General features: G+C 42.8%; 1 protein-coding gene across 4 annotated transcripts; it reads right to left on the reverse strand.

Annotated features, from left to right (window-relative positions):
• Nucleotides 1-78,966: 78,966 nt before the first annotated feature.
• Nucleotides 78,967-214,802, reverse strand: SIGLEC1 (sialic acid binding Ig like lectin 1). 4 transcript variants are annotated; one of them, XM_030190976.1, is made up of 25 exons: nucleotides 214,748-214,791; nucleotides 208,284-208,344; nucleotides 208,102-208,168; nucleotides 194,864-194,923; nucleotides 192,981-193,340; nucleotides 189,715-190,011; nucleotides 188,144-188,407; nucleotides 186,049-186,303; nucleotides 182,949-183,248; nucleotides 177,511-177,765; nucleotides 175,759-176,058; nucleotides 165,291-165,545; nucleotides 158,567-158,869; nucleotides 153,108-153,362; nucleotides 148,075-148,374; nucleotides 135,255-135,515; nucleotides 124,453-124,752; nucleotides 119,266-119,520; nucleotides 113,308-113,607; nucleotides 109,783-110,037; nucleotides 103,614-103,913; nucleotides 95,268-95,373; nucleotides 90,380-90,449; nucleotides 89,815-89,924; nucleotides 78,967-79,054 (listed from the first exon to the last, which is right to left on the reverse strand). In XM_030190976.1, exons 3-24 carry the CDS (start codon nucleotides 208,163-208,165, stop codon nucleotides 89,850-89,852), a joined length of 5,190 nt encoding a protein of 1,729 aa, XP_030046836.1. In that variant the 5' UTR covers nucleotides 208,166-208,168; nucleotides 208,284-208,344; nucleotides 214,748-214,791; the 3' UTR covers nucleotides 78,967-79,054; nucleotides 89,815-89,849. The 4 variants fall into 4 exon arrangements, with proteins under 4 accessions (XP_030046836.1, XP_030046837.1, XP_030046839.1 ...); XM_030190977.1 differs by lacking the exon at nucleotides 214,748-214,791 and having other exon boundaries at nucleotides 208,284-208,348; XM_030190979.1 differs by lacking the exons at nucleotides 208,102-208,168; nucleotides 208,284-208,344 and having other exon boundaries at nucleotides 214,748-214,802.
• Nucleotides 214,803-238,821: the final 24,019 nt, after the last annotated feature.

The following is a 238,821-nucleotide window of genomic DNA, read 5'->3' on the forward strand; positions in this document are numbered from 1 at the left end:
GGGAGGGGAGGAGGCAGAGAAAGGCAGAGGCAGACTTGAGGTGCACCGCGCAGGGCCCCCTTAAGCGTGAGGCCCTATGCGGCCACCTCGGTCATCTCTTCCTAAGACCGGCCCTGCTCCCTTTGCCCCAGAACAGGTTACTTCCTGTTCCGGGGCAGAGAGAGCAGGGAACCAGCGGAGCTGACGCACCTCCCAGCGACGTGCACTCGGGGCGGATCGGCGTTCCCGCCCACCTCCCGCTTTCATATGGCAGTAAGAATGCGCTCCGGGAGGGGGGTGCGCACCGAGGGGGGGGGGTGCATCGTGCTGCACCCAGGGGGGGGGGTGTGCAGCGGCGACCCGCCCTGGGTGTCAGCCGCCCTCGGTATGGCACTGCTTCAGATGCTTTGTCATTTAAAGTGTTAATCTTTAAAGCATCCACCCCTGGTTTGTCAGTTCTGTTAAAACATGCAAAATTGTTTCATTTGATGATTTCACTTGCTCTTCACTTGATTATTTTACATTGGAAAAATAATCTGCATGTCTCATTTCATGAATGGTGGAATTTGCTTTGTTCATATAGGCGTTATGAGGAAATAGCTGCCATAAAATTTGGTCATAAGTACATAAGTACATAAGTAGTGCCATACTGGGAAAGACCAAAGGTCCATCTAGCCCAGCATCCTGTCACCGACAGTGGCCAATCCAGGTCAAGGGCACCTGGCACGCTCCCCAAACGTAAAAACATTCCAGACAAGTTATACCTAAAAATGCGGAATTTTTCCAAGTCCATTTAATAGCGGTCTATGGACTTGTCCTTTAGGAATCTATCTAACCCCTTTTTAAACTCCGTCAAGCTAACCGCCCGTACCACGTTCTCCGGCAACGAATTCCAGAGTCTAATTACACGTTGGGTGAAGAAAAATTTTCTCCGATTCGTTTTAAATTTACCACACTGTAGCTTCAACTCATGCCCTCTAGTCCTAGTATTTTTGGATAGCGTGAACAGTCGCTTCACATCCACCCGATCCATTCCACTCATTATTTTATACACTTCTATCATATCTCCCCTCAGCCGTCTCTTCTCCAAGCTGAAAAGCCCTAGCCTTCTCAGCCTCTCTTCATAGGAAAGTCGTCCCATCCCCACTATCATTTTCGTCGCCCTTCGCTGTACCTTTTCCAATTCTACTATATCTTTTTTGAGATACGGAGACCAGTACTGAACACAATACTCCAGGTGCGGTCGCACCATGGAGCGATACAACGGCATTATAACATCCGCACACCTGGACTCCATACCCTTCCTAATAACACCCAACATTCTATTCGCTTTCCTAGCCGCAGCAGCACACTGAGCAGAAGGTTTCAGCGTATCATCGACGACGACACCCAGATCCCTTTCTTGATCCGTAACTCCTAACGCGGAACCTTGCAAGACGTAGCTATAATTCGGGTTCCTCTTACCCACATGCATCACTTTGCACTTGTCAACATTGAACTTCATCTGCCACTTGCATATTTTGTCTTTTCGTAAAACATGGTCATTGCTAGACAACTATGTTAATTGATACATGTAACTTTATACGGTAAATTCAACAAAATAAAACATGGAAAAGAAAATAAGATGATACCTTTTTTATTGGACATAACTTAATACATTTCTTGATTAGCTTTCGAAGGTTGCCCTTCTTCGTCAGAGGACATCCTCGCAGGACGAAGGGGTAGGGAGACCCATATTATCGAAACAAGATGGGCGTCCATCTTTCGTTTTGATAATACGGTCGGGACGCCCAAATCGTGAAATTTAGGTCGGCCTTAGAGATGGTCGTCCCCGATTTTCGGCGATAATGGAAACCGAGGATGCCAATCTCAGAAACGACCAAATCCAAGCCATTTGGTCGTGGGAGGAGCCAGCATTCAAAGTGCACTGGTCCCCCTGACATGCCAGGACACCAGCCGGGCACCCTAGGGGGCACTGCAGTGGATTTCATAAATTGCTTCCAGATGCATAGCTCCCTTACCTTGGGTCCTGAGCCCCCCAACCCCCACCCCCCCAAAACCCACTACCCACAACTGTACAACACTACCATAGCCCTAAGGGGTGAAGGGGGGCACCTACATGTGGGTACAGTGAGTTTTGAAGGGCTCACATTTACCACCACAAGTGTAACAGGTAGGGGGGATGGGCCTGAGTCTGCCTGCCTGAAGTACAGTGCACACACTAAAACTGCTCCAGGGACCTGCATACTGCTGTCAGGGAGCTGGGTATGACATTTGAGGCTGGCATGGAGGCCGGCAAAAAGTATTTAAAAAGTTTTTTAGGGTGGGAGGGGGCTAGTGACCACTGGGGGAGTAAGGGGAGGTCATCCCCGATTCCCTACGGTGGTCATCTAGTCAGTTCAGGCACCTTTTTGAGGCTTGGTCATAAGAAAAAATGGACCAAGTAAAGTCGCCCAAGTGCTCGTCAGGGACGCACTTCTTTTTTCCATTATCGGTCGAGGACGTGCATGTGTTAGGCACACCCCAGTCCCGCCTTAGCTATGCTTCCGACACACCCCCGTGAACTTTGGTCATCCCCGCGATAGAAAGCAGTTGAGGACTCCCAAAATTGTCTTTCGATTATGCCGATTTGGGCGACCCTGGGAGAAGGACGCCCATCTCCCGATTTGTGTCAAAAGATGGGCACCCTTCTCTTTCGAAAATAAGCCTGATAGTAAAAATTTTTTTAGGTATATTAAAAGCAAGAAGCGGCAAAAGAATCGGTTGGACTGCTAGATGACCGAGGGGGAAAAGGGGCGATTAGAGAAGACAAAGCCACAGCAGAGAGGTTTATTTATTTATTGCATTTGTATCCCACATTATCCCACCTCTTTGCAGGCTCAATGTGGCTTACAATACATCATGGGTACTGGAAATAGAAGTGAATATACATTAGGTTTACAGAGGGTTTGTGTTACATGCTGGTGAATTACGTGATGGTGTTAAAGCAAAAGAAATTATAAGACAGTACTAGAAGTTCAAAAGATTATACAGTTACACATGTTGATCTTTGTGATATATCTTGTCGAAGAGATAGGTTTTTAATAGTTTGCGGAAATTGGTCAGTTCATAGACCGTTTTCAAGTTACGTGGCAGCGCATTCCAGAGCTGCGTGCTCGTATAGGAAAAGGTAGATGCATGCATTGATTTGTATTTCAAACCCTTACACTTGGGAAGATGAAGAATGAGGAGTGTGATGGAAGATTTTTTTGCGTTCCTGGGTGGTAGTTCTATTAGATCTGACATGTAGGCTGGGGCGTTACCATGGATGATTTTATGGACTAAAGTGCAAAGTTTGAACGTGATGCGTTCTTTTAGTGGGAGCCAGTGTAGTTTTTCTCGTAGGGGTTTCGTGCTTTCGTATTTTGGTGTGCCAGATATTAGTCTGGCTGCCGTATTCTGAGCTGTCTGGAGTTTTTTGAGTATTTGCTCTTTACAGCCAGCGTAGAGTGAGTTACAATAGTCCAGATGACTGAGTACCAGTGATTGTACCAGATTGCGGAAGACAATCCTTGGAAAAAAATGGTCTAACTCTTTTTGGTTTCCACATTGAATGAAACATCTTTTTGGTTATGTTATTTGCATGGTTCTCAAGTGTTAGATGTCGATCAATGGTGACTCCAAGGATTTTCAGGGTGTCCGAAACTGGTAGATTTAGTTTAGGTGTGTTGATGGTTAAACAAATTCTTTGCCTTGGTCTTCACCGAGGAAGATTTGGGAGGGATACTGGTGCCAGAAATGGTATTCAAAGCTGACGAGTCGGAGAAACTGAATGAAATCTCTATAATACTGGAGGATGTAATCTGGCAATTTGACAAATTGAAGAGTAGCAAATCTTGTGGACCAGATAGTATTCATCCTAGAGTACTGATAGAATTGAAAAATGAACTGGCGGAACTATTGTTGGTAATATGTAATTTATCTTTAAATTCAAGTGTGGTACCGGAAGATTGAAGGGTAGCCCATGTAACGCCAATATTTTAAAAAGGTTCCAGAGGGGATCCAGGAAATTATAGACTGGTGAGCCTGACGAATTACAGAGCATATTCAAAAGCATGGATTGATGAGACAAAGCCAACATGGATTTAGTGAAGGGAAATCTTGCCTAACAAATCTATTACATTTCTTTGAAGGGGTGAACAAACATGTGGACAAAGGCGAACCAGTTAATGTGGAGGAGCATAATCGAACGGCGCCAGCCATCTATATTGACGGCCATCTCTAAGGCCGGCGCCATAAAGAGGTGTCCTGAACCATATTACAAAACAAGATGGCCGGCCATCTTTTGTTTCGATAATACGGTTGGGGCCGGCCAAATGTCAGAGACGGCCGGGTTTGAGATGGCCGGCATCGGTTTTCGCCGATAATGGAAACCGATGCCGGCCATCTCAAACCCGGCCAAATCCAAGGCATTTGGTCGTGGGAGGGGCCAGCATTCGTAGTGCACTGGTCCCCCTGATATGCCAGGACACCAACCAGGCACCCTAGGGGGCACTGCTGTAGACTTCATTAATAGCTCTCAGGTACATAGCTCTCTTCCCTTGGGTGCTGAGCCCCCAAACCCACTCCCCACAACTGTACACCACTACCATAGCTCTTATGGGTGAAGGGGGGCACCTATATGTGGGTACAGTGGATTTCGGGTGGGTTTTGGAGGGCTCTCATTTACCACCACAAGTGTAACAGGTAGGGGGGATGGGCCTGGGTCTGCCTGCCTGAAGTGCACTGCAGTACCCCCTAAAACTGCTCCAGGGACCTGCATACTGCTGTCATGGAGCTGGGTATGACATTTGAGGCTGGCATAGAGGCTGGCAAAAAATGTTTTTTTTTTTGGGTGGGAGGGGGTTGGTGACCACTGGGGGATTATGGGGAGGTTATCCCCGATTCCCTCCGGTGGTCATCTGCTCAGTTGGGGCACTTTTTTGAGGCTTGGTCCTAAAAATAAATGGACCAAGTGAAGCCGGCAAAGTGCTCGTAGGAGCCGGCCTTTTTTCCATTATCGGCTGAAGCTGGCCATCTCGTAGCCACGCCCCCATCCCTCCTTCCATACCCTGCTGAAACACCCCCTTGAAGTTTAGCTGGCCCTGCGATGCAAAGCAGTTGAAGCCCGTGAAAATCGGCTTTCGATTATATCAATTTCGCTTTTTACAACGAGGATATTTTAAAAAATGGTTAGAAAGGCATATTTACGTGCTCGTTATGCTAATAGATCACTATTACTGCAATATAAACGTCCAGTTAAAACTGACAAATTAGTGTGTGTTCTACCTTATTCTCAAGCTTCAAGTGCTGTGACACGTGCCATACATAAACATTGGCACGTCCTTCAATTGGATGAATGCTTTTCTGACCACCCTATAACAGCTTTTCAACGTGGTAAAAATATAGGTGAAATGCTTAAATATAAATCTGAAAGAAAAGAAATAATAACAGATGCAAAGCATGGCCGCTGTGGAGGTTGTCAATGGTGTAGCCTATGGATTGAAGGGAACAGCTGGACTGCCCCACATAACAACCATATAATTTATGTGCGAAAAAATACAGATTGCAATACTAGAAATGTCGTCTATATTATACAATGTCCTTGTGACAAAATATATTTAGGCAGAAGCAGCAGACCAGTAAAAGTTCAGCTCACTGAGCATAAACCTAAAATAACCACACAGGCAGAAGAAGCACCATTAGTTCACCACTGGCTAAAACTGCACCACACTACGGCTGACCTACGCTGGAGAATCATTGACACTGTAAGAAAGAGCAGACATGGAGGTAATACTGATCAGATTCTGAACTACAAAGAGCAAAACTGGATTTTTAAATTGAATGCGGTAGAGCCGTATGGGCTCAATCGAGAAATTGAATGCAATTTCTATTCTAACTGGCTCTGTTATTGGCTGGTTGTGTCATGCGACTATATCTTTAAAAAGCTATTGAAAAAACGCCGCAGCCATGTTGGAAGCTGGAGTTTTGAGTACTGGATACTCGTCTCGAGACTTAAAGGTAATAGACCTATAAGATTATATTTAGAAAATCTTTTCTATAATAAAGTCTAATGGTTTCTTGGGTTTTTTCTTCATTGTTTTAGGGATATACCTTGAAAAAGCCCTGACGGCAAAACACTTGTTGGTGTATTGCCCTATTTTTTCAGCTTCATAGAAAGTGATACAAGCTGATATACTATCGTACCTTTCAGCTGATATGAACTATTAAAAAATCGAATAAAAACCTATTAAAAAAAAACTAAGAAAAATGGATATATATTAAGAAACCACACATAAAACAGTGTGATGGTGATTAATGAATCTTTGGGTCCACTTCTGAAAATCTGAAGAGATAATATTCAGTAATAATTATTGAGCAGTATATACCTTATTACTTATGCCATGCATCCTACAAAAGCCCTGCTGGCATTACCATTCATGATTCATGAGCACCCTTTAGAATCCCAAATTATCAGTGGTAGCCTGTTAGTGTTTATTCTGACTTAGCATATGTTATTGACGCTTTGGCTACATACATGACTTATCTGCTGTAAACTCCCCTTGAATATTAGGTTAAAAGATATGTATAATAACTCAGGCATTATGTAAGAGAATGATGTGTGCCCCTTTTTAAATCTTAGGACGAGAAATACAGGAAACAGTTTGTTTTGTGAAGTTTAAATGTATAGGTTACACCTTTCAACTGAAGCAGTAAAAGGATTCCTCTTTGTTGTGTTTACCTTTGTGCAGCCCATATGTAATTTAAGAAATTTTGTTGTTCAACAGAGAGCAGAGCAGAACTTGAGGGCTGATTGTGTATGATGACCTTAAGGTGACCAAGCAGGTAGAAAAGGCAACAGTCAAAGCCAGAAGGATGCTTGGGTGCATAAGGAGAGGGATGACCAGCAGGAAAAAAGAGGTGACAATGCCCTTGTATAAGTCTCTGGGTGAGGCCCCATTTAGAGTACTGCATGCAATTCTGGAGACTGCACTTACAGAAAGATATAAACAGGATGGAGTCAGTCCAGAGGGTGGCTACCAAATTGGTAAGTGGTCTTGGTCATAAAACATGCAATGATACGCTCATGAACATAGGCGGTCGGTGGCCCAACTGTTTGGGGAGGCTAAAGGGGGCGGGGTTAGGGGTGGGGCCAGGGGTGGAGCTTAAATCCATAATTGTCTGATCACACACAGAAAAAAAAAATAAAAATAAATGTCACAATTAATACCTTTTATTAAATTTAGATATTAGCTATGTATCATATGTCAAAGAATAAAGTGGTTGCTCAAAGCATATACTAACCACAATCGCTCAACTGCAAAACACTATGCACAACTTTGTGCAAAAACACACTCTGAACCTTACTGTACCATAAATATTACACTGGGCAGAACCTAATACACCAATGTACCACCCATACGGAAAATGCAGACCGTCAACAATTTTGAAACAAGGGATCATAATATCACAATTCTCATGTAGAGCCACAAAACATCCTAATTCATGTTTAATGTGGGATAAAATGTCATAAATAAGTAAATAAACTTTTAATGTTGAACACCTAATTCTCAAAGTGGACATATTCCAAACACTATAATGAAAATAAAATGATCTTTTCTACCTTTGTTGTCGGGTGACTTTGTTTTTCTGATTGTGCTGGTCCAGTATCCGATTCTGCTGCTATCTGTCCTCTTAACTCCATTTCCAGGGCTTCCTTTCCATTTATTTGTTTACTTTCCGCCTTTCTTCTTCATTTCTTGTCCTACATCCGTAAGTAAAAGCTGGGTCCTCAGCAAACTTGACTGTCCAGTGGATCCAGCTTTTGCCTATTTTCTTCATCCATGTGCAGTTTTTCTACTCTCTTCCTTTTCCGTCATCTCATCTCCTTCCTCACTCCTCCCTCCCCCTCCATGTCCAGCAACCCTCCTCTCCCCCCTACCCTCCCCTCCATCCACCCATGTCCAGCAACTCTCCTCTCCCCTGCCCTCTCCTCTCCCCTTCATCCACCATGTGCAGCAACCTCCTCTCCCCTCCCCTCCCCTCCATCCATCCATGTCCAGCAATCCTCCTCTCCCCTGCCCTCTCCTCTCCCCTTCAACCACCATGTGCAGCAACCCTCCTCTCCCCTTCCCTCCATCCACCCATGTCCAGCAACCCTCCTCTGCCCTTCCCTCCATCCACCCATGTCCAGCAACCCTCCTCTTCCCTTCTTCCACCATGTCCAGCAACCTTCCTCTCCCCTTCCCTCCATCCACCCTTGTCCAGCAACCCTCCTCTCCCCTGCCCTCTCCTCTGCCCTTCTTCCACCATGTCCAGCAACCCTCCTCTCCCCCTACCCTCCCCTCCATCCACCCATGTCCAGCAACTCTCCTCTCCCCTGCCCTCTCCTCTCCCCTTCATCCACCATGTGCAGCAACCCTCCTCTCCCCTCCCCTCCCCTCCATCCATCCATGTCCAGCAATCCTCCTCTCCCCTGCCCTCTCCTCTCCCCTTCAACCACCATGTGCAGCAACCTTCCTCTCCTCTCCCCTTCAACCACCATGTGCAGCAACCCTCCTCTCCCCTTCCCTCCATCCACCCATGTCCAGCAACCCTCCTCTGCCCTTCCCTCCATCCACCCATGTCCAGCAACCCTCCTCTTCCCTTCTTCCACCATGTCCAGCAACCCTCCTCTCCCCTGCCCTCTCCTCTGCCCTTCTTCCACCATGTCCAGCAACCCTCCTCTCCCCTTCCCTCCATCCAGCAACCCTCCTCTCCCCTGCCCTCTCCTCTCCCCTTCTTCCGCCATGTCCGGCAACCCTCCTCTCCCCTTCTTCCACCATGTCCAGCAACCCTCCTCTCCCCTTCCCTCCATCCAGCAACCCTCCTCTCCCCTGCTCTCTCCTCTCCCCTTCTTCCACCATGTGCAGCAACCCTCCTCTCCTTTCCCATCTGCCCTGTTTCCTTCCTGCCCCCCCGCCGTACCTTTAAATATTATAGTTTTGCTGGAGTCGCGGGCAGCCGGCATTGAAGACATCAGCAGGCTCATCGCATTCCAGCAGCTTTCCCTCGTCGCAAGTCGGATGATGGCTCCGTCCTCTTCTGACGTATTTCCTGTTTCTACGAGGGCGGAGCCATCATCCGACTTGCGACGAGGGAAGACTGCTGGAACGCGATGAGCCTGCTGATGTCTTCAATGCCGGCTGCTCGCGACTCCAGCAAAACTATAATATTTAAAGGTATGGCGGGCGGCTGCAGCGGCGGGGCGGGGCAGTGGCGGGCTGGGGAGGCTTAGCCTCCCCAAGCCTCTTATACGGGGCGCCTATGCTCATGAACCTTAACATGTATACGCTGGAAGAGAGGTGAGAGAGAGGGGATATGATAGAGACGTTTAAATACCTCAGTGGCACCAATATACAGGAGGCAAGCGTTTTTCAAATGAAGGAAAACTCTGGAATGAGGGGCCATATGATAAAGTTAAGAGGAATCTAAGAAGATACTCTTTCATGGAAAGGGTGGTGTATGCGTGGAATGGCCTCCCAGTGGAGGTCATAGAGACGAGGACTGTGTCAGAATTTAAGAAAGCGTGGGACAGGCATGTGGGATCCCTTAGGAAAGGAAGAATTAGTGGTTACTGAGGATGGGCAGACTGAATGGGTCATTTGGCCCTTATCCGCTGTTATGTTTCTATGTTTCTATCATCACTATCCATTCCTTCATCAAAAGAAATTGTACTATGTGATACCCACCAGTGAGCCTTAGCCCCCACGCTCTGGAATTTACTCCCAGAGGGACTACATATAACTCAAGACTACCTCTACTTCAGGAAGCAGATGAAAGCCTGGCTTTTCTCTCAAGCCTTTAATACATAGGGTGACTGACTATACACTTATTGTGCACCTGGACTAGCTTGGTACACACACTGTAACTTAGATCAGTTCCTTATCTCTTGTTTAACTGTACAACAAACTTGGCTTGAATTTATCTAACCAATTATCCCAACTGACTCTATACCATGCCTCTTGTTCCCATCATATATCAGCTCTTGATCCCTCGGCTATATGGTAAACCGTATTGTAGAAAATCTTTAACATCATATCTATGTTAGTTTAATGTTCTAATGCATGCTTATTAGGTGTATCATTAGTATTATGCTAATATTGTATTATATCTCTGGTATTTGAATTCCAGTGCTGTTATATGTGTATATTTTTGATACTGTTTCATGGTAGTTTTCAATGCAGGGGGCCCGGCCCAGTGGTGGACGGAGGGGGGCGACGGCCTCGGGGGGGGGGGGGGGGAGTGGTGGCAGTGGCGACCTCGGGGGCGGCAGCCTCGGGGGGGGGGAGTGGCGGCGGTGGCGACCTCAGGAGCGGCCCAGTCTCTCGGCGGCCCTGGCTCAAGTAATCTTAGGCCTCCTGGTGACCTTCCCCATCAGTGTCCTTACTTTATGACTATTGACTTTTGGAGGTTTGGTCTGACTGAACCAATATCTTGATGGTGCCAAACTGTTTCCATTTTACAATGATAGACCCGCTAGTGTCCATAGGAATATTCAAACAGATTGACATTTCCCTATAGCTTCTCCCAGTCTGTAACTATAAATAACCTTGTGCCAGAACTCTTTAAACAAATTAGTTTTGTTTCATATTCACTTCATACAACATTTTTCATCCAGCAGTATTCATGTCAGCTTAACTTCTGTGATAGAGCGACCTGTGTCCAGACTCCCTATAGACCTTGTTTCAAACCAGAGCTAATTAAGGTTTGTTTTGACAAAGGGTATAAAGACTTAATAAATGCAAGACTCTTTTGGTTTCTTAATCTTAATGACTTTTTGAATACTTCTATAATTGTTTCAAGTAGATCATGTAGAATATATTGTGTAGATCAGTGAAATAAAGTCCTGCTTTACTGCATTTCAAATTACATATTTGAAATTCAGAATGTGAAAGATGTACAATGATGTGAATATTTTCAGAAGACACTGTAAATATATTTCACAATGTAGTGGGTCCTTATTTTCTGCGGGTATAGATTCTACATTTTTAGGAGAGACACCAGGTGGCACCACAGGATAACAATACCATCTCATCTGGTTTCGAGGAGAGCTCTATGGAGCATTTCTGACTGGAGACAGCTGTAAAGACATGTACTGAATGAAATTAACTTTTAAGAGATGCATTGGGCATGTCACTAATTAGAAGGAAGTCTGCTTCTCTCCTCTCCCCTACCACAGCAACATATGATCCTGACATTTATTTATTCATAAATTTTTGTGTACTATATTAGTGGAACAAGTCCATTCAAAATGATTTACACATTAATAAAATACAATAAAAGACTGAACAGAGAGCATAATATGACAAATAAAGAGCAGAATCCCTTATAGAATTATAATTCAGAATGAACAGTAATCATTATCACCTTTCCTAATTATTCTCTAGTGATTACTATATAAATAGTGAGATCAAGACTCAAGCACAGTAGTCTGCATATTTTTTATTTTAAATACCAGCAACTGCAACATCATGAAACATTTAATCAGAGATCCAAGATAATGATTTCGGTAACACACTGGAAGTTTGATGTATTTGCCTTTAGTTTTATTTTCATTACCTATAAGGTTAGTATTTCACCAAACAGCAAAAGAGAGGGGTCAAAAGCATACAAACAAGAAGAAACAAAAGAAAAAGTACAAATGAGCCCTCAAGACTGGAGCAATGAAGAATCCTTTATTCTTTATTCAATGCTGCTTCTTGTGACTCTGGGCAAGTCACTTAACCTTCCATTGCCCCTGGTACAAAATAAGTACCTGAATAAATGTAAACCTCTTTGAATGTAGTTGCAAAAACCTCAGAAAGGTGGTATATCAAGTCCCATTTCCTTTCCCCTTTCCCCTTAATGTGATAGACCCAACATGTAATTAAACTCTGGACTTCATTGTCAGAGAATGTGGTAAAAAGCAGTTAGCTTAGCAGGGTTTAAAAGAGGTGTGGATCATTTCCTAAATGAAAAGTCCATAAGCCATTATTAAGACAGACTTCAGAAAATCTACTGCTTATTTCTAGGATAAGTATCATAAAATCTGTTTTACTTTTTTGGGGATCTTGTCAGGTTCTTGTGACCTGGATTGGCCACAGTTGGAAACAGGATACTGTGCTTGATGGACCTTCAATCTGTCCCAGTATGACAAAGCTTATGTTCTTATGGTAGTCGAGAGCAACTTTTTTGTTTATTTCTTCATTTATCAAATTATTCAACTAAATTATCACAGACAGTAAATGATAGAAATCACAAGATTAGCACAGAAATTACATTGCAGACTAAGTAACATTTTATTTAATCCACAAATAAAGGAAATGTAGATTCAAGATTCATATCAAGTATAACAGCAGTAATAATTAACTAAAAAAAGGAAAAAAGGGCAGATCTATCATTGCAGACTATACAGCCGGTCCAAACAGCACTATAGAACTTGATTTGAACTCTCAACTCTTGTTTCTAAGAAATCAACCAATTGTTTAGGAATGGGATCAAATAACTGATATAATTTACCTTCAAACATAATTATATAAATACAAGGAAACCTTAGAACAAAACTAGTGCTCGAGACTGTTACCCTGCCAGGAATTCTTTGTGCGGTTACTCTCTCATTTCTCCTGTATTACAGCAGTTCCACTGGCTTCCTGTTGAGCAAAGAAATACATTTAAGATCTTACTCCTACTTTTTAAGGTTTTGAATAAATCTGTCTCTCTGATTATAGCAACTGCTTTACAAATCTACCAGCCTTCTAGGACATTAAGATCAGCAACCGAAGCTCATTTGGAGATTCCTTCTACTCAATGTTTTTTATGTTTCAACTGTTTTATTGACACCACAAACTTTCGTACATCTCAATAAATGCAACGTTACATAACTTAGAGCACGAGCAATGTCTGAACATCAGAGCAATGAAGCGGTGCCAAGCTTTTATTGATAATCCCCTCACTCAACCCCTCCAGCCCCCCCTCCCAGCACCTCCCTCCCCCATACTTCTATTCATTTACTGGAGCGTGTTGGTGGTTCTACTCAATGTTTTAATCTAGAACAGTACAGGAAATCAATATTCAAAGTAATTGCTCTGACATTATGGACTGCTCTACCAACAAGTTTAAGGCTAACACAAAATTTGAACATTTTCAAAAAAGAGTTATTTAAACAGGCTTATGGACTGAAGTAAAAGGCTGTTGCCCTATGAATTTTAATACACAAGATGTGTTTTGATGAAGGGACTGCATTTTAGTATTTGTCAATGTTGACGTTTTAATATTTGTTGATCTTTTAAAAATATTTATCAGTGTCGATAGTAGTATATTTCACCCCCTTTTGTCAATGCTAATTTGCATATTTTGGCAGGTGGTCATGCTCACTTCTGGTCATGACAGCCAATCAGAAGCAAGGACATGCCCAAACCCTGCCCACTTCCCACCCAAGCCCCATCCCCTTTGATGATATCACCAGATGTGACATCATATCCCCACATCTTTTGTATAGCCCTACTTATAACCCCATCTTATTTGCATAGCCACACCCCAAACCCCATCCCTTTGCATAACCCCACTCCAAACCTGCCCCTTTTAGTGATGTCTGAAGTGATGTTATAGCCACGCCCGTTTTCCAAGATGGCAGCCATCACAGGACACACTGTGTCATTTCCTGTTTTCACTAATGGCCACCATCTTGGATGAGGTCACATGACAGGAAGTGATGTCAAAACCCCCTGCAGTCAGACAGAAAACGCTTTATACAGGGGTTGTTTTGTGTTACACAAAGTGGTGTGCTGGAGCAGGCTCTCACAGGCTCGCAAGAGCCGGTTGTTAAGTTTTTAAGAATTTTGGGAGCCGGTTGTTAAAGTAGGGCCCTCCATGGCTACTTTAACAACTGGCTCCCAAAATGTGGGCTTGGGCCCCCTACTGAATTCTCTTTTACTTTCGCTGGTGGGGATGCTGAGCCCTGCCAGCCAAGTAAATAGACTACTGCTGCTCCCCGCTCCTTGTTTCCAGCTCTGGGCAGCAGGCTGGGACTTCTTGAGCATGTGAGAGAAGTTCCAGCATGCTGCTCAGAGCAAGACGTTGGGAGGGTTGGCAGTCCATTTATTGGCTGCCAGCAAAGGTATGCCTAGCTTGCCCGCACGAAGGGAGGGAGGAGAGAGAGGCAAGTGTTGCTCCCCGCCCCCCCCCCCCCCCCCCCGGCCGCCCCTGGCCCTTCCAACTGCAGAGCTGGCTATGTCCAGAGAAAGAGCCTGTTGTTAAAAATTTACCAGCACACCCCTGGTTACACATAAACAACTCCTTGCTTTTTTTATGAAACTGTAACATCAGTGTGAGCTGTTTTTTGCTTTTTAAGATCACGATGTACTTCTTGGATTGATTGCCTCTGTCCTGTGCAACAATGAACAAGGGAAAGGGAAAGGGGGTGGGATTTGAATTACTGCCTTTCTGTGGTTACAAAGTGGTTTACATATTATATACAGGTAATTTTGTCCTCCCAGGAGCATTAGGCCACTGTACACGGAGAGATGCAATGTGTGGCTAATTATATACCCCCTTATACGGCTCCCCCCCCCCCCCCCCCAGCCTATATCGGTAGTGTTGAAATGTGCACCGCCCTATGTTGTTTGTACAAGAAATTCCTAAGCAGAATTTACTTCGATCTGGAGGCACTCAAGAGTTTAGGAGGCATCATGCCTCTGCTCAGGGGCTCTAGAAAACATAATAAAGCTCTCAATAGAATACAGGCCGAAGAATGGCTCAGGAAGAAAGATGCTTACACCTTACACTGACCTATTCGCATTCATTTTCAAAGAAGCAAAACCAAAGTTTCAGAAGTGGGTTCTCAGTGGCAAGCAGACTTGGTGGATCTATCAGCTATGTCTTCTCTTAACTACGGCTACAAATGCATACTGACGATTATCAACATCTTATCGAAATATGCTTGGGCCATGTATCTAAAAACAAAAACTGGCCATGAAATCGTTGAAGCCTTTGAAAAGGTATTTAGTTTAGGCCGCATGCCTAAAAACATAGAAACGGACAAGGATAAAGTGTTTTTAAATAAACCTGTATAGACGTTACTGAAAACAAAAGAAATCTATCACTTTGTGACTAACAATGATGTAAACGCGGTCGGGGTAGAGAGGTTTAAACGCACACTAAAGTCTAAAATGTGGCGCTACTTCACGTCACATAACACTTTTCGCTATGTAGATGTATTATAAAGGATAGTGATAGGAGTGTACTACCATCTGCCTGGCCAGGATGCACAGACAGATGAAGAAATATTATCGGAAATTAGGGAGGCTGACAAACTGGGCAACATGGTAATAATGGGTGATTTCAATCAGGGCCGTGCCTAGGGTCTCTGGCGCCCCCCTGCAGACTATCAATTGGCGCCCCCCCCCCCCCCCCATGAAAATGATCGCTCACCACTTGCCACACTGAAAGGAATTGTCAGCAATATTCTTAGAAACAATTGGTATACATTGCAAAATAAAATAGCAGATGTAAATTCTCAAAGTGGACATATTCCAAATGCTAAAATGAAAATAAAATGATTTTTTTTCTACCTTTCTTGTCTGGTGACTTTCTTTTTCAATCATGCTGGTCCAGTATCTGATTCTGCTGCTATCTGTCCTCTTAACTCCATTTCCAGGGCTTCCTTTCCATTTATTTCTTTACTTTTCTCCTTTCTTCTTCATTTCTTGCTCTATATCCATTTCCAGCAATTTCTCCTCTCTCCCTGGGTCCTGCCCTCCCATCCATGTCCATTCTTGTCCCTCTCTGCCCTTCCCTCCTCCATCCATAGCCAGCAATCCTCCTCTCTCCCCTCCCCTCCATTTCCAGCAATTTGTCCTCTCCCTGGGCCCCCATGTCCATCCTTGTCCCTCTCTGCCCTTCCCTCCTCCATCCATAGCCAGCAATCCTCTCTCCCCTCCCCTTCCAGCAATTTGTCCTCTCCCTGGGCCCTGCCCTCCCATCGATGCCTCTCTGCCCTCCCATCCATGCCTCTCTGCCCTTCCCTCCGCGCCCTGGGGCCTTTAAATCTTTTACTTCTGGTCGCAGCAGCGTCAGTGAAAGCGGAGCGCTGCCGACATCTCCCTTCCCTTTGCGCTCTTGGTTCCCTCAGTGTCCGCCTTCTTCTGACGTCAGAAGAAGGCGGGACACTGAGGGAACCAACGAGTGCAAGGGAAGGGAGACGTCGGCAGCAGTGGCGTAGCTAGGGTAGTTGACACCCGGGGCCGGTCATTTTTTTTAACACCCCCCCCCCCCCCCCCCAAATCCAGTACTAGGCATACCGAGAATACAAAACACGACCTATAGAGCAATTTTACCATACCATAAGCAGTCGTTTCTATGAGTCACACAAGGAAAAGGAAAGCATCTTAAGCACTACAGTGAGCACTAGAACATCAATTCACCTATTGTAAAACGAAACCAGACAGAATAGTACAGATCGTCGATCCTGCACAGTCAATGCCAACTGAAAGCCATGTCTTTTTCACAAACAGATACACCCTAATCCACTATAGAATAAGTAATCATAAACTTTCTATTTAGACAAAAATTAAACTGAACCCCCAATGCCAGACTCTGCATACAATGCAACGCCACAGAAACAGAAAATGTCTCCTAGTACTGTGCAAAATATAAAGACAGCAGATGTAAATTTGAAAAAACTAACAAATACCAATCACCACTTTACAAATTAACAAATAGAAATAAAACAAATACAGAAAATAAAATAATACCATTTTATTGGACTAATACATTTAACTTCCAGAGGCCAAAATCTCCTTCCTGAGGTCAATACAGTATAGTGCTGTTACAGTATCCTATCCTGATCTGAGGAAGGGGGTTTTGTTCTCTGAAAGTTAAGTCAAAATGTATTAAAATTAGTCCAATAAAAAGATTACCTTATTTACATGTTCTATTTATAAACATTTATTAACACAGCTAAAATACTATATCCTAAAGCAAAATAATAAAAATATATATTTACAGTTTGTTGTCTTTGGTTTCTGCTTTCCTCATCTTCTTTTCACCGTCTTCCTTCCATCCAGCATCTGTCTTCGCTCTCTCTCTGCCATCCAGTGTCTGCCCTCTCTAATGTGCCTTTTATCCACCATCTGCCCCAGTCTGCCATCTCTCTCTCCCCCTTCCATCCACCATCTGCCCTCTCTCTCTCCTTTCCCTCCAGCATTTGCCCTCTATCTCTGCCCCTTCCATCCACTGTCTGCTCTTTCACTCCCTTCTATCCACTGTCTGCCCTTTCTCTCTGCTCCTTCGATTCACCATTTGCCCTCTCTCTTTCCCCCTCCCATCCATTCAGGGTCTGCCCTCCCTCTCACTCCCCATTCCATCCAGGATCTATCCCCCCTCTCTCAATGCCCCCTCTTTTCGGCTCCCAGTTCCCACCTGCGGCTGCCCCTAGTTCCAGATCCATTGATTCTCCCATCCACCTCTGCCCCAGGCATGACCCCATTCTCCCTCCTGCTCACTTTTCAGACCCCAGTTCCAGATCCATGCCCCTTCTCCCATCTGTCTCCCACCCAGTCCCTTCTGCCCATCCAAGTCCCCCTCACCCCATCTGTCTCCCACCCAGTCCCTTCTGCTATCCAAGTGCCCCCACCCTCACCCCATCTGTCTCCCACCCAGTCCCTTCTGCCCATCCGAGTCCCCCTCACCCCATCTGGCTCCCACCCAGTCCCTTCTGCTATCCAAGTGCCCCTCACTCTCACCCCATCTGTCTCCCACCCAGTCCCTTCTGCCCATCCGAGTCCCCCTCACCCCATCTTTCTCCCACCCAGTCCCTTCTGCTATCCAAGTGCCCCCACCCTCACCCCATCTGTCTCCCACCCAGTCCCTTCTGCCCATCCGAGTCCCCCTCACCCCATCTGGCTCCCACCCAGTCCCTTCTGCTATCCAAGTGCCCCCCACCCTCACCCCATCTGTCTCCCACCCAGTCCCTTCTGCTATCCGAGTCCCCCCCACCTTCACCCCATCTGTCCCCCACCCTCACCCTGCCTCGTCTTCTCCCTGCCACCCGGTCTTTAAAAATAAATTTCCGACGCGATAGGGAGCGCAGCACCTCGTGTGCAAGTAAAAGAAGCGGATCCGATCATCTCATTGGGCCTTCCTTCACTGTCCCGCCCTAGAGGAAATAGGAAGTTGCGTCAGAGGAGGGCGGGACAGTGAGGGAAGGCCCAATGAGATGATCGGAATCACTTCTTTTACTTGCACACGAGGTGCTGCGCTCGCTATTCGCGTCGGCAATTTATTTTTAAAGGGCTGGTGCGGGGGAGGGGCTGCCAGGAAGAAGAGCAGCGGGAGCGGCGGCACCCCCCTTTCTGATGACACTCGGGGCGGACCGCCCCCACCGCCCCGCCCTTGCTGGTCGGCAGCGCTTTCACTGATGCTGCTGCGACCCAGGTAAAATATTTAAAGGCCTTTGCGGCGCGGGGCGAGGGTAAGCACCGCGGCGGCGCCCTCCAGAGGTGGGCGCCCCCCTGCGGCGCTTACCTCGCTTACCGCATCGGCACGGCCCTGATTTCAATTACCCTGATATTGTCTGGGTAAATGTAACATCAGGGCATGCTTGGGAGGTAAAATTCCTTCATGAAATCAAGGACTGGTTTATGGAGCAGCTGGTACAGGAGCCAACAAGAGGAGGGAGGTAATGGTGATGGGGCCACTTGATAGTGATCATAATATGATCGGATTTGATATTAGCTTTGGAGTAAGTATAAACAAGAAATCCAATACGTTAGCGTTTAACTTTCAAAAAGGAGACTATGATAAAATGAGAGCGGAGAAAAAAAACCTTATAGGATCGGCTGTGAGGGTCAAAATTTTACATCAGGCATGGATACTGTATAAAAATACCATCCTGGAAGCCCAGGCCAAATATATTCCATGTATTAAAAAAGGAAGGAAGAAGCTGAAATGACAGCTGGCGTGGTTAAAAAGTGAGGTGAAGGAAGCTATTAGAGCTAAAAGAAAATCCTTCAGAAAATGGAAGAAGGAAGCTACCGAAAATAATAAGAAACAGCATAAGGAATGTCAAGTCAAATGCAAAGAGATGATAAGGAAGGCAAAGAGGGACTTCGAAAAAAAGATTCTGCTGGAGGCAAAAACAAATAGTAAAAGTTTTTTTAGGTATATTAAAAGCAAGAAGCCGGCAAAAGAATTGGTTGGACTGCTAGATGACCGAGGGGTAAAAGGGGCGATCAGGGAAGACAAAGCCATAGTGGAGAGATTAAATGAATTCTTTGCTTCGGTCTTCACTGAGGAAGATTTGGGAGAGATACCGGTGCCAGAAATGGTATTCAATGCTGACGAGTCAGAGAAACTGAATGAAATCTCTATAAACCCAGAGGATTGTATTGCTCTGGTATTGCAGCCTGCTCACTTGATCACCACAGACTGCTCAAAGACTAAAATACTACAGATTCTTTTAGATTTGTATTGGGTAAATGAAACTTTATTTGTACTTTAATTGGAGAGTGTATAAGTCATTATTGTTACTGTATCACAATGATTAAGAAATACACACACTAATCGAGTGCATTACTAAAGGAAGGCTATAGAAAAGTAAATGAAGAAATATGTGTGTGTATATATATATATACACACACACACACACACATCATCATCACTGGTCAGGAATTACATCATTCAGGCCCTTATCAGCTGGGGGGGCCCGTTGCAGTGAAAGCCTGAAGTCTCCATATGTCCAGGAACAAGTCTTTTCTGCACGATGCGTCCATCCACAGAATGAGCCCCAAGGCTCTGCTGCAAAAAGCCCACTTTTTATTAAGCTAAAACTTATCCAGGAATGTACATGAGGTTTTAGTCATATGCTCTCAGTTCAGGTAAACAAACCACTGGCCAGGTGGCTTATCTCCCGAACCTCAAGCATACCCCGCCTCCCTCCTACACAAGCTGGCTTCAGAGGCATTCCAACCTGTTCTTGAGAGGTGCCTTATCTCATATATTGTTCTTGAGATGTGCCTTACATTCCAGCCTGTTCTTTGAGATATACCAGGAAAGTCACTTTTGGATCAAAGACTGGGGATTTTAAAAATGTATTATCGATTAAAGCAAGACTGAAAAGCAATTTTTAATATTTTCCATCACAAGAATGTAATGGGGCAATTTGACAAATTGAAGAGTAGCAAATCTCCTGGACTGGATGGTATTCATCCCAGAGTAATGATAGAATTGAAAAATGAACTGGCAAAACTATTGTTAGTAATATGTAATTTATCTTTAAAATCGAGTGTGGTACCGGAAGATTGGCGGGTAGCCCATGTAACGCCGATATTTAAAGAAGATTCCAGAGGGGATCCAAGAAATTATACACCAGTGAGCCTGACGTCGGTGCCGGGCAAAATGGTAGAGACTATTATAAAGAACAAAATTACAGAACATATTCAAAAGCATGAATTAATGAGACGAAGTCAACATGGATTTAGTGAAGGGAAATCTTGCCTCACCAAGTTATTACATTTCTTTGAAGGGGTGAACAAACATGGATAAAGGCAAGCTGGTTGATATTCTGTGTCTGGATTTTCAAAAGGCGTTTGAGAGAAGACTCCAGAAGAAACTCCTCATGAAAGACTCCAGAAGAAATTGGAGAGTCATGAGATAGGAGGTAGTGTCCTATTGTGAATTAAGAACTGGTTAAAGGATAGAAAACAAAGAGCAGGGTTAAATGGTCAGTATTCTCAATGGAGAAGGGTGGGTTCCCCAGGGGTCTGTGCTGGGACCGCTGCTTTTTAACATATTTATAAATGATCTAGAGATGGGAGTAACTAGTGAGATAATTACATTTGCTGACGACGCAAAGTTATTCAAAGTTCTTAAATTGCAAGAGGATTGTGAAAAATTACAAGAGGACCTCATGAGACTGAGAGACTGGGCATCTAAATGGCAGATGACATTTAATGTGAGCAATTGCAAAGTGATGCATGTGGGAAAGAGGAACCTGATGGAAAAAAAACATTCTTTTCTGAAGGTAAAGAAGCCTTAATGAGACATTATTTTTTATGTGTCCACTTAGCACTGAGCCTGTCAGTGGTTGCCTCCTGGATGGGGGGGGGGGGGGGGGGGGGGGGGGGACTTGTACGATAGTGGAGGTATATCCACATTTGAAAATACATAATTATTCAGAAATTATACCTCAACCCCATGTTTCCCAGCTCACTAATAAGGCTAGAATGTTACAGAAGTGAGATTTAGAAAAATCTAAAATCATAGTGAATGATCAGAGTGTAAAGCCCCTTTGGAGGTGGTGGCATGGAATGAGGACTCTTACTCATGCAGTAAGAACTAGTTGAAATAATGGCTCCTGATCTGATCCAAGATATACAACTTATTAATAAGGAGATGACCCAAAATGTGTGAATTTACTATTCAAAATAGGCTGGCCTTAGATTATTTACTTTCTGCTCAAGGAAATGTCTATGCCTTCATAAACACTAGTTGTATTTATGTTGATGACCAATCACAGATGTTGTTGCATTCAGCAGCCTATCTTGAGAACCTAACCTACATTTCAAAAAGCTCAGACATGGGTTATAGTGCCTGGGATTGGTCCTGGTTACCAAACTTTGGTTCTTGGGGAAAGAAAATTGTACAGATTGTAGCTGTAGTGATTATAGTAATACTAATAACTTGTATTGGATTGCAGTGTTGTGTGCAATGTCTCCAATACTGTGTTAAACAGATAACCACATTGAATGCGCCTACCATCAACTCTCGTATAATACATGATACAAATCACTTAGGTGGAGAACAGACTGAGAATGTAGACAACCTTTGATGGGGGAAATTGTGAAGAGATAATATTAGAAATAGAAGCCTTAATGAATATTGATGAATGTTGTCTAAATGATCCTTAAAGGAGATCTCATGACAAGAGGAGGTAATTGTGGATCTAGAAAACTTAGGGTTAACATTTCTAGTCTGAAATAATGTTAGAAAAATTGCCTTTAGGTTTCATGAGACAAACTTGCAGCTCGCTTTTTCATTGACCTCAGGAGAAGGGCAGATCAATGTGAACTGAACTGTTTAATTGTAGTTGAGGGGCCCTATGAAAAAGAGTAAACAATTGTTTTTTTTCCAGTCTACATGCTGCATAAAGAATGATTTTGTTAGATAAGACAATATCAGTTATTGTTCTCTTTCTGTTATCAGTGGTTGGGAAAACCCATCTGTTTTTGGCTGATGGTCAAAGTCTCTTTTTCTTTCTTATTTTACTGACCTATTGAACTGAATGTTAGCTTACCCTCAAATGTAAGCTTTTCCTAAGTCTATATAACCTTGTACGCTCTATTAGACAGACAAGAAATTCATGAAAGGAAAATTGGCTTGATAGTTGGTAGTCTGTCTTCATGCTAGCAATTTATTAGTCTGAATAAAGGAAATTTAAACCACCACTCTGCTTTGAAAATGTTAATGAAGCAGCCTGAATCCACACTGCTTTATAGTCAGAGGAGGTTTCCTGCTGTCACTAGTTCCTCCCACTGATATCCTAGACACTCCTATGTTCTACCACTTTCTGTTATTATTAGTAGTAGCTTCTGTCTATTTCTGGAGAGCCAGAAGATGCACCTTTCCAGTCACAGTCTGCCTGTCTACAGATGAGGTCAGTATAGCTATTTGTTTCCTTCTAACTAATACATAAGGATGTTCTGGTTGGAGGAAAAGGTCTCATAAATCACAGGGATTTATCACTGAATAGCGATTTCGGTATAAATCAATCCCTTTCTTGTGATTCTGAATAATCATAGACCAAAACCCCCCTCCTTTCTTAATGTGTGCTATAGTGCTTAATGAACTAAAACGTGGAAAAATTATTGTTCTTTTTGTTTTTGCTTTTTTTCTTTTCTTTGTTTCTGTATTCTTATTTTATTGTAACCACATAATCCCAAATGACCAACAGTTCAGTAAGAGCATATATTGTTCCATTTACCTTTTCAGCTCAGCTGGTCCCGACAAGCGCTCGTTTCACTGTCGCTTTCTCAAGGGACTGGAGCTGGGAACATTTCAGATTGCCTCGCTGCTGTATTCTGTCAGTGTCAATCCTTGTGCCTAAATTAGGGGCAGATCTGCCATATTCTATAACATTGAGTGCAATTTCTAGGAATGCCATTGATCCACCTATGCTCCTCATTTGGCCACACCTTCCTTTTGGATATGTATGAAAAATTTACATGTGCATGCCTATAGAATCTGACTGGGAAGATGCACTCAAAAATTTTAATTGTTGCTAATTAGCTGCTTTCATTATGTATTGATTTGTTTATTTAAGCAAACTTACTATACCACCTCAACTAACTGGCAGACTAAGGTGGTTTACAAGTCTAACAATTATAACAACAAAATATAAAAGGAACTACAATAAGGATAGGAAAGAGTAGCCAATCATTCACGTAGTAGTACCATAGTAGTCAGGGGAAAACAGGGAAAAGGAAGCAGAACAAGTTAGGTACAGGTGAAAGGGAGGGGAGGGACAGGAAAGGAAGGAACCAGTGGAGTCCACAATAAAAACAGACGAATGGGGCTGCAAAGTAGAATTTGCGATATCTAGTTGACTCAAGTGAGGCTTGTCGAGGGCCAAGGAGAATAAGACGGTAGTCATTTATTGAACAGAGCAGACGGGCTGGAGAATAGGGAATAGTAAAATTAGCCAGATATTGAGGGCATCCATTCCTGAAAGCCTTGAATGTTATTGTTAACAATCTATATAAATAAAATCCCCCCTCAGACATTCTGAAGCTCACTCCATCTGTCCTGAACTCCTGTCCTCCTGGTAGGCTAGGCTATTCGGACTACTCACCCTCAGTCTCAGCCACACCCATCTGGGCCGTAGGCCACGCCCCATCTGCACATAAAAAGCACCCTCAACATTCTAAAGCACACTCTGAGGCTTCAACAGTTCGTATGTTCGAAGCTCTGTAACCATTTTAAGCACACTACATCTCTGCCCCGCCCTGACCTATCAGAGAAGGGAGGAGTGTCACAGCTGCACCGCTCTGACCTATCAAAGGGAACTGAAACAGGAAAAGGGAGGAGCGTCACACCGAATGACGGACCTATCAGAGGGAAGTCAAATAGAAGAAGGGAGGAGCGTCAGAGGCCAAGGGGATGGCCGTATCTACGTCTCATAGGTTTCCCTTCTTTTGTTTTCAGTGTATTGCAGCTGCAGCCACTTAGGTAAGTCTAGCAAGCCTGTCAGCTACTGAATACAGAAAGCAAAAGATAGCATGTGGGAACTTGCTCCATTTTGTTCTCTGGAATGCAGTGATTATTATACAAATGGTCTTGCTTTCATTATTTTGGTAGGGGCTGCCTTCATGACTGTCCACAGTCCCCCCAGTCCTGACACCTGACAGGGGGGACAGGGAAGGACACTCACTGTCTCACATACGCACTCGCACACACTCATTCTCACATACACACACGCTCTCTCACAGACACACTCACACCCACTCTCTGTCACACACACACACTTGCACATTCTCACTCTCACACAGTCACTCTCACAGACACTCTCTCAAACATACACACTCCACGCAAAACCTTGCTAGCACCCGTTTCATTTCAGCGAGAAACGGGCCTTTTTTACTAGTTTATGAATAATTCTCTGCCCAACAGGGAGCCAGTGATATTCCCAGAGTAGCATAGAGACATGATCATATTTTCTAGTGTGGCAAAGTAATCTGATTGCTGTGGTTTGAAGTTGTTTCAGGCTACTACGAGGAGATCCTAAGTAAAGGGTGCTCCTTCTGCAGCAAACTCTATGCTAGCTTGGAGCTAGCGTTAGGGTTCTGCCGAGCAGGGGAGGAATAGGGAGTTTCACCCTTATATGGTAGTTAAGGCCCTCCCAGTGCATCCCAGGATGCACCGGGCAGGGCAAGGCGCCACTTCTGCACCCAGCAGGAGGAAGGAGTCCTAGTCCCTCCTTCTTCTAAGATAGGAAGGGGGGGTCCGCCACTAGACCACCAGGGCTAGCACAGCTCTTGAGCGCATGCCCAGGCACAATCTGCTTGCAGTTGTCCCTCATGCTCAGCGCTATGACTGTGCTTAAATTTGCATGTCAGCATTGATCATGAGGGTACTGCTCAGACACGCTGATTGGGTGATATATTTCTCTGGCACTGTTCGGAACAGTACTGGAGTTTTGAGCATCTGTGTAAAAGTATATTGTACATGCCTCACTTCAGCTGTTCCTTTTCAGACCTAAACGATCTCTACTAAATTGGGCTCCATGTGTCATAAATTCCCCGTAGAGAACCACCTTCTCCTCTTGCAGTTAGTCCATTATCCCAGGTTTATCTTTCTTTGTGCAGTGATATTTACTGAGTATTGTTATGTCATCAGCAGTGTGAGAAGTAGAGATGCAGCCTATCTGTTTCAGCAGCAGGAATGTAGCCAGGAAAACTAGGTTTCAAATTCCACTGACACTCCTTAAACCCTCTGGGGACAAGCCTACTCTACCTGGTAAGTTGCCTTGAAATACTGAGACAGGTGTGAACTACATAAAATAAAAATGTTGCTTCAGTATTTCTATATTCCATCCAGTCTACCACCTTTGTAAAGTGCCTTAATCCAAATTAACAGAACTGAAAGAGATTTAAAGAAAGGGTGTCACTGAACACATAAAAGTCACCAAGAAGCATTTTTCAATCAGTTTAGTTAGTAAACAGTGAGCAAAGATTTCTCCAAAGGGGTACTAGGTACTTCAGTCTAGCAGCGCTTTGGCACACCGTGAGCTAACACTTCATGAAGTGCTGGAGCCCAGCGTTAAGTGTGAAATGCTGCATGCAAACATGCAGCAATATTCCATCTAAGATATCAAGGGGCTGCAAATAACAAGAAAAGGAAGCTTCTCTTCTTAGCCCTCCTGGGACTAACTCACAATCCTCACTGTGCTCTCAAAGAGAATCCCAATACCAGTAATGTGTGAAATTTACAGCTGGGTGGAACATTACCCTCCTTCCAGAACCCCATTCTGTACTTTATAGACAGATTACTACCCTAATGAAAACTATCAAAGTAAACATTTGTCTGATTTTCTACTGATGTTGCAAAAAAATTTGTACATCATGTGGCTATATAGTACAACCTTCATTTAACTTCCTTGCCAAGTAATTTGAAATAAACACATTATATTCAAGCTTCAAATACATGTAAGTAAATATGTCTGAAATTCAAGATGGAATGCATTTCTTTTCAGATTCAAATCCAGGAATCTTTATTGGCTTAACAATTTGAAAATGTGGGGTACAAATGCACCAAAGAAAAAGAAACATACCAACTTAACACACGGGGGAGCCTATATTTCTAAGCTGCACTAGCTGTTAATGTGCCAGTTAATGCATGCTAACAGTTATCGATGGTGATAACCTCAGAGTTAATGTGACACCTTACGGGATTTTTGTAGTAATTACTAATGCAAGATAGGGAAGAGAATGGGTGGGGACTGTGCCTTACAGTTAAAATGGAGGAGGTTACAGTACATTAACTATTAATGCAGCAGACAACATGGTACAGTTAATGCCACCTCTATAGATGTGGCTAACTACATCACATTATCTGAAATGCAGTTAGGGGGAAATTCTATAAGTGTTAGAAATTAAGTGCCAGGTTGAGCAAGCTGAGCATTATTCTATAAAAATATGTACGCACATATATGTTTTTTTTTTTCCGAGGACAAGCAGGCCATCAGTATTCTCACAACTGGGTGATGTCATCCGATGGAGCCTAGCACTGATGATGCCTAGTGTATATTGCTACTAGAAATTTTTAGCAGCATCCCACTGTGTATATGTGGGTGCCTTCCTGCTTGAAGCGCAAGCGCAGGTTCCTCAGTCTGTTTTTATCTGTGGAGCTGAGAGATTGTGTCTTTGTGGTCTCTCTCAGCATGTATTAACAGCTGCTTTTCCAGTGCCTTCCCATGCATCGCTATTCAGACTGGGAGTTTATCTGTTTCCCTACCTGGATGATTGGCTGGTCAAGAGCACATCGCAGGAGTGCAAGGAGCACAAGAGTCAGTGCGGAGAACTACTCATGTGTTGAAGCTCCTAGGGTTCGTCATAAACTACCACAAGTTCCATGTTCTTCCAACTCAGTGATTGAAATATATATAGGAGCCCAGCTAGATACAGTGCAAGCTCAGGCCTTAGTGCCCCTGGTGAGAACAGGTACCTTGATAGCACTAACCTTGCAGGTCCAGAGCATCAGACAAGTCACAGCTCAGCAGATGTTGAGATTGTTAGGCCACATGGCCTCCACAGTGTATGTCACTCCCATGGCTTGCCTCCATTTGAGAGGTGCCTAGTGGACTGACTTCCCAGTGGTTTCAGGCAACAGGGAACCTAGCAGATGTCATCCGAGTTACCCCAGAGCTTGTTCAATCCCTCCTCTGGTGGACAATTCAGCCCAATTTGACTGTGGGACTCCCATTCCAAATTCCACTTCCTCAAAAGATGTTGACAACAGATGCATACAACTTGGTATGGGTGGCTCATTTAGATGGGCTTCACATCCAAGGAGTGTGGTCTGCTCAAGACACAGATCTTCACATCAGCCTTCTGGAGCTATAGGCTATTTGGATCACTCTAAAGGCTTTCATAGATCAGCTACAAAATCAAATTATTCTCTCCAAACCAACAGGTTGCTTTGTATTATGTGAACAAGCAGGGGGGTATGGGATCCTACCCCTTGTGTCAGGAGGTGGTACAGATATAGCATTAGGCCCTCCTTCATGGGATGGTACTATGAGCAATGTATTTGGCTGGAAAGAACAACAGCCTGGCAGACAGACTGAGAAGGGTAATGCAACCTCACGAGAGGTCTCTCAATATGGGTATAGCCCATAGAATTTTCCAAGAATGGGACATCCCCTCGGTGGATCTTTCACCACTCATCTCAACAACAAGGTCTTTCAGTTCTGCTCCAGGCTTAGATTGCATGGCAGACTAGCAACAGATGCCTTTCTCTTTCTCTTCAATACCTTTCATAGAGAAGACTTTGTTGAAACTCAGGCAAGGTTGGGGAACAATGATCCTGATTGTTCCATTCTGGCCGAGGCAGATCTGGTTCCCTCTCTTTGGGAGTTCTTCTTCAAGGGTTTTCAAACCCCTCATAACACAGAATGAGGGGTCCCTTCTGTATTCCATCCTCCAGTCCCTGACCCTCATGGTATGGATGTAGAGAGCATAGAGTTTCATTCCTTGAATCTGCCTGAGAGTGTTTCCAAAATCTTGCATGCTTCCAGGAAAGATTCCACTAAGAGGTGTTATTCTTTTAAATGGAGAAGGTTTGCTGTGTGGTGTGAGCGCAAGGCCCTAGACCCTTTGTCTTGCCCTACACAAAAACTGCTTGAATACCTCCTGTACCTGTCTGAGTCTAACAGGATGGGGATGGATAGGTGAGAGACAGGAAGAGGGACAGGGTGATATGCATGGAGACAGGAGGGTGACAAAGCAGTACAATTTTCAAAGCAGTACAATGTTATGGTTTATAATGGGCTAGAAAACCCAGATCTTTGTTAAGTCCTATCTAGTGGGTGTCAAAATATTTAATCATTCTGACTTCAAAGGTCTTACTTTCCTGTATTGTTTTAAAGTTCCCTTTTAAGATTCTTACCATGAAGTCACTGGTACAGTGTTCTGTTTTTTTAAAGTGCTGCCCCACAGGCGTGACATCTTTATTGGTACTGGCATTTTTCATATGGTGTCTATGTAAATTAAATTCAGCTTTAAAACAATACACTCTCCTGTCTCCATGCATATCTCCCTGTCCCTCTTCCTGTCTCTCACCTATCCACTCCCATCCTGTTAGACTTCACTGGAATGCTTTGATGTTTCACTTATATATATTGTCATCTACCAACATTTGCTTATTTCCGATCTGACAAAGAAGGGCAATCTTCAAAAGCTAATCAAGAAATGTATTAAGTTATGTCCAATAAAAAAGGTATCATCTTATTTTCTTTTCCATGTTTTATTTCTATTGATTACCTTTAAAAGTGGACTAACACAGCTACCACACTTCTCTACGTTGAGTGAAGAAATATTTTTTCTGATTCATTTTAAATTTACTACTTTCTAGCTTCATTGCGTGCCCCCTTGTCCTAGTATTTTTGGAAAGAGTAAACAAGCGATTCACATCTTCCTGTTCCACGCCACTCATTATTTTATAGACCTCTATCATACCCCTCAGCCATCTTTTCTCCAAGCTGAAGAGCCCTAGCCGTGTTAACCTTTCCTCATAGGGAAGTCGTCCCATCCCCTTTATCATTTTCATTGCCCTTCTCTGTATCTTTTCTAGTTTCACTATATCTTTTTTGAGATGCAGTGACCAGAATTGAACACAATATTCGAGATGCGGTCGTACCATGGAGCAATACAAAGGCATTTCAATGTCCTCATTTTTGTTTTCCATTCCTTCCCTAATAATACCTAACATTCTATTTGCTTTCTTAGTGGCCGCCACACACTGAGCAGAGGGTTTCAACGTATCATCAACAATGACGCCTAGATTCCTTTCCTGGTGGGTGACTCCTAATGTGGAACCTTTCATTACACAACTACAATTCGGGCTCCTCTTTCCCACATGCATCACCCTGCACTCGCTTGTTTGGAAGCCTGAGTCAAACCTCTGTAGCCCCTGAAACTTTATTATAGTGAAGATTTTTATTTTATTTGTTCAACCAAGCACAGATCAAAGCTGACATTTTGGTGCCTGCACATCATAGCTGTCATTAGCATGTGACCAATATGCACATGCATCTGGTCTTCTCTTCCCAGTTGACGCACAAGTTATGTGCATTTCAAATTTGCATTAGATTAGCTTATTGCATCAGTGATCAAAACTTTCACATTACATTCACACTAGAAACCATATGCTCAGTCATCAGCACACGGCCCCTGAGTCTTCAGAACTTTAGTGTCTCACTACCTCATATAATTATTTCCTGCGTTTAGAATTTTCCTGTAGATGCTGCTTCTAGTTTTTCCTTAATCTTTGTAGAGACATTGAGGCACTGGTTGCTCTTCCATCAAGCAATTTGTTCTTAATATTTTTAAAATATCATATATTTATTTTAACGTAAGCTTCTGAGACACTTTTGTTGTTGTTTTTGTTTTTTTGCAGATGGTCCAGAAGCATGACCAGAGGCTGGCTGCAGTATTTTTATGCATCTCTGGTCTAACACAACCTGACATGCAAGTTGCATTTGGTCCCTCACATATAGATGATCTGAACGGCCTGCTTTTTTAGTTGACGATAATTTGCTCTGTGTTTGGCTACAGTTCATAGCTCGGTCAGCCTTGCCTGATACTATATTTCCATTTGTTTCAGTAAAGGTTTTCCTGTCAGTTTGACTTAGGCATGATGGGCCGATGAACCATGAATGTACTGCAGTTGGGGATCGGTCCACGTGAGCTTTTCCCAGCTACTTCCCAGTGGTCAGAGCTAGTGTCCAGAGTGACTGAAAATAAATAAAGAAATTAATACAAGAGGAGCAGAAAGAGGTAAATAAAATGACCCTTACCTTCAGGAGAAGAAAAAGTGAAGGAACACATTTGTTCTCACTTCTATAGGAATATTTTCCTTTGTGGAGGGAAAATGGAAAGTTGGAAAAAGGAGACAGAATCAGAATGAGAATAATTACTTTATTTTGTGTTACCACAGAATTGACCAAAGTAACAGGTACATTGTTCTTTTACAAGTTAATATACAGCTATGATATAAAAAATAAATACTAGTTACAGAAGGTTGTTTTCACTAAGGGGGTCTTTTACTAAGCTATGGTAGCGTTTTTAGCTCGCAGTAGAAATCAGCTGGCGGTAAATGCTGAGACGCCCACTATATTCCTAAGAATCTTATAATTATTTTCTTCTTTCCTACCTTGCATTGATATATATTCTAGAGCTTTCGTCACCAGTTTTATTGCTCTTAACACACCTTAATTTTAAACAGGCAGCATGGCTTCAGTTAAGAACATAAGAGTAGCCATATTGGGTCAGACCAATGGTCCATCTAGCCCAGTATCCTGTTTTCTAAACAGTGGCCAAGCCAGGTCACAAGTACCTGGCAGAAACCCAAATCGTGGCAACACTTCATACTAGAAATCCTAGGGCAAACAGTTGCTTCCCAAGTCTATCTCAATAGCAGACTATGGACTATGGACTTGTCCAAACCTTTTTTAAACCCAGATACACTAACCACTGTTACCACCTCCTCTGGCAAAGAGTTCCAGAGCTTAACTATTTGTTAAGTGAAAAATATTTCTTCCTATTTGTTTTAAAAGTATTTCCATGTAACTTCCTCGAGTGTTCCCTAGTCTTTGTACTTTTGAAATGAGTAAAAAATCGATTTACTTCTAATCATTCTACACCACTCAGGATTTTGTAGACCTCAGTCATATCTCCCCTTATCTGTCTCTTTTCCAAGCTGAAAAGCCCTAACCTCTTTAGCCTTTCCTCATACAAGAGGGGTTCCATCCCCTTTATCATTTTGGTCACTCTTCTTTGAACCTTTTCTAATTCCGCTATATCTTTTTTGAGATACGGTGACTGGAAATGAACACAATACTCAAGGTGCGGATGCACCATGGAGCGATACAAAGGCATTATTGTATTTTTGGTCTTATTCACCATCCTTTTCCTAATAATTCCTAGCATCCTGTTTGCTTTTTGGGCTGCCGCCTCACACTGAACAGATTTCAGCATATTATCTAGTGACACCCAGATCTTTTTCTTGAGGCTGACCACCAAGGTGTTGCATTTGTCCACATTAAGTTTCATCTGTTAGTTGAATCCACAGAATATGAAGGATGAAAGTAACTGGTTTCCCAGAAAGTGCTTTTTTCTTTTTGTATAACTTTATTGTTATTTAGACTTCCTGAATCCCTGAGTATTTCCAAACTTGGAGATATAGAATTAGTAAGAATTAAAGCTATAATTGAACAGAACCCCCCTGCAGCTCAGTGAAATAACATTAGAAACATACTGGTTTCAGAATAGCCAAGAAATGAAGCAAATACAACACCGACAGGCTCATTTTCGAAAGAGAAGGGCATCCAAAAAGCTACACAAAAGGCACATGGGCGTCCCTGTGAAAGAAGGTCACCCAAATCCAATAATCGAACCAGGGCCGTAAGGGCGTCCTCAGCGCGAGGACGCCCATCTATGGTCGTCCCCACAGGCGTGTTAGGGGCGTGTTATGGGCAGCGTTACAAGATGGGCGCCCCCAGCATATAACGGCTAGCAAAATGGTTTTGCATGGGTGGGAACATGGGTGTCCTTAGTTAGACCTGAAATAAAAGGGACCAGGGTAAGGGGGAAGCTGGATGAATCTGGAGTGCAGTAAGTTTAAAACAAATAAGAGAAAATTTTTCTTTACTCAGCATGTAATTCGACTCTGGAATTCGTTGCTGGAGAATGTGGTTAAGGTGGTTAGCTTAGCAGAGTTTAAGAAAGGTTTGGACGGCTTCTTGAAGGAAAAGGCCATAGAATGTTATTAAATGGATGTAGGGAAAAATCCACTATTCCTGGGACAAGCAGTACAAAATGCTTTGCTCCGTGGATCTTGTTGGGTGGTTGTGACCTGGATTGGCCACTGTCAGAGACAGGGTGCTGGGCTAGATGGACCTTTGGTCTGTCCCAGTGTGGCGATGCTTATGTCTTAGACCCATTAGCGATTTTATGCAGTTGGAGAATGGCAAGAGCGTTGTTGGGAGAGAAAGCTGAATTGTTGTTTGGAGAGAAAGCTGAGAGTCTGTTGAGTACCTGTTACCTTTGTCTGTGTGCCATAGTCAGAACGTTTTCACCCTCTTGTGCTGTTCTCCAGCCGTTGGAGCTGCTGTACCACTTCACATTGGGCCTGTACTGCTTCCCGTTGCACCTGGAGTGCTTCCCATTGCAGCTCCAATTTCTGGCGCCGGTAGTCTTCCATGTGCACATTCTGCCCCAGCAATTGTGTGGCAAGGCACAGTAGCTGCCTCCTCTGGATGGATGGCCTCTGCTGAGGAGGTGCCCCCCTTTCCGCATCTTCTTCTTCTTCTTCAGTGCCACCATCGGCAAAGGCTGCGGGTGGTGGAGGGAGAGACTCTGCTGCGGGTGGTGGAGGGAGAGCCAGCGCTGCTGCTGGGTCCTGTGGTTCCACCCCATGGTCCTGTGTGCTTTCTTGTGCAGGCCCACTGGTTTGCTGCTCTGTGTGCTGGGGCTGGTGGCCACTAGGGCCAGCTTCTTCCTCTGACTGGCTGTCATCACCTGCATAGCAAAAGGGGAGGAAGTGTGTTGGTCAAAATAACTCACTTTTGTTTTTCAGCATTCATATACATAGCCACACACGCAAAGACCCAGCAAAGAGATGGTGAGGAATGGGATTGGCAGGCAAGCCACAGATGTCATTGTACATGGTACAGAGCTGGAGACAAGGAGCGCAGTGTACTACAGAGACTGATGTGAAAGAGAGCCACACAGGCAGGTGGGTAGACATAGAACTGTGGAAGGAGTGCAGAGGACACAGTGGCTACAGCACAGAGGTGTGGGAAGGAGATATGCAGAGTTTGGTAATGGGGAAAAGAGGAGGGAGTGGGGAAAGCCCCCAAAGCTGTGAAACACTGGTAACCTACACACACATTGCTGGAAACCCTCCCCCCCGGCTACTCCCTGTGTCATGGTCTGTAATGAATAGTGATTTGTGTAAAACAGAGTGTAGTGCAGCACAACAGATACCCAAGCTTCCTAATGATCAACCTACCTGAGCCCTCAGGCTGTGCTGATGTGTCAAGGGACCCAATGCCATGGATCTCCTCCTGGGGCAAGAGCCCATGAATGATGCGCTCGAAGGGGGTCAAGTTAGTGGTGTCATCTGCTGGGGGGTTGGCACCAGCCTTTCTCCTGACATCACGCCTCAGCTGGCGCTACTTCCATTTGCAGTCTTCCACATCCCTGCCAGAGTGGAAGACCGCGTTGAGCCGGTACCTTACTGCCTCCCATTCTCTCTGCTTCGTTGCAGTAGCCAGCCTCTGGCCCATGGGAGCAAAGAGATGCGTGTGCCTCCTCTGGATTTCCTGAACCAGCAGTTCAATTTCAGTGTTGCTAAAATTACCCTTGCGGGTGGGTGGTTGCTTTGGTGCCATTGTACCAATGCGATGCAAGGAATCGAAAATACAGAGAAGGGCACTTAAATACTCTCCCAGAGATGCCCATGTAAGAGTGTGTTCCATAGTTGTGCACTTAAATAGGAAAAGCTGGATGCATAAGTTGATTTGTATTTGAGTCATTTGCAAGTTGGGTAGTGGAGATTTATCTGGATCTTAAACTTGGCAAAGTCTTGCTTGTCTCCAGTTCACTGTTGCTCTGGTGACTTCTCTTTTGCAATCTCAAAGGAGCTGAAACACAGAGCCAGCGCAACCGCAGCAGGGGGCACTGGCCTTCGAGGGCGCCAAAACAAAACAAACTGGAAACTGCCTGGAGTGATGATTCTCTGCCACTGACTGCTGTCTTTCACCACAGGTCTCTCTCCTTCTGGACTCTTCTCTGTCTTCTGGAGCGCTTCTCTGCCGCAGCCGCCCACCACCTCAAGTCCTTCTCTTGTTCTCCGACCGGAGCACTGCACTGCAGCACGTCCTTCCGGCTTTGCTTCTCCTTTCCTGCCTTATGTCCCGCCTCCTCTGAGTCCTCCTGACATTAACTTCCTGTTTCCGCTGCATGAGGGGATGCAACAGGAAGGATCTGTGGCTGTAGCAAGGAGGTTGAAGAAACAGGAGATGGGATGACATAAAAAAGTTGAAGCCACTTAGGTTAGTCTATGTTTCACCTTCCCCACAGAGCCATCATCTAGTAAACTCAAAATAAAGCAAACCTATGTGCTGCTGTGTCCACGATGTTGTACTTTATTGCTGGTAGCATTTTATTGAATCTTACTTTTATTTTCCAAACATAAGTACATACATAAGTACATAAGTAATGCCACACTGGGAAAAGACCAAGGGTCCATCGAGCCCAGCATCCTGTCCATGACAGCGGCCAATCCAGGCCAAGGGCACCTGGCAAGCTTCCCAAACATACAAACATTCTATACATGTTATTCCTGGAATTGTGGATTTTTCCCAAGTCCATTTAGTAGTGGTTTATGGACTTATCCTTTAGGAAACCATCTAACCCCTTTTTAAACTCTGCCAAGCTCACCGCCTTCACCACGCTGGCTTGTACAGGATATGGATGTACACAGAGGAAGTATAATAATGGAATAGCTTTTCATAGGTAGTATAGTAATTTGTTATAAATCATACTCAGTGTGTAATTTGGAGGGGCTTGTTATAGGGACACCCTAGCATGTGTTATGTTCATGCAGAGATTTTTTTTCTCCTGGTAAAGGGCCACTAAGACAGACATCATATTATGAGAATCAGGTGCTCAACATTCAAAGTTTATATTTATTTATTTACTTATTTATGACAATATGACATATCTCACATAAACTTGAATTAGGTTGAAGGCTGGGGACATTTAAAATCTTCTTTTTTTTCCTGTGCCTAGATCAAAAGAGAAAGATAGTTTGTGGGAACTTGCTCTTTTTGTTTTGTGGAATGCAGTGGTATATTATAAAAATGCATTTAATGTTGTTTACTACTACTGTTTAAAGAAGAGAGTCAGTCTAAATGTGCCAACATTGTCCAGTTCTGTGATGTATATTTATTTCTTCTTCAAGTCTGTTTGGTTATAAGACATATTTTTTTTGGTGTGGGTGTGTGTGTGTGTGTGTGTGTGTGGGGGGGGGGGGGGGGTTAATCTTTGTCTCCTGGCTGTGTGATTTATGCAGATGATTCCCCGGAATAATGATGGCTAAGAGAAAGCAGCAGTAGAACAATTGGAGCTGTTTTTATTATTTTGACTTATAAAACCTGAAACATTCTCAAACTACAGAATAATTCATTGGTGTATCCAAAATGTAAACTTCTACAAAACAGATGTAGATGTGATTCCATGTGCGCCAATGAAAGAGATTAATTTTATTTCCATTTAATTTCAATATATTCCATCTTTATAACACCAGGCTTCCCAAGGCAGATTAAATCAACAGTTAAGATCAGGAACAGGATATCCTCACTGAAATTTGGCCATCCATATTGTATAGAACAGTGCAGAAAAATGAGCACAAAATACAGAGTTTATAACTGCTTTTGCCACAAGCTACAATAATTTTTAAGCTGTTTTGAGTGATTCAATTTTTATTTCATGATATTTATATCTAGATATGGGAAGCATGAAAAGCTAAGTGGTTGTAACCTTTTGTAAATCCTCTATTTGTTGTGCGATGCTACTATTTAATTAAAAAACAGAATTAATAAAGGTACTTTGAGAAAAGGGGTGTGTATGACCTGAAATTAATATTAATGAGGGCACCAATTTATAGGTTGATAGGGGGGGCTGTAGAAGTCCTTGCACCGGCCCTGTGCGTAGTTATAGAATACGGCACAGTCTGCCTAAATCTACGTGCCTGGATTTATGCCAAGTTTTCATCGGTGTAAATGGGCGTGTGCAGACTTAGGCACGATGATATCGACTAAGTGTATTCTATATTCTGCACATAAATCTTATATAATACGCTGAGGCGAAACTGAGTTCAGCGCGAATTTTTTAGGCACCATATATAGAATCTAGCCATAACCCCTATTAATTTATGTTCCCCCTATGTAAATATAAGCCTCTTCACATGTATTGCAGTGAATGTATCGTGCTGAATTCCTAGCAGAAAGATTTTGGAAACAAAAAAAGAAGGTATGTCAGTAGACGTTTACAACTCTACCCAACCAAAAGTTATAGGGAGACCTTATTCTGCATAACTCCATACTTACCGTCATGTTCATACCAGAAAATTACTGGCAATAGCCTTTCAAAGTTATTTTACAGTGCCAATACTGAATATGGTTTTAGAACCAACTCTGATGACAACATGTAGGATGCTAATGGAAGACCATAATTATAGATAAGTACACACTTTTATATTTTAATGAACCAGCAATTGTGCTAAAAATATAAATACAAACAAAATATAGGTTAATGTGAGGTTATTTTCCAGAGGAACGATGGTATCTGCCTTTAGAACAATCTGCTTACGACATCATGTGGGACAGGAACAGAAGGGCAGAATTATGTCTAAGTGCATTAAATTTATATTTTTAATTAGCACAAAATGCTGGAAAATAAAGGAGTGAAATTGTGGCCACAATTACTAGCGGGACATGAGGAGCTAACATTATTTATTTTCTTTCATGTTCTCTGGGTTTTGTGTTATTCGTCCTGAAAAGGTGGTTTCACATTAGAGCCATTGTCAGAATTGGCCATTAAGCTGTCATCTGCGATTAAAGGCCCGATTGAAATGTTTGTCCTAGAGGAAGAGAACAGCTGTGGATGAAAATTACTGTCTGTCACTCAGCAACAAAGGAGTAGATGGCGCTGACAGGAAGCTAATATTGTTTAAGCAACACTATATTATCATTACATTCATTAGAGGGGCCTAATGGAAAAGCAAATTGACACTTATTGTAAAGGGAAAGAAATTAAAACCAATTAAAAATATTTGTAGCTGAGGCATTTGTGCCAAGGTGACAGTTTTTAAAGGCTCGTAGGGGTCTAATGACTCTACATAGTTATTAGCTTTTTGTTTAGATGAAAACAAAGTCCAAGATAGACGCTTATTTTAAAAGAGCCTCATAATACCCAGAGTTCCAGTTCATTTTTATAATGTGACATCCTAAATAGTACTTGTCAGTGGTATCTATAATGCACAGTGTTGGCTTTAGAGCTTTCAGGCTTTTCCTTTGTCACACGCTTGAGAATTAATACCCTATAGGAAACATAGTTGACACAGAGAGACACGTCAAGCTTTCTGTGCCTACAAGGCTGCCATATCACTCGTTAGTTTCTGTAATATCACTCCATCCAGATTACCTCCTCCTGAAAGTCTTCCTTCATAGAAAGTGCACACTGTCAGGAAGAAGTCTTTTTTTTCCTTTATGTTTTCCACTTTTATTTTTATTAAATTTTGACTTCCATTCATCAGACAAGTAAAAGAAAATATATCATTCAAAGAAAAAAAATAGACCCACATAAGTCTTTTTTTTCTATTAAAAACAAACAGAACAGAATATTGTAACATAGTAAATGATGGAAGATAAAGACCTGAATGGTCCATCCAGTCTGCCCAACTTTCACATTCATTCTCTATTGTGGATTAAATCAACAATGAACATGTTATTATATATTTGATCATGGTCTTTCTTTGGTGTTTCTAGGACATAGACCGTAGAAGTCCACCTGGCTCTGTCCTTATGTTCCAATTACTGGAGCACAGTCAAAGCCTATCCAAATCCATCTTGTCATTTGCGGGACAGAAGCTGTATCATCCTGAATTCAAAGAAACAGCAGAAATACATAGGGGCTGATTCATCAGCTGGAAAGGAGGCTAAACCAAATAGCTATTCAAGCAGGCCAGGGGTGAAAACGGGCATGTAGGGCTCCTTTTAAAAAGCTTTGCTACCGATTAACGGCGTGCTAAATACAAAGACGCCCATTATATTCCCTATGGGCTTCTCCACATTCAGCATGCTGCTAATTTATTTTATTTATTGCATTTGTATCCCACATTTTCCCACCTATTTGCAGGCTCAATGTGGCTTACAGAGTTTGTTATGACATAGTCATTACATAATATCAGATATACATAGTATTGAATAGAGATTAAGTAAGGGAAGAGAGTAGGAAGGTATTAGGCAGGATAGTATGGAAGGTGGACTTTGATAATTGGAAGGATTAGTGAGGTAGTTTTGTGAGGTTATGGGTTCTCTTTGTAGGCATTGTTGAAGAGATGTGTCTTCAAGGATATGCAGAAGTTGGTTGTTTCGTCAATGGCTTTCAGGGCTGTAGGTAATGCATTCCACAGCTGCTTGCTCATGTAAGAGAAGTTGGTGCCGTGTATCAGCTTGTATTTTAGTCCTTTACAGCTGGAGAAGTGCAGATTGAGAAATTTGCGGGATGATCTTATGGCGTTCCTGGGAGGCAAGTCCACGAGGTTTAGCATGTAGATTGGGGCGTCTGCGTGAATGATTTTGTGTACAATCATGCAGATCTTGAACGCAATGCGTTCCTTGAGTGGGAGCCAGTGAAGTTTCTCTCTTAGGGGTTTTGCACTTTCGTATTTGGTTTTTCTAAATATGAGTCTGGCGGCGGTATTCTGGGCTGTTTGGAGTTTTTTGATAGTCTGTTCTTTGCTGCCAGCGTGCAGTGCGTTGCAGTAGTCCAGATGACTTATTACCATTGACTGTACTAGGGTATGGAATATGTATCTCGGGAAGAAAGTTTTGCTCTTTTGAGTTTCCACATGGCGTGGAACATCTTTTTCATTGTGTTCTTCACGTGAGCATCGAGTGTGAGGTTTCGGTCAATGGTAACTCCAAGAATTTTCAGATTTTGTGCAACGGGGAGAGAGCAGTATGGTGTGGTTATGGTGGAGTAGTTGTTTTTGTTGTGTTGTGAGGTGAGGTGAGTACAAGACATTGTGTTTTTTCTGCGTTGAGTTTTAGTTGGAATGCATCTGCCCAGGAGTGCATGATTTGGAGGCTTTGGTTGATCTCGTTGGTTATTTCATTTAGATTGTGTTTGAACGGGATGTAAATCATGACATCGTCTGCGTATACGTAGGGATTAAGGTTTTGATTGGCTAGAAGTTTGGCTAAAGGTATCATCATTAGGTTAAAGAGAGTTGGTGATAGCGGGGATCCTTGGGGAACTCCACATTCAGGTGTCCATGGGGGTGATATGTCCGCGTTCGTTGTTACTTGGTATGATCTTGTGGTCAGGAATCCTTTGACCCATTGGAGAACTGTACCTCCTACTCCAAAGTATTCTAGTATATTTAGTAGTATTCTATGATTAACCATGTCGAAGGCGCTGGACATGTCGAATTGTAGGAGGAGTATGTTGCTACCTGTTGCAATTGCTTGTTTGAATAAGTTCATTGCGGATACTAGTACAGTTTCGGTGCTGTGGTTTGATCGAAATCCTGATTGAGATTCATGTAAAATTGAGTGTTTATTTAAGTATTCAGAGAGTTGTTTCGTCACTATGCCCTCCATGAGTTTGGTTATAAGTGGGATAGATGCTACTGGACGATAATTGGTTAGGTCCATTGTGCTTTTCTTAGCATCTTTTGGCAGCGGAGTGAGTAAGATGTTTCCTTTCTCCGTGGGAAAGAGACCATTTTGAAGCCTGGTTTACATGATTCATAAGGTCTTTTTTGAAATGTTTGGGGGCGGATCTTATTAGTTATTGGGACAGATATCTAGTTTGCATTGTGACTTGGCATATTTTCCAAGCCATTGTGAGATTTCATCTGGCGATATCGTGTCAAATTTGGTCCATGATCGATCTGCTGGGCTTTCCTCGGGTTTTGGATCTAGACATTCAAGTATGCTTGTGTACTCAGTTGTGTTGGTGGGTATCATGAGTCGGAGCTTTATGATTTTTTCATTGAAGTAGTTCGCAATATTAGTTGCGGATGGGGTGTCTATGTTGTTAGAGGTAACCGGTGTAGTATTTATGAGTTTGTTTACGAGTGAGAAGAGTTTGTGTGTATCCTTGTAGTTTGGTCCTATTTTGGTTTTGTAGTACGTTCTTTTAGTTTGTCTGATAGTGTATTTGTATTTTCTTTGTAGCTGTTTCCAGTCTTTGAATGTATGTTCGTCTTTTTTCTTATTCCATGCTCGTTCTAGTCTTCTGACCTGTGTTTTTAGTTCTTTCAATTCTTCATTAAACCATGGTATTGAGTTTTTTCTGTGTGAGGTTCTGGTTTGCAGTGGTGCTATGTTATCTAGTACAGCTTTGTAAAAGGAGCCCTTAATGGGGAATTTTTGACACCTTGCTCCAGGAGTGGAAGAGTAGCCTAGTGGTTAGTGCAGTGGACTTTGATCCTGGGGAACTGGGTTCAAGTCCCAGTGCAGCTCCTTGTGACTCTAGGCAAGTCACTTAACCCTCCATTGCCCCAGATACAGTACAATATATAAAATGCTTTGACTATAACCACAGAAAGGCAGTATAATCAAGTCCCAACCCCTATCCCTACACATAATGAATTAAAGGCACAATGGATTAAAAGGATTTTAACATTATCACAACCATAAGATAACCTATATCCCCAAATTCTATAAATAGTGCCTAAAGTTAGAGATCCACTTGTGTGCTTAATACATAATAGTTATACTAAATTGGAGAAAAGTGCCTATAATTGGCCTTAACAAGCACTGAACAGTTGTGCACATAAATGCCCCTATTCTGTAAAGGAAGCACCTAAATTCTCTCACATGCAACTGCAGTTGGGGTGTGGCCAAGAGAGTTGCATGGATGAGTAGAAGCATTCCCAGGATTTAGGCATGATGTTATAGAACAAAAATAAAGTGGCTCAAATAGTGCATCATATTCTAAACTGTGCCAAATTTGCTACAGAATGGTTTGCTGCATGACTAATAATAAATGTATTCAGCAGGGCTGCACTTATCTTTGGCTCTGTGAGTCCTGATGGACATCTGTTTCAACGTTGCTTTTTTTAAGGGAACCAAGCCTAAATACAGCAGCTTCACTCCCACCTTATGTAGTCACCAGCCAGCTGATAGTTGTGTAGACTTTCCCCCCATCCCTCCACAGTAAATAGAAAACACAGTGAACTCACAGTCTACCTTTTGTTGATATGATTTCTTGATTTGATTTGATAGCTACTGTGTTAAGAGCTTATAATTAAACAGTATTAAGTTTTGTGTTAGTTCATACAGTGACTGGCAGAGAAGGGAGTTTATGTTGCTGTCACTAATGTGACACCAGAATTTGAGTAGAATCTTTTTCTTATGATCAGGCTTATTTTCGAAAGAGAAGGGCGTCCATCTTTTGACACAAATCGGGAGATGGGCGTCCTTCTCTCAGGGTCGCCCAAAACGGCATAATTGAAAGCCGATTTTGGGCATCCCCAACTGCTTCCTGTCGTAGGGACGACCAAAGTTCCCAGGGGCCTAACAGATGGGCGTCCTCGAGCGATAATGGAAAAAAGAAGGGCGTCCTTGACGAGCACTTGACTGACTTTACTTGGTCCATTTTTTCTTACAACCAAGCCTCAAAAAGGTGCCCGAACTGACCAGATGACCACCGGAGGGAATCGAGGATGATCTCCCCTTACTCCCCCAGTGGTGACTAACTCCCTTCCACTCTGAAAAAAACAACTTTAAAAACTTTTTTTGCCAACCTGAAATGTCATACTCAGGTCCATTGCGGCAGTATGCAGGTCCCTGGGGGGGGGGGGGGGGGGGGTTATGTGTGTGTCAGCGGAGGCATAGCGAAGGCATGGACGTCCTTCTTTCAAACATTTTGGATGTCCTGAACTGCCCCCTCCCACAGGGATGGCCAAATTTCAAGGGCTTGGGGTGGAGTAGAGGAGTGGCCTAGTGGTTAGAGCACTGGTCTTGCAATCCAGAGGTGGCAAGTTCAAATCCCACTGCTGCTACTTGTGATCCAAAATCCAAATAAATAAAGGGGATGTCAGAGGCATAGTAAAGCCATGGACATCCTTCTCACAGAAACATCCACATTTTGGTCACCGGGACAGAGGCATAGCGAAGGACATCCTTCACCCATACTCTAAAAAAAAAAAAAAAGACGTCCCTGACGAGCACTTGGACGTTTTCACCTGGACTTGTGTTTTTCTAAGGTTGTAGACAGCAATTTATTTAAGGTTGTAGACGTCTATTATACACGCAGCTTGTCTGCATGTATGAAGCCGTCTTTGGCATGCGCAGAGCAGCCACACATATTGCTTGGCTGCTCTGCACTGGCATCCCCTCCTTAGGAAAGAAATCGTGTGTAAATGAGCTAACAGCGAGCAGCTCATTTGTATGCGATTTCCTTCATGCATGCCCTTTCCTTTCCAAATCGCTAAGGGATCGGTAAGGGAAGGGCTTTTTCCGTTCAGTTAGTGCATCTGGCTGAAGGTAAGGGAGCTATGCACCTGTGAGCAATTTGTGAAGTCCACTGCGGTGCCCCCTAGGGTGCCCGGTTGGTGTCCTGGCATGTCAGGGGGACCAGTGCACTACGAATGCTGGCTCCTCCCATGACCAAATGGCTTGGATTTGGTTGTTTCTGAGATGGGCGTCCTCACTTTCCATTATCGCTGAAAATTGGAAACGACCAAGTCCAGGGGATGACCATCTCTAAGGTCAACCTAAATTTGCTGATTTGGGCATCCCCGACCGTATTATTGAAACGAAAGATGGACGCCCATCTTGTTTCGATAATACGGGTTTCCCCACCCCTTGCTGGAGCCATCCTGCGAGGGCGTCCCCAGGCAAACTTGGGCGTCCCTTTTGATTATGCCCCTCCACGTCTTCCAAAATTGATCATGTTACTCCTTTTTTACAGAATGACCAATGGTTACCAGTTTCTTCTAGGATTTGCTTTAAAATAGCCTTATTGACATTTAAGGCTATTCACACAGGCCATTCTTTGTACCTATCATGTTTGCTGGTTTCATATGCTCCATTCCGTACCCTAAGATTTTTGAATACAAATTTATTGGTAGTGCCTTCATTCAGACATGTATGTTTTGATTCTATTAGGACTAGTATGTTTTCTATGATGGCTCCCTCATTTTGGAATACCTCACCTGACTATCTATGTCTGAAATTATCTTTAATTTTAGGAAAGGTCCAAAGGCATTTCTATTTTGCTCTGCTTTTGATTAGCCATTGTGGTTGGTGTTTGTGTGATGGGTTTTCTGCCTGCGTTCTAGGAAGGTGATTGACGGACACCAAATTCTTTATTTCTTTATTTTTTACTTTTTAAAAATGTTTTTTTATATTAAGACTACACATAACCTTTTCATTTTTCTTTTAAGTATGGATTGTAAACTGCTCAGATGTATGCAATGAGTAGTATATCAGATTTTAATAAACTGTAAACTGTGAAACATCCTACTTCCGCTCTGCACCTGCAGTTATGGGAGTTTTATTGGTTGGTCTGGGAACAGACCATGTAAATGAATATTGGATCACAATTGAAAGATAATTATGCATTCACTAGCAATCTCAATACATATTATTGACCCAAATGCCATTTTGAAAATCCGTAGCATGGTTACTTTGTTGCTATATTATGAAAATAAATGTATAGAAGAAAAACAATTAGTCCTCCTATTGATTACTGAAACCTGGTTACATGTGCAGGATGATTCAATATTAAATGACCTATGTCCCCCAAGTTACAAAATTCTTCACCAGGCTAGAAAAGGGAAAAAAGGAGGAGGCATTGCCATAATATATAAATCATTTTTCAAAGTAGAACTTTTAACTCATATTAACTCCCCTACTCTCAAAACAATTGCTTGCAAAATCAACAACGACACTCTATCTGATCCTATCTGCATCATCCTTTTTTACTACCCACCTGGGAGGTGGCAATCAACTGAAAATATCTTTACTGAACTTGTATCTAACACATACATTAAATTTGATAATGTCCTACTAATAGGGGACATCAATTTACACCTAGATAATCAGAATGACAGTAATACAAAAAATGACTTGACATTTTAAAGTACTGGTAACTCACACAACCATTCAGCCATACCTCTCACAATACAGGTCACTTGCTTGACCTATTAGCCTATACATTTGCAAAAAACAACAATGTTCATCTAAGTAACCATACTTGGATTCAAACTTCCTGGTCAAATCACAGTAAACTCAAGTTCTCCCTCTATTGGAGGGAAAATACAAAATCAATGAAAAATAAAAGTACTAAGACCTCACAAAACTAATGGAAAAATAAATACCACAACCATCTGGTCTAATGTCTTAACAATCCTGCTCTTCCTCCAGCAGACAGTCACAACTTCATGATTAAATGGGATGACCTATGTGAAAATGTCTTAAATAACATAGCTTACCTCAAATCTACATCCAAACCAACTCAAAAAATTTCACCTTGGTTTAATCAATCTATCCTTCTTTTGAAAAGGAAATGTAGACAACTGGAAAGAAAAGGAGCTAAAGATAAATCAAACGAAAACAAAATAACTTGGAAAATTGCCATCAAAACATATAAAAATGAGTTCAAAATTGCAAAAACTCAATACTATAACAAAATAATCAGTGGTAATTTCCTTAATACCAGTAAACTTTTCAATCTGATAAAAAGTCTATTATCCACAAAAGAAATAACCACAACCACAGAGTCCCCAACAACAGCAGATCGACTGACTACTTTTTTCAAACAAAAAATAGTTAAAATCAGAGAAGGAATACTCAAATTAAAAATCAACCATCAAGATATTTATGAAAAACAGTCAGACACACATACAGGAATACCCACAAACAGAATCTACTTCCTTCCAACTACCAACCCATGACACAGTAAAACATTACCTCCTAAAATACTCAATCTCACAATGCAGCTTATTTTCGAAAGAGAAAGACACCCATATTTCGACCCAAATCGGGAGATGGGCGTCCATTTCCCATGGGCGCCCAAATCGGTATAATCGAAACCCGATTTTTGGCGTCCTCCACTGCAGTCCGTCACGGAGATGAACAAAGATCACTGGGGTGTGGTGAAGGCGGGACTGGGGCGTGGTTATCGGCCAAGGAGAGATGGGCGTCTTTAACTGATAATCGAAACAAGAAGGGCGTTTTTGACGATAATTTGGTCCGCTTTATTTGGACCCTTTTTTTTCAGGTCCAAGTCCCAAAAAAGTGCCCCAACTGACCAGATGACCACCGGAGGGAATCGGGGATGACCTCCCCTGACTCCCCCAATGGTCACTAACCCCCTCCCACTAACAAAAACCCACTTTACAAACTTTTTTCCCAGCCTGTATGCCAGCCTCAAATGCCGTACCCACCTCCATGACAGCAGAATGTGTTCTATCCTCTGACAGCCTTTCCCTGGTTCTGATGTGGGTCTCGGGTGAGTGTGACACCTTTTATGTTAAGGGCACTGCAGAGTCACATCAGCAATGCATTGTGGTGGGTGTAGGGTATTGGGCTCCGTGATTCCACTAGCTTGCGTTAAATGCTCACGATGTTGGTAGTTGGTAGGCTCTACTCCCATGGTGCTTTTCCCTCTGCTTACTGGGTCAGAGTGTGCCCTGTTTTGTTTCCGGTAGTCCATAAGGTAGTGGTCATTTGTGTAAGACGCTTTTAGATCCCTTTCATGTGTTAGCCACTTTACAGCACTTAGTTCTTACCTTGAATGTTGCTGAAAGAGGGCATTGTACACCATTCTGCCAGCTCGGACCTACTGCTAATCTCAGTACCAGCGAGACTCGTTGCCAGTGGGGCACAACCTCTGATCTGCAGTCAACTGTGAGTAAAGGTGCTTATTCAAATAAAGGACGTTTTCAGCGAGATTAGTCTTCAGGTGTCAACTGCTGTGCCAAGGTTGACCCTGGAGCACTTTTAGTGGGTACTGCAGTGCACTTCAGGCAGGGAGACCCAAGCCCATCCCCCCATCCATAACACTTGTGGTGGTAAATGGGAGGCCTCTAAAACCCACTGTACCCACATGTAGTTGCCCCCTTCACCCCTAAGAGCTATGGTAGTGTTGTACATTTGTCCCTCCCATGACCAAATGGCTTGGATTGGGACGTTTCTGAGCTGGGCGTTTTTAGTTTCCATTATCGCAAAAAAAAAAACCCCACCCATCTCAGAAGGGACCAAATCCATGGCATTTGGTCCGTCCAAACCGTATTTTCAAAATGAAAGATGGACAACCATCTTTTTCGATAATACGGTCTGTCCCGCCTCTTCACATACCCGTTTTCAGACATAGACACCCATGGAGATGGGAGTTCGTGTTCGATTATGCCCCTCCACGTATACTAGATCCTTGTCCTAGTTACCTTATGAAGGAAGCTCCTATTATATTCATCAATCTGCTTCAGCAGCATATCTCCTTCCTACTATTCCACGGCACTTTTCCTGATAATAAAAGATCTTTTATCCTAACACCAATACCAAAAATACAATTCAATCACCATAACTGATGTGACAAACTACAGACCAATAACCTCCATTCCTTTGATGATAAAAGCGATGGACAGAATAGTAGCAGCACAAACTAAGGTCTACCTTTCACATTTCTCCCTACTACACAAATTACATCAAGTTTCAGACCATGCTATAGCACCGAGACTGTCCTTCCAGCTCATTTTCGAAAGAGAAGGGCTCCCATCTTCCGACACAAATCGGGAGATGGGCGTCTTTCTCTCAGGGCCGGCCAAATCGGCATAATCGAAAGTCGATTTTTGGCATCCCCAACTGCTTTCCATCGCGGGGATGAACAAAGTTCAAGGGGACATGTCGGCAGTGTTCCGAAGGCGGGACGGGGCGTGGTTAAGAGATGACTGCCCTCGGCCGATAATGAAAAAAAGAAGGGCGTCTCTGACGAGCATTTGGCTGACTTGGTCCCTTTTTGTTCACGACCAAGCCTCGAAAAGGTGCCCAAACTGACCAGATGACCACCGGAGGGAATCGGGGATCACCTCCCCTTACTCCCCCAGTGGTCACCAACCCCCTTCCACCCAAAAAAACAAATTAAAAAACATTTTTTCGAGCCTCTATGCCAGCCTCAAATGTCATACCCAGCTCCATCACAGCAGTATGCAGGTCCCTGGAGCAGTTTTTAGTGGGTACTGCAGTGCACTTCAGGCAGGCGGACCCAGGCCCATCCCCCCCCACCTGTTACACTTGTGGTGGTAAATGGGAGCCCTCCAAAACCCACCCGAAACCCACTGCACCCACATCTAGGTGCCCACCGTTACCCTTTAAGGGCTATGGTAGTGTTGTATAGTTGTGGGCAGTGGGTTTGGGGGGGGGGGTTTGGGGTGCTCAGCACCCAAGGTAAGGGAGCTATGCACCCGGGAGCAATTTATGAAGTCCACTGCAGTGCCCCCTAGGGTGCCCGGTTGGTGTCCTGGCATGTGAGAGGGGACCAGTGCACTACAAATGCTGGCTCCTCCCATGACCAAATGGCTTGGATTTGGCTGTTTTTGAGATGGCCATTCTCGGTTTCCATTATCGGCGAAAACCGAGGTCAGCCATCTCTAAGGCCGGTGATCTCAACATTTAGGTTGACCATCTCTTATGTCGACCTAAATGTTGAGATTTGGCCGTCCCCAACCGTATTATCGAAACGAAAGATGGACGCCCATCTTGTTTCGATAATGCGGGATGCCCCGCCCCTTCACTGGGCCATCCTTAGAGATGGGTGCCCTTAAAGATGGGCGCCCAGTTCGATTATGCTCCTCTACTTCTCTAGTATCAATTCTCAGAAAAGAAATTAGCATAGGGTCTAAGATTTTAATAATGCAGTTCGATATGTCTAGCGCATTCGATGTAGTAGATCATAATATCTTACTAAACATACTAGACAACTTTGGTATATGTGGCACAGTCCACAAATTGTTTCAAGGATTCCTGAAATCAAGATCTTACAAAGTGAAAATGAAAGGAACCTTATCCTCTCCTTGGTCACTGGACTGTGGTGTCCCTCAGGGCTCTCCACTATCGCCCATTCTGTTTAATGTAATGATTTCACCACTAGGTAACAGACTAGAAACAGCAGAATTCAAAACATTCATATATGCTGACGATGTTACCATATATATAACCTTCAAAAAGATCACTCAAAAGGCAAAAAGGAGTGACCTAGTGGTTAGAGCACTACTCTTGCAATCCAGAGGTGGCCAGTTCAAGTCCCGCTGCTGCTTCTTGTGATCTTGGGCAAGTCACTTAACCCTCTATTGCCTCAGGTACAAACTTAGATTGTGAGCCTTCCTGGAATAGAGTTATATCCCAAGTACCTGCATGTAACTCACCTTGAGCTACTACTGAAAAAGGTGTGATCAAAATCTATATAAATAAAACTTGGCTTAAATTTGATGGAAACCTGGGCCTCAGAATCCAAGCTGAATAAAGAAAAACCTAAATTCATGTCATTACGAACCTATTTGACCAAAACAAGTACAACAGTTTCACAATTGACAACACTTCATTCCCCACTGACAATATTCTGAAAATTCAGTATAATTATAGACTAACATTTGATACTCAAGTTTTCTCCGTAATCACAAAATCTTTCAGGTGTCTTTGGAAACTAAAAAGGATTAGACCCCATTTCTCAACAGAAACATTGGTACAATCATTAACATTATCCCAATTCGATTACTGTAATGCCATATATGCTGGCTGTAAGGAGTACCTGTTGAAAAAAATTCCAAACAGCTCAAAACTCTGCAACCAGGTTCATATACAAAATCTCTCATTTTGAAAGTGCCTCCCCTTTATTAATTACACTGGCTTCCCATCAAAGTGAGAATCACCTTCAAATTATGTATCTTTATCTTTCAAATCCTAAATGGCACAGCTCCAGACTATATAGTACCATTAATAAACTTACCTCAAAGAAATGCTAAATATGAGGCAAGAAATTACCTCAGACAACACCTTTCAAATTGCAAAAAAAGTGATCTACAAAACTGCCCACTCTGCAGACTTCACTTACCGAGGAACCAAATGGTGGAACTCCTTACCACCCAAAATAAGAAATATACAGGAATATACTAGATTCTGCAAAATCCTCAAATTGTTCCTATTCAAACAAACCCTCACAAAGAGCAACCATATCTCAAACAACTAATTATTACCCAAATTGGTTATTACTCTATTTACCATTAACCTTCTCTTTGCTTCATGTACAATTTCTCATTCACAATAGATTTTCTAAATGTTAAACATCCATAGTTATCCCAGTATGTTTATGACACTGTATTGTAAAATTGGATTCTTACAACAAATTACTTTCTTATGCATTATTCTTTGTTATGTATCCTATATTGTTTATTGTAAGCCACATTGAACTCAAACTTGTTTGGAATAATGTGGGATATAAATGTCACAAATAAATAAAACATACATCTTGAAGCTTATGACAGCAGTCTACAAGCATGGTAAGGAGCCAAGAAACATATGCTAGAAAAGGCAATTATAAGAGAATGTGTAATTTTTTTTTGTTACATTTGTACCCCATGCTTTCCCACTCATGGCAGGCTCAATGCAGCTTACATGGGGTAATGGAGGGTTAAGTGACTTGCCCAGAGTCACAAGGAGCTGCCTGTGCCTGAAGTGGGAATTGAACTCAGTTCCTCAGGACCAAAGTCCACCACCCTAACCACTATGCTGGAATGTTTTACAATTCAAGAAGTATTTGAGAACCCACCTTTTTCTTTTACAAGCGTTCCCCAATCGTTGATTGATTTGAATGTATGAAAAAGCGGGGTAGCATCATTGTAGCATACAGAGAAATGTTTTCTTTGTATTAGATTATGTTATGTATGTTATTGATTTTTTTTTTGTATGTTTTATTGCAATTTGCTCAGGTGCAAGCAGACTATAAATGAAAAAAATAAATAAATAAAAAGAACCAGAATAAGATCAGGTCAGGATTAAGCATTGCAGAGGAATTTTGTGAGACTAAGAAAATGGACGTGGAAATGACAGATACAATTTAATGTGGACAGGGGAAATCCCAACTGCAGCTACAAAGTGCTGGGTTTCATATTAGGAGTCACCACTCAAGAAAATGATCTTCCAGCTGATGTTCAGAGAGATTTAAGTGGGCATGAGAGGCTCCTGCCCACTTAAATTGCAGTGAGCTGCCCAGCTGCTGAAATTCAGAGGCACTAAAGGGAGCAGGTACTTTTTCCATCATTGCAATAATCAGAGCAAAAGTATACATTCACTTTCACTTTGATAATTGTGCAAACTTAATGGGATTTGTACCCTTGCAGACAGCTTGATTTTTTTTCTCCCTAAATGTTTGGTTTATGTTCTGGAGGAACTGTATTATGAAAGGCATATGTCTTCTTCCAATGAATTTTACACTCTACCTGAAATCCATTTTGTTCTTACTAGAAAATCAGTGAAATCTTGTTCTTTGCTTCCATCTAGTGGCCTTTTAAGTTCATTGCATCCTCTATTAGTACACTTGCTTGTAGACAGTTCTTTGTTGTCTATGGACAGTTCTTACATGTTGTGTTTGCGCCAGGGGCTATAAGAGTCAAGGCCCATGGTGACATGTTTTGTGGATGTGACTGTTGACTTATGCAACACGCCTATATGTTTCTTATTGTTGCCTTTTGCTATGTATGTGTTCATTATTTGAAAAATCTTAATAAACAGATTTAAACATAAAAAACAATCAAACCATTTTCTAAAAAAAGTAATAAGCTGGGCTATCAAAAGCCTTCATGTTCTGTTCCAGCTGCAGTGGAAAACAGGAAGTTGAAAAAGGTTCCCAGTTGGTGACCTGGAGTAAAATCATCACAGCTCATGTTCAAAGACAATGAACAAACTGGGCGAAGATACTGTTAAGTCTGTGCTGAGAAAGAGAGGATGAGCCCAGTTAAAAGTGCATGTAAATGTGAGCTCGAAAATGTTTCTGTATACTGATTTATCACCACTAGAACATTGTTCACATTTTTGGCAGGTATATCACAAGTCCTCAAATTACAATAAATCCATACTGTTTTTCATCTGTAATATTCTGACTTTTGAGAAGCATACTATTTTGAAGCTCTATAGACAGTTATAAGTCTGATTTACTATGCTAACCATTTTCTCCTGTTTAGTGTAATAAGAGGCAAATGATACTGAAGGGGATAGAATATGCAGTGACACCCAGCGATGTGGTCTGTATGATGGTGCATACCCCCTCTGTGGACAGACATCTATCCTGACCTTGATATAAGTATTTTAGTAATGCACCCATCCCCCTTACCTATGAGCCAATGAACACATCATGGTAAAACTTTTTTTCTTGTTTCAGAAACCAGGGTTGCAGTAAGAGAACTGCACATAAAGGGTTAACCATAGAGAAGTACACACAGTACATAAGAACAGCCATGATGCATCAGACCAAGGTCCATTGAGCTCAGCATCCTATTTCAAGTCAGTGGCAGTCTGGGTCGCAAGTACGTTCCAGATCCCAAAAACAAGTTCAAATTTATCACAACCATAGGTGTCAACATTTCAAAACGATTGAGGGTGCCAAACAAACAATATCCCCATGGGTTAGGAGAATCACAATCGGAGGTAGGGTATTATTATGGATTAAGAACTGGTTGAAAGATAGGAAGCAGAGAGTAGGATTGCGTGGCCAGTATTCTCAGTGGAGGAGGGTAGTTAGTGGGGTCCCGCAGGGGTCTGTGCTGGGTCCGTTGCTTTTTAATGTATTTATAAATGACCTAGAGATGGGAATAACTAGTGAGGTAATTAAATTCGCCGATGACACAAAATTATTCAGGGTCGTCAAGTCGCAGGAGGAATGTGAACGATTACAGGAGGACCTTGCGAGACTGGGAGAATGGGCGTGCAAGTGGCAGATGAAGTTCAATGTTGACAAGTGCAAAGTGATGCATGTGGGTAAGAGGAACCCGAATTATAGCTATGTCTTGCAAGGTTCCGCGTTAGGAGTTACGGATCAAGAAAGGGATCTGGGTGTCGTCGTCGATGATACGCTGAAACCTTCTGCTCAGTGTGCTGCTGCGGCTAGGAAAGCGAATAGAATGTTGGGTGTTATTAGGAAGGGTATGGAGTCCAGGTGTGCGGATGTTATAATGCCGTTGTATCGCTCCATGGTGCGACCGCACCTGGAGTATTGTGTTCAGTACTGGTCTCCGTATCTCAAAAAAGATATAGTAGAATTGGAAAAGGTACAGCGAAGGGCGACGAAAATGATAGTGGGGATGGGACGACTTTCCTATGAAGAGAGGCTGAGAAGGCTAGGGCTTTTCAGCTTGGAGAAGAGACGGCTGAGGGGAGATATGATAGAAGTGTATAAAATAATGAGTGGAATGGATCGGGTGGATGTGAAGCGACTGTTCACGCTATCCAAAAATACTAGGACTAGAGGGCATGAGTTGAAGCTACAGTGTGGTAAATTTAAAACGAATCGGAGAAAATTTTTCTTCACCCAACGTGTAATTAGACTCTGGAATTCGTTGCCGGAGAACGTGGTACGGGCGGTTAGCTTGACGGAGTTTAAAAAGGGGTTAGATAGATTCCTAAAGGACAAGTCCATAGACCGCTATTAAATGGACTTGGAAAAATTCCGCATTTTTAGGTATAACTTGTCTGGAATGTTTTTACGTTTGGGGAGCGTGCCAGGTGCCCTTGACCTGGATTGGCCACTGTCGGTGACAGGATGCTGGGCTAGATGGACCTTTGGTCTTTCCCAGTATGGCACTACTTATGTACTTATGTAGGACAAATACAATATAAATACAATTCTCACTATCTAGGAAGCATAAGAATTACAATGCATATCTCACCATTTAGTAGCTTCAAAGAGCTCCAGACCATCACAGACTCTAGAGTTAAATACTCTTCATCATCGGCACAAAAAAAACTCCTACTTATTATATATTTTTTTATTATTATTTAGATTTTGCTCACACCTTTTTTTGGTAGTAGCTCAAGGTGAGTTACATTCAGGTACTCTGGATATTTCTCTGTCCCAGGAGGGCTCACAATCTAAGTTTGTACCTGAGGCAATGGAGGGTTAAGTGGCTTGCCCAAGATCACAAGAAGCAGCAGTGACTACTTAGCTCAAAACTAAAATCTTGCCTTCTTTTCCCCAGTGTACACTCTGCAGGTCCATGACCAATGATGGCCAGCAATTCACTTAAGCTGCTTCAGGGCTCATGGACTTCATCATATCTATATAGTACTCCATCTTGTAGGGCTGACACAAATAAAGACTAATCTCGAGTGTGCCAAACACAATACAAATTAGCCTTCCCTGGACACAATGAAGGAGCTTGCTCAATATTGGGGGTGCTCAGTACCCACTAGCACCCACAGAGACTCCTGTGATCATAACTGATTTCCAGAGATAAGCAACGGCTTTCCTAAGCCTATCTAACTAATATTTATGGACTTTTCCTCCAGGAGCTTCTCTAAACTTTTTGCATAAGAAATATTTTAAAATTTTTAAATGGTTTAGCTCTAGAATGTATATTTTTATTAGTGTCTGTTTCAGGATGTACAAGACATTTTCATTTCAGGGCTAAACTGCTGTTTGGCTTTTCTAATGTTAATAAATTTATTGCTTAGAGAGAACAAGAAAAAGCTATTTACCTATCAAGCGGCTTTGGAATGGAATCAGCTTCCTCTGAATATTCATACAGTTACATTTTATACTTTGGTCCCTGTTTACTAAGCCATGCTAGAGGCACGCTAGCATTTTTAGCATGCACTTGCTAATTTTTAGCACACGCTAAAAACGCTAGCACACATTAGTAAACAGGCCCTTTATTTGAAAAGTTGGCCAAAAACCTTTTTTTAATTTAGATTATTTTTCTTTGACAAATTATTTTAAAGAAGATATTAATGTAATTTGCATTCTATGAATATTGTAATTCCTGTTAGGTTTTTTTTGTATTCTGTGTCATGTGTATATTTCAATGTAATTTGATTTGATTGTAATCTGCTCATAACCTTGGGGAATTTAAGTGGAATATAAATTCTGAAATTTAAAATAAATTAAATTAAAGCCGGCTATGTTAGTCACCTTGACCTCATCCTCTGGCAACAGTTTCCGCAGCTTAATTCTATGCAATATGATAAAATGATGTCTGCTATTTTTTCTGATGGTCATTAATTTCATGGTGTCCTGTTATTTCAGTGTTTGGAAGATTTAAAAAAAATCATTCCCCTTTTAACCTCTCCAACCCATTCATGATTCAATAAACTTCTAACAAATTCCCGCTCAGTTCTTTTCTCCAAGCTGGAGATCCCTAAGCTGTTTAACCTTTTTCATAAAGGAGGTATTCTATTCCCTTTGTTATTTTTGTCACCCTTCTCTGAACCTTTTCTACTTCTACTATATCCTTTTTGAGTTGAGGCAACTGGAACTGTACAAATGCTGAAGTTGCAGGTGCACGAGAGGCTTACACAGGGGCATGATGACATTCTCTGTTCTGCTCTCAATCCAAATAATTTCAAATAATCACTAGATTAATAAATAAAATAAAACAAAACAAAGAAATATAATACCCTTTTTTTATTACTAGACTAAGAATACATTTTTGACTAGCTTTCAAAGGCCAGGAGCTTCTTCCTCATATCAGGACAGTATGAGCAAAAAATGACCATATAGGAATAAATAAGTGAAACATTATTTCACTGAGAGTTACAAGGGAAAGGTAGGGTTGGTGATGGGGGAGGGAGAGGTTGGAAACAGAGGGAGAGATGGGTGGGTGATCAGAAGGGGACAGTTCTCTATCCTTTCAAAAGCAAATTTCAACTGTTAATCAGCGTAGCTTTTTTACACTACAACAAATGTGTTCTATTCCTTCAGTGTTAGAGATATCTTCTCTCAGAATTCTACTTTTGGCCATAGTCATCACAGAACTGGATTACAGTAATTTCTTATTCCATGAGCTATCACTTTTTGAAATCTGGAGACTTCAACTTGTCCAGAATTCTGTTATTAAATTACTTTTCAGTAAAAAGAAATATGATTGTATTACCCCTTTGCTTACGTCAAAGCACTGGCTCCTGGTCTCTTATAGGATCATTTTTAATACCTTACTATTGTTTATCAGATACTACAGTTTGGCTTTCATTATTTTATCAAACCTCCTTATTCCATACGATTCTTGTGATCTTGGGCAAGTCAACCCTCTATTTCCTCAGGTGCAAAATTAGATTGTGAACCTTCAGGGACAGGGAAATACATGGAGGGGGATAATCGAACGGGGACGACCATCTCTAAGGGCGCCCATCTCTAAGGACGGCGCCATTAAGGGGCGAGGCAACCCGTATTATCGAAACAAGAAGGGCGTCCATCTTTCGTTTCAATAATGCGGTCGGGGATGCCCAAATCTCAACATTTAGGTCGACCTAAGAGATGGTCCACCTAAATGTTGATATCGTCGACCTTAGAGATGGGCGACTTCGGTTTTCGCATTTGGTCGTGAGAGGAGCCAGCATTCGTAGTGCACTGGTCCCCCTGACATGCCAAGACACCAACCGGGCACCCTAGGGGGCACTGCAGTGGACTTCAGAAATTGCTCCCAGGTGCATAGCTCCCTTACCGTGGGTGCTGAGCCCCCCAACCCCTCCCCCAAAACCCACTCCCAACAACCGTACACCTGTTGAGGCAACTGGAACTGTACAAATGCTGAAGGTGCAGGTGCACCAGGGGCTTACACAGGGGCATGATGATATTCTCTGTTGTGCTCTCAATCCATTTTCAAATAAGCAGGGAGTATAGTGGAGCAGCCACTTCAGCATAGCTGTGCATAAAATCACGACAGAACCCTGTAAGCCCTAGAAATGATTGGAGGGATTTCTGATCTGTAGGAAGAGGTAATTTCTGTATGAGATCTATTCTCTGAGAATCTATGGCTTTACCATCTTGGCCAATGGTGATGCCTAGCCCTATGGAAATCATAGCCCTTAGGGATGAAGGGGACACCTAGATGTGGGTACAGTGGGTTTCTGGTGGGTTTTGGAGGGCTCACATTTACCACCACAAGTGTAACAGGTGGGGTGGGGATGGGCCTGGGTCCGCTTGCCTGAAGTGCACTGCACCCACTAAAAACTGCTCCAGAGACCTGCAGACTGCTGTCATGGAGCTGGGTATGACATTTGAGGCTGGCATAGAGGCTGGAAGAAATTATTTTTAATTTTGTTTTGGGTGGGAGGAGGTTGGTGACCACTGGGGGAGTAAGGGGAGGTCATCCTCAATTCCCTCCAGTGGTCATCTGGTCAGTTTGGGTACCTTTTTGAGGCTTGGTCATGAAAAAAAATGGACCAAGTAAAGTCGGTCAAATGCTCGTCAGGAACACCATTCTTTTTTCCATTATCGGCCGAGGACGCCCATCTCTTAAGCACGCCCCTGTCCCACCTTCGCTATGCCTCTGACACGCCCTCGGGAACTTTGGTTGTCCCTCCGACAGGAAGCAATTGAGGACACCAAAAATTGGCTTTCAATTATGCCGATTTGGGTGACGCTGAGAGAAGGACGCCCATCTTCCGATTTGTGTCGAAAGATGGGCGCCCTTCTTTTTCGATTATGCCCATACTAGTGTACCTGAATGTAACTAACCTTGAGCTACTTGTGCTGTTGTAGGCAAAGTATAGTGTAGCATAAAAAGTCAACTAAACCAACCCCAAGTAGAAGCCAGGGCAAGCAAGAAAAAAAAGGATTAGGGATGTCCTGATCTCCAGTGTCCAAATATCAAACAAACCCAAGACTTTTGTGCCCAGTCTGACTCCTTTCACTTACCTGAGCATGCACTTCCAGCACCTCAGGAGAGGGGAAAGGAGACAGACTCTGAATATAAATTAAAGTTTGTGGCACCCTTGATATTGGACACTTGTGGCTGCCCCAATGTGAAAAGCAGAATAGGGGGTCAGGATAAATTAGCGTTGATTGACAGAGGGGCTGGAATCAGTTTTACAAGTAGGGCTTCTGCTACTGCAGACCAGGAAAATGTGCAAACATATAAAATCCAAGGGGTCAATGACACAGTTACCAACTGTGTGGCTAACCCAGTTAAATGGGGTATCCCGGTGCAGATGCAGAGGGAACATGATAATGAAATTTTGGAAACCAATGCCGCCACTATAGTAAGCACAGAAAAGGAGATAATTGGAATTGATGTCCTCAACCAGTTAACTATGGTAGTGGATATGGCTAATCTTACTATGTGGCAATGTATTGGATCTCCAAAAATGTCTACACTTTTGGTGCACAAAGTAATTCCCATGCATTTGGCCACACAATGCACAAAAGCTGACCAACAGTATGATCTGAGTGTAATTCCCACAGAGGTTACAGACATCCCTGTCTGGGCACAAGACAAACTAGAATGTGGCAGAATGTCCACAGAAATCCTGTTGGAAGGTGAGGATCCTCCGCCACAAAGGCAATATCCAGTACCTCATCAGGCAATAGAACCCGTAGGTAAGATTATACAGGTACTGGAAGAGAGGGGCATAATTAGACCGATCTCTTCTACGTGCAACTCACCAGCATGGCCAATAGTTAAACCAGGAGGCTCCTTTAGACTGGCCATAGATTTCTGCACCCTGAATCAAGTATCAAAATCTGTGGTGCCGGTGGTAGCCTCATACCCGGAAATGATCTCTAAATTAAACCCCAACTGTAAATTTTTTTCTGTCCCAGACATTTTAAATGGGTTTTGGAGCCTGCCCCTGGCCCTGGAATGCCAGTACAAAACAGCATTTCAGTGGCTAAATAAACAGTACGCATGGACTATGTTACCTCAGGGTTATAAGGATTCTCCATCCATTTTCCACAAATACATGCAGGAAGCCCTAGCCAAGGTGTCTTGTAGAGACAATATAATCCAATATGTTGATGACATTCTAATTCGATCTGAAACTGAATCTGACCACTGGGCCCATGTAAGAGAGATTTTAAAAGCTCTTTTGGAAGCTGGTCTTAAAGTAAATCCAGCCAAAGCTCAGCTGTGTAAACCACAAGTTTCCTTTCTAGGCGTCACCATTGGCCAAGATAGTAAATCCATAGATTCTCAGAGAATAGATCTCATACAGAAATGACCTCTTCCTACAGATCAGAAATCCCTCCAATCATTTCTAGGGCTTACAGGGTTCTGCCGTGATTTTATTCCCTAAACATCACGCACGTAAAGTGGACTCCACCAATTTCCACTTCCCTAGAAAGAACACAAGAATTGATTGCACCCCTAGAGAAATACTTTCTAGGCCCTCCTGCCTTGATTCTGTACAATATTTCCTGTCAGGATAAAGGGACTTGGCAGATCACTTATAAGTGGATTCAAAGTAATCAACGGCACATTACTGAGACTTTTTTCTTTTTTTATGTACTTTGCTTACCTACCACTCCTCCTCCCACCTCCCCTACCACTTCAGCTCCTCCTATTCTGTACCTCTCAGATATTAATTTGTTCCAGGAGGGGAAACCATTTCAGATTACATACGATGCACCCCATGATGTTTTATATGATGTAAAATACCACTTTCTTACTTGGCATCTGCTTCCTAAAGTATTTCTAGTCACTACCAAATATCCAAACTGCTTTCAATTTGTTGCCAGCCACATACATATGCTTAATATGTGGTTAGATATGCAGTCAGTCACACCCCCAGCCAATCCCTCTAGATACAAGCAGGAATTATTGGACACCATTTTAGGGGGCACAGGTACTGCACTGGGAGCCCTTAATACAATTGATATAGAGGTGCTCCGGAATAAGATGGGATCCACAGCTCAAGATGCTTCTGAAGGGTTTACCTCACAACATATTATTAATGAGGCTTCAGCTAAACTATCTAATGTAATTGTAGATACCTTTGCTCTGATATCACCCATTATAGAACAGAAAATTGTGACTTTAGCACATGAAGAATACAGGTTGGGAAAGAATATTTCATGGGCTATGGCCTGTGATCAAATACAGATCAAGCTTATTATTATCTTAAAGGAAATTCTAATCACGTCTAAGTTAGGCCACTGGCCACCATCTCTAGTTCAGATGGCTAGCACCAAATTATCAGAATTTGCTATAGCTCACCTTGATTGGTGGACGGTTAGTGTTCCAATCTGTTCACAACAAGGATGCTCTATCTGTACTTTGATCCCATGGTCAGGACAACATATAGTTATTTACCCTGTTGTTAATGTCGGTATGCAAGTTAATAATGTGATAATGTATCCTTTGGACCATCTCGCATGAGTGCAGCCCCTAGACAATGACTGGACATCATTCAAACCAATGGACCCTAGCCTGTGCCAGCGGACGCCCTTTCATTTCCAGTGTGAACCTCATCAGTTTAAAGAGAGTGACAGCTCCTGCTGGAACATTTCATCCTCCTGTACTCTGAGTGCCAAACTTTTGTATTCACCCACTGTCTCACATAGGATGTACTACCTTGGAGCTGGACACTTTTGTTTTAATCTGTTCTTTCCTCAAAATATTTATTTTTCCATTGCTCCCCAAGTACATGACAACTTTACACAAACTATTGAACTTTACTGAACTTCATGCCTATATGGACCATTTGAAAACAACCTCCACAGAAGTGAATCATACCATCACCTATGAGAATGGACAAATTAGACAAACTGTTGAAAATTTGCTACAAGACTCCCGTGTCTCAGCATGGGAATTATTCTTTGGATATTCACCTACAGCTGATCATGTCTTTAATGTTTTAATTCACCCTATCATTATTTTAACTGGTGTACAAGTATTGCTATGCATTGTTATGATTTTCATGTGCTGTAAACTTAGACATATGTACAACTCTGTGCAAAGTTTAACCTATAAAATACCATCTCCCCTATAAGGCAGCCAAACACACAAACGCACACACTACTTTCCTTCCCATCTGAATATTTTTTAACTACTTTCTTCCCAGCATTTACATTTTTAATCTGGCATGTAATTGGGTTTTTTTAACAGTCCCATCATCTACCTTGGAACCACTCTAGTCTGGCAGGTTAATTTGGACTTTTTACACCGGGCATCCTGGTACCTGTAGGCCTTAACCTCCAAAGTGCTGCATCCCTTATGCACTGTTCATTCTCCAAGACGGGTAAGGGGTGGCATATTGGGTTATTCCCGCCCACTAATGACTTCCCCACCTAAGGCATGAGGCTTGGACTCATAAAGGGACTTAAACATCTCACTATTGTGGAGATATGAATAAGCAAGACAGGGGACCTGCTAGAACTAGCAGGAACAATATAACTGGAGGTAAGGGAATGTGAACAGTCGCCACTACAGTGACAGACCAGGTATCCAGGTTTGCTTCCATCTTGCCTCCATGAGAAAAAAAAAGCAGTGATGTCATGATGACCGGATGTCAGGATTGCTATGAAACCAACTCCTGATAACTCCCCCTCCCTCAGGAAGCTGTGAGTATGGCAAATGGACCTCTGATAACTCTCCCCTCCCTTAGGAATCACTGAGGATGGCAAATGGACCAAATGCTGCCCAGCTGCCTGATAGCCCTGTGTTTTCTTGATTACCCCTAATTAACATAGGTATGTCCTCTCTGGGCATCTGGGAGTAGGGCTCTCTGAGAACAAAAAAAAGCCAGACAGATATGCTCCAGAACTAGGGACTTCAAAAAGTAAAACCTGTGAAAATGGTCATCTTCCTTATATCAAGGAAATTAAAATGGAGTTTGGCTGGGAAGGAAAGAGGTTATTTGATCCCTTTCTGTTTCTGAGGTATATAAAGCAGGAGCACATGGCTCTAGACAGCTTTCTTTCTTTCTTTCTTTCTTTACACACACACACCTTCAGCCTCCAGAGCCCCTGGCTCTGGCCCCCCTTTCTCCTTCAGCCCTACCCCAAAGCTTTCTCTCTCAGAGCACGTGGCTCTGCTTTCTTAGGCTCTTTTTTCTTTCTTTCTCTGCTCCCCCCTTCTTTTCCAGCTCTACCCCAAAGCGTCTCTCTTCCTCTGAACACCATTATCCTTTCTTTCTCTCATTGATTCCCCTCTAAACCCACACACACACAGATACCTGTACTAAGTGCTGTGAGTCTATATATGTACATACAATATACTTTCTATATGTATATCCAAACCCATGTGGATTGTGTATTCTTTGGGAACCCACTGCCTCTGTGAACTGGACCCGGGACCATACCTAGACAACGATTGCTGACATATGCACCTGCATTTTATAGCATTAAATCTGAGTTGCCAATTGCTGGACCATTCTAAAAGCTTTGCCAGATCCCTCTGCCAGAGGCGTAGCCAGGTGGGTCACCAGGGGAGCGGCCACTCTCCCAAACAGACTTCCAACGGTGCCAATGCCTATTTTTCAAGTGATCTGTCATGTTTAAAATACCCACCGGTAGCAGTTCGCTCTCCGCTCCCCCTGTGCCCTCAACCTGGCTACACGTCTGCCTTCTGCATGCTATCCACACCATCTGGGGTGTCCACCCTATTACAAAGTTTGATATCATCTGCAAAGAGACAAACCTTACCAGACAGTCCTTCTGCAATATTACTCACAAAGATGTTAAAAAGAACTGACCCTTTTCCTCAGAGCAAGCTCCATTTACCACTACCCTCTGTCTCCTTCCAATTAACCATTTTTAACCCAATCAGTCACTTTAGGACCCATACCGAGGGCACTCAGTTTATTTATCAGACGCCTGTGCGGAACCGTGTCAAAGGCTTTGCTAAAAATACAAGTGCACCACATCTAGTGCCCCTCCTATATCCAACGGTTTGGTCACCCAGTCAAAGAAATCAATCAGATTTGTCTGGCAAGACCTGCCTCTAGTGAAACTATGCTGCCTCAGGTCCTGCAGTCCATTCAATTCTAGAAACCACACAATCCTCTGCTTTAGAAGCTTTTCCATTAGTTTACTCACCACCAATGTCAGATTAACAGGTCTTTAACTCCCAACCTCCTCCTTACATCCACTCTTGTGCAAAGGGACCACATCCGCCCTTCTCCAGTCCTCCAGGACCACTCCAGACTCTAAGGAAGCATTTAAGAAGTCTGAAAGTGAAGCCAACAAAACTTCCCCGAATTCTTTGAGCACCCTCGGATGTATCCCATCAGGCCCCATCACTTTGTCTATTTTTTGTTTAGCTATGTCCTCCCGAACAGAGTTTTCTGAAAATCAGTCCTGGTCTGCCACACATCCATTTCCATTAGCAATTGTTTTCTGCGACTTTGCCCCTAGCCTTTCATTTGTGAATATAGAACAGAAATAATTGTTAAGTAGTTCAGCTTTATCAGCTTCTACATAGTAACATAACATAGTAACATAGTAGATGACGGCAGAAAAAGACCTGCATGGTCCATCTAGTCTGCCCAAGATAAACTCATATCTTGAATTTGTACCTGTCTTTTTCAGGGCACAGACCGTATAAGTCTGCCCAGCAGTATTTCCCGCCTCCCAACCACCAGTCCCGTCTCCCATCACCGGCTCTGGTACAGACCGTATAAGTCTGCCCTCCCCTATCCTAGCCTCCCAACCACCAACCCCTCTTCCCCCACCTGCTCCGCCACCCAATTTCAGCTAAGCTTCTGAGGATCCATTCCTGCTGCAGAGGATTCCTTTATGCATATCCCACGCATGTTTGAATTCCGTTACCGTTTTCATCTCCACCACCTCCCACGGGAGATGAAAAACCCTTTTGCCTCACTATGCCATTTTGGCACGTCCTCCTATCGCTTACATATCTAAAAATGTCTTGTTCCCCAGTTTTACCATTTGTGTCTTTGCTTTCCTGACAGCTTTTCCAGCTTCTCTGAGCTTTTCTAGGTATTTTTGCTTTTCTTCCTCTTTATGCATCATTTTGTAGCTTATAAAGGCTAACCTTTTTTCGCTTACCTTTTCAGCTACTGCATTTGAGAACTAAAGCAGCCTCCTTTTCCTCTTACTATTACACACTTTTCTAACATGAAGGTTTGTCGCCTTTAAAAGAGTTCCTTTCAGTTTTGCCCACTGCTAGTCTACTTCTTTCAGCTATTTCCATACAACTAATTCTTCCTTGAGATATTCCCCCATCTTGGCAATGTTAGTTCTTTTGAAGTCTAGAACCTTCAATATTGAATAAGCCCTCTCCTCCTGGGTCTTAATATTGAACCACACCATTTGGTGATTGCTAGATGCCAAATGATTACACATCCATAACATCCATTATTCTTTCCATTATAGTTTCATGTTTCATATTAGTGCACCACCTTAACCTCATTGGCAGTATATCAAGTTTGCAATAAACAATAAACAAAAGGCAGGTACCCGTGAGCACCAAGTTATAGAACTGCCCTTTGGAGGAGATTCTATATATGGCACCTAAAAAATCAGGGCTGAAATCAGTGCCAACTAAGCGTATTCTATAATCGACACCTAGATTTAGGCGCCGATTATGGAATATGCTTAGTTGATATTTCAGCGCCGATATCTGCATGCATCCATTTACGCCAATGAAAACCTGGTGTAAGTCTCAGCGTGTAGACTTAGGTACACTGGGCCATATTCTATATCTAGGCGCCTAAATTTTGGAGTGCCCATAAAACACCCTTTTCCCCATCCATAACCACACTCCTTTTTACCTTTGCATGTTAGAAGTTCGGCACACATCGTTACAGAATACGTTTAGTGAGTTTTGTGCCTAAATTCTAATCAGTGCTAATTAGTGTTCATTATTGCTTAAGTGCTGTTATCAGCGCTCATTAGCTTGTTAAGCCAATTAAATTATGCACGGTGTTATAGAATCCATGCCAATTTCAGTGCCTAAATCTAAGCACACTATAAAGAATCTGGGGGTTTATGTCTTCTGATGAACCTTAGTGGCCGCCAAGGTAAGCTCATCAGTCTCCAATTAAAATATTGCATAATAGCATATGTACTTTTTTAGACAGGAAAGGTTGCCTCGATGATCCATAATAGATAGGTGGTAAAATTGTAAGATAAGAGCCCTTAGCCCTTGAGTAACAGAAGATGTTGTCATCTTGGTCTTCAGCACTGACACTAAATAATCAAGGGAAGGTGTATTAGCAATGCACTAGTAAAAGCAGCATCTCTACTTTCTATCCCACAATATAATTAGCAAAGGTAATACTTTTCCATATTTATTTTTATTTTGTTGCATTTGTATCCCACATTTTCCCACCTATTTGCGGGCTCAGTGTGGCTTACAATACATTGTAAATGATGGAAATACGATTTGTTACAACTCAGTTATGGATTACATTATGAGAAGTTATGCGGAGACAAAGTCAAAGTATCATTAAGGGAATAGGACCGAAGAAAAGAACAATGGAACAGTGTTCAGAGAAAGCTGTCACCATCTTACTACAAAAAAGTTCTGGTAAAAGAATAAAAAAATAAATTGGTTGATCATTAGTTTTGCTTTGTGAATTCATAGATGTCCCAGTCCATCCAGCCACTGGAAACCAGCCTTTATTTTTTTCTTTAGTACCCCATTGTTCAATCAGCTTCAACTTTTTTTTCCAAAGCACTTTATTAACAATCAGAGAAACAAGGACAATTACAATTTTTTTTCAATAAAGGTAGTACTTTGATCTGAGAATACACAGACATTCAAATATAACTGAGTAGGAAATATACTTGAACTAAGGTGGCAATTCTATAAATTGGTGCCAAGATTTAGGTGCCCCAATGCCATGCGCCAAGCGCCAGTTCTACAACAGCATCTGGCATTGGCATGTCTAAAGGAAGGTTCAAACTGTTTCGTCTTGGCAGTCGTAACATGTGCCTGATGTGGGCATGATTTATAGTATTCTGCAGTGCTCATTTTCACAGCAGATGGACATTTCAAAATGCCTAAAAAAAAAAAAAAAATCCATCTGCTAAAATACATCCAAATCCTGATTTTGGAAAGTCAAAATTAGGACATTTCACAATGCAGCTCATCCAAACAGCAGGGGGGGGGGGGGGGGGGGGGCGTGCTGTGGGCATGTTTGGGGCAGGACTAGGGATGGCCCAAAAATAGAACATCCAACAGCGATTTTCAAATGGGAAGCAATGATCATGTCTAAAAAGAAGGACTTTTAAATAGACATGTTTCAGTCACATTCAAGTTACAAAAAGATGCTCTGATTGAGCAGCTGACCACTAGAGGGATTAAAGGCTTCTTTTACAAAGCCGCGCTAGTGATTCCTGCGCTGCAAATGAGAGGAAGTCATTCAATTCCTATGGGCTTCCTCTCATTTGCCGTGCAGGAATTGCTAGCACAGCTTTGTAAAAGAAAGCCTAAGTTATGACCCCTCCTTAATCCCCCAGTGGTTGCTGTCCCCCTCCCATTCCCCTTTGAAAGTAGAGAGGTGTGGTAGCCATGTTAGTCCACTTTTAAAGGTAATCAATAGAAATAAAATAAAATAAAACATGGAAAAGAAAATAAGATGATACCTTTTTTATTGGACATAACTTAATACATTTCTTGATTAGCTTTCGAAGGTTGCCCTTCTTCGTCAGATCGGAAATAAGCAAATGTGGTAGATGACAGTATATATAAGTGAAACATCAAAGCATTTCAGTGACAGTCTTTCTAGCCCATTATAAACCATAAAGTTGTATTGCTCTGTTTGTCACCCTCCTCTCACCTATCCACCCCCATCCTTTTAGACTATCACTGAAATGCTTTGATGTTCCCATGCATATCTCCTATCCACTCCCACCCTGTTAGACTGTCTCTGAAATGCTTTGATGTTTCACTTATATATACTGTCATCTACCACATTTGCTTATTTCCGATCTGACAAAGAAGGGCAACCTTCGAAAGCTAATCAAGAAATGTATTATGTCCAATAAAAAAGGTATCATCTTATTTTCTTTTCCATGTTTTATTTTCTTTTATTTCTATTGATTACCCTTTGAAAGTGAAACTAGAAAGGAAAACCAGGCTCCATGTCAGCTGCAGGTATTTATAGCAATTCTGAACAAAACCGCATACAGATCAGAGGAGTGGCCTAATGGTTAGTACAGTACACTGTAAACCAAGGGACCCAGGTTCAAATCCTAGTGCAACTCTAGTAATATTCTTTTTCTGAGGCTCCCTCTAGAAACAGAAAAATACTTACTGTATCTAAAGGTATAAGACATCTGCAAGCCTGAAGGCTTTTGAAGTGGTGTACATTCAAGCTACAGGGGATTTGAACCTGGGTCTCTTGGTTTCTAGTCCATTTCTAGTGCACTAATTACTAACCTATTTCACTGTTCTGCAAGGATATCTGTGTGGCCATTTTCATAAGAATGCTGCCAGATAGACATCCTTGTGCCTTGTTTTCCCCATTTATAATTTAAATGTTTCAGGGGCCCTTTTACAGAGCAGCGATAAGCCCAATGCGGTAAAAAAGACCCTGGCGCACGGGAAAAATAGCACTTGCTACTAACGCAGGTCCCTTTTTCCTGCAGCTTGGTAAAAGGACCCCTCAAGTTTGTAAAATGGTTGTTCAGGATGGACATTTCCAATGTAAGGACATTCATCTCCATAGCCACCAAGAGGGGGGTGGCAGGGGGGACAAAATTCCCCAGGCTCAGGTCTCCAGGGGGGGCCCGGCGCCGCAGTCCCACCCACCCTCCATCATCGACCGTCTGCCACCGGGCCGGGCCCCCTGCATTGAAATCACAATGCCTCTCACCTCCGTGTGAAAGCACTGCAGGCAGCAGGGCAGCAGATCGCCTCCCTTCAGGCCTCCTTCCCTCCCTGTGTCCCACCCTCGTCTGACGTAACTTCTGCGAGGGCAGGACACAAGGAGGGAAGGAGGGCCTAAGGGAAGTGATCTGCTGCCCTGCTGCCTGCAGCGCTTTCACACGGAGGTGAGAGGCACTGTGATTTCAATGGAGGGGGCCCGGCCCGGTGGTGGACAGAGGAGGGCAGGTGGAGGGGGGGAACGGCGGCGACCTCGGGGGGATGCTGGAGGGGGGGGGGGGAGTGGCGGGGGCAGCCCTGCCCCATGCCTGGCCCAGTCTCTCGGCGGCCCTGTTCATCTCATATATTTTCGAACAAGAAATTTGGACATCTTTCCTGTTCGAAAATTGCCGTGAGATGGACTTTTCTGATGTCTCAATTCTGACTTGGACTTTCATTTTAAAATGCTTCTCCACATGGGCAGCTGAATTCTAGCAGTAACACTGCAAGTCTTCCACTAGAGATGCAGCCTCTATTTTAAAGCTACGGCCACTAGGAGCAGAAATGAGTGGGGTTGATCAGAGGATGTCTATAATGCCAAACAAGTTAGATACTATTTTTTGTAATTTAGAAAAAAAAATGTTTACGTATTTGAATAGGAAGATAGTTAGAAAGAAAGATTAGTTTAAGCAAAATAATCATTCTTATTATATTCAGTCGTCCTAACCATGTTTTCATGCAATCTTTCCAATTGTCTAAATACTTTTCTACTTGAGAAAATAATTGGTCATAGTTTATCTCCTGTTTTTATGGGCTTTGATATATTTGGATTCACACTTAACAACGGACATATCATGCAGTGGAATATCTGTGTTGAAAAGAAATGCCTAATTTGTAATTTCCACAGAAATTTAAAAAGGTCAATCAGAGTTAGAAAGGAGTCAGAGGGACAAGTGAGAGCAAATGAAAGTCCTTTCTTCAGCACATCTGCTTCAGTGGGTGTTAGAGAAGATTTAGATAAATTAAAATGGAAATTTCTTCAACCATTGGGCATGGGGGTAGAAAACCAACCCTCTGAATCTCTCCCTGCCTCTGCCCCTCCATCAATCTTCAGGTAAAAAAAATATAAGCTCAATTTCACCAGCACATGTAACTCCAGTTCTATTATTTATATCATTATCAGGCTCATTTTCAAAAGAGATGGATGTCTATCTTCCAACGTAAATCGGTACTTGGACTTCCATCTCTCAGAGACGTCCAAATCGGTATAATCGGAACCCGATTTTGGACGTCTCTAATTGAAGTCCGTCGCAAGGATGTCCAAATTTCAAGGGGGCATGTCGGAGGTGTGGTGAAGGCGGGACTTGGGCGTGCCTAAACACTTGGACGTCTTTGAGCCATAATCGAAAAAAGCAGAGATGTCCATGACTAACACTTGGACATTTTCACCCGGACGTATTTTTCTTACGAACAAGCCACAAAAAGGTGCCCGAAATGACCAGATGACCACCAGAGGGAATTGAGGATGACCTCCCCTTACTCCCCCAGCGGTCACTAACCCCCTCCCACCTTCAAAAAACATTTTTAAAAATAGTACGTGCCTGCCTCTATGCCAGCCTAAAATGTCATACTCATGTCCATGACAGCACATGCAGGTCCCTGGAGCAGTTTTAGTGGGTGCAGTGCACTTCAGACAGGTGGACCCAGGCCCAAACCCCCCCACCTGTTACATTTGTGGAGGAAACAGCGAGCCCTACAAAGCCCACCACAAACCCTCTGTGCCCACATATAGGTGCCCCCCTTCACCCATAATGGCTATGGTAGTTGTGTACAGTTGGGGGTAGTGGGTTTTGGGGGTGTGGGGGGCTCAGCACACACAGTAAGGGAACTATGTACCTGGGAGCAATTTATGAAGTCCACTGCAGTGCCCCTAGGGTGCCCGGTTGGTGGTCTGGCATGTAAGGGGAACCAGTGCACTACAAATGCTGGCTCCTCCCACATCCAAATGGCTTGGATTTGAATGTTTTTGACATGGATATCTTTGGTTTCGAAAATTGCCAAAATTCAAAGATGTCCATGTCTAAGGATGTCAAAATCCAAGGATGTCCATCTTTTTTCGAAAATAAGGTTTCCCCGCCCCTGGATTTGGAAGTTTTACAAAGACGTCCAAATCCCAACATAGATGTTTCTTTCGAAAATGCCCCTCTATATGTCCATGTAAGCTTTTATATATAGGAAAAACCAAGAGGATGATTAGGACAAGAATTGTCAAGCATAAGCGTTGTATTAATATACAGGTTAGGTCAGCTCCACTCGTTGAACCTTGTATGGACAAAAAGCACACGATTGACGACCTCCAGTTCTTTATGTTTAGAACATTAAGACAAAGTTGGAGAGGTGGAGAGCTTAACAGAGACTTATTATGACTGGAACAAAGACTGATTTAAGACTTAGGAACTGTTATACCATTAAGTTTGAATCAGGATATAGAAATGGTTCATTTTTTATAAACAATGTTATAAAGAATTTTTAAAAATAAACTTTGTTATAAGCAACCTTTCATAAACATCTGGTTAATTTTGGCCCACCTGCTGGAGTGACACGTTCTACCATTCATTATAAAAGTTTTGCATATGGCATTGCAGAATGTATATTATTATCGATAACTGATCAGGGGAACATTTCTGGTTTTAAAAAAAAAATTATGTTGATGTTGTTTATATTCATTATAAAATCAGTATATGGGTAGAGGATGAAATAATTGTTGGAATAATGTATTGTATTTTACATGCATTGTCTGTCACCAATTTTTTTCTCTGTGATTACTCTGTGACCTCTGATGTGAATTTCCTAGAGAGGTCACACCCATGCAACTTCCTGTGGGGGTTAGGCACCAGTGTTGCCAGGTGGGCGGTTTTACCGCCCAATTGGGCGGTTTTCCGCGACCCGCCGCGGGAAATTTTTGCCCGCGGCGGGTTGCGGTTTTTTGGGCTCCTTTTTGGCTTCGGGGCGGTTTTTTCGCCGGCTTTTGCGGTTTTTTCGCCGGCTTTTTTCGGCCGCGGTGGGCGGGGTTAATGACGTTTCTGGGCGGGGTTAGTGACGTGGGAGGCGGGGTTAGTGACTGGGGAGGCGGGGTTAGTGACGGGGGGAGGCGGGGTTAGTGACGGGGAGGCGGGGCCGATGACGGGGGAGGCGGGGCCGATGACGGCGGGGGCGGGGTTGATGACGGCGGGGGCGGGGGTGATGACGCGGGGGCGGGGGTGTCAGGGGCGGGGTTTGAGTTTGGGCGGGTTTTGGGCTGGATTTTGGGCTCCTTTAGGCTGGAAAAAATTTTTCCACCTGGCAACCCTGTTAGGCACAGCAGATGGAGCTCATGATCTCTCCTAACCTGAGAGGATCTATGGTGGTGTGAGCATCCATTACCATCTAAGCACATGGAAAGAGCTGATAATCCAAATGTATAGTATTATGTATATATAAGCCTGTCTGAATATAATCTAACTACAAACTGTGAGTAAACAGATGTTTTGTTACTTCAACTTTAAAGTGACTCAGCAGTGAATTATTCTGGGGTGTATGTGAGAGAGATGAAGAAAAGAAATTAACATTTCTAAAGCTGAAGCTGTGTGTATAAAAATCTGCTAATTATTTACTACAAATAATCCAACAAAAGGGTTATGGGCCCAGCCCAGGAATTGAAAAAGGGAGAAATATTACCAGGCAGTGAAAAAGCCACATTTTTTTCTCTTAAGTTTTAAAAGAAAGATTCAGTCTGTCTCTCTCTCTCCCCCCACACACCAAACAGAAGGCAAGGCTAAGAAATGGCTGAGGGAGGAAATTCACCATTTTTCCACTCTCTCAAGGTGCCTAAATTAACTGAATATAATTATCAGCAATGGGAGCTAAGATTCAGATGTCTCCTTCAAGCAAAGAAATTAAGTATATGTTTAGACCAAAACAGAACAGCTGAAAATATGGCTGAATGGGACAATGCAAACTATTATGTGAAGTGCATGTTTTTGGAAGCTCTCTCAGAGAAACAAGCCATATTGCTGGAAGCAAAAGATACAGCAAATGAAATGTTAGATAAACTAAGAACTATGTATGCAACTACATATGCAAAACAGCAACCAATTTGGTTAGCAGAGTTGAATGAAACCAAATTAAGGGATAAAAGTAAATGTAATGATCACATTATGCATCTTATGTCTTCATTTCAAAAGTTAGAACTTTCTGGAATTCCCATGTGTGATGCATTGAAAAGAGCATTTCTTTTTACCTCACTATCAAAGAAGTTTGATGTTTTTAGGTCTGTAAATGAAGCCATTGAAGGGCAATCTTTTGAACAGGCAGCATCAAAACTGAGGCAGGAATGCATAATTAATGATTCTGAGGAGATGTGTTCTCAAAGCAAGTCAGAGAGAAATGAAACAAATTTCTTGGCAAAGAACAGAGGAAGGCGGAGCTATGGGAAAACTCCACCCAAGGGCAAGCTGATTTGCTACTCATGTGGAAAGGAGGGACATGTATCTAAATGGTGTAAGGAAACACAAAACACTCCCTCTAGCTCACCTAAGCCAATGGAACAAAAGAATTCTCCAACCAGGAAATGTATGAAGGACAATAATAAACATAAGAGCTTTCTAATGGTAGAAAAATCTTTGACTATGGTAAATAATAATTCAAATGAAAGTACTTGGATTTTGGATTCGGGGAGCACATGCCATTTAACCAATTGTAAGGATTTCTTTCAGGAAATGAGTCCAGAAGAAGGTATTCTTAATACTGCAAACGCAGGGACTGCTAAGATCCAAGCAAAAGGCATTGGATTCCTAAAATGCAAAGTGTCTAATGAAGTTAAAGAAATTCCTGTAAGTGATGTCTTGTATATTCCCCAAGCAGTTTGCAATATGCTTAGTGTATCTACATTAGATAAGAAGGGATTTGTGATTCATTTTGAAAACAGTAAGTGCACAATCTCTAAAAATGATGAAGTGTATGCTGAAGCTTTTATGCATAATGATATTTATAAACTGAGCATTTCAGGTGAAGCCTCACATCTGGCGCAAGTAAGGAAGAATGATGGTAAATGTAGTCTGGAAATCTGGCATCGCCGCCTGGGACATCGTGATTTTAAGGTGATCCAGGATCTTCACAGTGGGCAACTAGCCACTGGCATTCAGATAAGTGCAGATACTGGTAAAATGGAGAAATGCATAGACTGTGTTACTCAAAAAGGTGTGAGACCCTCATTTCCTGCATACACAGGAAATAGGAGTAATAAAGTGCTGGACTTAATACACAGTGACTTATGTGGACCGTTTAATATCCCATCATTGGGAAATAACAGATTTGTGCTAATATTCTTGGATGATTTCTCTAGATACTGTGTGGCCTATTTGCTGAAAGAAAAAAGACAAGTCACAGACATGCTGAAGAAATACGTAGCCATGGTGAGCAATAAATTTGAAAAAAAACCAAAGGTTCTTCAGACCGACAATGGTGGTGAGTTCACTTCACAAAGCATGCGCACATTTCTAGAACAAGAAGGCATTCAGCATATCACAACAGTAGCTTATACACCAGAGCAAAATTCTGTTGCAGAGAGAAAATTTAGGTCACTTGTGGAAATGACCAGATGTATGCTGTCAGATAGCAATCTCCCTAAAAGACTATGGGGGGAAGCCATTCTCACAGCAGTGTACCTACAAAACAGAATGCCAACTAAAGGCGCTGAGCGCACACCACATGAGACATGGCATGGTAGGAAGCCAAACCTGTCACACATAAGAACATTTGGAAGTACAGCATATGCTCATGTACCAAAGCAAAGAAGGCATAAGCTGGATTCCACAACAGAAAGGGGCATTTTAGTTGGCTATGCTCCAGGACACAAAGGATATAGAATTTTGAATCTGAAAACTGGCATTGTTGGCATAAGACATGTTACATATTTTGATGAAAACAAAAGGGTTGATAAAGGCTGGATTATCCCAGATGAGCCTTATCATCCAGAATATGAAACTAGAACCATAATAGACATGCCAGAGTATATAAATGCCATACCAAGGCAGATGTCTGAAAGCAACTCATCTGTATCTAATGAGGAACAGGCAGAGGAAGCAGACACAGAAAGGATCATTGCAGAAGACAGTACAGTTGGAGAAGGGGAATCAATTGGAGAAGGACTCTCAGATTTAGAGGATGCGGAAAGGTCAGACCAACCTGTTGTCAGACGCTCATCCAGGGAAAACAAAGGTGTTCCACCCCCAAGACTGTCTTACCTAACAAAGTCAGCAGAAGCTCAAGAGCCCTTAACATGGGATGAGATTGAGAAAATGCCAGCAGAAGAAGCTGCTGAATGGCATAAAGCTGCACAAGAAGAAATTGATGCATTGCATAAAAATAAGACTTGGATTCTTACAAAATTACCTCCTGGCAAGAAAGCTATAGGATGCAAATGGGTATTCAAGTTAAAAAGGAATGCACAAGGAAAAGTGGAAAGGTATAAAGCCAGATTAGTCGCAAAGGGATATCTTCAAAAATATGGAGAAGATTTTGATGAAGTGTTTGCACCTGTAGTGAAACACACGACAATTAGAACACTTCTGAGCATTGCAGTCTCAAAAGGCATGCAAGTCAACCACATTGATGTGAAAACAGCATTTCTTCATGGAGATATAACTGAAGACTTGTACATGGAACAGCCAACAGGTTTCATAAATACAAAACAAAGACAGCTAGTGTGTAAATTAAACAAAGGTCTTTATGGACTAAAGCAAAGTGCAAAATGTTGGAATGACAAATTGCATGAAATATTGACAAATTTAGGATTTAAGCAAGGTGAAGCAGATAAATGCTTGTACACTAGGTGCAGAAATGGACAATATGCATACATTTTAGCTTTTGTTGATGATCTGCTCATTGCAAGCGAAAGTGAGCAAGAGTACAAGGACATTGTAAAATATTTAAACCTGAATGTTGAGATAAAAGAACTTGGTAATGTGTCATACTATCTTGGTATAGAAATTGAGAAACAAAATGATGGTTCTTATCTTCTAAGCCAGAAGCAGAAAATAAATGAGCTTATTGAAAGTTTAGGTATGCAAGATGCCCAAGTTGTAAGCACTCCCATGATCACTGATTTTCTGAAGGATGAAACAGTAAGAGAACCTTTACCAGATAACATCCAATATAGATCAGCCATAGGTAAGCTTTTATATCTGACTTCCACATACAGGGCTGATATAGCAAATGCAGTAGGAATTTTGAGCAGAAGGGTCAGCTCACCTACCAAATCAGATTGGACTGCAGTTAAAAGGATGGTAAGGTATTTAAAAGGTACCATTGATTGTAAATTAAAGATTTCAGCCAATAGTAATCCAAAACTAATATGTTACTGTGATTCAGATTGGGCAGGGGATCATTCTGATTATAAATCCACAAGTGGATATGTGTTTATGTATGGAAATGTACAAATTTCTTGGGCCAGTCATAAACAAAGTATTGTGAGTCTGTCTTCTACAGAAGCTGAATATGTGGCTGTATCAGAAGCATGCAGAGAACTGATGTGGATTGAAAAACTTTTGCTGGATTTTGGAATAGCTGAACAGAGACCAATCCAGATAATGGAAGATAATCAGAGCTGCATCAGACTGTCACAGAATGACAAGGTTCAGTCACGCACCAAGCACATTGCAACGAAATATCACAACGTGCGAGAGCTGGCGAAAGAAGGGGTCATCAGTCTAGACTATTGTCACACCAGTGAGATGACAGCTGACATCATGACCAAACCGTTACCCAGAGAACGTTTTGAGAATCTGCGAATAAAGCTTGGACTTTGTATGAATTAATAATTGCATGACAGTTATGCATGAGAAGGGGTTTGTTGGAATAATGTATTGTATTTTACATGCATTGTCTGTCACCAATTTTTTTCTCTGTGATTACTCTGTGACCTCTGATGTGAATTTCCTAGAGAGGTCACACCCATGCAACTTCCTGTGGGGGTTAGGCACAGCAGATGGAGCTCATGATCTCTCCTAACCTGAGAGGATCTATGGTGGTGTGAGCATCCATTACCATCTAAGCACATGGAAAGATCTGATAATCCAAATGTATAGTATTATGTATATATAAGCCTGTCTGAATATAATCTAACTACAAACTGTGAGTAAACAGATGTTTTGTTACTTCAACTTTAAAGTGACTCAGCAGTGAATTATTCTGGGGTGTATGTGAGAGAGATGAAGAAAAGAAATTAACATTTCTAAAGCTGAAGCTGTGTGTATAAAAATCTGCTAATTATTTACTACAAATAATCCAACAATAATAACACAAAATATAATCTGATATATAATCTTCAATTGAGTTGAAATCTGTGCAGGATGTCTACTAATATACTAATAACAGTGGGTGGAAAAAGCCTCAAAAGACTCCAGGGAAACCCCTTTACCATATAATGTTACCCCTCCGCCAATGTGATCCACCCTGTCACTGCAATATGATTTATACCCTGGTATGACAGTGTCCCACTGATTATCTTCCTTCCACCAGGTCTGTTATATCTGTCTTTTCGTTTAGTGCAATGTATTTTAACTCTCCCATCTTATTTCTTAGGCTTCTGGCATTCGCATATAAACATTTCAAACAATGTTTGTTGTTCCTATTCACAACTTGCTCAGCAGTTGACAGTGTTAATTTGCAATCTTGAAAATCTGTCTGCTCTTGATTTAAAGACACTACAGAGCTCAGAGTGTGTTACAATAGATTTTGATCTGCATCCTAAGAACAAACTATAAATAAACAAAGTAAATGAAAAGGAAAAAAATAGACACAACGAGCTGTTACAATTTTTATGCACAGATTACCAAAGACAATTAACTAGACCAGTTATAATTTGGGAGATTCACAGCTCAGAGACAGAAAAAAAAAATGTTTTGTCAGACTGTTCACTGCATAGAAGTAATTTCATTTAAAAATAAAACAAAACTATGTTCTGTGAAATCTACACAATCACAAACAGAAGGCAAATTGCTCCACTGAAGGAAGGTGCATTAGAACAAAGGAAAGGAACCTCTCGCAGGTGGTGTTTAGAAATGTCTTTATTTAAAAATCTTCTAAAACCGTGAGGGAGACCCGGCACAACTTGTATTTTGGCCTTACCGGCCTGCATCAGGGGTCTAGGAATTCATCTTTCAATACGTGTTCCTAGATGGGTAGTCAAATGACAAAATCTCCAAAATCTCCTGTCTTTGGCCTTTTGTTACTTTAGGGACCCACAGTAACCCATGGAGCTTCAGCCTGTCCTCACCCCATATGGGTTTATCCATAACCCAGGGGTTCTCAGCCTGCTCCCTCCTTCTGGGAGCCCTTTTAAGTAAAGGGTTGGCGTGCGGCAACAGGCTTTACACGCGACAATTGGAACTACCGCTGGGCTACTGCAGGAGCCCTATGGTAGTTCCCACCCCCCCACCCCCGTGCACACCATTTCTGGTGCTACAAAAATATTTCTATTTTTGTGGTGCTGGTGCTTACCCGGTGGTAATAAAGCAGTGCTGCGTGCTGCCCGGTTACCGCTGGGTTTGCATGGGAGCCCTTACCACCACCTCAGTGGGTGGCGGTAAGTGCTCCCACCCCCCCCCCCTGAAAAGGCTACGGGGCAAGTGGTTCATGTACCGCATAGCAATTTCTTTTTGAGAAAAAAGGCAGCCTTTTTCCCGCTGTTGTAAAGGGGGCCTCAGCGCGCATCAAAAACATTCGCTGATGCTAGCACAGGCCCCCTTTTACTGCAGCTTAGTAAGTGGACCCCTAAGTGGAGTGGAGGAGTAGCCTAGTGGTTAGTGCAGTGGACTTTCATCCTGGGGAACTGAGTTTGATTATCACTGCAGCTCCTTGTGACTCTGGGCAAGTCACTTAACCCTCCATTGCCCCTAGTACAAAATAAGTACCTGAATATATGTTAACCGCTCTGAATGTAGATGCAAATACCTCAGAAAGGCGGTATATCAAGTCCCATTTCCCTTTCCGTTTCCATTAATATATATGTGAAGAAGAGTCCTTCATAAATCAACAGTCAGATGTTCATTCAGTTGCCCATAATGGCTTATACAAGGGTTTTAACCTTAGGTGTTCTCCAAAATGTCTGTGATTAAATGTCAGTAGGGACTCATGTTTGCTCAATTATCTCCAGACACACTGAATAATAGAGCAGGCAAAGCTTATATTCAAAATGAAACAGCAAATGCTTTCTTCAAATGCAAATATCAATGCACTTACGTTTAGCAACTGTGTGCTGCGGTCCCCTGTTGCCCAGCTCCGCAGTAAGGGATTCTTTTACTAAGAATGAGTAAAATGGGGCCGCTGCTTTTTAACATATTAATAAATGACCTAGAAATGGGAGTAACTAGTGAGGTAATTAAATTTGCTGATGACACAAAGTCGTTAAATCACGGGAGGATTGTGAAAAATTACAAGAGGACCTTACGAACCTGGGAGACTGGGCGTCTAAATGGCAGAAGACGTTTAATGTGAACAAGTGCAAAGTGATGCATGTGAGAAAGAGGAACCCAAATTATAGCTACGCCATGCAAGGTTCCACGTTAGGAGTCACGGACCAAGAAAGGGATCTAGGTGTCATCGTTGATGATACATCGAAACCTTCTGCTCAGTGTGCTGCTGCGGCTAAGAAAGCAAATAGAATGTTAGGTATTATTAGGAAAGGAATTGAAAACAAAAATGAGGATGTTATAATGCCTTTGTTTCGCTCCATGGTGCTACCGCACCTCGAATATTGTGTTCAATTCTGGTCACCGCATCTCAAAAAAGATATAGTGGAATTAGAAAAGGTATAGAGAAGGGCGACAAAAATGATAAAGGGGATGGGACGACTTCCCTATGAGGAAAGGCTAAAGCGGCTAGGGCTCTTCAGCTTGGAGAAAAGACGGCTAAGGGGAGATATGATAGAGTTCTATAAAATAATGAGTGGAGTTGAACAGGTAGATGTGAAGCGTCTGTTTACACTTTCCAAAAATACTAGGACTAGGGGGCATGCGATGAAGCTACAATGTAGTAAATTTAAAATGAATCGGAGAAAATGTTTCTTCACGCAACGTGTAATTAAACTCTAGAATTCATTGCCAGAGAATGTGGTAAAAGCGGTTAGCTTAGCAGAGTTTAAAAAAGGTTTGGACGGCTTCCTAAAGGAAAAGTCCATAGACCATTACTAAATGGACTTGGGGGAAATCCACTATTTCTGGGATAAGCAGTATAAAATGTTTAGTACTTTTTTGAGATCTTGCCAAGTATTTGTGACCTGGATTGGCCACTGTTGGGAACAGGATGCTGGGCTTGATGGACCTTTGGTCTTTCCCAGTATGGCAATACTTATGAATTTATTTTATCAGGCTCCAATTTGACCACAAAGCTGCATAGATTGCCAATTCCAAAAAGAAAAAGAAGTTTGAAATGCTAGTAATGATTTTTTGATTTATTTTATTTATTAAAAAAAATCATAGTATTTATTTATTGCATTTGTACCCCACATTTTCCCACCTATTTGCAGGCTCAATGTGGCTTACATAGTACCGTCAAAGGCGTTTGCCCAGTCGGTGGATAGCAAATACAAAGGGCTTTGGTTTCTTTGTAGCTTCACATTTTTTCGGGCTATGAATTATTTGAAGTATTCTGAAGTACAAGCAGAATATTTGCATCACTTTTCAGTTTCACAGGTATTTTCGGTTCCATAGGTATTTTCATTCTGAAAAGGTAAAAAAAAAATCATCTTTATTTCTGACTATGGGGCCCTTTTACTAAGCTGTGGTAGGTATTAGCACATGCCTACTGCATGCCAAAAAACACTGCTGCAGGACGCACTGAGGCATCCTGTGGTAGTGTGCCGATCCGCATGCGTTAATCCCATGCTGAAAAATATTTTTTTATTTGTCAGCGTGGGAGGCATGACTATGGGCGGAGAGTAGGCATGCCATGTGCTGCCCGATTGCCACAGGGTTAGCGTGGAAGCCTTTAGGGCCCCTTTTATGAAGCTGTAGCAAAAGGGGAGCCTGTGCTGGCATCAGTGCGACAGGGGCGTATCAGGGGCCTGGGCCCCCGCAGATTTTGCCCTGGACCCCCCTACTGCCGTCAACCCTCCCCGCTGCCATTGTTTACCTTTGCTGGCGGGGGACCCCATCCCCCCGCCAGCCGAGGTCCGCTTGCCGCCTTTTAAGATATTTCTTCAGCTGGCGGGGGACCCCAGCCCCAACCCCCGCCAGCCGACCCGACATCTTTAAAGTTCTTCTTCGGCCTCCGTGGCCGTGCTGTAGTTGACTGTTCAATCCAGTTCGGAGTCTGACGTCCCAGCACGTTGTCAGGACAACGTGCTGGGACGTCAGACTCCGAACTGGATTGAACAGTCAACTACAGCACGGCCACGGAGGCCGAAGAAGAACTTTAAAGATGTCGGGTCGGCTGGCGGGGGTTGGGGTCCCCCACCAGCTGAAGAAATATCTTAAAAGGCGGCAAGCGGACCTCGGCTGGTGGGGGGTTGGGGTCCCCCGCCAGCAAAGGTAAACAACGGCAGAGGGGGAGGGTTGACGGCGGGGGGAGGGTGGAGAGTCATTGGTGGGGAGGTTCTGGCAATGGCGGCAGTGGCGGAGGCGGGGGGGGTCGTTGGGGGGGGGCTAAAATGTGCTCCCCTCTCTCTGGCTCTGGCCCCCCCTACCGCCAGAGTCCAGATACGCCCCTGCGGTGCGAGGTCCAGTTTTACCGCAGCGGGTAAAAGGCAGGTGTTTGCTTTCTTCAGGAAATGGCTGTGCGGCAAGTGAAGCACTTGCCAGATGGCCATTTCATGGGGGAGCACTTATCGCCACCCATTGAGGTGGCAGTAAGGGCTCTCCCACTAACCCGGCGGTAACCGTGCAGTGTGCGACACTGCCCCATTACCGCTGGGTACACACCGGTACAACAACAATAAAAATATTTTTTGTAGCGTCAGGTATGACACGCACTGGGGGTGGGAGCTACAACCGGGCTGCTGCGGTAGTCTGGCGGTACTTCCCTTTTAGCGAGCAGTAAGCCCACGTTGGACTTACCACCGCTTTGTAAAAGGGGGCCCTTAGTGCCTTCAAAATAGGCAGTAGTAAGGGCTCAGATGGTAATGGCCATGCGCTAACCGGGAAATTACTGCGTGTTCATTAAAGAAAAATATACAAGTGCGACCATTTTACCGCCATGCTAATCGTGGCAGCAGTGCATGGGAAACCTACATGCTAACAACAGTGCCAGCCACTTTTTAGCACAGCTTAGTAAAAGCAGAGCTTTTTTTGAGGGGGTACTTGGAGGTACTGAGTACCGGCACCTTTTCCATGATCTGCTAAAATTAACCTATTGACCCCAAGTTTTAATGAAAGAGCGCAGGCTCTAATTACCAATTCTGCCTTGTCATAGATTCTGTGACTGGTTGCAGGGGGCCTGTCTATTGTGGGATGAGTCCCTCAGTGATCACCCCACCCCTGAACAGTGGCCTAGCATTTGAGTACCGGCACCTTTTTTGCTAGAAAAAACACACTGAGTAAAAGGCTCCTATGTAGGATAGCTCTCTCAGCCAGTTCTCTCTGTATCCCACTGAAATCCATTCTTTCTCAGACAACACTTTTATTCTCTGGATTTGACTGTGGCTGCTAATGTGTGCATTACACACGTTTTTACAAACCATGCACACCCCCCTGTGCGCATTATACCTGTTTATTTTTACTAAGATGCACTAATTGCAAAATTAGCACATTTGTTTTCAAGGCTTTTTTCTTTTTCTTTTTAGTATTTTTTGCAGGTGTGTGCAGTAATAATGCCTGCAAGAATGTAAGAAGAAAAGCCCTTAAAAACAAATGTGTTAGGGCCCCGTTTACTAAGCCGCGTAGGTGCCTACGTGTCCCCATCGTGCGCCAAATTGGAGTTACCGCCCAGTTACTGCATGGCCCTTGCGGTAATTTCAATTTTGGCGTGCATCCGCTATGCGCATCCGAAAAATATTTTTAATTTTCTGGCACGCGTAGTGGACGCATGCCAAGTGGCATCTGACACGCGTAGGTCATTACCGCCCAAATTCTTTACCGCTAGGTCTATGGCTGGCGGTAAGGTCTCAGACCCAAAATGGACGCGTGGCAATTTTGATTTTGCTGCACATCCATTTGGGGGGGGGGGGGGGGGAGAGGTCTTTTTTTACAGGCGTGCTGAAAAATGGATTGGCGTGCACCCAAAACTCATGCCTACACTACCGCAAGCCATTTTTCAGCACGCCTTTCTAAAAGGAACTCTTAGTTTTGCAATTAGTGTTTCATACAGTTATAGTTTATTAAACTTGATACCCTACCTTACCAAACAATATCCAGAAAAATAAACTGGTATAGTGTGCATTAAATGCATGGGCATACTATGCCAGTTTTTTTTTTTTTTACATAGGCTCACAATTTGCATGCATTATGTCACGCTTAAAAAATCAACACTGAAAAAAATATGCCTAGGTGTATTGTATAAAGTACACCTAAATATAGGCATACTTTGCAGAATACACCTAAATTTCCATGTAGTTTATAGAATATGCTGAGCGCCCATCCGCATGTCTAAATTTAGTTGTGGGCAGTTACACCAAGTCATTAACAATCTCAGGATTCAATCTAGCTCTCCTGTCTTCCACAGTCCTTCTTGCAATAGAAGATGTCTTCTTAGAAGATGTGCTGGTAGCAGGATATACAGGATCCCCCATGCAAATTTTGCTGGTTGTGGCCAGCATGTTTGCTTGTTTTTCCAAAAAATCAAAATATCGTTGTAGGCATCGCTCAAACGTAAATAACAGTCCAGTTCATTAACAGGCTTCGAAGTAGAAAATGACACGGGGACCAAGTTTGTCCCGATCCCGGTGGGCTCTGACCCCATCCCGTGGATTCTGTCCCCATCCCCATCCCTGCAGTTACCGTGGGTCCCCGTCCCCATGTCATTTTCTAGTGGTAAACACTAGAGCGTGCTTACCACAGCTTAAAAGGATACACTGTGGGACATACTGAGGCATCTCGCAGTAAGTTCAGAATGTGTGTGCACAAACCACGCAGTAAATAGTTTTTTGGGATGTTTCTCAGAGGTGCATGCCTGGGAGCAGAGAGTGGGCGTGACAGCAATAATCAGCACAACTACATTGCTATGGCCTGATTAGCATGGAATTTTGATAACACAGAGGATTGTCAGTTAGAGTCAGAGGACCATACCCTGATGCAGCTTAACTGGCGAAACATGAATCATGTTAGCTGTGGGTCTATATGCTAAGCCAAGTACTTTTAAATGAATTACAAAAAAGCTGGCAATAAAAGTTGGATTTAAAATTTAGGATAACAACTGTGAAGACCAATGAAGATGCTGGTAAGCCATAGGGCATAATATATTATCTGCGTTACCTGCATTAAAAGTTTCAAACTAAAGAGTAGGATTAATGTTGGACATTTCATTTGCATGATTATGAGGCTCCCGCTACAAAGGACACTGGGGCTGTAAATTGGATTAGCATGGGATTAGCATGTGAGCTCTTGATGCCTGCTAAATGGGTGGCAGTAAGGGCTCACACATTAATAATGTTTGTTAATGGCCACAGGCTAATGACAACATTAGCACAGGGCATTCATTCAAAAAACAGAAAGTGGCCATTTTCTGGTTGCAGTAAAAATGGCCTTAGCAAGTGGAAAAGACCCACATAAGAGTGTGTTAAAAACCACTTATTGCCACAGCTTGGTAAAAGAACCCCTTAATCTCTGGTTTACTGTTAGTAACCAACATAGTATATAGCTTACTGCCCTAGAAATCCATAGAACAGATACTTTCAGTTTTATAAAGGTCTCTGTTTTTGTTCAATAGTTTCCTTCTCCTTTGGGCCTCTACAACAGTCAGAACCGATCTCTACTGGGGCTATAATCTCATGATCCTTCATGTGCAGCTGCTCGGAGTTTTCCCCTTTCTGCCACCTAGGCATGGCAGTCCGGCTGAGAGACATAAAGGCCCTTTTACTAATACACAGTAGGCCTAATGTGGGCCTACTGTATGCTGAGAGGCCACTACCATGGAACGTGCTGAGGCGTCCCATTCCTGCTTAGCGCAGGCTAATCCCACGCTAGAAATTATGTTAATTTTCCTGCAGGGAGGCGTACCCGTGGGTGGAGAGTAGGCACGCCTGGGCTAATCGGGTAGCACGGGCATATTACCACACACTACCCAATTAGTGCAGGAGTAGAGCGGCAGCCTTTAACTCCTCCAATATAGGTAGCGGTAAGGGATCCCGTAGCAATTACCACGTGCTAATGGGGAAATTAGCATGTGACCATTACAAAAAAGTGGCCAGCGCTGGTGTCAGCACATGGGTTTTCTAGGTGCTGCGGTCACTTTTAGCGTGATGGTACTACTTCTTTGTAAAGGACCCCATAGCCTGCATGGACTGTCCATAACTCATCTTAAATGCTATGTTAAGTAGCTAGTAGGTGTTGCTGTTGCACAATGTCTAGGTACCCTTTTCAACTCCCCCCCCTCACTCCATTGTTATCTGCATCTTTCCCAGCAGCAAGAATCAAACTCCTGTTTCTTCAGGCACAGTCATTACGCTGACCCTAAAAACCTCTGTCTTACTGTGTTTCTCTCTGAAAATAAAATCTGAATTCATAAGTATATTTATGAGGTTGTCTGCTGCAGTTGGACTAGGATGACCTGCTTGGTGATATAGCAGGATAATAAATTCTACCTGCAGTAAAGAACAGTCCTTTGTGCAAACACCATAGTACTAATAAAACCTATCCATCATATGGCTCCAAACATAAGAGAGACAGTAGGTTTTATAAAAATAGAGATAGATATCTTCAATTACTGCTAGAATCAGTTTGGTGTATATTTAAGGGCACAGTGGTGGAAAAAAAAAAATCTACCCTAGTAGTGAAATGTCAACTAGCTTGAAACAAACTTCATACAACTTTCTTATTTGTTCTTAAAGAATACAGCGCTAGTATATAGTTAAGAGCCAGCAAGGAAAAAAAAATGGCGGACCATAGAGATAGAAACATTTAGGGCGCCTTTTACAAAGCCGTGCTAGCGCATTTGGCACACCAGAATTGCTAGCACGGCTTTGTAAAAGGAGCTCTTAATTAAGCTCACCACCTTTTGCTTTAGTTCTAGGTGTTCTTTGAGGTTTAGAGAGTAGCATAGCATTAAGGGGTCCTTTTACTAAGGCACGCTAACAGATTAAAGGGTATGTTTACTAAGGTGCGTTAGCGTTTCTAACGCATCTTTAAATTTAAGGCACATTAAATGCTAATACGCCTATACATTTCTATGGGCACGTTAGCGTTTAATGCGCGTAAACCATTTACGTGTGTTAAAAATGCTAGCGCGCCCACAGCACACCTTAGTTTTTCTTCACTCAATGTGTAATTAAACTATGGAATTCATTGCCAGAGAATGTGGTAAAGGCGGTTAGCTTAGCGGAGTTTAAAAAAGGTTTGTACGGCTTCCTAAAGGAAAAGTCCATAGACCATTATTAAATGGACTTGGGGAAAATCCACTATTTCTGGGATAAGCAGTATAAAATGTTTTGTACTTTTTTGAGATCTTGCCAGGTATTTGTGACCTGGATTGGCCACTGTTGGAAACAGGATGCTGGGCTTAATGGACCTTTGGTCTTTCCCAGTATGGCAATAGTTATGTACTTATGAGCATTTTTTTAAGCCACTGCCGACGAAATTCCCTGATATTCAATGTCAAGCCATGCACAGGCACCAGCATTGAATATCTATGTTTATGCAGCCAGCTATCTCTTATGGAATTAAGTGCAATATTCAGTACAATAGGGTCCTTTTATGAAGCTGTGGTAAAAGGGGTCCTGCACTAGCGGCAGGGTCCATTTTTGCCACGTGCTGAGGCCCTTTTCACTGCAACGGGTATAAAGCCTGAAAAAAGAAATGGCCATGTGGTAAGATTTCACTGGGGGGGGGGGAGCACTTACAACCACCCATTCAGATAGCGGTAAGGGCTCCCACCCGTGCTAATCTGGCGGTTTCCGGATTACTACCGGGTTAGCACCTGTGGAAATATTTTTCAAATAGCCCAGCTAGCACCAGAAATACCACGCACTGGGGTTGGAATTATCACCGGTGACCATGTTGGGCTGGTGGTAGCTCCAGATTGGTGGGTGGTAATACCGTGGTAGGCTTACTGCCACTTTGTAAAAGGGCCCCTTAACCATGAACTGACTGACTTTTATGTGGTCCAATATAGCCACTTAACTTAAACGGTTACATGCTGAATATTAAGTGGTGACTTCATCCCTAGACTACCCACAAAATAGCCATCTTTGACTTTAGTGGTCTGTGATGATATTCCGCAGCACCAATTAGTTAAGTACCGCTGAATATCAGTGGATGGCCATGCCCAAGCGATTTAACTAGCCTGTAGCTGTTTCTGGCTGGTTAAATCTCTTTGAATAGTGACCAGAAGCACAGCCAGGTTGAGGCATTGGAGGGAGTAGAGAACGGACTGCTGACGGCGCCGGTGTCTATTTTTCATGTGACAGATCGCGTGAAAAATAGGTGCCTTTGCTGTCAGAAGTCCTTTTGGGGGAGCGGTCACTCCCCTGGTGACCCACCTAGCTACGCCTCTGATAGCCACCTCTGTATGGCTGAAAAGAAAACGTTCTCAGACCCTATTTTAAGAATATCAAGCTTTTTGAAAGATCAGTTTCTGGTGTTAAAGGCATTGCTTTTTTTGTGCCAGTACGCGCCGGTACGGTGTACTGACACCTTTTATGTGAGGTCCGGTGGTGTGCTGGAGCCGGCTTGCACCGGCTCGCAAGTACCTGTTGTTCTTCAGGGCGAGCCGGCTCTCCACCCTCCCTCCCCGAGCTACAGGGTCCCAGTCATACCTGAAGAAGGCAACCACCTAGGTTGTCCAGTGGATTCTTCGGGGCGGCAGGAAAGATCCCCAGTCTTACCTGCCCACTGCTGGCGCTGACCCTCCCCCGCTGCCGGATCACTCTTTAAAAATGGCCGCCGAGACATCCAGTGGTGGCCTCGCGAGACTTCTGCTGAAGTCTTGGAGGCCGCCCTTGTAAGTCTTGGCGGCCATTTTGGAGTGATGCAGTAGCACTGTGGGAGAGTCAGCACCGGCAGTGGGTAGGAAAGACTGGGGATCTTTCCTGCCTGCCCCAAAGAATCCACTGGACAACCTGGGTGGCTGGAGGAGGGGGCAGGGGAGCGAGGACAATCACTTGGTGGGGGGGCTGGAGGGGGGCAGGGGAGCGAGGAGAATCACTGGGTAGGGGGCTGGAGGGGGCAGGGGAGAGGAGAGTTGGTGGACATGGGTGGATGGAGGGAAGGGTAGGGGAGAGGAGGGTTACAGGACATGGGTGGATGGAGGGGAGGGAAGGGGGGAGGGCTGCTGGACATGGGTGGATGGAGGAGAGGGAAGGGAGAGAGAAGAAATGCTGGACATGGGTAGATGGAGGGGAGGGCAGGGGAGAGAGTAGGGTTGCTGGACATGGGTGGATGGAGGGGAGGGCAGAGGGGGAGGAGGGTTGCTGGACATGGGTGGATGGAGGAGAGGGCAGGGGGGGAGAGGAGGGTTGCTGGACATGGGTGAATGGAGGGGAGGGCAGGGGGAGAGGAGGGTTGCTGGACATGGGTGGACGGAGTGGAGGGCATAGGGGAGAGTAGGGTTGCTGTACATGGGTGGATGGAGGGGAGAGCAGGGGGGAGGAGGGCTGCTGGACATCGGTGGATGGAGGAGAGGGAAGGGAGAAGAAATGCTGGACATGGGTAGATGGAGGCAGTGCTGTAGCGAGGGCGGCTGACACCCGGGGTGGGTCGCCGCTGCGCACCCCCCCCCGGGTGCAGCACGGCGCCCCCCCTTCAGCGCGCACCCCCCTCCAGCGCGCACCCTTCCCCCCCGGAGCGCACTGCTACTACTAGAAGCGAGGGGCAGGCAGGAGGGCCGATCCGCCCCCGAGTCCACGTCGCTGGGAGCTGCGTCGGCTCAATTGGTTCCTTGCTCTCTCTGCCCTGGAACAGGAAGTAACCTGTTCCGGGGCAGAGGAAGCAAGGAACCAACGGAGATGACACCCCCCCCAGCGGCGTGCACCCGGGGTGGACCGCCCCACCGCCCCCCCTTCCTACACCACTGGATGGAGGGGAGGGCAGGGGGGAGAGGAGGGTTGCTGGACATGGGTGGATGGAGGGGAGGGCAGGGGAGAGGAGGGCTGCTGGACATGGGTGGATGGAGGAGAGGGAAGGGAGAGAGAAGAAATGCTGGACATGGATGGAGGGGAGGGAAGAGTGAGGAAGGAGATGAGATGAGGCAAAAGGAAGAGAGGAGAAAAACTGCACATGGATGAAGAAAATAGGGAGAAGCTGGATCCACTGGACAGTCAAGTCTGTGGAGGACCCAGTTTTTACTTATGGATGTAGGGCAAGAAATAAAGAAGAAAGGCGGAAAGTAAAGAAATAAATGGAAAGGAAGCCCTGGAAATGGAGTTAAGAAGACAGATAGCAGCAGAATCAGATACTGGGCCAGCATGATCAGAAAAACAAAGTCACCAGACAACAAAGGTAGAAAAAAATCATTTTATTTTCATTTTAGTGTCTGGAATATGTCCAATTTGAGAATTTACTTCTGCTGTCTTATTTTGCACTTGGTATACTGCAGCTGTAACAGCTTACAGAAATTCTTTATAATGAAAACAAATCACATTATTTTTTTCTCCTATACTAGTATAATATTTTCAATGATGTCTGTTTATATGCGCCATGGCTGGTAAAAGGCTGGTAATGTGGGTGTGGCTATAATAGGGGTGGGGTCATATGTGGTGACCCCGCCCACAATGAGTACCAGCACCTTTTTTTCTACATAAAAAGCACTGGTTAAAGGAGTTGTCTGCTTGAGCTAGTGAACAAGTCCTGGGAATTAATCAGTCTAGTTGTACTGATTTGCACATTTTTTGAGAAGATCATTAATATTCAAAGCTTCCTGGATTTGAAAAATGGCAATAATAGTTCTGATAAGCAGGTGTCCCAGATTGATGGTGGACCTGATGGCCATTTCCATAATTCAGTGAAGGAATTTCTAGTTCAGTTCAAGATGCTGAGCCCAGAGAAAATGCATAAACATTTTTCAGTAGCAGGGAAAGAAAACTTCCCTCTGGCTCAAGTCAGGGTAAGATATTTAAAGAGTTGCTTGCAGAAGCGTTAGAGCAGAGGTGGATATTATTAATCTTTTGTTTGTGCAGAGATGAAACCCACACGTTTGGAAAACAGTTTATGTAAAGTTTCTTTTTAAAAATTCCTGATTGGTTGTATTATTTTGCTGTAGTTGCTCTTCTAACTAAGATGTCTCTTCTACAAAATTGTCTGTCTATTGTTACTGTGCAGTAGTCTTTTTTTGTAACCCCCAAATTCTTTAAATCCTATGCAATTTGGCTCTAGATGATTCAATATTATCTCAGCTAGGGTAGGTGTGGATAAACATGTCCTGCTGCAGTATATGCAGCCCTTGTCACTCCTCGTGTATGAGACTAAGACGTTAGTTACTTCTTCCATTAAAGACCTGGTTGAAGAACCAAGCTTTCACCTGCTTCCTGAAGTAGAGATTGTCTTGTGTTAAGTGAAGACTTTAAGGGAGTGCATTCCAGAGTGTGGGAGCTCCTCTGGAGATGGCTCACTTGTGGGTATCACATACAGTGATGTCCTTTAGAGAGGGTGTGGTTAGGAATACTCTTTGGGAGGACCTTAGTATCCTTGGAGGTGTTTAGAGAGTGATCCTTTTCCTTCCTTTAAGGGCATGGAAGATCAGACATAGAGTTTTAAATTTAGCCCTGTATTGTACTGGTAACCAGTGAAGTTTTTGCAAAAATGGTGTGATGTGGTCACGTCGCTTCATACAATTTTTGCAAAACGTTCACTTATGTTGATGATAGTCAGAGTTTGATTCCACAGGAGCACTTTTGGGAAGCTATGCTAGATGTATTCAATAAATGTAGGGACTGCTTCTCACAGGTTAAAATAGAACAAGGACAAGATGGTATTGTGTTGTTGGCCACTCTGTGGGGCTCAATTCTTAGTTCACAATTGGAGGAACTAACGTTTAGTTTTAGAAGTGAAGAGTTTAGGTATCTATTTAGATCCTTTGTTATCATTGAGAAAATCAAGTGGAAGCTGTGGTAAAGACATTCTGTTAAAAATGAGGTTGACGAGGGACTTATGCCCTTTGCTATACCCTCCCAATTTTAATACCATCATGGAAGTAGTCATTCTCAGCCACCTTGGTTATAGCAATTCTATTTACATTGAGCTGCCCAAGAAAAAAGCAGAGAAACACTTGGGATTGTTCAAAACTGTACAGTGAGGTTATTCAGTGGGAAAAGAAGATGGGAACAAGCCATTCTTCTATTGGTTTTTTGCACTGGTTTTCTGATGCTTGCAATATTCAGTTCAAGGTACAGTCTTTTACCTTCAGAGCATTGCTTGTAATGGGTTCTTCTGATCTTACAGATCAGATAAAATGGCATGTGTCTCCAAGACCTCACTGCAGTCAAGGGAATCAGCTTTTGGTTCCAGGGCCTAAGGAAATTTTAAGATCAAAAACTATTAAGATCTTTTACTTCAGTTGCTCATGTTTGAAATCAGCTTCCTATTAATTTTAATGAGGCAAGAGATTATATTCTATTCCATGAATATTTGAAAACCTGATTCATAGCGCAATTGATTGGTGGTATGGGATATAGTTAAGTCCCATAAATATTCAGATTTTAGGATAATTTTTTCTTCAGGATTAAAAGTTAGTTTAATGATTGTTATTTTTATAATATTTTGTGTTTATTGATTTTATGCATTTTTGATAATTTTTTTGTTCTCTCTATGTTGTAATCCACTTTCTTGATTTACATTTAAAATGTGGAACGTAAATATGTAAATTAAAAATGAAATTAAATCTTGAGATCAGTCAAAGATGCAAGGCATGCAAGCTCTAGTAAGAACAGCAGTGATTATTAAAGAATGTGGAATATGAACAGTACCTGCAGTTCATCCTTGGATGTCATTTCTATTGGATTCTTATCTGGGTTTAATTTCCAAAACCACATTTTCCTAGAGAAAGAAAATGCAATAATCATAGGAAAGTCATTTTTATTTTTATGGTCTTCACCAAGTTGAATCTGCCTGCATAATGGATTATTCCCACAGACTAGTTTTAGGGGCCCTTTTTATTAGGGTACGCTAACAGATTTAGTGCATGCTAATGATTAGGGTTCACTAACTGATAAGACATCCGTAGGAATATAATGGACATCTTAGCAGTTAGTGCGCCTTAGTAAAAGGACCTCTTAGTTATATTCATGCAGAAGTATAGTTGTTGTGAAAACTCAGGGGCCCTTTTACTAAGGTGCGCTAAAAAAATGGCCTGCGGTAGTGTAGGCGTGTGTTTTGGGCATGCACAGATCTATTTTTCAGCACGCCTGCAAAAAATGACTTTTTTAAAAATTTTTGACGAAAATGGACGTGCGGCAAAAAAAAAAAAAAAAAAATTGGCATGCATCCATTTTGGGGCTGAGACTTTACCACCAACCATTGACCTAGCAGTAAAGTCTCACGTGGTAACCGGGAAGTAATGACCTATGCACGTCAAATGCCACTCGGACACATGCCAGAAAATAAAAATTATTTTTCGGACATGCGTATCGGATGTGCATCAAAAATGAAATTACTGTAAGAGCCACAGGGTAGCTGGGCGGTAACTCCATTTTGGTGCGCATTGGGCATGCATAGACTCTTATGCTGCTTAGTAAAAGGGCCCCTAAATGATGAGACGTCCAAAGGAATATAATGGACATCTTAGCAGTTAGTGCACCTTAGTAAAAGGACCCCTTAGTTATATTAATGCAGAAGTATAGTTGCTGTGAAAACTCAGGTATCTGTATTTGACCAAAGTTGCCTAAGTACTGTGCAGGGAACATACCATGATAATATGAATACAAAACATGCAAACACTTGAAAGCACTTCAGAGAAAGGTTTGAGGGACAGCATAAAGGAAACAATCTAATCGTTTTGTTTTTTCACAGAAATGCACTGCAATTTGTTGAACTCTTGATTGCAGAAAGTGAGTAAAAAAAATGTAGGAGTACATAAGTATATAAGTATTGCCACACTGGGATAGACCAAAGGCCCATCAAGCTCAGCATCCTGTTTCCAACAGTGGCCAATCCAGGTCACAAGTACCTGGCAAGATCCCAGAAAAGCTCAATGTATTTTATGCTGCTTATCCCAGAAATAAGCGGTGGAATTTCCCCAAGTCAATTTAATAATGGTCTATGGACTTTTCCTTTAGGAAGCCGTCCAGACCCTTTTTAAACCCCCCTAAGTTAACCGCCTTTACCACATTCTCTGCCAACGAATTCCAAAGTTTAATTACACGTTGAGTGAAGAAACATTTTCTCCGATTCATAACAAATTAACTACTTTGTAGCTTCATCGCATACCCTCTAGTCCTAGTACTTTGGAAAGAGAAAACAAACGATTCACATCTACCCGTTCCACTCCACTTATTATTTTATAGACCTCTATCATATCTCCCCTCAGCCATCTCTTCTCCAAGCTGAAGAGCCCTAGATGCTTCAGCCTTTCCTCATAGGGAAGTCATCCCATCCCCTTTATCATTTTTGTCGCCCTTCTCTGTACCTTTTTTAATTCCACTATATCTTTTTTGAGATGCGGTAACCAGAATTGAACACAATATTTGAGGTGCAGTCGCACCATGGACCGATACAAAGGCATTATATCGTCCTCATTTTTGTTTTCCATTCCTTTCCTAATAATACCTAACATTCTATTTGCTTTCCTAGCCGCCGCAGCACACTGAGCAGAGCATTTCAACGTATCATCAACAACGACGCCGAGATCCCTTTCTTGGTCCGTGACTCCTAATGTGGAACCTTGCATTGAGTAGTTATAGTTCGGGTTCCTCTTTCCCACATGCACCACTTTGCACTTGCTCACATTTACCATTTAGACGCCCAGTCTCCCAGTATTGTAAGGTCCTCTTGTAATTTTTCACAATCCTCTCGCGATTTAACAACTTTGAATAACTTTGTGTCATCAGCAAATTTAATTACCTCACTAGTTACTCCCATCTCTAGATCATTTATAAATATGTTAAAAAGCAGCGGTCCCAGCACAGACCCCTGGGGAACCCCACTATCTACCCTTCTCATTGAGAATGCTGATCATTGAACCCTACTCTCTGTTTCTATCCTTTAACCAGTTTTTAATCCACAACAGGACACTACCTCTGACTCTCCAATTTCCTCTGGAGTCTCTCATGAGGTACTTTGTAAAACGCCTTTTGAAAATCCAGATACACATTATCAACCGTCTTGCCTTTATCCACATGTTTGTTCACCCCTTCAAAGAAATGTAATAGATTGGTGAGGCAAGATTTCCCTTCATTAAATCCATGCTGGCTTTGTCTCATTAATCCATGCTTTTGAATATGCTCTGTAATTTTGTTCTTTATAATAGTCTCTACCATTTTGCCCGGCACCGACGTCAGGCTCACCAGTCTCTAATTTCCCGGATCTCCTCTGGAACATTTTAAAATATCGGCGTTACATGGGCTACCCTCCGATCTTCCGGTACCATGCTCGATTTTAAAGGTAATTTACATATTACTAACAATAGTTCCGCAAGTTCATTTTTCAATTCTATCAGTACTCTGGGATGAATACCATCTGGTCCAGGAGATCTGCTACTCTTCAATTTGTCAAATTGCCCCATTACATCCTCTAGATTTATATATATATAGTAGGCTAGTGGTCAGTACAGTGGACTTTAAAGAAAGGGATCCAGGTCCATAACCCACTCTAACTAGTATACTTGTGGAAGAAATTGTGAGCTTACCAAAACCCACAAAATATCAACTGTACCTACATATATGAGCGACCTGTAGACCTGAGGGCTTTTGTACTGGTGTACAGCTAGGTACAGTAGGTTTTTAGCAGGGCCGCCGAGAGACTGTGCTGGGCCTGCCCCATCACCGCTGCCCCCCCTGAGGTCGTTGTCCTCGCTGCCCTCTCCACCCATCCCCCTCCATCCACCACCAGGCCAAGCCCCCTTAATTCAAATCACAGCACCTCACCTCGCTCCGTGTGAAAGCGCAGCACCGGCAGTATGCAGATTGCCTCCCTTCGGGCCTTCCCTCCCTGTGTCCCACCCTCGCGGAAGTTACGTCAGATGAGGGCGGGACACAGGGAGGGAAGGCCCAAAGGGAGGCGATCTGCAGACTGCCGCTGCTGCGCTTTCACATGGAGCGAGGTGGTGAGGTGTTGAATGGAGGGGGCCCAGCCCAGTAGCGGACGGTTGACGGAGCCGAGGGCGGGCGGGTGGGACTGCGGCGCCGGGCCCTCCTTGGAGGCCTAGGCCCTCTCGGCGGCCCTGGTTTTTAGGTGTTCCTGGGGGGCTCATAATACAAAACAAGGGTGTTAAGGTGGGATCTGTACCTGGGTCCCTTTATGTGAAGTCCACTGTATTGACCACTAGGCTGTCCTCCTGCTCTGCTGGGATATCTGTGTAGCCAGTTTACTAGGAATGGTGCCATACAGCCAGCCATTCCTATGGCTTGTTGTTGTGCGTTTTTCTCTAGAACTTTTTTTTTTAAATGGTACCTAAAGATATACGTACTGAGCACAAAACGTCTGGAAAATAGCGATTTTCAAAACCAAAAAATAGATGTTTTTCTGGTTCAAAAATTGCTATGTTCGGAATGAGATTTGTAGATATTTTCAGCATAATGACTACAATTAGACTTTAGCGTCTTATTGAAGATGCCCTTCCAAGTGTATCGCTCACCATTTTAAAAAGCCTATAGCAGTGGTTTCCAAACGTGATCCTGGAGGCACCCCAGCCAGTCAGGTTTTCAGGATATCCACAATGAATATTTATGAGAGAGATTTGCAAGAAGTGGAGGCAGTGTATGTAAATCTCTCTCATGAATATTCATTGTGGATATCCTGAAACCCTGACTAGCTGGGGTGCCTCCAAGATCAGGTTTGGGAACTACTGGCTATAGATTAGGTGCTTAGATTTATTAATTTACAATTTTTCTATTTCTGAGCACCATGTCCAATGTCCTACCCATGCTCCACCCCAGTGTATGCCCCCTTGCAAATATACATTATGTAAATTAAGCGGGCATTTGCAGAATAGCACTTAGGCAGAATTTTGGCATTTATTTTGCATATTTGTGCACATACACTCATATATGTCATTTACAGCCAAATCATGTGCGTAAGTGTGAGCACTTAGGGCCCAATGCACAAAGCTTACCATGCCTGCAATGTTTGCTTTAGACAAGTTGTGTCCTGTAGAAAGCAAACGTCATTTAGTGTCTAATGTGCAAAGCTACGATGACACTATACAAATGTATTACAAGAAGTTCATTAATATTAAAATGGCTTGCAAGAATACTATCAATAAACATATGTCATGCACTGGGAGGGGCCTAAGCACCATATAAGGAAAAAACTCCTTATATGGTGGTTAGGCCCCTCCCAGTGCATGATTTATGCTAGCATATTTTTATATGTTTATTGACAGTATTCTTGCAAGCCATGTCCACTGTGAAACTACACATCTCAGTACTTTTACAACTCCCTGATGCAGCCCTTGAGAGGACGAAACATGGCTATGTCAGGTTTTTAAACATTTATTTATTTATTGTTTTAAAGTGGTGAATAACCTCGACTTTTTGACTCTCTTCCTTAGGCCTGAACATAATAAACAAAAGATGAAAGCATGAATCCAATAAATGCCGATATTTTACTGGACTTTACAATGAATGCTTTGCTTTCTTATATTTTTCTTTTTCTTTACTTTTTTTTTGTTTTAATAATTACAGCAAAAAGAAGACTTACTTTTGCCAATACTTTACTCCCACAAAAACTGTGAACGTGATGAGAGCGCAAGAAGCTACAATCACAATCCAGGCAATTATCTTGTAAGTTTGACCTTCTCGAATAGCTAAAATCAAAGAGAAATCTATTTAGGAGAGACTTTCATAAAAGAACAATTTTTGAGACAAGTTGAGAATGGTGAGGTTATAGTTAGCGCTGATGAGAAAACATATCACAATAATCTTCTTTAGATTGTTCATATCAGATAATATTCAAGACTGAGAGAAACCCACTATAGAAATAGATTTCATTCACATTTGGTTTTATGAAACTGTATCACTCAGTCTCACCTTTTCTTCTTTACATTCTCTGTTTTCTTCTTTGCCACTAATCAAACCTTAATACGAGTTAAAAGAAACTGAAGGCAGTATATACATTTTCACCATTTGACTCTGGAAGCTTGTAGACAACCAGACTGTTGAAATTCAGACTGGCAAACGGTACACGTTTGTCTCAGTTAAAAAGTACTTGTGACACAATACTTATATCACCTAATTACTGTAAGTGATACATGATTTATCCATGTAATTACTGTAAGTGATACATGATTTATCCATGTCTGTTAGCGAATGGCAGAGTGGAGAATAAGAAACTAAGGATTTCATCAAACGGAGCTGTCTCTTTGAAGTCTGGGGTAAAAAGGATTTGGGCATCCTTCATCTTCCAAGACCAAGAAAGGAAAAATGCAAGGAAAGACAGAAATGAGGTAATATTGAAAGCATTCTGCCTCTGTTTGGGCGGTGAAAGTAGAGGAAAAGTAAAGAAAGCAAAGGGATAGGTGGCATTTTTAAAATTGAAGTGTTATTAATGTGCTTAGCTGCCGTAGTTAGAGAAAGAAAGTGATGAGTTTGCTAGTGAAAGTAGACTAAATTCAGTAGATGTTTAGTAGACAGATTGTACAAACTGACTCCTTTTTTTAAAATTATAGCTAGTGAAACAGTATAGGAAAGTTTGGATGCATTCTTTAGGCAAACAGTAGAACTGAGAGGAATATAATTTTTTTTAATGGTGAAAATAAACTATATATTCATGAGCCAAGTTGATTTCCTGCTCACAAGCACAACTGATGTCATCATGGATTTTCAAGTATCCAGCTGGTTCACCATCCAGGACCTGCCTGAGATCACTGATGACTCATTTGATCATATAAGAACTGAACTGAAAAAAAAATTGCACATGTGGAGTGGCATTTTAGAAAGACGTCCAAGTAAGAACATTGCAAATGGACATTCATCTCACCAGGGGCGTAGCCAGACACCCAATTTTGGGTGGGCCTGGGCCCAAGGTGGGTGGTCAGAAGAACTCTGCCGTGTCCCACAAGTGATTTGGTCTCTCCCTCTCCCACCTGCATGCCATATGGTCTCTCAAACATCCCCCTCCCTCATATACCTTCTAAATAGCAGATTTTCATCGGCAGTGAGCAGCAGCTAATACATACTGCTCATGTTAGCCCCACAGCCTTCCCTCTGATGCAACTTCCTGTTTCTGCATAGGCGGGACTACATCAGAGGGAAGCAGTATGTATCAGTCGCTGCTCGCTTCAGGCGAAGATCTGCTATTTACAAGGTATGCAGGAGAGACAGTTGTTGGGAGTTTTCAGCTGGTGGGGCTTGGGGATCCCTGCCAGCCACATCATAGGTGTGCTGCTACTGGGTGGGCCTGAGCCTAAAGTGGGTGGGCCTGGGCCCACCCAGGCCCACCCTTGGCTATGCCACTGCATCTCACATGTATTTTAAAACAGAGTACAGCCTATTCTAAAATATATGTGAGATGGATGTCCATGTGCTGGAAACATCCAACATGAATATCCATTTTACAAACTGAAATGTCCAAATTCTGAACAGAGAGCAATCAAGGGACATGGAAGTCTGTGTGGGTAACATCTTATAAACTGGCCACACAGATATTCATGCAGAGCAGAGGGAGTAGCGTAATGGTTAGAGCAGTAGGCTGAGAACCAAAAGACCCAGTATCAAATCCTACTTCAGCTCTTTTGTGTATATGTACATTTTTTTAATTGTGAGCCCTCCAGGAACAGAAAACTACGTACTGTACCTGAATGCATATCACTTCAATAGCCTTCTGGCCTGCAAGTGTCATCCATTCAGGTACAGTAGATATTTTTCTGTCTCCGGCGGGCTCACAATTAAAAGATCTCTCAAACATTCCAACAGACGAATGTCCAAAATGTCTTTGGTCCCAACACTGGCCGTGTTTCCTTATTACTTCATCAGGAGACCTTAAACACACACCACAGTAAGCAACAGCTCCCGATGTGCTAACGTCATAGGGAGCTATTGCTTACTGTGGTGTGCCCAACGAAAATATGAGGTTGCTTAAGGTCTCCTGATGAAGTACTAAGGAAACACAGCCAGTGTTGGGACCAAAGACATTTTGGAGATTCGTCTGTTGGAATGTTTGAGAAATTTATCCAGATGATGTACGACATTGAGATATATGCAAGAAGTGAATTTACGATTCAGCTGTTGGACACTTTACTACTGGATGCAGAGAGTTTGGAATTTGACCAGCTATACTTGAAGTCATAAAGTATTATTATTTATTGGTTTCTGCATAAATGGAGTTTGGTGTGGACAATTATTGCAGCTGTTAGCTGCTGAATACTTAACTGTTGGATACAGAAAAGTTTGGAACATAATTAACAAATACAGTTGTGATTGACACTTTCTATACGGAATCTAAACGGAAAGGAGAACAATGTTGGGCATCATTTGACTTTGTTTTTTTTATATGAGTATGTTAAAATGATAGAAAAGTATGCAAATGCAAATTGAATAATAGAACAATGTATATGTGATTTTCTAATTGGTAAAATAAATTTAACAATGAATATGCATGAGATAGATCTGCATAGAATAGTAGTACCTGCAAATCTATCTCATGCATATTTGAGAAGTTATAAAAAAAGATATTTGAATAGAAATCAGCATAGAACAACTTCCTATTAGTACTCATGTCTGCATAGCATGTTTATGCGTTTTACATTTTGCGTTTTGTTTACAAGTTTGTTTGATTAGAATGAATGTGATAAGATAGAACAAGAGGTGGAAATAGGGTGATTACATGTATTTAAGTTATATAATTATAGTTAAGATAAATAAAGAAAAATTATTTACATACATACAGTGGTTATGTAATAAGTATACTATAATGCATATTCATTGTGGATATCCTGAAAACCTGACTGGCCATGTGAGTGCCAAGGACTAGGTTGAGAGCCTCTTCTATAATGGCATCTAGGTGCCCAGATTCCACTACAGAATATTAGTGTAACTGGTATCAGCATGCAGTTAAGCAGCCAAAAGACCTGGCATAACTCTGGTCACCTAAATGCGGCAAGAGCACATATAACTACAGAGTTCCGTAAGTGGCAGCACCGCCCGTGCCCCTCTCATATCTACCCTTATGAATGCCCCTTTGCATTTATGCACTATACCACTTATATGCCCGTACAGAATAGCGCTTAGTCACTTTGCTGTCATTTATGTTTATATTTATTAGGGCACTCAGTATACTGTCTTTCAAAACAGGAATCAAAAGCATTGTTGTACATAACAAAAGTGTTCTGGAGTTTTTGAGGCCAATGATTAGGAGACCTGCATATATGATATTACAGTAACCTAATCCTTTTGCAACGAGAGCATAAAGGAGAGTGGCACAGCTCTGATCATCATGGTACAGGTGGATGGAATGAATGAGGCGACGTGAGTAAAACCAATTCTTGACAGTAGAAGAGATGTGACCAGAACATAAGGTGTTGTCGAAATGGACTCCTAGATATTTAAAGACTCAACTAACTAAGTAGGAGTGCCATGGAAGGTGGGGACAGATGACAGGTATGATAAATGGCCCATTACCCAAAGTGTCAACGTCTTCTGCTGGTTATTAATTAGGCAATGGCTTTGAGATCCAGTGGGTTATCTTGTCTAGGCATCATTGAAAGATAGTCAAGTCATGCATGTAAGTGTATACCTACCACCTATGAAAGTGTTGATATTATGTACATTTATACATGCAAGTGGTGCTTACATGCAGTACCCAGTTATAGAATTCTCTTGTCATGTCTTTCCTTGGCTCAGCCACTGTGATCAAGGAAAACCAGGTGTACTATTTCTCTTTTATCGAAAAGAGTTGCAATGTAAATGCAGGGTGGGTAATATGCCAGTTTCTATTCGTACTTCACTGGAGTATGTTTCTCCCTCTGCTGCAGAACTACATCCTAGATCAGTGATATTCACTGTTTTTTTAATCAGATGCTACTTTGACAAAATAATAATAATAATAATTCTGCAGTGTGAGAGCCAGGAACACTGTTAGACAAGACAAAGCTGCCACTGCCATAGGTAAAGGGAAGCAGAGGCCCCCCTCAGGCAATGCAGCTGGTGTGGGAAATTCCCCTCCATATTTTCTCTTCCTCAGATCATCATTCCCCTACCAACCTGTCTCCCCCGCACACATACTCTCTATCCTTTTTAACCCTCAGTCCATCTCCACCCCATTCACTTTCTCCTTCTGATTTCCTATTCCCACACTCTTCCTCTAGCTCATCTCCCCAACACACTTTATTTCCTACTCTTCACGTCCCCCTCCCACCCGTACACACACTGTCTTCCATCAATATACGTTATTCCCTAATCCCATCCCAGCCAAGGTGAACTCCCATCTTCGTCTCCCACTACTCACCCTCTTCCATCCTTAACCAGCTTGTTAATCCCCCTCATGTTCTCTGGAATCTTGCTACCAGTGCCACTTCTAGATTTTCTTCAGACACTATGCAGTTCTCCTTGGTTTTCAGTTGAACAGTGTCCAAACTCATGGCATTGTTCTCAGAGCCTCCCTGAGAGCCATGTGGTGGCAGAAGAAAACAGAACAGCTGATCCAGAGGCAGGACCAGCGGAAAGCCCCTAGAGATATTGAAGGGAGAGCGTAGTGGGGAAACAGAATTAGAGATCCATGCTTAGGGTCAGTGGGGAGCCCCTTACTGGTTCCAGTACTTTTTAGTGAAGGACACTTTTCAAGGTAATGATGCATCCTGGTGTACTAATTACACAAGGCCTGGAAATGGAAAAAGTGTTTCATGGAATACTGTCTGCTCAAACCAAATGAGAAACACATACCTTCCTGTTCACCAAGCCGCACTAGCAGCTGCCGTGCACTAATGCCGACACAGCATTGCTGCACGGCAGCCACTAGTGCAGCTTAGTAAACGATGGTGCTAGCGTAATGAATAATTGAAGCTCTCTAATTGTTTGTAGTATGGGTTCTGAGTTATCTTCAGAGATCATTTTCACACAAACAACATGCATTCTTTTCTGAAACTAAGGTTTTCAATGAAAAGGAGAGCAAAATAAATTATAAATGAAATAGCTTCCTTATGAATAAAAGCTCAGAGAGCAGATGTGGGAAAGGTTTACAAAATCCTAAGCGGTGTAGAATAAGTTAGAAGAGAATTGTTGATAGCACTATCATACAATAACAAGACTATGAAATGAACGAGTAGCAGATTTAAATAAAACTTTATAATGTATTTTTTTCAATCATCAAACAATTAAGGGGCTCATTTTCAAAACAGAAAAACATCCAAAAGACAACACAAAAAGGCAGATGGACTTTTTTCTCGGAAAAGCGTCCAAATTGTGATTTTCAAAACTCATATCTGGGATGTTTTTCTCTGCAGTTTGTCTAAATCGCAAGGGGGCATATTGGAGGCATGTTTTGGGCAGGACTAGGATGGGCTTATGATCTGGATGTTTTTCTGTGATAATGGAATATGGACAAAACTTCCAGGCCAAAAAATAGGACATTTTTGTCTAGACCTGTTTCAGTAATGACTAAGTGCTAAAAAGTTGTCCAAGCTGACCAGATGTTAATTGGAGGGATGAAGGAATGAACCCCCCCTCAATCACCCAGTGGTCACTGACCCCCTCCTACCCCCCAAAAGAGGTGAACGTGGCAGTACATACCATGCTCTATGACAGCAGCAGATATAATGGGCATTCCTCTTAGAGCAGCAAGCAAGTCCCTGGAGTAGCCTTAGTGGTCAGTGCAATGGACTGCAGAGAAGGGGACCCAGGCCTATATCCCACTAATTGGTACACTTGTGGTGGAAAGTATGAGCACTCAACCCCCCCCCCCCCCCCCCACAAATTACCTACTATACCTACATAAAGGTGACACCTGCAGGCTTAAAGGCTATTGTAGTGGTATACAGTTGGGTACTGTGGCGAAACAGTGAGTTTCTAAGCCTGTGAACCGCATTATTTTTACTGATGACATGTATTTCTCCTAATCAGCCAGCAGATGGTGATTGTTTTCAGTTTCAAAGCTTTTTCAATTTAGCCTTGTAAAAAGGAAACTTGCGGTACCATTGGCCAGATTGGTCCTGGAATTCAAATCTAGCCAGGAGGTACTGGATTTTCTTTAGTCTCAGCTTGGGGGTATAGGGGAGAAACACCACTGTCCTGAGCAGGGCCGCAGAGAGACTGGGCCAGGCCTGGGACAAGGCCGCCTCTGGGCCCCCGGCCCCGGCCCCCACTGCCACCCCCCAGGTTGTCATTGCCCCCCCTGAGGGGGGCCCGGCGCCACAGTCCCACCCGCCTCCACCACCGGGCCGGGCCCCTTCCACCCAAACCCCCGCCAGCAGAAGTGCTGTCTTCTGACTCCGGCATGCGCGGCCCACACAGACGCGCTCCTCTCAGCTGATTTTCACTGTACTTTGCAGGGCGTCTGTGCGTCTGACGTCAGACGCCCAGACGCCCAGATGCCCTGCAGAGTACAGCGAAGATCAGCTGAGAGGAGCACGTCTGTGTGGGCCGTGCAAGCCGGAGTCAGAACAGAAGACAGCACTGCTGCTGGCGGGGGTTCGGGTGGAAGGGGCCCGCTGGCGGTAGCGGGTGGGATCGCGGTGCCGGGCCCCCTTGGAGGCCCGGGCCCCAGGAATTTTGTCCCCCCTGTCCCCCCTCTCGGCGGCCCTGGTCCTGAGACCCTGTTCAAGACTTGTGAGCAGTTATTCCTGGAACTTCCCAGGTGCTACCCAGGTAGTAAAATGTGTTAGATAGTTTTAATGTTGATCCTTGTTTTGGTTATCTGTTATTGCTTGCTGTACTTTTTCACCTGGCTTTCCAAACTTTCACTGTACTGTAACAATAAACCTATTATTATATATGGCTCTGTTATCCTGGGTTGACTAAGAATCCTGGTAGTTTGGATCTGTGAGTACTTTCTAGGAACTGTGGGATCCCTGTGTCCTAGAAATCACTGGGGGAATAACTTGTGGGTGGGAAACTCACCTAGAGGCAAGTGGAACCTAGTATATGGGCTGGAGGGTTGGCTAGTATAGAGTACGTGCCCATGTGCAGGTAGGCCTGAGCAGTGCTGGGGACAGACCATCTAGGTTGCCGGGGGTAACCCTGGGTGGGTGCTAGGTGTTCCGTGACAGGTACAATACATTTTTTTGCTATTCTGGTGGGCTCACCATGCAATATAAGGGGGTTATGGTGAGATGTATACCTGGGACCTTTTATGTGAAGTCTACTGCAGTACCCCCTAGGCAACCCCACTGCTCTTCTGGGATGTCTGTGTGGCCAATCTACTAAGCATCTTGGCCCCCAGATATCTCAATGGCATATTTTTCTGTTTTCACTGGGACTTTTTTCCAAAAATGGTACCAAAAGATAGATGCAACGAGCACAAAAATGTCTAGAAAATAGGGATTTTTGAAACAAAAAGAGAGACTTTTTCTGGTTTGAAAATCTCTGCTATTCATTTCGGACATTTTCAGCAAAACGTCCTTAATTGGACCTAGACATCATATCGCAAATGTTCTTCCATGTGATAGATTTTGTTGCCAGAAAAAGTATTCAAGGCCGGCAGTATAGTCGAGTTTATAAATGTGTGGACGAGTTTCTAGAAGGCCAGTCCATGAAAAATTCTTAGCCAGAGAGACTTGAGTATCTATATTTTATACTTCTGGGAGTGAGTGACAGAAAATTGCTGTTTTTTTCCAGAGGATCTGGACTGGTCATTTAGATCATTGATCTATCTCAGCACGGCATTTCTTATGTCCTTATGTTCTTCATGAACAGAAAGGGCAGAAAGGGCTTTTGAAAACCACATAACTTTTCACAAAGATGTCTTTCTGTTTGAGGAGTATTCCATCAAGCAGAAAAGATATTTGTTATTATGTCACTATCTTATACAGTACTAGTTTCCAGCCCAGCTGACTCATGTGGTTTTTAGTATGTGAAATTATTAACTGCATATGCAAAATTACTGAAATTAACTTACTGTAGGCACTGAAGAACAGAGACGATGTCTTGATTCCCAACATATTTTTAGCAGTACACACATACTCTGCAGAATCTTCTGGTCTTGTTTCCTTGATCTCGAGTTGCAAGGAGTTATAGGAAGAAGACATCCTGAACCTCTGGCTCCATGCCGTATGCGAGCTTGTGGAAGCTACAGTCACATTGTTTTTTAACAGGGTTAGTTTAGATGAGGGTTCACTGTCCACAGTGCACAGAATGATACCCAGCTGTCTTCCCTGGGTCTCCACAAATGATGTCATCCTTAAATTTCTTGGGGCATCTAAATGTTTGAAATAAAATTAGAGTTGGATTGCCTTTGTAATCAGGACTTAATTTTTGATGTGTTACATTTTATGGTACTTTTAATAACCAAGGGAGCACATCTATAACTGGACACCCCCTTTTGGGTGTCCTGAGGCCACATGGTGCGATCCTACTCTAAAACAGTATCTGGACTCCCTGATTCCATTATAAAATACTTGCATAACCCAGCATTGGTACACCTAACATTTACTTACCTGGCATAACTGGTCATATAAATGTGACAAGGAGGTACTTTGAGCCAATACAGTTTAGACTGCTGGTACAATCCTCAATCCAATCAAAGCTAGATTATTGTAACCTCTTACTAGTATAAGCCCATAAAAACCAGATATGCAAACTACAAACAATCCAAAACATAACAATTCGTCTTATCTACTCATTGAAAAAACATGATCGCATTTCTCATCTTTACACAGAACTACACTGGCTCCCAGTACAAGTGAGAATTCAATTCAAAGTAGCTTGCAACCTGCACAAAGTCCTCACAGGAAATTGCCCAGGTTACATGCCTTCACTTGTACAATTCACCACTAACAAACAGGGGTGTAACCACAGGTGGGCCTGGGCCCAGCAGTGGGTGCACCTTGGCAGCGCATTGTGGAGGGAGCAGGCTGGGCTCCCATGGTCCTGCATCACTCTATTCAATGGGTCCCGGGTAGTGACAGCGATTCCCACATGCTTCCTGCCACTAACCTAGAAGCCTCTACTCTGCTGCATCCCACCCTCCTCTGTCTCAATTTCCTGTTTCTGTCTCGATGGTGGGACGCAACAGAGGCAAGGCTTTGGGTTAGCGGCAGGCAGCACGTGGGAATCGCTGGTGCTATCCAGGACCCATTAAAGTGATAGGGTCAGAGGGAGCAATGCGGGGTGGGTAGGGTGAGGGAAGGAATGAAGGAGAGATGCTGCACTGGGGGACGGGAGGGCGAGAGAGGGAGAATTGTTGGATGCGGGGCACAAGGGAGGAAGAGAGAGAGATAGTGGACAATGGAGGGGTAAGAGGGAGAGATACAGCAAAGGAGTGAGAAAGGGGGAGAGATACTGCATGGAGAGGGGCAAGGGTTGAGAGAGGGAGAAATATTGGACATAGGGATGGAAGGGAGAGAGAGATGGGGCATGAGGGAGAGAGGGAGAAATATTGGGCATGATGGTGGAGGGGAGGAAGGGAGAGATGTTGGACCTGGGGCACAAAAGAGGGAGAGAGCTGTTGGACAATTGGAGAGAGGAAAGGATATAGGGCAAGGGGGGATGAGAGGGAGGGAGAGATACACTGGAGGTGGATAGGGGAGAAAGAGGGAGATGTTGGATCCAGGAGCAGAAAGAAGGGGTAAGAGATATGCCAGACAATGGGGAGAGAGGGAGAAATGCTGGACCATGGGGGAGAGGACAGAAGGGAAGAGAGAAGGGACAGGGAGATGAGGCTATGAGGATGGGGAGCAGAGAAAGAGGAAGCAGATGCTGGGCTAGAAGGGTGGAGGGAGGAAGACGTTGGGAATGGTAGAACAATGTTAGAGAGGCCAGGAGGGGGAGGAGGGGGTGGCAAGGAAATGAATGAGAGGATAGTGTTTACAGAGAGTAGAAATATGGTAATGGGAATGGAGGGCTGAGGAAGGAGTGAGATGGGGAATGGGACAGCTAATAGGTAAGAGAAGAAGATGGAAATTTGATAGCTGAAAAGTAAAAAGGAGAAGGATGAGGAAAAGGGTGAAATTTGAGTTGACAGGCAGGAAAAAACTAAAAAGGAATGATCAGTATGTCAGAGTCAGGTATAGTGAGGGAATAGACAAGGGACAGGAGAAAAGACAAATGGACAGCAACCGTTTCAAAGAGAATTAGCAGACGACAGACATTAAAGCAGAAAAGGAAAACTGGAACCAATGTGATAGAAAAATAAAATGTCCAGACAGCAAAGGTAGAAAAAAGCATTTTATTTTGAATATTTTAAATAGAATATGTTAGCTTTGGGAAATGTACTTAGCAAATGTCTTTGTATTGTGTTCCATAGAAAAGGAAATGCATTTCTGTTTTTTTGTTGTTTTTTGTCTAAATGTTTTTATTTCTAATTTATGATCCCTTGTTCTGTATTTAGTGAGGGTCTGTTGGTGTGATAGTAATGGCAGGTGGGGAAATTGGAGGGGAGGCAGGGAGGAGAGGGAATCGGGGATGGGGGTTCCCTCCTTTATTTTTTATTTTCTGATCTGGGCCCTAGTATGTCTAACATCAGTCCTGATCCTTGCTGTATAGCCAACTGACAGCCCCAACTGACAGCCAGAACTCTCTTCTACCAAGCTCTGCAGTCGGTGACAGCATCCTAGAGCCAGCAGCAACTAAGCATGAGTGGATTGCCAGCATTAGTGGCTTAGGGACATTGCTGCTGCCTGTCAAGCTTGATAAAAGGGAGTTCTGGCCACCTTCAGCTCACAGAGCTTGTGGATCCTCATTAGCTAAAGTACTTATATTTTGAGGTGGGGTAGGGCGGGGCAGAAAAAATGTTGTGCCCGCCCACTTTGGGCTCAGGCCCACCCAAAATTGGCTGTCTTGCTATGCCACCGCTAACAAAAGGTCTAGAAGACCCAACAACTGCATCCCTTTCACACCACCTTCCCCTAAAGGAATAAAATGAATCAGCATATTTGAGCATCTATTGGCATACCAAGCACCTAAGATTTGGAAGGAATTAAACCTTAAGTACATAAGTAATGCCATACTGGGAAAAGACCAAGGGTCCATCGAGCCCAGCATCCTGTCCACGACAGCGGCCAATCCAGGCCAAGGGCACCTGGCAAGCTTCCCAAACTTAGACTAGAACTCTTAGCCAACTATAAACAATTTAGAAAATATGTAAAATTGTCACTTCTCAAAAAATTCTTATGTTAATCTTGTTCACAATGTTCACTAGATAAGCAATCGCTGTAAGACCCAAGGTATTGTCTCAGCTCCTCCCTTATACTAAGTCCCAAAATGTAAACCACTTAGAACCTATCCAGATAAAATCAGTCTAGAAATCCCAAATAAAGTAAAGTAAACATGTAGTATTCTGTACATTGCTTATGCAAGTGGCAACTCCACCCATGCCCCGTCCATATGAATGCCCCCCCCCCTCATAGAATAATGTGTAGTCACTTTGCTGACAATTACACACAGACATGTTCACCTGCCCATGAAAGTGCTGGTGTTCTATAGATTGTAAATGGAGGTATCTAGTTATAGAATGAACTTGAATGGGCTAGATTCGGTAAATGGGGGCTAAAAAATTGGAGCTGAAAAAATAATCGGCATTCAAAAGATGAGCACCCATTATAGAAAGGCATTGAGTACCGATTTTGGTGCCCAAATTTGCGCACCAGGACTTATGCCTGCTGAAATCAGGTGTAATTCCTAGCACCCAATTTGGGCACACATCCCCAGTATTCTATAACAGTGCATGCAAATTTTAGGAACACCCCTGACCCACCCATACACCCTTTTGGGTTGTGCACTATGGGATTTGGGTGGACATTGCTATAGAATAGTGCATAGCAAGATGTGTGTGCAAATTCAAATTGGTGCCAATTAGCATTATGTTATTGGCCCTATGGCTCGTTAGCCAATTTAGTTTGGTGCACATCTTGGATTGGCATCCAAATATTGGTGCTGAGTTTTGGGTACCATATAAACTCCCAACACAAAGGTACCCTAGCATTGTCTAATACTGATCTTTAATAAGTAATACTGCATTCACATATACTAACCATAAACTAATATGGTATCTTAGGAACTCACTCATGCAAGCCTTTCACACTGCCATCCGAATCGGTACCTACATACACTGCATGGTAATTAAAACACATGCAGAGATTTGCTTTATCATGGGGAAGGCAGCTCTATTCCTGAGGAGCTGCAAGCCCGTTGGGTTTTTAAAATATTCACACCGAATTCTCCTTATTCTAAAAGGTGAGCGCCTAAATGTAAGGACCATTTGTGCACTCAGATTATAAAATACTAGCATGTTACACATTTGTGCTAAGTGCTAGGAGGGCACTAAGTGGTATTTCATCATCTAAGCATGCAACTTGCATAGCACCAAATACAATGGAGATGTTGCCATGGGCAGGGCATGGGTGTCTCCCACAATTATGTGCACATGTTATGGAACAGTGCCATTTACATGCTAAATTGTCGTATTTAGGTGCTCATATTGATGCCTGCCATAGACGTGGCATACGTAGGCATACTTAAATGTTGGCGCATAAATGGCGACTTATATTAGCATTCTATAATAGAATCTGGGCACCCAGATGCTGTTATAGAATTCGCACTTAGTGCCCAGCATTTTGGTGTCTAACCTTTGGTGCACTTTATAGAGTTGTCCCCAGTATGAATGAGATGCAAGGTTAATGGTTGCAGGTTGCATTGATTTGATTAATCGCCTAAGGCAAAGCCATCACAGCGATTTCCATTAAAAAAAAAAAGCAAAAAAGCTCAAACATTCAATACAATACATTGTAACTTGAAATTTACAACATAAGCAAATATCGTCATATACACACATGAAAAGTCAAAATAGGAGCAAAAAGCAAGCACATCCACTGTATCTCACAGGATCCTAAGACCAAGGCAGACCAACAGTTAGAAAAAGCAAAATTTAATTAGGGAAGACTGGTTGGAAGCAGGGGCGTATCTGCGTGGGGCCTCAGGGGCCTGGGCCCCCGCAGATTTCGCCCTGGACCCCCCTACCGCTGCCAACCCTCCCCCTCCATTGCTGTCGCCTACCTTCGCTGGCGGGGGACCCCAACCCCCGCCAGCCGAGGTCCGCGTCCTCCTGCCGCTGCCGGCTGCCTGTAAAGGAATTCTGTCAGCTGGCGGGGGACCCCCAACCCCCGCCAGCCAAGCCGAGGTCTTTTCATTTCTAAAGCTGGCGCCGAAAGTTTCTTCTGAGTCTGACGTCGCTGCACGTTGTACGTGCAGGACGTCAGACTCAGAAACAGAATGAGCTTCATTCTGTTTCCGAGTCTGACGTCCTGCACGTACAACGTGCAGCGACGTCAGACTCAGAAGAAACGTTCGGCGCCAGCTTTAGAAATGAAAGGACCTCGGCTTGGCTGGCAGGGGTTGGGGGTCCCCCGCCAGCTGATGGAATTCCTTTACAGGCAGCCGGCAGCGGCAGGAGGATGCGGACCTCGGCTGGCGGGGGTTGGGGTCCCCCGCCAGCGAAGGTAGGCGACAGCAACGGCGGGGGGGATCGGCAATGGCAGCGGCTGGGGGGAGGGGGATCGGCAATGGCGGCGGCGGCGGCGGCAGGGGGGGCTATAATGTGCCCCCTCACTCTGGCCCTGGCCCCCCCTACCGCCGCAGTTCAGATACGCCCCTGGTTGGAAGAGGTGTGTTTTAAGCAAAGCTTTAAATGAAGGGAGAGAGATCTCCATATGTAAAAATATAGGTAAGTTAGTACATAAGTACATAAGTAATGCCATACTGGGAAAAGACCAAAGGTCCATCGAGCCCAGCATCCTGTCCCTGACAGCAGCCAATCCAGGTCAAGGGCACCTGGCAAGCTACCCAAACGTACAAACATTTTATACAAGTTATTCCCGAAATTGTGGATTTTTCCCAAGTCCATTTAGTAGTGGTCCCACCACACTAAATATCACTTTCCGAAATGTAGAAGATGGAATTGTATGCAGTGAAGGAACAGACAATAATAATTGTTGGCTAAAGCTGAGGGCCCATCCAGGAATATACACTACATATACTGTGCACAGACACTGTGAAAACCCAACTCTCTAGGGTAACTGAGGACTAGCATATCGTACAACATCAAAAAGAGGTGAATATCTGGCAAAACTTACAAAGCACATTCAGACTGATTATTGAGGAAGTATGGTTTCCCTTGGTGTCCTTTACCATACAGTGGTATGATCCAGTGTCAGTATTATCCACTGATTCTAAGAGCAATTTTCCCGCAGGATCCTCCTTAAGCCACCTACTGTTTTTGTACCAGATGTACTTTACTTTTCCTTGCATTTTACTGGTGACCATACAAGTTAGATTTACATTGTTGCCTTCGTGAATTTCTGTTGAGGGTGCAACCAGAATCTCCGCATCTGTGTAGGGGGGAAACAGAGAGATGAATAGAGCATATGGAAGACAGCAGAGACCTGAATCTCCGTTCGCTGGGTAAATGTCTCCTGTCGTCCCCCTTCTCCCCCACTGCTAACTCCCGGCTCCGTTCCTTCTATCTCGCTGCTTCCTATGCCTGGAATAGACTCCCTGAGCCAGTACGTCAGGCTCAGTCTCTGGCTGTCTTCAAGTCTAGGCTTAAAGCCCACCTCTTTGCTACTGCTTTCGACTCCTAACCATGACTCTCTTACTCAACACCCTCACTTATCACCCCTACCACTGCAATTTCCCCACCCCTAGCTGTCTGTTCGTCTGTCCAATTTAGATTGTAAGCTCTGTTGAGCAGGGACTGTCTTTTCGAGTTAATTTGTACAGCGCTGCGTAAGTCTAGTACCGCTATAGAAATGTTTAATAGTAGTAGTAGAATCTCATCTCATAAGAACATAAGAATAGCCATACTGGGTCAGACAAATAGTCCATCTAGCCCAGTATCCTGCTTGCAGCAGTGGCCAATCCAGGTCACAAATACTTGGCACAATCCCAAAGAGAAGCAAGATTCCATGCTGCAATCCCAGGGCAAGCAGTGACTTCCCCCATGCCTGTCTCAATAGCAGACTATGGACTTTTCCTCCAGGAAATTGTCCAAACCTTTTTTAAACCCAGATACGCTAACCACTGTTATCACAACCTCTCACAATGAGTTTCAAAGTTTAAATATACGTTGAGAGAAAAAGTATTTCCTCCTATTTGCTTTAAAAGTATTACCATGTAATTTTATTGAGTGTCTCCTAGTCTTATTACTTTTCAAAAGAATAAACAATCGATTCACATTTACCCATTCACACCGCTCAGGAATTTGGAGACCTCTCCTGCTTGATTTGGCATGCAATAGCAGGCAGGATTGAAAATTTAAAAGGAATTATTTTTTCCTTTGGGTGGATCCGTGATCTTCATAAAAACACATCTCCAAGGGCTTCTTTTACAAAGCTGCGCTACTGATTCCCAGTGCAGCAAATGAGAGGAACCCATTCAATTCCTATGGGCTTCCTCTTATTTGCCACTCGGGAATCGCTAATGCAGTTTTGTAAAAGAATCTCCAAGCGCCTTACTGTTACATTATCATCATATTCCATGAGCTAATCACTTATTGTTGGGTGCTAACATGCTATATCAATCCTATTATTATAGGAACTAAGGGGCCCTTTTATCAACCCACAGTAGGGCTACCGCTGGGATAGCACACGGTGAATCTTCCCTATCGATTTATCCAATGCTTGGGTGTTCTTGGAGAGCCATTATTTGTTTATTTATTTGTTGCATTTGTATCCCACATTTCCCCACCAATTTGCAGGCTCAATGTTGCTTACATTATGCCATAGTGGCGATCGCCATTTCCGGATAGAGAATTACAAGTGGTATTGCATTAAGGTGCATAAATGGTAAAGTAGAATACAAAGCGGTATTGCATTGAAGTTCCTGAATGATAGAGTAAATTATAAAATAAGTTAGATAATCAGCTATAGAAAGTTCATTTTCGGCATGAGAAATAAAGTGGTAGTGCATATTGCGTAGCTTTCATTAGGGGCAGCGAAGGTTATTAGTCTAGTGTAAAGAGTTTGGTTGTGTCTAGTTCATGTAAAGTCTATTTGTCTAGTATTTAGGATGGATCATTATGGTATGCCTTCTTGAACAGATTGGTTTTCAGTAGTTTTTGGAAGATTGTTAGGTTGTGCATTGTTTTTATGGCCTTTGGTAGTGCGTTCCATAGTTGCGCGCTTATGTAGGAGAAGCTGGATGCATATGTGAATTTATATTTAAGTCCTTTCCAGCTGGGGTAGTCGAGATTCAAGAATGTGTGTGCTGATCTTTTTGTGTTCCTAGATGGCAGGTCTATGAGGTCTGACATATAGATCGGGGCTTCACCGTGAACGATTTTGTGGACCGGGGTGCAAACTTTGAACGCAATTCGTTCTTTTAGTGGGAGCCAGTGTAGTTTTTCTCTTAGGGGTTTGACGCTTTCATATTTCGTTTTTCCAAATATGAGTCTGGCTGCTGTGTTTTGGCCAGTTTGGAGTTTCTTAATGATTTGTTCTTTGCATCCTTTGTTCTTTGCATCCTTTTCCCACTTCATCCTTCATTTGCGCCTTTTGGTGGGATTTTGGCGTGCCTCCACCTTTGTGGATCCTATGCTCGTAGGTAATAAAATGCACACCTGCATGCATTCTTTAGCTGTCTACATGAACACCAGACTCCCAAGCGAGCATTTTAGCACTGCTTCAAACAGAATAGCCTCAAAGTAGGCACCTAGCCTAGGAACCTGTTATGAATTTACCCTTTATAAAATGGTACGAGGGACCATGTAAAAGTAGATGCACCACAGTGTTCCACCGAATGTTATGCAATTTGCTTGTAGGTGTTTTCAGGGTACAATTTTACTTAAAAGGGGGCACTGTTGCAATATAGTGGAGGAGTGGCCTAATGGTTAGTGCAACAGGCTTTGATCCCAGCATCCTGGGCTTAATTCCCACTGTAGCTCCATGTGACCCTGGGCAAGTCACTTAACCCTCCATTGGTTCAGGTACAAAAACCAAGATTGTGAGCCCTCTAGGGACAAAAATAGTATCTGCTTATAATTGGATTGTAAGCCACATTGAATCTGAACTCTGTTTGGGATAATGTGGGATACAAATGTCATTATATAAAAAAAATAAATATACAAGCATATTTTATAAAACACAAGCACATTACTCAGTATAATTCTGAGAGACAATTTAATGAAGGCACAGAGGTGCCCATGCTGCCTTTATAAAATAAAGCATCCACAATGCATCCAACATTCTAAAGGAAGGGATTAAGTACCATCAAGATCTAGAACTCCATTCTTCACAATATAGCTTAGTATCATATTCCATATAATTACTGTCACTGAAAACTCTCATATACACAAAGTCAGCAGTTCAGAAAACTGATAATGCTCTCATAAGACACATTTTTTCATAGGGCTGAAGAGGAATGGAAATTCTGGAGGTTAACTTCTTGCTAACCCACCATTTGATTATGTTAAGGAAATATTCCAAAGAAAGAAGTATTGACTTCTAAGACAAGACAGAGCTTGAGAAAGTAGCTGCTACACAAGCTGCATCACTATTAAAACACTTGGTATTAATCTATGACTTCCTGTGAGGCTAAGGAGCTCCCTAAAAGGAGATAATCATGATGTATTAAGAAAAGAAGAAAGCAAAGGCTGAGCTTACCTGGGACAAAGAAATGCAAAGATGTGTTTGCAGTGCCATAGTGATTTTTAGCTGTACAGCTATAGATTCCTTGTTCTTCCAGTCTAATATTTTTGATTTCCACTTTCAAGGAATTATGAGAAAGAGACATTTTCAATTGCTCATTGTCTGAACTGGGAAAACTGTTGGAAACCAGAAGTTTATCATTTCTGTACAAGGATATTTCTGAAGGAGGATCACTGTCCACAGTGCATGTGATAATGCCCATCTGTCTTCCTTGTGGTTCTACGAATGATGTCAATAAGGGTGTATTTGGTGCATCTGTTATGTTTGAAACAAATTTAACATTGAATTTTCTTCAAATGACTGAAATGTGATGTTAGCATTAAAATTAAAGAAAATGAAAGAAGGCAACATTTTTAAAGACATATACATTCTGGTTGACTCCCAAAATATGTAAATTGAAATGGATTTCTACACACATTAATTTGACGCTTAGGTGTTTTAAAGCAATTATTCATGATATTCAACCTTAAATGTGAACATGTGCTTTTCAACCCGAGCATACTGAGCTGGTTTTCAAGATACAAGGTGCCTATCCTAGCTTTTGTTCGCTGATTGGTTTGTGTGGCTACAAGAATGCATGTACACCTTGAAACAGATTTTTGTCAGGGGTGAAAAGAGGTTTGATTATGTTAATAACTCTTTTATATATTGCATATGTTTTCAAGTTGTGATCTGCTTTGCACATCCAGAATGACTGTAAAGGCAGAATCTACATTTTTAAATTAAGGGCTTCTTTTACTAAGCTGCAGTAAGCACTAATGAGTGCTTACCGAATGTTAAAACGCCTACCGCTGGGTGCACTGAAGCGAAACAAGCACTTTCTTTAAAACTTATGTGTGCCTTTGAGCTAGTGCAAAACCTGATGTGGAAATTTAGTCCTACCCAAACCACGCCCCCTTGAAATCTCTACATGGTGTGGATACTCACATCTAAATAGCAGCTTGTTGAAATTAGTGTTTACATGTATATAATATACACATGTAAGTAATGCTATGAACACATGGATATGTGTCTAAAACAGGGGTTCTTAACCCAGTCCTTGGTACATACCAGTTTTCAGCATATCCATAATGAATATGCATGAGATAGTATCTATCTCCATTGTATGCAAATCTATCTCATACATATTCATTGTGGGTATCCTGCAAACATAACCGGCTAGGAGTATTCCGAGGACTGGATTGAGAACCACTGGTCTAAAATAATAGCTTTTGTAAACCATTCCCACATTTACATAAAAACAAAGGCGCAAATTGTCACGGGCTTAGATGGGATCTAAATACATAACATAAGACGTTATGTAGCTTGATTTACTGAATCCTTTAAATGGATTGCTGGTTGCCCAAAGTACATGCCTACTCTCATAAGGCAACTATTTTTAGACACACTAAGATAAGGCATTTAAAGCAGTTTTTTTGGGGAGTGTGGTTGAAAGCTACACTTGTAGATTTAGAGGTGTAGCTATCAATGTGGGCTACCTTTAAGTTGTTCTATTTTAATGCTAACTTGTGTAATTGTAGCATTGGTTCCTTTTCATACAGTGAGACCTAGTCACTAATAAAGGAATTCAAAGTAAACACATCTTAATGGTAGTCCACTTTGATAACTCCCCCCCCCCTTAATATTTAAAACTGTAGACATGTAACAGCAGACTACTAATTTATGGGCTACTTTACTAAACTGTGCTAAAAGTAGCCTGTGCTATTACTAGCGCGTGGGTTTCCTGCACACTGAGGCCATTTTTAGTGCGGCTGTAAAATGGTCACATTTTCCAATTGTTCGATTAACAGCCATGTACTAATTTTCCAATTAGTGCATGGCCTTTACTGTGAGAGCCCTTATTGACACCTATTTACTAGGCAGTAAGGGCTTCTTCTCTAACCACACGCTAATTGGTTAGTGTGCAGTGATGCAGCTATACTAGCTGATTAGCGCTGGACATGCCCACTCTCTGCCCCAAAATACGTTCCCAGCACTAAAAAATATTTTAATTTTTTTAGCTCCTGGGAAGCACGTGCCAATCTGTAAACTACTGGACCTCTAGCCCTCTAGCCCAAATAGATAATTTGGGCCTGTGTTTGGGGGTGGGGTGGGGGTGGGGGCTCTGGAGGTCCACTGGCCCTACAGCCCCTTGCATTAGTTCAGGCATTTTTTTTTGACAGCCTGGACCTGTCAAACAACTTCTGTGGGCGTGTCCCCAGGCACAATTCTCCCACAAGAGTACCCCAATGATCAGAGCTAATAGTGTGCCTAAATTTGCATTCTATTAGCTCTGATCATAGGGGTGTTATTTCCCCGTACTGTTCTGGTGCAAATTTTACAGCGCTGTTTGGAACAGCATGGGGAAATTGATCATCAGGGCCCAAGAGAAGCTACTGGAGCACCAGAATGAGGCTTGAAGTTCCCTGATAGAGGCTATTGAGCATCAGAATGAGGCTTGGAATACACAGAGGCAGCCAAAGGACTCACAATTGGAAGAGCTCACTGTCGCACCCTCTGTCAAAAATTCCTGGCTATGCCACTGTTGATATATCCTGACATGAATGTCTCAATTCCATTCTCTATATTCTGAGCCCCATTTTATTTAGAAGGTATAGAGAAGTGAGATGTCAGGTAATAATTAGGAATGGGTGAACTGGTTTGAATTAAATTCAAGCCTTGGTAGAATTAAGGAGCGGGGATTGAAGGAATTTATATAATCAATGTCAAACCAGCAGAAACCATGGAACAATCCAAATCAATGATTCAGATCCTTTTCCTGTACACTACAGATGTACAATATCTGACGATTTACACAATCATAATCACTTTCACACCACTACTGGACATACAGAGTACTGTGGTAAATATTCAGATCAATAAACCCTACCCAAGGAGCATACAATCTCAGTGCCTCATTTACCAATGTGTGTGGAGTTAACACACAAGGAGATTAATTTTACAAAAGTTTGCCTATGTTTGAAGGCCAAGTGGTTGCCTATTTTAGGCAACCTTTATAAAGACACATGGAGGGGCATAATCAAAAGGGACACCCAAGTTTTGTTGAGGACGTCCTCGCAAAACATCCTGATGGAGGGGCGGGGAAACCCATATAATCGAAACAAGATGACCGTCCATCTTTCATTTCGATAATATGATCAGGGATGTCCAAATCTTGAAATTAAGGTCGACCTTAGAGATGATCGTCCCTAGACTTGGTCGTTTCTGATTTTCGGCGATAATAGAAACCAAGGACGACTCTCTCAGAAACAACCAAATGCAAGCCATTTGGTCATGCGAGGAGCCAGCATTTGTAGTACACTGGTCCCCCTGACATGCCAGGACACCAACTGGGCACCCTAGGGAGCACTGCAGTGGACTTCATAAAATGCTCCCAGGAACATGGCTCCCTTACCTTGTCTGCTGAGCCCCCCAACCCCCCCCCTAAAACCCAATACCCCAACTGTACACAACTACCATAGCCCTTACAGGTGAAGGGGGCACCTAGATGTGGGTACAGTGGGTTTGTGGTAGGTTTTGGAGGGCTTGCTGTTTCCTCCACAAAAACAGGTAGGGGGGGATGTGCCTGGGTCTGCCTGCCTGAAGTGCACTGCACCCACTAAAACTGCTCCAGGGACCTGCGTACTGCTGTGATGGAGCTGAGTATGACATCCGAGGCTGGCAAAAAATATTTTGAAACCTATTTTTTGAGGGTGGGAGGAGGTTAGTGACCAGTGGGAGAGTAAGGGGAGGTCATCACCGATTCTCTTCGTTGGTCATCTGGTCATTTTGGCCACCTTTTTGTGCTTTGGCCGTAAGAAAAACACGACCAGGTAAAGTTGTCCAAGTGCTCATTGTAGTGGAAGTGAATTTTAAAGATTGTTTTTCAACTCTGCCTTGACCGACCAGTGTACTCGGGATCTGTATTTGTGATTAGAAGTAATTCTGTTTGAAAATGATTGTTTAACTTTGATTGTATAAAAATAAGTTGGAATGTAGAAGATAAGACACAGCTCTAATTAATTTGTTATGTGAAGGGAAAGATGGGGCCTGCTTTCAAGTTCAGACTGGCCACCTGGACTGGGAAACATGTGACCACATTCCCACAGTATGGCTTGTTTACCTAAACAGAGAAGCATCCTGTAATTTTTAGTTCTGAACCTCATAAAAAGGGGAGTTCCTTTCAGTGTAAATTGGGAGCTCATCTGTGAGTAACATATGAACTGCACAGAGAACCATGTTTCCTGGTCAAAGAAACTCCTGGCTTTCGCTGTGAATAGGGCCCCCCCAGCTGATGATAAGAGCCTGGATGATGTAAGGACCAGTGATGATTGTTTTATTGCTTCTTTTCCTGGTCTAGGAGCTCTTAGCATTGCTTATATGTACAGACCAGTGATGTAATGATTGTTTAAAGATAGGTATTGTTTCTTTTTAGTTATATAGCTAATCATTGTGTGTACATAGCTTAATAATTGTATATATCTTAATCATTGCAGATTTTAGAACCTCTAATAAAAGTCTCATTTACCTAATACAAATCCAAAAGAATCCACAGTAATTATTGAGTAGTCTGTGTCAGTGAAGCAGGCTGTAAATCCATAGCAGTACACTCATCAGGGATGCCCTTTTTTTTCCATTATGGGTCGAGGACATCCATGTGTTAGGCATGGTCAAGTCCCGCCTTCACTACGCCTCTGACACGCTCCCTTGAACTTTGGCCATCTCTGCAACGGAAAGCAGTTGGGGACGTCCAAAATCAGCTTTCGATTATACCAATTTGGATGACCCTGTGAGAAGAATGCCCATCTTCCGATTTCTGTTGAAAGATGGGCGTCCTTCTCTTTTGAAAATGAGCCCAATAGGCACAAAACTGCAGATAGACTTTTTTTTCATAAAAATGTCCAAATTGCTATTTTTGAAACTAATTTTTAAGATGATTTTCTATGCAGTTCATCTAAATCTCAAGGGGGCATGTTGGAGGCATGGATGGGACTAGGGTGGGACTTGGGCCAGTTTATGATTTGGATGTTTTTCTGCAATTATGGAACATTGTAAAAATGTCCAGGGCAAAATATAGGATGTTTTTTGCTAGACCTGTTCCAATAATAACTAAGTGCCAAAAGATTCCCAACCTGACCACTGGAGTGACTAAGGCATAACACCCCTTACTCCCCAGTGGCCACTGACCCCCTCCCACCCTCCTAAGAGGTGAAAGTGACAGTACATACCAGGATCTATGACAGCTTCAGATGTTATGGCCAGTCCTATTAGAGCAGCAAGCAGGTCCCTGGAGTAGCCTAGTGATTAGTGCTAGTGATTGGTGCAGTGGACTGTAGAGAAGAAGACCCAAACCCATATCCCACTCTAACTGGTACACTTGTGGTGGAAAGTGTGAGCCCTCCAATACCCACAAAAAACCTAATGTACCCACGTATAGGTGACACCCGCAGACATAAGGGCTATTGCAATGGTGTACAGTTGGGTGTGGTAGGCTTTTGGTAGGTTTTGAAGGGCTCACCATACAATATGAGAGGGTTAATAGTAAGGTGTGTACCTGGGACCTTTTATGTGAAGTCTACTGAGTGTTTTTGCCTTGGACTTTTTTCGAAAATACTTCAAAAAAGATAGATGAACTGAGCACAAAAACATCTAGCAAATGGCCATTTTCAAAACAAAAAGTTGGACATTTTTCTGGTATGAAAATGGCAGTGTTTGCTACTGGATTTTTGAATGTTTTCCACGAAACGTCAAAAATTGGATTTAGACATCATATCAAAAATGCCCTTTATAGTTGCTTTGCTGTTGCTTTGGATCCACAGAATTTGAGATGATAATGTCTTAATGCCCATGAGTTTATGAAACCCTGATTTATGTGTTCTTTGCCTTAATATTAATAGACTAGAGATATATGAACTGTAGCGATTACATACTTACAGAAGACACGTAAAGTGACTGGGGGAGAGCTCCTGTCCCCGTTGGTACTCTGAGCCTTGCAAGAGTAGGAGCCCGCATCACTACTAGTTACTTTCTGAAACACAAGAGAACTTGTAGAGCCTTGCTGAAACCATTTTGTGTTCTTATACCAGGTGTAACTGGTGACAGGATATGTACTTCTCATGGCAATGCAGGTGAGGGTGACTGTATCACCCTCATGTAAGCTAGTGGCTGGATTCATCACAACCCTTGCACCTGTAGAAAAACAACCTGAATTGTAACTGCTAACGAAAGCATGCTCATCCCAAAATACTGCTATGTCCACAGAAATGCATGTCAGCCATACGTTTGTTTGGTAATCGAACATGTTTGGTTTGTGTAATTCAGTGCATTCTGTTTTGTTTATATAGAAAGGGTTTTTAATTATAGTGCAGGTACAAAATCCATTGGTAGAATACAATTAGCTGCACTTCACAGCTGTTAAATACAGAGCTATTCTCTTCAGCATGACTAGTAGCTATGGGTGTAGGCTGTGCTAGCCATAGGAAGTCCTAAAGATTTAAGTGTGACTGCCTGCTGCTGCTCAGCTATACCTGCTGTGTTTAAGTACAGAGCTCTCTGCAATTAGCATTTAATGCTATTTGCCTCCACCACTGCATTCATTTAACACTAATTATAATAAATTGGCTTCCTTCACCAGCTACAGTATGTCTATGATGGATTTCATTGTAAAACTGAAATGTATTTTATGCACGTAGAAAGGGCTGTGAAACTTCAAATCTAGGTGGAATACAGGGCCCTTGTTTGTTGCACCATCTTACGATAAGGATATTATGTGATTGGAAATTTAAAATCCTGCAGCATATCTGTTCTGGAAAATATGTCACTGCCTTACTATTTAAATAGAGAACAACCTTGTAAAAATCATTGAAGGAAATGTTTGTAAATGCCACCTTGATTAAATACTAGCATAAATCCTGCAGACATTGTGACACGTGGTTATTCAAAGTTGTTAAATCATGTACATTTACACCTGCGTAGGTGCATATACAATGTGTAATTGCATAATTTACAACTCATGCTTCTACCCATATTTCACATCTATATGCAGAAAAGGGCTTTTAGAAAATTGTGCAAAAAGGAAACACAGGAGAGGGAATCCACTCATACAAGAGCAAAAACCAAGAAACACAAGGAGCCTTCAAGAGTGGGGGGCGTCAACTCAATATTTTATTGAACAGTCCCAACACGGTCCATGTTTCGGGGAAACCTTCTGCATCAGGGGTCTGTCAGATATAGTGGTGAAAGTCTGCCAGAACGTGATAAACGTTAGAGCAGTGAAATGTGGATTCAAACCAGCAAAGTAGCTCTTGGATGACCTGCACTTTACCACAGAGCATCCAAGAGCTGCTTTGCTGGCTTCAATCCATATTTCACTGCTCTAAAGTTCATTACTTTCTGACAGACTTTCACCACAATATCTGACAGACCCCTGATGCAGGCGGTTTCATCAAAGCACAGATTTTGTCGGGTCTGTTCAATAAATGATTGAGTTTACGGCCCCACTCTCGAAGGCTCCCTGTGCTTCTTGGTTTTCACAATAAAATTGTGCAAATGCGTGCACACATAAAAAGTATGCACTTATTTGAATGTGATCCATAAATAGACTCTCCTGGAGATGTAATTTGGGCAGAGCCGAGGCAAAAATTTGATGCACATGTGTATTTTATAAAAAACAAACACACTTGTAGAGTACACACAAATGTCATCATCTTTAGAACAATTGTAAATCTGTGCATTGGCATTTGTGCACTGTTGAACTTGAATCTGGGAGATTATTTTATAATGCACATAGGCAATATATTACTTTTATAAAATTGGCTTTATTTTAGATTTCTCCATAGGTGCCCTGTTATAAAATTACATACAAAAGGAAAATATGTGTTTTATTAATTAATTATGAAACCCATACAATTGTAAATAGAGACCATGGTTTCTTACGATGGGGCAGTCATGGCCACAATATCTGGCTCTGTTTATAGATTTTCCTGTTTTCTATTGAACTGTAGAAAACTGGAAAACAGAGAAGGCAACTAGATCAAAAGGCAAAGAGATGGACAGATAGGAATGTGCACTAGAAGGCCTTGCTCACCCCCCATCCCACTACTGAAACCCATGCCTTCCCTCCCATATTTGGCAGCTTGACCTCCTTGTAGTACTGCTGTGAGACTACTGTTAAGAGAGCTTCAGCTGCTATTATGAAGAGAGTAGCTACTAGAACAGGGAGTCTGGAGATCACCTTTCTATCCTCAGCCACTCCCCCCTGCTAGGTCCCAGTAGGATTTGGAGTGAAGCAGAGGGGGGAGGTGTATGCAACAGGTATTGTGAATGGGGGAGTGCTGGATAAGGATATTAGGGTAATTTTTTCAGCACCAGCCTCTTTTAAGAAACAATCAGAGGTGATCCAGGAAAATATAGACTGGTGAGCCTGACGTAGGTGCAGGGCAAAATGGTAGAGACTGCAATTACAGAGCATATAAATAAGCATGGATTAATGAGACTAATAAGCCAACATGGAGTTAGTCAAGGAAAATCTTGCCTCACCAATCTACTATATTTCTTTGAAGGGGTGAATAAACATGTGGGTAAAGGTGAACTGGTCGATATTGTGTATCTTCAAAAGGCATTTGACAAAGTACTTCATAAATAACTCCTGAGGAAATTAGAAAGTCATGGGATAGGAGGTAATGTCCTATTGTGGATTAGAAGATAGAAAACAAAAATTAGGGTTAAGTGGTCAGTATTCTCGATGGAGAAGGGTAGATAGTAGGGTTCCCCAGCAGTCTGTGCAGCAACCGCTACTTTTAACATATTTATAAATGACCTAGAGATGGGAATAACTAATGAGGTAATTAAATTTGCTGATGACAAAAGTTATTCAAAGTTGTTAAATCGCAAGAGGATTGTGAAAAATTGCAAGAGGACCTTACGAGACTGGGCAACTGGGCATCCAAATGGCAGATGACATTTAATGTGAGCAAGTGAAAGTGATGGATGTGGGAAAGAGGAACCGAAACTATGTGATGCAAAGTTCCACATTAGGAATCACCATCCAAGAAAAGGATCTAGGTGTTATCATTGTTGATACGTTGAAACCCTCTGCTCAGTGTGCTGCAGCGACTAAGAAAGCAAACAGAATGTTAGGAATTATTAGGAAAAGAATGGAAAACAAAAATGAGAATGTTATAATGCCTTTGTATTGCCCCTCACCTCGAATACTGTGTGCAATTCTTTTCACTGCATCTCAAAAAACATATAGCAAAATTAGAAAAGGTACAGAGAAGGGCGACAAACATGATAAAGGAGATTCGATGACTTCCCTATGAGGAAAGACTAAAGTGGCTAGGGCTCCTCAACTTGGAGAATAGGCGGCTGAGGTGAGGTAGGATAGAGATTTATAAAATACTGAGTGAAGTGGAACAGGTAGATGTGAATCGCTTGTTTACTCTTTCCAAAAATACTAGGACTAGGGGGCACACAATGAAGATACTAAGTAGTAAATTTAAAACGAAACAGAGAAAATATTTCTTCACTCAACTTTAATTAAACTCTGGAATTCATCATCAGAGAATGTGGTAAAAGCAGTTAACTTAGCAGGATTTTAAAAAGATTGGATAATTTCCTGATAGAAAAGTCCATAAACCGTTATTAAGATGGACTTGGGAAAATCCACCACTTATATCTGGGATAAGCAGCATAAAATCTGTTTTACTCCTTTGGAATCTTGCCACATACTTGTGACCTGGATTGACCACTGTTGGAAACAGGATACTGGACTTGATGAACCTTCAGTCTGTCCCAATATGGCAACACTCATGTTCTTATGTTCTAAGAAGCCATATGTTAGCAGCTGAATGCTTCTGGAGAGGAACAATAATGCCAGCTCAAAGGTAGCATTTTTGTTCCATGAATAAAGCAGCTTGTGAGGTAACATTCATTTTGCATAATAATGAGCTGCTTTGCATGCTTTGAATCTCATTGGGGGAAGTTAACAACATGGGCTACTGTTAAGATGTGTTATTTTACTGTTAATTCCAGTTATTAGAACTAGGGGCCCTGTTTACTAAGGTGAGCTAGCATTTTTAGCGCATGCTAAAAATTAGCACGCGCTAACGCTAGCTTTGGGTGTCTTTAGCATTAGCGCGCTAAAAACCCTAGTGCACCTACAGCTTGGCTTAGTAAACAGGGCCCTAGGTCTCCATGCATAAAACGGGACCATTGCTACAATAGCACGTTAGTGGTAAAATAACATGTCTTAATGGTAGCCTATGTTAAAAACCATGTGCCATTATTATTTACTGAATAAACCAGGCACCAACAAAATATTTATAAAGGAGGAGGCAAACTATTCCACCAAATTAGCAAGCCTAGCTCCTATCACTATTTCTTATCAACAAATACTTAGAATCACAATTGTAGATTTACCATTGGATCCATCAGATACACATGCTTCAACCACAAGGCTAATTTCTTTTGAGCCTGGCATAAATAAGAGTGAGCATGTAATCAGCATCAATCCAGTGTAGATATTTTACATTTTCTTATCCAGTTTCATTTGCATTTCCATTCCATAAACATATAATATAAATCCAAGTACTTAGCTTAGCATAGCTTCTTCTTAGCTTAGCTTCATCAAAAGCCTTCATATAAGCCACTCAAAAAATCACCGAGGAGATCTACAATTGTGATTCTAAGTATTTGTTGATAAGAAATAGTGATAGGAGCTGGGATTATTATTTACTGTGCATTGCTCTAAAAAATTAAACATTAAGGGCAAATAACACACATTTTTGCCAACTAATATGCATTATTTGGCAACTATTTATTCATTGGGATTTATTTACCGGCTTTTTGAAGAAATTCACCCAACTAACGTGTATTATTCCCTTAACTTATGTTAGCAACTCTGGACCAATATGTGTTATTCTCTTATCGCATGGTGGCAGCTCTGGCCTTTAATATATTAGTCAAAGAACAGGAAAGACCTTAGAAAAGTCAGTTACAGAAATCGATCCCGATAACAAAAAACTTACATGCATGATTGCAACCCTTATAAAGGATTAGCATGACAATGATGATAAGAATTCAGTCAACAGGAGCAATGAATTTTTACAGTGTTGTACTTACTTTTAGCAGTGAAGTGTATAAATGCTGAGGAATTTCCTAATGCATTCTTAGCAAGGCAAGTATAATTTCCTTCATCATCCAGCATCACATTCCTGACATCCAATTTCAAGGTGTTCTGTATGTGGGAAATGCTTAATCTCTGGCTCGGCACAGCAAAGATGCTAGTAGAAGCTACAACTTCCCCTTCTTTATACATGGTCAATTGAGACGGGGGATTACTCTCAATAGTGCAAAGAAAAATGGCCGACTTTTCATCTTCTGTGTCCAAAAATGATTTTAGCTGTTGATTTCTTGGAGGATCTGAATGGAGAGGAGAAATAGTACACAGTATTTAATAGGTTGTTTAAAATTTACTCTGACAACAGGGTTTCAAAAAAGAACTGCAATACAAAGTATAATGTTCTTCAAAAACAGGCCTGAATTATCTAAACATAGATGCCAAAATTCATCCTGCAGCAGTAAGCAGCTGGTACGTCATTTCCTGTCATGGGCTGAACTAACCCCATGAGCATCTCCCAGCTATCCAGGTATGACAGCCAACCTGGAAGTTAAGGCACTGGCTGATATTCAGACCAGCACCCAGTCAACTCGCCATATAAAGTTAAGACGGTTGTTTTGTTGTCCTAACTTTATGTGGCAACCGGTTAGCAGAACAAAAAGCGCTGCTAATTGGCTAAGTTGTTGCTCCATTCTAACTCTGCCCCTAGTCCATCCCTAACCTACCTAGTTAAGTGCCTCTGAATATCGGGTGCCAGGTCACTCAGACGGGTTTAACCTAACAAGAGTCTCTCCTGTCCTGAGAACATAAGAGTAGCCATACTAGGTCAGACTGATGGTCCATCTAGCCCAGTATCCTCCTGCTAACAGTGGCCAAATACCTAGAAGAATCCCAAATAGCAAGAGTCCATGCTACCAATCCCAGGGCAAGCAGTGGCTTCCACCATGTCTATCTCAATAGCAGACTATGGACCTTTCCTCCAGGAACTTGTCTAAACCTTTTTTAAACCCAGATATGCTAACCGCTGTTATCATATACTCTGGCAATGAATTCCAGAGGTTAACTATCTGTTGAGTGAACAAATATTTCCTCCTATTTGTTTTAAAAGTTTTTCCATGTAATTTCATTGAGCGTCCCCTAGTCTTTATACTTTTTGAAAGGGTAAAAAATTGATTCACATTTACCCTTTCTATACCAAAGAGGATTTTGTAGACCTCTATCATATCCTCCTCAGACATCTCTTTTTTCAAGTTGAAGAGCCCCAACCTCTATGGCCTTTCCTGGTTGCAACAATGAGAATCAGTTGGACTGCTATATGACCAAGGGGTAAAAGGGGCACTCAGGGAATACAAGGCCATAGCAGAGAGATTAAATGAATTCTTTGCTTCGGTTTTTACCAAGGAAGATGTGGGAGAGATACCAGTGCCAGAAATGGTATTCAATGCTGATGAGTCAGTAAAACTGAAACAAATCTCTGTTAACATGGAAGATGTAATGGACCAATCTGACAAACTGAAGAGTAGCAAATCACCTCGACCGGATGGTATACATCCCAGAGTACTGATATAATTGAAAAATGAACTTGCAGAGCTCTTGTTAGTAATATATAATTTATCTTTACAATCAAGTATGGTACCAGAAGAATGGAGGGTGGCTAATGTTACACCAATTTTTAAAAATATCCCAGGAAATTATCGACTGGTGAGCCTGATATCGGTGTTGGGAAAAATGTAGTGACTATTATGAAGAACAAAGTTACAGAGCATATACATGAGCATGGATTAATGAGAAAAGGCCAACATGGATTTAGTCAAGGGAAATCTTGCCTCACCAATCTACTATATTTCTTTGAAAGGGTGAATAAACATGTGGATAAAGGTGAGCCAGTCGATATTGTATATCTGGATTTTCAAAAGATATTTCACAAAGTTCCTCATGAAAGACTCCTGAGCAAATTAGAAAGTCATAGGATTGGAAGTGATGTCCTATTGTGGATTAAAAACTGGTTAAAAGAAATCAGAGAGTAGGGTTAAATGGTCAGTATTCTCAATGGAGAAGGGTAGATAGTTGGGTTCCCCAGGGATCTGTGCTGGGACTGCTACTTTTTAACATATTTATAAATGATCTTGAGATGGGAATAACTAGTGAGGTAATTAAATTTTCTGTTGACATAAAGTTATTCAAAGTTGTTAAATCGCAATAGGATTGTGAAAAATAGCAAGAGGACCTTATGAGACCAGAAGACTGGGCATCACTTTGCATTTGTCCACATTAAATTTCATCTGCCATTTGGATGCTCAGTGTTCTAATTTCCTAAAGTTCTCCTGCAATTTTTCACAGTCTGCATGTGTTTTAACAACGTTGAATAGTTTTGTGTCATCTGCAAATTTAATCACCTTCACTTGTTGTTCTGATTTCCAGATCATTTATAAATATGTTAAATAGCACTGGTCCCAGTACTGATACCTGTGGCACTCTACTATTCACCCTCCTCCACTGAGAAAAATGACCATTTAACCCTACTCTCTGTTTTCTATTCATTAACCAGTTCCTAATCCATTACAGAACATTGCCTCTTATTCCATGACTTTAATTTTCTCAGGAGTCTCTCATGAGGAACTTTGTGAAAAGATTTCTGAAAATCAAGATACACCAAATCAACCAGCTCACCTTTATCCATATGTATATTTATGCCTTCCAAGAAATGAAGCAAATTGGTGAGGCATGACTTCCCTTGGCTGAATCCATGCTCATTCATCCCATTAAAGAATGTTTGTCTATGTGTTCAGTAATTGTTTTTCTTTATAATAGTTTTTACTATTTTGCCTTGTACTGAAGTCAGGCTTATTGTTTTGTAATTTCTCGGATCACCTCTGGAACCCTTTTAAAAAATCAACATTACATTGGCCACTCTCCAATCTTCAGATACTACAGACAATTTTAACACTAGCAGCAGATCAGCAATTTCATGTTTGAGTTCTTTCAGTACTCTGGGGTGCATGCCATCCAGTCCAGGTGATTTACTACTCTTCAATTTGGCTCAGTATGTCTTCCACTGAGATTTCTTTCAGTTCCTTCACATTGTCACCCTTGAAAACCACTTCTGGTACAAGTAGATCTCTTACATCTTCTTCAGTAAAATCCGAAGCAAAGAATTCATTCAGTCTCTGCGCTATCACCTTGTTCTCCCTGATTACCCCTTTTGCTTCTTTATGGTCTAACAATCCCACAGATTCCCTCATAGGCTTTCTGCTTCTTATATACCTAAAAAAAATATTACTATGAGTTTTTGCTTCTGTGGCAAGTTTCTCTTCATATTCTCTTTAGCCTTCTTTATAATGGAGTGGGTGGTCGATGCCTGGAATGCACCCTCCCCCCCAAGGGAGGTGGTAGAAACAAAAACAGTGATGGAATTCAAAAAGGTGTGGGATGAACACAAAGGATCTCTAACTAGAAAATGGATAGAATTTTAAAAAAATTAAATGGCTGTATGTGTGTGGATGTGTGAGTGACACTTAGATGGTGACTCCCACTGTGACAAATTAAGGCCAGTGCTGGGCAGACTTTGTAGGTCTATGTTCTGTATATGGCAATCCAGTTTAGGATGGGCTGGAAAGGGCTTCAATGGCAACTTCAGTAGCTGGAACCGAGGACAGTGGTGGGCAAACTTTTACAGTCTGGGTTCTGCAAATGACAAGATAGATTTGGATAGGCTGGAGTGGACTTTGACAGCAACTCCAGTAGTTGGAACATAAAGACAAGAGATGGGCGGACTTCTACAGTCTACATCCCAGAAATGCCAAAGAAAGACCATGATGAAGTTTATAATATCACATTCATTGTAGATTTAATCATTAATTGATCATGAGTGCAACTGTTGGGCAGACTGGATGGACTGGGATGGACTGTTCAGGTCTTTATCAGCAATCACTTACTGTATTACTATGTTACTATATTATTAATGCTTTGCTTTGAACTTTCCAGTGCTTATGTTGCTTCTTATGTTGCTTATGTTCTTATGCTATTATTTTGTTCATTTGGATCTTTTTCCATTTTTTGAAAGATGTTCTTTCGTCTCTAACAGCCTTTTTCACGTCACCTTTGAACCATGCTGGCTGTCATTTGCTCTTCTTTCCACCTTTATTAATAAGTGGAATACATCCAATCTGTCCATGCCTGATTTAGGGGTCCTTTTACAAAGGTGCACTGAAAATGGGCTGCAGTACTGTAGGCACGTGTTATGGATGTGTGCAGGTCCATTTTTCAGCGCACCTGTAAAAAAGGCCTTTTTTATTTTTGCCTGAAATGGACTTCCGGCAAAAATAAAAATTGGCACCCGTCCATATTGGGTCTGAGACATTACTGCCAGCCATTGATGTAACAGTAAGGTCTCTCACGTTAACCGTGCGATAATCGCCTACGCAGGTCAAATCAGAGTTACCGCCCGATTTTAGCCGTGCGCCAGAAAATAAAATATATTTTCTGGCACACGTAGCAGATGCGCATCAATAATTAAATTACCGCACTGGCCACATGGTAACTCCGAGTTGACATGTGTTGGGCGTGTGTAGGCACCTATGCGGCTTAGTAAAAGGGCCCCTTAAAGTTATAAGCTTTTCGGCTGATCCTTTTAGCTTCTTTTTAACCATTTTTTCTCTTTTTATCATATTTGCCCTTTCTAAAATTAAATGCTGCCACAGTATATTTCTTCAGTGACTTCACTCCAGATACTAGCTCAAATTTGATCATGTTATGATCACTGTTTCTCAGCATACCAAACACTGTTATCTCTCATACTAAGCCCTGCATTCCACTAAGGGCTAGATCTACAATAGCTCCCCCTCTTATCAGTTTCTGAACCAGTTGCTCCAAGATGCATGAGTGGGTCAAGGACATTGACAAAAGATGTGTGCAGTCTTACAGAATATCAGGGATCTGTGGCCAACTTGTGTGCTGGGAGGAAGTCCTCACATCCAATGCTGAGCACGGAATTCAGCGCTCAATGCTATTCTGTAAAGAGCACTCATCCCAGAGTGCCCTATAACACTGAGCTCCAATTTGGCACCTAATTTTTGGCACCATTTATAGAATTTCCTCTATAGAGAGCAATTCTATAAATTAGTGCCTGAAGACCTGGATGCATACGTTCTAGAATAATAGCGCTCATGCGCATGATTGGTGCCACAAATTGGCATTTATGTGCATACCTGCTAGGTGCTTGTCATGGCTGTGGCCATGTCTCCACATCCCCACTCACCTTTCCTTGTTGTGGTTGGGCTCCGTGGCATCTCCAGACTGCCTCCCAGGTACAAAGTTCCTCCTACACTGATGCCTATGCTGCCTGATTCCCTGTTTTCCAAGCAGTGGCATAGTCAAGGGTGGGCCTGGGTGGGCCTAGGCCCACCCACTTTGGACTCAGGCCCACCCAGTAGCAGCACATCTATGATGTGGTTGGCAAAGATTCCAAAGCCCCACTAGCTGAAAACTCCCAACAACTGTCCCTCCTGCATACCTAGTAAATGGCAGATCTTCACCTGCAGCAAGCAGCGACTGATACATACTGCTCACACCGGCCCCATAGCCTTCCCTCTGACATATTCCCGCCTATGTGGAAACAGGAAGTTGCAGCAGTGGGAAGGCTGTAGGGCCAACATGACCAGTGTGTATTAGTTGCTTCTCACTGCTAGTGAAAATCTGCTATTTAAAAGGTATGTGGGAGAGGGGGGATGTTTGACACCATATGGCACGCAGGCGACAGAAGGAGAGACCAAATCACTTGTAGGACTGGGTGGGGTTCTTCTGCCCACCCATCTTGGGCCTAGGCCCACCCAAAATTGGGTGTCTGGCTACACCCCTGTTTCCAAGCCTCATTTCAGAGATTATTCGAGCTTCATTCTGATGTTCCAGCATTGTAGCCTCATTCCAGAGACTATCTAAGCCTCAGTCTGATGTCCAAGTAGTCTAGCTTCTCTCTGGTGCCCTTGCTGTGTTCTTCAGTGCATTCCAAGTCTCATTCCAGGGCACCAGAGGCTGTGACATCATTAGTGAGGGCCTTTATAAGGAACCATGGGACTCTCATACATTGCTTTCACAACAAGGTTCCCTGCCTAGTTGAGCATGCCTGATATTGTGTTTCTCCTATTTAGGATTTGACCTTCTTTTCCTGACTTCAGCTCCAGTTCCAGTCCTGCTTGTCTTCAGCTCCAGCCCCAGCCCTGCTTGCTCTTGCTTTGCTTGTCTTCAGCTTCTTCCAGCCATGCTTGCCTTTAGCTTCACTTCTAGCCTTGTTTGTCTTCATCTCTTGTTCCAGCCCTGCTTGTCTTCAGCTCCAGTCCCAGCCCTGCTTGTCTTCAGCCCCATTCCCAGCTCGTCCTCAACTCTAGTTCCACCTAGGGTTACCATATGGCTCCAGAAAAAGGAGGACGGATTTAACCAGCCGGGTTTTACTTCCATTGCTTTCCATTGAAAGCAATGGACAATTACGTCCATTGAAAGCAATTGCTTTCCATTGAAAGCAATGGAAGTAAAACCCGGCTCCACCCCTGCCTGCCTACAGCTCCAGTTTTGCCTGTCTAGCCCTAGTCCTGCTTGTCTCTAGCTCCAGCCTGGCCTTGCCTGGTTTTTGCCTTAGTGCTCTGTCCTGCCCAGGAGGTTCACTACCACTAGCCAGTATCTGGCAGCATTCCAAGGGCTCACCTTCCCTGAGATCATAACAGTGCTATTCTATAACATACATGCCAAAATCTTAGCACGTAAGTTCAAGGGGGTGCACATGTGGGTGAGTCATGGGCGTGTCTCCAAGTTACATGTGCCACTCATAAAATACTATAAGTTATGCACACTTCAGGACACAATTACATGCCAACAGTTATGACTATCATTGGCATAACTATTGGTGCCTAAATTAAGGGCGTGCCATTGCTCGATTATGCTCATATTGTATAATGAAATCTTGATGGCCAGATGCTATTATCAAAACTGGTGCTAAGCACATGGCATTATGGCACCTAAATCTTGATGCCAATTTATAGAGTTGCCACTATGGCAATACTGTGAGTTACACATGTCCCGGCCACATTTAGGTGCCGACTTATGCCAGCTCTATGTCTGGTGTAAGCAGTGGCTTAGCTACGTGGGGCCGGGGGGGCCTGGGCTCCCATAGATTTGGCCCTGGATCCCCCTGCTGATGACCCACCCGACCCCCCCTCCCGCCACCAACCCGCCATCGCCATCACCTGCCTTTGCTGGTGGGGGACCCCAACCCCCGCCAGCCGAGGTCCTCTTCTTGTAAAAGGCTTCCTTCTGTTTCTGATGTCCTGCATGTACAACGCCTCGCCTTGCTCCCCTGCCTTGTCCCCTGCTTCACCTCACCCCCCCGCCTCCTCGCCTTGGCCCACTGCCTCCTGGCCCACTGCCTTGCCTTGCCTCCTTGCTGCTTCCCCTCATAAACAAATATTGGTGAGGGTCAGCTTCATGTAAAGGAGCATCAGCGTGCACAGGAGGAGCAAGAAGAAAGAAGAGCAGGGCAGCGAACGTGGCTGCGCCAGAGACCGGACCTGAAGAAGGCTTCGTCTGGCAGGGTTGGGGACCCCTACCAGACAAACCAGGGGCCTGGATGAAATTTGTGGGAGCCCAGGCCTCCATGGCCCCCCATAGCTATGCCCCTGCTGCTTAGTAAAAGGACCCCTATGTGACTACAAAAACCTACAGGCAGTAGCCTTTAAAAACAATGGAATCACTGTGGGTTTCCCTGTTGACTATCTAGTTTTCGAACATTCCGACTGTACATAGTTCTCTTCTGTATGGTCAACAGAATAAAAGTAAGAGACTGGAGAGTATCTTCCAAGAATTAGTAATTAGTGCCCTCCTTAATGACTGGTATGAAACAGAGAAGGGTCAAATCAATTGCATGTTACTTGTGTTAAACAAGACGTGCAGTACTGCCCAATCTGCCTGCGAATAAAAATCCCTGCTTTGTTCCACAACACAGCTGTTTTCTTGGGGTGGAGAGGGGGCAGCAATTGTAGCAACATACTTGGGAGCTTCAAAAGTTTGCATACTGTTTTGCCTAGAAAAATGGCAGCACGGAGGGTTGAATTCTATATATGGCAGCAAAAAAATCAGCGCAAAAAAAAAATGCTATTCTATAAGCTGCGATTAAAGTTAAGTGCAGTTTATAGAACAGCGCTTATGCCTGGGAATCGTGCCTAACTTTAGGCGCATACATTTGCACCAACTGAAACGTGGTACAAATGTACGTGCCTAAATTAGACGCATGTCTCCATTATTCTATAGCAACACACATACATTTTAGGAATGCCCCCATTCTGCCCATGACCCTCTCAATTCCATGCCCCCCTTTTTTGCTCATGCATAAAATTTAGGCATGGATCCCGCACCTAAATTTATGTGCGTAAATTCCAATTCAATCTAATTAGTGCCAATAATTGCTTGTTAAACAATTATTGGTGCTAATTACCTCATTGTTCAATTAAATTGCACACAAAATTTACACGCACAGTTTTTGGTGACTTTTATAGAATTAGGGGGAAAATATCTGTGGGTAGTTTTTCATTTGGCAATAATGAAAGTAAAACTACTTGTGGAGTAGGCAAAAGCCCATAGAGACTGAGTTTTGTCTCCTACAAAGGAGCCATGACACTAGACTGTAATAATGCAGAGAAATAAAGGTTAAAAATCAAACAAAGCACATTGGTAAATACAATATAAAATTGCCATGCGGATGTATGTGGCTCCACGGAGGGCGTTCCATATGGGAGTGTCCCCGTGGAGGGAGTGCCCAAAGTGTGGGGTTGAAGGAGCTACACTGGGCCACATGCTTTGGTCATGCAAAGGAATAAGAGAATTTTGGAAAGTCTTAATCGCCCAGGTGTCAGGATTGTGGAAGGTGAGGTGGCAAGACGATGCTCGATTGTTGTTTGGTCACTTCCTACTCCCACCTCATAGCCCGAGAGGAATGAAAACCTTTCTACAGAAAACCGTCATAATTGCAAAGCAATGTATCCTAGCGGAATGGATAACCAATAGATACCCTACAATACAACAATGGAGACTGTGCATAATTAATTTGATACGAATGTGGGAGGATAGGCATAAAAAACTTCTCCTCAGCGAAGGGAGAGAGTTGGCAACAATGTTGGAGCCTATTCTTGAGTACTTTAACCCCAGAAGCACGGAGTCGTCTTTTGAACAGATAAAGTTTAAGAGACTGGACAATGCTGGTACAAATATGCATATGATTTAAGATAATAAAAAGGGAGGGGGAAAGGGAATACATAAGGGGGATTTTGGGGGGGAAGGGATAAATAGGAAGAGAAGGACGGAGACCTCTCACTTTGACTACTGCAACCTACTCCTCACTGGCCTCCCACTTAACCATCTATCCCCCCTTCAATCAGTTCAGAACTCTGCTGTGCGTCTTATCTTCTGCCTAGACCGATATGCTCATATCACCCCTCTCCTCAAATCACTTCACTGGCTTACGATCAGGTACCGCATACAGTTCAAGCTTCCCCTACTAACCTACAAATGCACTCAATCTGCAGCCCCTCACTACCTCTCTACCCTCATCTCCCCTTATGCTCCTACCTGTAACCTCCGCTCACAGGACAAATCCCTCCTTTCAGTACCCTTCTCCACCACCGCCAACTCCAGACTCTGCCCTTTCTGCCTCGCCTCACCCTTTGCTTGGAACTCCTTGAGCCCATAAGCCAAGCCCCCTCCCTACCCATCTTCAAATCCTTGCTCAAAGCCCACCTCTTCAATGTCGCTTTCGGCACCTAACCATTGTACCTCTATCCAGGAAATCTAGACTGCCTCAATCTTGATTGACTGCACTTTTTGTCCTTTAGATTGTAAGCTCCTTTGAGCAGGGACCGTCCTTCATTGTTAATTGTACAGCACTGCACAACCCTGGTAGCACTTTAGAAATGTTAAATAGTAGTAGTAGTAAACACAGAAGTATTGCGTTTGATGTAAAATGTTATATGAGTGTTGGATATATGTTGTAGACCAACGTCTAATAAAAATGATTGAGACATAAAAATCAAACAAAAAATGTAATGTGATACCTTTATATTGAACTAGCTTGCCACATTTTTTGACTAGCCTTCAGGTGCTGACAGTCCCGTCCTCAGGTTAGAATAGAAAAAGAAAAAAAGGGAGTCATCAACATCCCAAAGCTAGTCAAGAAATGAAGTGAGTTAATCCAACAGAAGAGATGACACCTTAATATGTGTATGATTTTGTTTGGCCACATTTATTTTAGTGTAATTCCGCCTAGGCAGAGAGGAACACTGAGGTCCCAAGGAAAACAGGCGAGCGGTGAAAGAAAGTGGGAAAATGACCAAAGGGTAAATAATCATGGATAAAAGTCGATATAAAAATCTGGTCTTGAAAAAGTCCTTTATAGCGTATTAGGAAGAACAGCATCAGCGAGCTGTCTCTACTTGAAGTCATCAACTTTTATGATTTAACATATATGAAGACTCCTGAAGCAGGCTAACTGCCGAAACACAGTGCTGGGTCGAGTCTTCACCAATAAACGTTTTATCATCTTTAGAAGTCTCCTCATTTGTTCCTGATCAGCCTGGTCATTTTCCCACTCCCTTTCACTGCTAACCTTTATTTCAGTGCATTCTAGTGGACTAACATGGTAAATAACTACCCTACTTTACCCATAAGTTTGGACTTCTAGCACATTTATCCAGAAACGGAATGAGTCGTACATACTTTGAGCCTATTTTCTAGCAAACTTCAAAGAGCAAAATTATGAGACACTTACAAAGTACACTCAAGGTGACAGGTGAAGAACTTTTGCTTCCATCCACATTCTGCACACAGCAGTGATAAGATCCAGCATCACCACTGTCTATGCTGAGGAAGAGGAGGGTCCGCTTAGCCTTTGAACCTTCCATGAATATGTTCCCATTCTTGTACCAGGTATAGTTAAGCATTCCTTGGGCCTCACTGGAAATAACACAAGTTAAATTCACTCTGTCGCCTTCAGGAATTAGTGCAGATGGGGTGACCAAAATTCTAGCAGCTATTAAGAAAAAAAGAAGCACAAAAGATATAAACATGAATAAAACAATACTCTCTGTGGGTTTGGTGGTTAAATATGCAGACAGAAAGGATTGCTTCCCAGGATCATTTGTGTAATGGGAGGTACTGTACGTACTGTATCAGCAGTCTTTAAAGAAAAGGCAGGCCACACTTATGGCAGCTATATTTTGGACTGTTCATTAACAGAGGAGATAATAACTGAAAACAGCAAAAGATAAATAAAAACAGATTTAATATGAAACTAATATGGAAAGATGTGTTTAGATGATAAGGCTATCGTGCTGAGGCTGCGACTGCTTTTCCTTTTAATGTGGTTTGCTGAGCCATGGGGCAGTTCTGTAAAGAAAGGGCTAACCTGGATATGCCAAATATGTGCATAAATGATTAGAATACTTGCATGTAAGTGTGTAAATGTGCACATATCTGTGTAAATGCCAAAATTCCACCCAAGCACTAGTCTGTAAATATATACATATCTTACATAGCATATATTTGATATAGGTAAAGTCTGGATGGAGCATGGGCCATGTGCAAACGTATACACATAACCTACAGTATACTATAAGTTATGTGCATATCTCGGCTGCTAGGTAGCTTCATTGCATGCCCCCTAGTCCTAGTATTTTAGGAAAGCGTAAACACATCTACCCATTCTACTCCACTCATTATTTTATGTTTCAATCATTTTTATTGGAGAAAATTTTTAAATAAACTTATTCAACAGTATTTTGGCTTCTGTTGTAACTTATTTGCGTCACCATCAACATCTTATTGAACCTTTACAGCTTAACAGTAACTTATGCATCTTTATACATTGTACAGCGAAATAAACTAAATATATGGCATATTAGATATCTGCCCTTTTATCGCCCAACTGATCTATTGTTCTCCAGTTCTTTATTTTCCCCCTCTTTTCCCCCCTCCCTTTCCCTTCTCTCCCTCCCTCCCTTCCCCTACCCTCCCACCCTTACCTACCCTCTATCACAGTTATACTTCACATCACGCTTAGTTCTTAGTCCACTTTAATTCTCACATATTTATTATTTGACCTCTGGCTTGGGGAGTCAAGGTCAATCAGAACAGGGTCCAGCAATTCCAAAAGTTCTTTGTAACAAGGGGTCCCCGACCTCTCAGGCTTAGCCGTTCCGTGCGCAACAGGTTAATCATCTGCCCTCTCCAGTGAGATTCCGAAGGGCTCTCCGCTGACAACCACATCAACAGGATTGTTTTCTTGGCCACCATAATTGTTTTAAACACAAATGTTCGACATCCTCTTGGAGGGCTTCCCGATAGTTTTGGGTGGCCAAACAGCAACATTGGTTCTACTTGCCATTGTATATCCCACATGTCTGCCACTCGTCGTATCAATGCCTGCCAGTATGATCCAATCTGTGGACAACTCCAGAACATATGTCCCAATGTTGCTCCCTCCGCCTTACACTTGGGGCATGCTCCATCTGGTGATATGCCCATGTGAAATGCGCGTCTCGGAGGGACATACGCTCTCAACGTAAACTTAAACTGCATCTCCCAATAATACGTTAGGTCCGTATTCTTACGATATCCAATCAAATGTTCCCGGATCAATGCTGCAGTTATATCCACTCCCAATTCCGCACTCCACAGTTTAGATAGCGTCACGAAATCTGGTTCTTTTGCCATTTCCTTTAAATGTCTATGGTAAAATTTCAATGGCACTTTTTGTTGTGCTCCCAATGAGAGGGCCGATCCCAGCTCCTCCTGTACATCTTCCGTCATTGTTTCCTGTGGGAGACTACGGCTATAATGTTGCAGCTGCAAATAATGAAACCAATCTGATGAGTCAAGCATAAACTGGTTTTTAAGTTGTTCCCATGATTTAATCTTCCCATCCTTGTCTAAGGCCTGGTGCATGTATTCCAATCCTTTTTCCTTCCAACGTACAAAGGCCGCATGTTGTTGTCCAGGTGGGAATTCTGGGTTACCCCAAATTGGAAGGTATGGGGTTGTGGCAGCTCGGAATTTATGGTGTCTGCAGAGCCAACTCCACACCGCTTGAGCAGTATGCAAAATTTGTGCTGCTCTTAACAAGCTCATTTCTGCTTTATTCTTTTTATGTATCAGGGAGCTGATATGTCTCTGGCCTATTTCTTGCAGCTCGAGATGAGAGGGAGTAAAATATTGTGTGCGTCTTAGCCAATCATTTAAGTGCCTCATGCCACTTGCAATTGTCATTTCCCGAAGGTTCAATAGTCCCAGGCCTCCAAATTCCCTCGATAGATGAAGTGTGGACAGTGCTATTCTTGGTTTTTTCTGCGCCCACAAAAAGGTCTGTAAAAACTTGTTTAATTGTTTTTCATCAGCCTTGGTCAGGTACAAAGGCAAAGTCTGGAATATGTAGAGCCATCTGGGCACTGTTACCATATTATAAAGGGCTATCCGACCCAGAAGTGATAATGGGAATCCCTGCCACATTTGTAAAGTTAACTTTGTTGTATTCATCAGTTTCCTCATGTTTCGATCGTATAGCTGTGTAAGATCTCGAGGTATTAATACACCCAGATATTTTATTGTCTCTGCCTCCCACTCCATGGGTAATGCTAGTGTCTGTCTGAGAGCATCCCCCTGCAATACCTCCAAAGCCCTAGATTTTTGAATGTTCAATATGTACCCTGACAGGTCCCCATACTCCCTTACTATCTCCAATATTCTAGGTATTGCCCGTTCTGGTTGTTGGGTTATTATTAATAAATCATCAGCAAAGGCGAGGGCTTTGACTATGCCTCCTGCCAGGGGCACCCCCCTCACCCCTCCATCTGCTTTAAGCACTTGTAGCAGTGGTTCCATTGCCAGGATAAACAAAAGGGGCGAGAGCGGGCACCCCTGCCTGGTTCCCTGTTTGATCTCAAAGGAAGTTCCCTTTATTCCATTTACCAAAACTGCTGCTCGAGGTTTGTTATACAATGCCCCCAATGCATCTCCATACCATCCTTGAATACCCATATAGTTTAAGAGTCCAAACAAGTATCCCCAGTCTACCTTATCGAATGCCTTTTCAGCATCCAGACTAAGAACCAAAGCTGGTTCCTGGTCTTGTTGGCTCTTTGCCATTGCCAAGAGCAGTCGTCTAACATTGTTCCCTGCTTGTCGGTTCTTCACAAAACCTACTTGTTCTTCCCCTATTAAATCAGGAAGGAGTTGTCCTAATCTGGTGGCAAGAATGCGAGCCAGTATCTTTACATCTAAGTTTATCAAAGAGATTGGCCGATAGGAACCTGGTTGTGTGCTCTCCTTGCCTGGTTTAGGTATCAAAGTGATTAGTGCATCATTGGCATACTGGGGGAATTCTTTGTCTTCTACTACCTGTTCCAAGTATTTCCCCAGGGCTTCCAAACCTTCTTTCGATAGTATCTTATAATATTCTCCCATGAAGCCGTCAGGCCCAGGTGCCGAGCTCATGGCTAACGCTTTGATCGTGTTTTGCAATTCTGTCCCTGTTATAGGACTGTTTAACATGTCTATTTGTTGTGGCTGGAGTTTGGGGAAGCCCATTTGATCTAAATATTCCTCCAAGTCCCCTATGTCCTTTCTCGGCAAGCCCCCATATAAGGAACTAAAATAAGTATGAAATATCTTCCCTATATCTTCACTCTTATTTTTTGTCACCCCCTTGTGGTCTTGTATTGCAGTGATTACCCGTCCTGAGGTCTCTGTTTTCAGCAGCCTTGCTAATATAGTGCCCGCTTTGTTACCAAATCGTTGTAATCTACATTTATAATATGTTAAGGATCGTATAGTCTGCTTGTGAATTAGGGTATTAAGGGTAATTTGGGCCGTTAAGTATTGTTCCTTATTTATTGCTGTTGGGTTTTTTATATAAACTTGTTTAGCTTTCCTAAGTTGGGTTTCTAGATGTAAAATTGCCCTTGCTTGCTTTTTCTTACGGCTTTGTACAAAGGCAATTATATCCCCCCGCACCACTGCCTTGGAGGCCATCCAGTATAGTTTTGGATTATTCATGTGCTGTTTGTTAAACCGTGCATAATCCTTCCATTTAGCATTAATGTAACGGGTGAATTCTTTGTCTCCATGTAAGTACATCGGGTATCTCCAACCCCCTCCATGCCTATAATACTCTGAAGCCTCTATCTCCATCCACACCATTGCATGATCCGATATTTCTGTAGGGCCTATTCCAGTACCTCGTACCCAGGAGAATGCCGAACTGTCCAGAAGTATATAGTCTATTCTAGAGCTGGTACCATGTGCCCTAGATAAATGTGTATAATCTTTTGTCTCTGGGTGTAATGCCCTCCAAGTATCTACCAGGCTTAACGTGCGTATGAATGTCGAGAGTGCCCGCTTTCTACTCCCCCCTTGTGGTGCTTCTCTTGGGTTAGTGGTGTCCATCATTGGGTCCATTACTAAGTTAAAATCTCCACATATCAACAATTTCAGAGATGCATACGGGGCACACTGTTTTATTATGGTTTGGAGGAAGTTTGGCGAGAAATCATTAGGCCCATATAAGGATATAACCAAGAACTCTTTATTTTGAAGCCAAAGACGTATTAGGACGTATCGCCCCTGGGGGTCTGCCTGGAGCAATTTTGCCTTTTAGCTGCTATTCCCTTCCTTATTAATATTGCTACTCCCTTCGACCTGCCTGCAGCAGAAGCAGAAAATACTTCCCCCACCCAAGCTCTTTTCAATTTACAGTGTTCATCTTCCGAAAGTCTAGTCTCCTGTAGACAAGCCACATCTGCTCTATGTCTCTGCAATGCCTGTAATATTTTCGACCTTTTCACAGGGGTTGCTATGCCCCCCACGTTCCAAGATATAAACCGGATCGTCTTAGCCATCCCAGCACAGCATTAGCCATATTAAAAACCAGTTGTTCTTTAGTAAACTTGAGATTTGGGCGCCCAGCCTCGCCTTCCTCTCTATTGGTCTGCTCTTATCTGTGGGTTCCTTGATTTTTGTCCTACTCAGCGCATATAAGGGTGTTCTATTCCTACCCTCCCTCCCCGAAATTACTTCCCTTCTGCTCTTACTACCTGTCTTCCCTTCTTGTGGTTGTAATTTCAATTGTGTTAGTTGCTCCTGTGATAGTTCCCCCTCCCTCTTTAATCTCCTGTGTCCTGCTCTCTTCCGTTTTCCTCCCCTCCTCCCTCCCTCCCTCCCCCCCTCCCGCCTCCCCCATTTCTTCTTCCCATAATCCTTGGTCCGCCCCATCCACCTTATGGTGTAAGACTTATAGTGATGGTTCCCCTCCCCCAACCCGCTTATTCTCTATATTATCCAATTTCTTGTGTTCAGTCTTGTGCAGGTCTAATTGCCTTCCCCCTCTAACTCAATATAGTGTAATAGTCAGCAAGTCCTCTTAAGTTATAGTTGTACTCCCTGCTTCAGGGTATTCAAATCTATACCTCAAATGTTTTGTACTGGATTCATGTGTTAGCGTCCTCAGAGTTCAGTTGATCTTGGAGCCCATCCTGTGCTTCTTGCGGTGTCTGAAATATTTTCCAGTTTCCATTTTGCAGTACTTTCAATTGTGCCGGATAAGCGAGCATGAATCTTCTATTCAATGTTGCTAATTTTGTGCATATTGGTCCAAAGGCTCGCCTGCGTTCCTGCAGTACTATCGAGTAGTCCTGAAAGATTTTTATTTTTGCTCCATCAAATGTCAATGCGTCCCATTTCTGGCGTGCACCTCTTAGAATTTCAGTTTTGTGCACAAAGTTGTGGATCTTTGTAATCACTACTCTTGCTCTGCCATTTCCAGTTCCTTTTCGGCCTAATCGATGAGCGCGCTCCAGGCAGAGAGGCCCCGCGCTGTCCGACAGCGCAAATTCCTCTTTTAGCCAGCGTTCTAATTGTGTTTGGAGTAGTTGGTCAGGCACTGTCTCAGGAATTCCCACTATCCGCAAGTTCGATCTCCGTGATCTATTTTCTAGATCGTCTAGTTGTTGAGCCTGGGTTGTAGTTAATTTTTCCAATTCCCGCACTCGCTCCCGCAAAGCATGTTCTGCCTCCTCGGCTATTACTATGCGGCCTTCCAGGTCCCCGGTCCTCCTTGTTGTATCTGCCAGTAACGTTTCTACCGCTGCTAGTTGTTCGGATATCTGGGCATATTGGGGCGCCATAGCTGTTTTTACTGCCTCCGTCAATTGTGCTAGTTGCGACGGGGTAAACACCGGAGGTGAGTTCATCTGCGCAGGGCTTTCCGCCATTTTGGGCTCACTCAGTCCACGGTGTCGTTCGGTTTCTTTCTTTACTGTTTTTCCCGGCATTGTTGTTGCTGTACGAATGAGGTATTGGTCCATATAGGACTGTTCCTATGATCGCAAATCGCTGTTATTTCGTTTGTTTTTAGTGCTATTTTAGCGTTGTTGGGGGAGGGTTCTCAGAGAGACAGAAAACACGTCTTCCCCTCTCACTCCATCACCGGAAGTCCCACTCATTATTTTATATACTACTACTACTTAACATTTCTAAAGCGCTACTAGGGTTACGCAGCGCTGTACAATTTAACATAGAAGGACAGTCCCTGCTCAAAGAGCTTACAATCTAAAGGACACGTGAACAGTCAGTCTGATACGGGCAGTCAAATTGGGGCGGTCTGGATTTCCTGAAAGAGTTAGGTGCCGAACGCAGCATTGAAGAGGTGGGCTTTAAGCAAAGACTTGAAGATGGGCAGGGAGGGGGCTTGGCATAAGGGCTCGGGAAGGTTGTTCCAAGCATAGGGTGAGGCGAGGCAGAATGAGCGGAGCCTGGAGTTGGCGGTGGTGGAGAAGGGTAATGAGAGGAGGGATTTGTCCTGTGAACAGAGGTTTTGGGCGGGAACGTAAGGGGAGATGAGGGTAGAGAGGTAGTGAGGGGCAGCAGACTGAGTGCATTTGTAGGTAAGAAGGAGAAGCTTGAACTGAATGCGGTATCTGATTGGAAGCCAGTGAAGTGACCTGAGGAGAGGGGTGATATGAGTATATCAGTTCTGGTGGAATATAAGACATGCAGCAGAGTTCTGAACAGATTGAAGGGGGGATAGGTGGCTAAGTGGGAGGCCGGTGAGGAGTAAGTTGCAGTAGTCAAGGCGAGAGGTAATGAGAGCGTGGACGAGAGTTCGGATGGTGTGTTCAGAGAGGAAAGGGCGAATTTTGCTGATGTTAAAGAGGAAGAAGCGACAGGTCTTGGCTATCTGCTGGATATGCACAGAGAAGGAGAGGGAGGAGTCAAAGATGACTCCGAGGTTGCGGGCAGATGAGACGGGGAGGATGAGGGTATTATCAACTGAGATAGAAAGTGGAGGAAGAGGAGAAGTGGGTTTTGGTGGAAAGACGATGAGCTCGGTCTTGGACATGTTCAGTTTCAGGTGGCGGTTGGACATCCAGGCAGCAATGTCGGATAAGCAGGCTGATACCTTTGCCTGGGTCTCCGCGGTGATGTCTGGTGTGGAGAGATACAGCTGGGTGTCAACAGCATAGAGATGATACTGGAAACCATGAGATGAGATCAGGGAGCCCAGGGAAGAGGTGTAGATTGAGAAGAGAAGGGGTCCAAGGACAGATCCCTGGGGAACACCAACAGGTAGCGGGATGGGGGTGGAGGAGGATCCATGAGAGTGAACTCTGAAGGTGCGGTGGGAGAGATAGGAGGAGAACCAGGAGAGGACAGAGCCCTGGAACCCAAATGAGGACAGTGTGGCAAGAAGTAAATCATGATTGACAGTGTCAAAAGCGGCGGATAGATCGAAGAGGATGAGGATGGAGTAGTGGCCTCTGGATTTGGCAAGGAACAGGTCATTACAGACTTTAGAGAGTACTGTTTCTGTCAAGTGTAGAGGGCGAAAACCGGATTGAAGTGGATCGAGGATAGCATGAGAGGAGAGAAAATCAAGGCAGCGGCTGTGAATGGCGCACTCAAGTATTTTGGAGAGGAAGGGTAGGAGGGAGATGGGGCAGTAGTTGGAGGGACAGGTAGGGTCAAGTGATGGTTTTTTGAGGAGAGGTGTGACTACGGCATGCTTGAAGGTGTCAGGGACAGTTGCAGTGGAGAGAGAGAGGTTGAGGATATGACAGATGGCGGGGGTGACAGTAAGAGAGATGATGTTAAGTAGGTTGGTTGGGATGGGATCAGAAGAGCAGGTGGTGCATTTCATATCTCCCCTCAGCCGCCTTTTCTCCAAGCTGAAGAGCCCTAGCCGCTTTAGCCTTTCCTCAAAGGAAAGTCATCCCATCCCCTTTATCATTTTTGTTGCCCTTCTCTGCACCTTTTCTAATTCCACTATATCTTTTTTGAGATGCAGCGACCAGAATTGAACACAATATTCGAGGTGCGGTCGCACCATGGAGTGATACAAAGGCATTATAACATCCTCATTTTTGTTTTCCATTCCTTTCCTAATAATACCTAACATTTATTTGCTTTCTTAGCCGCAGCAGCACACTGAGCAGAAGGTTTCAACGTATCATCAACGACGACACCTAGATCCCTTTCTTGGTCCGTGACTCCTATCGTGGAACCTTGCATGACGTAGCTATAATTCGGGTTCCTCTTTCCCACATGCATCATTTTGCACTTGCTCACATTAAACATCATCTGCCATTTAGACGCCCAGTCTCCCAGTCTCGTAAGGTCCTCTTGCAATTTTACACAATCCTCCCGCAATTTAACGACTTTGAATATCTTTGTGTCATCAGCAAATTTAATCACCTCACTAGTTACTCCCATCTCTAGGTTATTTATAAATATGTTAAAAAGCAGCGGTCCCAGCACAGACCCCTGGGGAACCCCACTAACTACCCTTCTCCATTGAGAATACTGACCATTTAACCCTACTCTCTGTTTTCTATATTTAAACCAGTTTTTAATCCATAATAGAACACTACCTCCTATCCCATGACCCTCCAATTTCCTCTGGAGTCTTTCATGAGGACTAGGTCTAGAATTTTTCCTTCTCTCGTCGGCTCCTGTACCAGCTGCTCCATAAAGCTGTCCTTGATTTCATCAAGGAATTTTACCTCCTTAGCGTGCCCCGATGTTACATTTACCCAGTCAATATCGGGGTAATTGAAATCACCCATTATTATTGTGTTGCCCAGTTTGTTTGCGTCCCTAATTTCCTTTAATATTTCTGCATCTGTCTGTTCATCCTGGCCAGGTGGACGATAGTACACTCCTATCCTTTTCCCCTTTACACATGGAATTTCAATCCACAGTGATTCCAAGAAGTGTTTTGTTTCCTGCAGAATTTTCAATCTATTTGATTCAAAGCTCTCGCTAATATACAATGCTACCCCTCCACCAATTCTATCCACCCTATCACTACGACATAATTTGTACCCAAGTATGACAGTGTCCTACTGGTTATCTTCCTTCCACCAGGTCTCAGAGATGCCTATTATATCTAATTGTTCATTTAAGCGCAATATATTCTAACTCTCCCATCTTATTTCTTAGACTCCTGGCATTCGCATATAGACATTTCAAAGTATGTTTGTTGTTCCTATTTACATGATGCTTAGTACTTGACAGTATTCATTTGCAATCTTTTGTCTGATTTTTATTTTTATTTTAGGACACCTGATCTACTATGGTCACCTCAAGAATACCCTATCTTCCCTGTTTTGGTGATATCTTTGAAAGATACCTTATCCCGAACCATGCGCTTTTGAGCGACTGTCGGCCTTCCCCCCATTTCTAGTTTAAAAGCTGCTCTATCTCCTTTTTAAATGCCGATGCCAGCAGTCTGGTCCCACCCTGGTTAAGGTGGAGCCCATCCTTTCGGAATAGGCTCCCCCTTCCCCAGAATGTTGCCCAGTTCCTAACAAATCTAAAACCCTCCTCCCTGCACCATCGTTTCATCCACGCATTGAGACTCCGGAGCTCTGCCTGTGTCTTGGGCCCTGCGCGTGGAATGGGTAGCATTTCAGAAAATGCTACCCTAGAGGATCTGGATTTGAGCTTTCTACCTAAGAGCCTAAATTTGGCTTCCAGAACCTCTCTCCCACATTTTCCTATGTCATTGGTATCCACATGTACCAAGACAGCCGGCTCCTCCCCAGCACTATCTAAAATCCTATCTAGGTGACGCGTGAGGTCCTCCACCTTCGCACCAGGTAGGCAAGTCACCAGGCAATCCTCACATCCACCAGCCACCCAGCTATCAATATGCCTAATGATCAAATCACCAACTACAACAACTGTCCTAACCTTTCCCTCCCGGTCATCACTTGGAGACATATCCTCTGTGCGAGAGGATAGTACATCCCCTGGTGTGTGCATTAAATATGTGTGTGCTAAATGCTATAGATGCCCATATATTCCTATATATCATATTTGAAGAGTACACTTTTGGTAGCAGAACTGAGCAGTCAAGATTTCAGGTTTTGACTCTAGTTTTTTAAAATCATCCGTTTATTGGTGCCATTACCTCTCAGATATTTATTATCCATATATGTACCCTTACATAGTCTGTGTTCCAAATGACATTTTAATCCAGCACTCAAAGCAGAGTGATATCCATAGCCAACAGAGATCTCTGGAATGTTCTATCAATAATGATACAATTTGTATGTTTTTTTTTTTATTTTAGAAAGCTATTGAAAACTTGGATGTTTGAGGACATTTTTAATCCTTTGCCTTAGTATGTTATGTTAACATAGATTTGGGGGCTTTTTTGATGCTTTGTATTATTATTTCTTGTATCTTGTGTGGTTTTAGGGGGTCTTTTACTAAAGCTTAGCTTGAGTTATCTGCAGCAGGGCCCATAGGAATAAAATGGGCCCTGCTACAGATCAGGGGTCTGCTATGGGGCCACAGGGGCCTGGCCCCTGTAGATTTGCCCCTGGACCCCCCTACCGATGACCCTCTCAACCCCCCTCCTCCCGCCGTCACTCCGCCGTCGCGCCTCACCTCCCTTTGCTGGCAGGGGACCCGAACCCCTGCAAGCCGAAGTCTCCTTCCTTCCTTCCTTCCTTCGGCTGGCGGGGGTTGGGGTCCCCCGCCAGCAAAGGGAGGTGAGGCGCGACGGCGGAGTGACGGCGGGAGGGGGGTTCAAAGTAGTTGGAGGCAGGTGGTGGTGTCGTTGTCGGGCGGGCGGGTGGTGGTGTCGTCGTCTTTGGCTTCGGCGAGAGGGGGGGTTTAAAGTAGTTGGAGGTGGTGGTGATGTTGGCGGCGGGCGGGCGGGGGGGTGGTGTTGTTTTCAGCGGGGGGGGGGGGGGGGTCAGCGGCACTGGGGGGGGGGGGCTAAAATGTGCCCCCTCACCTCGGCTCTGGCCCCCCTACCATTGAAGTTCAGATACGCCCCTGCTGCAGATAACTCGAAGCTTTAATAAAAGACCCCCTTAGTGCTATTTTCATGTGAATTTTATTTCTAGAAGATTTTCCATGATTGCATAAGCTGTCATTCAGTTCATATTGGGTCCCTTAATTACGTTAATCCCTTAATGCGCAGTTAGAGTGTAAAAACAAAAGCATTTTGTGGTATTTTCCCGGTGTCTGTGCATTATTTAATTTCTAGAATTTTTTTCTGAGGGGGCAAAGCATCAGTAGTGTATGAGCATGGAAGCGTTAACTAGCTGATGTGTTATGATTAACTCAAGTTTATCTGGCTAACATAAAGCTAACTCAGGAGCACTAAGGGGCCGATGATCAAAACTCTGGCGCTATTCTGAATGGCGCCACTGCCAGAACAGTGCAGAAGAACAATGCCCTAATGCTCATAGCTAATGAGAAGCAAATATAGGCGCACTCATCGCTTTGAGCATTAGTGAGTTCGGCAGGAGGATTGTGCTTGACACATGGGCAGAAGAGTTCAGCGGTAAGCTTAGCTCCCGTGCGCATGTGCCTGGTAAAACCCAAATGTGAAGCATGCATTGGTGTCTGTTTTCTGCAGCCTAAATATAAGCAATTTTTTATATAGATGCTTATATTTATGGACTTTATAGCAGATTTGCAAAATTACTGGCATATTTGAGAAATAAATTTTACAACAGATATTTAACATTAGAATTACCGTATTTTTCGGACTATAAGACGCACCGGACCATAAGACGCACCTAGGTTTTAGAGGAGGGACATAGGAAAAAAATTTTCCTTTTTCCCTCCTCTAAAACCTAGGTGCTCCGGTGCTTCTTGTCCGAGTTTTGGATCACCCTCCCCTACTTACGTGACGCGATGTTCCCTGGTGGTCTAGTGACGTCGGGGCAGGAAAGAGCCCCCTCTTTCCTGCCCAGCGCGCTGCTCTCCGTGCTCCAGACTGCTTCCTGACGGTCTCGGCGAAATTCAAAATGGCCGCCGAGAATCTCGCCGAGACCGTCAGGAAGCAGTCAGGAGCACGGAGAGCAGCGCGCTGGGCAGGAAAGAGGGGGCTCTTTCCTGCCCCGACGTCACTAGACCACCAGGGAACATCGCGTCACGTAAGTAGGGGAGGGCGATCCAAAACTCGCTACCTTCGGACTATAAGACGCACCCCCCATTTTCCTCCCAAATTTTGGGGGAAAAAAGTGCGTCTTATAGTCTGAAAAATACGGTAAATCACAAAAATCATTTCAACTTACATTCAGCTGTGAAGTCTACTGAGGAATTAGCATTGCCATAAGTGTTTCTGGCTAAACACACATACATTCCTTCATCCTCCAATACAACATCCCTGATTTCTAGCTTCAAGGAGTTATACGAAGAAGACACAAGCAACCTCTGATTAGGAACATTTTTGGATCTGGTGGACACAATCTGCTCATCTTCTTTGTACAAGGCTATTTCTGAGGAGGGATCACTGTCCACTGTGCACTGAATGATGCCTCGCCGTCCACCCCGCATCTCCAGGAATGAGGTCATCATGGGTTCTCTTGGGCCATCTACAGAGATAAAGAATCCATGCTGTCATATTTCTGTGAGCTGTTCATTTACCCCCTCATTCTATAACTTGATGCCATTTTCACACTTTCAGGCTCATTTTCGAAAGAGAAGGACGTCCATCTTTCGACATAAAACGGAATATGGACGTCCTTCTCCCAGAGACATCCAAATCGATATAATCGAAACCTGATTTTGGATGTCTCCAACTGCAGTCCATCGCAAGGACGTCCAAATTTCAAGGGGGCGTGTCAGAGGTGTAGTGAAGGCGGGACTTGGGCGTGCCTATCACTTGGACGTCTTTGACCCATAATCGAAAAAAGCAAGGACATGCCTGATGAACACTTGGATGTTTTCACCCGGACATATATTTTTTACGAATAAGGCACAAAAAGGTGCCCAAAATGACCAGATGACCACCGGAGAGAATCAGGGATGACCTCCCGTTATTCCCCCAGTAGTCACTAACCCCCTCCCACCATCAAAAAAACATCTTTAAAAATATTTTGTGCCAGCCTGTATGCCAGCCTCAGATGTCATACTCAGGTCCATGACAGCGCATGCAGGTCCCTGTAGCAGTTTTAGTGGGTACTGCAGTGCACTTCAGACAGGCGGACCCAGGCCCATTACCCCCCTACCTTTACATTTGTGGAGGATACAGTAAGCTCTCCAAAACCCACCAGAAACCCACTGTACCCACATCTAGGTGCCCCCTTCACCAGTAAGGGCTATGGTAGTGGTGTACAGTTGTGGGTATTGGGTTTTGGTTTTTTTTTTTAGGGGGGGGGGCTCAGCACACAAGGTAAGGAAGCTAAATACCTGGGAGCATTTTATGAAGTCCACTGCAGTGCCCCCTAGGGTGCCCAGTTGGTGTCCTGGCATGTCAGGAGGACCAGGGCACTATAAATGCTGGCTACTCCCATGTCCAAATGGCTTGCATTAGGACGTTTTTGACATGGATGTCTTTGGTTTTCTAAAATCGCCAAAAGTCAGAAACGTCCATGTCTAGGGACATTCAAATCTAGGGATGTCCAAATTTAAGGATTTGGACGTCCCTGACGGCATTTTCGAAATGAAGGATTAAATGTCCATCTTGTTTCGCAAATATGGTTTCCCCCATCCCTGGATTTCACCATTTTGCAAGGACCTCCAAATCAGAACTTGGGCATTCCTTTCAAAAATGCCCCTCGTGCACATAACCTAGAGAAAAGAGCAAGTTCAGCTTTCTTGATCCCTGATCTGATTAAGGCCAGTCACAGTATGGCTGACACTCCATGATCAATGGAGAAGAACAGACCTGTTGCCTCCACAAAGGTTTTAGATAGAAGCTGGGAACTGTTCATGGGTCTTTGATGAGAAGGGTTCCTGACTGCACTTAGGAAGAAGAGCAGATTTGTTCATCGTGGACTGAGGTCAGCAGTGCTGATCAGAAAAAAAGTGAGAAAAAGGGAAAAGGAAGGAGATCTAGCTTTGTGGAAAACATTATGGATGAATTCTGTATAAGACGCCTAAAAAATAAATGCAGAAAAAAGCGCTATTCTATAAGCTGCATTTAAACTTAGACGCGGTTTATAGAATAGCAATTACATGCAGGACTCTTGCATAAATTTAGGTGCTGCTATTTGCACCAACAAAAATGCGGTGCAAATGTCTATGCCTAAATTTACGTGCGTGCCCCAATTACGCACATAATTCAAAACCACATACCCCCAATCCTCCCTGAACTGCCCATGACCCTCCCATTTCCCTGTCCTTTTATGGGGGGGGGGGGGGGGGGGTCATGCGTAAAATTTAGGCGCAGATTGGTATTTACATGTATAAATTTAGACCATACCTAAATTTATACACGTAAATACCAATTAAAGCTAATTAGTGCCAATAATAAGTGCACTAATTGGCTCATTATTCAATTAAATTGCGGATACAAATTGGGTGAATGCCCATATTTGTGCATACAATTTTTGGCAACTTTTATAGAATTAGGGGGTTAGTGGAAAACTGTAAAAGAAGTATCCCTTCTTCTTCCCCAGACTTCTTATTGGTACAATATATGTGCCTCAGGGGACAGCTGTGATCAGACTGACAATCCCTTCCAGTTATGCTGCAGACTACAGAGAGATAAACCTTGCAGTGAATCACAGCTTAGATGGACTGAGCAAAGAAATGTAGGACAATAGAAAATATATTCACTACTTTATTAAAAGACTAAGTTTGTACCTGAGGCAATACATCTGTGACCTTGGCTAGTTACTTAGGGCCAGATTCAGTAACACTAAGCACTGGTACTATAAAGGTCTCTTAGTGCTACACAACCTTTATAGACCAGCTCTTAGCACAGATTCCCATGCCCAACTTTGGGCACAAGGACTGACACCTGCTGAAGCCTGGTGAAAATCCTCACACCCAACTAATGGCAGCTGGGTGTGTAAATCCAAGAGTTCTATAACATTACACCTAATTTCTGGGAACACTCCTGACCTGCCCATGCCCCTCTTATGGCCATGCCCCATTTGAGTTCAGCACTATGAAATTCATCAGCTCGTACCCTTGGGGTCATCTTCGACTCCTCCCTCTCCTTCTCTGCACATATTCAACAGACTGCTAAAACCTGTCGTTTCTTTCTCTATAATATCAGAAAAATTCACCCTTTCCTTTCTGAGCACACTACCAGAACCCTCATCCACGCTCTTATCACCTCTCGCTTAGACTATTGCAACTTGCTTCTCACAGGTCTCCCACTTAGCCATCTCTCTCCTCTTCAATCTGTTCAAAATTCTGCTGCACGACTAATATTTCACCAGGGTCGTTATGGTCATATTAGCCCTCTCCTCAAGTCACTTCACTGGCTTCCTATCCATTTCCGCATACAGTTCAAACTCCTCTTGTTGACCTATAAGTGCATTCACTCTGCAGCTGCTCAGTACCTCTCCACTCTCATCTCTCCCTACATTCCTCCCCGGGAACTCCGTTCACTGGGTAAATCTCTCTTATCTGCACCCTTCTCCTCCACTGCTAACTGCAGACTCCGTTTCTTTTATCTTGCTGCACCATATGCCAGGAATAGACTTCCTGAGCCGGTACGTCAAGCTCCATCTCTGACCATCTTCAAATCTAAGCTAAAAGCCCACCTTTTTGATGCTGCTTTTAACTCCTAACCCTTGTTCACTTGTTCAGAACCCTTATTTTATCATCCTCACTTTAATATTCCCTTATCTCTTGTTTGTCCTGTTTGTCTGTCCTAATTAGATTGTAAGCTCTGTCGAGCAGGGACTGTCTCTTCATGTTCAAGTGTACAGCGCTGCGTACGTCTAGTAGCGCTATAGAAATGATAAGTAGTTATAGTAGTAGCTTTCCTTCATTTGAAAAAGGCTCACCTCCTGTACATTAATACCACTGAGGTATTTAAATGTCTCTATCATATCCCCTCTCTCCTGCCTCTCTTCCAGTGTGTACATGTTGAGGTTCATAAGCCTATCCTTATATGTTTTACAACAGAGACTGTTTACTAATTTTGTAGCCACCCTCTGGACTGACTCCATCTTGTTTATATCCTTCTGTAGGAGCGGTCTCCAGAATTGCACACAGTACTCCAAATGGGGCCTCACCAGAGACTTATACAAGGGCACTATCACTTCTTTTTTCCTGCTGGTCATTCCTCTCATTATGCATCTGAGCATCCTTCTGGCTTTAACCGTCGCTTTTTCTACTTGTTTGGCCACCTTAAGATCATCAAACATAATCACCCTCAAGTCCCGCTCTTCTTTTGTACACAGATGCACTTCACCCCCTATATTGTACCGTTCCCTTGGATTCTTGTAACCCAAGTGCATGACCCTGCATTTCTTAGCATTAAAACTTAGTTGTCAATTATTGGACCATTCTTCAAGCCTCGCTAGATCCTTCCTCACATCTACACCCTCTGGGGTGTCCACACTATTACAGAGTTTTGTATCATCCGCAATATCACTCACAAAGATATTAATGAGAGCCAACCCAAGGACTGATCCCGGTGGCACACAACTGATAACCTTCCTTTCCTCAGAGCAAACTCCATTTACCAATACTCTCTGTCTCCTACCACTCAACCAGGTTTTAACCCAGTCAGTCACTTTAGGTCCCATACCAAGAGCACTCAGTTTATTTATCAGTTACCTGTGCAGAACAGTGTCAAAGGCTTTGCTAAAATCCAAGTACACCACATCCAGCGCCCCTCCCTTGTCCAACTGTTTGGTCACCCAGTCAAAGAAATCAATCTGACACGATCTGCCTCTAGTAAAATCATGCTGCCTTGGAGTCCTGCAGTCCATTCGATTTGATAAACCTCACAATCTTCTGCTTTAGGAGCGTTTCCATTAGTATACTCACCACCGAGGTCAGACTGACAGGTCTGTAATTCCCAATCTCTTCCTTACTTCTACTCTTGTGCAGAGGGACCACATCTGCCCTTCTCCAGTTCTCCAGGACCACTCTAAAGAAGCATTGAAGAGCTCAGACAGCAGAGCCACCAGAACTTCTCCGAGTTTCTTGAGTAATCTGGGATCCATGCCCAAATTTGGGCATCCAACTTTGGGTGACATATATAGAATCCAGGAGTTAACCCTCAATTGCCTCAGGTGCAAACTTAAATTGTAAGCCCCTCTGGGGACAGGGACATACCTATTGTACATGAATGTAACTCACCTACAACTACTATGAAAGGTATGACCAAAATCGAGATCCATTTAAAATAACTTACAGAACACACGCAGACTGACTGATGGAGAGGTACTGCTCCCCTCATTATCCTGTGCATTGCAGTGATAATAACCAGTGTCATGGCTGCTTATCTCTTGAAACACAAGGGAACTTTCAACATTGTCCTCAAGCCATTTACTGTTTTTATACCAGCTGTAATGGATCCCCCCTTTTGTATTTCTGGTGAGATCACAGGACAGGGTAACCTTTTCTCCTTCTTTTACCTCTGTAGATGGGGTGACTAGAACTCTGGCAGCTGAAAGAGAGAAGTCAATTGTTAATGATGTTAACTGAGCACATTCATATAAAGTACAGCACAGGAGGTTCTGTTTTGAAAAATGAGCAAATGGGCACACTAGAAGGGTCTTACACTCCTAATCAGCCATCAGATTCAATGTCTCTCAAAGCAATTGAAGTGGGCAGGAGAGGCTCCTGCAAATGCCTATGGGACGCCCAACCACCGATATGCAGCAGGAGGTAATCAGGCAGTGCCGCTGAATATCTGCTCCGACTGGCCATAAAAAATTGGGTCAGAGCTCACCAAATGTTGGAGGCATTAGAGGACTATGAGAGGTGTTTGAATCTGTGCTTTCTTAATTTTCCCAAGTCCCAGTATTGACACCATTGGACATACTGAAAAAATACTTGATGAACAACTTACAAGTCCTGAAGGAATCTAGACACCTATTATAAGAATTTATTATGTGAATTGGTGTGGATCACACCAGCAAGGGGTTGGGAAAGGAGCGTCAAAAGATAGCTTTAATCTCTCTGGATTTCTGGAAGGATCTGAATTAGTAATATCTACAACAACTTTGATTGCTTCTTTTGCTGATTGGGTGCACGCTACCCGCTCGTTAGCCCTCCCGCGCCTTTGGAAAAGGGCCTCCCAGATAACTCAGGACAGCCATTTTGCCACTATCCAGATAAGTACCAGGACTGCCCTGGCTCTGCCATGGTACTCTCTGGTCAGTGGCTGTTCTCCGGATCAGTGCTTTTGAATATTGACCCCCTGAAATTACAAAATTTGGATTGTTCTAGTCAGAGTCCATTCTGATGGCAAATACCCTGCCCCTATCTGAATTAAAGGCATGAGGTAAAATTCCTCCAGGCAAAGACATGCCGATAGCAATTTTTTTTATAACAAATTTAGGCTAAGAAGACTGAAAAACAAACTAATTCCACATGTGCTTCCCTTCACAAAATGAAAACTGACTGGGGAGTTCATAGTCAAAGCAATTTAACTGGCCAGAAATGGTTCCTGGCTGGTTACGTTGCCTGTTCTGTGCTAACCGCTAATTTTTAGCGTCACTTAACCGTTTAGTGTCACTGAAAATAACTGGTTAATGCCAAACTGAAAACCGGCTGTTTTGGGGTCTGCACTCAGCCAATTTAGGGCCGATATTCAGCATTTTTTCTATGTTTTATAATAGTATCTGAATTCAAGAGAGCTTAGGACAAGTACATAGGATCTGTAAGGGAGAAGAAGGGATAGCAGATGGCATGGATGGGCAGACTGGATAGATCATGTGGTCTTTATCTGCCTACATTTTTCTCTGTTTGTATAACAGACCAGGTTAACCGCATAAATAAGACCACAGAACACTCAGTCCTATCTTTATACGGTAACCCATTGCTGGTTAATTGCTAAATATCACACATAACTGGCCATGTGTTAGCCAGCTCTGAAAACCTGGAAATTAAATGCCAGTATCTGGACATGGCCTGGCATTGAATTTCTGGGTTTAACGCCAGTAACGGTCAGCAAAATGCTGATCGCTGCTGGCTGACTATCAGACCCTGAGTGTCTGACATAAATCATTTGGATAAAATTGTTTTTGTGATTGACTGAGATGTATTGTTTTGATATTTGCTTTATAGAGAATCCATGTGTTCCCTGATGAAAAATGCTGCTCATTGTCAAACAGTACCATTTTATTTGGTTTTGACACGCTTGTAATATTTTCCTTTTCACACTGGCACTTTTTATATAGTCTGGCAAGATGAATTAGGAGGTCTGTGATTGACTGAACACAGTATAGCACAAAAATGTAACATTCAGTACAATGATGGTTAACTGAAGGCCTTTCCTTCAATTTTTCTATGTATGCATTTTGATAAAGTTTTGTCAGACAGTCTGCATTTGATGAAGAAAAACATCTGAGGGCAATTTTAATAACAGGTCACTTAACTTATTCACTGGGTTTCAAAATAGTAGGACCCTTTTAATATTTCTCTACAACAAATACTCCATAAAGCTTCATTTGTCTCAGAAATTTTATTATCTAACTATCAATAACGTGACTGCTACTCACTTGATTAAGCTATTTAAACCACTTTATTTATATATATACTACATATATTTTCTTTAATGTTGTAATGGCTGATATACATGTACCTTCCTATAATAAGGTTCGGCTCTTTGGTTTGCTACATCTGATCTCCCCTGCTATATATATGGAGGGCGCATGCGCTGGCGTTTTCAGCAGCAGTGCCATTTTCCAGGACACCAGTGAGGTCGGTCCTGTGTAAGCAGCCGTTAAAAGATACAAGGTATGCACTTTAAGTAATCATATTTTGTTAATGTTGAGGAAGAAGTAATTGGTAGCTGATGATTTTAGCTGGTTGTTGTATCTATCTTATTGTAGCTCAACCCCTGAAGAAGCCAATGGGAGAAACGCTACGTTAGCGTTGGGTTGAAATACTTTAAACAGAAAGGTGCTGTTTACAGTTTAGATCCATCACATCAACAACAGTGGGGATCAGTGTTTGAATAAAGGATTGCAGTTACCCAAGGAAGGACAGACGGAAGGGCTAGCGGATTGTGCTATACTTTTTGAAGACCTGCAGGGTGAGTGGAGGAGTGGCCTAGTGGTTAGGGTGGTGGACTTTGGTCCTGGGGAACTGAGGAAGCGAGTTCGATTCCCACTTCAGGCACAGGCAGCTCCTTGTGACTCTGGGCAAGTCACTTAACCCTCCATTGCCCCGTGCAAGCCGCATTGAACCTGCCATAAGTGGGAAAGCGCAGGGTACAAATGTAACAAAAATAAAATAGATACTATTGGAGATTCTACGTGGAATGTTGCTACTATTGGAGATTCTACATGGAATGTTGCTATTCCACTAGCAACATTCCATGTAGAAGGCTGCGCAGGCTTCTGTTTCTGTGAGTCTGACGTCCTGCACGTACGTGCAGGACGTCAGACTCACAGAAGCAGAAGCCTGCGCGGCCACATTGGTGATCTGCAAGGGCTGATCTCTACATGGAATGTTGCTAGTGGAATAGCAACATTCCATGAAGGAGTGGCCTAGTGGTTAGGGTGGTGGACTTTGGTCCTGAGGAACCGAGTTCGATTCCCACTTCAGGCACAGGCAGCTCCTTGTGACTCTGGGCAAGTCACTTAACCCTCCATTGCCCCGTGCAAGCCGCATTGAACCTGCCATAAGTGGGAAAGCGCGGGGTACAAATGTAATAAAAAAAACAAAACATTTGAAGGACTAATTCAAAGGAAGTTTGTAGCAGATACCCAGAAGGATTGCTCAGAGGATCAGTTTGTATACTGAACATTGAACTTCAAATTGGAAAAGATACGTGATTGAAGTGCAGGGTTATTGGCGACATTGGTGACATCGGTCTAGAGATGTCCTTAATTAAATCAATGTTCATGTATATGTAATATACTTATTATAGGGTTATTCTGTAAGTGTCAAGTTCCCTGTTCTAACCCAGGTAACATGTAAATAGAGGTATTATACTCTAAGAGTGTGTGAGGATGAATGAATGAATGAATGAATGAAATATTATTATAGGAAGGTACATGTATATCAGCCATTAGCACATTAAAGAAAATATATGTAGTATATAAATAAAGTGGTTTAAATAGCTTAATCAAGTGAGTAGCTGTCATGTTATTGATAGTTAGGCATTAGACTGTGCCTGGATTGGAATAAGGGAGATCTCATAGTAGTATAGAAATTTTATTATGGGTTATTTTCTAGTGAAAACCCATGTTGACCAGCTATAAATAATTACTTCCAACCCAAAGAACTTGCATCACTTTGAATTCATTTGATGAAAAATTAAAGAATCTTTGCCTTGTCTTCCTCTCTAATGTGGAAACTTCTCTCTCCGCACATTGACTAAAGGCATGTATTAAAGGTTCTACTGGGCCTTGTGGTACCCAGGTAGAGGGTTTCATGAAAGTGGAGTACAATATGTGGAGTACAAAGTTTTTGAAAATGTATGGGCTATCTGTAATTTGCGGTTGAACTCAAATAAATCTATTCTGGTTCGAAATACATTATATTTTGTAGTAGGAACAAAGGATAATCCCTTTTGCAGAACTAATATTTCAATAATATTCAAAACATGTGAAGATTAAAAATAGATGCATCTATTTCTAGCTCAGATGACGGGGCATTGGGAAACCCCTGCTCCTTCCGTTGTCTTGTTATGGAACTTGCTGATAGTTGTGATGATAATTGTACTGGTACTGTCTGTACTGACGACTGGCTGATTGTGGCAGTGGATTGTATCTCCATGCTTTCTGCAAGTAGGGGTCCAAACATTTCTCTAAAAAAGATGGAGCAGGAGGAATTGTAACTATAGGTGATGTTTGTTCATAAACTGGTGGAATAGATGAGAGCATTTCATGTATATGAGATGCAATCTGTACTAAAGGAACTGGACTTGTAGGAGAGAAGGTATATAACTCTTCTGAATCATAGTGTATGAAGTGGGTGTTTGATTGTGATTACCACTTTCTTTCTGCTTTCTATATTGTTTGGCTCTAGACCAAGGGTACACATTAACTCTATGGTAGTTCTGCTCATCTCTTTCAAGTTTTTTACTCTTTATTTTCGTGATCTCTTTGCAAAAATTATCAAATGTTTTTTTAATCTCTTTTGATACAAAATTAAAGTCTTTATCTATATTGATTATGCTCTCTATCTTAGCATTAAAGTTCTTCACTTTTTAATTTTGTTGACTCCATTATCAAGATCATTAAATCAAGGAAGCATTTATTAAAGGTCGCACACCAATTGTCTAAGAATTGGTTGTCCAGAAACATAGTCGGGCCTTGGACATCTGTAGGCCCCGAGGAATTCTTTTTGACTGATAATATTGTAAAATAGATGAAAAATGTAACTCATTATGTATAACGTTCTTTTTTAGAGCAACAGCTTGCTGAAGTTGGTAACATTGAAATGGTGGGATTCACCCACAGTTTTGCATTTTCTGTAGTATGCAGGTATTTTAACTCAGAAAAAGTATCCACGTAAGTTAGTAGTTGTAAAAGTGCATGGGTACTTTTTCCTGTACACTCTTTGAAAATCTGGCAAAGTGCATGGGGGTGAAAAGTGCTCATGTACTTTTCACTTATGCAGTCATAAAATTACTCATAATTGTTAATTGTGTCTTGTCTATTTGCAACTGGGATACTATAAATCGATACTCACTTAGCACATGGAAATGCAAAGAGTCTGATGATGTCCCATAGGTATTGGTAGCAGAGCAAACATAACGTCCTCCATCTTCCAACCTGACATTCTTGATCTCAAGTTTCAAGGCATTACGTGAAGTAGACAGGGTGAATCTGTGGCTGGATTCAGCACCATGGACACTGGTGACAGCCTCTGAAACATTGTTTTTGCTCAGGGTCATTGTAGACAATGGATTGCTGTCAACAGAGCAGTAAATGATGGCTAACTTCCCCTCTTCTGTCTCTAGGAATGATTTCATCAACAAATTCCTTGGGGGATCTAATCCATCAAAACAAGATTGTCAACAAGATTTCAGTTAGTTTACTACTTTATACAGAAATAACATTGCTAGAAAACTCAGTTAAAGACCCTGGTCTACAGAACTGTGTTCCAATCCTTCTAAATAATGCAAGCTGTAAAGACATACTTTTGTTGGTACATGGTATTATCACTCAAATCTGTTTTAATGCATTCATGTTCTAAGAACAGATCAGTATTATAAACCAAACTATTGTCATTTGTCAGTGACAAGAAAACATTTCCAGGTCAATTTTCAAAAGGAGAGGGTGTCAACCACATAACTCTTTTATTATAAAACTCTCATGCTGGAACATGCTTAACTTTCTGCAATAGAAAACATTTTTTGTGCTCATGTAGGTGCTTATGAAATTGCTGAAGGGTATACATGCATAAAAGCAGGCTCTTAGAATAGAGGACATTCTCTTAATGGGTATCTCTTTTCATGTACCCTGCTGCCATGTAGTGAAAGCCTATTCTATAATAGCCCAGATACCATTATAGAGCACTAGCATAATCTGGCATTGATGCGCCTTACATTTAAGGTATCAGAAGGATAAGGTATGTTTGGTACTAATGACGTTGGCTGAATTTTGGTTTTTATGTTTTTATTATATATGGTTTCTTCTGAACCTCTTATGCTTAAGTGGCCTATAAATGTTTAAATAAATAAGGGGTCATTTTACTAAGCAGCAGGAAAAAAGGCCCTGCGGTAGCAGCGGGGACCATTTTTGCCACATGCCAGGGCCCTTTTTACTGCAGCGGGTAAAAAGAACAAAAAAAATAACCAAGCTAACCCTTACTGCATGGCCATGCAGTGAGGAGCATTTACCACCTCCCATTGAGGGGGTGGTAAGGGCTCCTGTGGTAACCAGGCAATGCATGGTGGTGCCCGATTACCACCGGGTTAGCGTCACGCTAGAGAAAACATTTTTCCAGAGCACCGGAAATGGTGTGCACTCCAGCTGGAGCTATCACTGGTGGCCACATTGGGCCGGCGGTAGTTACGGTTTAGCATGTGATAAGCCCATGTTGGGCTTACCGCCGCCATGTAAAAGACCCCCTAAATAGGCACCTGCAGTTACACCAGCCATAGACCTTGTGTAGCTGCAGGCACCTAAATGCATCAAGAGTATGCGTAATATATAGTATTTTGTAAATTGCATGCATAAGCAACAGCACTATCTATGCCCCTCCCATGCTCCACCCATGTGAACACCCTTTGCATTCACGCCATATGCAACTTACACATGCCTGTACAGAATAGCAATTAGTCACTCTGCTGTCACTTAAGCATGCAAGAGTACACTTACCCACAGAAATGCTGGTTTTCTGTAAGTCTGTTATTGAGATGGACATGGGAAAACCACTGCTTGCCCTGGGATTGCTAGCATGGAATGTTGCTACTAATTGGGTTTCTGCCAGATACTTTTGGAAACAGGATACTGGGCTAAATAGACCATTACCTGACCCAGTATGGCTGTTCTTATGACATCAGATGTAGAAATACATTGGTCTGGCACCAGTGGAGACTTAAAACCCCAGTGTAAGATGCCACCACCATTACTGGAAGCTTGAAGCATGAAATGTTGATATGCATACTTTTGGTACCTTGACCCTGACCCAGTACATTGAAACATGAATTCATGTCAGGAAAGGTGACTATTTTCAAACTCTATTTAAGATAAGTTTTGATTTTGGTTAAGTTGTGCTTTCAAGCTGAATTGATCTCAAATAATTTGATGGAAGAACTATTTGAAAGATATAGCTAAATAATTATATAGACCAATGATGATTGAGGTTAATGGCAGACATAAGAGTAAGTCTAACCGACCATCTGAGGATCCATTATTCACATAATAATTGTGACGTGTATTGGTTGATATATTTTATCAAATACATGTATTAAGTGCCAATCCTGCTCCAATGCTGCCTATTCTTAAAACTATATTGCACAAAGAATGAGCTATTCACAATTTGGGTATACTTTAGTGCATCTGTAGTCACTTAACTGGAGAATGCCACTGAATATCACCACAGATTGCCCAAATAAAAAGTGGGCAGGTCAGGGGCGGTTCTGGGGGGTGGCACTGAGAAGGAGCCCCAGGTTATGTGGGTGCTGGCAATATACAGTGCAAAAAATATTATTGAAGTTAAAAATAAATTTGTCTGACATTTTGATTGTTCACGCACTGCTGATGTGTGCAGTGTCTTCTTGGGGTGGGGGGTGGGGTTCAAGGTGATCTGAAATGGTAGCCTGAAACTTGGCTTTGACCTTTATTAAGCTATTTATGAAACTGGTTTTTCTTTTATGTTTTTCAGGTCAGGCCAGCAGAATACTTTTTGGTTGGTTAGGGCCAAAGAATCTCCATTTCTGTGTTGGGCAAAATATTGGTGTGGTCATGTTTCCAATGGCCTACCCCATCCTGCTACCTAGGTTTCATATAGGCCAGGGGCCAAGCACCATAATTGCCTGTTCCAAGAGTCAGAGTGAGGCACTTTCCCCCCACATATCAGAAGGGTGAAATTCATAGAATCTATGGGTGGTCCAGTGAGGGACATACAATGCTTTGGGAAGCAAATTGTGAGGGTGATCTACTACTACTACTTATCATTTCTATAGCGCTACTAGATGTATGCAGCGCTGTACATTTGAACATGCAGAGACAGTCCCTGCTTGACAGAGCTTACAATCTAATTAGGACAGACAAGCAGGACACATAAGAGATAAGGGAATATTAAAGTGAGGATGATAAATAAGGGTTCTGAACAAGTGAATAAGGGTTAGGAGTTAAAAGCAGCATCAAAAAGGTGGGTTTTTAGCTTAGATTTGAAGACGGCCAGAGATGGAGCTTGACATACCGGCTCAGGAAGTCTATTCCAGGCATATGGTGCAGCAAGATAAAAGGAACGGAGTCTGGAGTTAGCTGTGGAGGAGAAGGGTGCAGAAAGTGGAGAAGAGAACCAACTGAAAGTAACAGGATAGATCATAAGGAATGCCAAGCCAAATGCAAAGCGGAGATAAGGAGGGCAAAAAAGGACTTTGAGAAGAAATTAGCGTTGGAAGCAAAAATACATAGTAAAAATTTTTTTAGATACATTAAAAGCAGGAAACCGGCCAAAGAGTCGGTTGGGCCGCTGGACGAAAATGGTGTTAAAGGGGCGATCAAGGAGGACAAAGCCGTAGCGGAGAAATTAAATGAATTCTTTGCTTCGGTCTTCACCGAGGAGGATTTGGGGGGGACACCGGTGCCGGAAAGAATATTTGAAGCGGGGGAGTCGGAGAAACTAAACAAATTCTCTGTAACCTTGGAGGATGTAATGGGTCAGTTCAGCAAGCTGAAGAGTAGTAAATCACCGGGACCTGATGGTATTCATCCCAGAGTATTAATAGAACTAAAAATGAACTTGCGGAGCTACTGTTAGAAATATGCAATCTGTCCCTAAAATCGAGTGTAATACCGGAAGACTGGAGGGTAGCCAATGTTACTCCGATTTTTAAGAAAGGTTCCAGAGGAGATCCGGGAAATTATAGACCGGTGAGTCTGACGTCGGTGCCGGGCAAGATGGTGGAGGCTATTATTAAGAATAAAATTGCAGAGCATATACAAAAACATGGACTGATGAGACAAAGTCAGCACGGATTTAGTGAAGGGAAGTCTTGCCTCACCAATCTAATGCATTTTTTTGAGGGGGTAAGCAAACATGTGGACAATGGGGAGCCGGTTGATATTGTATATCTGGATTTTCAGAAGGCGTTTGACAAAGTGCCGCACGAAAGACTCCTGAAGAAATTGCAGAGTCATGGAATCGGAGGTAGGGTATTATTATGGATTAAGAACTGGTTGAAAGATAGGAAGCAGAGAGTAGGATTGCGTGGCCAGTATTCTCAGTGGAGGAGGGTAGTTAGTGGGGTCCCGCAGGGGTCTGTGCTGGGTCCGTTGCTTTTTAATGTATTTATAAATGACCTAGAGATGGGAATAACTAGTGAGGTAATTAAATTCGCCGATGACACAAAATTATTCAGGGTCGTCAAGTCGCAGGAGGAATGTGAACGATTACAGGAGGACCTTGCGAGACTGGGAGAATGGGCGTGCAAGTGGCAGATGAAGTTCAATGTTGACAAGTGCAAAGTGATGCATGTGGGTAAGAGGAACCCGAATTATAGCTACGTCTTGCAAGGTTCCGCGTTAGGAGTTACGGATCAAGAAAGGGATCTGGGTGTCGTCGTCGATGATACGCTGAAACCTTCTGCTCAGTGTGCTGCTGCGGCTAGGAAAGCGAATAGAATGTTGGGTGTTATTAGGAAGGGTATGGAGTCCAGGTGTGCGGATGTTATAATGCCGTTGTATCGCTCCATGGTGCGACCGCACCTGGAGTATTGTGTTCAGTACTGGTCTCCGTATCTCAAAAAGATATAGTAGAATTGGAAAAGGTACAGCGAAGGGCGACGAAAATGATAGTGGGGATGGGACGACTTTCCTATGAAGAGAGGCTGAGAAGGCTAGGGCTTTTTCAGCTTGGAGAAGAGACGGCTGAGGGGAGATATGATAGAAGTGTATAAAATAATGAGTGGAATGGATCGGGTGGATGTGAAGCGACTGTTCACGCTATCCAAAAATACTAGGACTAGAGGGCATGAGTTGAAGCTACAGTGTGGTAAATTTAAAACGAATCGGAGAAAATTTTTCTTCACCCAACGTGTAATTAGACTCTGGAATTCATTGCCGGAGAACGTGGTACGGGCGGTTAGCTTGACGGAGTTTAAAAAGGGGTTAGATAGATTCCTAAAGGACAAGTCCATAGACCGCTATTAAATGGACTGGAAAAATTCCTCATTTTTAGGTATAACTTGTCTGGAATGTTTTTACGTTTGGGGAGCGTGCCAGGTGCCCTTGACCTGGATTGGCCACTGTCGGTGACAGGATGCTGGGCTAGATGGACCTTTGGTCTTTCCCAGTATGGCACTACTTATGTACTTATGTACTTATAAGAGACATTTATCCAGTGAACCGAGTTCCTGGGGAGGAGTGTAGGGAGATAAGAGAGTGGAGAGGTACTGAGGAGCTGCAGAGTGAATGCACTTATAGGCCAACAAGAGGAGTTTGAACTGTATGCGGAAACAGATAGGAAGCCAGTGAAGTGACTTGAGGAGAGGGCTAATATGACCATAACGACCCTGGTGAAATATTAGTCGTGCAGCAGAATTTTGAACAGATTGAAGAGGAGAGAGATGGCTAAGTGGAAGACCTGTAAGAAGCAAGTTGCAATAGTCTAAGCGAGAGGTGATAAGAGTGTGGATGAGGGTTCTGGTAGTGTGCTCAGAAAGGAAAGGGCACATTTTGGTGATATAGAGAAAGAAACAACAGGTTTTAGCAGTCTGCTGAATATGTGCAGAGAAGGAGAGGGAGGAGTTGAAGATGACCCCAAGGTTACGAGCTGATGAGACAGGAAGGATGAGAGTGTTATCCACAGAAACAGAGAATGGGGGAAGAGGAGAGGTTGGTTTAGGTGGAAAGATAAGAAGCTCAGTCTTGGTCATGTTTAGTTTCAGATGGTGGTGAGACATCCAGGCAGCAATGTCAGACAAGCAGGCTGATACTTTGGTCTGGATTCCTGCTGAGATTTCTGGTGTGGAGAGGTAGATCTGGGAGTCGTCAGCATAAAGATCATACTGAAAACCATGGGATGAGATCAGAGAAGGAGCAAGAGAGTACAGAGAAGAGTAGGAGAGATATGACGACAGCGACGAAGGCGACATGTACTCAGAAAGGAGAGGGATGAATGGAAGGAAGGAAATGTTGAAGGTTGAGAGCTGAGAAGAGGGATGTAACACTACCCTATGAATATTGCTATTTGTGTGTTTCTTGTTTGCTTGTAGTGTGGTCTGCATGTGTGAGGCTGACAGTCTGTGTATGTCTGTCATGCTAGTGTGGCAGCTACTATTTTCATGGGTCTTGTCTTTGCAATGCCACACTCTGATCTTTTTATACAGGGCATGTCCAGTTCCTGTGCCTGATCAATCATTGTTCACTCTCTGTCTTTTGGGGCTTTGTTTCTGGCTGCATGCACCAGATAAAGGAAACATGCTTCCAAAGGGTGTATGCAATATGAAGGTCATTTATCATTTGGTGTAAAAAAGCTGTGTAAGTGTGCAGGTGAATATTTCTATGTGAATATATCCACAAACAAAGCAGAATACCTTAGTGGAGCATCTATGGTGCTTCCTGTACACCTCATATCATTTAATTATTATTATTATTATTTTTTTTTAGTGGCACCACATATCTTTCCAGTTTCCTTGATTGCCTCTTTCTATAATCGTTGCTATCTTGTGAGATACCTGCCCCACCTCTTGCCCCCAAAGAAAAGGTATTTATTAAGAACTAGAAGGAAAACTTACACCACACATTCAGGGAGACAGAGGCTGAATCTCTGCTTCCTTCACTAGCTGAGACTTTGCAGTGGTAGGAGCCAGCATCAGTACTGAGGATATGCTGAAACACAAGGGAGGCTGAAGAGCTCTCCGAGAAGCTTTCGCCGTTCTTGTACCAGGTGTAGTTAGTCCCAGCCTTTGAGTCAGTGCTCACGGTGCAGGTCAAGTTCACTGTTTCGCCTTCATGTATCTCTGTGGAAGGAGTGATCTCAATTCTTGCCGCTAAGGAGGGATAAAGACAATAAGGTAACATGACCCTGTTATTCTGCTCCTCAAAGAAGAACATTGGCTGCTGGTGGCTTACTGCATACTATTTACAATACTGGTATTAACTCATAAACTCTGTTATACTGGAGAACTATATTTTCTACCCCGTTATATTTGCTGCTTGTACTCTTAGGTCTAGTCAGTAGAACTTTTTTCTGATCTCCTTTTTTGGGTTATTCATTTGGTTACTATTTGGAGGTAATTTTTGCAGTCAAGCCCCAACATCTACTATAATAAAACTCACCCTCAACGTTCTGAAGACAACGTTCTGAAGTCACTCAGTCACTCACTGAAGGGTTCATGGATTCATGGTGGTGAAGCTAGAACACTGACCATGTCTCTCTGCCCCGCCCTCGCATGACGGACCAATCAGAAAAAACACACTCAACATTCTGAAACACAAAGGACCATCACAACACCGTTCCCAGGCAACACTAGGCAACGTAAGACGGACCAATCAGAGGAAACTATGTGACAATAAGGGAGGAGCATTCCCCAGCAGAATGGCTCATTATCTGTGCAGCACGGAGAGCACAGAACCACCGCTGGAACGAGAGAAGAATATTCCTGCTGTGGGTATGTGCAAAAATAGACCTGGGGAGAGGGGGGGGGGGGGGGAATTTTTAAATGCCTAATGCCAGTACTGAAGAGTGCCAGAGGGCCTATAGCACAGACTATATTTGGGATCGCTTGACATGGAGTCAGAGGAGCCGGAAAACAATGTGCCCGTCACCATCTGGGACGTGGGTGAACAGGACAAGCTGCGGCCCAGCTGAAAGGATTACCCGCGACCCAACCAGCAGCAAACAGCGACCAAGGAAGGGGGAGGAGTAGGGAAACACGCGGAGCGTGTTTCCCTACTCCTTCCCTGCCCAGGAATCGCTGGAGACTGGCTGCCAAACTAACGAAACAACCGCACACCGACGCACCACCTCCATCATTCGAAAGGCATCCACTCTTTCTTCAACAGAAATGCAAACTAATAATACAAAACAAACAAAGAATACATGGTTTCTCAGGCGGCTGCTGGTAACTCCCCACCCCCTTCCTCTTCCCCTTTTGCCGAAGCGGCCAAGGACGTGCCCAACCATCCCCAGCCTCAGGCAAGCTGTCTCCCACCTCGGGGATTCCCCGAGCACCCGGAAAAAGACGGCGCTGATTCCTGCAGCGCATAAATGTTCCAGCATTCCCCTGCAGCCGGCCTGAAATGGACCAAACATATCGGATCACCCCCCGACGGCCCAAGACCATGCTCTTCTCCCTTCCGCCAACTTAAAACAACCATCCCCGTCCTCAGGCAAGCCGTCACCCACCTCCAGGATGCCCAGAACCCCAGCCCAATGGAAAAAGAAGGCGCTGCTTCCAACAGCACATTTCTCTTCCAGCATTCCCCTACAGCAGCCCTGAAATGGCCAAAAAATACCGACAGACAAAGAACGTGCTCCTCTACCTTCCGCCCATCTAAAACAACACTGCTGCCTCAGCACAACACAAAAAAAAAAACATGGAAAAAAAAAAACACTCAACAAAGGCTGACCCCCCTACAACCACATTTACATTTCACCAACAGAAAGACCCCCCTCCACAAACCTCCTTGACAGACAAAACCACACACACACAATACAACAGAAACACACCCTCAAAGCCACACACCAATCCAACCCACTTTGCCAGCACAGCACAGCACATCCCCCAACCCCCAAGCAAAAAACAAAACAAAAAAAGACACACATCAACAACCTGCACACACACTGCACCCTCACACACACACACACACACACACACACACAAAATAACTCCGTGACACATACACACACACACAAAAAAAAAACCACATGCTAGCGCCCGTTTCATTGGTTTCAGAAACGGGCCTTTTTTACTAGTTTTGAAATGATTGGCCAAGCTATTTGCAATTGGAGATGTCATTCCAGTAATTCAAAGTGGGACTGAAAACCTATTTTTTCACATCTGGATAGATGGATCAACTAGTGTCTCTGGGGACCAGAGCTTGGGATGCAAAAGAAATACTATATCCAATTTTGAATTTATGTTTGTTTCCTCTCTAAAGGATATATTATAACTTCATATTTTTATCTGTATTAATAATTATATATGTATATTTATAGAACACCCCCAGATTCTACATAGGAGCCCAGGTGTGCACAAACTAATTCACACTTTTTTTTGATTATGATCTCCTCTCCAACAGTCTTAAACCCTCATCCTCACATGACATTTAACTAAGGTGAAAAACCTGCTTTCAGCTACCTTCTCAACATGCAACACTATACTTTTCCTAGGGCCAACTCCTTACCGTTTTCTTCAAGTACACCTGAATAGCATGATTCCATTGAACTGTATTCATTAGCTACATAATTGTAAGCCACATTGATATACAATTGACCTGTATTCACTATCTAATTCATTGTGAGCCACATTAATGTACCCACATTCACCAGTTAACCTCCATTCACATTGCTTGTACACTCACAGGTGATCTTGCGTACAAGCGACGCGAACTGAGGTTAACAGGTGAATGTGGGTACATTAATGTGACTCACAATGAATTAGATAGTGAAAACAGATCAATGCCAATTAACTCCAATTAATCTCAATAATTGATTGTCAGTACCCAATTGACTAATTATTTCCATTTCCATTAGTTCTTATATCCCACATTATCCGACCAGTGTCGTTTCAATGTGGCTTATAAATATTTGTCTAATGTATATATTCTGATGTGATTGAGTTTTACATGTGATCTTGTGTACATGCGATTGAGTTTTAATTGCATCAGAATGTATACATTAGGGAAATATTTGTAAGCCACATTGAAACGACACTGGTCGGATAATGTCAGATAATGGAAATGAAAATAATTAGTCAGTTGGGTGCTGACAACCAATTAATGAGATTAATTGGAGTTCATTGACACTTAACTGACACAAATTTGGATTTACAAGCTCATGTGTCTGTGCACTATTCTATAACACTGTGCGCCCGAAGTGTCTTGAATGCAACCCAAAAGGGGGTGTGGTCATAGGAAGGGCATGGGCAAGTCAGGGGCATTTCAAATATTTAGGCACAGTGTTAGAATACTGGGGTTAGGTGCCCACTGTGCGCACCATGATTTATGCCAAGTTTCAGCTGGCATAAGTCCTTTTGGGCACGGGAATCTGCTCTAAGTGTTATTCTATAAAAGTTGCTCCACCTGGAGTGCCCTTTTTAGAATAGCACTCAGCACAGACTTTTTCCTGCACCTAAATTCGAGTACCACTTACTGAATCTGGCACACGTAGACCACTTAGATATTTGTACATCAAATATCAATAAACTTTAATAATCATGAAACTTGAAGCTGCTGTTATTTGCTACCAATGAATATAAACTGCAAACAGTGGCATAACCAGACATTCAATTTTTGGGAGGGGCAACCTGAACCCAAAGTGGGCAAGCACAAAACCCTGCCCCTGCTTTCCACCCCACCCTACTCTCTATGCCCCTCCTCTATGACCCCAACTCAAATTGTTAATACCTGATCTGATGGGGATCCCCAAGCCCTGCTAGTGAAAGAAGTCCTCCTCCGGAGGCCAGAAACTCCCCTATGCTTACAGTCAGTGGCATTTTCTACAGGCTCCTGCTGCACCAACCCCCACCTTGCATGCATGCTTACATACTCACATTTTGCACCTGTACAGTAACAGAGAATGTGCAGGGAGGGGGGCTGGTAGAGCAGAAGCACAAGAAAAGTGTCTCCAATTGTGAGCACAGGAGAGTTTCTGGCTACCATAGGATCCCTGCGAACCATAGCAACAGTACTGCAATTTTTTTTAGAACCCTATATTAATTATTGAGAAATACAATATATAGGAAGATACACAATACAAGTACATATTTCCATTCCGAACAAACTTCCCAGTTGCAAACTACAATATACAACAACAAAGTAGCCTCAATACAAGAAATACGCAAGCATATATACACTTCCATTATTTATCAACAAGCGGAAGTGAATAAACTTGAAAAGACCCTACCTATGTCTCAAAACCCCCAAAACCATAGCAACCCCCTATCCTACCCAAGTACTCCCCCCCCCCCAACCCAACAACCCAACTCCAACAGACTAGCTGTGGAGTCAGATTAAAAACAAACACCCCCCTACCCCTATCCCCAACCTAAACCTAAACATAAGCCCAATTATGAGCCTTTAAAACGAACAATTACTAAGAAAGGGGGCCCATATAACCTCCCACTTAGTCAATGTATGACAACGTTTAGCCCAAATAAGTTCCATTTCACATATGTACCAAAGTTTGTTTAACCAGTGAACAATAGGGGGAATTGTAGAGGATTTCCAATGTGCTGCCAAAGTCACCCTAGCTGCCGACATGGCGTGCCTGACCAACAAGGCTTGAGATTTTGAAAGGCCTGGTGATTTCTTTGGAAATAGAAAAAACATGGGGGGCCATTTTAAGGGCCTACCCAAGCACCTTTGTAATCTATACTGAATGGCTCTCCAATAAGCTCACACATTGATACAGGTCCACCATATGTGACCCATAGTACCCCTCAACCCATATTCTCGTCAGCACAAAGGAGAAAGAGTAGGGAACATATGGTGGAGACGGACAGGGGTAAGGTACCATCTGTATAAAACCTTTACAGCATTTTATTTGAAAGGAACAGAGAGCAAAATCTTAGGAAGAGCATTTTTGAGAAGGCTCCAATCGTCATCCTCAATCACAACCTCCATCACAACCACAGTGCTGCAATTTTAAGAACATATAGTAGCCATACTGGGTTAGACCAATGGTCCATCTAGTCTAGTGTCCTGTTTCCAAACAGTGGCCAAGCCAGGTCACAAGTATTTGGTAGAAATCCAAATAGTAGCAACATTCCATGCTACTAATTTCAGGATGAGCAGTGGCTTTCCCATGTCTGTCTCAATAGCAGACTATCGACCTTTCCTTCAGGAACTTGTCCAAACCTTTTTTAAACCCAGATATACTAAGTATTGTTACTACATCCTCCAGCAATGAGTTCCAGAGCTTAACTATTCACTGAGTGAAGAAATATTTCCTCCTATTTGTTTTAAAAGTATTTCCATGTAACTTCCTGAGTGTCCCATAGACTTTGTACTTTTGGAACAAGTAAAAAATCAATTTACCTCTACTCATTCTACACCACTCAGGATTTTATAGACCTCAATCATATCTCCCCCCATCCGTCTCTTTTCAAAGCTGAAGAGCCATAGAGGGGCATAATCGAATGCGAACGCCCATCTCCATGGGCGTCTATGTCGGAAAACGGGTATTTGAAGAGGCGGGACAGACCGCATTATCGAAAAAGATGGGCGTCCATCTTTCGTTTCGAAAATACGGTTTGGATGAACAAAATGCCATGGATTTGGTCCCTTCGGAGATGGGCATTTTTTTTTATTTTTGTGATAATGGAAACTAAAAACGCCCAGCTCAGAAACGTCCCAATCCAAGCCATTTGGTCGTGGGAGGGACAAATGTACAACACTACCATAGCTCTTAGGGGTGAAGGGGACAACTAAATGTGGGTACAGTGGGTTTTAGAGACCTCCCATTTACCACCAAAAGTGTTACGGGTGGGGGGGATGGGCCTGGGTCTGCCTGCCTGAAGTGCACTGCAGTACCCACTAAAAGTGCTCCAGGGGCAGGACTTGTTGCTGGTGTATAACCTTGGCACAGCAGTTGACACCTGAAGACTAATCTCGCTGAAAACGTCCTTTATTTGAATAAGCACCTTTACTCACAGTTAACTGCAGATCAGAAGTTGTGCCCCACTGGCAACGAGTCTTGCTGGTACTGAGATTAGCAGTAGGTCCGAGCTGGCAGAATGGTGTACAATGCCCTCTTTCAGCAACCTTCAAGGTAAGAACTAAGTGTTGTAACGTGGCTAACACATGAAAGGGATCTAAAAGTGTCTTACACAAATGGCCACTACCTCATGGACTACCGGAAACAAAACAGGGCACACTCTGACCCAGTAAGCAGAGGGAAAAGCACCATGGGAGTAGAGCCTACCAACTACCAACATCGTGAGCATTTAACACAAGCTAGTGGAATCACGGAGCCCAATACCCTACACCCACCACAATGCATTGCTGATGTGACTCTGCAGTGCCCTTAACAGAAAAGGTGTCACAGTCACCCAAGACCCACATCAGAACCAAGGAAAGGCTGTCAGAGGATAGAACACATTCTGCTGTCATGGAGGTGGGTACGGCATTTGAGGCTGGCATACAGGCTGGGAAAAAAAGTTTGTAAAGTGGGTTTTTTTGTGGGAGGGGGTTAGTGACCACTGGGGGAGTCAGGGGAGGTCATCTCCAATTCCCTCCGGTGGTCAGTTGGGGCACTTTTTTGGGACTTGGACCTGAAAAAAAAAGGGTCCAAATAAAGCGGACCAAATTCTCGTCAAAAACACCCTTCTTGTTTCGATTATCAGCTAAAGACACCCATCTCTCCTCAGCCGATAACCACGCCCCAGTCCCGCCTTCGCAATGCCTCCGACATGCCCCAGTGATCTTTGTTCGTCTCTGTGACGGACTGCAGTTGAGGACGCCAAAAATCGGGTTTCGATTATACCGATTTGGCCGCCCACGGGAAACGGGCGCCCATCTCCCAATTTGGGTCGAAATATGGGCGTCTTTCTCTTTTGAAAATAAGCTGGATAACCTCCTTAGCCTTTCCTCATATGAGATGAGTTCCATTCCCTTTATCATTTTGGTCGCTTTTCTTTGAACCTTTTCTAATTCTGCTATATCTTTTTTGGGATACAGTGACCACAACTGAATGCAATACCCAAGGTGTGGTCACACCATTGTCAGGTTCTCAGGTTCAGAGCCCATGGGGCCGGGCTCTGGAGCAAACGTGAGCCCTTGGGCTGCTGCCGAGGAGCGACAGCAGCAGGTAAAACCCACCAACCAACACTGGGCAAGCACACCGGCAGGGACTGCAGGCACTGCCCAGCAAACCAGAACACATGGACTGGAATCCCCCGGACTGGAGGGCACAGGACTGGAACACTGGACTGCAATCCCCCGGACTGGAGGACACAGGACTGGAACACACACCGGACCGGAACACACTGGACTGGAGCGCACCAGACTGGAACACACTGGACTGGAGCACACTGGACTGGTCCGTACAGCTTCACCTGCGCTTGGCCACTACCCCCCCAAAGGTTGAGCCCTTGGATTCGAGTGGCCGGCAGGACTTACCGGATACCGGATGACACAGGGACCAGGACTGGAAACAGAAGTACTCCTAAACCTAAACTGATCTAAGTGCTCCCAAGCCCTAAACCAGCAGGAGTGTTCCTAACAGTAAACTGACAAAAGGACTTCCTAAGCCCTATATTAAACAGGAGCTCCTAAGCCCTGCTCAACAAAGGGACTTCCTAAGCCCTAAACTAACAGAGCAGGGAACTAAATACACAAGCTAGCAAAGGAGCTTCCTAAGCCCCCACGCTACAGCAGTGTACCACCGCACTAACATAACCCAGGTGCCACTAAGCACCAAGCTACTGAAGTACTTCTCACAGCGAACTGAAGTGCCTCTAACAGCACCAAACCCAGAAGTACTTCTAACAGCAAACTGAAGTGCTTCCTACAGCACCAAAACCAGAAGTACATTTAACAGCAAACTAACAGTGCTTCTAACCACACCCAAAGGAAAAGCAGGGGAGCTACAAGGGAGAAGCAGGGAAGCTAAACACTTAAACACAGGTCAAATGTGCACACTGCACCTACACTAACCTGGACCTAAAGCAAACGCAAGCAGGGAAGCCAAACACATCAGAAGAAGTGCCCACTGCACTAACCCTACCTCAAGCACGCGTTGCAAAGGCCTTGAAGGAAAGAACACTACTTCCTTATCAAGGCCCTCCCAGACGATGTCACACTCCCTAGCCCAAGGCAACAGCACACTGACCCAGAGAGCACACTGAAACCCATAGAGGCCCAACCCACACCAATGCAGCACCATGAAGCACTTGAAGCCAGTACACCCAAAGAGAGGTAGAGCAACTCAGGCAACACCCACAGCTGCAGTAAAGTGAGACAATTAGAGCCATGCTGCTGGAAGCTGCCAGCACAGAGAGAGAGAGAGCCAGCTCAGAAAGGACAGACAAAAGAAACAGAAGCCAGCTAAGCTGACCACCAGGAAAAAGGTAAGTTTGAGAGGGGTTATGACCACAATCATAACAACCATGGAGCGATACAGAGGTATTTTAGTATTTTCGGTCTTATTCACCATCCCTTTCCTAATAATTCCTAGCATCCTGTTTGCTTTTTTGGCCACTGCCACACACTGAGAAGAAGATTTCAGCATATTATCTACAACAACACCTAGATTTTTTTCTAGAGTGCTGACCTCCAAGGTGAACTCTAGCATCAGGTAACTATGATTTGGATTATTTTTTCCAATGTGCATCTCCTTGCATTTGTCTACATTAAATTTCTTCTGTCATTTGGATGCCCAATCTTCCAATTTCCTAAGGTCTTCCTGCAATATTTCACAGTCTGCACATGTTTTAACAACCTTGAATAGTTTTGTGTCATATGCAAATTGAATAACCTCATGCGTCGTTCTGATTTCCATACCATTTATGAATATGTTAAACAACAATGGTCCCTGATCACTGCGGCACTCTACTGTTCACTTTCCTCCATTGAGAGAAATGACCATTTAACCCTACCCTCTGTTTTCTGTCCAGTAATCAATTCCTGTCCACACCAGAACCTTGCCTCTTATCCCATGACTCTAATTTTCTCAGGAGTCTCTCATGAAGAACTTTATCAAAAGCTTTCTGAAACTCTAGATACACTACATCATCCGGCTCACCTTTATCCACATGTTTATTCATTCCTTCAAGGAAGTGAAGGAAATTGATGAGGCAAGATTTCCCTTGGCTGAAGTTGACTCTGTCCCATTAAACCATGTTTGTCTATGTGTTCTGTAATTTTATTCTTCATAATAGTTTTCACTCTTTTGCCAAGCACTGACATCAGGCTTACCTGTCTGTAATTTCAGAGATCACCCCTAGAACCCTTTTTAAAAATCGGTGACACCCTCCCTCTTGGCTATGCCACTGCTGCAGTACGAGCAGAAACCTTGCATACCAGGGTAATTTGAGAAATCATTGTTATTACAAGGAAAAAAGTTCATATTGTCTTGAAAGTAAAACATTATAATAACCTGCTAAATATGGGTTTAAAAAAACAGATTATCCTGCTATTACTTTCCTGGCAAAATTATTGGAAGGTCAACAATGAATCTGGGGCCATTGAAATCCTCCAGCCAGAGAACAAAGGAGCTCACAGCCTGGTCTTCATTGTTACTAGGGAGACCAAATCATGAGAAAAAGATGGAGATGGTGTTTATTTGCAATTCGAATACTGTTTTATTCTATTTAAGGGGGGGGGGGGGGGTTACTTTTCATCTACCACTTCAATTTCTACACTGTTGGTTGCATCCCAGTAATCTACAGTTGCCTCTTGAATGTGCCAATGGCTTTTGCAAACTCATTCATGTTTATTTTTTGGTTTGTAAAGCATTTTTAAATACTTTGTGTCTGCTCCTTGTTCATCCCCTCCTCTGCTCCAAACAGCATACCCTGCCAACATGTACCCTCCTGTACCTTGTGGGGACAGTAAAAATACAGCCCACATCTACTATGAGGAGCTAGATGAGAGTAACTTTACATCACTGCAAAATACTCTAAGACTAGTTCTTAAAGTCACTGCATTTTATGAGGAAATGTCAAGGGAATTTCCCCATCTGAGCTAGCAACTCTGTTCCCATATATTCCAAACTAACTGTATCACACCTTTTCATTTTGAGATAAGATTCATTGCCAGAAAATGTGGTAAAAGCAGTTAGCTTAGCAGAGTTTTAAAAAGGTTTGAACAAGTTCCTGGAAGAAAAGTCCATCAAACATTATTGAGATGAACTTGGGGAAAATCCACTGCTTATTCCTGTGTTAAGCAGCATATGAAATTTATGTTACTGTTTTTGGAATCTTGCCAGGTACTTGTGATCTGGATTGGCCACTGTTGGCAACAGGATACTTGGTTTGATGGACCTTTCCTCTGTCCCAGTAAGGCAATGCTTATGAGATGGTTCTCGTCTTTACTTACTCTCTGCAGTAAATTCCATAGATGAGGTGGCATTCCCATAAGTGTTATTGGCTACACACGTGTATGTTCCTTCATCTTTGAACACAATGTCCCTGATCTCTAGTTTCAAGGAGTTATAGGAAGATGACACAAGGCGCTTTTGGCTGGAAGCAATGTGAGGATTAGTGGAAGCCACCAGCTCTTCTCCCCTGAACAAGGCTATCTCTGAGGAGGGTTCACTGTCCACTGTGCACTGGATGGTAGCCTGCTGTCCATCTTGTGTTTCCAGGAATGAGGTCATCATAGGCTTTCTGGGGGGATCTGTTGGAATAAAACACAGCTCATTCTTACAGAATATCATAGGCAATTAATTCCTGTTTGAACGTTTTCTTCAAAAGTTATTTGCTATGACAGTCAAAAGAAGGCTGACCCCCCCGGCCACCCCATCAGACACAAATCTTCAGTTTAAAGCCTGTGACAACATTCTGTGATCTATGAGCTAACACCATATGTCCAATTTCCTGCAGCAAATATATAATAAAAAAAAGAGAGGAAAACAATGCCAAAATTCAATAACATTTCAGAAAGCTAACTATTCCAAGCAAAATAATATAACAGTCAATATTCAAAAGCATTTGTGTCACTTATATGCATAACTTTGACCATTTAAAATGCTAAATGGTCAGTGTTATAGAGGTGTGGTTTGGGATGGGCTATGGAGATAATAAAAGTTATCCATTTAGCACTAAAATTCAGTTGTTCAATGGAAAACATATGCACTTCCGTCCAAACTCACAACTACCTGCTATAACATAAAACATGCCTATTTTGCAATACCTATACCTGACTCAAATACAAAAGCATTAATAAAGAGATGATTTTTTAATAGTTTCTTAAATTTTGTTGTGCCTATAGTTGATCTAATATTCAAAGAAAGCCGATTACATATTAATAGACCTGCGATTGAGAATGATCCCTTACATTTCTTCAAAACGCACTTTTCTTAAGGCTGGGATTGTTAAACAAAATGACCCTTCTGAGCTCCACAAATTTTAAGTATCAACAACACAGCGAAGGTGACAAACTGGTGACACTCTGTGTAGTCAAAAAGACATTTATTTTTCAACATCCAAGGATCATCAACATCTGAGACTCAAGATTCTCAATATTCAAGACTCAACATGAGCCTTGTTTCAGCCATTAGGCCTGCATCAGGAGTCTGAGAAGGATGTATATATGGCACAGTTTTGCACGTCTCTCTAAGGTTTCAGTAGAAATCCAAATCGTTGGTTAAAGAAAACTCCACTACCGGAGTAAACTTATCTCGGCGTCAACAATGATAAATCAGCAGTATCGTAGCTCAACTTAGCATGATGTAGATGTAAATAAATCAAAGTGAGATTGCAAAACTGCCTAGGCCCCCCCCCCATACCTCCCCAAGGACAATATATGATGTACCAGATTCAAATCTCAGTTCCTAAAAAAAAAAAAAAGCCCTCCTTAAATTTACAATGCAGCAACAAATTAAGCAAACAGAGGTTGCACAGTAGGGCAAAGATGTATGTCTGAAGGCCTGTGCTGGGGAGAATGGCTGCAAGGAACCACTGGCAAAGATTCACAAGGGAGAGAGGAGGCAGGTCACTTGCTACCCCACTGGACAGTGAACAATGTCCCCCTTCACACTACAACCTCTTCGATCCCTTCCCTCCTTAGGAAAGAGCAGAACTTCTTTTGACTGAACTAGAAAGTGAAATGGTTAAAATAGAAGCTTACAAAGCACGTGCAGCATTCTGGATGGAGACACATTGCTTCCTTCTCTATCCTGTGCCCTGCAGTAATACGAGCCGGCATCTCCTCTGCCAATTGCAGGAAACACAAGATAATTCTCTGAGCTTTCTTTCAGCCACTTGGCATCTTTGTACCAGATATAACGAGGCTCTTCTTGTATTTTTCTAGCAGTTATACAAGCCAGAGTAACCATGTCACCTTCATGTAATTCCGTTGATGGAGCAACCAAGACTCTTGCGGCTAAAACAAAGAAAGCCAGACATGCTTAAGGTCAGCTAGAAAAACATAAGAAAGAAGATACTGGGTTAAACTTTAAAACAAAGAACTGTGAAAACTGAAACAATTCCCTTTAGTCGATGTTTGGTGACACTTTGGAGGTAATTCTATGAAAACCCTTCCAATCCTGGCAGCAGGAATGCATGTTTATGGTGGTACTCTAGTCATTTAGGGGTATAAGTGACCTCTTATAGAATACCATCTAGTGAAAAAGTAGGCCCCATGTTTTGATGGCACGTACTTTGCTGGTGGGTGAGGTCATGAGCAGAATTTGGGCAGAGAATGCAAATTCACATGTAAATTATAGTATTTTATAATTTATGCATGTTCTGGCTAATATCTCGGTGTTGACATTTACACTGGCCATAGGGCTAGTGTAAGTGATCACTCTGTAAATGTACGCACATTTTCTGCCCACTTGTGATAGTATACTTGGAAGAAAAGTAGGTGCCCAGTTTACTTTATAAATTAGATTTGAAATAGATGCCTAGTTACATTCCTATCCTTGGCGCCCTGTTATAGGATTACGCTCATGAAGGGAAAGTCTATAAACTAGGCACCTGCATTTCCACAGCCCTGTAGAATACTAGCATTACATACATAAGTACAGGCTTAGCTGTGAGTCTGCCAGGAGGGCGCCTGAGTGTTGGACTGTCTCTCTATGTCAAGTGTTCAGCACTGCGTGCGTCTGGTAGCACTATATAAATGCTATTAGTAGTAGTAGTAGTGTTACGCTATAATGACGCATATGTGGAATAAGGGAAAATTCTATAAATGGCACACAAAATTTGGCGTCCGAAAAAGTTGGCACTAAGTGTGAATCTATAAAGTGCATGCAGCCTTTACAGAATCACACTTAGCAGTGATTCCCATGCCCAGATGCAGGCACCAGACTTACGTCCGCTAAAACCTGGTGTAAATGCTGGCACCCAAGTTAGACGCGCTGAGGCAGTATTATGTAACAATGCACATAATGTTTTGAAATTCCCCGACATGCCCATGGCCACACTCCCTTTCAAGTTACAAGTATGTACTATTGGAGTTAGGTGCCCTGCCTTATAGAATAACACGCAGAAATTCTAATGGGTGCCTACTAACATCAATAATTGGTTGCTAACACCCAATTATTGAGGGTTATGAGCTTGCTATTCAATTGATTTTCACGTGCATCTCGGAAGCATGCCTAAATTTGGGCATGCAAATCTGGGTGCCATATATAGAATTTGGGGGAGAGTGCATGAATGCAAGCTGGCATATACATGGCCAGAGCATGGGTGGGGCTTCCACTTATACACATAACTTACAGAATACATGCAGTTGCAGCACCTTATGTCCACAGTTCTCTCTAAGATGAGCAGGAGACCTCCACCTACCATCCTGCCAGTGGGGGGGGGGGGGGGGGGTGCTATTTCACTATCATATTTGCAATAGTGAGGACAGGCAAACTCTGCAGGACTCTAGGGAACCTGCCTATCCCTAGCGATTGAAAGCACAATATTGAAACACCACCCCCTAGTGGCAGCAATGCCTAGCTTAGAGGAAACGGTGCCTAGGTCTACGGCTGCTGTCACGCGCAGCCCTAAAATTAGGCCAACTGAGGTGGGGGCCTCAGGAGGCACTCTATTCAGGTGGCGTCACCCCCTGCCCTTCCTTCCCCAACCCCCTTCCTCGAGCTTACCTTTCCTTATCTTGTTTTTTAAACGGTGGCGGTGACAGTGGCAGCAGTGGCACAGCAGTGATTCCCATAGGCTGCCCTGCCACCGATCCCAACCCCTTCTCTCTAACGTGGCCCGCCTCTCTGATGAAACTTCCTGCTTTCTCAGGGGTGGGCCACAGTAGAGAGAAGGGGCCGGGACCTGTGGCAGGGCAGCCTATGGGAATCTCTGCTGTGCTGCCACTGTCGCTGCTACCTTTTAAAAAAACAAGAAAAGAAAAGGTAAGTTTGGGGAAGGCTGTTGGGGAAGGAAGGGGGGAGATGTCAGATCATGGCTTGGAAGGGGGCGGTGGAGTAGGAGCCAGGGCGGCAGCTCAATTCCTTGCCTCATACAGCAGATTGTCTTAGGCTGCAGGGACATAAAGGTAATATCGGATTACACTAGTACTCTATAACAGAATCTGGGAGCTTCAATGGACCTTCTCATTTGCAGAATTGCTCCCTTTATATTTTCTTAAACTGTAAAGTCTTTGAAGGTACTACTACTACTACTATTTAGCATTTCTACAGCGCTACAAGGCATACGCAGTGCTGCACAAACATAGAAGAAAGACAGTCCCTGCTCAAAGAGCTTACAATCTAATAGACAAAAAATAAATAAAGTAAGCAAATCAAATCAATTAATGTGAACGGGAAGGAAGAGAGGAGGGTAGGTGGAGACGAGTGGTTACAAGTGGTTACGAGTCAAAAGCAATGTTAAAGAGGTGGGCTTTCAGTCTAGATTTAAAGGTGGCCAAGGATGGGGCAAGACGTAGGGGCTCAGGAAGTTTATTCCAGGCGTAGGGTGCAGCGAGACAGAAGGCGCGAAGTCTGGAGTTGGCAGTAGTGGAGAAGGGAACAGATAAGAAGGATTTATCCATGGAGCGGAGTGCACGGGAAGGGGTGTAGGGAAGGACGAGTGTGGAGAGATACTGGGGAGCAGCAGAGTGAGTACATTTATAGGTTAGTAGAAGAAGTTTGAACAGGATGCGAAAACGGATAGGGAGCCAGTGAAGGGTCTTGAGGAGAGGGGTAGTATGAGTAAAGCGACCCTGGCGGAAGATGAGACGGGCAGCAGAGTTTTGAACCGACTGGAGAGGGGAGAGGTGACTAAGTGGGAGGCCAGCAAAAAGCAGATTGCAGTAGTCTAAATGAGAGGTGACAAGGGTGTGGATGAGGGTTTTGGTAGAGTGCTTGGAAAGAAAGGGGCGGATTTTACGGATGTTGTAAAGAAAGAAACGACAAGTCTTGGCAATCTGCTGGAGGTACTAAATTATTGCATCAATATTTAAAACCCACAGTGAGTGCTTGTTTATAATACTGGCTGCGGCATTTGAAAAATCTAGGTATATTCAGCACTGCTATTCAGATAGTCAGCAGTGCTGAAAATACACAGACAGTGCTCGCCGCTAGTGACCATATTCAACCACTATTCATATAGTAAAATGATTTAAGTTAGGAGAGCATTTTTCTAGCTTCAGTTAAATGCTCAACTACATGGATAGTGGCTTAATATCATGACTATTGGTGTGAGTTAGGCAGAATGACCTTGCTCAGCCCTCACTCCGCCCTGGCACTATAGAGATAGTAATAAACCACCTCAAACTACTTTGCAACTCTACACATGCGCTCAACAATGGTATGAAATACAAACATCCAAAACTTCACATGTGTTGCCAGATCAATTAAATATATACAAAGCCCCCCCCCCCTTCTTTTTTTTATTAAAAAACTTAATTACTTTTTCTTGTTAGTTTTTAGAGGAGAAAAGACCTTTAACTGGTTGAAACTGCAAACTTCTTAGCAGCAAGCTGTAAGTTTGTAAGCAGCATGTTCTCAACCATTGGTCTTCAAAACTCCTCTTTATTCACAATGTTTAATTCATCCTTTACATTTTGTTTACATTTACTTTTAATCCTTTCAAGTCATTTAGTGATTGTGATAAAAGAATTTGGCAACATGTCTGCAGTTTTGGATGAATATATAGTTAGTGCCAGAACAGCTAGAGAAAATTTTCAGCACACTATTCATACAGCACCACTGAAAATTAATGGATACAGGACTTAAAGGAGGAAATACTATAAAGAGATGCCTAGCTTTAGGTGGGAGAAAGATACATAAATAGCGGTATTCTAGTTATTTTGTAAATGACCTCTTAGAATACCAACTAGAAAAAAAGTAAGTGCCGTGGTATGATGTATTTATTTTGCCAGTGGGGGTGTGTAAGGGTGAAGTTGGGCAGAGCCTTATGGAGCACACAGGAATGTGTATAAATTACACAACTGTATCATTTATGCACGTGCATGCTAACAACTACTGTAGGTGTGGGCATTTAAACCACCTATAGGCACTGTTCCCTCTAAGCTGAGCGGGAGTCCTCCACCTACAGTCCTGCCAGTGGGTGGTGCTGTTTCACTATCACATTTTCAATAGTGAGGGACAGGCAATCTCTGCAGGAGTCCAGGGAACCTGCCTGTCGCTAGACATTGACAACACAATATTGAAACATCACCCCCTACTGACAGCAATGCAGTTGGAGGACTCCTGCTCAGCTTAAAGGAAACAGTGCCTATAGGGTTGGTCTAGGTGTTCACGCTGTATAGGATATCCTTTTCTGTATAGGATAGTGGAGCACATAGCCGAAAACACTGTTTAATGTACGAGGTTTTCAGCCATTTGCTCCACTATCCTATACAGAAAAGTAAGAGCTTACTTTTCTTAACAAGCAGGCTTCAGAATAGGGGCTATAGCAAATGCCTGTAGTTAGGCATCCTGTTATAGAATTACCCTCCTACACGCTAATTCTATAACTGGCACTTTAAATTGCAGTGCAAATTTAATTGAATAATGAGCCAATGAGCACTGATAACTGGGAGCTAACAATTATCAGCGCTAATTGGAATTAATTAAAAATTATGCACATATATTTACACATCTAGATCCATGTGTAAATATTACATGCAACTCCAAAAATGAGGCGTGGCTATGGGAGGGACATGGGCAGATCGGGGCATTTCCACAATTTATGCACTCTGTTATATAGAATAAGGGGGATCTGGTTTTTATACCAAGGTTGCATTGGTGTAAACGGTCATGCCTAAATGTAGTTGCAGTTCCCGGCACTTAGCACTGTTCTATAAAAGGCACCTAAGTTTAGCGCCATTTATAGAATAGCGCATAAAGCATTTTTTAGTCAGCACCGATTTTTCAGTGCTATTTATAAATTCAGTATATAATGACCACCACTATGCAGATAAGTCCTTTTGAATCGTGGGCCACACAATATTTCTTATAGAACCACACTTGTGATGGCCTATGACTTATAAACTAATTTCTAATATGGGCTAACATTTTCATTTTTAACCCAAGGTTTTATTTTCAAACCTTCTTACAAGTTTAATGCTTTACAAACAGTTTCCTTTGAAATCAAGTCATTTAAAGAGGCTATACTTACCCTCCACAGCAAAATTCTTAGATGTCTCTGAAGTACCATATGCATTTGTAGCTCTGCAAACATACTTTCCTTCATCATCCAATGTGACATCTTTTATCTCCAGTTTCAAGGAGTTGCGTGAAGAAGAAATGCTTAACCTTTGAGTGGGTGCTCCATGTGAGCTGGTGGTTGCAATAAGTTTATCATTCCTGTGCAGGGTTAGTTCAGACACAGGGATACTATCAACCATGCAGTGAATGATGGCCACCTTCCCTTCCTGAGTCTCCAGAAATGAAGTCATCTCTGGAGTCCTTGGAGGATCTGTATCACAGACAAATGCATCATTAAGAACATAATTACTTTTTAGAATTAAGAATGTGATTACCTGTTCAGATGGCTGGGATCTGCTTTCCCTTTTGGTCTAAGACTCCTTTCAGCCCTCCATCCCCTGATTCTCTACTTCAGTCAATAGGCAGGCAACAGGTCAAGAGAGTAATCCAGGTACAGGCAAAGTCAGTAGGCAGGCAGCAGGCAAGAGATTAATCTAGGTACAGGCAAAGTCAGTAGGCAGGCAGCAGGTCAAGAGAATAATCCAGGTACAGGCAAAGTCAGTAGGCAGGCAGCAGGCAAGAGAGTAATCCAGGCACAGGCAAAGTAATGAGGGACAAAGTAGAGAAGAAGCACACTACGGAGCAAGTAACACCTACCAAAGTAGAAGCCGAAGCATGGAGTCCAGGAAGAGCTCAGCTGATAAGGTGCTGGCATCTGACATCAGCAGGATGCAGCAGGGAGAAGGAGCACAGCCATAGGACAAGAGCAGGGGAAGGAGGAACCGGAAGACCAATAGGAGAGAAGCAAGGGAAGCCAGGCAGAGAGAGAGAGCAGACACAGATGCATGGAAGCAAAGCAATCAAGGAGCCTGGAGGCAGAGAAGAACTACATACACATAGCTCAGGGCTGCGCCAGTCAAGTGTGCGTGTCTACGGGACCCCGCGCAGCCCAAGGACGCCGCTTGCGTTGAGGTAGGGGACATGACACTTATCCTGCCTGTAGGAGGAAAGTACTGGAGGATGTTGCACTGGTGCATCATGGGTTTTATTCCTTCATAGGTAGGGTGATTGTAGAACTCCTTATTCAGGGAGACAAGCTATCCAGATCCCCTGGTTTTACCTTATTACATGCAAGGAGATACAGTTCTGATTTCCCTATTGAGTGCATTTCTTTGCATGCAATGGGGTAGGACCAGAACTGGCTCAGCTTATGCCCATGGATCTGAAGCTATTTGATTTCCCTTCTCATTGGGGCCCTACACTAAATCATGCATAAGATAATTTGCTATCAATTGTGCTATTTCTAGGCATATTTCATTATGGCATAGAGTCCTACAAGCCTGTACTCATCTTGAATAGTTAATTATTTAATGGTTTTAAAAATATATCCAAATAGATGCATGGAGAATACAGTTTGAACACTTTCCTTCCCGGCAGAGATGAAACTTGCTGACCTATTTGTGTGCCATACTTTTGGTAAGATGCTAGGAATGGTAGAACAAATATCTCATCTTGAGTCTAGGCAGAATGTATTGGGGAAGTTATTAGATACAGAAAATTTGAAAGTAAAAGGCAGCATTAATATTTTCACTAGGTGGCCCTCTTCTGGGTTGTTTTACTCAATGTTTCCCAACCTTGTTCTGGAGGTATACCTATTCAGTCAGGTTTTGAGGATTACCACAATTAGTAAGCACAAGACTGATTTGCATACACTGGATTTCCAATGCATTCAAATCTTTGCATGCATATTCATCATAGATATCTTGAAAAGACAGGGGTGGGAAACGCTGGTTTAACTTATTGGGCAGATGGTGAAATACATGACATTCTGCCTGGTGGTGATTTTAGAATTTGGGATCCTTTTGATGTAAATTATCAGGCTTATTTTTGAAAGTGATCGCTGCTGATCTTCCGACATAAATCAGGAGATGGCCAACGATCTCTCAAAAGTGGCGAAATCTGTATAATCGAAAGCGGCTTTTTTGACAGCATCGCCGCTTTCCCGTCGTCACACTGGCAAAAGTTCAAGGGGGCATGTCGGTGGCGTAGCGAAGGCGGGACATGGGTGGGCATGGGCGTGGCTACCAGATGGCCGGCTTTCGCAAATAATGGAAAAAAAAAGCAGCGTTAAGCAGTATTTCGCTGGATTTACTTGGTCCTTTTATTTTCACGACCAAGCCTCAAAAAGGTGCCCCAACTGACCAGATGACCACCGGAGGGAATGGGGGATGACCTCCCCCTAGTCCCCCAGTGGTCACCAACCCCCTCCCACACTAAAAAAATAAAAATAAAAACCTTTTTTTACCAGCCTGTATGCCAGCCTGAAATGTCATACTCAGCTCCCTGACAGCAGTATGCAAGTCCCTGGAGTAGTTTTTAATGGGTGCAGTGCACTTCAGGCAGGCAGATCCAGGTCCATCCCCCCCTACCTGTTACACTTGTGGTGCTAAGTATTGAGCCCTCCAACCCCCCCCCCAAAACCCACTGTACCCACATGTAGGTGCCCCCCTTCACCCATAAGGGCTATGGTGGTGGTGTAGAGTTTTGAGGAGTGGGTTTTGGGGTCTCAGCACCCAAGGGAAGGGAGCTATGTACCTGGGAGCAATTAATGAAGTCCACTTCAGTGCCCCCTAGGGTGCCTGGTTGGTGTCCTGGCATGTCAGGGGGACTAGTGCACTACAAATGCTGGCTCCTCCCACGACCAAATGCCTTGGATTTCGCTGGGTTTGAGATGGCCGGCATTTTTTTCTATCATCGCTGAAATACAAACCCAGCCATCTCAAACCCGGTGAACTCTGGCATTTGGCCGGGCTAAACCGTATTATTGAAAAAAAAGATGGCCGGCCATCTTTTTCGAAAATACGGTTCCGGCCAGCTGTTGCACCGCCGCCAAAATAGTGATCGCCGGCGACGTTCGATTACACCCCTCTATATGAGCTAAAATAATCCATTATTTCTAGTAGCACATTTTGAATCTATCTATAAAGGAATTTCCTAACATAGAAAAATCTATATTGAATAAGATCATTTGTTTTTAACTGTAAAACATAAAACATGAATTGACAACTTACAGAGCACATTCAGAATGATTGGTTGGGAAGTATCGCCACCCATATCATTCTGTATTGTGCAGTAGTAATAGCCAGCGTCACTGCTCAGGATTTTTTGAAACACAAGAGACCTCGCAGAACCTTCTTTTATCCAGATGTTATTCTTGTACCACTTATACATGATCTCCTCTGATGCCCCACTAGGAACGTCACAAGTCACAGTGACTTCCTCTCCTTCCTGTATCTCTGACGATGGCGTCACCAGAAGTTTCGCAGCTGAGAAAAATTCAAATGAATTATGAGAAGCAGACAATGTATGAATCAGAGCCCACAAGGAGGGAGATTGTATAACAGTGCACTTATTTTTATGCCAGAGTACCAGCATAAAAGCACCAATATTATGCCTATATACTATTCAAGAAACTGGTGCCTAAATGCAATGATTTGTAGTTTGAAGGTATACATATGTATGGGTGCAGTCTTAGTGGAGTGTGGACAGGGCATGTGGTTCTGTGTGTAAGTTATAGAATACTGTAATATATGCAGGGGTGTGCTGGTAAATTTTTAACAACAGGCTCTTTCTCCGGATGTAGCCAGCTCTGCAGTTGGAAGGGCCAGGGGTGGCCGGGTGTGGGGGTGGGGTGGGGTGGGGGAGCAACACTTGCCTCTCTCTCCTCCCTCCCTTCATGCGGGCACGCTAGGCATACCTTTGCTGGCAGCCAATAAATGGATTGCCACCACTCCCAACGTCTTGCTCTGAGCCCAGAGCTGCCCAGAGCTGGAAACAAGGAGTGGGGAGCAGAAGTAGTCTATTTACTTGGCTGGCAGGGCTCAGCATCCCCACCAGCAAAGTAAAAGATAATTCAGCAGGGGGCCCAAGCTCACATTTTGGGAGCCAGTTGTTAAAGTAGCCATGGAGGGCCCTACTTTAACAACCGGCTCCCAAAATTCTTAAAAACTTAACAACCGGCTCTTGCGAGCCTATGAGAGCCTGCTCCAGCACACCACTGAATATATGTGTGTTTTTTAGCAATCTAGGAGGCCGATAAATAAAGCCACGCAGTAGAGCCATGCACGCATGACTTCTATTGCAAACTTAAAACTGTATCATGCAGAATTACCCCCCCCCCCCCCAAATAATTGTCTCAAAATTTTACTCCATCAGTGAAGGTAATTTTCAAGGCCATTTATATGGGTAACATGGTGCATTCAGAAAATTGTTCTTACTATTTGAAGGCAAAAGTATAGACATATCCTCAATTCTGTTGAATTTTCAAAGTGCGTGAATGTTTATATACCTGGTGATATTAAGTCTGCAATATTATAATAAGCTTATTTATCAAATACACAAATATGCTAATGTGCACTAAAACTTGTTATTAATATGTATGTCCCATAACATGCTATGAACAGGTGAAAAACATGGCTCTACTTTGCATCTCAGAAGCCAACCCAAAGTTAAAGGACTGCTTAACAGACAGAAAACTCTTGTCCCTGGTAGCCCTGCAGCATTCCAGGCATTTCCCCACAATAAATTCCCCTCCCTTCCCCAAAGATTAGAATCCTTGGACTAGATTTCACTTAGCAAGGAACCATCCCAGCAAGGCCCTACCAAAGCACTCCCTAACCCCCTTCAAGATCTCTCCATTCTATTGAAAGTGTAAGGCAGAACGACCATCATTTTGAAAAGCACTAGCCATGTGGCAGGATACCAGTAGGTTGCTCTCTTCTGTCTGCTATCATGTTGGTCCTATGGTGAAAGGCTTTAGAGGTCTTTGGGGGTGGGGAGCTGTGTCAGCAGGTGAGGTGCAACTAGATTGCTTAACATCTGAGCTTCTGCTAATTGCCTCTAATACTAGTCTAATGTCTACTTAACACCACTTCTCAACCTTTGTTACAGGAATTGTCATCCTACAACAACATCCAGACACAGAAGCTTCCTTTTGACAGCCCTATGATCACATCTGAAAAAAGGACCTATGAGGTCTCAAAAACTCATGTAGAGCAAAATCATTTAGGGACCCTTCTACTAAGCTCCATTAGGCACTAACACAAGCAGTAAAAGGAAGACAATGAAGGGCACGTGGAAAAAGAGAAATAGAAAATGAAAACTCACAGAAAATGTTGAGGGGTATAACAGGCGAAAGACCTACTCCCATTGCATTTTGGACTTCACAAGAGTATTCTCCATAATCAGTGCGAGTGACGCTTGGAAATGATAGCAACTGTTTATTGTAGAAGACCTTTCCATTCTTGTACCACTTATAAACGGTGACCTCAGGGTTACTGCTTTTAACATCACAAGTTAAAGACATACTATCGCCCTCTTTGATGTTTTGTCTGGATGGATTTAATAAAACCTCCGTGCCTTTAGGAGAATCTAAAACAAAGAAGATATGCATGTAGAAATACCATACAGTACAAATATTGCATGCAACACTTAGACATCAAACAGCTTTGAATGTAGCTATAAAAACCACATAGAGGTGGTATATCAAGCCCCTTTCCCTTTCCTAAAGGGGAGGGAAATCAGCCCCAAAGCATTGCTGCCTGTAGTGTCTCAGACTCAGTCTGTGTGCTCCACTGGGAGTGGCCTACTCATAGTTGCTATACTAGGCCACATGTCTGCACCATTTGTAGGAGGCAGAGTATTACTCTGAGGAGATGAAGGCAGAACCAGCCTCCTATAAGTCAGCACTGAACTGTTTTTCTCTTGCTCCATGGGTTGGCAGAGGAATTTAACCCACTCATCTAAACTGGAGGAGATTTATTGTTTCACGGTTTAAGTGTTTTTTGAAATAAGGATCAGAAATATTGGTTTCCAAATTTTTATTTCAGTTTCAGACTCTCTCTCTCTCTCTCTCTCTCTCTCTCATAAGAACATAAGTATTGCCATACTGGGACAGACCGAAGGTTCATCAAGCCCAGCATCTTGTTTCCAACAGTGGCCAATCCAGGTCACAAGTACAGATTGCAAAAGTGTAAAACAGAGTTTATGCTGCTTATCCTAGAAATAAGCAGAGGATTTTCCCAAGTCCATTTTAATTATGGCTTATGGACTTTTCTTTTAGGAAATTATCCAAACCTTTTTTTTTACACTCTGCTAAGCAAACTCTTTGTCTGTCCCTCTCTTTCTCTCCCTAATTTTTCATGGATCATAAAAGTTCAGCAAGGCTTTTTGAGTGTGCAGTGATTATTCAATTTATATGCCTATGAATGATTGGTGTTTATATAGCATCGATGAACTTATAAAGTATAAACACATTTTTTTCCTTCGTTTTATTTATGTTGTGGTCAATATTCATCCAGCTGTGCTCAGCATTTTGATGATCATTGCCTGTGTCATGCCCGGAAATTCAGTGCCTGGTTTCCAGAACCAGCTAAACTGTAGCGGGTTAAGGGCTCCTTTTACCAAGTGGCAGTAAAGGGGGCCCTGTGGTGGCATCAGTGCACGAGTTTGCCACACAGCAAGACCACCTTTTACCACCGAGGATAAAAGACTTTCATTCTCTGAAGGGGGAGGAAATGGCCGTGCATTAAGCAAAGGCATTAGCGAGCAGCCATTTACTGGAGGAGCCGTTACCACCTCCCATTTTTATATGTCAATTCAAATTGCAATTTAACCATACATAGAAGCGAATCCAAAAAGACCTTATAACCAAAAGCTGCAAATGGAACACTACTCACGTCTGATGTTCAGTGTGATTTCTTTCTTTGCCTGGTGAGTGCCAACGGTAAGACCACAGCTGAGTTTCTTTAAATTATCTTGCCATAAAAATGTAGTTGTTAGATTAAGCTGGCTGACAGCGACCGCTGTATCTAGTTGCACTCCTCCTAAAGTGAGAGACCTTTCTTGGGCATAGCCCTTCCATTCCAGAGCCATGTTATCAAATGGACAAACATATCGTGTAGAGCAATATAGCGTTACTGGAGTTCCTTCTACCATATCTGCTGGAAAAGTTACTTCTGGCCTTTCTACCTCACCTATAATGAAAACAATATAGAGTTAATGGGTTGAATTTTTTTTAAATGTTTTTTAACAATATTGGATTCATTCCTATAGGTGGTATAATTTATAAGAGCTAGCGTTAAAAGACAAGTATCTGAATGTCAGAATCAAAAGCAAGCAGTATTGCATGGAATAAATACACCAACTACTTCTAAAGAGCTTAATGCATAACATTCCTTAATAAGACATAACATTTGGAAGCTCGTTTGGGGGCCCTTTTACAAAGCAACGGCAAGCTCAGTCGGGGGGGGGGGGGGGGGGCAGGTGCAGGGCTCTCTCTCTCTTTCTCTCCTGCTCCTGACAGGACCCGGGTGATCGCATCCTGACAAGAGCAGGAGAGAGCAAACTCAGGCACTGGGCCCCCCCTTGCATTGCCTGCCTAGCAGCTGCTGGGCCCTCAGGCCGTGCGTGCTCAGTTTTGAGACTGAGCATGTGCGACCTGAGGAAAGCAGCTGCAGGAGCAGGCAATGCTGGGCAGAGGAAGGAGCCGTGCTGCCTGCAGCTGGCAGGGCCACCAAAGGTACTTCAGGCAGCGATGACGACCTGGGGGGGGGGCAGTGGTGGCGATGACGATTCTTTCCCGGGCCCGGCTCAGTCTCTCAGTGGCCCTGCCTTGAGAACATTTTGGGTACTTAGGTGCACATAATGCCTATGGTGTTTATTTTAGAAGCATCCACACATCTAAATGGCAGCCTTTAAACATCTGGAGAGGCCCGGATATTTAAACCCTATTTCAAAAAAGGGGCCACTCAGACATATAGAAACTCACTACATCTATGTGGCAAGGGGGCGTGGGGAGGGGGTAGAGGGAGTGGTTTGGGCAGGATAACAATACAGGCATGTAGTTCCTATTTCACACAGGGAATGGCTATGGTTATGTTTAATTAGAATTTGCTATACCGCCTTGACTAACTGGCAGCTCTCAGCAGTTTATAGTAAAACAATACAAATTTGAGAAAAGGAAAGGAACTACAATAGAATGCACGTTTTAATGGAGAAACCTGGATGTTGAGATTTAGACCTACTAAGTGCCTGCTGTAAGGGCAGAGCTAAATTCCAACATCACTTGGCCCATGAAGATAGGCCACCCCCTCCCACATCATAGCCTTACCTCAGTGCGTGCTTCCCCACTCTTTCCTGACACCCTCCAACTATCACCTGATCTCCGATAGTCATCCATCCCATCTCCCCTACCATCACACCAACCTCCGAGCATATATCCAGACAAACAGAAGTAATTTGTTGCAACTTTCAGAAGAGTTAAAAATCCACAGAAAATATTGTGCAAAGCAAATATGCTGCAAAAAGCACCAAAGGACATATTCCCCACTCTACTTAACTTTTAGAACTGTCCTAAAGTTTACCCATGGGTTGAGATTTCAACTTTTACAAACTGTTGCCTTTGATATTGTTTTCATGGTAAATTTGCTCTTCCAGAAGTTGCATGAAATGAAATCATTAGGTAAAAGATGCAATATTACAAAATTGTTCAAGACATTCGTTTCCAGAAATTTAATCCTGGCCCATTAGGTTTTTATGTTTTACAAAAATTATATTTTATACTTTTTTTGAAAATAGTGAACTATTCATGCTCAGTACTTATTATAGTGTGCTAGAAATATCTGAATCCCGGACGTGTAACAACATTGAACATAGCGTTCAACTTGTGTAAATGATATCGTAAGTGGAAAGCACTCATCATTTAATTTAATTTAACATGAGCATTGATATTCTGCTTTAAGTTTCTAGCTTAAGTCGCATTACAATCAAACAAAGCAAACACATTTCAAAGAACACAAAAACAGCATGCACTAAAAACACTAGAGCACCTTAGTAAACAGGGCCCCTAGTTTTTTTGCAATTGATGCTCTGCAGGTCCTGGTATCACTAGTCTCAATTCTAATTCAGGCCTTAAGCTCCTCCTGGGAACATTAACAGCGATGGCCCATTTTAAAAAAGAATGTTGAGATGGGAACCAAGATATCCAGATCAGAACATCATTGGTATTTTACAATTATTTTATTGTAATTGTTTGATTTTATTCCTGTAAACATCTTCAACAAACTTATTAATAGGCAGTATGTCAAACCATGTGTCATCCATGCCCCCCTGAAATCTGTACATGTGTGTAGCTGATCTACACATGTAATGCTGCTATTTATACAAGGAGAAGCTTCTACAATAACTTCCATGATGTACCACTAGCAGAAAATACAACACAATTTAATATTGTGGAAGACAATATCGTTCATTGAGGGGTCCTTTTACTAAGGTGCGCTGCAAAATGGCCTGCACTAGTGTAGGCACGTGTTTTGGACGTGCACAGATCCATTTTTCAGTGCACCTGTAAAAAAGGCCTCTTTTTTTGCCAAAAATAGATGTGCGGAAAAATAAGAATTAGCACATGTTCATTTTGGGTCTGAGACCTTACCACCACTCATTGACTTAGTGGTAAGGTCTCACACGTTAACTGGGTGGTAATCGTCAACGTGCATACACTGCCGATTACTGCCTGGTTAGCACCATGCGTTGGAAAATAAAAAATATTTGCCGATGCGCATATCGGGTGCACGTAAAAAATGGAATTACCGCCTGGGCCACACGGTAGCTGGGCGGTAATTCCAAATTGGCATGCGTTGGATGCGCATAGGTGTCTACTTGGTTTAGTAAGAGGACCCTTGAATTTGCTATACCATTTAGTTGTGAACAAATCAAAATGGTTTACAATTAAAAGCAATAAATAAAACTGGTGAAACAGAAAAAAATGCCAGTTTATGACAGGAAAGAGCTAACTACTATCATTCATACAGGACAAAAGAGAGTTAACAGAGTTAACTACATAAATCAGAGTCTGGAAGACAACCATTGAAACATTCCATCCAACATTCCATCAATTCCTGGCCTCCCATCGCAGGATCAACTGTAATTATGTTAAGAAACTCACTTGTAACGCTGACCATGACGCCTTTCATATCCAGCCAACGGTGTACTTCACTTATTTCATACCTAAATTGGTATTTTCCAGCATCCTCCGTTTTAATATTTCTTAAAAGTAGGGTACAGTTCTTATCATCGAGGTTACCCAGGAGTTCAGCGCGACCTTTATAAGTGTCTGCAGCTTCATTGGTGGCAGAGTGGTACACAACAATTCGGTGGCTGTTCACTTCCTTGAACCAGATGGCAGTGATACCATTGGGTATACTTACATCACTGGGGAAGACGAATGTACAAGGGATGAAAAGACAAGAGCCTTGCACAGTCTGCAGACTTTCTGGATATAATACATCCCAATCAGCCCCATAACCTGTGATAAAATGTGAAAAATAAGTAGTCGAATGCATACACAGCATAGCAGCAAACAGACATATTTCATGATATACCTTGTCAGAACTGGACACCAAGCTAGGTAGAGGTAAGCCTATAAGGGCAATTCCATAAAGGGTCCCTATACTTAGGTGCCAATTGCTCACACAATTGTATAGTATAGCAGCACACGTGCATAACGATATCACTAACTGCCATTTACACATGTAAGTGCTGGGCGCTATTCTATACAAAGGGCACCTAAGTTGCTTAGTGCATATCATGGGATGAGCATGGGCATGACAAGGGCATTCTACCTAGCAACACACACAACTTCTAGAATACTATCAGTTGAGCATATTGCAAGGCAAACTTAGGTGTTGCCTGCCATTGACCTAAGTTTCAGCACAATAAAGCAGTTGTACACTATTATTCTATAACACAGGGGTGGACAATATCAGTCCTCAAGGACCCACGTCAGGTTTTCAGGATTTCCCCAATGGATATGCATGAGATGTATTTGCATGTACCGCCTCCACTGTACTTTAGTTATTTATTTATTTATTTGTTGCATTTGTATCCCACATTTTCCCACCTCTTTGCAGGCTCAATGTGGCTTACAATACATCATGAATAGTGGAAATATATAAGAAAATAGACATTTAGTTTACAGAAGGATCTTGGGTAATATGATAATGAAAAAACATGATAGTAGTTTAACAAGCAAGTATTGTAAAACAGATCTGGATATATGTGTAGAAGTTCACATTTGTTGATCTTTGTGGTATGCCTTGTTAAAGAGATGGGTCTTCAATAGTTTGCGGAAGTTAGTTAGTTCAAAGATTGTTTTATTAAGTTGTGCGGCAGCGCGTTCCAGAATTGTGTGCTTAGGTAGGTAAAGGTTGACACATGTGTTAGTTTATATTTTAGACCTTTACAGTTGGGGAAGTGAAGATTAAGGAATGTTCAGGATGATTTTTTAGCATTCCTGGGTGGTAAGTCTATCAGGTCTGACATGTAGGCTGGGGCGTCTCCATAAATGATTTTGTGAACTAGAGTGCATATTTTGAACATGATGCACTCTTTAAGTGGGAGCCAGTGTAGCTTTTCTCGTAGGGGTTTAGCACTTTCATATTTTGTTTGTATGCAAATAGATCCCATACATATTTATTGGGAGAACTGAGGCAACTGGGTTGTGGCTCTTGAGGACTGAGGTTTCCCACCTCTTTTATAATGGGATAGGCGCATCTTAATGCTGTTATAGATCTATATAGTACTATATACATACAGTGCTACCCATTCATCCATGTGATTTGTCTGTTTTATAGATATTTGTTTTTATTTCATCTTTCTCTTTATCGTTGCTTTGCTTGTTTTCTACCTGATGGAAATCTATCAGGTAGACAGAGATTCCTGAGTTAAATACAGCATTTAATCGTTTCTAGATACATGTCGCTGGCCTGTATGATGAAGCATCCTCACCACAAATATTTACTGTGACTGGTGACATTCAGATTTCTGTACCTTGAGCAAACAGTGCTGCCAGGAGACAAAGTTGTAATGCTTTCATTTTTCTGCTTTTCCCTACAGAGTGAAGCCAAAAAGAAAGACCATTAATGTTATCTTTTATTTGAACATGATATATGGCCATCAGCATCCATGCACAACAAAATAGTGTACAGTAATGAAATGGTTTGGGATCCTAGAAAAATAGCTTTCTGACATAGCAAGAAAAATTCTTATGTATAAACAATTGCACAGTTAGGAAGCAATTTGGGCAGATGAGATTGTCCCCACAGTCTTTTAATGCTATTAAAGTTTATAGGGTTGATGTTCAAATGATTACCTAGTTAAAATAGGGATCCTTTTACAAAAGGTGCACTGAGAAATGGCTTGCGGTAGTGTAGGCACAGATTTTGGGCATGCACCGATCCATTTTTCAGGGCGCCTGTAAAAAATGCCTTTTTAAAAATTTTTTGATGAAAATGGATGTGCGGCAAAATGAAAATTGGCATGCATCCATTTTGGTCTGAGACTGTACCACCAGCCATTGACTTAGCGGTAAAGACTCATGTGGTAACCAGGTGGTAATGACTGCGCGCGCCAAATGCCACTTGGTGTGCATCCGTTACGCGTGCCTGAAAATAAAAAATAATTGCTATCGGACGTGCGCCAAAAATTAAATTTCCACAAGAGCCATGCGGTAGTCAGGCAATAACTCCATTTTGGCATGCGTAGACACTTACGAGGCTTAGTAAAAGGGCCCCATAGGGAGTTAGGACATAAGACCAGCCATGCTGAATCAGACCAGGGTCCATTGAACCCAGCATCCTCTCTCTGAAAGTAGCCAGTTCTGGTCACAAGTACTCAGCAGATCCCAGGAAATAGATGTATTTCTTATGGCTCATTTCCAGGGATGAGCAGTGGTTTTCCCAAGTCTACCTGATTAATCATTTGTTTGGAATTTTCCTCCAAGAACTTGCTAAACATCTTTTGAGCTCCGAAGTTAGTTTTATTGTATTTAATCTTTTTATTATTATTATTTATTTATTGATTTATAACAAGTTTTCACCAAGAACAATGCTTGAATTAGGTAATACAGGCTGAGAAATATTCCATCGCAATTAGAACAATAATGTAACAAAGAAAAACAGTTATGCCCGCTTTAGACCACCAAAAATTTTGGGAGGGGGCCACAAATTCAGGAAAGAAATTAAGGAATAAATGAAAATCACTTTAGCATTGTACGCTGCGCCTATTCTTTACTATATCTCAATCTCTCTATGTCTGACATTAAACTCTACATCATTTTTTGAGTTACAAAAGTATTTAATCTTTTAATACAGATTTAGTTCAAGTTTCCAAGTTTCAAAATATATTCAGGGTTTCTACCCCACCCATCAAACACGTTGTATTTATTTTAAACATTTATACACTGTCTATAACCTAGGCAGTTTACAGAAGACCATACATGATTAAAAATTGAAAGCAAAAAATAACATGACAACCATTATCAATCATCACACAGATCGTCCTGCTCTCCACATAAAAAGAAAGAAAAGAATCATAGAAGGCTGCTCCTAACCAAATGCAGCAACAATTAGCTGTGTCTTTAGCAATTCTTTTAATTCCATCACATCACTGCACAAACACATTTGTCCCGGAAGTGCATTCCACAACTGAACACCCATAACAGTAAAGGCAGAATTTCTAATGTCAGAATAATTGGCTTCCACCATGTTGTCTGCGTGGCTTACATTCTAAGATTAGGAAAGAGAAGAGAGTGAAGAGGTATCATGACAGATAAAAAGGGGAAAAGAGGGTTGAACTACAATATTTGATAGGAAAGCAGGGGAGGAGTACACATGGGGGGGGGGGGGGGGGATGTGAAGTGCAGGCTGACACTTTTTTTTAGAAGTGCTTAAAGTTGAGTTACATTGGGTGTTTTCCTGTCCTTGCAGGGATCACATTCTAAGGGGTATGTTTACCAAGGTGCATTAGCATTTTTAATGTGTCTGTAATTTGAAGGCACGTTAAACGCTAATGTGCCTATATACTTCCATGGGTACATTAGCCTTTAACACATGTAAACCATTTACGTTCGTTAAAATCGCTAACACGTCCATAGCGCCGCTTACTAAACCTAGCCCAAAGTTTGCACCTGAGGCAATAGAGGGTTAAGGGGCCCTTTTACTAAAGGGTTGGCATGCAGCAACAGGATTGTCAATCCGGAACTACCGCCTGGCTACCACAGGAGCCTGACGGTAGTTCCCATCTCCCAGCATGCACCATTTCCGGCACTACAGGAATTCTAACAAATTTTCTAGTGCCAGAACTTAGCTGGCAGTAATTGTCCAGCACTGTACACTGCGCACCCTCCTCACGCTGGAGCGCACCCCCCCCCCCGGAGCGCATACCTGCGGCGAGAGATGGGCGGGAGGGCCGATCCGCCCCGACTGCACGTTGCTGGGGTGTGTCGGCTCCGCGCTGGTTCACTGCTCTCTCTGTCCCGGAACAGGAAGTAACCTGTTCCGGGACAGAGAGGGCAGTGCACCAGCGCGGAGCTGACACCCCCCAGCGGCGTGCACCCGGGGCGGACCACCCCCCCCCTTCCTACGCCACTGGGGAGGAGCCAGCATTTCTAATGCACTGGTCCCCCTGACATGCCAGGACACCAACCGGGCACCCTAGGGGGCACTGCAGTGGACTTCATAAAATGCTCCCAGGAACATAGCTTCCTTACCTTGTGTACTGAGCCTTCCAAAACCCACTACCCCAAACTGTACACCACTACCATAGCCCTTACGGGTGAAGGGGGGGCACCTATATATGGATACAGTGGGTTTGTGGTGGGTTTTGGAGAGCTTGCTGTTTCCTCCACAAATGTAACAGGAAGGGGGGTATGGGCCTGGGTCCGCCTGTCTGAATTGCACTGCAGTACCCATTAAAACTGCTCCAGGGACCTGCATGCACTGTCATGGACCTGAGTATGACATCTGAGGCTGGCATAGAGGCTGGCATGACATATTTTGAAAGATGTTTTTTGAGGGTGGGAGGGGGTTAGTGACCACTGGGGGAATAACGGGAGGTCATCCCCGATTCTTTCCGGTGGTCATCTGGTCATTTCGGGCACCTTTTTGTGCCTTAGTTTACTCTTTCCATAAATACTAGGACTAGGGGGCATGCAATGAAGCTACTAGTAAATTTAAGACAAATTGGAGAAAATATTTCTTCACTGAACATATAATTAAACTCTAGATTTCGTTGCCAGAGAATGTGGTAAAAGCATTTATCTTAGCAGGGTTTTAAAAAATTGTGGCTAATTTCCTGAAAGAAAAGTCCATATGCCATTATTAAGATGGACTTGGGGAAAATCCACTGCTTATTTCTAGGATAAGCAGCATAAAATCTGTTTTACTGTTCTGGGATCTTGCCAGGTACTTGTGATCTGGATTGGCCACTGTTGGTAATAGGATGAGGAGCTTGATGGACCTTTGGTCTATCCCAGTATGTCAAGCTTATGTTCTTATATTCTAATCCTTATATAAAGAATACTCTCAAGGAAAATTACAGAGGTGTAGTAATTCAAATACCATACATTATGGCCTTCCATTGAATAATTCATGCTTTTATTTTCAGACTGGATCACATTCTTTGGGTATCTGTGCTGAGATCCATATTACAGCCATCAAAAGAGAACTTTCTTCTGAGCAGGGCCCCATTGAGTCTAGGCATAGGCGACATTCCTTCCAAATGTTTAAATTTTGTTACCTCCCCAAAATACAGTCACGTTGTATGCAAATTAGAGGTCATTGCAGATACACTTCTGATTTGGCTCATGTGTGTGTCCCAGTAGTAGTGAGCAAGAATCTTGAGCTGGGACTGCATGCATGCCAGTTCTGCAGGGCAGCAGGCCACAGTGAAAACAAATAGCTTGCTAGGATCTGCTAATTTGTTGTACAAATGGCTTAAATTTAAGATTGAAAGGAAAGATGTCTTTGTTTTTTTTATGTTTGGTGTTCCCTCTACTGGCCATCAGTTTCCTGCCTGGCATACTTGCTTAATGAACTGTAACATAGTTTCATTTATCTTTTTCTGATACTGAACCACATCAGTTTCGTTTCCAGTCCTTTTGCCCTGGGGTCATTACTTTGTCAGCTATGAAACAAACTGAAGAAAACAAAAAATACCTGGTTAAGCCAAATTGTAGTTCAGTTTCTATGCTTTTAACATGAATCACTCCTGTGTCTTATTTTTAAACCAGGTCAAGGTAAAATCCTAGTGAGATTGTAATGCACTTAAAATTTGTTTTAATATATGGTCTGTTGGTAAATGCTGTTTTACAATTTTTTGCTATTTTCAGCAGCAGTCCGAAAAAAAGGCATTTGCAAAATCATGCGCTTTAGAGAAGGGGCCAGGGGATGATATCGCAAGAAAGGAAAGGAGGAACAATTACTTTGAGGGAAGAGAAGCAAAGATATCACCAAGGGAGACGCTGGCAGTAGTGTCAATTTGGCGCACGCTGCCTGTGCATTAGCCCTACCGCTGTTTAGAAAAGGGCCCCTGAATTACCCCAACAGTGACATATGTAAAGAGCACCCAAAGCTGACTGCGGAAATGGTTCTGAATAGGGCTTCTGTGACACCCCAGTGGAAATAAGGATGCTTGCACAACTGGATCTGCCAGACATGTTATTCTAAGAGGCTGGGTATTTGGGCAATAGCCAGGCTACTGTGAAGTGGACATCACAAAGAGGGGCATAATCGAACAGGGGCGACCATCTCTAAGGGCGCCCATCTCTAAGGACGTCCCGGCGAAGTGGCGGGGCATCCCGTATTATCAAAACAAGATGGGTGTCCATCTTTCGTTTCAATAATACGGTCGGGGATGCCCAAATCCCAACATTTAGGTAGACCTTAGATATGGTCCTCCTTAGGTCATCCTTAGAGATGGTCATCCCCAGTTTTCAGCGATAATGGAAACCGAGGACGCCCATCTCAGAAACAACCAAATCCAAGCCATTTGGTCGTGGGAGGAGCCAGCATTCATAGTGCACTGGTCCCCATGACATGCAAGGACACCAACCGGGCACCCTAGGGGGCACTGCAGTGGACTTCACAAATTGCTCCCAGGTGCATAGCTCCCTTATCTTGGGTGCTGAACCCTCCCAAACCCCACTCCCCACAACTGTACAACACTACCATAGCCCTAAGGGGTGAAGGGGGCAGCTACATGTGGGTACAGTGAGTTTCTGGTGGGTTTTGAAGGGCTCCCATTTACCACCACAAGTGTAACAGGTGGGGGGGGGGGGCCTGGGTCTGACTGGCTGAAGTGCACTGCACCCACTAAATCTGCTCCACTGACCTGCATACTGCTGTCAGGGAGCTGGGTATGACATTTGAGGCTGGCATAGAGACTGGAAAAAAAAATTTTACGTTTTTTTTTAGTGTGGGAGGGGGTTAGTGACCACTGGGGGAGTATGGGGAGGTCATCCTCCATTCCCTCTGATGGTCATCTGGTCAGTTCGGGCATCTTTTTGAGGCTTGGTTGTGAAAAAAAAGGACCAAGTAAAGTTGGCCAAGTGCTCATCAGAGACGCCCTTCTTTTTTCCATTATTGACCGAGGATGCCCATCTGTTAAGCATGCCCCAGTCCCGCCTTCGCTACGTCTCCGATACGCCCCCGGGAACTTTGGTCGTCCTCGCGATGGAATGCAGTTGATGGCGCCCAAAATCGGCTTTCAATTATGACGATTTGGGCGACCCTGAGAGCAGGACGCCCATCTCCCGATTTGTGTTGGAAGATTGGCGCCCTTCTCTTTCAAAAATAAGCCTGAAAGTGTCTGTTTAGGTTCTGTTTAGGCTAGGTACTTTCCACTTTGAGGGGTCTCTAGAAAAGTAGATATTGAACTCTTTCTTATCTCTCTCCTGCCTAGAAACATAATTGGGTCTCAAGATCGGGGGCTCATGCTTTTAGGATTACGAAGTTGTTAGGACTTAAAGCAGCACTTAAGACTGTGAGGACCAAGAAGGGACAACTACTGACGAGCAGTTAGCTCTGTTCTCCTCAGTCTCACAGGAGAAGTCTCTCAGAATCTGAAAAGAGGATTTTATTTTCCTGTTGGGGGTCTTAGAGGGGCATAATCGAACGGCGCTGGTGAAATAGATCGCCGGCGATCTATTTTGGTGGCGACGCAACAGCTGGTCAGAACTGTATTATCGAAAAAGATGGCTGGCCATCTTTTCTTTCGATAATGCGGTTTGGCCTAGCCAAATGCCAGAGTTTGCCGGGTTTGAGATTGCCGGTTTTGTTTTTCAACAATAATGGGAAAAAATGCCGGCCATCTCAAACCCGGCGAAATCAAAGGCATTTGGTCATGGGAGGAGCCAGCATTTGTAATGCATTGGTCCCCCTCACATGCCAGGACACCAACCGGGCACCCTAGGGGGCACTTCTAAAATTTTTTTAAAAATACACAAATAGCTCCCAGGTGCATAGCTCCCTTACCTTGGGTGCTGAGCCCCCCAAATCCCCCCCCAAACCCACTCCCCACAACTCTACACCATTATCATAGCCCTTATGGGTGAAGGGGGGCACCTACATGTGGGTACAGTGGGTTTTGGGGGGGTTGGAGGGCTCAACACAAGTGTAACAGGTGGGGGGGGGGGGGGGGTGGACCTGGGTCTGCCTGCTTGAATTGCACTGCACCCATTAAAAACTGCTCCAGGGACTTGCATATTGCTGTCAGGGAGCTGGGTATGACATTTGAGGCTGGCATACAGGTTGGCAAAAAAAGGTTTTTATTTTTTTAGTGTGGGAGGGGATTGGTGACCACTGGGGGAGTATGGAGAGGTCATCCCCCATTCCCTCCGGTGGTCATCTGGTGAGTTGGGGCACCTTTTTGAGGTTTGGTCGTGAAAATAAAAGGACCAAGTAAACCCGGCGAAATACTGATTAACGCCGCTTTTTTTTCCATTATCCACAAAAGCCGGCCTTCTGGTAGCCATGCCCATGCCCGCCCATGTCCCGCCTTCACTACTCCGCCAACACACCCCCTTGAACTTTCACTGGCTTGGTGACGGGAAAGCAGCGATGGTGTCAAAAAAGCAGCTTTCGATTATACTGATTTCGCCGCTTTTGAGAGATCGCCGACCATCTCCCGATTTATGTCGGAATATCGCCGGCAATCACTTTTGAAAATAAGCCTGTTAGTTTCCTAGGGATGTGCATTCAGTTCGAAACAAAAAATTAAAAAATGCAACAAAAAACAAAGCAGTTCTGTGTTATTCATTTGCAAGCAAAAAGAAATAAACATGCTAATAAATATTTTGATTTCCTTTCTTTATTTTCCTTTGCAGTCAGAGTCTAGGGGGAATGCATTACTGCATGTTTATTATAATCTAGACAGCCTGGTGCCACTGGTGGTTAGGACAAGGAGCAAGACTAATTATTTGCAAACAATTTTTGAAGTACCCTATCCTGACTTCCCTCTTCCCTGGCTTTCTAGGCTCCAGAAGCTGGACAGATGATCTGTAAACACTTAAACAAAGAAAGCCAGTCCAGAGAATTATTTTGCCTACATTATGCTGTATTGATGCATTTTATCTTATACTGTATGATTTAAATCACGCTGAATTCCCTTGTGGTTTAACAAGGCAGTATATACGTAAGCCTAAGAACAGATGTAGCACTCAGATCTAGGTAAAGTTAGAATAGAAAGAACATGTATTTACATCTGGTTAAAGCCATAATTCAACATAAAAGTATGTGAAACTTTTATGGGACCCTTTTACAAAGGTGCATAAGGGCCTACTCATGTCCAGCGCATGCCATTATGTGTGCCCCATGCAGTAATTCTGAATTTGGCGCATGCCAAAAACACATGGTAGAAAATATTTTCTATTTTCTACAGCTTGGCGCTTACCCGGCAGTAAACAGCAGTGGGCGCATGCTGCATGCCTACTGCCTGAGTAGCGCCTGAGATGTTATCACTGAGCTTATTGTCTTTCCCCCCAAGCCCACCTTGCCCCTCCCCCCATTCTCTATTTCAGTAGATGGCACCCTCATCCTCCCTGTCTCATCTGCTCGCAACCTAGGAGTCATCTTTGATTCCTCCCTCTCCTTTTCCACTAACATCCAGCAGACGGCCAAAACCTGTTGCTTCTTTGTCTACAACATTAGCAAAATTCGCCCCTTCCTCTCTGAATACGCTACCAGAACCCTTATCCAAACCCTTGTCACCTCTCGCTTGGATTATTGCAATTTGCTTCTCACTGGTCTTCCGCTCAGCCATCTCTCTCCTCTCCAGTCTGTCCAAAATTCTGTGGCACGACTTATTTTCCGCCAAAATCGTTTTACCCACACTAGCCCACTCCTCAGGTCACTTCACTGGCTCCCTGTCCGCTTCCATGTACAGTTCAAGCTTCTCTTACTGACCTTTAAATGCATCCATTCTGCAGCCCTCCATTACCTCTCCTCTCTCATCTCTCCCTACATTCCTCCCCGTAATCTCCATTTGCTGGACAAATCTCTCGTCATCCCCTTTCTCCTCCACTGCTAATTCCAGGCTTCGTTCCTTTTCTCTCGCAGCACCTTATGCCTGGAATGGACTTCCTGAGCCTGTACGCCTAGCTCCATCTCTACCTGTTTTCAAATCTATGTTGAAAACCCACCTTTTCACCACTGCTTTTGGCTCCTAACCACTACTCAATTCCCCTATCCTTGTTCCTTCTCACTCAGTACTTTCCTCGCCCTTAATTGTCTTGTCTGTCTGTATTTTTAGATTGTAAGCTCTATCAAGCAGGGACAGTCTCTCTGTGTCAGGTGTTCAGCGCTGCGTGCGTCTGGTAGTGCTATACAAATGTAATAATAATAATAATAAGTCAATGGATGGTGGTAAGGTCTGAGGCCAAAAATGGACGCGCATTGGTTTTTATTTTGCCATACGTCCATTTTCCGTCCCCTTTAAAAGGGCCCTTTTTCCAGGATGCGGTAAAACCTGTCCCAGTGTGCACCCAAAAGACGTGCTCGCAGTGCTGCAGGCCACTTTTTGCCCAGGCTTAGTAAAAGGACCCCTTAAATGAAAGTGGGTAACATCTGGTTACAGTATCTCCTTCTAGGATGGCTGCAGTGGTACTGCTTGTCCTTATTTCTTTATTGGGATTTATTAACAGCCTTTATGAAAAGATTCACCCAAGTCGGTGTACAGCAGATACAGTTTAACATAATACACTTTTGTTAACAGCATAACAATAGTAAAATAGCCAGGAATAAACATAAACACAATGAAATAGGTACATTTGAAAACAGTAAATTGAAACCTAATACTAGAACTACCGTGAAACAGTATCAAAAATATATACATTTAACAGCAGTGGAATTCAAATACCATAATATAATACAATGTTAGTATAATACTAATGATATACCAAATAATCATGCATTAAAACATTCAACTAACATAGATAAGAGGCTAAAGATTTTCTGCAATATGGCTTACCATATAGCTGAGAGACCAAGAGCAGATATTTGATGGGCACAAGATGCATGGTAGAGAGTCAATTGGGATAATTTGGTGGTTAGCTAAACTCAAGGCAAGTTCGTTGCATAGTTAAGCAAGAGGTAAGGAACTGATCTAAGTTACAGTGTGTGTAGCAAGCTAGTCCAGGTGCAGAATGAGTGTATAATCAGTGACCCTATGTATTAAAGGCTTGAGAGAAGAGCCAGGCTTTCACCTGTTTCCTGAGGTAGAGGTAGTCTTATATAAGTCAGAGAACCCTCTTGACCCTGAAAAATATTTCCAGGAACCTCTCACTCTACCTCTTTCTCCACTATGGGGTTCCTTGATTCCAGGGGACTCTGTTATGGCAATCTCTAGCATCAAGCTCTCTGGTAAACATCTTTCTATAAAGATAGCTCTCCCCTGTTGCGAGGAGTGGCCTAGTGGTTAGAGTACTGGTCTTGTAATCCAGAAGTGGCCAGTTCAAATCTCACTGCTACCCCACGTGATCTTGGCCAAGTCACTCAATCCTCTGTTGCGTCAAGTACAAACTTAGATTGTGAGCCCTCCAGTTCAATACATTCATACTCATATTCCTTGCCTGTGACTCTAGTCTTACCATGGCAAGCCACTGTCTGCTGACATGACTGAGCTTACTTTCCTGGGTAGAAAGGAAAGGAGGTAAGACCCAAGATGCTCCCTTTTTTCTTTATCATGAATTCTGTTCCACTGCTTAAGGGTCCACCCTCCATGTGGCCCGAGGCTTCCCCTGTGAGTACCCAAACCATTTCTTGGAGGCAGCAAATAGATAACAGATCCCTTTTCTCCCCAAACACCACAATGTATAGAATCAGTGACTTCACCAGCCCATCTCCAGACCATTTCCTGCTGTAGGGAGATAGGTACAGAAACACTGTCACTTATACTGCCATATATAGGTAAGGATAAGCAGGGGCAGCAGAACATCCTATTGGTTGGATAGGACCAAAGAAACCAATTTCTGGCTCTACCCCCAAGCTCTCCAGTTACTCATAACATATTGGGCAAAATATTGGGCAAAATATTGGAGTGGCCATGGCCCCATTCCGCTGCCTATGGGGGCAAGTGATACCCCAGCAGTAAAACAGTAACTCCCGAGAAGTGCTCAGGGATGGATGTAACGCAGAATTGAAGAGTCTAAACAGAAACTTTTTTGGTTCTACATCTGTGTTATAGGTGAAAGATTCAACACACAGGCTGTGAAGCTTCTTGTTTCTGGTTTCAGAGTTTAGAGTACAAGAAAAGATTTATTTAAAAGTGTTGACAATAAGTATATTCACACTGTTATATGGAAGAGCTAAGAGCTCATTCAGTCACTCTCAGTACGTGAAAGGCAAAAGGCCAATCTATAAGCTGATGCCTAAATTTAGGTGTCTATAGTGTGCCTAGTCTATAAGTGCCAATAATTGTCAGTTACATCTGAAAGTGCTAGTCACTATTCTATAAACTGTCCCCCAGATATTCAGTGCTATTTAACTGCTCACAAATGGCCACTGACCTGTTAAATTGCATTTTTGCGGCTAACCAAGAATATTCATTGGGAGACAGCCAGTTATATCTCTTGCTGAATATTTATGGTTAGCACCTACCACCAAACCGGCGATGTTGCATGATTTATCTGGTTAGGAGCAGACATTCAGCGCATAACCAGATAAGTTTAGCATTTATGTCTGACCGCATAAATAGCAGTCCTATCTTTAACAACTTAAGAGGTCAGCACTGAATATCGGCTTAAACGGTAACATTTTAGCAGCCCCCCCCCCCCCCAGATATTCAATGCCAGCGGCCGGATATGGCAGGGATATCCAGGTTTAATGCCGGCAATGGACAGCAAAAGCGCTGCCTGCCACCATCTGAATATCGGGCCCAGTATGCCTAACTCGTTTATGTGCAACTACCGTGAGGGTGTACATGTGGGCGGAGCATGGGCATGTCATGGATGTGTCACAAAGCAACAGACACAACTTATAGAATACTATCAGATGGATGCTTTGCATGCACATTTAGGTGCATTAACTTACAATAGCCAATAACCTACTGTAAGTAGGTGCACCTAAGTTTTGACATACTTTTGCAACTTTGTGCTAATATTGTATGATACTGCAGATACAGAATAGTTAGCAGTGCTTTTGAAGAGTGTGCACACTGTCAGAGTTAACAATCTGTGTACCCATTAGTAAAGTCCCTCATTCCTGTGGCATTAAGAGACAGATATGGCTGGGGATGGGAGAGGACAGATGTCTGCTATTCCATTGATTGGCAAGGCCAGTACCAGTAGTGGTGAAAGTGGCAACCTGGCAGCAGTCCCCCAGCCAAGGTCAAGCATAATTATTTGAAAGGACCAACCTTTCAGAGTCTGAAATGCAGGCTGGTTGGATTCCATTGTTCGTATGGTGCAAGCCCAGGAGCAAAAGCGGACAAAGTCCATGAAAGGTGGCAGCAGTGGGGATGGAGGGGGGGGGGGGGGGGGAGGAAGCAATAAGGTAGCTGCTGAAGCCAGTGACTGTGCCTGCTTTCATTTTGACCAATATGTAGTACAGGTCTTTCAGGAACACATAAATTCAGAGGAATCATGTTATGGATTCGATGACTGAGAGAAGGAGAACATTGAAAGCCTTGCAGATTGAGGGGGTTGAGAACCAGGGGAAGAACATCTCTCAAGCTCACCCCCAGACCCCTTCCCCAGTGAAGTCACAGGCCAGCAGCCCCCCCATCTCCATATCAATGGAATATATGGTGTAGTGACACATACCACTCTCCTGGGGCAAGAGGCAAGCAGTATAGAAGGTGGTAATATGATACATTCAGGAAGAGATTGCCCTGTTTGAACAAACTTTGCAGATGGTTGACAATATAAAATGTAAGCATCTGCTTCACCTGTTAGTCTAAATTTCAACAATGAACAAGCGGTTAGCTTGACGGAGTTTAAAAAGGGGTTAGATAGATTCCTAAAGGACAAGTCCATAGACCGCTATTAAATGGACTTGGAAAAATTCCGCATTTTTAGGTATAACTTGTCTGGAATGTTTTTACGTTTGGGGAGCGTGCCAGGTGCCCTTGACCTGGATTGGCCACTGTCGGTGACAGGATGCTGGGCTAGATGGACCTTTGGTCTTTCCCAGTATGGCACTACTTATGTACTTATGTACTTATGTACTCCCACGCGAACCATGTAATGTGCGACACAGCTGATCCATACAGTATGTAAAAGAGGTGAGGCCTCAGCGGCAAATCTTTTCACATGATCGATGCAGGGTCATGATTCACCTGCCTCTTCACCAACCACAAATTGACTCTTCCCTCACTTAGAATTTTTTTAAAATTTTAAAATTTAATTTTTAATTTGATAACTTCAAATTGAAACTTCTTGTAATATTCAAAATGCACTTAATTTAATGTGAAGGACCGGACGTCTGTCATGCACGTATGTGTAGAGGATTGTTTGATATTGGGCTCAGACTGGACCGATCCCTGAGGCAGCTATTTAGTGAAACACGGCGTATGTCAGGTGCCTGACTCTTCACGTTAAGTTAATTGCATTTTGAATATTATTATTATGACCTGACTTATTAGTCCAAATTTTAAAACACATAAGAAAAACTCTAAGTAAGCATGTGATCTTCATGCTGTACACTTTGGATGTGCTTAGGTGCAAATGTAACTGGTCAAGGTAGCATCCATTTCACGAGTGATATCAAGACAGTCAGAATGCTCTGCTAGCCTACCTGTCCTTGAATACTTGTTGGTGGCAGCTGCACAAGATAAGGGCAAGGCACATTGCTCCTCCATTGACTTTAAAAGAGTCAAAATAAATAACAGAATGACAAAAACAACATAATTTGAGTAACAAAACAAATGAAACGACAGAAAATCAAATGTTGTCTATCAGCAGGAGACTGTCTCTTACCAAATAGAAGCAAAAAATGAAGCCAAGGGAGGATCCTGTTCTCAAAGAAATCTTTCAGCTGCTGGAGGACAGAGGAGAAGGAAACATCTGATATATGTTGCATGCAGTTTCTGCTTATTTGGATATTTCTGGACTGTGATTTCTGAATTGATTTTGGATTTTTGGACTGTGAACCCTGCCCTTTGTTTGCACATGGAATGTACCAGTATCACACACACTGTGTATGAAGTTTATTTTCCTTGGCTAAAGACGGAATTTAAATAAAGATTCTATTGGCTTCCCTGATAGAGGCTTTAGTTCTGAACAATCTCCAAACTGGTATGTTGTGTGAGTTTTTCTTTAAATTGGGACATAAGCCATTCACACCTCAGAAGCTTAAAACCACTGTTCCCTCTAAGCTGAGCAGGAGTCCTCCACCTACAGTCCTGCCAGTGGGTGGTGCAGTTTCACTCTTACATTGTCTATAGTGAGGGACAGACAAGCTCTGCAGGACTCCGGAGAGCCTGCCTAGGAGGTTTAATTACAGGAGAAGGCATGACATCAAAACGTTGAAGCTGGCTCCCCTGCGAAGCCACCATATTGGTGGATGCAAAACAAACTATCCACTGCCGCTTTCTTGTTGGTAGCATGTATATTTAATCTCAGTTAAAGAAACATGCCAGCTTGTGCAGCATACCGATGTACACAGAGAAATGTCAGAATGGAATAACCTTGCATCGGTTAGACAAGTAATTACTTCTAAATTGTAATCAGTGTGTCACATTGTATTGGTGCTGAGATGTTTTCACCTGGTAAAGGGCCACCAACAGACATTGAGTTACGAGAATCAGGTGCTCAATATTCAGATTCTATTTATAAGTACAATGTTTTTTTTTTAAACATTAATCAGGTTGAAACCTGGCTGGGAGCATTTAACATCTTTTTTTCCTGTGGGTACATTAAAAGTGATACATGATATGTGGGAACTTGCTCTTTTTGTTTTGTGGAATGCAGTGGTATATTACAAAAATGCACATGATATTTTTTATTACTACTATTTAAAAGACAGGTATTGAATAATAAGGGAAGCGCTACCTTCATGCAGAAGTCCAGAGTCAATCTAAATGTGCCAGCTCTGTTGTATATATTTATTTCCATTTAAAATCTCTTTGGATGTAAATGCAAGCAGAACACTATTAGCTGCCAAGTTGATGCAACATTAATTATTTTCAGTAGAAAATAAATCTGTTGACTGCCTGCTATGTGAATATTCCATTACTGTTTCATTATTGCTACCAAGTATTTCATATTTGGGGCATTTGCTAAAAACTTTGACTGGGTGGGCCATATAGGTCTTTATCTGCCATCATCTACTGTGTTATTATGGTATAGCTTTTTAAACCTAAGGGTGGTTGCACAATTTGGTGTAAATTAAGTTGTTTCTGACTTAACTTGTTTTGGACTATTTTGGGTCATTTCAATTTTATTGAGGGTTTACTACCCCGCCCATCAACAGTTACATCTATACTTACAAAAAATAGAGAAACCAAAAGAGGGAAAACGAAGACTGGACACAAGAGGGAAAAGGGCAGAACTACAATATCGATAGGATAGCAATGGGAAGTACAAAAGAGGGGATGAGCTCTTGATCGTAGTGTTTGCAAAGGAATAGAAGGGTTAGGAGGTGAGAGAGATATTGAGTTTCATCAGATACTATGATCTTGTATACCAAAAGCAGAGTTTTGTATATAATTCTATGTAGTATAGATAACCAATGTGCTTCCCTGAGAAGTGGAGAAACATGGTTGAATTTTTCAATCCAGTGATCAGTTTTATGGCAGTGTTTTGCACAAGTTGTACGTGATAGATAGCTTTAAGAGGTTCTGGCAGGTCCTCTTAAAGATTTGTTTAATAAATTCTTGGAGACAGGAGAGGTTCCGTGGGATTGGAGAATGGCAGAGGTGGTCTCTCTTCACAAAAGTGGTGATAGGGAAGAAGCTGGAAACTACAGGCCGGTAAGCCTCACTTCGGTTATTGGAAAAGTAATGGAAGCGATGCTGAAGGAAAGGATAGTGAATTTCCTGGAAGCCAATAAGTTGCAAGATCCGAGACAACAAAGGAAAATCATGTCAAATGAATCTCATTGAATTCTTTGACTGGGTGACCATAGAATTGGATCAAGGATGTGCTATAGACGTAATCTACTTAGATTTCAGCAAAGCTTTTGACACGGTTCCCCACAGGAGGCTCTTAAATAAACTGGACAGGCTGAAAATAGGACCTGACGTGGTGAACTGGATTAGGAACCGGTTGACGGACAGACACCAGAGGGTGGTGGTCAATGGAATTCGCTCGGATGAGGGAAAGGTGAGTAGTGGAGTGCCTCAGGGATTGGTGCTGGGCCGATTCTGTTCAATATATTTGTGAGTGACATTGCTGAAGGGTTAGAAGGTAAAGATTGCCTTTTTATGGACGATACTAAGATTTGTAACAGAGTGGACACGTGGGAGGGAGTGGAAAACATGAAAAAGGATCTGAGGAAGCTAGAAGAATGTTCTAAGGTTTGGCAATTAAAAGTCAATGCAAAGAAATGCAAAGTGATGCACCTAGGGAGTAGAAATCCACGAGAGACGTATGTGTTAGGCGGGGAGAGTCTGATATGTAAGGACGGGGAGAGGGATCTTGGGGTGATAGTATTTGAGGATCTGAAGACGACGAAACAGTGTGACAAGGTGGTGGCCGTAGCTAGAAGGTTGCTAGGCTGTATAGAGAGAGGTGTGACCAGCAGAAGAAAGGAGGTGTTGATGCCCCTGTATAAGTCGTTGGTGAGGCCCCACCTGGAGTATTGTGTTCAGTTTTGGAGGCCGTATCTTGCTAAGGATGTAAAAAGAATTGAAGTGGTGCAAAGAAAATCTACGAGAACGGTTTGTGTTACAAGACGTATGAGGAGAGACTTGCTGACCTGAACATGTATACCCTGGAGGAAAGGAGAAACAGGGGTGATATGATACAGACATTCAAATATTTGAAAGGTATTAATCCGCAAATGAACCTTTTCTGGAGGTGGGAAGGCGGTAGAATGAGAGGACATGAAATGAGATTGAAGGGGGGGCAGACTCAAGAAAAATGTCAGGAAGTATTTTTTCATGGAGAGAGTGGTGGATACTTGGAATGCCCTTCCGCGGGAGGTGGTGGAGATGAAAACGGTAACGGAATTCAAAAATGCGTGGGATAAACATAAAGGAATCCTGTTCAAAAGGAATGGATCCTCAGAAGCTTAGCGGAGATTGGGTGGCAGAGCCGGTGGGGGGAGGCGGGGCTAATGCTGGGCAGACTTCTATGGTCTGTGCCCTGAAAACGGCAGATACAAATCAAGGTCAGGTATACACAAAAAGTAGCACATATGAGTTTATCTTGTTGGGCAGACTGGATGGACCATACAGGTCTTTCTCTGCCATCATCTACTATGTTACTCAGGTTACTATGTTTGTGATTAAGACCATTATAAAGAGCATTGCTGTAATAAAGTTTAGTTATGACAGTAGGTGTTGAATGTTATCAATGTAGACCAAAACTGTGAAACCTAGAGACTGAGCCAAGATCAGAAAAGGTGCTATAAAGATATTGAATAGCATGGGTGACAAACTAAAGCCAGGTGGCACTCCTGATTGCGTTGAATAGGGTCATGATGTATCATTCTGAAAATGAACAATATAATGTCTTTTTGAGAGATGTGATTGGTACCAGTTAAAAGCAGTGTCCTAGATGGTATAGTCTAGCTAGTAGGATGTTGTGGTCTACCAAATAAAACGCTGCAGATAGTCTAGAGACAGCATGACTACAGGGCTATTAGTGTCCAATTGAGGGTGAATGTAAGTAGTGATTCTTAGAAGGGTAGTTTCCATGCCGTGATGTGCATGGAATCCCATTGTTACTGAATTCTATTATACTGCGTCACTGTATTTTCAAATGTAAGCCACATTGAACACAGGTTTGCTTGGGATAATGTGGGATATATGTTTTAAAAAACCCTTTATCCTCCATCGACATAACACAACTCTTCTGCTGTACAATTCCCTAGTGTGGCTGTGCCACATGAACTTTATCTTATTTGTTTATACTGGAGTCTGCAAACGCCTCTCCGGTACTATGTAAGCCACATTGAGCCTAACAATAGGTGGGAAAATGTGGGATATAAATGTAACAAATAAATAAATGGTGCACTCGGGCACTGCCATTTATGCTAGCCATTGACTTGGTGTAAATGGTTGCATTTAAAATAAGGCAGCCAATGCTGACTTACAGTACATTTGTATCCTATGACTGAACCTTGGCACCCAGATGCCCTTACAGAATTGGTGCTCAGCACACAACATTGAGACACCTAGCACGTGGCACCCAATTATAGAATTACCACCATAAATTTTAACCTTTTATCATCTACATGTGTTCTTTTGCAAACTAGGCATGAGCATTTCTGTGGCTGCTGTAACTGTCCATGCCTGCAAAATAGGTGCATGTTTTCAATACTACTACTACTACTACTACTATTTAGCATTTCTATAGCGCTACAAAGCATACGCAGCGCTGCACAAACAGAAGAAAGACAGTCCCTGCTCAAAGAACTTACAATCTAATAGACAAAAATAAAGCAAGCAAATCAATAGAAAAAGTAAGTGCCTATTTTTCTTTATAGAATAGGGTAAATCTAGGCACCCTCTTTATAGAATTATAGACATAAGAGCCAGTTTTTCAGAATGAAAGTTACCCTTCCCCGGACACAGTCAAGGGGTTTTCTCAACATTGGGGTTACTCAAGCAGCCACTGCACCCACAGAGCTGGCACCTAGGACTATAGATGCTATAAGTTTTAAGTTTATTTTCAATTTTATTTTGAACTTTCTATTCCACTCATTAGAAGAGCCATTTGGGCGGCTTACAATCTAAACGAAGAAAGAACAAAGTGGTGAAAGCGCAATTAGACAGGACATGATAAAGGGGGATAGGGTGGTGAACTACAAATGAGGATAGAAAAGCGAGGTGGAGGGGAGAACACACAAGGTATGTGTCCGTACGGTCAGGACTTGCTCCCAAGTCATGCTGGAGAAGGCTAGCCAAAGGCATCTTTAAACAAAAATATCTTAAGGCCAGCTTTAAAAGTGTACAGAGAGGGTTGGAGTCTTAGTTCAGGGGGCAGTTTATTCCATAATTCGGAGCCTTGTACTGCAAAAACTATTCTTCTGTTTTGTAGACTATCTCCCTAAAAGTAGGTACAGTCTTGCATGAGATGGTGCCTGGTAGAAGCCTATTCTAGAAAGGAACATAGGCCCCTAATTTATAGAATAGTAGCGTAATAGTTAAAATATGCACCTATAAATTAGGCGCAAGCACTTATGCCAGCCATAGAGTTAGTGTATGTAGGCCTGGGTTCCGGTGATACTGATATATATTCTATAAGTTGCATGCTTAAAAAGGAGTCCCATCCACAGTCCACCTTTACTGTGCCTATGTATACATCTACCTGTAAAATATGTACCGTGTAGATACGCATATATCTTCAGAATAGAGCTTATGCACAATTTTGGCATTTATGTGCACACACACGAGTGTGTATACCATTATTCTTAGTTTCATGCGTAATTGATGTGTAACTGTTGGAGTGTACTTTATAGAATTACCTTCCACGTATCTTTATAAAACACTAGTAATACTCCTGCAGAAGTTGTGCCTAAATTGAAGGCATGGACGTTACAAAGATCAACATTTCATATACTTGTTCCACTTTTTTGGAATTCTATTCCTCACTTTCTTCACATGGAGGCATCTTTTTCAAAATTCAAGGCTGCACCAAAGCCATTTTTCTTGCAGCCTTTTGCGGTCTGACCTGATTCAGATGGAGGGAAAAGTCCTGACTTTCTTTCCCTTTTAGTTTGTCCTTATATTCTCTGTTTTCATTTCAAGTTCTCCACCCTCTCTCCTGATGACATTTATTTAGAATTGTTATTATTATTATTGTAAACCGTGCTGCTCCACCTATGAAGGGTGGTATGTAAAGTCTGGTAATAAACATAAACACACTGCAAGTTTCATAGGGAAAGAATATTCACAGATGCTTGTGGAAAAAGCAGTATGGGAATGTTGCCAGATCTTAATACTTTTAACCTATGGTTTGAGAATTCTTGACAGTTTCTGTTCAACTACACATACATGCTGGTTTTGCCTATTTAATATATCTGGTTGAAAGTGAATTATGTGATGAATCCATAGCTAAATAGATCCTGCAAATGTATTCTTGATGTTCATATTTTTTATGCTAGACAATAAGCCACTCTAACACGTTGTCTTTCATAATTAACATAATAGTAATAAGATTATTTTCTATCTAAAATCTCTTTCCATAGATTATTCCTTCATGTAAAGCTAAGTGTACAAAGCAGCACAGCCATGCATCACATTTTAGAGTGTTATTAGAATATTATAGATTACCTCTGGCAAGGGTATGTAATCTCTCTAGATCTTCCAGCTTCCAGAGCTGCTTCCATATACGGATAATCAGGTCAAGTGAAAAGAGTGTGTCCGAAATTGCTGGGATGCTGAGAGAAATTTCTGATGAGCATGTCCAAAATCACCAGATCCACTGCTTCCCCTTTCTAATTTTGTCTTTCTTCTTTGAGAAAATGATTGTGTAAGCTGTCATTCACTTCTTTATACCAAAGTGTAGAAATAGAAATAGAAAAATTATCTTGGAATCATATTTCTTTTCTGGTGGACGAAGTTGATATCTGTTTTATTTTCCTTGATTTATTGATTATGTAAATGTTATGTATTTCATTGTCTCAATGTGTTTGAGATTATATAATAAAAAATATGTTAAAATAAAAATAAAAAAAAAGAAATAGAAAAATTGATAGAGCAGATGAATATTATTGAACTTGTTTCTTAAAGTATGGGAAGAACAAGCCACCACAATTGGGTGAGCAATTTTGGGTGCTGATGCCACCTAAACTAATTAACCAGGTAATAACAATCAATTATTGGCACTGATTGGCATTAATTAGGATTTATACATGGATCTGCCCCAGGGGCGTAGCCACGGGTGGGCTTGGATGGGCCCAGGCCCAGCCACTTTCCCTCCAGGCCCGCCCACCCAACATCCTTCGCTGCTGTCGCTGTCTTTTCTCCCGCAGCTCCAGGTACGGCCACTTGGGAGGCAGCGTTCAGCGTTGCCTACCTGCCCTGAAATAATTATTCTCCCCAGGCTCCGCTGCATTGGTCCCTGCATTCTCTTTTTTGCCCATCGCGCAGCGCTGCCATTCTCACAGGCAGCTCCGCTCCCCCCTGCCATATCCATCTGGCCCTACGTAAACAGGAAGTGCATAGAGAGTGCCGGATGGACGCAGCAGGGGGGAGCGGGGTTGCCCGTGAGAATGGCAGCGCTTTGCGACAGGTGAAAAAGAGAATGAAGGGACCGATGCAGCGGAGCCTGGGGAGAAGAATTATTTCAGGGCAGGTAGGCAACGCTGAATGCTGCCTCATGGACAGCCATACCCAGACTCAGCTGCGGGAGAAAAGGCAGCGTCACACCTCCATACCCCTTAGAAGGGAATCACCAACCACCACTACCTTTCATCTCCTAGTGGTCACTGATCCAGCAACTTTGGGGATTTCGAGCTTCTGTTCCTCCTCTCCCTGGGATGCTCTCACCTCCTCCATTTCCAGGGCTGCGTACCAGTTCTTTAGTTCAAGGGAGTCATGGTATTGATCCTGCAGGGTCTCGTGATCGTCCAGTTGTCCTCTTTGACACAATTTCTTCTTCCCCACTGCTGGAAATCTTTGATGCTTCATGAAGCATTTCATCGCTGTATTTCTCATTTTCATGGATGCTTCTCAACCTTGGGCAACACAAACAGAGGCTCTTCAAGTCTGCAGAAAGTCACAAATACAGAACACCACAACAGACTGAAGTCCAGAAGATTCTTTATTTAAGAAGTCCCAAAATTCTTTATTAAAAAAGTCCCAATGTGGCCACGTTTCACCAAAATGGCTGTATCAGGGATATCATAAAAACACTAACCAGGGGATAAAAGTATTCTCCATTAAGCAGAAAGACTTCCAAGACTGCAAACAGCAGTTCCCAAAAGTCATAAATGAGTTCAGCAGAGCAATAGCGTCTTGTCTTACTTCTCACAATATGCAGCCTTGACTCCAATCTGCTTTAGTGTTCTGTATTTGCTTCTCAACCTTGCCATCTCCTCTCAGTTCTTTCATTTCTTCCATGAGGGATTCAAGCTGTATCCTTGGATCACATTTCTGTCTGCACAGAGGCAGAAGCTTTATCTGGGACAACAGCTTTGGTGAAACAATGTTTCCCAGCCATGCTGAGGTTGCAGAAGTATTTGCACCTGTTGAAAGAAAAGAGAAAACAGAAAAAAGCCCTACCGTAGTTCTTAACTTTTCCGCAACTGTTCTAGGTTACAAGAAGTAGCTATCTTCTTTTGTGTGAGGATAACTTACCATACTCACAATTTCTGTGGTTCAGAAGACTATGCATAAATATTGAAGAATACAAGAAACAAGGTGTCATTATGAAAAAGTGTTTTGTAAACAGAGGATATCCTGCATCTTCAGTTACAGCAAAGCTTTGACAACAGAACATGAAACACTCCTTATCCCTCAACAGTGGAAGCCACCACCAGATTTTCTGTGCACCTTGAGGTTTTCACACCTTTCAGGCCAGATCAAAAGGTCCATAAAGAAATACTGGAATACACTGGAGAATCATCACTGCTTTAAGTATAAGACGCTCATTTTTACCAATACCAGGAACAAAATTCTTTGGGAGGTCTACCAGATTTGTAAAATTCAGCACTTGAACCTGCTGGACATCGACCATGTGGCCATTACTTAGCATGTAGACACTTCGTGCAGATAAAAATATTTGTGGATCTACAGTCTGGAAAGAAGTTTACTTTTAAACATTCCTTGGACTGTAACAACACTGCATTTGTCATTTACATCATCATTTGTCCCTGCAATAAACTATACATAGGAAAAACAAAGAGAATGGTCAGGATATGAGCACAGGAACTGTATAAATTGGGAGATCAGCTCTGCACTTCTAACTGAACACTGGAAATCTGCTCACCACTTAAGATATCCAGTTCTTTTTTATTAAGTGCAACACCACCAGTTGGTGTCGAGGAAACATTGAACAAACTTTTAGACAGAGAGGAACAAAAATGATATACCAATGTAACCCCTTTCAACCATTTGGTTTAAATTCAGAGCTTGACTACAGTGTATTCCTATGACACAATCATTTTGTGTACCCCACAGTCTCTATTGATCATCATGTCATTTACACTTTCATTGCTCCCTCATTTTCCATTAGCTCCCATTTGATTAATTTATATTCACTTTTACTTCACCTTTTTACTTTGTTTAATTATTGCCCATTTTCATTCATTCATTTTTTTATTTTTATTATTTAGTTTTCTAATACTATAATATACATATGCAGTCTGCCATTTTTTTCATTTATGGGATCCAGTGCATTTTTAACTTTTCCATACCTCATTATTTATATGCACTTTGTCATGGATCTTGCATTTTTAGGTTCATTTTTAAGATGCATTTACCTAGTTTTTATGTCCCAACATCACTAACGGATGGCTTTTATTCATTTATTTTTTTATTTATTCATTCCGTTTTTATGTAGCATACATCCCAATACCCCCTGCAATTTCCCCTCTTTTACATATATTCTGCTGCTAAGTTTTATGCTGACAGTTTTTATCCTTGCACATTTATTGCCATTGCCTTGTCATTTTAATAGCCACGCACACCGTTAGTCCACGATTTCTTGCATTGGACATTCCTTCACTAATAGTTACACTCCTTTTCAGTTTGGACTGCAGAAGTATCATTTTGGTCCGCAGCCGACCTTTAAATCACACACGCAGAATTGCCCGCAGTATTTGCATGCAGAACACTGCTTCTTACACAGACGTAGGTTTTGACTACATTCGAAAAGCATTTTACCACCTTAGTATTTCTTTCACTGCGGGGGATATTTAGGAGTACATATTGTTCACATTTTTAAAAACCTTTCTCGAGTAGTGTATAATCTACCCGACCCCCGATATGGTATCCACACTATTCTCCGGTAAAGGTGGCTGGCTTTCTCAGGAATATTTAATGCTAATTTTTGCCCTTGCTTTTATTTGTTTGCACCCTCTGCACCATAGCAGCTCGTCAGTTTTCCATATATTGAGTTGCACTGATATAAGGTAGTTAATTTTACTGGTTTCTCGTGTTGCTGTTCTTCACTTCACTTGCTCTGTCTGTACATCGGTTTTCACTTGTCATTGTCTTTTACTAAAGCCAGACTTCCGTAAATTACTAAAGACTAACTTGTTCAAAGAGACTTACCTAAAGGATCCTTCATAATCGACCAGACATCAAAACTTACCAAAATAAGTCAACATTGAACTCTTTTTATTTGTTTACTTTACTCACATTATTAATGTTGAAGGTTTTACATTTACCCTTGACCTTTAATGCCTGAATCGAATTGTGTATTTACTTCTTATGACTTATTTTATTTTCTGTACTTTAATTGCAATAATACTCTGCATCTCTCATTCTGGAATGGCGATCGCCATTACGGCATAATGTAAGCCACATTGAGCCTGCAAATAGGTGGGAAAATGTTGGATACAAATGCTGCAAAATAAATAAATAAATAAATAAATAAACCTCTTCACCTTGACTCGTTCTATATATGCAGGCACTTTTTCTTCTCATTATTGTGCACACTGATCCATTTCACATATTTAGCACTGTATTACGCAGTTTTCTCACTCACTCAAGGGCCCTTTTACTAAGCTGTGGTAAAAAAAAAGGGCCCTGCACTAGCGCAGGAGCTGTTTTTTGCCGCACACTGCAGGCCTTTTTATCGCAGTGGGTAAAAAAGGCTAAAAATAGCCATGGCCATGTGGTAAGATTGCTCTTACCACATGGCCATGCAAGGGGGAGCGATCACTGCCAACCAATGAGGTGGTGGTAAGGGCTCCTGCGCTAACCCGGTGATAACCAAGTAGCACGTGGCACTGTCCGATTACCGCCGGGTTAGCACCACGCTAAAAAAATACAGCCCTATTTTTCCCAGTGTGGAAATGGTGTGCGCTGAGGCTGGAAGTAACACTGGCTCCTGCTTTGGGCTTACCGCAGCTTTGTAAAAGGGCCCCTCAGTTCTGTCATGGTTTCTTTTTATTTTGGGTATACACACTAGGTATTCTTAAGGTCAGTTTCTAATACATAAATATAAAATAAAAATCAGAAACTTAATTTCAATATGCAAACAGTGAAAAAATAATAAATAAAATGAAATGATATGTGCTCAGTTTTTGGTGTATACACTTAAACTCAGGAACTGAGATGTTATAACACCTTATCATACATCATACCACACCCTGCCTCCTCCTGATAAGTTATAGCTCAATCAAATTTTCAAAATAAAACAAAAATTGCTGATACAAATAGCGCTATTACTTAGCTTAATCAGTGGGTCTGATGCAGTCAGTGGTGTATATAGATCGTTTCATGCAGATTCCTGGTTAGTGTATAGCTTTTTTATAATGCAAGACTTCTTCATTCAAAACACCCGTTAAAGACAACACAAATTCCCAAGTTCCCTACATGGGCCATGTTTCGCCAATCTAGCGGCGTCTTCAGGGGAACTTAAGATACAGCATCTTCAGAAGGAAACCTTCTCCAAACCGGTCTTGCAAGTTTTGTTTTATTTTGAAAATTTGATTGAGCTATAACTTATCAGGAGGAGGCAGGGTGTGCTATAATGTATGATAAGGTGTTATAACATCTCAGTTCCTGAGTTTAAGTGTATACACCAAAAACTGAGCACATATCATTTAATTTTATTTATTATTTTTCACTGTTTGCATATTGAAATTAAGTTTCTGATTTTTATTTTATATTTTTCTTTTTATTTTGACCACAACAGACTTTTCTAACCTAGGTTAGCTCTCATAAACACATGTTTTTGTGGTATAGTGTATTTTTAATCCTTTACTTATTTTCACTTCCTATTTTAGATGCACTTTGTCTTTTCCCTGTTTATTGCTTTGCTTATGCTGTACTGCCAATTGTTAAGGCCTCTTTTACAAAGTTGTGCTAGTGATTCCCATGCGGCAAATGAGAGGAAGCCCATAAGAATTGAATCGGCTTCCTCTCATTTGCTGTGCTGGGAATCGCTAGTGCGGTTTAGTAAAAGAGGTCCTTTTTTATTTGGTTTATGTATTTAATTTTGTTTTAAATGTAACCATCCATCTGTCTAAACTTTCATACAGTCATTTGTCTGTGTGTTTAGCATATATGTTTATTTGTTATTTTTTGACTTGTGTTTTTAAGAGGTCTTGTTTCTGAATCACATTCATATTTTCCAGATGTTTAATTATATTTGTATCTATATCAACACACAGCAGTTTTATCATTCATTTCATCATTGTTTTTTTTTTTTTGCATTTTTACATTCCAGTTTTGTAATTGCTATTTATGTGTATTTATTTATTTATTGGTATGTTATTATTTATTTTATAAAGAATCAAGGCTCCTGATGAAGGCACATTAGTCAAAACATGGCCATGTCAAGTCTTCCCGCAATAGGCCTTCATAATCAGTAAGTAAAAAAGACTTCTAATATTGACTTTTAATATAAGACTTTAGTTACGTCACTCCTTTTTCCTGTTTATGTGAAAAACTAACCCACTTCGACAAATTCCCCCCTGGCACCTATGTCTGAATCCCCACTCACAGGCTTGCTCTTTCTACTTAAACACCTTCCACACCAGTTCCCCTTTCCTAGCCCTTCAGCCTTTTCATACGTACCTTCCTGTGGACACTGGCTGCTGACAAACACAGAATTGGTTTTGAATTCAAGTCCATTACTTTGATCACCATCAACAGTATCATAAAGAAACTTTACATGACTCTTCCAGGATAAGCTATCACTGAAGTCATATTTGTTTCCTAGAAGTTTTTTTTTAACCAAATCCAATGACCTTCCTATCACTCAAAGTTTTCTAAATACAGAATGTGGGTGATACATCCCAAATTAAATTTTTATTAAAAGACAGCCTCACAAGACAGTAAACTTATGAAAGACAGTGATTATGTTTGCAATGTTACTATAATTTATTTACGTACAGTATGTGTTTCTGGTATATCTATATTAATATTATCGAGATTTGTATATTTTATTTTATTGTTACACTAAGTTTAACCCAAATTGCTGATACTTGCCCCTGAGGTACACTACTATATCAATGTAGGCAAGAAGGGAATATGAGTGCTATCATTTAAAGAGGAAAGACTTCAGAAACTCTGTATTCACTATATGCAAATGTGAATCCCAAAAAACAACAAGGCAAATGATCTGCAAAATCCAATATGGAAAAAGAAGCCAGCAGATCAATATAACATCAGAAAGATTTTATTGAAGATACCGCATGTAAACAAATTGCCCGACACAGGCCGTGTTTCGCCCACCAAGGGCTGCGTCAGGGGCTAATTTGAAACCTGCTTGTGTTGTGTTAAGAGTCACATCATTTTAGGCATCTGCTGTATGCGCTGTTTTTTTCCAATCTATTATACACCACAAGTTTTCTGTTTTTAGAGTTGCTCCTTTCAGAAGGTCTCAAATTAGCCCCTGATGCAGCCCTTGGTGGGTGAAACACGGCCTGTGTCGGGCAATTTGTTTACATGCGGTATCTTCAATAAAATCTTTCTGATGTTATATTGATCTGCTGGCTTCTTTTTCCATATGCAAATGTGAATTACAGACTGTCATAAATCTCAGGCATATATGGCATTAGAGATCATGAAACAGGTTCCTCATCAGTCAAAACCTCCAACTAACTTAATCAAAACTTTAGTCATGGTATTATATTATTGTATACCAAATACATAAGGTAATGACACCAATCTGGGCTATAGCATTATCTGGAGGGTATGCTCAACAGAAAGCTTCCATTTCCCAAACGCTTCATCGGGAGCTCTGTCCTCAAATGCCGAATATTGCCCTGAGAAGAGTCAACGAAAAGAGCACTCATAAGTAAATATGTCATGGAAGACAGACATACAGCGTGCACAACTTTATAGAAACTTTAAAATCCTACCTTCAGGGAGCTGACCGGTAGTTATCTGACCCTGCTGGCAATAAAAAATGGCACCTGAGATTTAAAGGGACGCCGAAGCTAACCACCAATCAGCTATGAAGGGAAATTTAAAATAACAAGACCTAAACAGGATCTAAAGGGACCAAGTTGCTAAAGTACCATGACTAAAGTTTTGATTAAGTTAGTTGGAGGCTTTGACTGATGAGGAACCTGTTTCATGATCTCTAATGCCATCTATGCCTGAGATTTATGACAGTCTGTAATTCACGTTTGCATATAGTGAATACAGTTTCTGCAGTCTTTCCTCTGTAAATGATAGCACTCATTATATTCCCTTCTTACCTACATTTTATTGTTACACCAATCTGAAAAGTGTGGGGTACTTTTACTAAGGTGCACTGAAAAATGGCATGGGTTTTGGGCACACGCCGATCCATTTTTCAGTGCGCCTGTAAAAAAGGCCTTTTTTATATTTTTGCCGAAAATGGACGTGCGACAAAATCAAAATTGCCGCGCATCCATTTTGGGTCTGCAACCTTACCGCCAGCCATTGACCTAGCAGTAAAGGCTCACACTGTAACCGGGTGGTAATGACCTAAGTGCGTCAAATGCCACTTGGCACATGTCCGATACGTGCATCCAAAAATAAAAATTATTTTTCAAATGAGCGTATCAGACGCATGCCAACAGTGAAATTACCACAAGAGCCACATGGTAGCCAGGTGGTAAATCCATTTTTGTGCACGTTTGGTGCATGTAGATGCTTAGGCGGCTTAGTAAAAAGGCCCCTTAGTGACCTGATTCAGCAGTCTGAAGTTATTAAAAGCTAAACTAGTTCTAATGTCAGTGTCAAAAGTAAAAAATAATACACAGGTTTATAAATTGCTGACATTTTTCCTCAACAACAACAACAACAAAAATTGATGCATGTGTATCAAAGTTTCACAACATAATCATATGTTGGAGAGACTCACTAAGTTTATCGTTATGTTGCTGAGTAAATGCAAAACCAGTTCCCTTTTTCCTTTTTTTTTTTTTGCTTTATCAGCAAAAATGAGTTCTATAAACAATGAATAAATGACCAAGGAAATAGAAACTGAACATTAATGGTTCTTCTCAACAAGTTATGAAGTAACAACAAAACCACATGCATGTCATTACATTTTGAATGGAACCGAATTCCACATTTTAATATGAATCAGTAGTAACTGAGAGTAGAGCAGGTAAGATGGATGCCTTTATGTACATGTGCATTTTGTTCTTCAGTGGAGAACCTGATATTTTTTCAACTTAGTTTTATTTCGTTTTCTTTTAACAGCATATCCTATATAATAATTCTCACCTCCAACGTTCTGACTTGCCTGGGACCGTGGCTCATTCCGAGTTGGTCTGCTAGGCTCCGAAGATCAGGCTGACATCACCGTAGCCATTATGATAACTTCAGAACGTGGGGTGGGGGGGAAACATGCCTCACAGCTGATCCATGTCCAGAGGAGGGTTGCTGGACATGGGTGGCTGGAAGGGGGGCAGAGGAGAGAGGAGGGTCGCTGGACATGGGTGGCTGGAGGGGGGCAGGGGAGAGAGGAGGGTCGCTGGACATGGGTGGCAGGAGGGGGGCAGGGGAGAGAGGAGGTTCGCTGGACATGGGTGGCTGCAGTGGGAGCAGGGGGAGAGGAGGATCGCTGGGCATGGGTGGCTGCAGGGGGAGAGGAGGGTCACTGGACATGGGTGGCTGCAGGGGAGCCGAGGAAAATCTTGCTAGCTCCCGTTTCATTTGTGTCAGAAACGGGCCTTTTTTTACTAGTAGTGCAATTATTCTTCCAATAAAACATCTCACTGATCAGATTGGTTTCGCATAATTAACCTTTGCTAAAATCATGCTGTCTCAGATTTTGTAACCTATTGGTTTGCAGGATATTCACTATCCTTTCCTTCAGTTTCACGTCCATTATTTTTCAAATAACCGAAGTGAGGCTTACCGGTTTGTAGTTTGCATATTTCTTCGCTGTCACCACTTTTGTGAAGAGGGACCACATCTGCTCTTCTTGAATCTCTTGGAACCTCTCCCATCTCCAAGGATTTATTAAACAAATCTTTAAGAGGATCTACCAGACTTTCTCTGAGCTCCCTCAATATCCTGGGATGTATGCGGTCCAGTCCCTTGGCTTTGTCCACCTTCAAATTTTCAAGTTGTTCATAAATACCCTCGTCCAAGAATGTGTATTGTAGGATATGGTGATCTATCATCCATCTACCATCCAATTCTTGCATCTATCCTGTCCAAGCATTTCTTTTTCCACCACACTCCATATTCATAATTTTTCCCTTTATCCTGACATACATCCCCCTCTCCTGGTATCTCCACATCTGCCTTCTGTACGGGTGCCCTGACATCATGAACTTCTTAATATAACCTATAGCAATTAACATGCAGAGTTGCAAAGCCGGAAGGGTTGCCATGGCTGGCCTTCACTTCTCCCTTCCAGGAGGTCTTACCACACCCCTCTGTCATAGATGGTGCTTTATTGCCAATCTACAAGAAAAGTCTCACCCAGGGCCCACTCCATTGCTGGTCCCCTACCGAAGACCTCAAGCTCACATCTAATCATTGTCTTATAGGTGTCAGTTCTCCTACATGGAACTGTCCTCTTCTCCTTTATTGTCTCTGATTTATGTCTCAATAATTTTTGGCTTGATTGTAGCTTTCTTCCTCCTGTCCCTTAGCCAAAAGCCTGGGAAAGGAATTCTGCTTACTCCTTTGGCTGGGTTTCTCTAGAAGGAGGGGGGGGGGGGGGTCATCTTGGAAGTGGAGTGTTAGAAACTTCTCTACCTCTTTTACTTGGTAAGCAAAATAGTATCCCCCTTCTGACCATTCTCAACTTTACTGGAAAGAGCATTGCCACCTGCATCCCTTGCTTATATGTTCTCTGTTTTATCTCCCAGAACTGCATTCTGTGCCAGTCCAACTTTGGTCTGAAGTCCTGGAAGAGCAGTACTAGAGCTATGAAGTTTGCCATCAGTTCAGTCTCGGACCCTTCTGGCACTCCCAATACTCATATTTGTCCTCCGTGAGTGATTCTCCAAGCCATCTAACTTGTTAACCAGTTTCTGAATCTCCCCCATTTGCCATACTGACTCTCTCTTTAATACTAGCAAGCCATACTCTCTGTGTTTTTCTACTGTTTCCACTCTACTTGCAATGCCTTTTGACTCTCCCCTAACTCTAGCCAGCTCTGTTTGCATTTTGCCTTCTTTTATGGCACACGGCAACATCTCTATTTCCACATTCTCAGACTCCGCTGTCGGGGAGTAACTGCATGTGGAGCAGAGAAAGGCTGCTCATGCTGAAGTTTCACTGCTATTTTGGCTAGGTTAGTGCTCCTGCAGTATGTTACTTCATGATCTGCACTGGCATTTTTTTGTGTGTTCTACATGTGTCAGCATTTCTTTTTCTCACTGCATTTGGTGAAATTTCCATGCAGAGACTTTTGGGAGCTCAGCAATTCACAACCTGATGATTTTGACAAGTGCTTTTTAAGAGTTTATAATTGTCTCTTCTGCCCCCTGGTTTTAGGGGTGAATACTGTTTCATTATATTTGTGCAATTTGTGATTTTTTTTTAATGCACTGTCTCTTTAAATTTGCACATTTCTAGCAATTTTTAAAGCATTTTTAATAGTGGTTTTAAGAGTTTATAATTGTTCCCCTGGTTTTGGGGGGATTTGTAATATTTTAGTATATTGGTACAATTTGGTCCTTAAAATGTCTCTTCCGGCATGTTTCAAGGTTCAAGGTTGTGTTTATTTGATTGATCACCTAGGGCAATACCAGCAAAGCAGTTTACATGAGATTGGCATGGCGCTACTCAAGCTGTTTTCCTGCTTTGTGACTTTTATGTGAGGCCAGCATTAGATGGTCCTTGCAGGCTGTTGATTGACTCCCCATGAACAGCAGTGGTCTTTCTACATGCTTGGAACAAACTCCCCAAACTCCCTGAGCCCATACGCCAGGCCCCCTCCCTACCCATCTTCAAATCATTGCTCAAAGCCCACCTCTTCAATGTCGCTTTCGGCACCTAATCACAACACCTCTACTCAGGAAATCTAGACTACCCAACTTGACATTTCGTCCTGTAGATTGTAAGCTCTTCTGAGCAGGGACCGTCCTTAGTTATTAATTTGTACAGCGCTGCGTAACCCTAGTAGCGCCCTAGAAATGTTAAGTAGTAGTAGTAATGGTAAGGACAGTACCAAATGACCCTTTTAATTATAGATCACTCTTTATATAAATATAAAATTTTCTAAGAAATGGTGCTATTTGTTCCGGAATTTCTTAGGGCCTCTTTTATCAAGCTGCATTAGCAGTTCCCACATGGCAGTTCCGACGGAGCACATTCAAAGTGCAGTAAAAGGGGGCCTTGGCGCACGTCAAAAACATGCGCTGACACCAGCATTGCCACAGCTTCATAAAAGGACCCCTCAGCAAGCAGCCAGGTCAAGACTATATGTCTCCAGTGCTGGAGATGTTAACAAGCTCAGCAAGGAGACAGACATGCAGATGCTCAAAACTCCAGTGCTGGTCAGTACCACGTTAGAAAAATACTGTCACAACAGCGCTGCAACACAGCTCCCTAATGCTCAGGACTAATGACATGCAAATTTGTGCTTATGCGGTAGGAAAGCCTCGCCCAGCACATCCCAGGATGCACTGGGCAGGGCGCCGCCATTTTGGAGGCGGCGCTGGAAGGAGGAGGGAGTGCTACTCCCTCCTCCATCATTGAGGGTACGGGGGTTCAAGGGGGGGTTGCTAGACCATCAGGGAAGGGGTGCTAGACCACCAGGGGAGGGCTGGAGATCCAGTCCTCTATTCTGTCGGGGGAGGATCAGGCTCTTCTGTCGGGGTTGGGAGGGTCAGTTAGAGCTCTGTGAAGGTCATCTTCTGGGAGGGTGGATGGCCGGCATCCTAGCATGCAGATGCATGCTGGACAGGGCTCCCCATTCCTCCCCAATGCTCTGTAACCTCTAACGTCAGCTCCGAGCTTCAAAATGGAACTTGAGATAAAAGGCCCTGCGTTAATGGTGTTAACACACACTAAAATGGTAGTGCATGTTAGCAACTCTAACTCTAGCAGTTGAATACCACTAAATAAAAGTAGTATTTAAATTTCATGAGTCTTGGTAAGCCATTCACTAAGGGCCCTTTTCCTAAGCAGCGCTAAGAAGTGGCCTGCGCTGTTTTTAGCATGTGGGTTTCCCACATTCTGAGGCCCTTTTTAATGTGGCAGTAAAATGGCCACAGTTTCAATTTTTCCATTAATGGCCATGCGCTAATTTCCTAATTAGTGTGTAGCCATTACTGCTTCAGCTCTTACCTCCACCTATTTTGTAGGCGGTAAGGGCTCACATGCTAAGGGGAGGATTCTATATATGCCGCCTAAAAAATCCATACAAAAAACATTTACACCTAAGCGAATTTTAAATATGCAGCATGGAGGAGTAGTCTAGTGGTTAGTGCTTTGGACTTTGATCCTGGGGAACTGAGTTCAATTCCCACTGCAGCTCCTTGTGACTCTGGGCAAGTTACTTAACCCTCTGTTGCCCCAGGTACAAAAACAAGTACCTGAATATATGTAAACCACTTGGAATGTAGTTGCAAAAACCTCAGAAAGGCAGTATATCAAGTCCCACTTCCCTTTCTTTAATACCTAAATCTATGTGCTTCCAGTTACACCAGTGAAAACATGGCATAAATCCTGGTGCACAGAGGGCCATCTAACTATATAAATGATAAGTGACCGACTCACCTGCAAATGAGCAGTACAGCCCGAACATTGAGAGAGAAAAAGTCCAAGCTCCGCCTCCAGCTCCAGAACCAGAAAGGAGGAGTCAGAGGCGGGGCGAGGGGCGGAGAGTACAGAACAGGCCAAACGTAATGGAGGTCGCCGAGATCAAGAGGCGGGGCGAGGGGCAGAGAGTACAGAACAGGCCGAACGTAATGGAGGTTGCCAAGATCGCCGAAGCACCAACCTCCACCCCCCTCCCCGACGTTGCCGCCACCGCTCCCGCCCTCCTCCGTGCCGGGCCCCCTGCACTGACATGACAGTGCCTCTCACCTCCGTGTGAAAGCACTGCAGGCAGCAGAAGATCGATCTACTACTACTACTACTATTTAACATTTCTGTACAATCTAACAAAGAAGGACAGTCCCTGCTCAAAGGAGCTTACGATCTAAAGGACAAAAAAGTGCAGTCAATCAAATTGGGGGCAGTCTAGATTTCCTGGTTAGGTGCCGAAAGTGACATTGAAGAGGTTGGCTTTGAGCAAGGATTTGAAGATGGGCAGAGAGGGGGCTTGATGTATGGGCTCAGGGAGTTTATTCCAAGCGTAGGGTGAGGCGAGGCAGAAAGGGCGGAGCCTGGAGTTAGTGGTGGTGGAGAAGGGTACTATCTGCAGCGCTTTCACACGGTGGTGAAAGGTGCTGTCATGTCAGTGCAGGGGGCCCGGCATAGATGGGGGAGGGAGCGGTGGCAAGGAGGGTAGCTGGACAGGGGGAGGGCAGGGGAGAGAGCAGGGTTGGTGGACGGGGGGAGGCCAAGGGAAAGAGGAGGGTTGCTGGATATGGGGGGGAGGGCAGGGGAGAGAGGAGGGTTGGTGGATGGTGGGGAGGCCAGGGGAGAGAGGAGGGCTGCTGGACATGGGGGGAGGGCAGGGGAGACTGCAGGGTTGCTGGACATGGATCGATGGAGGGGAGGGCAGGGAACAGAGGAGGGTTGCTGGACATGGATGGATGGAACTGAGAATTATTAAATTCAGAACAACAAAAAACTCGCCCATTTTAACAAGCTTAACTGCTAGTATTCTATAACAGTGCACCTAAATTTTAGAATGCCTATTTCACTGCCCATAACCATGTCCTGTGCATTACAGAATACACTTAGCAATTTGCGCACCTACATTTATGCTTGAATCTTCTTTATTAAACATTCAAATAGAAAATACAATTCTAAGTCTTATTATAGCAACATTGTATCCACATCTTTAATTATTGTCAATTAGTGCTCATTATTGCTTGTTAACAATGATAATTGACTTGTTAAACCAATTAAGTTACACACGTTGTTATAGAATACGCTTGGATTTCGGCACGGAACGCTAGGCACGCTATATAGAATCTGGCGGCAAGCCCATGCTAATCAACAGTGGGCAGCGATTTGCCTGCACTAACCAATTAGCACAGGACATGCCTACTCTCCACCCCTAAACATGCCCTTTGCTCTAAAAAATATTTTTTAGTGCGGGATTGGTGCACGCCGATCCCAGAACTACTGCGGGACACCTGAGCACGTCCCACGGTTGTGCCTTTTTAGCGTGCAGTAAGGAAGTGTTAGTGCTTACTGCCGCTTTGTAAAAGTACCCCTATAACAGTGCTTCTTTATGATCATTTATGAGCATTTTATCCAACACCACTAGGGGGCCCTAGTTGTCTGCTGCATAGATTGCCGATCATACCTGCAAAAGAGAAAGAGAAAGGAGTGGATGTCAGCATAATGCAGTGATATTAATCTAGACTGAAAGACAGGACAGATTATTTTCATGCTCACCCATGTGGTGATCTTGAATTTCTATGTCACAGATTAAGTAGAGGAGTGTGGTAGCCGTGTTAGTCCAGTCTTAAGGTTATCAATAGAAATCAAACAAAATAAAACATGGAAAAGAAAATAAGATGATACCTTTTTTATTGGACATAACTTAATACATTAAGAAATGTATGAAGTTATGTCCAATAAAAAAGGTATCATCTTATTTTCTTTTCCATGTTTTATTTTGTTTGATTTCTATTGATATGTCACAGATTGAAAGAAGCATTTGTGGAGAGAGATATCAACGAGACATCAGTTTAGAAGGAAAATAAAACTGTAGAAGAGCCAATAGAGAAATGTGCTGAGCATGAAGGAGGGGAAAAATGAACTTTAAAAAAGTATTAAAGAGAAGACCAATGGGCCAATGTTCAAAGCGATTTAAGCGGACAGGAGAGGCTCCTGCCCACTTACATAGCTTCCCACCACATAACTGGGGATATTCAACGACACTTAACAAAAAGTGGGCAGGTCATGGGTGGTGCTGAGGGTGGCACTGGAGAGGAGCCCCAGGTTATGTGGGTGTTGGCAATATTCAAAAGCTGTCCTAAGTAAGACCGCTTAACTATGAGGGTGCCGGCTCTGAATTTCAGACCAGCACCCGCATACTTTTTTTTTTCATTTTTTTAAGTCCCCGAGCCCTCTCAAGCCCCCAACACCAATGTCCCCTCTTTCACGCCTGCTCCCAGCGACTTCAAGACACCCCCCCTACTCGGAAGACCTCACCCCCCCATCCATGTTGGCAGGTCCTCCCTGGACCTAACTGTATCCCTGGTGGTCCAGTGGGGTCGTTGGGGGCAGGAGCGCAACCCCTCGCTTCTGCCCCTTGCGGCACTTCTCTAAAATGGCTGCCATGACCTCTCGCAGCAGTTCATGGTACTACATGAAGTATTGCAAGCTGCTGTGAGAGGTCGCAACAGCCATTTTAGACTGGAGCAGGAGTGAGGAGGCTGCACTCCTGTCCCTAACAACCCCACTGAACCACCAAGGCGATAGAGATACAAGAGAGAATCCTGATATTACCTGGGAATGCGGAATGAAAGATCAAAAATTTACAGATGAAGATTTTTGAACTGTTAAATTACTAATGATTATGTGGAAACCATTGATTATTTGGAGTTGAAAGTACTGATATGTGTATAATTAATGTTATTTTAAATAGTTTGATTGTGGATTGTATGAATGAGTATGAATGATAGTGATTGGGGAGTTTCAAACAATATTGGGAAAAAGAATTAGTAGTGGTAAAGAAAAGTATTTAATAAAGATTGAAAATTGACATTGCAATGGTTGTTGTAGAATTTGTAATTAGTATTATTTAAGAGATACCTAGATATACATATATTTGATATATTGTGAATGGTGGTATAACAAATATAACATAAATAAAAAAATAAATATACTCTTGAAAACCTATGTACAATGCACGTGCCATTCCCTTCCTTTGCCCCCATTCCCTGATCTGATACTCTCTTGTGCTTTATCAGTAAAACACAAATCAGCCTGGATTCAGGACAAACCACTTAGATCTCATGTGTATAATGGAGACTTGACTGCTCCCAGATGAAGAGGCTCATTTATTTCAATGCTTACCTCCTAATTTTTCTGTTTTCTACTCCTCTCATGTGGATAGATTTTTTCCCCATCACTCCGGGTTGAGGAGATTTCTCCTCATAGCTTACCTTACTCTGAACTTCTTTTACTAGAATTGGCTACTAGCCCTTCCCCTTATATTCTCTTATTCTATTGCTCCCCTTCACTAAACTTTAGGACTGGGACAGGGTGTATCAGTCCCTAGCTGACGTGACACGATTTCCAAATGTCCTTATTTTAGGAGATTTCAACACTCATGAGGGACAATGTATCTCATCGTCTGTCTGCATATTTTTCCTCCTGGTAGCTGACTAGGCTTGCTTCAGCATGTCTTTGGCCCTACACATTCGGCCAAAACACACTTTGGATTTGGCCATGACTGTTCAATCATCTTCTCTTCAGTTTTCATTTTCCTTTGACTCTTGCCTGTATCATGATCTGATCACTATGTTTGTGTTTCCAGATCACTCCATCTGCTCTTTTACCACCATCTTCGGATGGTCAAGGCTTTTGGGCAAGGCCGATTAGCTGTCTAGAAACTCTTTTTCTCCCATTTCTTCATGGATTCTTTCCTTCTGATTTATGGATCTCCCTCTGGATACTCAAGTGTCTACCTAGAATTCATCATTGTGGGAAGCTTTAGATCATGTTGTCCCCCCCCCTACCCCCCCCCCCTTTATTTTTGTTCATAAGCATAGCACTAAATGTCAGCCATGGTTTCATGTTGGTCTGCAGTTGTGTAGATGCCAAGGCACGGAGAGGATACTAGACAAACTTCATCAATATTATTCAGCACAAATAGGTGCAGCTAAAAGGGATTATTTCTCCAAACAGATTCATCATGCCTCAACTCCACCAAGTAATTATTCACAACATTCAGTAAACTAACAGCTTCTCTTTTCTACAACCCTTCAACTGTTCATTTATCTTCTGAGACTCTGGCAGCCTATTTTACATCCAAGGATGAAAACTCTGCACTACATTGCCCACACACTCACAGTCAATTTCAAACCCTTCCTCAGCTGCACTCTTCACTATGGTGCAGTTAACTGCTTGATCTCTTTTTAACATCCCCGCCATGGAGTCTCTTTCCAAGCTGCAAGCCCAACTTAACAATGCATATTTTCCCCTTGATCTAGTTCCCTCCCATCTGGCTTAACCTGCCCCCTCTTGAATTACTACCTCTACTTCACTCCATAATTAAGAATAGTCTTTCTACAGGTAGGGAGCCCTCTCCACTTGAAATGGCTCTCATAAAACCAATTGTAAAGAAGCCTAATCTTGACCCTTTGCAACCTAATAATTACTGGCCTGTCCCTTTTCTGTCTAAAATTTTGGAGTCAGCAGTTTCTTCAGGAGTAGCCTAGTGGTTAGTGCAGTGGACTTTGATCATGAGGAACTGGTTTGATTCCCACTGTAGTTCCTTGTGACTGTGGGCAAGTCACTTAATCCTCCATTGCCCCCAGTACAAAATAAGTACCTGTATATACAGTGGTGGAAATAAGTATTTGATCCCTTGCTGATTTTGTAAGTTTGCCCACTGACAAAGACATGAGCAGCCCATAATTGAAGGGTAGGTTATTGGTACAGTGAGATAGCACATCACAAATTAAATCCGGAAAATCACATTGTGGAAAGTATATGAATTTATTTGCATTCTGCAGAGGGAAATAAGTATTTGATCCCCCACCAACCAGTAAGAGATCTGGCCCTACAGACCAGGTAGATGCTCCAAATCAACTCGTTACCTGCATGACAGACAGCTGTCGGCAATGGTCACCTGTATGAAAGACACCTGTCCACAGACTCAGTGAATCAGTCAGACTCTAACCTCTACAAAATGGCCAAGAGCAAGGAGCTGTCTAAGGATGTCAGGGACAAGATCATACACCTGCACAAGGCTGGAATGGGCTACAAAACCATCAGTAAGACGCTGGGCGAGAAGGAGACAACTGTTGGTGCCATAGTAAGAAAAATGGAAGAAGTACAAAATGACTGTCAATCGACAAAGATCTGGGGCTCCACGCAAAATCTCACCCTCGTGGGTATCCTTGATCATGAGGAAGGTTAGAAATCAGCCTACAACTACAAGGGGGGAACTTGTCAATGATCTCAAGGCAGCTGGGGACCACTGTCACCACGAAAACCATTGGTAACACATTACGACATAACGGATTGCAATCCTGCAGTGCCCGCAAGGTCCCCCTGCTCCGGAAGGCACATGTGACGGCCCGTCTGAAGTTTGCCAGTGAACACCTGGATGATGCCGAGAGTGATTGGGAGAAGGTGGCTGTGGTCAAGCTGAGACAAAAATTGAGCTCTTTGGCATGAACTCAACTCGCCGTGTTTGGAGGGAAGAGAAATGCTGCCTATGACCCAAAGAACAACCGTCCCCACTGTCAAGCATGGAGGTGGAACTGTATGTTTTGGGGGTGTTTCTCTGCTAAGGGCACAGGACTACTTCACCGCATCAATGGGAGAATGGATGGGGCCATGTACCGTACAATTCTGAGTGACAACCTCCTTCCCTCCGCCAGGGCCCTTAAAAATGGGTCGTGGCGGGGTCGTCCAGCACGACAATGACCCAAAACATACAGCCAAGGCAACAAAGGAGTGGCTCAGGAAGAAGCACATTAGGGTCATGGAGTGGCCTAGCCAGTCACCAGACCTTAATCCCATTGAAAACTTATGGAGGGAGCTGAAGCTGCGAGTTGCCAAGCGACAGCCCAGAACTCTTAATGATTTAGAGATGATCTGCAAAGAGGAGTGGACCAAAATTCCTTCTGACATGTGTGCAAACCTCATCATCAACTACAGAAGACGTCTGACCGCTGTGCTTGCCAACAAGGGTTTTGCCACCAAGTATTAGGTCTTGTTTGCCAGAGGGATTAAATACTTATTTCCCTCTGCAGAATGCAAATAAATTCATATACTTTCCACAATGTGATTTTCCGGATTTAATTTGTGATGTGCTATCTCTCACTGTTACCAATAACCTACCCTTCAATTATGGGCTGCTCATGTCTTTGTCAGTGGGCAAACTTACAAAATCAGCAAGGGATCAAATACTTATTCCACCACTGTAGGTAAACTGCTTTAAATGTAGTTGCAAAATACCACAGAAAGGTGGTATATCAAGTCCCATTTCCCTTTCATCAGTTTCAATCTTATGCTGATTCTACTAACGCTCTACATCCTCGTCAATCAGGTTCCAGATCTGGCTTTAGTACTGAAACATAGTAACATAGTAGATGACGGCAGAAAAAGACCTGCACGGGTCCATCCAGTCTGCCCAAGAAGTGTGCCACTTTTTTGTGTATACCGGCTCTGTTGTTACAGCTCTTTTAAGCAAACTCCACTGCCATCTGGAGCATGGTAAAATTGAACTGGTAGCATAATTAGATGTATCTGCAGCTTGTGATCTTATTGATCATGGTCTGCTTCTTCAGCATTTGTCTGATTTAGATTTCTCAGGAACAGTGTACAATTGATTTTCTTCTTTTTTAGAACACTGTTCTTTTTTCTGTGACTCAATCATCATCCAATTCCTTCTCTCATGTGTTAACCTGTGGAGCTCCTCATGGATCTGTTCTGTCTCCTACCCTTTTTTAATTTGTTTGTTAGTCCTTTAGTTTATTAATTCAAACCTTTCAAATTAGCGCATATTCCTATGCAGATGATTTTCCTTTAGTCCACTATACTGATCTGGCTTCTATTGACCTCTAACCTCTTCAGAATTGTTTAAATGAAGTGGTATGTTGGCTACAGGACCAACGCCTCATACTGAACCCGAACAAGACAATAGCTAATTAGATCACAGGATCCCTCACTGCCCCTTCCTTAGTAGCTATACTTTTCAATAGTGAGAAAACAGCAAGGCAAACTGTCCACCAAATCCAGAGTGGACATCATAAGAAGGCAGACAGTCTTTATTTAAAATCCAACAGCTCCCAGAGAATTAAACAGTCAAAAATAAAAGATTAAAACCATACCTCTGTTTTTTTAACTGTTATTTTTATTTATGTGTAGTTCTTAGTTATTTCATTTATTAACTTGATTATTTATTTATACAGTTATGGAGTCATTTTTAAATGAGATATGGTTTTAATCTTTTGCATGTAACTCTCTCAGTTTTGCATTTGGTTTTACATATATTTATATGTGTGTTTTTGTTTGTTTTTAGTAACTTAGCCCCTGACTTTTGCTGTTTCCAGGTGAAACATGGCCATATCGGGCACTGATGTTTAAATCTCTGGAAGCCTTTGGATTTTAAATAAAGACTGTCTGCTTTCTTAAAACGTCTGCCTCTTGCTTTTATTCCATACTTTTCAATAGACAGGTTACCACTGTTACCTCATTTAAATAACTAGGTTATCGATTTGTCTCTCTCCTTTGCTCCCCAGATTTCGCAAGTACTGAAAATTGGTTTCCATTTTCTCCATCAGCTAAGGTCTGTACGATTCTGCTTGTCTTAGATGCTTATGTCAATTCATGATATGACTGTTGTGAATGCCATTTATATAGGCATTACGAAATCAAATCTCAAACTATTACAGACCCTACAGAACACTGCTGCCTGTTTAATCTGCTGTGCAAAATACTATGATCATGTTATACCTTTTCTGAAGTGTCTTCATGGGCTTCCAGTTGAATATGGGATCAAATTCAAGATCCTCACTTTAACACATAAATTTCTTATACGACTACTCTGTCCTACCAGACTTCTCTAATTACACTGACAGATAACAGGCTAGTCTTTCCACCTCCAGCCAAGGCTATATGGGAGTCTGCATGTGCCTGTGCATTTTATTTCCTTTTGCCAGCACTTTGGAACTCACTCCCATAGTGTTTACACATTGAAAAGTCTTACATTTTATTTAGAGGATCATTGAAGACCTATTTTTTTCCAACTGGCTTTGACTACTAATTACCTTAATTGTCCTGTAGCGAGAAGGTCAGTCCTCTGAGTGATTATGAAATGTGCCCTTTATATTTTATTACCTTTTATGTGGTTGGTGATTGTCTGTTGTATGGATGGTGGTATATATGTTCTCTGGTATGATTGTGCTTTCCTATTAAGCTCTGGAGACCCTTTTTCTCTTTGCTGTAAATGTTATTGTACTCTGTAAACCATTTTGATTCATCTCGATTAGAAACAGTATAACCTAATAAATGATAAATGATATAGAGTTCCTCATCCACCTTTTCAACCATCTCTATCTTTCCTAAATAGATTGTAGCTTGGTAATGGGAATCACTGAACCATGTCTCCGTAATAGCAACAACATCTAAATCTGCCTCTACCATCAGGGCTTGCAAATCATGAACGTTGTTGCTTAGAGTGCATGCATTTGTGGTCATTGCTTTCCAGCTACACTTCAGTAGCAGTCTCATCTTCTGTATAGATTTTTATTAGTCTCACCTTCTACAGTATTGCTAAGACGTGAATTGCTAAGATTGTTGTCTTCATTGCTGTCTTTACTACCATCACAGCTTATCTTTTGCTGGGGGTGACTACCTGAATTGACACTATTTAAAGCTGTACCTGCATTAGTTATTGGCAAAGGAAGGATTTAAGAATGCATAAAGTGGTGCTTATTGGAGTGGATACCTGGTCCCTGATACCTGGATACCTGGAGTAGTTGGGAATGGGAATGAGATGCATAGGTTGCAGAGTATAGGTGAACTAGATGAGGTCATTGCTGGAGTGTTCATCAGAACACAATAAACACCCTGAAGTTTGTGTCTGTCCTATTTTTGAGGGTTGGGAGTTCAGGATGGGTGGGAGAGGAAGGGACAAGTATATTATAAATTGTTTGTTGGGCGGGCTAACCATTTGTTATCATACAAGGAATGTATTTGTGTTTGTTTCGACTTTTGGCTGAGCAATCCTTGTTGGCCTGCCAATAAAATATATTTAAACTAGTAGTCAAGTCACATTGTTTTAGTCTTTTTAAATTAATATAAATAAAAACAGTATCTATCCAAAACACCATGCAGTAAGCCTGATTGGGTCCATGTATTGAGTGTTTCTCTGTATCAAAGGACCGGTGTTCTTTCAAAGCTATATTCAGCATCTAGCATCAGTAAAGGAACTGATTACATTTAGAGCAGTGACACTACAGCAATATGTATAGAAACTTTGCTTTAGCCAGGGCCACAGGGGACGGGGGGGGGGGGGGGGGGGGGGGAGGCAAGATTTCCCTGGGCCCGGCTTGTAAGGGGGATGGCACTGGCAATAGAAAAGCCGCTTTCTTCAGGCTTCCGGTGGCAGCCACAGGCAGAAGGATGAATTGGGCTCCTGCTCCTGTGTGGCGGGTTATCGGGTTATTGTATTAACTCTGCTCTGCCAGCCATGTCCCACCTCCTATGTGACGTACTTCCTGTTTCCGCATAGCTTGGGACCTGCGGCTGGCACAGCAGAATTAACATGATAGCACAATATCCTGGCACACAGGAGCAGGAGACAAATTGAGCAAGCAGTAAGTGACTGGAAGGTGGGGGGGGGGCCCAAAGGAGGGCTGAGGGGGGCCTGTGGGAGGCCCAGTGGGGCCCCAGGGGATGCCCTCGAGATTCTTTGCCCCTGGTCAGGCTTGGTTTCTTAGCGGCCCTGGCTTTAGGTTGTTTATGCTTTTGATTCTGATTGTCCAGCGGAGGGGTCTTGACTTGGAGGGATTGGATTGGAGATCAGGTGAGGGGTGCTTGCTGGGGATGGAGGGCTGATCAGTGGAGGTTTCTGCTTGGGGGACAATTGGATCAGGAGGGGGAAGAATTTCTAGGCTGTGAGGTTTGTTTTCTAAATATGGTATGTGGCAGTGCTGAGCCCTCCTTACATATATCATTGAAGACCCATCTTTTTAATAACGCATACCACATAGAACAACAAATATAAGTGCATGCATCTCCTATACCTTTACTCAGAACTATTTTTATAATATCTGCTGTTTTAAACTTCTACTACGTTACTCAAAATCTCTTTGTAACAATAAGTGATTATCTTTATAATATCTGCTTGTTTTAAAACCTCTACCATGTTATTCTAATCTCTATGTAACAATAAGTGATTACGTTCTAATCTATTACCACCAAGAACAATACATTGTAAGCCACATTGAGCCTGCAAAAAGGTGGGAAAA

Source organism: Microcaecilia unicolor, chromosome 2 (genome assembly GCF_901765095.1).
Source record: "Microcaecilia unicolor chromosome 2, aMicUni1.1, whole genome shotgun sequence".
Classification (NCBI taxonomy): domain Eukaryota; kingdom Metazoa; phylum Chordata; class Amphibia; order Gymnophiona; family Siphonopidae; genus Microcaecilia; species Microcaecilia unicolor.

Excerpts from the sequence above, each read along its gene's own strand:
- SIGLEC1 (XM_030190976.1), bottom strand. The coding sequence starts at position 208,165 with ATGGAGGAGCAATGTGCCTTGCCCTTATCTTGTGCAGCTGCCACCAAC. Across the intron at positions 190,012-192,980 it reads CGTCATGGTCAGCGTTACAA|GTGAGGTAGAAAGGCCAGAA; the intron begins GTGAGTTTCTTA and ends TTTTCATTATAG. Across the intron at positions 135,516-148,074 it reads AGTAGACTTCACAGCTGAAT|CTGCTAGAATTTTGGTCACC; the intron begins GTAAGTTGAAAT and ends TTTTCTTAATAG.